Raw genomic sequence first — 273,004 nt, forward strand, 5'->3', positions numbered from 1 at the left:
GCATGATACACATATTGCCTAAGTTCTTGGGAAATCCTGGAGAAAATCCTAATGCACATATCCTAGACTTTGAGGAAGTGTGTTCCACAATAAAGATTGAAGGCATGAATAGTGACGAGATAAGAATGAGACTTTTCTCATTTAGTTTGAAGGATACAGCAAAGGAATGGCTTCACTATCTACCTCCAAATTCCATCACAACATGGACGGATCTTGCTTCAAAGTTCTTGCAACATTTTTTCCCAGCACAAAGGACAAATGAACTCCGAAGTCAGATTACAGGAATTCTGCAAAGGCCGGGAGAAAGCTTCTAGGATTATTGGGACCGTTTCAAGAAGCTTCTAATCACTTGTCCGCATCATAACATACAAGCTTGGCTTCTAATGCAACACTTCTATGAAGGACTTTTTGAAGCGGACCAAAATAATGTGAATGCAGCTGCAGGAGGAACTATAATGACCAAGACTCCAACAGAAGTGCGAGCAATATTTGATCTTGTTGCTGCAAATGCTCGCCAATATAATTCAAGGCAAAGACCAGTCAGAAAAGGGGAATCCTATGATGTAAGTACCCTTTCTAGTATGGAAGCTCAGATTGCAAACCTAACCAACATGGTGAAGAAATTGGCACCGGGATCATCCAAGGTTTGTGCATTTTGCTCCACAATTGGTCATGACACTGAGGATTGTCCCTTGGCACATGAGGAAGCAAATGCAGTGGGCTCATTTCAGAGAAATCAGTGGCCTAAGAATGATCCTTTCTCACAAACATACAATCCGGGATGGAGAAATCATCCAAATTTCAGGTGGAGTGACAATTCGAATGTTCAATAAGGGCCAACTCAACCACCTCAAGGGCCAACTCACCCACCTCAAGGTCAACAACATACTCGCCCACCTCATGGTCAAATGCACTACTACAATCCACCACAACCACCACCTCAACCACAATCTACAGGAAAATCTTTGGAAGAACTTGTTGCTTCCATGGCTAGAAGCACATATAGTTTCATCACTGAGACAAAAAGCTACATGCAGAAGAATGACACCCACATGCAGAAAACGGATAAGGCCATTGCCAATCTAGAAAATCAAGTGGGGCAAATTGCTCAAGCTTTGAGTCAAAGGGAACCTGGTATGATGCCTAGCCAACCAGAGATTAATCCAACTGGGCGTGAGCATGTTCAAGCAGTTACCTTGAGAACTGGTAAGGTAATTGGTGAAATTGATGGTTCTAAAGATTTGATTCACAATGTTGATGACATGCAGGTTGAACAAGTGGCTGAGCCTAAAGAAAAGGATGAAAGCAACAAATAGAAAGATAAGCAAGCAGCTTCTTCATCCGAGTGGATCCCAAAGCATGAACTTGCAAGAAGGGCAAGAAAGGAGAAGGTAAGTCGTGAACCTACTGACGAAGAAATCTTACGTGCTCCTTTTCCTCACAGGCTTATGAGTTCCAAAAAAATTCAACAAGCCAAGGAAATATTGGAAACCTTCAGAAAAGTGCAAGTCAATATTCCTCTCATGGATGCAATCAAGCAAATTCCGAGTTATGCAAAGTTCTTGAAGGACCTTTGTACCAACAAGAGGAGATTCCAAGATCAGGAAACGGTTGCACTAACGGAAGAAGCTTCTGCTGTTTTGCAAAGGAAGCTCCCTCCCAAATTGAAAGATCCAGGAAGTTTTACAATTCCTTGCATAATTGGAGATAAATTGTTTGACAAAGCTTTACTTGATTTAGGTGCTTCAATTAATCTGATGCCTTATTCTGTTTTTGAAGCCCTTAACTTAGGTGATCTTAAACCAACTTCTGTCAGCATTCAATTGGCGGACCGATCAGTGAGATATCCAAGAGGAATTTTGGAAGATGTACTTGTGAAAGTAAATGATCTCATCTTACCAGCTGACTTTTTGGTGCTAGAAATGGAAGAAGCTCCTATTCCGGGTGCGGATCTTCCATTGATTCTTGGCCGCCCTTTCATGGCCACTGCAGATACTGTGATCAATGCTCGACAAGGAACATTGACAATGACAGTTCAAGGGGAAACAATAAAGTTCAAAGTATATGATGCCTTCAAACTCCCCAATGATGAACATGAATGTTTTCGTATTGATACATTGTGTCATATTGTGCAAAATACATTTAATAGTACTCATGGTACAGATTCATTAGAAAAGGTGTTGACACAAAATCCTCAAGTTGCTGAAATTGTTGATAATGAGTTACTTGAGGCTGTGAAATTCCTTGATGCATGTCCAGCCATACCACGTAAGTACACTCCAAATTTTATACTTTTGCCAGTCAATACTGAAAAGCTTGTTCCTTCTCTTGACAGGGCACCCGAGTTAGAGCTCAAACCATTGCCATCCCACTTGAAGTATGTTTATTTAGGTAAAACAGAGACATTGCCCGTGATTATTGCTAGCAATCTCAATGTGGAAAATGAACAGAAGTTGATGCAGGTGTTAAGAGAACACAAGGGAGCAATTGGTTGGAGTATTGCGGACATCAAGGGCATAAGCCCAACAAGATGCATGCATAGAATTTTACTGGAAATTGATTCCAAACCCACAAAGGATGCTCAACACAGGTTAAATCCAATCATGACAGAGGTAGTCCGAAAAGAAATTCTGAAGCTATTGGATGTGGGTATAATTTATCCTATTTCCGATAGCAAGTGGGTAAGCCCGGTCCAAGTGGTTCCTAAAAAGTCAGGAATAACTGTTGTAAGAAATGAGGGAAATGAACTTATTCCTTCTCGTGTCAAAACGGGATGGCGTGTTTGTATTGATTATAGAAAATTAAATACCGCCACCCGAAAAGATCATTTTCCATTACCATTCATTGACCAAATGCTTGAACGTCTTGCAGGTCACAGTTACTACTGCTTCTTGGATGGCTATTCAGGATACAACCAAATTGCCATCGCTCCTGAAGACCAACACAAGACGACATTCACATGTCCTTATGGTACCTTCGCCTACCGGCGTATGCCATTTGGATTGTGTAATGCCCCGGCCACCTTCCAACGATGCATGATGAGTATTTTCTCCGATATGGTAGAAAAATTTATTGAAGTATTCATGGATGATTTTAGTGTGTTTGGTCATTCATTTGATTCATGCCTTAACAACTTGTCTTTAGTTTTGCAAAGATGCCGGGAATGCAACTTAATTCTCAATTGGGAAAAATGTCATTTCATGGTACAACAGGGAATTGTTTTAGGTCATGTGATTTCCAGTCAAGGCATTGAGGTTGACAGAGCCAAAGTAGATGTGATAAGCGGGTTGTCACCTCCCACATCAGTGAAAGAGATCCGATCCTTCTTAGGACATGCCGGGTTCTATAGAAGATTCATAAAAGATTTTTCTAAGATCTCTCGACCATTGTGTAGCTTGCTTGCCAAAGATGCAAATTTTGATTTTAATGATGAATGTTTGGCAGCTTTTCAAAGGCTCAAAACTCTTCTCACAACTGCACCTATCATTATGCCTCCAAATTGGAATTTACCTTTTGAATTAATGTGTGATGCATCTGATTTTGCAGTTGGAGCTGTATTAGGACAAAGAGTTGAGAAGAGATTGCATGCAATATATTATGCAAGCCGTACCCTTAATGATGCTCAGTTGAACTATTCAACTACTGAGAAAGAGCTGTTGGCTGTAATTTTTGCTTTGGAGAAATTTCGTTCGTACTTGATAGGCTCTAAAGTAATTGTTTTCACTGATCATGCAGCTTTGAAATATCTCTTGGCAAAGAAGGAAGCAAAACCAAGATTGATACGATGGGTTTTGTTGCTCCAAGAGTTTGATATAGAAATCAGAGATAAGAAGGGATCGGAGAATGTGGTAGCTGACCACCTTAGCCGATTGATCACTAACTCCAATACCGAAGAAGACACTCTTCCTCTTCGTGAATCCTTTCCTGATGAGCAACTTTTTGCATTACAAATTTCTGACCCATGGTATGCTGACATTATCAACTTTCTTGCTACAGGAAATATACCAAGGGATTTGTCAAGAGGTCAAAAGGACAAATTGCTGAAAACCACCAAGTCCTATGTGTGGGATGACCCATATTTGTGGAAGTATTGTTCGGACTCCGTGATTAGGCGATGTGTTCCCGAGACCGAATCTCAGTCCATACTCACATTCTGTCATTCGAACGCATGTGGTGGCCACTTTGGAGCCAAGAAGACAGCTTTAAAAGTTTTGCAAAGTGGATTCTATTGGCCAAGCTTGTTCAAAGATGCATCACAATTCTGTCTATCTTGTGATAGGTGTCAACGAATGGGTAACATTTCATCTCGAAATCAAATGCCTTTAAACCCAATTCTAATTGTTGAAATATTTGATGTTTGGGGAATAGATTTCATGGGTCCATTTCCTTCATCTTTTGGAAATCTATTTATTCTACTTGCGGTTGATTATGTTTCAAAATGGGTGGAAGCAATTCCAACCAAGACTAATGATGCGAAAGTTGTTCTTAGCTTTCTTCGAGCCAATATCTTTTGTAGGTTTGGAACACCGAGGGCCATCATTAGTGATGAGGGATCCCATTTTTGCAACCGATCATTTGAGACCCTACTCAAGAAGTATGGCATAACTCACAAGGTGTCCACCCCCTATCACCCTCAGACTAGTGGACAAGTGGAGATTTCTAACAGAGAGGTGAAGCATATATTAGAGAAGACTGTTGGTCCTACTCGAAAGGATTGGTCTTTGCGCCTTAACGATGCTCTCTGGGCCTACCGAACTGCTTACAAAACTCCAATCGGTATGTCTCCATTTCGCTTAATCTTTGGTAAACCTTGTCATCTACCTGTCGAGCTTGAACACAGGGCCCTTTGGGCAATTAAGTACAACTTCGACATGAAGGAAGCAGGAGATATCAGAAGGTTACAACTGAGCGAACTGGATGAGCTTCGCAATGATGCTTATGAGAACGCAAGAATTTACAAAGAAAAAACAAAGGCGTTTCATGATAAGCATATCATTAGAAGGTCATTTGAAGTAGGGCAAAGAGTATTACTCTTTAACTCTAGGTTCAAACTCTTTCCAGATAAGCTTCGTTCCCACTGGACTGGCTCATTTGTTGTTACTAATGTCTTTTCCTATGGTGCAGTTGAAATCCGACCAATAGGCATAGGAAAGGAATTCAAAGTTAATGGGCATAGGTTGAAAATCTACCACGAAAATACTTTGCATCAAGAAGATGAAGTGCTTCACTTCATTGATGTACCTTCGGGGATGCAAAACTGAGTTGGGAAGGTAAGTCCTTAATAAAGTTTTCAACAAAAAAAAAAAAAAAAAAAAAAAAAAAGAGAGAGAGAGAGAACGACCGGTCGTACATGCCTCGCGACCGGTCGCTCGTTTGGTGTTTCAGAAAAAATTGAATCTGTTTCAAAACGACCGGTCGCTTTTTATTTGCGACCGGTCGCTCGTGTTTTTTTTAAAATTGAATCTGCTTCAAAGCGACCGGTCGCTCGTCGCGATTTTTTTAAAAAACCATCTTTTTCTTTCTTTTCTCTCTTCTCTCTCCTCACTTCCTCTTCTTCCCAGCGACAGACCCACCCCCCCCATTCGACTTCTCTCTTCTCCCTCCCTCACAACCCACCCTAATCCTAACCCAAATCACACTTTTCTCACTTAATTTTTCGAGTAGAATCCGTTTTTGGCTTCTATTCCTTGAAATTTCAAGTGTTTTCTTCAATTTTGGAGGATTTTCAGTTAGAGTTACTGTAGCACCAAGGTAATTTTCGAATTTTCCTTGGTGTTTTCTCTTTGATTTTCTTACTCTAATGCATTCCTATAGTTGTTTTGTATCTAATTTGTTGTTTCTCTTGTTTTTGTTTTGGGTTTGGCTTGTGATTATCATTTGGGTGTTTTTCCTCAATTTGGTATGTTTTTCTCACTCTCAATCTCTTATTTGATTATTGTTGTTGTTATTTGTGTTTTTTATTGAAATTTTGTCATTATGGTTGAATGTTGGGAATGTTGTTTACATTTTGGAATTTTGGCATAATTGTGCTTTGTGATTAATATTGTGGCATTGTGGTATTTTACATTGTGATTAAATTGTCGACTCGTTCGAATTGGTGTATATTTGTATTGTGGCAAATTTTGGCTATGTGCATGCATGTTTGGGAATTGTGGCATGAATTTTGTTGTTGTTTTGTTTTGTGCATATTGGTTTATTCTCCTTAGATGTCTAGAGCTAGACAGGGTACCAGAGGGGGTGCATCTTCTTCACGAAGTGCACCTCAACCGGAAGAGGCAATGCTCACTGCCACTGTGGTTACTGAGCGTAACCTAGATCTTAGTCCCTCCATCCAAACCGCTGGACTTATTCAAGTCCGGCACCTTATTAGGGACCGAAACCTCCTACCCTTAGCTCACATCTATGCAAAATATAATGAATCAATTGTGCGTGAGTTTTATGCCGCTTTCCCTAGGGAAGAACTTAGACGTAATGAAGAGGTGCCCCTTAAGGTTCGGGGCAAAAATATTGTACTATCCACCTCCATTATCTCTGAGGTTCTTCAAATAAGTGACAGAGAGAATACTGTTAATTGGAGACAATTTTTGGGTGAGGATTTTGACATGCAAAGGGCAGCTGAAACACTTTTTTATGCTGACCCTGCTGCCTTTGCATCTCAAACTAAAAAGACTGTCCTCATTCAGGGTAAGTTGACACCCTACTTTGTCATCCTGTGGAGCTTTGTGCGCCACAACATTTATCCATCCGGCCAACGGTCGGAAATTCCATCAGTAGGGGTCAAGATCCTGCAAATTTTGCATGAGGGAACTTTTATCCTACCAGTTGTTGACATCATTTTTGAACGCCTGAAGGCTTGTGCACGTAAGAAAAGCATAATTTATTATCCTTGCCTTGTTAGCATGATTTGTGACCGCTCAGGTGTTCGGGCTCGCCCCACTGATATATATGTTGAGCCCATGGGTCCCATTTCGGACACTTCTGTGTCCAAGAGTATCTCTCAGAGGCGCCATGCACATGCACCTGCACCCGCACCTGCTCCAGTGCCGCCTCATATGCCACCACCACCACCACACGGGCCGGCCTCATTCCAGCCATTCCCGCCTGCTCCCACTGTCGACACTTCTGCTTGGGAGCCCTCTCTCCAAGCCATTTGGGACTTGCAGATGCTCCAGTTTCAGCAGATGCAGCATATGAGCACTTCCATTGACGCCATTTGGACGCACCTCCAGATGCCAGGTCATCCCGGGACCTCTGCACATGTTGATGGTGATGATGTTGATGGTGATGATGTTGATGGTGATGATGATGATGAAACTGATGATGATCAGTAGTACTTTGAGCTTTGTACCCTTTTGAACTTTTAATTTATTTTGTTTTTGGGTTTTATTTTGAGACGGTTATTAGTTTGTTTGTTTCAACTTTTACTGTTAGTTCAACTTTTAATTGTTTACTATTTCTTTTATTTTGTGATTATCCATCCCAATTTTTCTATATGGCATTGTTTAGTATTAATTCTCCATCATTTATAAACATTGTTTCATATAAGTTTGGGAAGTAGGTTGCTTTATGATTTTGCACTCAGAATTTTGGTTCAAATGCTTATTTCATTCCAAAACATGTGATTCTACACACACACACACACACGCACACACAAAAAAAAAACAATAAATTTCTGAATCACTTGTTTCTTTTGCATTTTGAGCTAGCTGAGGCTTCTGCTAATTGCCTCTGTCTGTTCTTGCCTGTAGAATCTGCAACAGCTCTACATGATCTTCGTTCCTTTTCTGCAGCATCTCTACATGCTGGTTGGCGCTGTAGAGCCGCCTCTGCAGGTCCGCCACCAGAGCTTTCAGGGCCGCCACCTCCTCACTCAGTGCCCCGCACTCTCGTGTTCTCGCCAGTAGGCGCATGCCCAAATTTGTGGCCGAGACCGCGTTGACCACGGTTAGATTGTGGGACTCGTCCACTGCCATCTGGTCAGACCTCTGCGCCACATGCAGATGATCTGCGACTGTAAGTCTGCTGACAGTCATGCCCTCCGGTAATACTACCCTACGCGGCACCACCTCAGAGAAGTTTGAGGCCGAGCCATGATGGTATGAGGAGTTTGGGAAGATAGGGTTTGGAGGAGCCCGTATCTGGGCATTTGGTGGTGCAAGGGACAACTCAAGGTTGAGGTCATCAATGAGTATAGGTGAGGATGCCATTTTTGTTTGGTTTCTGGATGTTTTTGATGTTTTTCTTTGAGTTTGCAGGAAGAAATGCTGGGTATCATCCGCTTGCAGAGGCGTGGCTTAAATAGACATATGCGGTTGAGAGAAAGAGCCAACACCATTTCGGATTTCCCGGGCATGCTCGACCTAATCGCTTCAAGGGGGAGCACATTAACTTTCACTTTACTTTTCTTTTTTCCGTGTTTTTTGGTGTTTTATGTTTTTGCCCGTTACTTTCTTTTTCTGGTGCTTTGTGTTTTTGTCTTTCCCTTTCGTCTGTCCTCTTTGTTTTATTTAAGTTTGGGAAGTGTGTTTGTTTTGTTTTTCTTCTTTGTCTTTTGCAACTTTCTTTTATTTTATTTCCGGAAACGAAAAAAAAAAAAAAAAAAAACAACAAAACAAATACATGGAAAGGGCAAAGACAACCAGGCCCACCACTAATACATTCGAAATTATTCTTTCACAGTGCTCGGTGTCTCGGCCATTGGACCTTTGAGTTTAGCCCTATGGCTATCCTCTTCCGGGGCTTCACGCACAGCCTCTTGGGGCTCATCACTCGAGCTCCCAAAGATCGCACTCTTAGCTTGAGCATACCTACTCTCGCGATCTGTTTTCTTGCGTTTACCCGGTTGGTCCAGGTCCTCCAGCTGCTTTCTCATGTCATGGGCGTAAACACTTACCATCTTTGAGAGATTTTTGTTCTCTTCCCGCAACGCCTCTAGCTGGTGTCGATTCACCTCCATTATCCTTGCCCTTTCCCTTTTTAAACTTTTAATAATACTCTGGCACTCTTCCACCATACTTCGCTCCGCCGCCAACTGACCTCTTAGCACCTCCACCTCATGGGACTTCGCAAGTAGGCGATGACCCACACTTGCGACTGTTGCGGTGCTTTGCACGCTTAGTGCCAGAGCATCGCTCACGACCCGGTTGTCATCCCTTACTCCCAGCACCCGTATATCCTTGGGAGTCACTAGATTTCTAGCAACTCCAAGGGCAACATCGTTGTCCAGCAGTATCGAGTCGTTCACTGTCACGTGCCCCCGTGCAGAGGCAAAGTAGGGCATCCACACTGGTGCCACTTCTTTTCTTTTGTTCTTTCTTTTCTCTGTTGTGTGTTTCTTCGTTTGTGTGTTTTTCCCCAACTCTTTCTCTTTTTCTTTTATAGAGTTAGTTTTTACGTAACCCTAGCCACTGCGCTTCTGCATTTTGCGCAGCCCTTACGGCCTATTCCCTTAGGTCACCTCACCTGGTCCCCGACCCCTTTAATTACAGTTCCGCCTTTCAGCACTTTTGAGAAACGAAAGTCGTCACACCTTCCTATGAAGCCAATAATTCTGGCTTGGGACCGTGAGAGAGACCTCTGCTTGTCGACACGTCTCTCACTTTGTATCCCGTGACTCACAGGTGCCGAGACTTCAGGGCCCACTTTTTCTATTTTACTGAGTCCTCGCTCTTTGTGCTTCTAACTTGGTTTCTTTGTTTTATTTACTTTCTTCGCTTTTGGGCTTTCGTTTGGGTTGGGCTTTCTTTTGGTTTGTGCGTTTCTTTGGGTTGGATTTCTGCATGTGTAAGACTGTTGTTAGGGCTTACTGTTTTATTTGTTTCTGTTTGGTTTCGTTTTTGTTTTTGTTTTTGCAACCGTGTTGTAGTTGTTTTTCGTGTTTGTTCTTGTATTTACTTGCTTTATTCCCTTTAATTCTTGTTATTACGTTGTTGATGCCTGAATTCTTTAACATTGAGGACAATGTTTGTTTCTAAGTTTGGGAAGGGATAGCAAGTCTTTTTCGTTTCACTTAAATTCTTACTTTCTTTTATTTTGTTTTCTTTTCTGTTTTGAGTCTTTTTTGTTCTTAAGTCACTTTCCGGACATATATGATGAGATTGTGATGAATGTTTACATGACTTGATTGAAAATGTTAAAAAAATAATAATAATTTGTTATTCACTAAATGGCATCGTTCTAGCATGATATGTTTGAAACCCTCTATGCACTTGCCATTTGTTTCATAATTCTCCAGTTGAGGGACTTGCATGATCCAAAGAATTGTATCAAGCATGAATTAGACTTGTATAACCATATAATGTGAGCTTTGAGCCTTGTGCTTCAATTCATGAGTGTTATACACATATTCTTATTTTTCTTGTCATCCGAGTTGTTGTTTGATCTCATTATTCATTGACTTGGTTGAGCACTTAAAAGACATTCACTCTTGTGCAATTTGATTACATGACATTTGAGAAATGATATTAAGGCCCTCTTTGGACCGTTTGTGCCTTTCAAGCTAACCCTATGCATGCTTAAGCATGATTTTCCATTGTTAACCACATTGAGCCTATATGTATGCCTTTTCTTTCAAGTAACCAGTTATTACTTCTAGCCTTAGCCTGAAAAATAAGAATTTACCTTTCTAAGGAACTCGTGAGCTTTAATTTAGATGTGTTTTTCATGCTAAGTTTGGGAAGGGTTAAATTAATCTATAAAAAAAATAAATAAATAAATAAATAAATAAAAGAGTACTTCACTAAAAGGGTGAAAGAAAAGAGAAAAGTCGTGGTTAAGTGGCAATGGTTTCAAATTCATTTCCTTGTTTCTTGGTTGTTCAAATGGAAGGAAGGAGTGTGAATCGTAATTAGTGGAGGTATAAGGCTTTGTGGTCTATTTGATCACCAAAAAATGAGTGAAAATCTCAAGCGTGATGTTTCAAAGTCTTTTAGTCAACGTTTATATGCTCTTACATTGTGAGTTCCTTGGACTTTGTTGTATCCATTCCCTTCATTTCTCACTTACCTTACACCCTTAGCCCCATTACAACCTTTAATAAAGACCTAAATTGATCATAAATGTCATGTGGTTGATTTGCACACATTTTTCGGCTTTTAAGTGTTTGGCATCCTTCTTGAGATCATAGTTATGCATGTTCTTCATCCTTCTATTTTGAGTTAAGTCCCGTGTGGTTTAACTCTATTCTCATATTTATTATTGAGTGATGCATTGTAACCCTCTTCCGAGTGATTCATTTGTGAGAGGACAACTTTGGTGAGATTTGAAGTTACATTTGTGCTTGGTATGATTTTTGAAGTTGTGTGAAAACTGAAATTGGAGAATGAGTTCCATTTGGCCATCACACTACTACACTTGAGCATGTTGTGTTCTGAACTTTGCTGCCTTGTGAATGATGTCTAAACTGAGTTTTTCTTGTGAAAACCTTTGAGTCAGTTGCATAAGTCACTCTCTCGTTGGATAGTGTTCGGAAAGTTTTGTTTCGAGTATTGTTTTAGTTTCTGTTTTGCTCGAGGACTAGCAAAAGATAAGTTTGGGAAGTTTGTTCGGTTCATTTTTATACATGATTTTTCATGTTATTCACCTCTTATTTTGAGTTAGTTCTTGACTTTTTATAGCTTTTTACTTCTTTTTTGTGTTTTAATAGGTTTTACCTTGGTTATAATGAAAATGAGCTAAAAGTGCATTATTAGTGATAAATTCTGTTTTGTTCATTTTCGTAGGTCAACTTCTTGGCCTCGGATCAGCATGCTCCGGTGCTCGGATGAGGTGAAGATCTTCATGAAATTTGTTCCAATGGATGTTGACTACAACATATCCAAATTTGAGCTCCATTGGATAAGTATTGCCTATCCAACCAATCCAGCATGTTACCACAGCTCTGGAAATCCGACTTGGCCAGTTTTCACCTCCACTTAGTGTGATCTTACTTCTACTTGTTACCATGCCATTTGGTAACAATAATTTACTTTAGTTAAGTGGAATTTTCTGAAAGTATATTTGTGAGGACAAAACTTCATCATGAGAGGAGACAAGAAAACAAAGGCAAAAGTGTGCCATGATGAAAGGAGGAGAGAGAGGAGCATAGAGAGGAATCAATTGACTTTGGGCAGATTGGAAGGGCAGCAGCTAAGCAACGTATCATTCATTCAGTTTTTATTCCAATTTGCAGAGACTTTCAAAAAGCTGGGAGCTAGAGAGCTAGAGGAGGAAGACAAAGTCATCCAAGCAAGAAGTGGAAGAGATTTCCACCATTGAAGACCTTGAGCTTCCACCTTCACAAAAGCTGTAACTTCTTTCTAGTTTTAATTTGAATTTGTGTTTGAAGTAAGTATGTGTAACTAAACTCCATAGCTAGGGCTTAGGTTGAAGCCCTAAACATGATTACCTTGTTGTTTTGATGCTTGAGTGTATGAATTTCTAGATATTGTTGATGAATTCCAATTCACCAAATTAATCTATCCTTGATGTATGTTCTTCTTTGATTGATCACCTTTGAAAGCATGCTTCTTGAGATTGTTGGGATTATGTGTATCCTCATGTTATCCTAAGCAATAAATGGATGAAGTAAGAATCATCCATGCGAATTGGTTTCTTGAATACCTAATGTAAACACCATGCTATTAGGATTCTTGTGATGTTCATATTCTCTTTGAACTTAATGGGTTCTCCTTGTAATTGAATCGAAGTACGAATCATACCTAGGTTCGGTTATGGGGAGGGCACAAGTATTGTAGCACGAACCATGCACTTTACGTATATTAGAGAGGATCAATGCGTCTTGAGCCACGACCCATGGTCTTGATTGCGAACATTTTCATCAACATGTTTAGAGTTCATCATTTGAGTATTCATGAACTTGGGTAGAATTGTTTAGGGTGGATTCCGAAACCCTAGTGTTTGTTACATTTTGATTTCACATCTTGATAATTCATCTCTGCCATTCTCATTTAATTTCAAAGTCCATTTACTTTCATGCAATAGAAATAGGTTACTTCAAACAAATCAAACCCCCCCCCCCCCAATGTGTGTGTGAGTTGCGTGTTTGACACGTTACGTGTCTTTGTTACTAAATTTTATCTGTTTCCGTAATTGTTTTGGACTTTTGGTCCGCGTTGTGTTCTTCCATTTTCTGTGCTGAATCCAACCGTATAAAGAACGTGAATTTTGGACGTACGGTTGGAAAGTTATAGGTAAAACACTGGACAGAGGTCGAAACTGGAAAAACAGAGAAAACGACTCTGCCCAAGAACGACCGGTCGCTAGTGTCTCACGACCGGTCGCTCAGCACACAATTCTGAAGTTTCGACTCTGTACTAAAATGACCGGTCGCTTTTACCTCACGACCGGTCGCCATACCACAACGACCGGTCGCTCTTACATAACGACCGGTCGCTGGTCACTGTTCACAGCACATTTCTTTTTTGTTTTGTTTGTTTCTTTTAGGTTTCTTTTACATTTCTTTTAGTTTCAAATTTGCATTTGTGCATTGTGGTGTGTTAGTTAAGTGTTCTCTTTGTACTCGAATTAGAACTTATAGGCAACCGACAAGTTCTTCGTGGGATCGACCCCGTACTTACACAATCTATACTTCGATAGATTCGTGCACTTGCGGATATTTTTAATTGGTTGTTTGCACATTAAATTGTGTCCTTTTAGGAATGCAACAACGAGTTTTGGGGAACGTTAGATATGTCCCTAGACTAAGAAAGAATTTGATTTCCTTGGGTACTTTAGATGAGGTTGGCTATGGGTACAAGTCTAAAAAGGGAAGACTCAGGGTAGCCAAAGGATCACTGGTGGTAATGTGGGGTGACCTACAACCAAATAAGCTGTATAAGTTAATTAGGACCACTATAGTTAGGGGAGCAGCTGTTTCTGTAAATCAAGGTATAGAAGACAAGATTGAACTCTGGCATCATAGGCTCGGGCACATAAGCCAGAAAGGGTTGCAAGAATTACACAAGCAAGGCCTGTTGGAAGGCGTGTCATCTTGCAAACTGGACTTTTGTGAATATTGTGTTCTTGGAAAGCAAAGGAATGTATCATTCGCAAGTAGTAGTGCAGATAACCGAAGCAAGGAGAAACTCAGCTATATTCACTCAGATGTTTGGGGCCCTGCACCAACCAAATCAAATGGTGGATCCATGTATTTTGTTACTTTCATGGATGATTTTTCTATGAAGGTTTGGGTTTATTTCATGAAGCAGAAATCCGAGGTTTTTGCAAAGTTCAAGGAATGGAAAACAGAAACCGAGAATCAAACTAGAAGAAAGATCAAGTATCTGAGAAGTGACAATGGAGGTGAATATACAAGTAATGATTTTACCGATTACTGCAAGCAGGAAGGCATCATAAGGCACTTCACAATTAAGAAGAATCCCCAACAAAATGGAGCTACTGAGAGGATGAACCGAACTCTCATGAAGAGAGAGAGGAGCATGCGATTTCATGCAGGATTGCCTGATAGTTTTTGGCAAGCCAACCAAAGTCCACAGTACAAACTCTAATTAATTCGATAATATTATACCTTTGTGTCATTATATATATATATATATATATATATATATATATATATATATATATATATATATATATATATATATATATATATATATATATATATATATATATATATATATATATATACACACACCAATCCAATCTGGTCATGACTTGGTACCAACTAAGAAAACCATTCTTCACATAAATATATTCATCCATCAAAAGCCTTCCTTTATCTAATTAATTAATTATATACAATCCATACCACTATCATACTACTAAAACTAGTACTATACATGTTCAAAGCTGTGTACAATTATATATATATATATATATATATATATTTTAGGACGATGTTCCTTCTTCCTTCCTACCACTGTATTTAGCTACATATGCTAGTAATTAAACATGCATTAAGAAGTAACAAGTCATATAATTAAGATGCTTTTCTGTTTCTCTCTTGATATTTGTATCTATAATATATAGTTGATGATGATGTCCTGTTTTCTACTCTTTTAGTACTCCAATTGGCTGCTTGGATCAAAAATCGCATTGGAGGATTTGGACACCATGATTTCAGAGGCCGACCATAACCGAGCAGCTCCGCTTAGGTTAGACCCCAATTTCGACGGCAAGGTCTCGTTGCAGTCGGCGAAGTACTTCCAATGGGTCCAAATTTGAGTAGCATGGACCAAGCAAGGAGCAGGCCTAAAAGAAAACAGTCACCAAGGGCCCAATGAAGGAAGTCAGAGTCAGAAATGGGAAACGGCATATGGCGCTAGCTAGGTAGCCGTTGCTGATTGGTATTTGGTAGCCGCCCTTTTCACCAGAGCCACGTAAGGGGGTGCTACGTGACAGACCGTCCAAGTAGTTCTGATAGACGTGACTGCTTTTTCGGTGTTATTATATATATATATAAAATAAAAGGTAAAAAATGGTAAAATATTCAAAATATTAGAAAATATCATTTATTAATGCAAATAATAAGAATTGAAATTATTAATTAAATAAGGATAATATGATAAATTCACATCTTTTTATATTTAAAAAATTAAAATTAAAAGAAAATTCAAATAATGGATTCTATTTTTATGGAACAGAACTACCTTCTTTTTTTTTTTTAATTCTTAAATAAATTAAAATTTTAAAAAAAAAAATCTCTCATAAGCCCAGAAGCGCATATGAAGAAGCTTGTTTTCTCTATGAATGGATTAAATTTCCTTTGTTGGAGGAAACCAAGAAATTTTAGATGGACGGAAATTGGATTGGATTGGAAAGGAGTGGTAGGAGACAAAAAAAAGTGTACCAAAAAGTTGAGCTACGTGCCAGCTTGAAACTTCTCCTATAATTAAGTCACAAAACCAGTCAATCTCGGACCCTTTGATTTGAACACTGGAGAGTGGAAAGTTCTGGTTTTGATTGTGTGTGCTTCAGAATCACAGCCAGCCGTAGACTCTTCAATTCAGTTTCCAACATTTGTGGCATAAGAGGAATCTCTATATATCTATCTGGGAATCTAAAGGAGGAGGAGAGAGAGAGAGAGAGAAGAAAAGAAAAGAAAAGAAAGGAAAGATGTTGGAAGGGAAAGCTACAATAAAGGAAACAGACATGCCAGAAAAGATGCAGATGCAAGCCATGGCTTGTGCTTCTCAAGTCCTTGATCATCTCCATGACGTTTTTGATTGCATATCTATTGCTGCCCACATCAAGAAGGTATGCATATACACTTTGCCTATCTTCTTCTTATATAAAAAGACGTCAACTTTTTAAACATTTTACAATGATTTTTTTAAAATTTCTTTAATGGGTTTTCAGTCTTTTAATTTTCCGTGATGGGTTTTGTGTTTGCAGGAGTTTGACAAGATGTATGGAAGTGGCTGGCAATGTGTGGTGGGTTCTAACTTTGGTTGTTTCTTCACTCATGCACCTGGGACTTTCATATACTTTTCCCTGGAGACCCTCAATTTCCTTATCTTCAAGGGAGCCTCTTCGTGAGTTAATTTACCACATCAAAAGTATGAGAGCTCTTGGAATCTGTACTTATTTGTGTTATCAAAGTTTGTGTGATACTGGTAACAAGAGTTTGTAAATAGTAGTTAAAGAGTTTCTATCTTCTATCAATCGGTGGAGAGCCTCACAGTGCCCCCACATGCCTCTTTGTAATTCCTCCTCGGGATTATATTACTGCTTAATCATATCATAATCATATAATTAATTGCTCTTAACTAATTATTCATCATCATCATCTGTATGAGTCTGATGTTTATTCTGTGGTGGTTGTTGCCATGCTGCTTCTATATTATTGGGAAGAATTGAATAGCTGTACTCACTGCCAAAAAGTCTATGCAATTTGCAGCCAGTCCAAGTCATATAACGAGACACTGTTTGTTTCCGTGTCCTTTCAAAACTTGTTTATTTATGCATGCCATCCATTTGGATGTGTTATTATATTATGCCACATTTGCCTGATTGGTCTTCAGTCAGATATTGGTTTTATAAATTAATGAATTAGTCCCTTCTCCTCTCCACAAATACTTCTCTATTCCCGTTGCATTCCCCCTTCTTCCTATCTCTCTCCTCCTTGTAAGTGACACGAGGAGAGAAATAAGAGGAATGAGGTAATGCCACGGGGTAGGGAAGTTTTTCCATTTCTCTTGGTTGGCCACTTCACAGAGATATCTTTTGGACCAACAGCAAACAAAAGTCTTGTTGCTTTCACAAAATGTGCTACCTAATATTACTCATGTTATCCCTCCAGAATCTTTGACAATGCAGACTCAAGAACTATTTTCACATTCTAATGATTTTTCAGTAAGTAGTTGTTTTGAATTTGGAAGAAATATTGCATCCAGAAACATTTGAACTTGCCATACAGCATATGTCTCCCTTTCTATTAACCTAAGCACCCATATATTTACAGAAAAATAACTGGGTGCAAAAGTTAGCTTGCAAACCTGTATAACAAAGAAAATAGGTAGAGGGATCATGATATTGCTGGAGAGCTAGCACAAATTATGCAAATACCTCCTCAATCAATCCATCTAAAACCAGTTCCTCTATGTCATCCACTACTTGCTCAGCTTCATCCCTTGAAAATCCACTTCTCCAACCCAAATCCCATGTCCCATTTACCACTCCTCTGCACATTATATCTCTCTCCAACATTGCATGCAGACTGTCTGCAAGAAGGTTCTCACCAGCAAGCTTGCTGTAATTTATCAGATTCTCGATCCCGTTACAAACTTCCTGCACCAACTTGTCTAGAGATATGCAAATTCTTGACTTGCCTTGACATGTTAGTAGCAAAAGATCAACTGTTTTTGAATCTTGAACACTTCTGCACTTGATGAGTTCACCTGCACAATCTATAAATAGTCTTCTATCGGATTCTCCAAAACTGTGACTAGAAGATGTTAGTAAGATTGTAGAGCTATTCACGTTAAGATCAAAAAGCTCCTCTGCAAGACTCAGAAATGATGGATTGTTCAAAAGGAAATCTCCAAGATTTTCTCCACTTCCCAACGTTTTGCCATCCCTTGCACTCTGACTAATGTGCTCAGAAGCTTCTTCTGCAATTTTAGTGTCTGTTTCTTGTTCGGGGCTCGGTGGTGTGGCATCATATAGAGAACTTTGAGAATTACTGTAATGTCCTGTGGTTAAAAGGGAAAAAGGTCAACTAAAATCTACATTTGCATGCACACAACATAAGACTAATCTGAAATTTTGGTTAACTTCATTAATTGAACAATGCAGGTCTCCTTAAAAGTTGGAACTACCATGCAGGCACTTGAGCAGCAATTTGCACATATATGTCACCTTCTAATGAAACATTTTGACAACTCCTAATGATGACACGGCTTGCTCTCATATTACCAGTATAACCATACTCCTAAGTGTAACTAAAGAAGGCCATACCTTCAGTCTGAGATCCATAGGTATCTGTTTCCTCTTCCTTAGTGATGTTGGAGCTGATCGGATAATCGTCACTTTTGTCGTCCATATCAATCCTCTTGTCACTTTCTTCACTCACAACATTTTTGGTCTGCATAAAAAAAAAAGCTACATTAGTTTTCAAAAAATCAGAAACTTCGTATGGAAATGTCTAGTTTTGGTATTTCAGTTCCATACTTCTGCAGTTTTTTCATAAACAACATAAAGTTGGGAAAAAAACCACAACAATTTTCAAAATAAAGTTCTTTAGGACAACCAAAAAGATTTGATAAAACGAAGGCTTACAACTGATTTAGCTACTATAGGCTCTTTGACTGGCTTCTCCTTCTTTAAGTGATTCCTTTTCCGCTCTGTGGAGTTAGACACTATAGTCTGAGTAGAACGTTTTGAGATTGTGTTTGTCATAGTATTTGGTAGTCGGGAAGTTTGATTCTTCATGATGTTTGATCCAGATTCATGCTTTCTCGCCCTTGTAGATGTCAATTTGTCTTGATCTTGAGACTTTGGCTTTTTAGCTTTCACCATATCTTTTTCAGGTGAATTCCTAACAGCAGTCACCTTTTGGATCCTATCAACCTTCTTGTCAATTGCCTCCTTTTTCTGTGGTTTGTGATCTACAGGATGAGAAGCTTTCAACTTTCTTGAAGCCTTTTCTTTTGTCTTGACTTCTTTTTCTTCAGGTTTCTCTACTGCCACTTTATGGTTTTTAGCTCTTTCTTCATGGTTAACCCTTTTGCTTTCTGCTTCCACTTTTGGGTGCGTTTTGTCAGACTTCAAAGCTCCTTCTTTACAATGGATTGTTTTGGGACAAAACTCTTCTTTTCTCCCCAGTTTTTTTCGCATCTTTTTGGTGTAGAAAGCTTCCTCTGCCCGAGCCAATGGTGCATGGGGCTTCTCCAATTCAAGAGATGGATCAGGAAGAGGCCTTATAAGTACAATAGGTGGACTGTCATAAGTGAATCGTTTTTCAGAATCAGAGTGATGGGAGTGATGGGAATGATGGAAATCAGGCTTATGCTCTTGAACATAATTGCCTTTCAGAAGTCCTTTAAATCGCATCGTCTCAAGAACTTCCCTCAAGGTCCTCCTTTCATGATCAACATTTTGAGCTAAAGTTTGAGGCTTTCTCACCTTTGGCCTATCAATATCAAACATAGTTCTCTGCTGACTAGAAATCTTCTCACCCTCCTCCAACTGTTTCTTGAGAGTGGCCTGTAAAGGGTACTCTTCTATACCCATCAGCTTGGCAATCAGATTCGGGCCGCCTTTAGCCTTCTGTGGAGGAGCTGATGCTATGGTGGAGTCACTAGTGGTATGAAACATGGAAGATTGGCTTGAGCTGGTGGAGGGAGAGTCTGAACATGAATCCATATATCTTTGAGGGAAAAAAGTATAAGGTTTTTCAACAGAAGTTGTATCTTCCACCAGTTTCTGTTTTACAAGGCTGTCCTTGATCACCTTCTTAAGTTCCTCAGTACAACTCCTTGAAGACCCATCAGCAGAAAGCCTAGGCTTTTGAAATTCTGTCACATAATTGTGATCTCCATAATGATTTGAGTAAGCTCTGTGAGTCTCCAGTCCATTGTTTCTTCCTCTTTCAGACTTTTCTGTGTGTTTCTTGTTCAAGTGAGCCATGTACTGTGATGCTTCCTGCAACTTGCCAAGCATGGCAAGAGACTCTTGCAGATCAAGAGCTCCTTTGAGCAAATCCTTTGCAATGTCTTTAGGCTGCCCATCAAACCTCTTCCCACTGGACCAAGAATCAATCGTGCGGTTCAGCTTCTGAGCTCCTCTAGATACTTCCATAAGCTGAAAAGAAGATGGGTTTTGAAACTCCCCTGTGCACTTTTCAGGGATCATCTCATGCTTCCCTGTCTTGATATCCAAAGATGTGCTTGAGTTCTTGGACTTTCTTCTGTTTTCCATCTTCTGCTCTATTTTCTGGGAACCACTTTTGGATTTTCTAAGCATCCCACAATCAACAACTCCTTTTGGATCATCACATGTGACAAATGATCTGTACACAGCTGATCTCAGGCCGTCTTGAGGCATATTCTGTGATAGAAAATTACAATCACAAAAGTCAGAATGACAGATGCTACGATAAAATTGAATTCAGTTTACAAATAACAAATGCGGTATCATAAGAAACCTACATGGTCTTGGAAATTCTAGTCAATCTTTTCGAATATCGTCGGTAGCAGACATAAATAACACTTGTTTGGTTCTGGTTTAGGGAGAGACAGGCCAAATAAACAATTAGTTGCTGCCAACATAAACAATAAAGAAAGATAATCACAAATAGAAAGAAGATTCTATTTTTGAAAATTTCAAACAAGCTGCTATTTGGATTATTTGAGAAAATCCCACAATTTCACAAAATATTGTGTATCACATTGATGCTTGAAGTTTCTGAGAAACCATGCATGCAGAGAGAGAGAGAGAGAGAGAGAGAGAGAGAGAGAGAGAGAGAGAGAGAGAGGCAGAGGCTGTCCTGAAATTTGGAAGTGATAGATCTGAGCATGAAAGATCAACATAAATTTGAAACAGAGTAGAAGATGACATATGATGAAATTTCTCATATGAAGACAAAAAAAAAACAGAACAGATGGAAAGAAAACATTGTCATCCACCCATTTATATATCTTGCATAATGGTTTGAAAGGTACTAAAAGATACAAACAAGAGCACAAATGTCATGCACATAACATTTACCTGAATTCTGAGGCTTTTATTTCTCAGCATTGATCAACCTATCTGAAAATCCCAGGATAGGACATTAACAACAAATACAAGACCAGGCCAAGAACATAGATGAAAAACAAGCACAAAGCAAGCAGCCACACCAGTGATGAGCGCAGAGCAAACTGTAGCTCAGCTTCACCTCTGACTAAAGAAACACAAGCACAAAGCTACAGAAACCAGTCGTACAAACAACTCACCAGCAACTGCAAGTGAGGTAGCAGCAGTGACTCAGATCCACAGAAGAAGAGCAGAGATGAACAGTAGGTGCATTGACTTTAAGCAAGTGTTTGGAAGTTCATAGCAAAGCAAACAGTCTAAGATTTGGTGCTCCTTTTTCTTTGTTTATTAGACAAGAAAATCGTTTAGAAGATTGTGATGTGGGTGTGATTAGTCGGTTCACTTGGTTCTTGTCGTACCTAAACCAAATCACAGAATGAAAGATCTAGTCTACTGTGCACTTTCGGGGAAAAACTAACAACCAGCAATTGTTGTAGTCTTATCTATTTATTATTGTGTTAACTTGTATTGGTAAGGGAATGTTTTGGTAAAAGAAAACTCTAAATGGGGTTTTAAGCATAAATGGAGAGATTAACATATGATTAAGACAGGGCCCAAAGTCATTAATCTTGGATCTGATCAGGGAGGAAGGTGAATGAGCAATTATTATTATTATTTTTCTATGTATATGCATGTGTTGTGTACTTTATACTTGTATCTCATTTCCTTGTTCCTTCCTATGGGTTTTGGACAATAATGGGAACTATCAAACTTGTTGCGTATGGTTTGGGGGTATGTGTATGTCCATTTAAGTTTTGGATGGATTTGTCTCTCAAGTCCCAACTCTCATCCATATTGAGTTATTATATTGACTCTCATGGCCGGCTTTTACATACTGTGCAGCAGCTCACTCAAACATTTAGCAACCTTGTTTGAGTGGATTAGACCAGCCCGTCTCCTTGCACTTAAGTTTGAATCCTCTTTTCCGTTGATTAAATTATCGTTTGTATAAAATAAAAAAACCAATATTTACATATTTTATGTACGTGTTGAAACTTTCAACAACAGGCTTGTTATGAAAAAAATATATACTAAACAATTGTTAAAAAAAGTTCATCCTAGCAGAAGCCAAGTAGTTTCAAAGGTAGAAGGTGGAAGATTTTCAGTAAAGGTATGAATTAACAACTCAGAATTATTCCACTTTGGCGTTTTCTGCATAAAAAAGGGTACAAGTTTTTGAACCACAACAAAATCAATCATAGAGATATAGGACACACAGCACATTCTATTGTTTGGCCATTCATGAACTGTTCTTTTCTTTCGCTCTCATTCTTTTTTACTTTATAATTAAAGCAACTAGAGCTAGCTTCACATAGACTGGTTTTTTTTATATGAGATAGGGGGGACAAAACTCCTAAAAGAAAGGACGACAAACTAATACGGATCAAGCGAGGCCTAACAACGCCTAACAAATCATCTACCTAGAAAGAGTTAACCCAAGCAAGAGCCTTATCCTTCACATAGACTATTATTAATTGTTGATTACATTATCATAATTAAACCACATACAATAATTATCAGTCTAATAATTTGGGTTTAGAGTTTGGACCAAGATTGGTTGATTGGTTCAGCTCAGTGTTCACAAATAGCCATAAAGCTAAAAAGAAGTATGAGCTTAAAAGCCTCTTCTCCACAGGAAAGGTCACGGGACTCTACAGCTAAATTCTGTATCCTTAAAAAAATCTAAAAAAATTCATGAATACTTGGAGCTATTTGAAATCAAAAGGTACTAGAAAACAAGCTGTTTCAAATGGGGGCATCAAATCATTAACCTATAATTAACATGAAGAATTCCTCTGTGCCACCAAAGGTTGCATGGGTCAGCCTCATTGATTAGCGGGTTGCATAAAGTAGCTCAAGCAAGCCAACCCAAATGAGAAATTTTAAATGCAGTCACGGAATTCTTGCAAAGGTAAGAAGAGTACTGCACTGTTAATTTAATACTTTTGGTGCTTGTCATAAATGAAATTAAATAATCTTCACCAATTTTGTTTCCTCTTTTTGCTGATAGCATAAATAATGCTTGGGGTCCTTTTTTGTTTATGGTTTGAAATTTAAATTCTAACCACCATTCAGATTTTGATAGCTAAGCCAAATACACACATACACACATCACTAACTTTGACATAATATGACAATCACTTGTGGGCAATGAAAACTTATGGCAAAGCTTTTGGAAATAGGTATCCACTCACTGGCCATCTCCACTGGCAAGGAAAGGGCAAAATCAAAAAAGCTGACTTGAGTGACTGACTGACTAGACCTCCAAATTGAGTGAGCCTGTCCTGCTCAAAGACCCTCAAAATTCAATGGGGAGATTGATTTTAAGTTCCTAGTACTAGTTATTATACACTTTCATATTGATTCTCGGATCATATTGATTTAACCCTTTAACCAAAATATGTTCACATGAAGCAAGCATGCCAACTCAAGTCCATTGGTGATATTGATTATTTCCATAAAAGAATGAAAATGACTATAAAACCTTGAAACTAAATATGTTTCAATTTCGTCAATGGGGACTTGTAGATTAGAAGTCTGAAGTTCGAATCCGCATAGCACCATGATAGTGTGTGTGCGAGAAATCCCCCTCTCCCTCTAGTTTAAACAATCACTTGTACTCAAAAAAATATGTTCCAATTTATTTTTCAATTAATTAGAGAGTGATGATTTTCCCACTCCCATTTTGTCAGCTTACACTCCCCTATATTTATTTTTAATACTTTTTATTATAACATAAAAGAGAGTGTAAGTGGACAAAAGAGGAGTGGGAACATACAATTTTCAACAAAGAAAGTGTAAGTGAACAAAATTGAAGTGGGAAAATCAGCTCCCTAATTAAAATGCATTTAAATGGAATTTCTCATGGGTAGACATTATTATTTTTTCTTTTAAAGCATATTTATCAAATTTCCAAATCCAAAGTACATCTACCAACTCTTTTTTTAATTTTTCTAAGAGAACATCTACCAACTAATTCTTAATGTTGAAAGAGGTTACAAGTTTGCATTTCCCTCCCATATAAAAGAAAAATAAAAGTTCTAGTATTTAGAAAGGCCTAAACAGAAATATGGGTATGTGACCACATACTTGTAGGTTGGGCTCCTTTTATTGGGTTTTGGCTTTCTTCGTTGTTAGCCCTTTTGTCTTTGTTAGGGTTTAGCGTATTGGGCCCTGGGTTAGTTTTTGGGGCTTTCCCCAACTTTCCTCTTTTACTTATCATTAAAGAGAACTAGGCAGCCAGGCACTTACCAAGTCGTCAAAAACAAATGGAAGGCTTGCGAGACAAATGGGTGTTGCTGATGAACCTTGCAAAATATAAGCTGATTTTGGACTTCTGCAATGTTCTTATTTGTTGATGTTCTTAATGGAATATAGAATGCTTAATAATTTTGTGCAGCAATTGGAACGTTGGAAAACTTGGAATCTCTCTCTCTCTCTCTCTCTCTCTCTCATTAGTTTGGTCTCCTCTTGTACAGAGTTTCACGAGTTAATTATTTAAATTTAATTCCTTTAATTAGTTGAGTTTAGCGACCTTCAGAGTCTTAATGGTTGACTTTGTTTAAGGGTTAGGATACTCCCTTGGAAGCCTGTCGCCAGTTGTTCATCTGGTGAAGCTCTTTTGACATGGCAATACTTAAAAATACTTGTGAATTGTGACCATCACGTCTCTCAATTTCTAAATTAAAAAAAAAAGAGAAAAGTCAGCAACTTTTTACACACATGAATAACAAGAAATGAAGCATCTAATGGGTTTTTTTTTAACAACTTTGAAATATGATTATCTGCTTATATATTTGGTGCTCATATATGTATATATATGACCAATTCGACTTCCATATTAGTAAGTTTATAACCAATCACAGTTCAACATACGTCCATAAACTTTTCTTTTCATGTTCTTAATAAGCCATTTTAGTATAATGTGTTGATTTGCAGGTAAAGAAGAAAGGCTATAAGAAGTTTAGCAGTGTTCCAATGAAATATAATCCAGTTGAAGCAGAGTTAGCACAAAAATGTACATGTCCAAGTGTCATGGGGTGATTGGAGAAATATCAAAGACCATGTAAAGAGATTGTCCTTAAACTTCAATTCAAACCAGTCAAATTAGCTTAGAATTTTCCCCTGTCAAAAATAGTGATAAAGAAGGAGCCAATGGTTGTCCGTTGTTAACGTCAAAACGCGTAGATTGAGAGTACACAAAGTGATCCTTAATTTTCACCATTCCCCTTCCTATAAAAATAGTTGAAAAACAGAAAACTCATTAACCACCATTCAATTGAAGAAACAAACACAGCCCCAGAAATTTACCTTCTTTTTTTAATTATTCATAATATCATACTTAACCTTAATTACGTCAACCCCACATTTTGTTTGGTTTCTCAAATCATATGCACCCCACGTTCCCTGGCTGCAGAAACAGAAAACTGCACTAAGCACCTCTGCTTCTTTTCCCTCTTTCATCAATTTTGCAAACTCAACTTTTCATTTTTCTATCTTTCGAGCCTCTCTATTGGGAGAAATACTATCTCCCCCCCTTTTCTCCTTCTTTCTCCCATACAACAACATTCCTTCTTCTTCTTGTTGTTTGTTGCCCAAGAAAGAGGAAGGTGAACAAATAACATTTGCTTTTCCAACCTATAGATTTTGCACCACTTTTGTGTGTCTGTTTAGATTGGTGTTGTAACTTAGATTATATATTTAGAGAAGCTCTCCAAGTCACAATGGTCCGAGCTTTTACAACCCAAGCCACAATGCAGAAGACTAAATCTTTCCAGTTGAAACGTATGTTTGAGATTCCAAGACATCTTCAGAATTTGATTTTTGAGAATGGGCAGGAAGGCGAAGGAGATGGCGAAAATGTTCAATTACTGAGTCCAGGCTCCAGGACTGCTGCAGAAGACGGTCCGGTCGAGGCACAAGGAATGTGGGGAGCTAATCATGATAAGGGTACAGCTTCAGATGGGGACCAAGGAGAAAGGATAAAAAGTCCTATAGGCAAGAAACCTTCAGGTGGTTCAAAATAATTATATGTCTTATTTATTATATACCTGGAGTTTTTGTTGCATGATTTCAATAGCATAGTTTCTATATGCTATTTCTTTTCACAATTCTAATCACTTCTATGGAATTTGTTTGTGTGTTCAGATATGGAAATGATGAAGGAAAGGTTTTCTAAGCTGCTTTTGGGTGAAGATATGTCAGGTGGTGGAAAGGGTGTCTCTTCGGCTTTGGCTTTATCCAATTCCATAACCAACCTAGCAGGTATACATTTAGGCTTCCTTATAATAATTTCTATAGTATATGCCTTGCAGAAACTGCATTGCTTTTGTCAATCAGAATATGTATCTGCAAATTCAGATGCTACATCCAAATGAGAGTAATTCTGATTTCCCTGCTCTTTGCGCTCTGCGTGTTTCTATCACAATGCAGCATCTGTTTTTGGAGAACAAAGGAAACTAGAGCCTATGTCTCCTGATAGGAAAGCGAGGTGGGTGAAAGAAATCGGCTGGCTTTTGTCTGTGACAGATCACATCGTTGAATTCGTCCCTTCACAACAGAATGGAACAAACATGGAGGTTATAACTCCTTCTCTCTTTCTCTGCCTTTATCTGAGTGTCCATCCAAATATATATTTGCTCATAATATACTATTCAATGTTCCAAAACTGCAGGACTCTAAAATCCTTTTATTTTGTTGTCCTTTTGATTTGATAGATTATGGTGACTCGGCAAAGAAATGATCTGCACATGAACATTCCTGCCCTACGCAAGCTCGATGGAATGCTCATTGTAAGTACTTTTGTTCCCTAGCTATCTACTCCCTGTTATAGCTAGAGGATATCACTGTTTTACATGCAGAATTATACACCTTTTGCTAATCAGTTATAATCAAACAGGGCCACCTGGATAGCTTTGGAACCCCAAGTGAGTTCTGGTATGTGAAAAGAGATGCTCAAGACTCTGAAAAGGGTGATGATGCCCCAAGAAATGAAGAGAAATGGTGGAAACCCACTGTTAAAGTCCCCCCTGAAGGGCTATCAGATGAATGTCGAAGATGGCTGCAATCTCAGAAGGAATCTGTGAACCAAGTACTAAAAGCAGCAATGGCGATTAACGCTCAAGTACTTTCAGAAATGGAGATACCTGATAACTACATTGAATCCCTTCCTAAGGTATAAGACATAGGACTCTCATTACTAAAGATTTTATATTTTAAGAAGTCTCATGGATTATTACTTGACAGAAAATGCTGAAATTAACTTGGGATTGATTGACTTTGTTTCTTTGACAGAATGGTAGAGCCAGCCTGGGTGATTCAATCTATAAGTGCATAACAGTGGACTACTTTGATCCTGTGGAATTTTTTGACACCATGGACTTGTCCACAGAGCACAAGGTGCTTGACCTCAAAGACAGGATTGAGGCCTCTATTGTCATTTGGAAGAGGAAGATGAACCACAAGGATGGAAAGTCTTCATGGAGTTCAGTTGTGAGCTTGGAGAAGAGAGAACTCTTTGAAGAGAGAGTGGAGACCATATTACTCCTATTAAAGCAGAAGTTCCCAGGAATTCCACAATCTGCTCTTGACATAAGCAAAATTCAATACAATAAGGTGACTGCCAAATATATTTTTCTCTTTCATCCCATGTTTGTCAAGTTATTTTATAATCTAATAATCATGTGTTTTTTGGTTATACACAGGATGTGGGGTATGCTATTCTAGAGAGCTATTCAAGGGTAATAGAAAGCTTGGCCTTCAACGTCATGTCTATGGTTGAAGATGTTCTTTATGCTGATAATCAAGCTCGAAAGGCGTCATCAAACAGGAGGCTTTCAGTGGACTCATCATCACCATTTACAGATAATGGGAGGTCCCCTTATGCTAGGGAAGACGCGGACAGGTTGAGTTCTTCAGAGACACCAACAAAGACACTCTTTGAGTTCATGGGCTGGAATGCAGAAACGGAAGAGACTGATATGGAGAAGGATAGCTCCACAGGCAATAAGGAGAGCTACTTTAAAGAAGACACTGACAAGAGTATGAGCAAACCTCCTACTAACATAAACACCAAGCGATTTTCCTATTTAGAGAAGCTTGAGAAGTTGAGTGGTCTAAGAAGTCCAACAGCTCGGCATTGATAGAAGAACTGAGAAAAAGAGAAGAATTAAACAATTGAAGAATAGAGAGGACAATGAGAGAGAGAGAGAGAGGGAGAGGGGGGGGGGGGGGGGGGGGGGGCAAGATAGACATAGAGAGAGAGAGAGACTAGATACTTCCTAGGATGCTACTTGTTTAGTATTTCTATGTAGTGCTTGTGCTTCCTTCCTATTGAGGATAGGGAAGTCTCTTGGAGTGCTTAAGTAGTGGGTTTTGATGCATTTGAGAACTGGGATGTGCTTTCTATCTTTGTTGTTTTGTAGGAACAGCAATACAATTATTCTAGTTTTTCTCAAAGGCTCTATGATCACCTTTCATTTTTTGTCTTCATGAGCTTTGTCCTCCAGCCTCAACTAGACTGTTTGTCAAATGTTTTTCTTTAACAATATGCATGGCCAAAACCCACCAAAGAAATAAAACCGTTCCGACAAGAACCTACCCTGTTTTTCTCTCTTACCTTAAAGGAAGTGATCTGCAAAAGCTTGTACAGTTGGTGGTGAGAGTCAGAATATTCACCACAAAATGCACTCTTCTATATGATATTGGCAATGTCGGAGTTAAAGGGGTTAAAAACATCCTTGTTATTTAAGTTCACAGCCTAACTCAGGATCAAGAACACAAACTGGGGGCCCTTATAAGTTCAATGCTGGCAATGTCACGATTCAGCACCAAGGCGCGACTGTAGGAGTAGTTGCTGTCCCAAAGAGCAAGGCTGGAATACTTTCTACCAAAAGAATCAATGTGGAGGTGAGTTTGAGTTCAAGTGCAATAAGTGGTTCAAATCTTGGCAGCAAATTGAGCAGCGGGGTGTTGACGCTCAACAGCGTTAGCTAGATTGACTGGAAAGTCGAATTGATGTTTAAAATGAAGACGAAGAAGGCTACCAACATGAACTACTGCACCATAGATGTGGCAGCCAAGACAGTCAAATCTTTACAATGCAAGTGAAGAATGCTAAAATGATGTGGATTTTTAATTGATGAAGAATAGTTCTTGGATAATTTTTTCGTCATTGATACTCTTATGAGTGACACTAGTATGTTGTAGAATTATAACACTACTTTACTGAAACCGTCGTTATCCTTTCTACTGGGGCTGTGCTTTCGTTTGATTTTGGCAAATGAATCAATTTGCAACTAACTTTATGTTTACCAAATGATTTAAACTTTATACCATGCATCTTGTTTATCCAATAAGGCCAGTATTTGCAGAAATGGGTCTACTTTCAGGATCAATCTTGAAATGGAGGAGCAGGATTAGTGGTCTACTTTTTCCTTTGTTCTCAAAAGACAAAGGTGCTAGATTTGCAGTGATTCTAAGTTTTACCCAACCAAAAAGACAAAAGCATTTTGCTGATATAACCTTGCACCTGCTACACAACATCTAGCCTTTGACAAGATAACAAACTCTGTATGTAAAATGCAGGCCGTATAACATATTGGAGTTGTATATTGTTGCTTCGTGTATCCCAGTTGCTACAAAACCATAAACATTAACCATTCATTCATGATATTTTGATCAACTTGATAGATTTTATTTACACAACCATAACAATCATCCCTCCCTAACAAGTACATCTACTTAACCGGAAAAAAAAAAAAGAAAAAAAAAGGAAGCATCGGCCAACATTTTTAACCAGTCCTGTAAAAAGAAGCTTGGAATAATCTGTCCCGAGAAGCACTAACATCCACCCTGATACTTTTAAGTGCAAGCAGTCTCTAAAATCTATGCTATGATCAGTAATGCTAGGGGATTATAATTTATGGATCACATTGGAGATCAACAAGAGTGGGACTCACCCGTACAAGTGGATCCCATGTCAATTAGCTAGAGATGCAATCCACAATGTGGTACAAATGGTTTCTGCTCTTTTCATACTGTTCTTTTAGCTCGTCTAATGAGTGACAAGATGTCATGACCCTGCCCAGATTTCTTGAGGCGTCCATTTTTCCGAGATTCCTGCAAGACAACGCAAGAAGACATGCTAAAATCAAAGGACACAAGACAAAGTGATTGTAGCAAATGTCATCATGTATGTGTCAACTGTCTCATCTCACCTGGAAATGAAATGTAGGATTTGGACCTCTAGACAGGATTGATAGGCCATCACGAACCGGAACTACAGTAAAATAAATCGATGTTAAAGATTGAGAATGGCACATCATATAAGCTAGTGTATGTTAAAGACAATTTATAAAACTATACATAGTAGCAGCTACTATTCTTGTTTTGCGGGGGAAAGCACAAAGTTACCTAAAGCTGAATTAGTTTCCCCCTTGGATAAAGACGGTTTGAGAGATGATGTGTACAAGAAAAGTGGCATTGCTGCCTCTTTGTCAAATTCATGATTGTCGATGGTTTTACGAGAGGCTGGAGTTGCAGGATCCCTGCATGGATCAAAATCATAAATTTAAAAAGCTCAAAACTATAAACAACAATCATCTATTTCCCTAATGAAGCTACACTGAGCAGTTGGAACCCAAAGGCTTAGAAAAATATATTAAGTATCAACTGTGCCGATGGAAGTTCATATAGGTTCTTTGTGAATGCACACTTATCCTGCATCCAAATAACCTCAAATTTTCTGCAATGAGATTATAAAGATGAAAATCTTACCTCAAATCTTCACTGGTTTTCTCAGCATCTCTGACTGCCGATCAGATAACAAAGAATTAGAAACTAGAAAGTGGAAAGAAAAAAAAAAGTTATGCACATAGTTGTAAGTAGCAGTTTATCCTTTCTTTCATGTTTGACTGGAAATAGCAGATTTTCAATCTTAGTGAAGAGGAGAACAATGAAATGGTATGGAATAATTACGTGCAGATAAAAAACGTGCGTTATGCCTAGGCAATATCTCCCTCCATCGGACTTTAGGCAGAGCAAGCTTGTGGGAGTATTGTTCGCATAAGAAAAGCCTCTGTCAAAAACAGAGCAAGTTTACTGATTAGTGATTCAGGCAAGCACATAATTTGTAACCCATCTATTAACATAAGCAAGCTTATAAAGTGAAAATAACAACTTGTTTGAGGCAATCGATTCTAAGCTCGGTCTCTGAAAATGCGTTAGTCTCAGAAATGAGGCCATTGAGGTTGGCAGAAACGCATCCAAGATGATCAACAACAGTAACCACAGCTCTGCATACATACTCCTTGGTGTTGTCCATCACACTGCAAAAATTAAAAAAATTGAAAAAATGCAACCATTGCAGCAATTCATGGCTGAGTCCTAAAAAGGTCATTATGTGGAGAGCTTTGGCATTTACTTGTGTTAAAAAGACTCACACTTTCTTCTCTTTGGCATTCAAGAATGTTGATTCACAGTAGTCAGCAGCATAATGAAGTTGAGAGCGCAGGTCTTTCAGTTCCTTCAACCCACAGACAAACAAAACTAGTTTGGCATCTTGTTCTTAACAAGAGAGAATTTCACAAGTAGATGAGAGAAAATTTCACAAGGAGATGAAAAACAAGCATGGCATTATTGTTGGGCTGGAAAATAATGTACCTGGAGAGACTTATCGAAGCTGACAATGTCCAAAGGCTTAGACTTAGCTTCTGAATCTTGTCCTGAACAGGGTTTAGAGTTTTCTATTTCCTCCATGTTTTTCTGTAAAATGTTTATGAAACTTGCAGAAGAGATGATGATAAAGAGGGGAATTAAGAAAAAGAAGACAAGCTCTCTCCTTATCTGATTATCTCCCTGTTTTTTTTTTGAACTTGTTGGGGGGTGAGTGGGGTGGGGCTTGTTTTGGTTTGAGCAAGAGAAAGAGACAGAGAGGTGATATCTGTGAGTCTGTGACTATAGGCTTTTTTGAGAGAAAACAAAAAACCCATTAAAGCTAGCAGTGAGAAAACAATACAAAACAAAACCCATTAAAGAGAGATTCTCCAGGCCATGATCAGATTCAGAGTGATCACCAGCATGTTCGAGAAAGAGAAAGATGACAAAAACAAAGTTTTCAGCCCGTGATTTTGTGTTCGGTGTCCTTTTTTCAGTTTATGAGAAAAGAAGTTTAAAAGGTCCAAAGTCAGTGACTGACTGACAAATGAATCAAAGATGGCACTTCCATATGCGTTATATTGAAGTATTTATTAAAATGTTAGTGACTGCATTATTTCCGAGGTATGATTGTGTAAGCTGTTATTGGATTATGACAACATGATTTGCTCTCTCACTTTGGAGCCCTGATTGGCCTTTGCTCTCTCACAGGGTAATTGTATAATAATTATTTAGGATATCTTTTTATCCCTTAATTGAGTGTAATTATCTTATAATTAGCTTGTTACCAATCTTGTAAAGATAATTTATACTTTCCAAATTGAGATTAATAAAATCATTTAATTTCAAAACTTTCAGGTTCCTTATAAGATGGTTACTATCAATCAATCATAGATCACGTAGCCATCATGTTGCAATAAAAATTGTAACTACACACGCAAATGTGGATTAGGACAGTGAGCCCATCTCCTTATACCCAAGTTCGAATTCCCCTCTCCGAAAATTAGATTATCACTTGTATCTAAAAATAATAAAGAAATTGCAACTACACACATGCAAATGAAGTCTAATGCATGGAAAGTTTATACACAAAATTATGGTCCCTCTAATCTAAGGACCACCCTATCAGCCAACCCCACCAGACGCACGCGCTCAAAGGGAGAAGAAGAAAAGCTCTAGGCTACTAATTTTATTGCAAAAACTGTTTCCTGCAATGGAAATCTGTATTCTTCTCCAACTAGAAACTCAGCTGCCAACTATACAGACCAAAAAACCCTTCAGTTGGGAGCTCATTAGCCATTACCCTACAGTCTCAATGAAGATCCTGAACTAGATTAGCATAAACTTTATATTTGAAAATCAATGACACATCCACCAATCTTCTCTGCAGTTGCAATATCTGGAACAATTGAGTGACAATCTGAGATCATGGACCCTGACAGAATATCTTTGAGATTCTCAAAAAATTCATTAGGCTGGTGTTTAGTATATTTCTGCTTGCCATTCTTCAATGGTTGTGACTCAACACCAGTTTGAGTAGCTGACCTTGCATTCCCGTTGTCACGACGAAGAGGCTGTGCAACTGCTCCACACAAATCTTCTTGGTAAGCTTATAAACTGATATGGATGACATAATTTACATAGACAGTTCATTTCGTGTTGCCAACCCAAATATCTGGAGGGAAAACCATGAATTGATAACGCTCAGAATTACCTTCAGGTCTGGTTGCAGAATCGTTCCTTTCCAGACGTGATTTACTTCGCATAATGCATAACCATGTTCTTTCTGCCTCACAATCATGTTCTGATGCAACTGGAATATGCCAGTGCCCTTCCTCTGATTCCTGAGAACATATTTCACCAGGTGCATCAATATTTCTGTTGTGCCACCTTTCAAAAGATAGGAATACAAACATGTACAGATGCAGAGTCTTATAATCAAGATTATATTAACTTGTTTTCACCTGAATTACAACAGAACATGGAGGAGGCATGTGAAACACTGGACCAGCATCAGAAAAACTGAAATGCACCTGCCATTAGAAAAAGATAGATAACTAGTTAGAAAAATAGGATTGCAAATCATACATAAACCAAGTATCATCGGTTGCAAAAAAAAAAAAACAAACTGGACCTATTAAATTTACATTTAGAACCGGCAAAGGCACTTAAAAATATTACTTGATGCCTTTCTTTCCATCTGGGGAAGAAATCATTTCCGAGAAGTTGAAATATATGGTCTCTCATTTCGTCATTTGTCACCAATAAACATTTGAACTTTATAGCTGCATACAACCAGTACCTGAAGCACAGGTTAATACCGTGGCACTTTAAATGCATATGTATTACCTAAACAATAACATGAAATTAGCTACTAATTCAGTAAAAAGTTCATTATAAATCATATTCAAACTATGCAAGCATCATCATGTTCCAGTATTATATTGCTCACCAATCATCATTTGAACCCGTAGGTGTTGCATAGAGAGCATCAGCATTTTGCCACTTCTCAATCAATGCCCTATTAACCCGTTCATCCATTTTTCCTCCACTGATACGCCTGTTATGAAGAACAACGAGTGGCCATCTCTTTGAAGGAAACTTCTGGCGTATTCCATTAACAACAGCATTGACCTAGTAACCCACCATGAAAATTTACAGCAATCACTAAAAAGAACATAAAGTTGATGTGTGTCATATGTGCTTAAGCATCATGCAACTTGCCTTGGATGGGATGAATTTCTTCTGGCTGAAAAGGCCTACATTAGCTCCATCCACCACTGCTTCAAAAGGTCCATAATAATCTAGCCATTTCTGCAGAATAAAATTTTATTCTTTCCTAAGTCAATTCCAAATACAAGATTAAAATCAATAAGCATCATTGGGGACTTTCGTACTTGGAATTTCTGAAAGCTTGAATTTTTCTCTCTCTTTATAGCTATAGATGCAACTGATTCAGCAAAATTTTCTGTTTCTACAGGATCAAGGTCAATTGTGGCCAATTTTTCCCCACAGCATTTGCACAAGCCATCAGCTCCAATAGTTGTACGCAACACAGACCATTTTCCTTTTCCCAACCAGCCCTGCCCATGCCAGCCCCCACCTCCATTCTCAATTGCATCCCTCGTCAATCTTGGATCCCATTTTATTTTTCCCACTCTTGCAGCTTCTTTGCTATGAAACCAGTTCATAATTAAATCGGCAGTAGACGGTGAGACCCTCCTTACACTTGTTCTTAGTTTGTGCAGCATATAATACACCTTGTCACCTTTACCAACTCCCACACTCACTCGTAAGAGGGCCTCTAGTTCAGGCTCCTCTGGATAGACACCATGCTCCAACATGTGTTTCTCAACAGCAAATGCTTTCTCAATATCTCCACTATGGCAAAAAGCAGATAATGCAGGACCATAGGAACGCAGTCTAGGATTTATTCCCAATGACTTCATTTGCTTCACCATATCAAATGCCATGTCTCCATCACCCATTGACATTGCCATTCTAGCCACAGATGTCAATGCTGCCTCATTCATTGGGACATTATCCAAACACATCTTCTCATAGATCTCAAATCCCCTTCGGAGGGCATACTTCTTCACTTCTTCACTAACACGAATTCCATTATCTTCTTGCTTAATGCTTCCATCTTTTAGATTTGACGAATCATCTCCACCCTTTGTAGGGTAGTTCAGTCCATCTAAGAGGCGGGAATTTCGCTTCACAAACCCATTAGAAAACCATGCCAAGTTCTCCTTTTCATCTGAAGTACCATCCAGATCATCAAACCCCATTTTGTCCCCATTACTTCCATTGGTATCAACCAACTGCTCATTGTCCAAAGTTGATGTATTCAACCCCCCACCATCCCAATTCCCACTACCCAATTCCATGGAATTCACCCTGGTTTCTTCGCTGGCAGACGAATCCAAGGTATCCAAAGTTCGACTACCAGACCCACTCTTAGCGGGACGAACAACACCAACAGCTGCAGAAGAACAGAGATACAACAGTACTGTATAGTGGTACTGCTCCAACTTAATTTCTTCTCTTTGAGCCAAATCATAGAATTTAATTGCCCCCATGACATCCCCTCTCTTTGAGCACATATCCAACCCAACTCTCATCTTAACTTCTGGCGCATCAACGTCATATTTCTTAGACCCTTTCCCCCTTTTCTCTTCACCCGCCTGTTTATCATTACGTTTTCCTGAGGAGTTTACTTTATTCTCATCTTTGAGCCTCCTAGAAGAATGCCCATTATCGTCCCTCCTTTTTCTAAAGCCAGGATTTTTCCTCGTATTTCTGTCTTTACTGAACCTATCTTCAGCCTTTTTCTCCTCCACTGAATCAACATGGTTCTTTACAGATTTTTTGCCAACCCTTTCTTCTGTGGACTTTAAGGAAGAAAACTCAGTACCACCCCCTGAAGTCTTGGTTTTTATATATGGTTCACGGTACGTGGTAGATAACTTTGCAACTATGTGGCTAATATTTTCTCTAACTACTGGAAGTGGATAAAGTTGAAGTGTGTGTTTAAGTTCAAGTGTTTGTTTGGGAGGCGAGTAAGTGAGAAAATGAGATGGACAATGGAATTTAAAAGAATTGAGAGCCGATGGGAACTTACAGAGGTTGATGGAGAGGAGGTGGTGCTTTTGCTGCAGTGAGTTGGAGGTAGAAGAGGCCATGTGTGGCCGTTGGAAGAGCGCTCTCTAATGGCGAGATATGGATTTAATACGAAAATAACTAGAGAGTGGTGCAACTTGAAATTACAGAGTTGCCCTTAATAACAAGATTTTTAAGCACCACTTGGAAAGACTTATGGGTAAATTAGTAATTTCAAGTAGAAAAGTTTTTTTTGGTGAAAATTAGATTGAAATTTAAATAAAATACAAAAATAGAGGTGGGAGGGAGGGAGAAGGGCTGTTTGGGGTTTGAAATCCTCTTGATTTTGAACTTATTTGGTTTCCAATTCAGTTTCTTTATTGGTTCATTTTTTTTCAATACAAGAGATATTCATGGAGTGTGAATTCGAAAACCGGACCTCGAGTGCGGGGATAAGTTAACTACATCTAATCTTTTCTCAGGGACCCCTTTTGTCTTACTCTCAAAGATTGTGCCAATAGAAACTGATTGCGATAAGGGTTCTGTAAATATGCAATTTTGTCCAGCAGCTTTAAAATGGAACTTCAATCACCTTACAATGTCTTAGTGTCAAGTATAACTTTGTCATTTGGCATGTAACTGATAGCAAATACTAGAAAGAAAGCAAAGTAAATACACAATATTGGGCACCTCTCGCAAATAATACCCAATCATGGTAACACAAAGCATCCAGCCTCCTTTAAAAAAGGCATTCAAACAAAGGGATGAAAACAAACAGGCACAGGCACCCGATAAACTGTTGAACATCTTATGCCACTAAAGTCATCATAAAAGATAATGTCAACTTGAGACCTACATTGCCATCAAACAGAATCTATGCGAGACACCTTCATATGGAGAGAGGCTGTCATAAAGGCATTGAAATCCCTGAAATATGCGAAAGGAAGAATTAGAGTTCATACTCGATATCGAATTAACTTAGGGTTGGCAAAACTTCCTTGTTTTTACTTACAATTAACTTGTTTGTTCCATGTAGGTATAACAAATATGATTAGCAGGAATTGATTGTCAATTCAGAGTTTAAGTTCTAAGAACAAAGAGAAGGCATGCCAGTTCCATATGAATTGTAATCGATTCTATGCTGAAAATCATGTCTCATTTGAATTTTTTTCTTTTTCTTTAGAAACTAATTGTATGAGACGACTTGCAAGGATTTCTTCAACAAGATATATATAGCTATTAAAAATTCCGTCCTGAATAAAACAATCATGGTTTGGTTATCTATCTCTTAAGACAAGCTCACTCAGAAGCTAATATGAAGGCAGCGAACAGAAATTCAACCCACACATAGTGCCAAATGCCATATATACATCAATCAAAGAACTTAGATCACTAAAACTCAATCAAAGAACTTAAAAGCAAATGCAGCGTTCAAGAATCCCGTGTCGCCAAGTATCCAGAACAAGAAAACGTTGAAATGTTTGTGACTTTATCACAGAGCAATTCTAATAGCAATACAGCATGAAACAATCAGAGTTGTTCACAGAGCCTAACACCGCAGTCTAATAAGTACATTGCGGCTGTCAAAGAAACAAGCAGATGGTGTGCAATTTCATGTAAACATTATATCATCGTATGCAAGCTGCATAAATTAAGCGCATGAAGCGTCAAATTAAAGTAAAAATCTCACCTTGAGGAACTAAACCCCAGCTTTGAGACTCGATGGACAAGCTCGATATCAACCGTGCCGAAGCCACTGCACTGTGTAATGGCATCATTGAGCCCACGCTACCCAACTCCGACGGTAACCTAATAAAGATAAAATCTTTGTCAGATTCAAAAATTTCCTACTCATTCTCGGACGCCAAAAAGGACGTAATAAAACGAGGATGAGAAATGAGAATGGAGGAACTGAAAACCTGGAAAGGCGAGAAATGCGTCGAGCGGGAGCGGAGGTCTGAGAGTGAAGGCTCGATTTGAGCTGAGAGAGTTCTGATGCAAGAGACGTCTTGTTGAGATTGCATGTGAAGGGTTGTAATCGGGACGATAACCTAGAGACAACCTTATAGGACGCCATTGGAGAAGCTTCGAGCCTTGTGGCTACCGCTGCTAAGCTTTGGGGTTTGGGGGTTTTGCTCGTACTGCCACTGTCACTGTAGTGTGTTTGACGACGGAAAGGTTTATGAGCAAAAGGAAACGACGTCGGTTTTGGTTTATTTGTTTAGGGGTGGTTTCTTATTATCCGTTTCCCCATGGGTCGACCCGCTTCTGACTCATAAGACTTGGACCAACCTTAAAATCCCATTTCATTAGGTCAGCTTGACCCAAAGATTGTTGGCCCATGGACCATTAAATTAAAATAAAATAAAAACATGATTTGAAAACCTAATGATTATGTGAATAAGTCAAGATCTCCTTTTATTTATTTATATTTGATCTCGTGCTTCTGTTCTGTCAAAAAGGACATCATTTAGGAATTGGGAGAGTTTTGAGTTTAGGGTTTATAAGCTATCTAATAATTTGTTGATAAGACTCGTATGATCATCAATGTATTTTTATTTTTAATACAAAAGATATTGAGATATGCGAGACTTTGACACATGAAAAAGGTTAACGTTATTAACTCCTTTGAGGTCCATTTGGATGGAGTAATTTTAAAAGATTTAAATGACATCAAGGTGAAATTGTTTGTATAGATTACTACAATTCATATATATGTCAATATTTGAAAATGCTATACAAAGTGTTAAGAGATGGGTATTTTAAATTCATTCAAATGTACTACATGTAGCGATTTCAAATACATTCAATGTAATGTTTCTTTTTTTTTTTTTTAGCAAATGTCGCTTTGTTGTCAAATTCAAATCTTTCATTTAAAACACTTTAATTTTTTTTTTTTTTATACAAACGATATTGAGAGGGGGGGATCGAAACTTAGGACATCAGCTGTAGATGTGTAAAATACTCTTAATCACTTGAGTTACAACCCCCCTCTTAAATTGTATGTACTTAAAAATAAAAATAAAAACTAATAACAATTTGTGTCAATGGGAAATTTTACCAATGTTTGCCATATTATTATTGGGATGACTCCATTTACAATATGTGTCATTTATACTATATATATATATATATTATCAATACTATTTTTTATATTAATGTAATAAAATTCTATGGTCTTTTTATAAATAAAAAATACTAATTAAAGTAAGTGAGCAAAAACAACTCTTTATATAACCAAAACAAATGTAAATTAAAAAGAAAATATGGTTGTTGAGCAAAGGTTGTTGAAAAAACAAAAAGAAAGTCAGGTGGCCGCCCTCGTTTCGTTGCCCGTCCTATCATTTGCCTGAACAAACCGCTACAACGTGGAAGAATTTGACTTGAACTCCAAAATCCAGCCAATCAAATCAGAGACCTCCATCGTTTTACCGCGTGGATCACGAAAATTGTTGGTAACGGTAAGACTGCCTTGCAAGTTGCCGCTAGTCACACTGAAGCCAAATTTCAAGCAGCAGACATATAAAAAGACCCACCCATACACTGCGATCTCCTCATCGTCTTCATCATTATCAGCTCTCTTTCTGTGCCACCTTCCCTTATCTTCTTCACGAAACCCTAGGAACTCTGGTTCGTGAATCCATGGCGAAGGTCAAGGTCACCTTGGAGGTCGGGAACGACGGCGTTGCTGTGATCACCATATTCAATCCCCCTGTCAACGCCTTGGCCATACCGAGTAATCAAGCTAGCTCCGCACCATATTTATCAAAATTTCGACGATTCATTCATCTGGTTTTGATTTTCTTTTTTTCGGATTGTTGTTTCCGTGACGCTGCAGTTATAGCGGGGTTGAAGGAGAAGTTCGACGAAGTCGCGAGAAGAAATGATGTCACGGCTATCGTTTTGACTGGTAATTAAGCTTTGATTCGTACTCTTTCGTTGAATTGTGTGGCAGTGCCCTTTTTTTTTTGGTGATTTGGTGCTGTTTGATCCAATTCGGCCAATTGTTTATGCATTAACTGTTTTTTCTTTTCTGTGGTTCTGTTTTGTTTTTTTGTTAAAGAATCTAAGAGTGTTTGAATTTTGGTATTGCTTCTTCTTTGTGGATGTTTTGCAGCTCAATTATATATTCTAATTGATTTTTTTTTTTACTGAATGAAGGCAATGGAGGAAGGTTTTCTGGTGGTTTTGATATCAATGTTTTCGAGAAGGTTCACAAGTCTGGTATGATTGAATGAACTATACTGTTCTCGCTATTTTAGCTTGAAGTAAAATGATGGATGGGTTGAGAACTCAGTATCATATTTCATGGTGTGGCAGGGGATGTTTCACTTATACCCGATGTCTCTGTTGAATTTTTGGTTAACAAACTTGAAGGTACTTACCAACATTACCTAAGGATACGGCTACTGGGCTCCATATTTAATACACTAATTAACAATTTCGTTAATACTGTTTGTCTGTAAAATAGATTCAAAAAAACCTGTTGTTGCTGCTGTGGAAGGACTTGCACTCGGAGGTGGCTTGGAGTTGGCATTGGTTTGTGCTCCCATTGCCAAGCAAACGCTTTTTAGATTTTCGTTGTTCTTAACTTTTAGTGGATAAAGTTGTTATCAGAATCTTTGTGCAATTACGTATTATTAGTAAATCTCATGCAGGGGTGCCATGCACGAATTGCTGCTCCAAGAACTCAACTTGGCCTGCCAGAGTTGACACTTGGAGTAATTCCAGGATTTGGAGGTGTAACTTTTATTCTACACTGACAATACATTGCTGACCTTTTTTTATTTTTTAATGTTTCACTGAAATGTGAAAATACTGTTGCTCTGTAAGGCACACAACGTCTTCCAAGGCTTGTAGGGCTTCATAAGGCAGTTGAAATGATGCTGGTAATTGGCCCCTTTACTTGTTTTTTATTTTTCAATTAGAAAATCATAGAGCTTCATACCGAAATATGTCGAGAAACGTGAAATAACCTATAACTTCATCTTCTATCCTAAAATAATATAACTTCATCTTGTATTGGTTCCAATTTAGTGTTGCGTGGTACTTTTCAGTTATCCAAGTCAATCATGTCTGAAGAAGGGAAGAAGCTTGGTCTTATCGATGCTATTGTGCCTTCTCAAGAGTTGCTGAAAGTATCTCGTTTATGGGCTTTGGACATTGCTGAGAGGCGCAAACCTTGGTTGCGCTCTCTTCACAGGACAGATAAGCTTGGTTCCCTGTCTGAGGCACGTGAGATACTGAAAGTTGCTAGACAACAAGCCAGGAAGACTGCTCCCAACATGCCTCAGCACCAAGCATGCCTCGATGTGATTGAGGATGGCATTGTTCATGGAGGATACAGTGGTGTTCTAAAGGTAATTTTGGTGTCATTGACTTTGGTTGTTGTACATCTCTGAACATCATCTTCTCTGAAGTTGTCGTGTGTTATGGCATGCCATTGTTTCACATATGTTCTAACAATTGAAATTGTTGTTGCAGGAGGCTAAAGTTTTTAAGGAGTTAGTTCTGTCAGACACTTCAAAAGGTCTTGTCCATGTCTTTTTTGCCCAACGTGCAACATCTAAGGTACAATCATGAAGCACAAGTAGTTTCTTTACTGGGAGGTCCTGTCCGCATCATGACTGGAACTCCCTTGCGTTAATGACATTGACATCTGTTTGCATATCATGACTGGATCTGCATCAGCTTCATTTGCTTTAAGTTCTGCTCTTTCTTGTGGTTGATTCTGTAGTAACTCAATGCCCTGTCTTTCAAATTGTATTGATTCTATTGTTCAATGCCTCTGCTAAGCCTTTCAATATAGTGAAGGGTGATGGTTATCTTCTGCTGCAAAGAAGCAGTTTCTACATTTCTCATTGCGTCATCTAAATATTAACTTATGCAGGTACCCAATGTTACTGATGTTGGCCTTAAACCAAGACATGTAAAGAAAGTTGCTGTTATTGGGGGAGGTCTGATGGGTTCTGGCATAGCTACGGCCCTTCTTCTGGGCAATATATATGTTGTTCTCAAGGAAGTCAACTCTGAATATCTCCAGAAGGGCATAAAAACGATAGAAGGTGGTTACCTTGCTGGCAGGAATTCTTGAGATTTACCATTTTTCCTATTTGTTATGAATGATCTATGGGATGAAGGCTGCAGTCCGGCATATGATTTTTTAAATTATTTTTGCTGTGGCATTTTTGGGTGTAAGTGAGGAAGTGAAAGATATTGTTCTTAAGCTAATAGGAATTGATAATATACCCTGACATGTTTTTTGTGTATTTTGGAGAGATTCTAAACCTGAAATATTTTAATCCTTTCTCATTATTTTTTTTTTTGGTTTCCACAGCAAATGTTAAAGGATTAGTAACTAAAGGGAAGTTGACACAGGATAAGGCACAGCGAGCTCTCTCATTGCTTAAAGGTAGTTTGGACTACTCAGACTTCAAAGATGTGGATATGGTCATTGAGGTGAGGATTTTAAAATTCCAGATGTCTTCATTTCTTTTTCCCTTTTGGTTTCATGTATTGGGATTATTAACATTCTTCATTATGTTAGACATGTGTTCATCTTTACTATCCACTTTTTTTGGCCAGAACATCCATTGTCTATAATATTTTGTGTTGTAATGGAATAGTAAGATCTACATTTAATTACTCGGATTTCTATAAGAAATTCATTTGATACAGTTATTCTATATTTGCAGGCTGTGATTGAGAATGTTCCTCTCAAACAAAAAATTTTCGGTGAACTCGAGAAAGTATGCCCTTCTCACTGCATTTTGGCTACAAACACATCCACTATTGACCTCAATGTAGTAGGAGAAAAGACAAGCTCTCATGATCGCATTGTGGGGGCTCATTTTTTCAGGTTATTTGATGCATTCCAAAGAACAGACATCTTCATAACTCAAAGAAACATGCTTCTTTGCCACAATATGCATTTTATTATTATTGTGTAATGCTTTTTTCTCTCTCTTTTTTTTTCGTACTTCATACTTTCGTTGACATCGCTCTTTTATGGCCAGTCCTGCTCATGTGATGCCTCTTCTTGAAATCGTACGAACAGAGAAGACTTCTGCACAAGTAATTCTTGATCTTTTGACGGTCGGAAAAATAATAAAGAAAGTTCCTGTTGTGGTTGGTAACTGCACGGGATTTGCAGTAAATCGAGCATTCTTTCCCTATACACAAGGTGCACATATATTGCTCAATTCAGGAGTGGATGTATTCAGAATTGACAGGGTCATCAGCAATTTTGGTCTCCCTATGGGTCCATTCCAGTAACTTTCTTCCTTTGCACTATACCCAACTTTTTCATATAGAAAAATATACTTTGGCATTTCTGTGGATCAGAACTGCTCATAGACACAAGAACTGCATTGCTTGACTCTTGACGTGCAGGCTTCAGGACTTGGCTGGCTATGGAGTAGCCGTTGCAGTTGGAAAGGAATTTGCTACTGCTTTCCCAGATCGCACATTTACATCGCCATTGGTTGAGATCTTGATCAAACATGGACGAAACGGTAGTGTAGAGCTTCGCCAATGTTGTTATACGTTCCTATTTGGAAAGAAGGGGGTGGGGGTATTATAATGCTTTTACATGTTCTTTATTCCTTCTTTTTTCTTTTGGAATTCTAGGTAAAAACAATGGGAAGGGATATTACATTTATGAAAAGGGAAGCAAGCCAAAACCTGATCTTTCTGTGCTACCAATTATTGAGGAATCCAGACGAGTTACCAATATTATACCTGGTGGCAAGGTACTTTTGCTTTACATCAGATAGTAGACACTAATTTGTGCACAACAATGCTATAATTGGAACTACCTTGTCTTGATGTTGTTGCTTTTCATAATGCATGCTTTATGTGATATTCATGCTAATTGTGTTTGCTGGACAATGGCTGGCAGCCTTTATCTGTTACAGACCAAGAAATTCTTGAGATGATACTCTTCCCTGTGGTGAATGAGGCATGTCGTATTCTAGATGAAGGAATAGTTGTTCGAGCATCAGACCTTGACATTGCATCTGTTCTTGGGATGAGTTTCCCATCTTACCGGTGAGTTGCATTTTGACCCTCGTATCTGCTTGAACTTTGCTTTTGAATTGGCTGTAACTCAGTCATTTGGGCGTGTGTAATTTGAAATATGGTCCTTTGGTTGACAGTAATTATTTTATTTGTTTCTTTCTTTGTTCTGTGGCAGGGGTGGTATTGTATTTTGGGCAGACCTGGTTGGGCCTAAGCATATATACGATAGTCTCAAGAAATGGTCCGGAGTATATGGTAACTTTTACAAACCATCGAGATTTTTGGAAGAAAGAGCAATGAAGGGTGTGCCACTGGTAAGAACAACGATTCTTATTTTCGTTGTCGAATTTTTCCCTTTACTGGATTTGGATATATTAGAAGCTTTTCTCATTCTCCTCCAAAAAACAACCTCTGAAGTAACTTTGAGATTTGAAGTAAATTCGTGACATTTTTTCTTGTCCTGCAGAGTGCACCCGCTTCGTCATCCCCATCTTCAAGGTCACGTATGTAAGCAAGTAAAAAACCTGTTTCCAACCCGTTGTCGGGTATATTTGTTATTCAGGAAAATAAGATTCGAGTTATTGTTTCCTTGTAATATGTAAGGTGACTGATGATTTCGAAAGCAGTTGGTTTCCAAAATAAAAATATAACCTTTCTCTTTATTCCTCACTCTTTGTGAATGGACTTATTATGTACTATTTCAACCCAAAAAAAAAAAAAAAAACCTATGTATGGTATATTCAACACAAGAGTCCAATCCGTCACTTTCATATTACAAGGTTCTCATAAAAGGAACAAGGTTAAAAGAAAAGCAATTAAACCTTGAATCATTAAAGAGATAATAAAAAAGGAACATTAACAAAGACGTAGAGGCAGCTTTCTAAAGCTAAATTAATCTAAAACTTGGTACCACCCAAATTGGGGGGCGCTTGGCCATCTCGATCAGCGTCTTAGCGAGTGTGCTGTAAAGCATTGGTTTTTGATGTCGTGCGCACCAAAATCAATTTCATGTTGCAAATAATAATTATTGAAGTAACGATTACCACTCAGGTATCTCCCCTCTCCCAGTATATCTTCTTTCTATGTTTTATAAAATATCTGACAGTACGTCATCAGACTCAAGCTCTCAAGTTAGGGACTCATCTCAGGTACGTCATCAGACTCAAGTTCTCATGGCCATATGTAGAACTCACATGCCTTGGAGTTTATATTGTATTATAATACAAAAAAGATCACAAATTCACAATCATGATCCTCTGTGATCACATGAATTTCAGAGTTTAGGGTGAGTTCTCATCTCAGTTAAAATCTTTAAATCTGTGTCTTTGGTTTTTTTCTTTCTTTTGGAGTAATATAAAAGTAAATTAAAGTACAAAGATAAGACATTTACTTAAATGTTTAGAATGAAAATAAGGCAGAAACAAAAGGCAATGGATTTCTCCTTTTTAATTACTTTAAATAATTGTTATGTTTTAATTATTATTTAGTTAGTGAATAATTAGTATTTAAATATTTTATTAAAGAACAAAAATTTAATTACTATTTATGAAGTTAATTAAAATATTTAATACTAATTATTCACTAAATAAATAATAATTAAAACATAATTACAAATGAAAGTAACTAAAAAATGCTAAGACATTACTTAATTACTAAAAAGATTTTTAAAAACTAAGTTTATACTTATTTTTATAAACTACATACTATTTCAAACGTATAGCCGTGCGGCTTTACTCTGCAAGTAGAATATTAACATTTCAACCGTATCGCCGCGCGGCTATACTCCTTAAATAGAAAGTTTCAACCGTATAGCCGCACGGCTATACCTTTAAATAGCATAATATGGATTTCTCTTTTTTAATTACTTTAATTAGTAGTTATGTTTTAATTATTATCTAGTTAGTGAATAATTAGTATTTAAATATTTTATTAAAGAAAAAAATTAATAACTATTTATTAAGTAATATAATTTATGAAGTTAATTCAAATATTTAATACTAATTATCCACTAAAGAAATAATAATTAAAACATAATTACAAATGAAAGTATCAAAAAAATGCTAAGATATTACTTAATTACCAAAAAGAATTTTTTTGTACATTTTTTTTTACCTATATAATATAAGTTTATATTTACTCTTTATAAAATACATACTATTTCAAAGTATATGTATAGCCGATCGGCGCAGAATATTTCAAACATATAGCCGAGCGGCTACACGCTTTATGTAGAAAGTTTCAACAGTATTGCCGCACGGCTATACTCTAAAATAGAAAGTTGCAAACGTACAGCCGCACGGCTATACGCGAAAATAGAAAGTTTCAAGAGTCTTTAAATAGGAATTTCTCTTTTTTAATTACTTTAATTAGTAGTTATGTTTTAATTATTATCTAGTTAGTGAATAATTAGTATTTAAATATTTTATTAAAGGAAAAAAATTAATTACTATTTATTATGCAATATAATTTCTGAAGTTAATTAAAATAATTAATACTAATTATGCGCTAAAAAGGTAATAATAAAAACATAATTACAAATGAAAGTAACTAAAAAATGCCAAGAAATTAATTAATTACGAAAAAAAAATTTGACCTAAAAGAAACTAAGTTTATATTTATTTTTTATAGCCGCACGGCTATACTCTATTTCAAAGTTATAGAATATTTCAACAGTATAGCCGCACGGCTATACGCTACAAGTATATAATATTTCAACAGTATAGCCGCGCGGCGATACGCTGTAAGTAGAATATTAAATAGAATATTTCAACAGTATAGCCACACGGCTATACTCTATAAGAAGATATTTCAAACGCATAGCCGCCGGCTATACTCTACAAGTAGAATATTTCAACGCGGCTATACTTGTTGAGTAGAAAGTTTCAAAAGTACGGCCGCCCGGCTAGACCTTTAAATAGCATAATATGGATTTCTTTTTTTAATTACTTTAATTCGTAGTTATGTTTTAATTATTATTTAGTTTGTGAATATTTTATTAAAGAAAAAAAATTAATTACTATTAATTAAGTAATTTAATTTAGGAAGTTAATTAAAATATTTAATACTAATTATCCACTAAAGAAATAATAATTAAAACATAATTACAAATGGAAGTAACTAAGATATTAATTAATTACTAAAAAAAAAAATTTTTTTTTTTGGACCTAAAGAAACTAAGTTTATATTTATTTTTTATAAACTACATACTATTTCAAAAGTATAGCCGCGCGGCTAAGGCTAGCATACAACTTCCACAAAGAAAGGGAAGGGAAGGGAAGCCTCTGCTTCTGTTATTTCTTTCTTCTCTGCCAATGCCATGTTTCTCCTTGTACGTACGCATAAAGGAGATGCTTACAGGCCCTATTAATTCACGTTCCATATGTGTATATGCAGAAACAATTATTAGTGGCTAAACATCTAAAGGGAAACTCAAGCCTGCAGAGCAACGCAAAGCTACTCAAGGGAAACATAAGTTGTGTTCTAGAAATTATTTATTGTTTTGACTAGATGTGAACATCAATGTGCCGGATAAAGGAACAACAAAGAAGAATGAGAGATTAAATTTTCACTGCATACCACCCTCTTGGTCTTTTCTCATTTACTAAATCTTCCACTGGACCACTCTCTTGTTTCAGCTGCTGGGTCAATAAGCATGAACAAAAATTTCCAATACTACCAACAGGGGAGGAGACCAATTCAAGCAGCAAAATTTTAACCTTAGGTACCCTTATATTTATCTCTCTTGCCGTCTCTACAGACTCTTTTTTTAAAATATTTTAATTTCCAACTTCAAAGATCCATAATCACATTATTTTTTTCATAATTCATGGAATTATTGTACTATATTTTAGTCATGATGCTCCTTAATGGAAATTACGCCCAACTTATTGAAACTGAAATGGAAAGGCATTGAATATGTTTTAGCCGAACTTGTAAGTTTCGCGTGCAATAGAAGTATTGGTCATTTGAAGAACACCATTTTGAAATTTGATAAGTGTACAATTCAAAAAGAATTCCAAATCTATTTTGTTTAAGAAAATAGGAAAATTGTTAAACACAAGGCGCATAATAAAGAGTAATGAAATTACTCCAGCAAGGAAAACTAAGTTACATATTATTTCCACGATAAGTGGTAAATGCTCGCTGTTTCTCCACATGTGCAAAGATCAAAATCCTAACATGTAGGCAATACTATGATGTTAATTTGTATGTAACGATCTAAAATGATATCTTGTGCAATTACAAGGCTCTTCATTTTACACCACTTCGACCTCACTATGGTTAAAGCTAACAAAAAATAAAAACTCTAATCTATAAATATATTAATAACCTTAAAAGAAGAAAAGAGAAAAATGGGATACCTCTAAGAGCTGTTCCTAACTTCCTAGTACTGTTGTCTTGCGCTGCGTCGTAGACAAGTCAAAGAAAAACAATACCTTGGGCAAATCTTGTGTGCTAAATCTTTACAGGTCTGTTTTAATCTTTCGGTCTACTTTCTCCATTTTCCGGATGGGAGGGAGTTTTACTAACGGCTAACGCAGCAACCATATGTGGTGTTGTCGTCTTGGCCGTGAGTGGAACAGCAGGTTTTGCTACACCATTGCTAACTGGTCCCTGCTGATTTCCTGTTTCCATTCTTGCATTTGTACTGCCATTGCTGGGCTGCTCTTTTTGAGTTTCTGCTTCACTCCGGGCTAATGATGAGCACTTTGTTTCTGCAAGGTTAAATGGAAGAGGTACATTGATTGCCAATGTTAAAGTGGAGAAAGAAAAATAAATTCTAAATAATGTTAATGCCAATCTCAACCTTTTTTTTTCGGTTGGTAAGTGAACTAATTGCCATTCTTCTTCTTTAATTTTTTTAAAAAAAAATTTAAAATGCCTATCAAGATCAGGGCCATGCAACACCACACGGGCGCCCGCCCTTTTTTTTGGTGGGGGGAGGGGGGTGGGGGTGTAGTTACAGTTGTATTGTGGATGTGTAATTACAAGGGGATGTATAACTACAATTGTAATGTGGATGTGTAATTACAGCTGGATGACTGTAATTCAAAGTTTCTGATTGCAGAGTCGTGCACCTAGCTTTTCACAAGGAAACAACCACTCTAGATAAACCTACAAGATAAAGTATCCAAACAATAAATAAAAAATTAACTATCCTGACAGTTTTTAGCCTGAACAGTGAAAGAGGGTTTGGTTATTATGGAAAACTTTTAACTTATACCATATTTAGTCCAGATAGAAAAAGGATTGACTTGCCTTTTATTTCTCCAAAAGTAATGAGCCTATTAAGACAATCTCGGAACTTCGTCAAAACAATCCTTTCCTGTTCTGCATAGACCTCTGTCATTCCTTGTCCATTAGGCAACTGTGAAGATGTGTTGCAGCGATCGCCCATTAATCCATTAGGAGAAGCAGCTGACATGAACATTGTATCTTGTTCATCACACATCAATGCCAAAGTTGCAGGAGACATTGGCCTCCCTTTGGGCACATCAGCACCATCTGAATTGGAATCATCAGGGCTGATTTTATCAGCCTCATTTGCACTAGAACAATCATCAGCCACAGCTTTCTGAGCATCAGATTCCTTTTGGCTTTGCAACCTGTCTTGTGTCGTTGAAGCAAGGGAACTCTCTGTCGGCTTCTCTGCTGCATTCCTTTGTTCTGGGATAGATTGGACATATTAATGTTCAGTCATACCAAGGCACAACTTTTTATATTTACTAGAACCACTTGAAAGGTCACTACATAATAGATAATTTACAATTGAATTTTTCCTATAATGCCCTAGTAGTAGTTAAATGTGTCTTTACCCAGACAAAGACAAACCAAAATCAGATGAGAGATGGAAGGTGATTTATTGGAAGGCAGATTATAGTTCTCGCTTAACTAGTAAAACTTAATTTACCACACAAGTGATGTTTCACAGCTTATTGTCTAGGTAGAAATGACCATATGTTCTGGAGCAATTCGCAGTCAGTATTATCACTTTTAACACCCAAGCATTTTACTTCTTAAAGAGATGCACTCTAAACATTTTCCAGATTTAATCATTTTATGGTCCATGGTGTGACACTACCCAACTCTCGATATCTCATCCCTAAGATCATTTGCAGTCATTCAGGCTAAGACAACCTTCTGTGAAAGGAAGAAAATATATCATTGTACACGATGAATTCTAAAGACTAGTGATTCGTCATATATGAAACAATAAACTACCTGCAAGTGTCTTTGCAGCTTCTTCTGCTACTACAACCAAAACTGAACAAAGTTCCTTCAAGTCCTGTGGTTGTATGATGTCTGCTAGGAGAGACCTTCAACAACCATACACAAATTAGTTTCATACCACGTACTTTAGTAGTTTATAACGAAAACCAATTATACCTGTATGTAAACTTAGAAGGCCCTAATCCTGCAGTACCACCAAGACGATTAACAGGGACCGAAGCCAGAGAAGAAGGAGCAGGGGGTCTGATATGGTTTCCCTGAAAATTATATGAAACACACATTTAATGATGCTATCCCAAAACATAACATGGTATTAAAGAAACATAAACAAACAGCATTCTGCATTTAACCACCAAAATCAGTGTCAGGATGAAGTAAACCAGAAAAAAAAATCCAAATCTCAATAAACATGATTTCTACTAGTAATCTTAATAGGTCAGGGGAGTTTATCAAAAATCATACTCTTACTAGCAACATTTTTTCCATTGAGTACACACCAACTAATTTGTCCGAAGTTATTTGTTATACTATGAGACCAAATTTACCTGTTGGAACTGTCCAATCCTGTGAATTGATGGATCCTTGGCAGTCGGTCCAAAGAGTTCCTGACCTTTTCTTTTCTTGGATATTGGGGGTGATGACGCATAGCCAGAGGATCCAATAGCTCCTGTAATGGCAGCATTTGCTGCCTGTTGAAGATATGCCATGTTGTTTCCATGGTCTCCATGGAATAGAGCTTGTCTCTCTTCACTTCCCTCAAAGTTCTTGCAGTCTATGCATTTACAGTTCTCGGAGCAGAGAATGTTGGCTTGGAAGCATTCACAGTATTTCTTCAGGCACCCTGATTTCTTGCAATGGCATCCTTTGTTGTGCTTTCCCAAGATCAGAACCTCACCTGCTTCCTCCTACACATTTCCAAGCCAGCCCACAAAAACATCCAATAAAGGGTACTATAGTTAAAGCCACTGATAGCAGAATATTTAATACAATTCTAATTAACAGGTATAAAATTCAATTTGTTACTGGAGTAAAACAAGGAATTAACTTTCATCTAAGCCATTTTTGTGATGGTATAACAAAGCAAAAAAACATAGAAAATTCATCCAAAATGGAAAGACCATACACACCACAAACTCATAAACAATTCAAAAGAAATTCGACATGTAATGATACTCTCATACACTCCTACACGACTTAATTGATTGCAGAGCAATGTTGTGTCCTCAAATTCTTAGCAAAGCCAGTGGAGCAAAAAGGGTCAGGTTTACAATCGTAATGAAGTAATAATTTCATCACTTAAAAACAATAAAAAGCACCAGTCAGAAGTTCATGATGTCATGCACACTAAAACGTAGCTTTCAGTACAAAGTTTCATATCATATGAAGCCAACAAAATCTACGGAAAAAAAAAAACAAGATATCCTTGAATGCTATCAACTTTAAACTATCATAAAAGGTAAAAGAAAATAGCCATCATGTCTGAAAGTAGTCCATCAAACTAAGAGAAACATACCCGAGTATCCCTTGGTCCATGAGGGCTACTTGCAATTTTTGGCCTGAATGCATTTGGATTACGCTCTAATGTAGCTTCAACTGCATCTCTCCTAGCACCTTCATTTTCAACATTATTGCAACAGTTTACACAGTTGCAACCGTCACAGTAAATTCCAGATGCAAAACACTCACAATACCTGGTCACAAGATAACAAGAAAATCACTTCATGTCAATGTTCATGTTTCTGCGTGCATGGGTTATAGTTCTTTGTAACACAAAATTCATGTAAATTGAACATTGTTGACGACAATTAGGAATTTCAAGAGAGACTTAAAACAAAGCATTAAAATTTAAGGTTAAGCAAATCAGAAGAACTGTAACAAAATATCAACTCCTGGATGGAATGGTTTTTTCATACAAACCTAGTGCAGAGAAGATATGCACTTACAGCTTTAAGCAGCGAGAGTGTTTACAATTACACTGTTTTTGCTTCTTAGGAGTACCATCTTTTGCATCAACATTGGGTCTTGGTCTTGATTTTGGGGATTCTGGTTTCCTAAGAAAGAAAAATAACAGTGTTTAAATATAAATAAACAGAGGTTTCACTTTAAGCCACACTGGTATCTTCAGATGTGTCTCTACATGCAATTAAACAGAGGTTGTACAAACAAATTTCAGTAAATGCATTAAAGGAACAAAGATTGATAATCAATCATAACCAACATTACAACTCAAATCCAGAAGGAAAGCAAGTCAATGCCTCTTGGTAAGGCATCCTTTCCTTGGAGGTGGAAATCAGGGTCCCAAAATCCCAGACTCAGTTCAACGAATGTTGTGTAAAATAAAAGAAGTCAATTCTCACATTTAAAAGGGTATGAGATATTGTAAATTGAAATAGAGAGAGGGGCAAAGAGAGATTTTGATCGCAGACTAAAGCATCTTTAATCAAAACTAAATTATAAGAAGAAAAAAAAGCCTTGTAGGAGTAGCTCGTGGCAAACACATGGCTTCCCCACCCCAGCTGCCCACCCAAATAAAAAACGTGAATTCAAAGTATGAATTCATCAAATGAAATTATTTTGGAAACACAAATTTAATTCTCCCATTCGTTTACAAATGCAGTAGTTCAAGTAACCGAATTTTAGCAATTCGAATAGCAAACTCATATTAAACACTCCCAAAAATACCCAAAACATAACAACTTCACCCTCCAAAATCAATCCTACAAACAAAATCAAAAGATTGTTTAATAGACCCCAAAATATACCAGCTCACAGACTAAATTCTCCAAAACAATGCTCTCAAGCCGCCTCCAATTTTGAGCAGTTTTCCCACATTACCTTACAATCCAAAATCCGAACTTCTCAATCAAATTGAACTAATAAGCAACCAACGGACCATACAATTATTAAGCGGCAAAAATTTTCCCAACAAATTAAACTTCATTGCTTATTCATATGAAAAGCTACAAACTTACACAGGCCTCACTGAAGGTATGGGCGGCTGCGGTGGTACGGGTACCGGCACAGCCACTACAGGTGGCTTTGGCTGACTCTGTTGCACCGCCACGGTAGGCAGTTGCGGTTTAGGGAGCTCCGGCACGGCCACACTCGCCGGTGCGCCACCAAATCCCGTGAAATCCAGCTGCCTCGCAAGCTTCTTCGCCGGAACATCGCTCATCGAAGACGAAGATGACGTCGTAGCGCCTGTTGCCGCATCCGATTGCCTCTTTGTCGGAGCCGACTCGTCCCCTTCAGCTTCCCCCATCAAATATAAAAATTCAAATTTCACCAAAGTTTCGAAATTTTTCCTCTGCGGATAAACTCAATCCAGTGATTACTGTCAGATAATAGCAGAAATTTTCCAAACTTCACGGTTTCAGATCCAAAATACAATCGAATTCATCTAAAAGATTGAAACACTCCTGTGCGAATTTGCAGCTCAAGATTCGCGGCGAAGCTCGGCCAGTGGTGGCCGCAATCCAAACGACGCCGAATTGTAAAACAGAGAGGGTGAGAGAAAAGAAAATTCCGAAAGAGAAAATGTATAGAGAAAAAACGAGGCTTTGAGAATGAGATAGGGGACTGAGAAGAGAGAAGGCAGCAAAGGCCCTCTTTTCTGGTTCTTCTTCTTTCTCCTTCGTCTCTCCTCCCTCTCTCTTGCTGTGTTTTGAATTTCAATTTTGTGATTTTTTGACGGTGAGATTGGGATCCTAGGTTTGATCTGGCGGTGAGTGTTAAAAGCGGTAATCGACGGTGTGAATTCATAGAAGAGAGTAAGGTCAGCGGTTGACCGTCAGATTTACTAAGATTACAAATTTTCCACCAAAGTGAAAGTGGTGTGATGAGACTGTGAATGGAAGTATCTTACGGAAATCAAAATCCTGTGGGCACAGCACCAGGTAAAAAATTGATTCTCAGGGGTCAGATTCTGACACGTGTTGTATAGGTGGGCTGCGTGATTGGAGAGATCACGTATTGATTTGGATTAGGGTGGTGAAAAACGGGGTTAATTTTAATAAGATTCGGCCCAGTAAAACGGTTAAAGGGTAGAAGTAAATAAAATAGAGTTGGCGCTAAAAAGGGTCGTGTTGGAAATTGCTGACTTTGAGGTAGCTAGTTAATTGGGATTGGAATATTGGTTCGGTCAACAAGTCTTTATGATTTGTGATTGGAGATTTATTTGGTACGAAGCACGGAATGGACGGACAGGATGCGGAAGAACAATCTCTTCTAAACTGAAACACGAAAAAAGGTACTGAATTCATATCAACAAAAAACTAAGTCTATTTAAGTTAAAATGTAATTCTGTTTCTCAAATCCTAAATTAATTAATTACAAAAACGTCTTGCCTTGAAAACAACGACTGATTGGATCAATACAAAGCTATATTTTCTAGATTACAATCCTAAATTAATTACAAAAACGTCTTGTCTTAACACTAATAATATAGATAGAGATTTTCTATTTAAACCCCGCACTTCTCTTTGTTCACCCCAATACTTAAATTATTAAGCTGTAAGTTTTATTATTGTGTAAAAAGACAAAAAAGGTCATCCAACTTAATAATTAACCCTAGTACATCTATACACACACCCCACATCCCACCACTCTTCATATCAAGTTTTAAAAAAATACAAACTCCTCTACATCCTATTGCCACATTACTTTTCTCTTTTAAAGACATAGAAAATTGATGAGCCTACCTATTTAAATATGCGTGGGAGTTGATGGAAAGGCTTGTAGATTATCAACTCAACAATACCGAAGTGTTGGAATTCCAGTTACAGTTCTTGGAGAGAGGTAAAGTTGTTCTCTTTCTCTAGAAAGTATTAAATTTCGGGTTTAGGGTTCTATTTGTTTGTGTTTTTTTTGCTAAAAACAAAGAAAATTGTGGGGTTTAAATAGAAAATCTCTTTTATTTCTTATTTTTTCAGTTTGGGGTGCATTTAAGGTTTGTTTGGGAAGATAGTGGGATTTTCTTAGAAATTGTGAAAATTTAAATTAAGGGGTGAACTTAGAACATGGGGTGAATTAAGAGAAATGTGGGGTTTAAATAGAAAATCTCTATAGATAAACCATACACCATTTAATTTTTATAAACAAACCCAAAAAATAACAGCTAGCCCTATTGAATTTAATTTTGATTGTTAAATTACTTTGATGCCCTATTGAGTGTTTGAGTTTTTTTTTATGAGGTTTTGGAGTTGAGTTTGTTTTAAAAAATCAATTGCAGTTTTGTTATTTAAAATAAGTTAAAAGCCTTTTTGTTATGTTGTAAATGGACTTTGGGTGTGTTTTCAAAGTCCATTTCATATGGGGTTTTTTTTATTGGGCTCCTATATTTGGTATAATAGTGAATCTCCCTATTTTCTATCTAGTGATGGCTTTTTTTCTTCTTCTTATAATTATGTTTAAACTAGTATTTGTGGAAAGTGCTAATATTTTCAAAGAAAATTCAAAATGTCCTCCTCTTAAACAATGACTACAATTCTATACTTACCAATTTTCTCTCTCATCTCATTGCCTCATTACATTAGAGTGCTACTAAACGAACCCTAAAATTAACTGAGTACACCATATGATCTAAGTACACCCTAATACTTTAATGAAAATATAAAATTAACTAAGTACACCTTATTTAACTACCAAAAATACCTATAATATACCTTAATACACTCTCCCGAAAGTTATGGAAGTGCAATGATCACATGCCTAATAGTAACAGGTTAGGATGGATATATTTTATTCTCTAAAAAAATTTCCACGTAGTTGTTGAACTACATAAATTGTTGTTTGAAACTAGTCATATTGATTCACCTTGTGTGTGTTGTTTTCGAATTATAACCATCCACTTTACCTGAATAAAAACTGGAAAAGAAAAATCAAATACTGTTATAAAGAAGGGCTACAACAATGTTGAAAACTCATCTCTTTCATTGGAAAAATGCTCACCATTTATCTATTGGAGACAAAAATTTTATCCATTGCCCAACCAATGCCTCAGCCTTCTTACTAATTTCCCACATAATTCATACAGAAGTGTTTATTAATTATGCAATACAATTTCAAATGCATTGGACGGGAGAGCTTATTCTTACTTTCAGGCTGCAAGGGCCCTTCAGCTTTACTCTGGGGTGATTGGAATGCTCCACATTAAATGCTTCTATTAAAATTAACGACATCTCCTTGCGAGTGCTCGTTGCATTGTTCACCGTGGGCACCAAACAATACGAAAACTTCTCTACATTTGATTAGAGTTGAATATGGCGAGTAGGGTGTACTTATTAAAATTATATTTGTTTCACAATTTAATATATCATTTTATATTAGGGTAAGTTAGTAATTCAATAAATAGATTGGTAATATGGTGTACTCATTTAATTTTAGAGTTCATTTAGCAACACTCTTACATTATTAGGTCATATAATCTGATTCTTCAACGTAATAATGTAGTGTGATTATTAAGCATTTTATATCATCTTTTGTCTTGGCTTTAAATGTTTTCCTCTAATTCTCTTTTAAAAAATTCAATTATAAACAACCGATTAATATTAACTTTACCAAAATTGTAAGAAGAAATTGGAAAAATGTTTTTTCAATAATCAATTGAAGGAGTTGTCTTTGGGATTTGAACATGCGACAACTAATATGTAGGCAAATGTTCTTATCACTAAATTATATGGACCCGTTGATGAAATAGTGAAGCTCCAGAGAAAGAATCCAACTATTACTTTACTTGTCATAAATTGACAAGACCTTAAGCAGACTTATGAGATTAATTATGACATTTTGTTCAAATATGAATCCATACAAAGTGGTCGACCAGGTTCAATGCAGCCATAGCAGGAAGTCTCCCAATTGCCCTTATTCTCTTACAAAGTCCAAAACATTGAACCTTCACTGTCCAATACATATTCGAATTCCCACGTTATGCACGCATCATTTATGTACCTTTTTGTTTTGGTCAATGTAATTCTATTCAAATAAATTGAAAAGGATTACAATGGGGTGATGAACCACAAGCTAAAGATAAAACAGACCTCCCTGTTTATGTACCTTCTCAACCCAAAAGCACAAGACATCAAACAGCCATGGCTAAGGCTTTCTCTGAGTTTCAGCCACTGGACGAGACATCCCTCATAGACTACATAAAATCTGTACCCTCTCTCTGTTCCAAGCTCCACAACAACCTCAACGGCTTGGAAATCAAAGAAGTAGGAGATGGCAACCTCAACTTCGTCTTCATCGTCGTTGGTTCTTCTGGTTCTTTTGTCATCAAGCAGGCTCTTACATACGTGCGTTCCATAGGCGAGGCATGGCCAATGTCAAAAGACCGAGCCTATTTTGAAGCAGCGGCGTTGAAAAAACACGGTCATTTGTGTCCCGGCCACGTGCCTGAAGTTTATCATTTTGACCACACTATGTCGTTGATTGCAATGCGTTACTTGAAGCCTCCGCATATCATTCTGAGAAAAGGGTTGGTTGCTGGGATTGAGTACCCTCTGCTGGCGGACGACATGTCGGATTATATGTCGAAGACTCTGTTTTACACTTCACTCATTTACAATTCCACAACAGAGCACAAACAGGGTGTTGCTGAGTTTTGTGGGAATGTGGAGATGTGCAGGCTCACCGAGCAGGTCATTTTTTCTGATCCTTATAAAGTTTCTGAATATAATCGATGGACCTCTCCTTATCTTGATTCTGATGCTGCGGCTCTGAGGGAAGATGAGGCTCTGAAGATTGAGGTTGCTGAGTTGAAATCTCTCTTCTGTGAGAGAGCCCAAGCTCTGATACATGGAGATCTTCATACCAGTTCTGTAATGGTGACCCAAGAATCAACCCAAGTTATAGACTCTGAATTTTCATTTTATGGGCCAATGGGTTTTGATGTTGGTGCTTTTTTGGGCAACTTGATTTTGGCTTTTTTTGCACAAGATGGGCATGCGGATGAAGAGAATGATAGAGAAGCATACAAAGCTTGGATTTTGAGGACAATTGAGAACACTTGGAATCTTTTTCAGAACAAGTTTATAGCTCTGTGGGATCAGCACAAAGATGGTTCTGGTGAGGCCTATCTGCCTGCGATTTACAACAGCTCTGAGATTCAGCAGCTTGTGCAGAAGAAATTTATGCAAGATTTGTTTCATGACACCCTGGGATTTGGTGCTGCCAAGATGATAAGGAGAATTGTTGGAGTGGCGCATGTTGAGGATTTTGAGGCGATCAGTGATGCTAGCAAACGGGCGGGTTGCGAGCGAAGGGCTCTTCAGTTGGCAAAGCTGCTTCTCAAGGAGAGGCGAAAATTTCAGAACATTGCTCAAGTTGTTTCAGCCATTAAACAAGGCAAATAATAATGCATAGTGGTTCCTTAAACGAATTGCAGGTTATAAGTGTTCATGCTCCATTCAAGGTCCAGTGCTCGTTTCCATTCGAGGTCCTGTGTTCCTTTCCTCCTGCACCTAAGATCCTGTGTTCGTTTTCTCGCCCTGCAACAGATTCTGATATAAATTGCTGCCTCAGATTATCGTACAAGTCTGGTTTTTAATTTTCTTTAAATATTGATAAAAAATAATTGTAACAAATAAATTATTGTAAGATAAGGCCTTTTTGACAGGGCATCGAAAGTTTGTTTAATTTTCAATTATACCTATATTAGATAATAATAAGAAATGCATTTGATGCTATATTATAATTCTAAATTATTAATTTCTAAATTGTTAATGGTGGGAAATTGTTCATTAAAAATGTGCATTTAATGCTGACCTTAGTTTCTCAATTTTCACCCCCTATTTTCTCAAGTAAGAGACAACCATTTCCTATAATTTCCAAGCAATATGGTTATTAAAAAGGTGCATTTAATGCTGGACTTGATTTCCCATTTGTGCGTTTAAGAAATGGGCCCCATCTTACTGCACTGGGTTGTGGATATGAAGATTCCGACCAAATACAGAGTCGGCTTCAACTGATTTCAAGTACTAAAATACAGAGAGCAAGAATAGCAGCGAAATATCCATCATATAGACAAACGTCACCCAAGAAACATTGACAGAAGAGCGAGCATATAACCTGTTCAAAGTCACAGAAACCAATTCAAAAACGAAATCTTAAAATTAGGACTAAACTATGCGCACTCTTCCGTACACTCTAGATGAGAAACAGATATCTACTCGAGACAAAATTACACCAGCAAAACATGCCCCTGGCCTATTGTTAATATGCATCTCCAATTCGGCCTCGCCCCATGCCACGACGATCATCTCGTCCTCGATCCATGTACATAGGCCGGTTATAATCTTTTGGTGGTGGGCCACCCCTTAATGGGGACCGGCTTCTCTCTCTAACATCATGTGCCCATCGGCCACGGTGGGCTAGTGGTGGTGGTGGTGGTGAAGGAGGAGAGGGCAGTCGCCTTTCGAATGCTTTCCGTTCATTAAAGAAGCTATCCCTTCCGCGATCCCTATTACCCCAATCCATGGGCATTGGCCGATCGAACTTGGTTCTTCCTCTATGGTTGTCTGAGTAATCCAACCGATCTCTTCGCATTTGATGGTCAGGAAACCTGCCTTCATGCCTTGGAGGTGGCATCCCAGCGCCAAAATCTCTAGGGCCATCTCTAGCCCAGCCACGGGGTGGAGACCTATAGCCACCATTCAAGCTCCTTCCAAGTGGAGGATCAACTGGAGGACCAGGGAAGCGTCTAGGAGGACCACTGGGAGGTGGTGGGCCGGGATAACCTCTTCGAGGACTTCCCCCAGGTCCGTAGCGGAACTTGTTGCAGTTGTTGCAGTACTCTCGCCTTGCAAAGTTCAGGTTGCCACATCTGAGACACGTAAAGAATATAAGGATTGGAACGTGATGAATGCATATTTACAAGCATTAACTCAAATTGCAAAATGAAAGGAAATTTTTTCCAACCTAAGCCACAATCAGAAAACAGGACCTTGCACTTAAAAACAACTCGCATGATGCCACATACAGCTATTAAAATTCATAATTTGATCACTGTGATTAGTTCCTAGAAAACTTATTAAAATGCAAGAAATTACATGCAACTTGGATAAGCTCCACTTCTGTACTAAATAGATTTTTTTTTTTTTTTGGCTGAGTTCTACTCAATAGATTTGAATTTTCATAAAATTCTTGAAACTTGTAACAAGATTTTGTAAGTCTACATGCATGTTTTCCTCTCCATTGTCCTTCCCTTTTCAAAATCCTGCCTTAAAAACTGAATCATGGGAATCAGAAACACGATGCAGTCATAGCACTGACAAGCTGCAATGAGGAAAACCTAAACAAAGAAGATAAAAGGGTGAAAATGTACTCACAAAGGATCTGGACAAATCCAGTCTCCAAGCCTTTGGCGCACATTTGGATTATTTCTACTCCCTTCACCTCTGAACGGCCCAGGGCCAGGCCCCGGCCCATCTAAACCTCTACTGAATGGTCTGCCAGCACCCCTTCCTCTAGCATAATGGGGTGAGTTGTCTCGATATCTACCAGAATCCCGTGCACTGCCAAACTCACGACCACGTGGGGGGCCACCTGAACGATCATACTCAGAACTGTATCGATGATCTGCATCCCTGCGGTGTACAGGAGAAGCAGAACCTGCACGCATTCTATATCCTGGAGAAGGTAGTGAATGGAAAAGATAAGTAACCACCAATTGCACAGAAAAACAGACAACGGGATTATAATGTCAGTAGCCGAGGGATTAGGAGTTGTGACCCTGAAACTTCCATATGATCATTTCAAAGTTTGTAAGGGCTGTTACCATCACTCAGGATCTCTTCATTGTGGTAGTTAAAAGAAACATCATATAAGTGTGGAAGAGAATAAGAAGTTCAGACAATAACTGCCCTTGTTACTTCTCAAACAACTGGCGCATAATACCAGTAAATACAGCAACAAGCATGTTTACTCAACCCCACAGTCCTCAACACATAGGGTAACTGCTCACCATCGAGAACAATCAAATTACACAGTTTTATATTTTCAAAAGCCACATCCATCTACCATATGAACCATTACAAGCTGGCCACATATTTTTAACCTACATATCTGAAAAACCCCATCAATCATGAATCAGGAGTAACCATACCATAACCTTGTACAGCATTCGCAGTGATAAGGAAGAAGATGCAGCCTACAGATAAAGAAGATGTATATGCACCTAATTGGTACTTGATACTAATCCAGCACAGATAACAATAATCCCAGTACAAATTAGTTCCAAGACCTTCAGTTGAAACATGACTGCAACAAGTAGCAGTGAAACCAATAGTGCACACCCACATGAAATGAACTGCCCAATAAGAACACCAACTGAACTTCAAGCCTCCAAATACTTCTACAATTTACCCACTCCCAATTTTTTCATTTCTTCAGAGACCATCTTCGCATCTTCTTATAAAAATTCAAAACCCCTGATTCTACTAAGATTCATAAACTTGCAACTGAACTGCGATGCATAACCATTCTGAACAGCATAGAGGGATGAAACAATTGATGCATGCTCAACCCGAATAGGTAATTCCCGTTAATTTGTTGAGACAAAGTGGGATTTAAAAGTAGAAAAGGGGATAGAAATTATCATCCAAAAGCTGAAGGGTTCTGCAGCCATTTTCTGTAGCAGTTAACCTCCCAGAAAATATAAAGACAGCAAAAACCTACAAAATACATGATAACCTAGAATTGAACATACTAAAAGAAGTTCCCGAACGTTCCTGCACTCTACGCCAAATTTAACAATGCTGAGAAGTATAAACTCATATTAGTGACTAAATAACCATCCACTAATCCTATAAAGGCATCTGAAGAAAAGAAAAAAGGAAAATGAAACATGAGACCGCAACAAAACCACCACTATCAAACACAATTCCCGACCACAAAGTAAAGAAGCACAAAACCAAGGAAACAAGAAAAGCTCAACATTACCCAGGAAACACATCTTCCTTAGTGTTACATAACCATATAGTAAATTCAGTACCCTTTAACAGAACTGAATTACGACCATCTTGCAATTGATAACCAAATTTTCCATCTTCCAGCAGCATCTCAAGTAAACCATCCTTACTGTTGGTTGCAATTCAAAATGACCAAAATGATACTGTTAGTGGTGTTAAGTTCCCCACAATGCTTGCACCACGTCATGTGCCCCGAAATTCTTAAGAATAAATCCCATTCAAACTTCCAGTTTTGATTGGCATTTCAATGAACTCTTATTTGATATGAACCCGATAATCTAATCATCAATCCCATAAAAATTCAGACAAATACCACAATCATAGGCAATATAACAAAATGAGGCCCAGCAACCGATATTCATTGATGCAGCAACCCACGAGTTCACACATCATATACGATTCCCATGAATCTCCCACAAACAAAAATACCCACAATATGAAAAAACAATTCCCCCAGACCATGATCCAAGACTGCACTCACACCAACATGCCTTCCTCAAGATTCAAGTTCTTGCAGGCACATTCAGAGCTGTAAGACACAATAGCAGAATTTATTCACAGTTTGACACTCTATAAGCGGTTACAGATCCACATGCTCGACATGCAGTGTAAACAAACAAAAGGTTCAAGAAACCCAGAAACCCATTTGTTGTATGACTATCACAAACTAATAGGGCAATATTCACCGTAGTCGCTTATAATAATCATAAATATGATCAAGCATATACTAAGCTTCAAAAATCAATTACTGATGTGAACTAAGAAGTTCTAACACAAAATTGATATAGTTCAAAATCTATGCTCATAGAAGCATCAAAAACAAATTCCATAACATGAACCTCTTTGTTTTACAAGTTGCACTTGAAACACACACCACAAATAAATGAATAATTATGATTATTGAATCTATAAGATAAAATGCTAAAATCCGACGATGAATCAAATTAAGTACAACAAAATAACAAAATGAAAAGAGAATGGCATATAACAAAACCAAAATAAGAACACACAAATTCATAAAGCACTAGAAATCAATCCAATTTGAGCATAAATCACCATAACAAATACAAATGGAAGCTGAGAATAGAGAGACGAACCAGGATCATCGTTGTAACGATCCGAACGAGTGTACTGAGGAGGGTCACGGCGAACCTCGCCGAGCTCGTAATCGCTGCCACGGCCACCTCCATCGCCACCGCCGTCGCTGGTGGAGGGCCGGACGACGAGGCTGCTCAGAAGAGGCTGATGATGCGATGTCGTTTGGTCCTTGTCCCTTGACCCCATCGTTCTGTGCGCTTCGCTGTTCGATAGCGATGAGTCGCAAGACAGAGGTGCGAGGGTATTGCAAGCCCTAGAAGTGGGTATGAGAACTTTGTTTGAAATTACGGAGAAGGGTGACACTATTCCTGGTTTGACGTAACGAGGATAGGGGTGTTTAAGGAATATGAATAGTAACGTATATGAGTTATCCGTATATTTATTTTTACAGTATGTATGTGTGCTGTTCCAAATTACAATAATTTAAAAGTATAGCCGGACGGCTATACCTTATAAATATAAATTTTAGCAGTATAGCCGCGCGGCTATACTCTTTAAATAGAATAGTTCGACAGCATCGCCGCTTGGCTATACTATTTAAATAGAATATTTCAGGAGTATTGCCCCGCGGCTATACACTTTAAAAGTATAAAATTAGTTTCTTAACTTTTGTTTTTAGGCAAACTTCTTTAATTTAATATATGTAATTAAGTAATATCTTAGTCTTTTTTTAATTACTTTAATTAATAATTATATTTTAATTATTGATTTTTCAATGAATATTTAATATTTTACTGATTTCGGAAATATATACATATATATATATATTTGACTAATTTCATAAATTACTTAACAAATAGTAATTAATTATTTTATATGAAATTGGTTTGGCTGAATCTAAGTCTCGAACCAAAGACCCTAACTTCCGAACTTGTTCTAAAATATTTATCAGGCCTCAAATCCTAACCATAAGCCGATTATGGGGCACTTATGACTCAATTAAGCTTGGATACTCATGTAACTCCACCTAGGGTTTTACGATTAGGGTTTCGATCTCAATATACAGTTAGTACGACATAACCGGACCTAACACTATACTTGAGTGTGCCTTGAGGTGGATATTAACAAGTTGAAGTATAGCCGCGCGGCTATACTCTAGTTTTTTTTAAAAAATTAATTACTATTTATCAAGTAATATAATTTATGAAGTTATTTAAAATATTTAATACTAATTATTCACTAAAGAAATAATAATTAAAACAAGTTTTATTAAATAATATCTTAACCTTATTTAATTACTTTCATTAGTAATTGCATTTTAATTATTATTTCATTAGTGAATATTTAAATTAATATTATTTTTGTGAATATTTAAATTATTATTATTTTTCTGAATATTTAAATTTTATTATATTTAAATTATTATTATTATTATGAATATTTAAATATGCTACCTTTTTCATAAATTATTCAATAAATAGTAATTAATTATTTTAAATTTTTTTGTGCAATTTTCAAACCACAACAGTTATAAACCTAATTTCATTCGAATTTAAATTGAAAAGATATGTCAAAAAGGAAAAAAAAAAGATTACGTATTTTCGTTTGGGTGTCTTAATTAAATTTCTCCAAAGCCCAAGAGCCACAAGGTCCAAGTCTTTGATTAATATATGCATTCTATATCCTGAATAAACCTACCCCGGCCAAATTTTTGTATCCCAACGAGCTTTGACGGGATAGACCTGTCCCGGATAAATTTTGTTTGGAATCCGACAACAAACCACTTGTTAAAATCTACCTCAAGGCGCCCTCAACTAACTGGAGTTAGGTCCGGTTATGTCGTACTAACCGTATATTGAGATTGAAACCCTAATCAAGTCATAAATGCCCCATAGTAGGCTTATGTTTAGGATCCGAGGCTTGAGGAAGGTTTTGGAATGAGTTTGGAAGCTCGGATTTTTGGTTCGAGACTTGGATTTACCCAAACTAATTTTGTATACAATAAAATAAAAAACAAAGTCCACAAAATTATTTAAAATGATTAATTACTATTTATGAAGTAATTTATGAAATCTGTAAAATATTTAAATACTAATTATTCACTAAAAAATAATAATTACTAATTAAACTAATTCAAAAAGGTTAAGATATTACTTAATTACACATATTAAATTTAAGAAGTTGGCCAAAAAACAAAAGTAAAAAAATAATTATGTATTTTTTTTTTATATCAAAAATAAGCAAAAACACCTCTCCCGACGAAATTTCATTGGCAGAAGTCTAAGCCGGTAAATATTTGTTAGATTTGATCTCTCCGGACGAAATCTACATCTGCAGACTAAATTTCATCGGGAGAAGTCTAATCTGGTAAACATTCGTCGGCATAGACCTGTGTCGACAAAATTTCGTCGGGAGAGGTATTTTTTAAAATAAATATAAACTTATTATCTTTAAGTCAATAAATTATTATTTTTTTCATGTAGTAAATAATATCTTAGCCTTATTGAAAGTTGGGTTGGGGGGGGTAAATTTTGACTTTTTTTTTATAAATATAAAAACATTTTTTTATATTTTTAAAATATATAATTTGTTTCTTTGCTATACATTACAAATAAAATATTTTAAAAGTATAGCTGCCGAACTGTACTCTATAAATATAAATTTTCAAAGTATAGCTGAGGGGCGATACTTTATAAATAGAAATTTTAAAAGTGTAGTTGCGTGGCGATACTTTATAAATATAAATTTTAAAAGTATAGTCTGGTGGCTATACTATTTAAAAGTATAAAATTGGTTTCTTTACTTTTGTGTTTTAGCCAACTTCTTTAATTTAATATATGTAATTAAGTAATATCTTAGTATTTTTTAATTACTTTAATTAGGAATTATATTTTAATTATTGTTTTTTTAGTAAATATTTAAATATTTTACTGATTTCATAAATTACTTAATAAATAATAAATATTTATTTTATACAAAATTAGTTTGGCTGAATCCAAGTCTCGAACCAAAGACCCTAACTTCCAAACTTGTTCCAAAATATTTCTCAGGCCTCGGCCCTGGCCATAAGCTTACTTTGGGGCACTTATGACTCGATTAAGCTTGGATACTCACGTAACTCCGCCTAGGGTTTTACGATTAGGGTTTTGATCTCAATATATGGTTAGATGACATAACCAGACCTAGCACTATACTTGAGTGTGCCTTGACTTAGACTTTAACAAGTTGAAGTATAGTTGCGCGACTATACTCTATAATTAAAAAAAAAGTAATTACTATTTATCAAGTAATATAATTTATGAAGTTATTTAGAATATTTAATACTAATTATTCACTACATAAATAATAGTTTAAATATAATTAAAAATGAAAGTAATTAAATAAGGTTAAGATATTATTTAATTACTAAAAACACAATTTAAAATAAAAATTTACTGACTTAAAGATACTAAGTTTAAATATATATATTTTTTAAACACATATCCCGACAAATTTTGTCAGCACAAATCTATCCCAGTGAAATTTGCCGGCTTAGACCTCTCCCGACAATAGTTCATCGGCACAGGTTCATTTTGTCGGGAGAGGTCTAATCCGACAAATATTTGCCGGCATAGACCTTTACTGACGAAATTTCATATGGACATAATTTCTTGTTTAAAAAAAATATAAAATTAGTTTCTTTGCTATACATTACAAATAGAATATTTTAAAAGTACAGTTGGCGGCCATACGCTATAAATAGAAATTTTAAAAGTATAGGCGCGCGGCTATATATTACAAATAGAATATTTTAATAGTCTAGCCGCGAGGCTATACTCTATAAATAGAAAGTTGAAACGTATAGCCGCGCGACTATACCATTTAAATAGAATTTTTTAAACAGTATAGCCGCACGGCGAGACTCTATAAATAGAAATTTTTAAAAACGCAGCCGCGCTGCTGCACGCTTTAAATAGAATTGTTTAACTGTATAGGCGCACGACTATACGCTTTAAATACAATAATTTTAGAATATAGCCGTACGGCTATACTCTATAAATATAATATTTTAAACGTATAGCCGCTCGGCTGTACTATTTAAATAGAATATTTTACAATATAATTTCAAATAATTAGTTACAATTTATTGAGTAATTGATGCAATTAATTAAAATATTTAAATACTAATAAAATAATAATAATTAAAACATATTTAATTACATACTAGCCCCTTGCCACATGCTCACGCGTGCACCAATTGGTTTTCTTTTTTTAGTTTTTAGAATTAAGAAAATAAAAAATAGGTAGTTATTTTCCGTACAAGTAGGATCTATTATCTGATTTTGTTTTTAATTTTAATTTTTTTAATTGTGAATTTACCATATTATCCTCATTTAATTAAGAATTTCAATTCTTAATATTTAAATTAACCAAGGGCATTTTCTGGTATTTTGAATGTTTCACCATTCTCTGCCTTTTGCTCTATATATAGATGATTTTGTCTAAGGCATGAAATGATTTTTATTTTTATTTATTTAAAAAGAAGTTGTTTACGGATTTTCTTGAGGTGGGTTTTGGCCCAATTATTATTTATCCATAAGATCCAATTAATCTAAAGATCGCCTCTATTAGAGCAAGTCCACCCATGAAGGCTAAGGCAAGGCAAAGGCAAGGCAAGGGCTGCCACTATTCACGTGAATAGTGGCAGCCTTGCCTTAGTTGGTTCCACCCTTGGAAGGCTAGGGCAAGGGCAAGGAAAAAAAAAAGATTATGCAACAAAATATAAACAATTTAGAAAGTGAATAAAATTGTTATGTATTTATAGGGAAAACATCCATAATATTTTGGTTTTTTTTTATAAAAAAAAAAAAAAAATTGAATTTTTTTGGATTTTTCTGAATTTTTTTTGAATTTTTTTTGCTCGCTGACGTCAGCGTGACATCAGCGCTGACGTCAGCGCCTTCGGGCTTGAGCCCAGGCAAGATTTGCCCGTGGGCTTGCCCAGGCTGGTGGGTCCCATGCCTTGCCCGGGCTTGTTCTCTACAGCTGGAGTCGAATTGGGCTTGCCCGAGCAGCCTTTTGCCCGGTTTTGCACCAACGCTGGACTTGCTCTTAAAAGCAATGAAAAAGAGTCACAGCCTAGCCCAATTATTCACGACAGGGAGGGACTCTCACATCCCATTTTCAAATAAATTGCTTCATGTGATCGCTTGTCCTTACCATGCAAGTCACTGAACCTAGTACACGCGTCGTCATAGCGGGCCCACCCATAATATAATCCCACAAATGTGGTCCCAGCAATAACTTTTCAATTGTTATTCTAAGCCCTCCTTGCAATTTAACCAAACTTCAAGGACTAAACACAAAAACTCAAGTCTCAAAGATGCAGATGGAAGCTGCACCGGTTCTTTACGTCACGGAGACCGACTACCAATATTTCCAACACGTGGCACGCAAAATTAACTCACCCGCAGCCGGACACCCTTGCATTCTTTGCACTTAGCCACGTGGTAGAACGTGGACCGTGGAACAATTTGAAAATGACAATAATGCCAAACTATACGACGTCGTATCTGTCATAAGACATTGACCAGCTCTCATCTTTTTGACCCACAGTAGCACCTAATCCACGCTTGGCGTATTTTACAGTTAAAATACCGCTAATTTTACAGAAATAAACTATTAATTAAATATCAGCTGTATCTCTGTTCTTTTTCTCTCTGTATTGGACTCGAAAGAAAACTAGAGGTTACTCCCTCGTTGCTTTCTCCATAATTAAGCAAGACCTTCCTCACTCGTCCTTTTTGACACCAGAACCACCGCACCAGGCCCAATCTTACACGCACTTCTTCTCACTCTCGCATAGACAATCTGGTTGAGAGCTTTGTTCGCGAAGGTTCATACAGTTCAGACTTCAGAGTCGTGAAGGAGTTTGAGTTTGAGTGTTAGAGTCGCCGACATCCATTCTCGCACGTCCTTGATTCACTGCTCGTATTTCAGATCCGTTGGATGATCGGAACTTAGAAAAGGTACTTAGCTTTCCAAAGGTTTATATGTAGTTGAATTTCTTTGAATCGTAGCTTGGAGCTCGTTGAGTCGTTCTGGTTTGATTTTGATTTTAGTCCGTCATTTTCAATTGTTGATTAGTGCATTTTAATTGATTATGGATTGTTGCTTCTGTTTGAATTTTGAGTTTGTTTTCATATTTAATCGATTTTATTGTAGACATGTTTGGCAGATGCTCTGTTTTGTGTTTTTTCTTTCCTATTTGTTTAATAATTATTTTATTATCTGTTTGGCTCCTGAGAAAATAGATGAGAAGAGGAATATTAGATAAGTTTAGTGTCTTGAGCGTCTCCTTTGCCATCTGTTAAGTCAGTGCTTGTATTTTAAATTTTAATCGAAGTGATGAATATTAGTATTACAAAGGTATCATTCTAAATTATTATTGTAATTTGTAAGGAAGGCTGGTTGCAGGCTTAGCATGCGTGGCCGCCAACGCGAAGCTTACTCGATGTACAAGCGCTTGTCATCGAGAGACTATACAAATACCATTGACATGGAAGCAAAAGAGCTTATAGATGCGATAGATGTGGAAGAAAACTCAGGTAACTCAATTTATTGATCATCTGAAGTATATTTATGCTGTGTGTTGTCTATAGTGATGCACCAGTAAGAGCAAATTAAAAAGGAAGGGTGGCGTCAGAGTTGTTTCTGAACACCACTCTTTTCTTCTAAGGTCTTCTTGTTTAAGCATTGAGCACTAAGTTACGATATGTATAGAATTCATTTAAGGGCTTAATTCGGGTATGTGGTTTAGCTCTTTTACAGAAAAGTACAGTTCCAGAACCTTCAAATCCCTCTTGGAGGCTTTCTTTCCCCCATGTAGTAGTGGCAACTCTATCTTCATTCTTGTTTGGCTACCATCTCGGGTTGGTGCTCACACTTCACTTCTTCTCTCTCTCACAGTTGTTTTATGTTGAAGCATGAAAGAAAAGAATACCTTTTTTAATAACTCTTGCTTTGTCCAGGGTAGTTAATGAACCGCTTGAAAGCATTTCTAAAGATCTTGGCTTCAAGGGGAATACCTTGGCAGAAGGTTGCATGAAGTTGATATTTTGTTTCTTTCTTTGTTCTAATGTAATTTCTGATTTTTGCATTCAGCTATATCTTCTAATGGGTTTGATAATTTATATCAAATGAAGGTCTGGTAGTGAGTACATGTTTGGGAGGTGCGTTTGTTGGATCATTATTCAGTGGATGGGTAGCTGATGGAGTTGGACGTCGTAGGGCTTTTCAACTTTGCGCACTGCCTATGATTATTGGTGCTGTTATGAGGTAATATATTTACTTTGAAAAGCAACTGTGTCACAGGATTATCATTTTGATTAAGCACTACATGGAGCTTTATTTTGTGAGATTGGTTCTTCTCTTTGGATTATGTAATTGTCCTTTTTGTCTAGTAGTTAGGTTCCTCGTATCTTGTGAGTTGTGAAATAACTTTATGGCAGAGCCCATTTTCATGTACCTCTGTTGTAGATCTCTTTGATCCTCATACATAAGTTGGGCTGTACTTTTTTTCCCTTTAGATGATGCTTTTATCACTAGTTTCAGTGAAGATTAGTCTGGTTTTGGTATTGAAGGTATATGATCTGCTGGTATCCATATGTAACCACACACATTTAACCACAACTAAAAGTAGTCCTCAAAACTCATATGCGCCTATACACCCTGTCCCTCTTATAATACGACTGGAAGGAATTCTGGCTAAAAGTACCACCTGCATTTGCAGTGCATCAACAAAAACTCTTGCTGGCATGCTTTTGGGGAGGTTATTTGTTGGGACTGGTATGGGCCTGGGCCCTCCTGTTGCTTCTCTTTATGTGACAGAGGTAATCTAGCATAAACCTTTCTGTAATTATCAGTAAGTCATGTGCTTCTTATCTTATCTGATGTTTCCTCTTTTACTTGGAGCAGGTTTCTCCTGCTTTTGTGAGGGGTACTTATGGCAGTCTCATCCAGATTGCAACATGCCTTGGACTAATGGGGGCTCTTTTTGTTGGAATCCCTGTCAAAGAAATTGTTGGCTGGTAAAGAACATGATAGGCTTCACAATATCTCTGCTTCTATTTAATCTTTCAAACTTACTATCTTAATTTATGTGTCAGGTGGCGTGTTTGTTTCTGGGTATCTACAATTCCAGCTGCAATACTTGCTCTTGCCATGGTATTCTGTGCAGAGAGTCCACATTGGCTACATAAGGTCTGCTCTCATTTGTCTTTATTTGAAAATAGTAAAATATCAACTATGTATGAGTCTCTAGAACAATTGCTTTCTGTTGCTCACAATGAATTAAGTCTTTGGGAAAGTCACATTTGAATCAAGGCAATAACATGCTAAAAGACTGTCTGGAATGCATGTATTGTAAACCTGTCCTGCCCTCCCCTTTCCTATCCTGTCCTTTCCTTTGAACATCTCGAGCATAAATTAAACCCTAATGGATGTTGTTCACTTTGAGAAAACCTTTATTCTCCTAGGCTCTCTGAGCGTTTGAATTGCAATCTCTCACTGACACATCTAGAGTTTTAGCGGGAGGGAGGCTAGTTAAGGGCCGATAATAAAATAAACCATTTTTTTCTTGTAATATTTTTTTTTCAATGTCTGGTACTGCTTTGGGAGATGATAGTCCTCCTAAATTGTTCTTTGTTTCTCCGAAAACAAATGTTAACTGTCTTTCTTTCATGTGATATAGCAAGGAAGAACTTATGAGGCTGAAGCTGAATTTGAGAGGCTCCTTGGTGGATCACATGTCAAAACTGCAATGGCAGAATTAGCCAAGTCGGACAGGGGAGATGACACAGATACCGTAAGGCTTTCAGAGTTGCTGTACGGCCGCCATTTTAGAGGTATACAATGCTTTCTGGCAATTCCTATGGGCTTTGCGCATATATAGGCTCTCCATCAATATATGGTGTATTTATTTCCCCTTTCTTGTGATCTTTTGGCTTTCCGAATGTGCTTTGTTATTTACGTATTCGTTTTGCAGTTGTTTTTATTGGGTCAACCCTATTTGCTTTACAACAGCTATCTGGTATAAATGCTGTCTTTTACTTCTCCTCAACTGTATTTAAAAGTGCCGGAGTACCATCAGGCCTTGCAAATGTCTTCATAGGAATTGCAAATTTGTCAGGTATACCTCGATTCTTAGTTGCATACTTACCTATCTAAAACTAGTGCATTCTGTCTCTTGACTGGATGGATTTTTATAATTTTTAGGATCTATTGTTGCAATGGTTTTGATGGATAAAGTAGGAAGGAAGCTGCTGCTTTTATGGAGCTTCTTCGGCATGGTAAATCGAAGTTGCAAATCTTTTTTTTTTGTTGAAGCTGCACTTTCATATAAAATGGAAAGACTTGTTAAAAATAACATAGGAAAAATCATTGTGATTCAAAGGAAAAGATGGAAGTGGGCTTTAATGTTGGAATGGTAAAAGAGTAATGTGATACTGCGATAGGACACTGGAAATCTCCATTTATCTTGTATCACTTAAATATTAGCTCTCCAAATCTACCTCTAATATCATGCACGGCTCAACCAGCAGCCACTCATAAACTTTTTTTCTATCCTTTCTGTTTTTGGTTTCAAAAACAAAATGAGCTCATGATCTTGCTAGGCTGACCATTATGTAATGCATTTTATCCACTCAGGCAATATCAATGTCTCTTCAAGTTGCTGCAGCAAGCTTTTATTCATCAGGCTCTGGATCACTGTACCTATCTGTTGGTGGAATGCTGATGTGAGTACTAATTTTGAATTTTACATCTCGAAGACTAATCTTATTTTATATGATCATAAGATGCAATGCAACCAGTAAGTTTAACTACATGAAATTTTTTCTCATGATATTGCCACTGATCAGTTCTTTTATTACTATTGTGCATGTGCTACAATGAGGTTTGTGTGTCCTTAGCCTCTGTGAATGTGATGATATATGCTTGAATATATTCTTTGGTTTATTATGATATTTTATATATCTGAATGCCTTTTGGAAAATTATAGGCCATGATTCAGCACCTTCTGATTTCATGGGACCCTTGTAATAAGCAGCAACTACGATGAGTGAGTTGAATGTAGGAAAATGATGAATAATGAGGGAAAATGATGAATAATGAGGGAAAATGATGAATAATGAGGCAAACATTAAAAAAATTCGAAGTTCTATTATCCAATCATTTACCCCAAAATCGGGCATGGATGGTAGAACGCTATTAGTCCTTTTTGGAGAAACTGGGTAAAGATATGTCTATAAATATGAAAATTTTGTGCAGGTTCGTCTTAACATTTGCTCTAGGAGCTGGTCCAGTTCCAGGTCTCCTTTTACCAGAAATATTCCCCAGCCGCATTAGGGCAAAAGCAATGGCTGTCTGTATGTCAGTGCATTGGGTAACTCTCTCTTTCTCCTTCTGAATAATTCCATGTCAACTTTTTTATTTATGCCTCCTGCTGTTAAAGGCTTTTTGTTCGGGTGATCTGAGCATTGCTCGGGCAAGAGCTCCTAGTAGTTGTGCAGCTTTAGAATTCTACTAATTTTGTAAATCAGTTTCTTCCTCCATGTGGATTCTGAATTAAGAAATGGAATTCAATTATCTTATGGTTTCATTTATCCTGTGACGGGTGTTTTCCAGGTGATAAATTTCTTTGTGGGATTGCTATTCTTACAACTGTTGGAACAATTTGGCCCGCAGCTTCTGTATTCTATATTTGGCACCTTTTGCATGCTGGCTGTGGTTTTTGTGAAACGAAATGTGGTGGAAACTAAAGGAAAATCGCTCCAAGAAATTGAGATAGCGCTCCTTCCGCAAGAATAGAGGTGCTTTATAATACGATAAAAGTGTTTGCTGCTGGAAGCCGACCAAGTTGCAAATGATTGCCAGAAAATGGTACAATTTGGGAAAAAGAGTACTTGCCCTGGGAGGGTAAATTCTTGTCCGGTAAAATTTTGGTGATGGGTGAACTTATAGAAATATAAGCCTTTAGGCGTTCGGTCATAACTAATAGGTATGCTACAGAGGCCTAGTGTGAATTTGTGGGTGTAGTTATCATGTTTAATTCTCATATGATCAATTGCTCAAGCCAAACAGTTCTCTTGGAATGTTTACAAACAAAATTTCAATTGATGGTCCTCTTTATGCATTTACCATGTGTTTTTTTTTATGCCCTCTATAATTATCCAAGGAGAAAAAAACACACATCAGGTGCAAGAGAAAACAAACGAAGGGACACTTCACACAAAGGTACAAAATTGTTTACAAAGAATTCTCTGCAGGACTTACTCAATCAAGAATAAATATTTTTTGATCATGAGTAATATCACCACCAACTGTTCCATACCAATAACTTTAAAATCCCCATCTATTTAGCCCAAGCATCTTTGCATGTCAAAGACAAAAGTGATCTTCTACAAATGCGGCTATTCGGCATGGATAGCCGCAGCTACCTGCAGCACCTCTCATGGCTCCTCCGTGGGTTCAAGAGCTCCATTTCCCTCACCTCCACATCCCCATTACCATTGATCATATGGTCCCAGTCATGCCCTCAGGGCCTAGTCCCACCGCTCCCGGCCAAAGTCTTTACCTTTCGAACCTCGATGATGTGGTTGGAGCCCGTGTTTTCACTCCCACAGTATATTTTTATGCCTCGGGTAACTGGAGACCGATTATGAAAACACTCCGTGATGCTCTTGCCAGTGTGTTGGTTCCTTACTACCCTTTATCGGGTAGGCTGAGAGAGACCAACAATGGAAAACTAGAGGTGTTTTTTGGGCAAGACCAAGGAGCTCTCATGGTGGAGGCTCACTCTGAAATGTCCTTGTCCGATCTCGGGGACCTCAAAGTGCCAAACCCAGCATGGTCACCGTTGATTTTTAGGTTCCCAAATGAAGAGCCATACAAAGTGCTCGACATGCCATTGGTGATAGCTCAGGTGACCCTTTTCAGCTGCGGTGGGTTTAGCCTCGGCCTGAGAATCTGCCACTGCATTGTTGATGGGCTTGGTGCTATGCAATTTCTCAGCTCATGGGCTGCCACAGCCAAAGCAGGCACGCTGATCACAAACCCTAAGCCATGCTGGGACAGGGACTTTTTCAGGTCTCGCGATCCACCGCTGGTGAAATTCCCACATCTTGAGTTCATGAGAATCGAGGACGGGTCAAGCCTAACAATGAGCCTCTGGCAAACCAAAGCTGTTCAAAAATGCTACAGAATAAGCCGCGAGTTCCAGGCCTGGCTTAAAACTTTGGCTCAACCAGAAGATGATATGTCCAATGTTACATGCAGCACATTTGATGCGATGGCTGCTCATATATGGAGATCATGGGTGAAAGCACTTGATGTAAAACCATTGAAGTATGAGCTCAGGCTAACCTTCTCAGTCAATGCCCGCCAGAAGCTCAAAAACCCGCCATTGAAAGAAGGCTTTTATGGGAATGTGGTGTGCTTGGCTTGTGTCATAAGCACTGTGAGAAAGCTTGTGTATGGAAGGTTCCCGGACACGGCGCGGTTGGTTCGTGAAGCCCGGCTTGGCATCTCCGAAGAGTATCTGAGGTCTACGGTGGATTATGTTGAAGTGGACAGGCCAAGGAGGCTGGAGTTTGGAGGCAAATTGACAATAACTCAATGGACTAGATTTTCAATATATGATTCTGCAGATTTTGGATGGGGCAGGCCATTGTATGCTGGCCCTATAGATCTCACTCCCACACCGCAAGTTTGTGTTTTTCTGCCGGAAGCGGAGGCTGATCCTAGTGGGACAATGCTTGTGTGTATTTGCTTGCCGGAATCTGCTACAAAAAGCTTCACGGACCTTTTGTCTCTTGCGGAGACCGGTGAACAAAGTGCTAGCTAGATGAAGCTATGTTATGATTTATGAGGCAGAAATTGATCATCAATTACTAGGGACAATTGAATCGCATTGTGTCCAACTATACATGAGCTACTTTTCGCGAAATTTTTTTAATTGTGACGGCAATGGTCACATGTTGCTATTTATTAATCCATTAATATTATAATACGAATACTTATTTATTGATATTATGTTTTACGACATGAATTATCCATTATGTCTTTTAACTATATTATGATAAATACATGAATTAGTAGTGACAATTAATGTTAACACAAAATGTTTTCATATTTTTTTAATTCAAACACTCTTAGTAATTTTTTAATTTAGATAGTTTCTTTTATTGTTAATCGTTTTATTAGTCCTTGAACTTAGACCCGATTTGCATTTGAGTACCTCAATTTCCAAAGTGTTTCTCGTGGTCCTTCAACTTCAGTTTTGTTAGGACAAATGGTCATGTTGTTAATTTTGTTAACGTTTATGTTAAATGTAGGGGCAAAATGATATTTTTGTATCAAAATTGATTAAAATATGAATACAAAAATTAAAATTAAACTCTCTCTCTCCTCCTATAAAATAAAATAAAATAAAATAAAACTCTCTCTCTCCCCCTCTATCTTGATTTCTACTCCCCTAAACTTAATTTTTCTTTCTTTTTTTGGTTGGTTTTTTATTTGATTTGATTTTATTGTTATTTTAAATATATGATTTTTTATTCATTTTTTTGGTTTTAACATTAGAGTTTCATTTTATTTGTTCTTTTTAGGAAGGTATTCTCACACACACTGCCAAAGGTGCCATGAGCGTTAGTTTTATTCTATTTCTTTTCCTAGATTTTCTCAGCAAGCAAACAGGAGGTTTGTTCATCTTCACATTTCTATGCTTTTTTCTTGCGAATCTTGATTATGTTATGTTGCGCTCTATGCTATGCAAAGTTTCTTTTATTTTCTATCACTTTCTACTTGGTCACTAATGTCTATCAACCACGCGGAACACATGTATATCCCTTTGACAATGGAGTTTTTCATTGCATGGCAAAGTTATTCGAGATTTTCATGCTTTTTCTTTATGTGTGTGTGTGCGCTTTTCTTTTTTTCTTTCTAGACAACCAAACAGAGCCTTTAATTTTCTTGACACAGAAAGGGTGAAATCACAAGCATTTTCGGGTAATTATTTATTAGTCTGTGACTACTTATTTGTCTAATACAAATTGTGTTTGTCCCTTTCTTGCTGTCTGTAATCTGTATGAATGTAGGCCTGTAAGATACCTTGCTTGGATCACCAGTCTTCTAAAGAAAAATAACTTGAAAGCAATACGCTGCTTATATATTTCCAATAAAAGTAGGTACCAATCATATTTTTTTAGAAATATATTTCCAAATTGAGCAATAATTACGATTCATCTATTCCTATTGAAGGCTAGTCCATTTTCTCAAGATTTCTCTTCTAGTTTTTCTGGCCGGGCTTAATTTTTCTTCCCTTTAATGCAGGAATTAAGAAAATGAATTCAACCATGTCATCTTTGAATCCCCATGCAGCATCATACATACCACTGAACAAGAGAGAAGAGGAGGCTAACCATGAAACTGCTCTGTTCAATTCTCCTTCTGAAGGCCACACCGGGATGGCACAGTTCTATTTCGAAGGCGGTGATGCTTCTTCTGACTTTAACATCCATGACATTGAGGCTCTTGTCATTGACAATGGTCTGGAAAAGAGTGGTTTACAGCAGAAGATAAGCAACCAGGCTGAAGTGCAGTACATAAATGAAGATTCTGAGATACATCTGGCTTATCTGTCATTCATTTTTCCAAACATATCAGAACATTGCCTTGCTCATGTTCACTCTGCTAATGATGGTGACTTGGAAGCCTCGATCAACATGCTGTATGACCTGGAGGTAGAAAGCCATGTGCACTAATTTATTGACTCTCCTGCTTCAACTTTTTTTTTTACATTGTCTTGTATTAATTACCACTAATGTTTCTGATTATGTGATGATTCTGGTAACTTTGCTTGTTATCAGCTGCTTTAATAAATTGCTAGGATGATATTTACTATTGCCACCCTTCTTCTAAGTACATAATATTTGGCAGATCCTCATTTCTCTCGTCAGTCTTGAAGGAGGCATTGTGTGCTTCTTGCACAACTTGAATTGTTAGGCCAAATACGGCAAACTGTTTTGTTATTAGTCAACTATTATGTCCAAGTCTCAGAATTTTGATTAACATTTGCTTGTTTTCTGACTGTCACAATTTACAGTGCTTCCCTGTTGCTGCTTCTAAATCTCTTCCAGTCAGCTCGGATACTACCAGTGATGATGATGCATCAGAACTTGAAGTTATAGAAAGAGAAAAGTAGAGAGAGAGAGAGAGAGAGGAGAGCAAGGTGGGTTTCTGTGGATGTTTTGTTGTAAGAAGTAGAAGGGTCCCTTGATGTTGAGTTTCTTTTGTACAATGTTTACTCTATGTAGTTGCTTCTTTTACACACAAAAAAGCAAAAAACCATAATTGCTCATTACAATGAAGAGTACAAATTTGTTACTGTTGTTCTCGACTTAGTTGCTTAATTAATTAGAGTCGGGCAATACTATTTTTAATTTGTGTCGGTCATATGAGGTTGTTCAAATAATTAGGTTTTGGGGTGCCCATCCATCCAAAGCAAAAGTATCAACGATCATTTTCTTCTATTGAACTTTCCCCTCGATATCACAATCAAGGCCAATTATCTTCACCAATCACCCCTGGTAATTATAAAGGCTGACAAGTAGGATGAAAATGTGGTCTTTGCGAGTTGGTAATTTTTTGTATTTTTATGATAAAGTAAGTTGGTAAAACGTAGATGTGAGTTAGACCTGTTAATTAAGACAATGAATCCCTATTTTGCACTAAAAGTTTGAGTCCTCCTGACATTAATTTGAAGTAGTATATCGCTTTGGATGGTAACTCGTCAACAAATTTTCCAACGAAATTAGAAAGGAAGAGGAAAGAAAAGAAAGGAAGAATACAAAACCGGTTAATCTAGTAGCACGCTCTTTACCGCCACGTCATCGCAAATAGGTCACAGTGAGGTGACGGTATCTTCCGCAGAATGTGTTAAGGCCGAAGAGGATGATGTAGCTTTGGAACAAAAAAAGCAAAAAAAAAAAGAGGATGATGTAGCTTTTGAAGCACAGTATTATGAGTCGTGACACAGCGAAGCACAGCTTTTCTCCTCCCCAGCTGTCCTCCCTTTCTCTCTCTCAAGAACTCTAAAAAATTAATCTTTTAATAAGAATCTTGTTCAATTCAATTCCAATCCTTGGACGCAATTTGCAAACAGCCGATCAGGATCGCAAATTCCACTCAAAGCCTAATTTTTTTATCTCAGATGATTCAATTAGGTTCAGTTAGGGCTTAATCGATCGAAACTGGAAGCTGTGGCAGAACGCTTAAATAACCGTCAGAGCTGGGGGCGAATCAGTCTCGGTCTCAGGCGGCGGCCTTTGCGCCACCACCGGCTCAAGCCGGCTCGGGACTCTGGTTCTTTCTCCGCCACAACAATGCGCCTCGCACTCACACCCTCCACTACCTCCCACACGTAGAATCCGTGAGCCGCCACACATCTGATCAAAACCGCTCACCCGCGCCCATACCTAGAGCCATGGACAGCTCCAATAAATCTTCTTCCCGTTCTACCCCTACCCCTGTCGAAGAGCCCGAGTACCTCGCTCGCTACTTGGTCGTCAAGCACTCATGGCGTGGCCGATACAAGCGAATTCTCTGCCTTTCGAATGTCACCATAACCACCTTGGACCCTGCGACGCTTTCCGTCACCAATTCCTACGAGGTCGCCTCCGATTTTGACTCGGCCGCGCCTATCATCGGCCGCGACGAGAACTCAAATGAGTTCAATTTGAATGTTCGGACCGACGGCCGTGGAAAATTCAAGGGCATTAAGTTCTCATCGAGGTATAGAGCGAGTATATTGACCGAGTTACATAGAATTAGGGGGAATCGGTTGGGCGCCGTCGCCGAATTTCCGGTGCTTCATCTACGGAGACGAAATGCCGAGTGGGTCGCTTTTGTAAGTTGCCTCTCTTGCAATGCTTGTTGGTGATTGTGCAATGTCGTTCTTTTACTGCACTAGTTTGATAAATTTGTTAGTAGAAGATTCTGTAGGCAATTGATAAATTTGTTAGTAGAAGATTCAATGGCTAATAATATGATTGCTTCAACTCCTCCAATGGGGATATTGTTAGCAATGAGCAAGTTTTCCTTGGAAGAGTGGATCTTAAGTGAAAATTATGCTTCTTTGCCAAATAGTTTTACTATAGAAAATAGGGAAACGGGGTTACTTTTCATGGTGGTTATTACTTGGATCTTTAGTGAAAATTATGTTCATTTGCCAAATAGTTTACCTTTGACTTTGAGTCACTCTAGATGCATGCATGTCACTCGTCAGTATATGACCGTTTTGTAATATTTACTAAACTGGTATGTTTATTTGGCTGTTAATAATATTTATTTGATTGGCTAGCAATGGGAAATGACATGTTTACTTTGCTCTTTATAACTATTAAACTGATTTTCTGTAACAATTGATGGCTTGGGCAGAAATTGAAAGTTACTTATGTTGGGGTTGAACTGATTGATTTAAAAAGTGGAGACCTTCGCTGGTGCTTGGATTTCAGAGATTTCGATTCCCCTGCCATTGTTTATCTTTCTGATGCTTATGGGAAGAAAGGTAGTGAACATGGAGGTTTTGTTCTTTGTCCTTTATACGGAAGAAAATCTAAAGCTTTTCAAGCTGCTTCTGGATCCACAAATTCCGCCATAATTGCAAATTTGGTATGTCTGACCTTGAAGTGTTGACATTTTAACTTTTTTAGAATTTCATGTAAATGATATTTTCTGTGAGATTAATTTTACGTCTGAAGTGCCCCCATGCAAAAACCCCCCTATGGGACTCTTTGGAATACGCCTCTTGGATAGCACTTATGTTATAAAACATTGTAATGCAGACGAAAACAGCAAAGTCTATGGTTGGGGTGTCACTAACTGTGGAAACTTCTCAATCTCTCACGATAGCGGAGTATATAAAGCGAAGGGGTAGTTCATTCTGAACACTTTTTAGTGGTCTCTATGTAGTAATTATCTTCTTTATTTGTCATTTTTGTGTCCTGATAACTTTGTCTATTGGCAAATTATACGAATACTAAAAAATTTAGCTATTCATTTATCATTTTTTCTGGATAATGCAGCAAAGGAGGCAGTTGGAGCAGAAGAAACTCCATGTGGAGGTTGGTCTGTGACAAGGTTGCGCTCTGCTGCTCGTGGAACTCTAAATGTTCCAGGATTAAGTTTGAGCGTTGGCCCAAAAGGTGGACTTGGGGAGAATGGTGATGCTGTATCTCGTCAACTGATTCTTACAAAAGTTTCACTTGTTGAAAGACGCCCAGAGAACTATGAAGTAAGCTGATGAATTTACTAGAGCATACTTGTAGACTTTATGTTGATGCCATGAAGTTCAGTGCACTAGTCTTGAATTAAGCTCCTTTATGTCAAAGATGCCAAATTTTAAGCATTCACGCCACCTCCCCTGGAATCTATTACAAAACAAGTGCTACCTTTTAGATTGAATAAACTGTTATGAAAGAGAGATGTTCTTGCTCGGTGCGTAAATCTAACTATGCTCATTAGTTAGTTATCTACGTATATATGGGTAATCCATGCATTTAATATACATATAACAGATTTAAGTCCCAACAAATGAAATGTTAAATTTTCCGCAAACTCTTTTATGGTTTTTACTTCTGTATAGATTCAAGTGTATGTTTCATGGAATTATATCAAATGTTGAGAATAGTCACTAGATGTGTGCAGGCTGTTATTGTTCGACCTTTATCTGCAGTAAATGCTCTTGTTCGATTTGCTGAGGAGCCCCAAATGTTTGCAATTGAGTTCAATGATGGGTGCCCCATCCATGTGAGCATTTGTTACCCTTGTTTTGTGTTCCTGATTTATTGCAGGGTCATGTTTCTGATGTTTATGATGTATTGTAGGTTTATGCAAGCACGTCCCGTGATAGCTTACTTGCAGCAGTTCGCGATGTGTTGCAAACAGAAGTAGGTAGATGTGTTCTTTTGAAGATATTGACAGGGTTTAATATCATGATTGCACCTTCGTGGGGTTTGGTTGACCTCTAGGTTTAATTTGTGCAGGGTCAATGTGCAGTGACTGTGTTACCAAGACTGACAATGCCAGGCCATCCTATTGATCCACCTTGTGGGAGAGTCCATTTACAATCTGGACTTCAACGGCCTATTGCAGATGTGGAGAGTGCATCCATGCATTTGAAACACTTAGCAGCAGCTGCCAAAGATGCAGTTTCTGAAGGTGGTTCCATTCCTGGATCAAGAGCAAAGCTATGGCGTAGAATAAGAGAGTTCAATGCATGTATTCCATACAGTGGAGTTCCTCCTAACATAGAAGTACCTGAGGTGACTTTGATGGCTTTAATAACAATGCTTCCAGCTACACCTAATCTTCCTCCAGAGTCACCTCCCTTACCTCCCCCTTCACCTAAAGCAGCTGCAACGGTGATGGGCTTTATTGCATGTTTACGTAGATTACTAGCTTCAAGAACTGCTGCGTCACATGTGATGTCTTTTCCTGCTGCTGTTGGAAGAATAATGGGTTTACTAAGAAATGGTTCAGAGGGTGTAGCCGCTGAAGCTGCAGGGCTAGTTGCAGTTCTTATTGGTGGTGGTCCTGGGGATACAAATATACTGACAGACTCTAAAGGAGAGCAGCATGCAACAATCATGCACACAAAGTCAGTGTTGTTTGCTAATCAGGGTTATGCTATTATACTTGCCAACAGACTGAAGCCAATGTCTGTATCACCATTATTATCAATGGCCGTTGTGGAGGTTCTTGAGGCAATGATATGTGAACCACATGGTGAGACAACGCAATACACAGTGTTTGTTGAACTGTTACGCCAAGTAGCTGGTTTGAAGCGTCGTTTGTTTGCATTGTTTGGACATCCTGCTGAAAGTGTTAGAGAAACAGTGGCTGTGATTATGCGTACAATTGCAGAAGAAGATGCAATTGCAGCAGAGTCCATGCGCGATGCTGCATTGCGTGATGGTGCTTTGCTGAGACATTTATTGCATGCCTTCTTCCTTCCTCCTGGTGAGCGACGTGAGGTTAGTCGACAGCTTGTTGCTCTCTGGGCAGATTCTTATCAACCAGCTCTGGATTTATTGTCCAGAGTTCTGCCTCCTGGGCTTGTTGCTTATTTGCACACACGTTCTGATGGAGTTCAATCAGAAGATGCCAATCAAGAAGGATCTTTGACCAGTAGAAGACAGAGACGCTTACTCCAACAGAGGAAAGGTCGTACAGGAAAAGGATCAACATCTCAAGAGAATTCCTTACCTAATGTAAACAATTATGAAGTTGGTGATCCCTTGAAACAGACAAATGCTGGTACTTTTAAAGTGTCAGATAACTATCAAAGATCTGTACTGGATCAGAGTTCTGGACAGGCTTCGACCATTCAGTCTTCTGGTGCTCACACTGTTGAAAATTCCACTGGTGAGTTAGCGTCTTCAGGGGTTCCACAAAACAATCATTCAGCTTTTGTGGCTTCAGCTGATTCTCAGTCAACAAGTATTCACGAGGCAGTGGAAGCAAATACTTCAATGTCAACTGATTCTGATTCCAATGTTACTGGTTTCCAGAACACAGGCCTCCCTGCTCCTGCTCAGGTTGTTGTGGAAAACACTCCTGTGGGATCTGGTAGGCTACTTTGTAATTGGCCTGAATTCTGGCGAGCATTTAGCCTTGATCATAATCGTGCAGATTTGATCTGGAATGAGCGCACGAGACAAGAGTTGAGGGAGACTTTGCAGGCTGAGGTTCATAAGTTAGATGTTGAGAAGGAGCGCACTGAAGATATTGTTCCTGGAGGTGCTACGGTGGATACTATGACTGGCCAAGATAGTGTGCCACAGATATCTTGGAACTACTCTGAGTTCTCTGTTAGATATCCTAGCTTGTCCAAAGAAGTTTGCGTGGGTCAGTATTATCTGCGTTTGCTGCTTGAGAGTGGTAGTGTTGGCAGGGCACAAGATTTTCCATTGCGTGATCCAGTTGCCTTCTTTAGAGCACTCTACCATCGGTTCTTATGTGATGCAGACATAGGACTTACAGTAGATGGAGCTGTTCCTGATGAAATGGGTGCATCTGATGATTGGTGCGACATGGGAAGACTAGATGGTTTTGGAGGTGGAGGAGGATATTCCGTGAGAGAGCTATGTGCTAGAGCAATGGCAATTGTATATGAGCAGCATTACAAAACAGTAGGTCCTTTTGAGGGCACTGCTCACATTACAGTTCTGTTGGATAGGACAGATGATAGGGCTTTGAGGCACCGTCTTCTAGTGCTCTTGAAGGTACAATTTTTTACTCTTTTATCTTTCTCTAAATACAGATTGGCTTGACATGAGGCCCCTTGATTCTCTACTTTTTTATTCCATTATGGGCGTGTTTTGTTTCTATGAAATCTTGGCTGTCCTTTCACTCCCCATTTGCCTCTCCATTGTATAATCAGCAGTGTTTTAAAAAACATGCCTCAAGGCACACCTCTGGGCTGAGGCGTATGCCTTTCTTCGAGGTGGCCTCTTTCTGTTAGAGGTGTAAACCTTCTGGGAAGAAGATGACCCGGGTCTGAAACGCCGTTGTTTGGCCTGGGATTTGAAAACCCAAGAAAGAAAGAAAAAACCATTTTTGGCCTTTCAGTCAATTAAATACGGGGAAGATGGTAACTCTCTGTATTTTACTGTTTGTGAAGGCGTTAATGAAGGTTTTGTCAAATGTCGAGGCGTGCGTTTTGGTTGGAGGATGTGTGTTAGCTGTTGATATGCTGACAGTGGCTCATGAAGCTTCAGAAAGGACAGCTATTCCCTTGCAGTCTAATTTGATTGCTGCTACTGCTTTCATGGAACCGCTCAAGGAATGGATGTTTGTTGACAAGGAAGGAGCACAGGTTGGACCTGTTGAAAAGGATGCCATTAGAAGATTTTGGTCAAAGAAGGCTATTGATTGGACAACAAGGTGCTGGGCTTCTGGGATGCTAGACTGGAAGAGACTGCGGGATATTCGTGAACTTCGTTGGGCACTAGCTGTTCGAGTTCCTGTTCTCACGCCAACTCAGGTGTAGTTTTAGTATGCATGGAACTTAAAGTTGAATATATTGTAATTGATTGTGTACTTGCTGGTGTTTCAACCCACATTCTTTTATCTGCAAATCTTCTACTGTGCTTATAGTTCTAGTTTTGAGTAATTATAACAGCTGCCAAACTTTTGGATAAAATGATTGGTTTTTATGTTATTTTTTATATTCTAATATATGGTAATGTTCAATTGGAGGATTGTCATTGAATTCTTTAAAACTGTACATTTAAATATTAGTTCAGTTTAATTAAGTACATAAGAACATGCATACTTCTTAATGTGTTGTTTCTAAAATCAAGGTGAATCACTTTCTGTTGAATTCTCTTTTCTTGGTCGTGTCTATTATCTTGTTGAAAAGACGTCCTGTTCTTGTTTCTTCTCCTTCTCTTTGCTTGACTTGTTCTAGTATATCATTTTGTTTCCAGATTGGTGAGGCAGCTTTGTCCATATTACACAGCATGGTATCTGCACATTCAGATTTAGATGACGCTGGAGAGATAGTTACCCCAACTCCTAGAGTAAAAAGGATCTTGTCAAGTCCACGTTGCCTTCCGCATATTGCTCAGGTAATTCTAGTTTGATTCATTTTCTATTTGCTTATAGGGCCCTTGTGAAGAAGTATCTTGAATATCACCGTTATATAACTATTTCCTTTCCCCACTTAATTTAGGCTTTGCTTTCTGGAGAACCAAGTATTGTAGAGGGTGCTGCTGCTTTACTGAAGGCTGTTGTTACTAGAAATCCCAAGGCCATGATTCGCCTATACAGCACGGGCACATTTTATTTCTCCCTGGCATATCCTGGATCTAATCTCCTTTCAATCGCCCAACTCTTCTCAGTGACTCATGTTCATCAAGCATTTCATGGTGGTGAAGAAGCTGCAGTTTCCTCTTCCTTGCCTCTGGCGAAGCGCAGTGTATTGGGTGGGCTTCTTCCAGAATCTTTGCTGTATGTATTGGAGCGTAGTGGTCCAGCTGCATTTGCAGCTGCAATGGTATCTGATTCTGATACTCCAGAGATTATATGGACTCACAAGATGCGAGCTGAAAATCTGATTCGCCAGGTATTTGCTAGCCTTAAATGAGGCATGTGCTGGTTTTTTGTTTACTTACTGTAAAGAAGGTATTAATGAACTTGAACTCCTGTCCTTCCACCAGGTTTTGCAGCATCTGGGTGATTTCCCCCAGAAATTATCACAGCACTGCCATTCTCTATATGAATATGCTCCTATGCCACCAGTGACATACCCAGAGCTACGAGATGAAATGTGGTGTCACCGTTATTACCTCCGTAACTTATGTGATGAGATTCGGTTTCCAAATTGGCCGATTGTTGAACATGTTGAGTTCCTACAGTCATTATTGGTAATGTGGCGTGAGGAGTTGACAAGAAGACCAATGGATCTTTCCGAAGAAGAAGCTTGCAAAATATTAGAGATCTCATTGGAAGATGTATCAAGTGATGATGCTGACATGAAGCATTCTTTTGAGATGGGTGAGGAGGTATCTAGCATATCCAAGCAGATTGAGAACATTGATGAAGAAAAGCTTAAACGGCAATATAGGAAACTCGCCATGAGATACCACCCAGACAAAAATCCTGAAGGAAGGGAGAAATTTCTTGCTGTACAGAAAGCTTATGAGCGCCTGCAGGTAGATACTGCCCTGGAGAACTGGTTATTTGGTATTTGTTTATATGAACCGGCTTGAAATTTTGGTTATGCCCATAAGTCTAAGGATTCATCTTGCTCCTGTAGAAATTCATTGCAATTGGCTGTTGGTCCTTAGTTTGTGAAAGTTTCTTTCTTCTTTCTCGTAGGTTCATAAGACATCCATGAAAGTTACCTTCTGGTAATATAAACTGAAAGATTTAAATATGTAATAAACTTGCAATGGGTAAAAATTGGGTGTGCACCTGTGTATTTGAGTATTTTCCTTTAACGCATGCATTTGTGTTTTTGAATATGATCTTGTCAGTGTGCATTTGTACATGTTTTTTTTTTGGGTAGTGGAGCCATACAAAGCCCTAGGTAAATTTATCTTGTGTGAACAGAAGGTGATAGGTAGTCTATCCCCTGTCATGATATTTGAAAACTCAATTTTTAGTTATATCTTTCTGTTTCAAGCTTGCTGGACAACTCTGCATTATTGTTTGCAGGCCACTATGCAAGGCTTGCAAGGCCCTCAGCCTTGGCGATTGTTGCTTCTATTGAAAGGACAGTGTATCTTGTACAGACGTTATGGAGGCATACTGGAGCCATTTAAATATGCTGGTTACCCAATGTTGCTCAATGCAGTTACTGTGGACAAGGATGATAACAATTTTCTTTCCTCAGATAGAGCACCTCTCCTTGTTGCAGCGTCAGAGCTTATTTGGCTGACGTAAACACCCCTTATTCCAGTTTTTTTTCTCCTGTTCCCATTGTTTGAATTGAGTGTTGACAAATAGATGATTTAAGCTTATATTTCCGTGTTTAGGTGTGCATCTTCTTCATTGAATGGTGAAGAACTTGTGAGGGATGGTGGCATACAACTTCTTGCAAATCTTCTTTCCCGTTGCATGTGTGTAGTTCAGCCAACCACTCCCTCAAGTGAACCATCCGCGATAATTGTTACAAATGTGATGCGAACCTTTTGTGTTTTGTGTCAATTTGAGAGTGCCTGGTCTGAGATGCTTGAGTATTCTGGACTAGTTGATGATATTGTGCACTGCACTGAACTTGAGCTGGTACCTGCTGCTGTTGATGCTGCCCTCCAGACTATTGCACATGTTTCTGTGTCCACTGAATTACAGGATGCCTTGCTGAAGGCTGGAGTTGTATGGTGAGTCAGCTTACACAATTGATAACCTTTGAAGTTTTAGATGCAAGATTGCTCATTTACTCACTTAAATGCCAGAGTAGTCTCTCTCTCATCTCCACTAATCGATTTTATCTACATTCCTTTTGTCCTTTATAATTATGTGGAAATAGAAAACTAGAAAGAAGACTATAATGATAAAATATAAATTCCAACTAGGCAATCAAAACCTCTCTCTCTCTCTCTCTCTCTCTCTCTCTCCCAATTTTTTTAGTTTGTTAGTGATACTTTGAAGAACTGATTGTTATAATATGTTTTGAAAAAAAATGTAATTATTTTCACCTGTGTTGTGTTGCATTGGGTGTGTTTACTTTTAGGTACCTTTTGCCCGTGCTGCTTCAATATGACTCAACTGCAGAGGAATCTAATGCAACAGAATCACATGGTGTTGGTGCTAGTGTTCAAATTGCGAAAAATATGCATGCTGTACGTGCCTCGCAGGCGCTTTCAAGGCTTAGTGGTTTGTGTAGTGATGAGAGTTCAACACCTTATAATCAGACTGCAGCTGATGCCCTCAGAGCTCTGTTGACTCCTAAACTAGCCAGTATGTTAAAAGATCAAGCACCAAAAGACTTGCTATCTAAATTAAACAATAACTTGGAGTCTCCTGAGGTAATTGCTTTAGTGTCTATATTTTCATTTTCCTTTTGACAAAAGTAGTCATATGGTCACTTTATATGCATTTTGTTAACATCTATGCCAGGGTCATTTGGTTGTGCTCAATGTTATTTTTCTTTAAGGTTGATTGTATTATCTGTTTGTGGTTCTAGATTATCTGGAACTCTTCAACCCGAGCAGAACTACTGAAATTTGTGGATCAGCAACGTGCAAGTCAGGGTCCTGATGGTTCATATGAGATGAAAGATTCACATGTATTTGCATATAAGGCACTATCAAAAGAACTCTATGTTGGAAATGTTTACTTGAGGGTCTATAATGATCAGCCAGATTTTGAGATCAGTGAACCAGAAGCTTTCTGTGTTGCTTTGATTGATTTTATATCATATCTAGTGCACAATCAATGTGCTACAGATTCTGAAGTTAAAGATGTGCCAAATCAGAATGACTCATCTCTTGAGACATCTGAGCATCCTAATGATATGGCTGTTGGATCAATTGATGAGCAGCAGACTCCTGTTGAAGATTCAGCAGTATCTAATGGGCAAGTGGTAGACAAGGAAGAATTTGAAATGGTTAAGAATCTTAAATTTGCATTGAATTCACTGAAGGTATCTTGCTCTCTTGTGCATGTTGAGTTTCAAACTTAACAATTCATTCCATGTATCTGACAATTTTTTGTCTCTATTTCTTTGCAGAACTTACTGACAAATAGTCCAAATTTGGCGTCAATTTTTTCTACTAAAGATAAGCTATTGCCTCTTTTCGAATGTTTTTCGGTGCCTGTTGCCTCAGAAAGCAACATTCCTCAACTTTGCCTGAGTGTGCTGTCACTCTTGACTACGTATGCTCCCTGCTTGGAGGCTATGGTTGCGGATGGATCCAGCCTTCTCCTTTTATTACAAATGCTTCACTCAGCCCCAACTTGTCGTGAAGGGGTTCTTCATGTTCTTTATGCTCTGGCCAGCACACCAGAACTCGCTTGGGCAGCTGCCAAGCATGGGGGAGTGGTCTACATCCTTGAACTTCTCTTGCCTTTGCAGGGTAAAGAATTTTCCTAAACTTTTCCTATTTCTCTTAATGTTAATTTAGAAGATTGAATTTTGTTGATGATGTAAGCCATTATTTGCAGAAGAAATTTCATTGCAACAAAGAGCAGCAGCTGCCTCTTTGTTGGGGAAGCTTGTTGGGCAGCCAATGCATGGGCCTAGAGTTGCTATAACACTAGCAAGGTTTCTTCCAGATGGCTTGGTATCAGTTATTAGGGATGGTCCTGGTGAGGCTGTTGTAGTTTCCCTAGAACAGACTACTGAGACTCCGGAACTTGTATGGACACCAGCCATGGCTACTTCTTTGTCTGCACAAATTGCAACTATGGCATCAGATCTATATCGTGAACAGATGAAAGGTCGTGTGGTTGATTGGGATGTTCCTGAGCAGGCATCTGGGCAGCAAGAAATGAGAGATGAGCCGCAGGTAGTACATGATTATCCCATATTTACATTTTATTGTCTAATTGTTTGGAGAACTCACAGTTTCAAGCTCATGCAGGTTGGTGGAATCTATGTTAGGTTATTCCTAAAAGATCCCAAGTTTCCTCTCCGAAATCCAAAGAGATTCTTGGAAGGACTGCTAGATCAGTATTTGACATCCATTGCTGCCACACATTACGACACACAAGCTGTTGACCCTGAACTTCCTTTGCTCCTTTCTGCTGCTTTGGTTTCATTACTACGAGTGCACCCTGCACTAGCTGATCATGTTGGGTATCTTGGATATGTGCCCAAACTTGTGGCTGCTGTGGCTTATGAAGGAAGACGAGAAACAATGGCATCAGGGGAGGTAAACAATGGCAGTTATGTGGACAGAACATATGAACCTGATGATGGATCCACACAGCCCACGCAAACTCCCCAGGAACGTGTGCGCCTCAGTTGTTTACGTGTCCTTCATCAACTGGCAGCTAGCACCACGTGTGCTGAAGCTATGGCAGCAACTAGTGTAGGAACACCTCAGGTGTGTAAGACTATTTTTTTTATGTATGTATTCTTTTTACATCTAAAAACCATGTATTCTCGTTTTAAAAAGGATAGATGGACTATCAAATATTCATAAAGGACTCATATCTAAAATCCTGCCCACTTACATTTCTGGGAGATTCAGGCTCGTAGTATCATACTTATCTTTGACCTTCTTTCACAAATGGATTTGCTTCAAATTTTGGTAACAGTTATTTTTTTTTACGCAATTCAATATTCAATAGTTTTTTAGGAGAAAATAGGGAGTTGCGTGCAGGAAGTACAGTAGCTTTAAGTCCTCTCTTGGGCGATATAGGGTGCTGTTGTCTCATTTTCAATCCTCTTGTTTACCATTACTGTTCAATTTTACAGGTCGTTCCTCTTCTAATGAAAGCAATAGGATGGCAAGGTGGAAGCATATTAGCTCTTGAGACACTAAAACGTGTTGTGGTTGCTGGAAACCGAGCTAGAGATGCACTTGTAGCACAAGGACTTAAGTGAGTAGCTTTTGTAGTCTAGGTTTATTATTTTTGACTGACACAGTCTCAACCCAGTATGTAATCCATGTTTATCATTCCATGGTTGCATGGTCTGCACCTTGCAGACCTGGTGATCTCATTTCCAGACTTTGCAATGCTAACTAACACTAACCATGCACTGCACACACTCATTTAAAAAATGATATATTTTGTAGATTATGCTCAGCTTTGGACGAGCTGATGTTCTGAATTCCAGCCAAACTTATGCCTTCTGCCGATTCTGATATTGATATAAGTTCTCTGAATAATATAGGGTTGGTCTTGTTGAAGTACTTCTTGGCCTTCTTGATTGGAGAGCTGGGGGAAGGAATGGGCTTTGCTCTCAGATGAAGTGGAATGAATCTGAAGCATCTATTGGCAGGGTGCTAGCAATTGAGGTTAGAACATTTGCATCAAAGATATGATTACTTTGCCTGATTTCTCGTTGCCTTTTTAATTCGAAAAGAATTTCTCGTTGCCTGTATTGAAGTTAAAGAAAAAGCATTTGCTTGTTCTACTATAAATATTATTTTCATTAGGAATTACTATATATTTCACCAGTTAGGTGTGTCATGAAGATTTCAACGTTTGAAATTCCTTTAATTGATAATTCCCATAATTGGAGGGGGCTTTCAGTCCTTGGAAAGGTTGTTTACTCCACTTTAAAATCTTATACTATACAAAAAATAAATAATAAAATAAAATTATTTTCCAAATTTTTCCTAATGTTTTTTTACTACCTGTATGAATCACAGACAAGAATTCTCATCTCTTTGGTTGCCAAATTATATATGATGATTATGTTTGGTGGGGGTGAATTAGCCTGTTTAAATTGTTCTATTGAAGCTGTTTTTTCATTCCTTGGTTTTCTTGGCATGTTTGAAAATTGTGTTTTATCTTATTCCAGGTATTGCATGCATTTGCAACTGAGGGGGCCCATTGCACTAAAGTGCGTGACCTATTAAATTCCTCTGATGTAAGTCCTGATACTTATCTTTATCTATTGCACTTTCTTTGCTGCTTGCGACTGGTAAACCCGAATAGCCTGACCAAATTGACCTGACCTCGATGGGTTGGATGGGTTCTGTATAAAAATCGGATTGAATTGGTTAAAATCTACTCAACCTGGTAAATTCAGTTTGCTAATGGTTTTTATTTTGATGTTGATTTTCGAACTAACAGACCCAGTTTGCTGATATTCAGCTTAAAATTTTTTAATGCATCTTGCATCGGTGCTTGACCTGATTGGGAAAATGAAACCAGACCCAGCTAGGTTTATACATGGGTTTTGGTCGTTTTGGGTTGTGATGTTTTACAATCCAAGAATTTAGGGTCTCGGATTTTGTCTTAGCTGACCTGACCCGAGCCCCCCACTCCCCACCCCCAACTTGTTACCCATATTTATCTTTTCGGATTTTGAAACCTAAAATACAAATTGTTGATTATTCATCACGGAGTTTTAGTCAGAAAGCAATATTTAATGTTGCTCTTGCAATGAAAAATTGCCCATTTTCAGATTTGGAGTGCTTATAAAGACCAAAAACATGATCTTTTCCTCCCATCAAGTGCTCAATCTGCTGCCGCTGGAGTTGCTGGGCTAATTGAGAGTTCATCATCAAGACTCACTTATGCCCTTACGGCTCCCTCTCCACAACCAGCTCCATCGAGACCTCCTACTGCTTCACCTATATCTGACTTAAATGGAAAACAAGAGGAGCTTTCATAGTACACAGAATGAAGAAACGTTACTGTGCATTTACTGGAGAGGGAAGACTCATACTTTTTTCTGTATAGCACACTGTACAGTTTTATCACTTTTTACCTCATCTACTCAGGCTCTGGTGAGGTAGACAACTTGGTAGCTATGGCGATTTTCCGAAAGAATAGTGAGAAAATATTTGTTTTTCCATGTAAAGAGGGATTGGCCACTTGTATATTGAGTCAAGTTGTTTCCTGTTTGCTCCATATAGGTGAAGTAATTTTGTGTGATTTCATCATGGGCAATTTTCTTCTATGCTTTTTTATGTTCATTTTATCCCATGAGTAAAACTCTTTGTTATTTCGTTTTTCTTCTTGTTCTTTAACTCCCATGAGTAACTGAAGGTTAGAGTATTTTCTTTTTCCCATTAAGGTGTTTGAACACAGATCACACCCCATCAAATGTGGCAATTTCAACATGATACGTAAACCAAATATGAAGTAACCAGGTAGAATTGATCAAAGCATAAATTCTTAAGAGACATAATTTTCCATTTTGATACGAGGTTTCTAATTATATAGTTCCCAACAAAATTTAATTGAGATAATCATGATGGACTTTTCGTCTTTTAACATAACAGCTCGAGAATTGAGATATAAAGCACTTGGGGGTATTCCATTTTTATCTTTTCTTCTTTTGAGGTTATTAATATTTTAAGGCTTATTATCACAAAACATCCCTGACGTTTGCGAAATTATCACATTGCATCCCTAACGTTTTTTTGTATCATTAATGATCCCTAACGTTAATATAGGTACTCTTAAATAGTCCTTCTGTAAAAAAAACCGTTAAATCCAAGGGTATAATTGTCAAATCAATCCAAAACTATAATTTTTTTTCCTTCCCTTCTCTCTTTCTTTTCTTCTTCTTTCTTCTTTCTCTCCGCCTGGCCCGCTCACTCTTCTTCTTTCTTTCTTTTTTCCTTCCCTTCTCTCTCTCTCTCTCTCTCTTTGTGTCCTCTAGCCACCCAAACCACCACCCCGACCACCAAAGCCACCACCGTGGGATCTTATATCCCTGCCCCTCTCTCTACTCTGTCTGCAACTCTCTCCCTGCCCCCTCCCACAGCCCACCAACCCATCCACTCTAGCCACCCAAACCACCACCTCGACCTCCATAACCACCACCGTGGGATCTTATACCCCTGCCCCTCTATGTACTTTCTCTGCAACTCTCTCCTTGCCCCATTCCACAGCCCACCAACCCAGCACTCTAGCCACCCAAATCACCACCCCGAGAGAAGGAAAGAGGAAGAAAAAAGAGAAGAAAAAAAAACAAAAAAAAAAAGAGAAAGAAGGAAAGAAGAAAAAAAAAAGGGAGAGAAAGAAGAAACAGCGAAGGAAAAGAAGAAGAAAAGAGGAGGAAAGAGAGGAGAAAAAAAAAAGAGAAACAGAGAGAGAGAGAAGGGAAGGAATTTTTTTTTTTTTAATTTTGGATTGATTTGACGATTATACCCCTAGATTTAACAGTTTTTTTTGACAGAGGGACTATTTAAAAGTACCTATATTAATGTTAGGGACCATTAATGATACAAAAAAACGTTAGGGATGCAATGCGATAATTTCGCAAACGTTAGGGACGTTTTGTGATAATAAGCCATATATTTATAGATTAGTTTTTTTTTAAATCAAATAGAAACTTTATTAGATAAACTTCAACAGTACAATTAAAGACATGAACAAGACATCTACCAATCCCAAGAGTGCAACAAACTAACATGCTAAAAACAAAACTAATGCGGACAAAGGCTACACTAAAACTACTAGCCCATAACACCACAATTAACCATAAGCCCAAACAAAGCCCACAAACCCAACATAACCAAAACCCTAAAACAACCTATGAGCCTGGACAAACCCTACCACCACCACCTGAAGAAGCGTTGTTGTGGCCACACTCACCACCGCATCCGTAACAGATTTGGGGAAAATATGATTTCCAACGATCTACCTACGCATAAGAGCGAACAAATAAACGAAAACAACAATTTTGCCAAAGAACAATTGGGTGATTTGCAGCAATCTCCATCAAAGACGATGTAAAATCAAATTTAGAGAACATGAGCAGCGTTAGAAAGCGGGTTTTAGGAGCAGGATTTGATTGAGACTAAAATGGGTGATGAGGAACTTCAATCTAACCATGGCTAAAAAAAAAACCACCCCAAAGGTTTTTTTTTTTTTTTTTAGAACACCCCAGCTTGAGAATTGAGATGTAAAGCACTTGAGGTGTTGAAAACGCTTTACCAACATTTTGGTAAATGGAAATGTCATTGAGAAGTAAGTGATGTCATTGGGAATCGCAAACTCATAAGATTGAATTTCATTTTCCTTTGGAGTGAGCAATCCCATTTCTCAAGGCACCCCCAGCATATTAATTCAACCATGAACACTATTGGAAGCTGATAAATACCAAGCTTGCTCTCCATGCACTCTTCCAAGCCCCAAAGCAAAAGAAGAAACAGACCAAAAAGGAGAGGGAATTAAAAGGTTGGTAGAGTGAGAGACATACAATTGCACAATACCCAAAAAGAAAAATCCACTGAAACAGAGAAATATGAGAAGCAAGAAACTGAAAGTGTTTTGTATTGTGGTGGCCTCATTGGCCATGGCATCAATGGCAACAATGGAGGATGATGAGAATGAATGTGCAGAGCAGATGGCAACCCTTGCAGCTTGCATTCCATTTGTGAGTGGCACAGCAAAGAAACCAACACCAGAGTGCTGTGAAAACACCAAGAAGGTGAAGGCCAACAAACCCAAGTGCTTATGTGCTCTCATCAAAGAGAGCACTGACCCTTCCATGGGCCTCCCTGTCAATACAACTTTGGCTCTCCAAATGCCCTCAGCTTGCAACATTGATGGCAAAATCTCTGATTGCCCAAGTAATTACTATGTGATTTTTGAGCATTTCCGAAGTTACAATATATTATGTATAATGTAGTGTTGATTTTTGTTTGTTTGAAGGTATTCTGAAACTGCCACCAAATTCCCCGGATGCAAAGATTTTTAAAGAGGCAGATTCAAATTCTACCACATCCCCCACAACTGATGGTCATGATCATCAGTCTACACCCACTTCAGCGTCTACTTCTTCATCCTCATCTGTCTCAACATCACCTTCTTCTTCTTCCTCCGGGTATGATTCAAAGCCATCAGACTCAAAAGCAAATCCAAGCAGTGGAGCAACATTAATGAAGTTAACTGGGACTACATATCTGTTGATGATGGTGGTTTCAATGGCACTGATGCTCAATTGATAATTAGAGGGTGTGTAGGGAAATTTAGACAAGTGGTTTGATATCAGCTGGCTCGTAACAGCTTGTTTCCAGTTGCGATTTTATAATAGCTAAGTGACAACAATAAGGTTGACAGGTTTTGCAGTAAATTAAAAGTTGTAGAACTGCAATTCACTTCACTTGGTGAAATTGAAATTTATTGGTAGATGCATGACAAGTTAGAATTTTTTTTTTTTAAAATTTTTTTTTTTGGGTCAAAGCATTCATAAGTTAGGGTACTTGGTGTCATAGGTGCAAGTGAGGTCAAAGCAAATACTCTTCCACCTGTGTTGGATTTCCTCTCATAATATCACTTGTATCGTAAAAATAAAAATAAAATACTATAAGGCCCATTTGCAAACTTCAGCCCTCTTTTAGCCCAAGAATTTCCAAATCTCAGATGAGCCGCCTCATATTCCCTTAGAGCATTTCCAGCAGGGAGGGCAAGGGGAGGGCTGGGGGGGAAGCCCAAAAACCTGTTTCCAGCAACAAAACCCAGCCCGGGCAAGCAGTGGGACCCAGCGAACTGAGCTGGCCCGAGGGCAAGTCTAGCCCCAGGTCCAAAACTCGGGCAAGCTGACGTTATCGATGACGTCAGCGCTACAGTGCCGCTACAGTGCCGCGCACAGTACTCTCTGCCACGTGGCTGCTGCTGGGCTCTCCGATTCGATTTTTTCCAGCAATCCAACGGCGACGATTTTTTGTGCAATAAAAAATTGAAAAAATGTTTTAAAAATTCCAAAAAAATACTGAATTTATTTTCTATAAATACCAACAAATACTCTTCACTTTTAAAAAAATACCGAAAATCTTATCTGATATGAATAGTATTGACACGTAGGAATCCAAAAATCTTACCCGAAAATATTATTCAAAATAATTATTTAAGTAAAAAAAGTTGTGAAAAAAACAAAAAAATGAATAGTAGTTGTCATGGCAAGGGTTTGACTGCTGGAAACACACATAGCTAAAAAAGGCAAGGGCAGCCACTATTCACGTGAATAGTATCAGCCCTAGCTGGAAATGCTCTTAGAGCATGTCCAAGGCAGGGGCCCTGCTTGGGCAAAAGGCCCCCAACAACCCAATTCCCCCTCCAGCACAACAAATCCAACTCGGGCAAGCCATGGGTCCCACTAACCCTGGCAAATTCTGCCCGAGCTGCAGCCCGAAGGCGCTGACGTCAGCGGGCCAAAAAAAATCCAAAAAATTTTCACCAAAAAATTATGGATGTTTTCCCTATAAATACATAACATTTTTATTCACTTTCCACACCAAATCCTTATACAAACTCTTATCATTCCAATATTTGTAAATTGTAATCATTTTTTTTTCTTGCATTTGTAAATTTTTTTATATTTTCTTCCATATTTATTTTTTTCTTGCATAATCATTTTATTTCTTACATTTCTAAATTGTTTATATTTTGTTGCATAATCTTTTTTTTTTTCTTGCCCTTCCTTAGCCTTTTGGGGTGGAACCAAAAAAGGCAAGGCTACCACTATTCACATGAATAGTGTGAATAGTGGCAGCCCTTGCCTTGCCTTTGCCTTGCCTTAGCCTTTTGGGGTGGACTTGCTCTTAAGGCCAGAGAGAGCTCTTAGCTACAACTACAAGGCTACTTTCTACATGTCTACTTGTGTTTTAGAATTAGAGTCTTTATTTAAAGATGTGTTTTCTTATAAATAGTTTAAAACTTGGCGTGTTTGGTATGATAAAAGGTATGTGACATCAAGCACTTCATCACTCTAATAATTACACCATGGCCGTTCTTGCCCTAGCTAGCTATACACAAATTATATCTCATCCCTTTCATCTAAAGCTAGCTTTGCCAACAAGGTATAACTCAGTGAAAAAGAGTCTTGACTTGCATATCAGAGATCTCATATTCGAATCCTCATGACATCATCGTTGTATGTATATGTGAGAAATTCCCCTTCCCTATCGCTTATATTAAAATAAAAAAATAAAAAACAAAACAAAACTAGCTCCTCAATAGTCAATTATGCATGTCACTACATTCACCAAAATAAACATCTAATTATTGTTAACGCATTAATTGTGCCGAACTTGTAGATGATGATATTGCAAACAAATCAACCGAAATACATAAGAGGTCAGGAATTCGGCAAAACACATACATCCATGGTGCTCAACCTTTGCCACAAAGACCCTTGGTGCTCCTTGTTTTTACCATTGATGCCAACAATTATTATTTTAGAAAACATATAATTCAATATTGTGGGTCGTTGTTGTCCCAATCTAATGAAGTTTGTTGTTAAAACCCAAGTAATATATTGGACCATTCTTGAATGGACTTTAATTTTTTTGGCATCTCCATCCTTTCTGTATTTTTATTTTTCAAGTTTTATTAGCCAGTGGGCACATGATTGAGATGTACGTGTAACCACTAGTTGTGTGTGAATGGAATGAATATATAAGTGATCAGGTAATGTGTTATATCATGGTAGCGTGGTAATATTAGCAAAATAAAACAAGCTAGTTTCCTTAATTGATTTGATAGCTTAGCTTAGGTTTTCCTTGGAAAGATGATCATGGTCATGTTCTTTAAGCTGCAAGCTACACTACACAGACTGAGACAGACAGCAATTATATGAAATTCACAAGGGCTTTTGCAATCAATGGGATATCGATATCGTCTTCAATTTATTAACTGAAAGTCAAATTAACATTAGTTAGGTACATTGTAAGGTCGAAATTCAGTGAATTAATTAAGGTTAATACCAGTTTCTACAAATAAATGCTTGCCAAACTAGATGCAAATATTTAAAGAAAAGTTAGTTAGTTAGTAAATGATCCAATTTTGGATCTCACGTCCTAATTAGCAAATTATCCAAGTTTGGCATTCTAGAATTAGATTTTGTCTAATTTGGGTATGGGTATCACAACTGCAGCCTTCCAATTAATGCATGTGGCTCCCCTAATTATATTGAGGGAAAATGTCAAATCCCATTCTTAGCTAGGGTTGGTATGTGCAAACTGTAATGTCGGCGGCGTAGCAAATTAATTAGAGATGATTGAGTTGAGAGAGGCGGTGGATTAGTATTTGGGTTGGACCACGCAAGGTAGATAGCTGTGGGCAGGCAACAAACGAGGGCAGCAACAGGAAGGTAATCTAAATTCTAATGAGAGGCTTAGGCCCTTTTCCTTTTCCTTTTCCTTTTCCTTTTCCTTTTCCTTTAAGCTGGCAAATTCAAAGGAAAGAAAGAAAGAAAAAAGAAGACGAAGAAGAAGATATAGATATATAGTTGAGCAAACTCAAACCTACCCATCTCCATTAAGCATTAGCCCCTACACACGGGATACATCCATCTATCAACACGTTTGGATTTCCTTGTCAAAAACCAATTTTATATTTGCGTTAGTTGGGTGCACCCTTGACCTCTCACTTTGCTCTTCTCTTCTCTTCTCTTCTCTTCTTCTGCACCACATATACCTCAAATCATCCTTTAATTTATCATTATTATTTGTTTCTTCTTAACTCTCAACTGTTTGCCGTGCAAACCCTAACACTTGACATTCACATGCATCTTCTATAGCATACCAGATTCAAGATGTCTCTGTCGAAATGAAATATTGATAAGTGACAAGATTTTGACGCAAAAAATTTCCAAGGGCTTTAGGGCCGGTATATATATTCAACTTAATAATACTGCTTGCATGTGCAACAGAAGAGTCGATTTGATTTGAGTAAGAAAAAAAGGTTATCAAATTAAGAAGCGACTGACATAGGTTAGCCGCAATTTATATGCCCTTTTTATTATCTAATGTTCTTTCTTTTTTGCTAGTTATAATGAATTTGTACACAAAAAGGCAATAATTAACAAGTTAGGTTAAGGTGCAATTAGAATTCGGTGCTGTAACGTGGCTCCATTGCATGGTGATTTTGGTGAGAGTGTGTGACACACTGACCGCAGATACAAAATGACACAACAAAAGAGCATCATCACGTTCCAATTTTCCACGCCCAACCACGTTATATTGTTCATTGACTACGACCATCCCTTTGGAAATTCAAATCAATCTTTTCCTTATGATTCAATTGAAGGTTCATATATACTTCATAAGTAAGAAAAACACCGACGTAACTTCTCTAGTTTACATCAAAGTCAAACAAATTAAAAGATGATTGGTTGGTAGATGGACAAATAAGATGTTTATGTTACATCTATTGAAAATGTTGTGGTTGTGGAGCTTATTCATTGTGCTTCTTGTTCGTCACTCAAATTTTTCAGAAAATAAAACTTGTAAATAAATTAAAAATATCCGAGTCACACTTAATTTCTCAAATTTTCATGTATTAGTTGATTACCACAAGAAAGAAAAAAGGGTCTTGTTTGTGACTAACATGAATATAAGCCACGATCTCTCAGTAACTTAATAAAGAGGTTTTCTAATAGTGAACTTGTCTCCAGTTTACCCAAAACTAAAATCTAAAATTTGTTGACCAGTGTAAGTTGTAACCACTGAATCTGCATTTTGATGAGTTTGGGAAGGAATGATTCAGAAAGCAAAAATCTATGGCTCCCTTAGAAAGCAGTACACACAGTCCCCATGCACCAATCGATAAGTGGGTGGTGCTGGTGCAGTCTTCCCCATCAGTACTGAGCCTCTTCTTGCATGCACGTAAAAATCCAAGTCAAAGTATTAGAAAGTGCTTTTTAAAGAAGCACTTGCATTTTGGCGTTTTTAGGCTAAAGTTTTTTATTTTTGTTTTTACATTAGCAATAGTCAAAATTACTATAAATTAATATAATATATTATGAGCATAACTTGAACTATATAACCCACATCTATGCTAAAAGATGAGTGACTATTTTTTTTTTGGTTTTACAAGCGATAATCATCTAAATTACTTTAAATTAATTTAATATGTTGGAGATTCGATTTGAAGTATAAGAGGCGTCCTTCTCACTGTTCTAACCAAATGACATAACCCACCTCATATGCGCTAAAGCTGAGTTATATAGAAGTTTGTGTTATAGTTAAAAATAAATTTGTTATAAATGTAACATTTTCTCTCTCTCTTTTCTGTATAATACTATAAACTCTTGGATTTTTGTTTTAAGTAATATATAATATGTTACTCTATTCTAATTGGTTGGCAACCCCACCTTATCCAATCTCACATGGGCATGGCTGTTGGATACACTATCTCAATCAGTCGATTAATTACAAATGTTAATTTTATGAAAATCCTTTTTCTATGAAAATAAATAATATTAAAGTCATGAATGGTTAATAATTTTCTTATACGATAATAAACAGAAACATCAGAATTTTTACCCTTTTATCGTTTTCTGTATGCTGGTTATAATTGAATTTCATAATTTATTATTTAATTGTTAAAATTCCAGGTTGTATCCCATCCCTTAATCCTAATTGCTGGTTGCCATCCAGACCCAAAAAAAATAAAATTGCTGGTTGCCAGGTTGTGAAAGGGAGCTGAGTGGGGACCAAAAGCTGCGTTAACATTAACGAATTAGAAGCCTATTTAACGGCTATTATAACTGTTTCCGACTTTACCAATTTGCCCTTTCCACGCACTAACAATCACGAAGTTGCCACTGAATTGTGTCCGTTGTAGAAGTGTCTTTGTCACTATTGTTGTGCAGTCCGCCTTGACTGTTAGAAGAAAAGAAACGTCTGGGTTTTTACCAGCTTCTAGCTTCTCACAAGTTCCACAAGCAAACGTATTAACGTTCAAATTGCCACCCACGCCACACGCACACGCACACGCACACAGTCAATTATTTCTAAGGCCGATTCACTGTCCTAATCAACTGATTTAACACACATATGCATGTTAATATCTTCATCTTTGTGGCTGATTCTGAATTCAAATCTCATAAACAAATATTATATCGTCTATAAACATATAAAATATAAAATAAATTATCTGAATTTTGTGTGCATTATTAAAATTTAAAATTTGAAGAATATGAATATGATTTGCATGTAATGGGGGAGCCAACAAAGTTGAAGAGTCAAAAATGTGGTATGTGGTTTGTTGGGTAATGGGGGGTTATTGATGGAAGAATTAAAATGGTGTACTTTTTAAACGAAATTGGTTTTGATGACTTCCAAATACATAAAAAATATACACTGAGTGTAGCAATATTTGACGAATCAAAAAACTATATTATATTTGAGATGAGAGGAGGGTGTCAAAAGCATATTTTGAGCTGGCAATTCAAACTGTTAAGCACACACATATGGTTGAGCTACTCACCATCAATTTTGGATATGGATCATGGGTTCAATTTGGCATCGACCTAGCTAATACGTAGCTCAACTAATATATGTTATTATGACTTTTCTTTTTATTTTTTATTTTTTAATATTATATATATGTGGCCACGATGTTCTTGTTAATGTTTGGAAGTTACAAGATGGAAAATCATACAAGTTTAACCCCCATCTAGTGTGAAAAGACGGCTATTGTTTCAAGGTGGGTATTGTTTCAAGGTGGATGGCCCAATTACTCTTTTACTCCTTTGAATTACATTAACAAGATCATGAATTTATGTAACCTAAAAGAGAGGACCATGCCTTATTTACATTTTTTTTTTCATTTTTCATATACATAGATATTGGATGTAGAAATTCGAAGATAGAACCTTGAGTACATACTGTAAGTCCTTAATTATTTTCTTCCTTTATTTAAGCTCATGTTTCATCTCCTCCGAAATTCAGAATTCTTGTATTTCCAATATTGAATTTCATATTCGAATTAACCTCATATTTATAATTTCTAAATAAAAAAGAGAGGATTTTCTAGCTATGGGTCTAGGAAAATAAAATTTTGGATAGGATTCTATAGGATATCTCCCTCTATCCAAAGACAGTTTGTAAACATTTTAATAACATTTTTATGGGACTCCTAACAAAAAAAAACATCTTTAATCATCTAAGTTTTCTGGGACTCTTAACATTTTATTCCCAAGTCAAAAGAAAAGTTATTTATTTGGCCAAAAAAAAAAAGTCATTTAAAAAAATAAATAAACGGTGCCACAACAATAATTGATGGCAATTTAATTTTATGAAGAAGAGGAGAAAAATATTGGAAAGGAAAAGGGCAAAGACGTAAATGGAAGGAGAATAGTGTTGGAAGAAGTTTGGAAGTTGAACATGAGGCGGGATTTAAATAGAGCCAGGTGGAAACTATATATTAAGTCGCTGGAAGCCAATTCCCCACCACCCACAAAACCGCTGGCCCTAAATCCCTTCTCTCTCTCCTCTCTCTCTCTCTCTCTCACAGTTTTATTTTTTGCTTTTGAAAAAAAGCTAAAAGAAACACCGAGGAAGAATCACAAACCCTAGAAATTACGCAGAAAAAGAGGGTTTTCCGATCCAAAATGACGCAATAGCCCTCCCCTCTGCTTTGAATTGCACACCTTTTGAGTTTGCTCGGGTTATTTCTCTCGCTGGTTAAGGTAAGGGCCGAGAAGGTCCAGATATATTTCATTTTTCACGTCTGATCCGGAGTGTGTCTGTTTGGTTGCCGAGAAAGTTGAGGTAAACAGAATGATATGAAAATGTTGCCGCGTTGTTTCGGTTTCCGTTTGGTTGAGCGGAGGTCTTTTGTTTGGTTTTTAAAATCAGAGATCTATTTAAAAAAATTTGAAAATTTGAAATTTTCTCTTTTATTTCCACATTTTCTCCGCAACCAAAGGCATCAAAATAACAAGTTTATTTGCTTGGAGGAACGAAGCGGCAAAATGGTTCTTGTTTCATTTACAAGTTTTTGTTTTGGTTTATGACGTGAAATTTGCGTGATTTCTCACTTGGTATGTGTAGCTGCAAGCTCAGATCTACCTTGATTTCCTCTGCATATATGCGCAAAATTTTAATTTTTTTGGGCCTTAGTAGGTTAATCGATGTGCTTCCAAAGTTCTTGTATTTTAGAGGCAATTAAATGTCCTTGAAGGTTCTTATAAAGTTTTCTTATTTCTGTGGCTTACCCATTTTTCTCCCCCAATGATTTTAGGTTTCTCTGTCACTTTTGTTTTGTCTTTTGGAGTTCCGTTATTGAAGATGGAAACATTTGCCGAAAAGTTTAATTGCCAGTTTCGTATTGGGTCAAATTGATTGTTATTTGTTCTTCCTCCGTTTTGCAGTTCTATAAGGATAATATGTTTTTCGAATTTTAATATAGAGCAAAATATTTGAAGTTTCTTATAATAGACTGGTTTCTAGAGAAAAAAAAAAATCAGAATATGTAGAACACATTTTTTTGCTTTTTTGTTGGGTACTGAAAACTGAATCAGATAATGTTGTTAGCGTAATTTGTTTATGAAGAATATTATTCTCGGTGTTTGTTGTAATTAAGTTATTGAACGTTTTGGACCTGTTGATCGGTTATTAGGTTGATGTCTGCAGTGGTAACATGTTGGCGTTTTCTACATTTTGCTGAAGATTCGACTATTCTTGCACCCCTTACTATGAAACAATATTGACACGGTTTTTATTTTACTGTTGCAGTGCCTTGATTGCTAACCCTTCGCTCTGACTGAATTGTCATCATGGTTGCCACTGCTGCTACTTCGTCGATCTTTCCAATTCCTTCTCCAAACCAAGACTCTGGTGCCAAAAATGCCAAGCTTGGACCTGGGTCTGCCGGTTTAGGACTCAAATCGAAGTCTGCGTCGGGCAGTTTGCAGGTAAAGGCAAATGCTCAAGCCCCTTCAAAGATAAATGGCACTAGCGTTGGTTTGGCAACTGTTGAAAGTGGGAAGAATGGGGATGAGATGTCATCCCCTCCTGCACGGACTTTCATTAACCAATTACCTGATTGGAGTGTGCTCCTTGCTGCTATTACCACAATCTTCTTGGCTGCAGAGAAGCAATGGACGATGCTTGATTGGAAACCCAAGCGGCCTGACATGCTTATTGACCCATTTGGTTTAGGAAGAATTGTTCAGGATGGTCTTGTCTTCCGCCAGAACTTCTCAATTAGATCATATGAAATAGGTGCTGATCGTACGGCTTCAATAGAGACGTTAATGAATCATTTACAGGTTTTTGACACTTTCTATTTCATGGTTATAGCTTTTGAAGATGCATTCGTTATATAAATTTGTAGCAGAGAGATTAAAACTAAAAAATGCGTGTTATGTAACTGTTTTTGTGTGTGCTTGAGCATGAATTTCATTTTCTTCTTTACAAGCCTTGTCGTTAATTACTTTTCTTTTCTGGCTGCAGGAAACAGCACTTAATCATGTTAAGACTGCTGGGCTTCTGGGAGATGGCTTTGGTTCAACACCAGAGATGTCAGTAAGGAACCTGATATGGGTGGTGACTAAAATGCAGGTTGTAGTAGACCGCTATCCTACTTGGTAAGTCAACTAGATTTGCTATTATCTATTATATGAATTCTGTATAGTTCATGGTATCTGTAAAATTTTGTTAAGATGATGCAGCATTATTTAGTTTGAAAGTTGAAGTCCTTTATTTGAGTTCCAGTTGCAATGATGCTTTGTTGATTTGTCAGGCTTAACCCGTATTATCTGACAGAGAAAGTTCTTTTATGTTTATACCTGTTGGAGTCATTGCTCATTTATGCTAATCCATGAAGAGAAGAATTTTAGTTTGTTCTTAATTAAAAAAACGATTATTATTAATGCATAGTATAATTGTGTGTTAAAGTGTACTTTCATGCTATGACATCTTGGGATTTCATGAATTTTTTTTTCTCTAAAAGAAGAATTTGATGATATATATTGCTCTAAATATCTTTAATTTTTTGTTATCTCCGAATGGTTATAAGTTATAACAACATCAGACGTGATAAAAATTGACCAGTATTTGAGATAATTAACATATAACTTGATGTCGTCGAGATTGCGTCTGACATGGTGCTCTGAAGGACTTGTCTGATTGTCTGTGAAATTGCCTCTAGGCGTTGGAGCAAGTCATGCTAGTTTTGCTATAAGTTGAAGTTCTGAAATTAAAGTGGGAGTCTTAGATTTAGGGCAAGGAAAAAGCCAATTGAATTGGTAACTTGGTTTGTCCAATCTAGCTTGCTGTTGATGTTGGGTATATGAGTTTGTTGTTGAAGTTGCTATCAAAGTTGTTTGGGGCATAGCACTGGAAATTTGAGATCATGCCTTGAAGAGCAGTGGGGACACTTAAAAAGTTACCGTTTGAATTTGATATTCATATTAAACAGGGCACATGGTTGCTGTATGGTTTCAGAAAAGTAATTCAAGGTGTTATTTGTCGATATGCCGAGCTAATTGCTCATTTTCTTATTAAGATTCTTCTTTTTCCCTCACTGTGTATTGAAGTTTTGAAATGCTATTTATTATCTTTTGTCACTGTGTATAATGATTTTGGCATGAAGGTTTACTGTGTCATGAACTTGATCGGCTTGCTCCTGTGATGTGTTCATGTGCATTTGCATTCTGATTCTGTCAGAGTTGATGTGGTTGTTTTGGTAGGGGAAAAATGCTTGATGTAGAAGCCAACTAAACTCCCGATACAAGAATGAGTTTTGAATCTTTCGTTTGCACTAATATATAATTCTACACCCAACTAGGTTAAACTGACAAGTTGTTTGCCATCTGTTTTATCTGATTACTTTATATAATTATTTATCTTTGAATGAGAGAATAAGAGTATGTTACTTATTAATTTGATTGGACTATTATGGTGATGGGCTGAAGTAGTTTCTTTCTATCTGGCAGGGGTGACGTTGTTCAAGTTGACACTTGGGTTAGTGCCTCTGGGAAGAATGGTATGCGTCGCGATTGGATCCTCCAGGATTGCAAAACTGGCCAAATTTTAACAAGAGCCACTAGGTATCTTGTTCTCTTTTCACAAATAATTTAATAAATGTTTTCTATGGCTCACATGTTGCTGATCCAAGATAGCTTTTGACAAGTCAACTAGCAATATAGTGTGCTAGCACAATTAAATGGTATTTGATTGGGATTTGATGCTTTTGCAGTGTGTGGGTGATGATGAATAAGCTGACGAGGAGATTATCCAAAATTCCTGATGAAGTTCGAGGTGAAATAGAGCCATTTTTTATGAATTCTCCTCCTGTTGTGGAGGAGGACAGCAGGAAACTGCTGAAACTTGACGACAAGACAGCGGACTTTGTTCGCACTGGTTTAACTGTACGTCAATCATCTTTGCATAGAATTTGTTATTGATTTAGCTGCAAGCTCACCCTGAATGATACTTTTCTATTTGCAGCCTAGGTGGAGTGATTTAGATATCAACCAGCATGTTAATAATGTGAAGTACATTGGCTGGATCCTTGAGGTAGGCTTCTTTCCATGGAAATTTCACTTTCTTTTCAGCAGTTCAAGAGATGGTGTGCAATGTACTACCGGGTCTACTGATTCTGAAAACCAGTTGAAATTAAACTTATATAGTGCGCCTAAAGTAGTTAGTGGATTCGTTACGTAGAGTTTTTGGATGGATGGATGATCAATATTTTTCTGTGAGAACTGCTTCTGCTTCTAATCTTACATGCCTCTAATTGAAAGATGATTCTGGTTGATGCAGAGTGCTCCCTTGCCAATCTTGGAGAGTCACGAGCTTTCTTCTTTGACTCTGGAGTATAGAAGGGAGTGTGGGCGGGACAGTGTGCTTCAGTCCCTGACTGCAGTCTCAGGTGCTGATATAGGCAATTTGGGAAGCAATGGCGGCGTTGAGTGCCAGCACTTGCTCCAACTTGAGGAAGGAGCTGAGATTGTAAGGGGAAGGACCGAGTGGAGGCCCAAATATGCCAACAATCTTGGGATTGTGGGTCAGCTTCCGGCAGAAAGCGCTTAGCAAAATATTTGGGTTCTTTTAAGGCTGGATGGATCGTCCTTAGTCTCCTCGCCGTGTGCCCATTGCTTCTGTAGAATCCTGCTCGTGTTTCTCGGATTTATATATGTTTCTTCTTTCTCTCTCTCTCTCTCTCTCTATATATATATATATATATATATATATATATATATATAATTTATATATATTCTCTCTCCCATCTGTCATCATTCGAAAAAGATAAAATGTAGTCCCGTTGTAATTAGCCATTGTGTTCTCTTCTCTCTTTCTCTCTCTCTCTGTCCCCCTCCCCCTCCTCCCTGGCCCCTGGTGGTTCGTGCCTCTATTCTATTGGTATTGATTTGTGCCACTTGGAACTTTAGCTGTAGCTGTATGGGAGACCCCTCCAGGTTAATTGCCTTGGTTAAACTGGGCAAGACAAGACATGTATAATCTTTTTGGCCATTTTTTCTAGTTAGATATGGGAAAATTTTTTCATTGGTTTGGTTCGCATTTGGATCGTTTAATACGGCTGAAACATTAATGAATAATGACATCGGCTTGCATTGTTTTCTCTACCTTATCAGTTTATTTATTTGTTTTATTTATTAGACGCCTCATTTAATATTTTCAGAGAAAACTTGTACTGTTCCAACGCGAAGGGAATCTCTTTAAATAACCCCCAAAAAAGAAAAGAAAAATATGTCGACACTTGGTTTTGGCGAAAAAACCCCATATTTAAGGGATGTGTTGTAATTACAACTCATGAATGCACATGAATAGGTTGGAAGCTCTCAAACCCAGCATGAGACCCCCACATGATTAGGCAGCAATCCCAAGTGCTTAATTAGAGTTAACGGCGCAAATCACTACATTAATTATAGTGTATTATCTATAACACGTGCCAACTACTCATGAATCCCGTGCTCTTAACTCAGCTGGATTTGGTGGTTGATATCGAATCCTATGAATCTCACCAGTCTTCACAATAGTGAGATTCTGGAGGTAATGAGGGTTTTAGGGATGACCTATAAAGTAAAGAGATCGAATTCGGATGCAAAGTAAACAGAGACTTGATAACTGATTTAATACGCATCCTATATAACATATTAATTCGATTAATGGAAAAATGAGAATATTAACATCTAATCTCAAGTTAAGACTCCGACAAAAAACAAACAAAGAAGAAGATTTAAAACCGGTTTGTATAAAGCTAGGGGCCGCTTCCGGTTTTTAACAGGGAGAGATGTTTTGAGCTGTAACCTCAGCTCAGCAGCATCTTCCTTACTTTCATGGCTTGCACTTTTGGAGTTTAGATACAATGAATAGGAAGGCGACATGTTGCCGACATTCCAACACTTGTCACATGCTTGTCGCCATACTTGATCCTTTCATTTGGAAACTTGAAACACTTTAAAGCTACGGATCATTATCCTTACCCCCCCCCAACCGCACTCTTTAAGTTTTATAGTTTCTTTTTCACAACTATGGGTTTAAGGATCCGAGTTTATTAACGTGTGGATTGTGGAACGAGGATTAATACATTTATTTTGTTATTGTTCTATCATTATAACTTTGTCTCAAGAAATCCTATAAGAACTCATCCATGTCTGTGTAAAGTTTTGAATTTAACTATTCCTGATTAAAGAGAAGAGGAAGAATCTAATTAATTTGTTTTTTGTTTCAAGTTATGAAGGATAAAGATCAGGTAAACTCCGGCCCACACTCTCAATCCCACAATGTATGTGCTGGTAAAGCAGGAACTCCCACAACAGCAATAGGATTTGAACAACTGACCTCAAAGTTTACAGTTGGCCCAGCTCATCCAAAGAGTGTAATTAGTCACCTCTTTAAATTGACTCTCTCACATACATACATAATACATTACATCAGTGAGTACTATTACTGATGTGGAAATTTCCTTGTACAATCAGACAGACATTTCCAGCATCAGCAACGTATAGTAAAATTTAGTAAGTAAATGACTAAATTGTATATTTTAGGATGTAAAGCTGATTCATAGAGAGTGACAGAAACTTATTTGGATTGAATGCACCGGCAGGCGGCACAAACTTCTAAGCTGCTACTGTCAAACCATGCATGTCAACCGCAAGCAGCGCTTCCACACGTGGCCTCTGCTCATTGGCAACCCTCCTCCAGTCATTGAATTTTCTACCACCTCCATAACCATTAATTATCTCTCTCTCTCTCTCTCTCTCTCTCTCTCTCTCTCTCTCTCTCTCTATATATATATATATATATATGTATGTATGTGTATATATGTACAGGTACAGAGGTACATAGAAGCCACAGCAAAAGCAACAACAACAACCACACGTTCACACCTTACAAAATCACCCAACACCAAGAAGCAGCATTTGCTGTTTTTTGAGCATTGCATTTAGATTTTGGATTTTGGGACAGCATACTTACTAATCAACATGAACATGCCACCGGAAGCTGTTGACGATGATGATATCAGCAAAAGCATGGATTTTAAGGACACTGAGCTCACCTTAGGACTGCCTGGTCGTCCACGACGTTGTTCTTCATCAGCAGCTGATCATTTCTTCGGAGGAATCAAGAGTAGTAGCTGCAGCATGAAACGTGGGTTCATGGAGACCGTTGATCAGAATATTGGCCTGGAAAGCTCTACCAGCTGCGAGCCACGTAGCCAAATCAAAGTGGATGGGAAGTTGGAAGCTCATTACAACAACTACTCCTCCTCCAGCTCAAGTGGCAGGACAACTACAGCCGTGAAGTCCCCAGCTGCAAAGTAACTACATATAAAAGATGTTGCTTTAATAATTTGTGCGTTATATCAAGGATAAGATGATTATATTGTTAGACTGTGAATTTATACGAGAGAGGTCGTTCTTTCGGAAGAAGAGAACATTACTCTTAATTTGTATATGTTGTATTAGGCGTTTAATTCTTTATGGTGTTGTGTGCATGTTATCAGGGCAAGAGTAGTTGGGTGGCCACCAGTGAGATCATTGAGACAGAAGGCGTTGGTGGAGAGCAAGAGCACGTATGTAAAAGTGGGTGCAGATGGAGCTCCTTACTTGCGGAAACTAGACTTAGACATGTACAAAAGTTATCATGAGCTATTGAGAGCCTTAGACCAAATGTTCCCTTCCTTCACCACAAGCGGTGAGCATAATATTGCTTAATTAGTTGTCAATTAATTACTTGGTCTTACTTATGTGTGTAAATGTTAAATTATATGGATCGTTAATGGTTTAATTAGGTAAGTATGCGGAGGATACTACTAGCAACCAGGATGCAGTGAAAGGAATGGATGAATATGTAGTGGTGACATATGAAGACAAGGATGGGGACTGGATGTTAGTTGGAGACGTCCCTTGGAAGTAAGAGTTTACTTTTCTACTGCTGCTGATGAAATATAAAAGTGTGTTCACTTCACAGAGACATTAATTTCTAAAACATATGCATGTATGTATGATGGGTGCAGAATGTTTATAGAATCATGCAAGCGTATTCGGTTGATGAAAAGTTCAGAGGCTGTTGGGATAGGTAAACTAATGCTTTACTTCACTAGAAACAAAAAATTTCTCAATAATTTTCTCCATTTTTAGTATTTAATGCAAACTTCTTCTTCTTCTTGTTTAAAAGGTTGTCATATGTTGATATTTATGTCTGCAATTATTTATATGCATTGCATGCAGCTCCAAGGACGTCTCAGGTTCTGACACAATGAAATGAACGGTACTGATCAAGCACATGTATGTACATATATTAGATTTTTTTATTTTTATTTGGTCTGAATATGTACATATATTAGATGGGGCCTGTGTTTTTCTTGTTAATTAGGACCATATCAGTGTTTAGGATCCAACACAGACCCCTCCTTTTTCTGGTTTTCTGGTTTTTTTCTGTTTTTTCCTTCTTCCCATCAGTGAGAATAAGAGAGAAATCTAGATTGTACCCTTTTCTTTTCACCTTTTTATTCCAATTTCATGTCTTTCAGTGGATCTTGATTGTAATTACAGCTAGCGTGCTTTCATATCCTTAACTCTGTCCTACCTTTTATTGCAAATATTTCTTGGATTATTAATAATAGCTCAAAATTAATTCACAAAGCCAATTTTGATGCCAGAAATGCGCATTGATGACTTTTGTTTGCTGACACCATCATCATATATCTCATGAATGAGTACACTGTACATGTACTGAATCAAAGTCATGTGCAATTTGCTGTTAAATTCTCCCAAATATTAATAACTTCCCCATTAAATATTAATTACCCTTAATTTGGTGTCCCTAAATAAGATTATAAAATAAACACCACCTATCATTCATTTTCTAATATGTCATAAGAGTATTTAAACTCAATGGGATCTGTGTTTATAAGGTCAAACAGAGCAAAGCAAAGGCATAATTAAATTAATCCAAGCGAATACATTCTGAATGCTTCTCAGTGGGATGGAAGGGCCAAACCAAATGGCCAATGGGCCATGACCCTTTTGAGAAAATTGCTCTGGCTTAAAAAGCAGAGCTGCTAAAACGCTAGCTTTTTTACTGGCAAAGCATAATTCGGCCAAGAAAGTGAAGCATTGTATTATTACATTGGAGTTACCAGAAATAAAGTTACTGCTATGTGAATCATTTGGTCTTCTCTGCTTATAAGTAGCTCCTCCGACCTTTTAGTATATGATTTTTTAAATGTACATGTTTTCTCTCCTTACCAACTTATTAAGGAACACCCTGTGGGTGTGGTGTGTGGGGGCTAGAACAAGACTTGGGCTTGGTCCTATATTTTGTCATTTTGTTATCATTTTGATCCCATCATTGTCTTTTGGGAACAATTGAACAAATCAAAGACTTAACCTTTACTTAAATTTGCCAACATAATGGTTCTTTTTAAGATTCTTTCTTCAAGGATAATGATTTATTAAAGGTTTTATGTTGAGGATTGATTAAAGATTTTTAATCTAAGCCGTCATTGAACCGTATGTATAAAAATATGTAACCCACTTACATATCTAATGGATGACTAATATTAAAAAGGGAGATTCACTATTATACTCAATATAGGAGCTCAAATTATAAAAATACCTTATATGAAATGGACTTTATAAACACACCCAAAGCTCATTTACAATATAACAAAAAGGCTTTTAACTCATTTTAAATTACAAAATTGTCATTGATTTCTTAAAACAAACTCAACCCCAAAACATATAAAAAAGCCCAAAACACTCAATAGGGCATCAAAGTAATTTAATAATCAAAATTAAATTCAATCGGGCTAATTGTCATTTTTTGGGTTTGTTTATAGAAATTAAATAGTGTAGGGTTTATTTATAATTTTAGTACTAAAAATGAGTATTTGACTAAATATCTTTATTAAAAATCCTTAACGAATGCTTAACATAAATTCCTTAATGGAGAAACTTCCTTCAAGACAAAGAATCAGCCTTTTGGAATTGACAGAAGATTAACAGCAGAAAACGCACAGTTAAACCAGAAAACAGTATCTAAAGCCGAGTAAGTAAAAGAATATTTACTGCAGAAGAGGTGAGGTGGTTTGCGTGTTTTCTTTTGGGTAAAGGTTGGGACTTGGATTATGCCAAATCTACCCTCTTCTTTTTCTTGGGGCTAATCAAATCAAATATCAGTAAATCAATTGCCAACAAAAATACCAGTTAAAGAAAAAAAAAAACATCATACTAGGGTTCGTGCTACTGCTACCTGGTACAATAAGGCTGCTTTCGGTGCCCCACAAGTACAATAATAGCAAAACTTTTACCAAATGAAAATCCAATCCAGATCTTATTCAGCTTAGCCAAGCATAGCTTTGAGAATATTATGAATAGTTTTTTCTTTCTTTACCAACTGAACCCAAAGTTTCAAACTTTAATTTTGTATTGCTTATATTACCCAATATATTATTTTCCTCACCTTCTGTTGGTGGAGACTGATACCTGCAATTCTCAGAAAATGCCACACCGCCTATTCTCTTGTATCGAGGACCTCGTAGTGATCTTCCATGGAGGTCCCTCCGTAGTCCAACATAAAAGGAAATAGTGGATCAAAATCATTTCGAAAAGAGACAGCTCCACAGCCAAACACAGCCTTTCTCTGCCTGCCCTTTGTATTTTTTTAATTTTATTTCAAAGTAAATTGCTTTCTCAGCCAAAATTACATTTTGGGTAGTTTTGAGGTTATCATGAGCTCCTTCTGTGCTTCTCTCCTTTGCTAAAAAGGTCTCTCTGTGTTGTTTTTCAAGCATATCCAGCAGCTAAAAAACAGGTTTCTCTCTCTCTCTCTCTCTCTCTCTCTCTCTCTCTCTCTCTGAATGTTTAGTTTAGCTGAAGTGCAGAGACTTCCAAGTTCTTATCTTTAACATAAATTCAGAGTATGCATTGTATAGATCATGGCCAAGTTTTCTTTTTTAAGAGGGTTTTATGATTTCTGATCTGGTTTTGGTCGTCAGTCTAATACGTGTGCTGCAGTGTAGATCTATGTTATAATTCTCTTTTTTTTCTCATACTTTTGTTCCAGATCTGAGTTTCCATTGTCCAATTTGGTTGCTGTACCAAAATCTAATAACTTTATGCATTTATTATTTTTATTATCTTATAATTTTTGCTAATTAGTTGTTTCTTTCTTTTCTGGTCTGGTATGGTATGGTCTGGTCTGGTCTGGTTGATGTCTTCTTTAGTAAGCCTAAAGTATTTATTAGATTTTCATTGGTATACAAATTCTTCATGTTTTGAATTATTTGCTTTTGAGTTTGATCTGGATTTACCATCTGCTGGACAATGACATTAGTTACTTGGCAACTCTACTGCCAAAGGGCGTGAAAGATTCATTTCAGTTGTTACTTGCGTAGGCTTTCTGTCTGGATTTTACTGAAGAAATATGGTCATGTAGATATTACTCTGATTTGAAGACCACTTGTTTAGTGGTGCTCTGCTCAGTCCGTCCTTCATTTCCAGTTACTACTTACGCAGTTGAAGTCTTTTGTTGCCTTTTAACAATCCTAGTATAAACCCTTGTGCTATGCTCAATGATATTCTGTTTGAGAGTTTTTTGTATTGATGTATGGATTTGTTTGCTACAACTTAATCCATGTAACTTATTGGCTGGATTTTGCAGGAGGTCCACCATGCTTAAGCAAATTCTAAGCAAACTCCCCCGCAAGTCGCCAAAATCTGATTCATTAGATTCTGCAGGGAGTGATTCTGGCAGCAATACTCCCAATTTGGGCAATGGGTTCCAATGTACAATTGGTGGCAGTTCTCTTACAAGCAAATTAAATGTTGTCAAACGGGTGTCTTCAGCAGTTTTCCCATCAAGCATTGCAGCTGGAGCTGAGGCAGTAGAGCCCCATCTATCCTTCAAAGAGGTTTCAAATCCACAGAAGCATAATCTGTTCATCAGCAAGCTGAACCTTTGCTGCGAGTTCATTGATTCCAGTGATCCAGTTAAGCAAGATGTTAAACGTGAAACATTGATAGAACTTGTTGATTTTGTTTCTTCTGGATCTGCAAAGTTCAGTGAACCAGCGATTTCTGCCTTGTGTAAGATGTGTGCAATGAACCTGTTTAGAGTTTTCCCACCTAAATACCGATCTAATTTTACTGGGGGTGAAACGGACGATGAAGAACCATTGTTTGATCCTGCTTGGTCACATCTGCAAATTGTGTATGATCTTCTGGTTCGGTTTATCAGTTATAGTTCACTTGACATAAAGGTGGCGAAAAAGCATGTGGATCATTCTTTTATCGTAAAATTACTTGATCTCTTTGACTCTGAGGACCCAAGAGAAAGAGACTGTTTGAAAACCATTCTGCATAGGATTTATGGAAAATTCATGGTACACAGACCTTTTATACGAAAAGCTGTCAGCAATATCATATATCGGTTTGTTTTCGAAACTGAAAGGCATAATGGAATTTCGGAGCTGTTGGAGATTTTTGGGAGTGTAATTAGCGGGTTTGCTTTGCCACTGAAGGAGGAACACAAGATATTTTTGTGGAGGGCTCTGATTCCTCTACACAAACCGAAGTCAGTGGGTATTTATCATCAGCAATTGACATATTGTGTTGTACAGTTTATAGATAAGGATCCGAAGTTGGCAAGTACTGTAATAAAGGGGTTGTTGAAGTACTGGCCAGTAACAAATAGCCAGAAGGAGTTGATGTTTTTGAGTGAGTTAGAAGAGGTTTTGGAAATGACTAGCATGGACGAGTTCCAAAAGGTCATGGTCCCACTGTTCCGGCGAATAAGATGCTGCCTCAATAGTTCCCATTACCAGGTAATATTCTGCTGCATAGATTGGATCTCCCTGCCCAAATTGTAATTATTGTACTTCTTGGTTTTGTAGTATGTTTTTCGGTTTTTGGCTGAAAATCTGCTTGATGATAATAAAGAGCCATGTATTAGCATCACAATGGGGAGGTGAAGCTGTTAAATGATATTATTTCATCCCTTTTCCTTTTCTTTTTTGACATTTTTTCTTGTTTTCAGGTGGCTGAACGAGCTCACTTGCTGTGGAACAATGAACACATCCTTAACCTTATAGCGCATAACCGCCAGGTGATCTTGCCGCTTGTCTTTCCAGCGATTGAGCGAAACACCCAAAACCACTGGAATCAAGCAGTGTTGAACCTGACGCTGAACGTGAAGAAGATGTTTAGCGATATGGATGAGGAGCTGGTACTTGCCTGCCAATGTAAGTTGGAGGAGGAAGATATAAGGTCAAGCGCCGCAGCTGAGAAGCGCAGGTTAACATGGGAACGCTTGGAAACTGCTGCTGGTGTCCAACCTGTAGCTTGTAACTTTTTAGCTCCGATAAAGCCTGCTGCTTGTCCTGTTGTCTGCTAAATTCTCAAGTAACGGAATTTGGCATGCATAATGTGACAGGTCTAATTGAGTATAAAAAATTTGGTTCTGAATCGGACCAAGAGATGACTAATGGATTCGTGTTAGTGCTTGGATGTTGTTTTGAATTGTATTGATCATGATCCTGCTGCGCTGAAGAAGATCGTAAGGGACCCTTTTGCTTGACGTTATGTTTGTTGACACATCTTGTATCTTTACAGAAGGGTGGTTTGTTGTGGCCTATCTTTTGTAAGTTGTATTTTGTCTCCCTATTAATTAGATGGTGATCGTGCTTATGAATGTTAAGCCATTGGCTTTGCAATGTCCAAAAGATGTATAGCTAAATTTATGTCCTCCCCATTTCGTCTTTTTTTGGGAGGTGGGTAGTTTTCGGGTTTGGGACAACATGTTTGACCTGCGCTAGCACGGAATCACATGTACTAGGTGAAGTTCATAAATCTAAATGTTGTTACACTGACTTTTGGAACAACTTTTCACTGATGTATGCTACAGATTTTTGTGTTATTGTGTTAGTGCTTTTGTCTTGCTTGTGAAAAAAGGCATTTAGAGTTGATGAACTTTGGATCTTCTTCTGCACATTAAAGGGTCATCTATAAATCTAGATTCCAATGCTAAATGATGTGTCATTTTTTAGTAGGAATCCGTTCATGGAAAGATAAAGCTGGATCACGGGAAGCCCCGCTGGTCATGCCATTGGAATTTGACTTCCATCTTCATTTGGACGGTGACCTCACATGGAGAATGTGTAGAGATACCTATGTATGTATGCATATATGTATTTATGTCTGTCTGTCTGCCTGTCTAGTGCCCGTCCACCTACCTACTGAAGCTCATAAAGAAGAATCATGAAGGGGATGAATGAAACGAGCCGTATAATGTTGATGATATAATTATAATTTATGAATTACAACTCACAAGCTGTACCAGCCAAAATATCTTTTTTTTTTTTTGGTGGTTACAAGTTATGCATGAGGAGGAATCGGATAATAGGTATAACATGGGGGACCCACAATTAATACCAAATGGGACACTACCATCATTCAATTCAATGACAAAGAGTCGTTGGCTTTGATCCATTCGAATTTGTAAGCCTCAATTTGTTGTTGCACAGCAATCTATCAGCATTCTCTGTTTTTCTGTGTTGCTTTTGGTGGGAGAAAGAAACAAGAGAAAATGTATGCACCGCCAGGGTATCAAGAAATGTCGAGTGTTGAGCATATGCAAAGGCGCCATGAGGAGAAAGGCTGCCTCTATGCTTGGTTAGTATGAACTCAGTCAGTTACCCTTTTACTCATCCTTTTTCGACTGAATTTATATTCATATATAATTGTTTTCCCCTTTGCTTTTGTGATTGTTGTGATGCGGTTTGTTTACGCTGTGTTGCTGTTTCTTCTGCTATGAGACTTGTGAATGTTGTTTAGGCATACTTTGCTGTTCCTGCTCTTGATATTTCTCATGAATAAATTATGTAATTGGTTTTTAAGGGAAGACATAAACTTCTTCAAATAATTCCGTTTTCCCTGTAAAAATGGATGAAATCCTCAATTCCCTTTACGACGACTGGCTCTGGACTCTGTTTTAGATTTGAGCTTATATATGCATCTGTAATATGTATATGAATATGAAAGATATGGTGTGGGTACCTTATCTGCCAATATGCCAAGCAAGGGAAGGAATAAATATATAGTGATCAGTACAATATTTTGATATCTAATCCCATGATTACTTTCCTTTGCCAGCACACCTTAAACTAATTATCATACACATCTCTTTTTAACCAGCATATCTTCTCACAAGCATGTAATTTTTGGTTATCAATAATATCCAAGACATGCAATGATTATGTAGGGCATCTGCTGTAAGGCACGATTAAATTAAATAGGGTTGGGCACGGTTCGGTAACTTGGGCCAACAGAAAAATAAACAAAATTCAAGAGAATGATCTTAAGTCCCACCCTGCTGCCTGTTTTGCAGCTGGAAAACGTATAGAACACTACTGGTTTGAAGACAGAAAATATGCACGACGGAAAAGAAGTAAATTAAATGCACACGTTCTCTATATCCCCAATATATGCTGAGCAAGATAGGGTAACCATCATTATCCGCTAACACATGCTTTAAAATTTCGTGTGCATAATGTATCACAGCCAGTGTTTACCTAAACTCACTAATCCATCTAGAAGTATCAGTTCCTCAAACACTGTGAAGCCCACTTATCAGTAGGTTAGCATTTAGAAAACTCTTTTTCAAATCATGGTTTACACGGACACACACTATGGTGCTGGTACATGGATGATCTGAGCTGATGATCATTCAGTTGAGCAGGTTAATTTCAAAAGATGCAAGTGCAGGCAATGGAAGTGAGAATTGTTGTCAGCAGTATTGACACAACATTCACAGCATTGTTGTCAAGATAGTTAAGACCTGAAATTTTCTTAACTGTTGGCCCTGGTTTTCCAACAACCTAGAAAAAGAAAACAAAAAAGAGTTGGAATGAGATTAATTGAGCAGAAAGTGGAAAGAATGAACTTAAAGAGTTACGCAGATTCAATTGTTGCCTTCATGAAAATATAAGATTCACGTTTGCCTTAACGCACTTTATTACGAACAGTGCAGAATCCACTGAATTGCAGTGTTGCTCCCAAAAGAGAATCAATGAGGCTGCCACATAGTCCGGCAAGAGTAGAAATAGGTATCACCAACAGCTGCTTCAGTGCTACATCGTATGTACATTTTGTTGTGGGAAATCCAAAGACCACATATGTGAGTCCGATAACCGAGCCTGCAGCTGCAGCTGCCAGTAATCCTGCTTTTGTAACTCCACCATTTGTACCCTTCCGAACAGGCTGCCAACAATGTGGAAACCAAATTAGTATCCACAGTGTACTTATTCAAGCAGCCAGCTAATTTGTTTTCTTCTATCCTGCCAAATATTTTTCCCCATAACCCTTCCCAATCGTGATAGGACAAACCCCACATCTTCACCTTTGAAAGCAAGGTGAATTCTTAATACCATTAGTCTATGAGGCCATTGGTAAATCTTTAGAACAGTAAAAAGAATAAAAGATGCACAAATGACACTCATAAGCATAGCAAGAATGTGAAATAAGCTTTTACAAGAAAGATGTGAAATAAGCTTTTACAAGAAAGATGTGAAATGGGGTAAACAATAATGATACATGTACTATTTTTAACATTGAGTTAAAGGGCAAGTTTACTAGATAAGTATCCACAAGAGGAGAAAGACTTCCATGAAATGGGATAGCACTATTTTGTGACATCAGCAAGACTTTAATGCGTAGGAACAAATGGGTGAGCTCAAAATAAAGCCAGAAGCGCAGTACAGGGCATATGCAGCAAGGCAGAATAAGATAGGGAAAAATCCAAACTTTTTAAAGAACAAAACTCACATAAGCAAAGTTATTGATTTGACCAAAAACCCAAGTGAGAAAAGCACTTAAATCTGAGTTGAGCATACGAACCTTGAAGGTTGTGATTAACCGAGGCTGAGCATCGCTAAGTATTCCAAGCTCAGAAGACCAAGTGTCTCCATTGCAGCAAGCATAGTGACCTATAACCCCACCAATCAGTGATGTAATGAAAACCGACTCTTTAGAGTCCAAGCATTTGTCTTGCAACCCCGTTTTTGACCACAGAACAAGAACCAAGACTGAAGCAATCCCGCTGTTTGATAAAACTTGTACCCAATTTCTTTGACCGCCCTCTTTGAAATCAGCGTCAACGCGACGCTTCTTGTCTTCACCAACCTTGGTCAGCTTTGACGATGTGAAAAAGAACACGAGCAACAGAGCTCCGTACCTTCAAATTTTTTTACAAAGATGAAAAACTTTATTAAACAATTTGCCCTTTTGGGATTTGGATGCAGAGAAAGAGAAAGAGAAAGAGGAAAGAAAATCGGCGTGCCTGTATCCGATTGCAATGTGAATGGTCATGACAGCAAAACCAGCGATTGCCCCTGAGAGGTCCAGGGATTTTCTACGGTAGGCTCTGGCGGCGATCAACGACGAGATTAGAAGGGCGATTAACGGTTGGATTAAGAGTTTATCCATGTTTGCGGCTCTAAGCATGTGATTTTTGTTTTCACGATTATGGTGGAAAGGAAACAAAAAGATATAGAGTAGAAAGAATGTGTGCTCACACTGTGCACTGAGCATAGTTTTTGGTATATTGTCGTTTTTTGGCGGCCTACACTGACTCAACTTGTTATTTATTTTTAGGGTTAATGACCTAAATGGTCCCCCAACTATTGGCCTATTATCATTTTGGTCTACTAACTAAAATTTTCAATTTAAACGTCCTTAAACTTTTTATTTTGTACCAAGATGGTCAATCCGTCAAAGTCTGTGTATTATTCCGTGAAATCAAGGGACAAAACCGTATTTTTAGGTGAGTTTCCTCCTCTAAAAGGGTTATTGATCCTAATGGTCCCCCAACTATTGCTCTAGTATTATTTTGGTCTATCAACTAAAATTTTCATTTGAACCGTCCTTCAACTCTTTTTTTTGGTATCAAGATGGTCCTATTGTTAAAGTTTGTCAATTTTATTGTTAAATTGAGGGGTAAAAATGTTTCTATGAATTAAAATAGTAATATATAATTAAAAATTAAAGGAAACTATTATAAAACTTAAAAAAAATTTAAAAAATTGAATCTCACCGGCCACATGGCTTTTTTTTTCGTGACACTGACCTAACAATTAATAATAATAAATTCTCTATTGTATAAATTAATTAAAATCACATAAATATAAAAATAAAATAACAATTTTTTTAAAAGAGTAAACAATAATTAAAAATTAAAGGAAACTATTATAGGAACTTGTACCTAATTTTAAAAATGAAAAAATTGAATCTCACCACCAACATGGCTTTTTTTGGCTGACATGGACTTAAAAAGTAATAATTTTTTTCTCTATTGTTTAAATTAATTAAAAAAATTTAAATCAGATAAATACAAAAATAAATAACAATAAAATTGACGGACTTTGACGGTAGTACCATCTTGATACAAAAAAAAAAAAAAAGTTGAAGAACGGTACAAATGAGAATTTTAGTTGGTGGACCAAAATGATACTAGAGCAATAGTTGAGGGACCGGAGGTATTTTGGTTTTGAACGATAGAGCTTCTCAAAAAGTCGCATATACCCTTCAAAACTCAGTCACGTGGCCATCGCGTGATTAGAAGTAACGGAATCTGTAACGGATTGACCATCTTGGTACAAAATAAAAAGTTTAAGAACGTTTGAATTAAAAATTTTAGTTGGTGGACCAAAATGATAATGGGACAATAGTTTGGGGACCATTTAGGTCATTAACCCTTATTTTTATTGAGAACGAGGTGACCTAGAAATTAAGACTACCATTAGTGGACCTCACTTCAATTGGTCACTCCCTCCACATTTTCATCCAATTTAAGAGAAAAATGAAGCCCACCTAATTTCTTTAATGGAGGAGAAGCACCATATGATAAACACATGGCAATCACGCAATAATATGTTTATTTTATAGCCGGCACACAGAAAGTTGATTTATTTTCCTAAATAAGTGATTGGTCAGACAGAAAGTTTATTTAAACAGCTATGCAAAGCCCACCAACCCTTTTTCGTGTTTAGATAGAGTTTATTCTTGGTTGAGGCTGATCAATCATTTCATTTTGCCCAAAATTTTAGGCTTTAATTTCACCCCAGACGAAGAAGAAGACAGCTTGTTGTTGACAATAGAAATAGACCACAATCAGTGGAACCGCAGCTAAACCAGCAAAAATTTAAGATTACCATCACCATATACATATCAAAAACAAAAAATTACCTGACACACAAAAAATTGATGAGAATACAACAAAATGAGGTTTTAAAACGTCAACGACCTCTTCCCCTCCCCCCTCCTCTACTCCTCCCCCGCCCCCTTCCTCTTCCTCTTCCCCTCCCTTCATGTCCCATTCCACGACCACCGTTGTCATCTCTTTGGAAGTTAAACATGCTCATTTTTATATTCTCTGCATTCACATCACGAGGAGGACCCTTTTGTACCTGAAGTTGCAGCATAAAGACATCAAATACTTGCAATACAACAACAATGACAATAATAATGCTCATAAGATGCAGAGGCACTGACATGATAATCTTCCAAATCAAATTGATTTTGGAGCTGCCTTGCAAGTTCCTCGTCATGACTGCCCTGTGCAAAGGGATTTCTTATTGAAGGCTTTGCTCCAGCTTTCCTCTTTTCCCATTCATCCAAAGTGAACACCACGGGCTCTTCCTCTTGCCTCCCCTTTCCTCTATATTGTCTACCTCTTGAATGCCTGTCATCCTGGTTTTGATGACTCATTTTCTGGAGGAGTTTTTGTGCAGCCGCTTGGTTTTGAACAGGGACAGCTTCAATTACTGTAGAAGCCACGGATACATCAGTATCACATTACAAAGTAAACAGAAATGTAGAACATTTACAATAAAATAAATACACTAGTTAACTGAATGCAGTTGTGTGAATTTTGTAATTAGTCCATTTTACATATCCGTTGATCTGGACATAATTTAAAGAGGAGCATAAATTCTCCATTTTTAAGATTCAAGTGTTACTCTGACACCTTCCACCTGTAAGCACATATGCCCCACTAGTAACAATCATTAATAATCATTCAACAAACCTGCCACACCCCCTCCCCCCATTCTTTCCTCCCTAAGTGACATAATATCAAACTTAAATTATATGAGTTACAGATGCAGCAAAGATAATAATAAAATATAATAAAAAGTTGCAAGCTGGACTTAAAAATGAAGATCCACCTTCTTTTGGCCTCGCTGCAGAGCTACTGGGTTTATCTTGAGTTTGTTCATCAAGGGAATCTGTCGTAAGCTTGTTATCTGTGTCATTCTTTTTATCAGAGTTATCCATGTCGTTTGATTTCAAATGAAGGTCCTGCTGCCTTCCAATTGGCCTAACCTCAACGTTTCTGGCAATAGGTCCACTGCTCTTGGAGTTCACATCAGAGTAATCTGCCAATGAATGCATCTCGCTCATGAGTTATGCATGCATTAGCAATCTAAACATTATGGTGAAAGACATAAACTATTAAAACCTTATGTAATTAAGAGCTCAAGAATACTGACAAGAAGACTTGTCCTGCTGAGGAAACCGACTTTTGGGTACCCCAACTTGCAACTTCTCAAACGGAGGGGGGCCATTACCGTCACTTTCCTGTGAAACCCTTAAAGATGAGCGGGAAAAACCTGAATATTTTTTATTCATCTGCCATTCTTCATAAAGTGACTGAACAACGCCTCCTAACAAAGTCACAACTTTAGGATTCAAACATACTATTCCATTACGTATAGTAGCTCTACCTTCCAAACGGACCTGCCAATCAAAAGCAGGACAAACAAAAGATGTTCAGTTAACAAGAGATGTGACCTTCATATATGCACCAGTTGTCCATGACTTGAGAAATAGGGAATAGAGAGACACTGAAAACTTGTTCCAAAATTTGTATCAAGGTTCACATGACCAGTAACATACAATAAACACAGCCTGAAGCGTGTAGGGAATAGGGAAATCCCAAGCATAGTGTGACAGATTCTTCAAACTGGCATCATATCTCATGAAAAAGTACTTATGTTCCGCACAAAATGGTAATCAACAGACTAACTGTCAAACTTAGAAATTTCATCCATTGGAATGCTGAGCTAAAAGTAACATATGGGATAACGAATTGTTGAGCTCAAGTGAAATAATTTAAGTATGTTTGTCTTACACTTGGATTTATCAAGCCCAATATATAATAAATTATTAGTTTTCCAATGGGCTTCACAATTGTGCAGCTCAATTTCTATTAGTTTGCTATTAAACTGAAGACAAATTCCAAAATATGTTCAGTCAATGACAGCTCTAAGTTATTTACATAGATATAAAACGCAAGCTGAGCACTGATCTAGCATGAAGCAACAGGGAAGTACCTTTGTACCAGGAACGACGTCGTCAGGAATTGATGGGATATGAGAGTACTCTACAGCTGCTACCTCGCTGTGGCCGTCTGTCAGCCCAAGCTTTAAAAGACGCCGACTACTTGAATTTCTCGCAAAATCCTCCACACTGCTTCTGGTAATGTCTCTAACCCAAGCTATCTGATAAAAACACAAACGAATACCGCATTTTTCTTTGTCTTTATGTTTTTTCTCGGCAACCAAACAGGGAACAATAAAAATTCACGAGAGAGTTAAGAGGTGTGATTGCCTGGAGGACTTGAGGGCCGAGAAGATGAGATGATTTGCGGAGCGTATTCGGGTCGGGCAAGGACTTGGCGGAGATGGATTTGAGGTCCATGTTGGTGAGCTCCGATTCCACTGAATTCACCACCGTACGCGTGTCGTCGGCCAAAGCGGAGTGGATCATGATCATCGCCTTCACTTGTTCCAGCTCGCCGAAGCACCATCCCCTGCTCTTTAGGGTTTCGATTGTAGCGTCTGAAGCACCGGAGCTCTCCTCCATTTTTAGCGCCTGTTTGCGTGGCGTTTGATTTTGGGGCTTTTCTTAGCTTTTGCAATTGCAACAGAGAACGAACAATGTAGGATGTGGTCCCATGTAGGCCATGAAATGTCGTCGTCTTGGGTTTTTTTTTTTTTTTTTTTTTGTGTGCCTCTTTAGTGAGAATAAGGGGCCAACGGGCCGAGGAACAAAAAAGGCCTACATCACCCAACAGCAAGGGACAAGGCCAGGTCCATGTTGTTAGAGGTGTATGGGAGCTTCTATAGTGAGAGGAAAGTTATAAGGGGTTTTTTTGAGGGGTATGTTAGAGCCATTGGATTTCATCCAATGGTGAGTTTTTAAAAGAGGGTGCATGTAGAACCGGGTTGAATCTGACCCGTTGGAAACCCAACTTCAGTTGAAGATATTTCCCTCTCTGAAAAATTCAAGAACACAATCCTCTGTTTTTGAATGTAACGCAAACCCAGAATTAGAAAGATCCAAAGCTCCCAAACCCTATAGTCGCTCCATTGTCATCAGCTCCTTGGGAGGCCTGCGATCTATGGCATCCTCGGTATGACGATTAATGGCTCTTATCTAGCTATTGCCCTGTTTTGATTCTATGGCTGAAGTGAAAAACCCTTCTCTTTTTCGTTCAGCACACGAGATTCCAAATGAAAGCAAAGTAGCATATCTGGTTCTGTAGCTAGACGCCGCAGCAGCATTTGTTCCTCGATTGTGGTAGAGATGGAGTCTCCACTACCAAAGAGTCTTCTCTAATGTCCACCACATTCTCTTAAGCTGATTGACTTCGGAGCTCCCGCTTGAGTTTGAGAGGTAAGTTTACTGTTGCTGGATTGATTTTATTGGGTTTGGTTTGTTTTTTGTGAGGGTGAGAAATTCGTCATTTGTGGCATCAATAATGCGTCATTTCTGCGGTCAATAATGTGTTATTCTGCCGTCAATAATGCGTCAGTTTTCTGTCAATAATGCGTCATTTCCTTATGAATATTCAATATATTTAGTTGATTGTTTTTGGTGGGGGTGGGAAATTATAAAATGTAGGTAAAAGATCCTAAACTTAGGCTTAATGGCATTAGGAGTAAGCATTTGGAGAGGATATTGGGAGAAGTTCTGTAATTGCTGGTTTGAATTACATTTGTGTTCTTAGTTGAACATGTTGGTTCTAATGTTATTTTTTTCCAGATTATTGCACAAGAGATGACGTAACTATTATTAAATTTTGTGTAATAATGGCTCTTACAAACAAGCTAGGCTATGCGTCTTTTTTGTGTCAATTTGGGCGATGTTTATTGTAAGTGGAATGCATTGATATGTTGTAATGCAGTAATGATTGATTAATGAATTAATATTTGCTATGCAGTGATTTAGAAGTAGTTCAAAAATATATGTGGGTAAAATGTCTGGGGGCTCAGAGAGTGATGACTGTGTAACAGCTAATGGGATGGTTTACATTCCTGAAGTAAGAAATGAGGAAACACCAGCGGTTGGGATGAAGTTCGACTCGCTTGACCTCGCTTATAATTTCTATAACAGATATGCATTCTTGGCTGGCTTTGGTATTCGACTTCATTCCAGCTTTCGGGGGACATATAAGAAAGAGATTCTGAGGAAAGAATTTGTTTGTTGCAAACAAGGTGCATACAGGAAAGATGAAACTCGGGAGAGAAAAAGACAGCGGGGAATAAGTAGATGCAATTGCAAAGCTAAGATTGTGGTTGTGAAGACAAATGGGAGCAAGAAGTATGCCATCTCTCTTTTTGCAGAGGGACACAATCATAAGATGACAGACTCAGAAAGAGTGCATTTATTGAGATCACACCGTCGTATTTCGGATTCTACAAAAGTACTTACAAAATAGTTGGGTTCGGTTAATATCCCCATTCATCAGAAGGTAAGTATTTTCGAGGTGCAATCCGGAGGAATGGATAAAATCGATTTTATCAAAAAGGATATTTACAATCTTGAATGTAGTGTGAATGGGAAGCTGAGGAACCACGATGTTGAACTAGTGACCGAGTATTTTATGGCTGAACAGAAAAAAAATGAGGCTTTTTATTTCAAGATTGAGGGAGATGGCGAAGACAGGTTTAGTCGATGTTTTTGGGCAGATGCAACTTCTAGACGGGCATACCGGTTGTATGGAGATGTTGTTGTATTCGATACCACATTCAACACGAATCGATACGACTTGACATTTGCACCAATATTGGGAGTTAATAACCATGGTCAGACAATTGTCTTAGCATGCACATTTTTGAGCAAGGAAACGACTGAGTCGTTTATTTGGATGTTTGAGGAGTTTAAGAAAGCCATGCAAGGTGGCGAACCTAAAACGATCATTACAGATCAAGATGCGGCCATCACCAGAGCGATTTCAATAGCCTTCCCGACTACATTTCATCGGCTTTGCATATGGCACATCACATCAAAGTTCCATGTTAAGTTACCACATTCTGCTTATAAGGAGTATTGGCGTGAATTTCAGAAAGCCATATGGGATACTGACAATAAGGATGAGTTTGATGCAAAGTGGAATATTGTGGTTACAAAGGCTGGTTTGACTGACCATCAATGGCTAAGTTCAATGTTTGATTTAAGGGAATCTTGGGTTCCAGCCTACGCACAAGACTTTTTTGCCGCTGGAATGTCAAGCAGCCAAAGAGCGGAAGGTTCTCATGCTTTCTTTAAGCAATACATATCAAGGAGAAATTCGTTGATGGATTTCATAATACGATTTGAGAGGGCACTTTCCCATCAACGTCAAAAAGAGTTAGCTGCTGATCACGTAGATGCATTTGAAGTGGCTCAATGTATTCTACCAATGCCAATGAACAAACAAATGGCTACCTTGTACACAAGGGCAATGTTTCAAAAGTTTGAGAAAGAACTAATACAAAGTACAACATGTTTCCTAGAGCTCAAAACAGAGGATGCTTCAAAAGTTGTCTTTAATGTGAGCGAAAGGAAAAATTGGCAAACAAGAGTGGCAGAAGTTGTATATGTCAAAGATTCTGACCACGCATCGTGTAGCTGCAAAAAATTTGAATTTGTTGGGATTATTTGCAAGCACATCCTAGCATTGTTCAGAAGGGACCAGATTGAATATATGCCCGATAAATATATTTTGAAAAGGTGGAAGAAAACTACGAAAGCTGGATTGGTGTCAGATGCAAATGGCAACGAAATTAAAGACTCTGCAGATCCTGGTCTTTTAATAAAGCGGAGTACAATGTCCCGACTTGCTTCAGATGTGGTTGAGGATGCATTAATGTGTAAAGAAGGATGTGAGCTAGTGTCAGAGACTCTAAAAGGTTTGCGGGTGAAGTTGAAGTTGTTGAAGGATGGACCAAGTAATAACGAAGTTGGAGGGTCTAGCTCTCAAACACAATATATGAAAGACCCTAAGAGAGTAAGGTGCAAAGGAAGGTGGAAACAAGTAACGGGAGTAAAGGAAAAGCTAATGAAGCGAGGGATTCGACACTGTCGGGAGTGTGGAGACATTGGTCATGATAGAAGACAATGCCCAAGAAATTTGAACACATCGTAAGATGTTAAAACTATTTATAATAACACCTAAAATTTGAATAGTTAAATTTTTTATGTGCTTGTGTTTGGTGTTTATGCAGGACATCACCGTCAAACAATGAGGAATCAACTCCAATAGATCTCAGTGACCCATTATTCGACGAATTTTACAGGATGCACGGACCTACCGAATGATTTATGTTTGTATTATACAAAGGCCGGTTGTTATGAAGGCTAATGATCAAGTTAAGTTTTCTATATGCAGTTTTATTTTATTTGTTTGTTCATGTCCACTGCTAATTGAAATGGAAATTTGGTTGGTTTACTTCTTGCATGAAATTTGGACACATGTTAATTTTACATGTCTTCTCCCTATTTGGAAATTTTCATAGACATTTGATAAAGTATCAAATTTTGAGTTTTGTGAAGAAGCAATGACTTTTACCATGTACAATGGGTAGTTTATGCTGAATTATGAACGAGTGACACAGATTCATTGATTATATCACAGGGTAATGTAGCATTTCCAGCAGGGAGCTGTTGTTTCCATCAGCAGTAATGATTTCCAGCACGAATCATTTCTAGCAACACTAATCATTTACAGCAGCAACCAATTTTTCCTAATGTTATGTTCTAGTGCTTGACTGGTTATTAAGATCTGACCTTGACTATGAAGCAATATTGGTGCACGATTTTGTAAACATTCGTACCTGAAGGATACTTGAAATTTGCACTATGTTGGAACACAATGATTAGAAATCAGCGTGTAAAATACAAACTACAATACAACATCTTCTATGCATGATAAGTACATTGCAGCTAATCACATTTCGAATGCTTGGAGAATATTAAAGTGTACACCAACATTTCAACTACTCGTAATTTCGCACACACAAGAAAATTACATTGCAAAGCATTTTATGTGCTCCCTCTTAGCAATATCACGATCACCCCAACCAACTGAACAATGGTAGCCATATTCACTCGGTCGTATGGGTCAGCTTTTTCCGAGCAGCTTGCACGTGCTTATGGTCACTCGTGTCCCCACTCATATAGACGAAATAAATATTCAGCAATATTTGTAATATTTTGTTATATAAATAACCCATAAATCATTCACCAAAGAATGTATAGCACATTGGCATGTAAAGTGAATAAGGAGAGTGTTACTTATGACTGACGTGTCAATTTTTTCAAAAAAGTACGCCATCTGTTTAATGTGAAGGGACATGATAATGCGACTTTACTGATTCCCAACGCGTGGTGATATTGACAACTTATTGAATAATATTTCAGTTTTTGCAAAATACAATTTTAGACACAAGGAATTGCAATACATAGTCCCAATAATTATATATGAAGCAAATGAAAGTAATACTTGTGTTATTATAAATTAGATAATGAACATTAAGGAAATATACTTCTAATTTGTCCCAGTTATATGTTGTTGTTTGTACTGTTTCATGTGACACTTTTTCTATCTTTCTTTATATTATATGTTTAGGGAATCCCTCAAAGCAACATATACTGTGAAAAATAAAATATTGTGTGAAGTTCTAATCACTCATATAGACTAGGACAAATATTCAGTACTATTTCAAAATTGCTTGACTGGTGTCAGGCCATCGAACGATGTGATTTGACATGATAGAGATATTTACTACGAACCCAAGACGGAGCCATATTGACAACTTATTGAATAGCGTTGACGTGTTCAAAGATCTAGATGCACGCACCCATGATGGCTTCAGAGCATTGTCCAATTATTATATATGTGGATTATTATAACAAAACAGATACGTTTACAGCCTTTTATATGAAAGGAAACTAATTATTGTATTATTAAAACTTAGATAATTAATATTAGGGAAATATACTTGTGATGTTGGTTGTTGCAAAATATATAGCTAGGGTTAAGAGGAAAGTGAGTTATCTAAAGGCATTCAAATTTTTTCTTTATGAAATTGATGATTTCTAGCTTCCCCTAGTTGTATAACGTCATAAGGAGGCCGGAGTAATTTTCGGGGCATTTTTCCAATTTTCCTACAATTTATTTAACTTTTTTCAAGATTTTTGCACTAAAAAAAAGCCAAAATAATCGCAAGATGACACCTGGCGCGATCTGAGCGCATCACCTTTCACCACTTGCACAAGTGTACGTCAATACACATGGCCACATCCTTGGTTTTTACCCTAAATTCTTATTTTATTGTTTTTTCTTATGAAATTCATAACTAAATACACAAAAATGATAAAAATATTCCGAAAATTGATACGAACTCATTGACACTTCATCTTCCTTACTGAATTCCCCGTTTCATGGTTATTCATTTTAAAAGACAATTTCGAGCATTCACGGGAGATGCTTGTTGATGTAGGTTTATCTAGGTTAAAGTTAACAACATATATAGCTAGGGTTAAGAGGAAAGTGAGTTATCTAAAGGCATTCAAATTTTTTCTTTATGAAATTGATGATTTCTAGCTTCCCCCAGTTGTATAACGTCACAAGGAGGCCGGAGTAATTTTCGGGGCATTTTTCCAATTTTCCTACAATTTATTTAACTTTTTTCAAGATTTTTGCACTAAAAAAAGCCAAAATAATCGGAAGTTGACACCTGGCGCGATTTGAGCGCATCACCTTTCACCACTTGCACAAGTGTACGTCAATACACATGGCCACATCCTTGGTTTTTACCCTAAATTCTTATTTTATTGTTTTTTCTTATGAAATTCATAACTAAATACACAAAAATGATAAAAATATTCCGAAAATTGATACGAACTCATTGACACTTCATCTTCCTTACTGAATTCCCCGTTTCATGGTTATTCATTTTAAAAGACAATTTCGAGCATTCACGGGAGATGCTTGTTGATGTAGGTTATCTAGGTTAAAGTTAACAACATATATAGCTAGGGTTAAGAGGAAAGTGAGTTATCTAAAGGCATTCAAATTTTTTCTTTATGAAATTGATGATTTCTAGCTTCCCCCAGTTGTATAACGTCACAAGGAGGCCGGAGTAATTTTCGGGGCATTTTTCCAATTTTTCTACAATTTATTTAACTTTTTTCAAGATTTTTGCACTAAAAAAAGCCAAAATAATCGGAAGTTGACACCTGGCGCGATCTGAGCGCATCACCTTTCACCACTTGCACAAGTGTACGTCAATACACATGGCCACATCCTTGGTTTTTACCCTAAATTCTTATTTTATTGTTTTTTCTTATGAAATTCATAACTAAATACACAAAAATGATAAAAATGTTCCGAAAATTGATACGAACTCATTGACACTTCATCTTCCTTACTGAATTCCCTGTTTCATGGTTACGCTATATTAGTATTTTATTATTATTTACCCTACATTATTATTATATTACTTTTTAGCCTCTACATTTGTTAATTATATTTACTCGAAATTATTATTTTTATTGTTATTTTGAGTGAGAATAGACCATTTCTGGTGTTAATCAGTTTCTCTCTTCTTCAATTTGTTAATTTTTTTTTTTCCTTTATTAGGGTGAAGGGATGTTTTGAAAAATAAAAAGAACAAATTACATTCCAAGTATTGTATAACATCAGAAAAAAGTCCATGAATAACCCATTATTTGTATAGCTTAATTTACTGCATCCAAACATTTCATTCATTCATACAAAATTGACGAATTACTGACGACTGACATAATGGTCCCATAAGATAGTTTTACATTGCAAAGCATATTATTTGGTCCCTGTTAGCAATACCACGATGACCCCAACCAACTGAACAGCCGTAGCCGCAATTAGTCAGTCGTATTGGTCGGCTTCTTCCGAGCAGCTTTGACGTGCTTATGCTCACTCATGTCACCACCATCGTCTAGTATCTCTCTCACAGCATCAGGGGATACATAGTCCCAATTATAACTTGTATGAGTAGTTGCCGCAAATGCTCGGAAATTTTCGAATCCTTCGTTGAATGCCATCTCCAGTTCACTATGGTGCTCTTCGCATCGCATATGGTTCATCAAACAACCTTTAATTTCATCATTCATTACTGTATCCAACTCCTCTGCTTTCAACTTCCTTGTATGACTCAACTTCAAGTACTTGTTCTTTTGGGAGAACGCTTTGTTAACTCTAATGTTAAGATCAGCCAGAATGGCCTCGTCTTCAACACATTTCTCGTGCCACGAATTGATCAGTCTGGAATTATAATCTAGCTTGCTACTGACTGCATGTATTGCCTCTAATGGATCATCGGAGTCCCCCTCACTCCCAAATGATGTTGAAAATGGAAGGGGTCGGCGAGTACAACGTGGAAATGGAGCCTGCAACTCCAATTTTTCATATTCGACTGTGTTGTTGGCGCCTGAAGAGGATGACATGCTTGAATAATCCTATTTGTTTTTAGAGGATGAGGATTGCATATGCAATTTCGTTTGAGGAAGGGGACATAGCTTTATAGACCAACATACTAAAGCTTGCGTGTAGTCAACATATGTACTTTACTTCAATTTTTAAAAAGAGGTGTCAGGTTTTGCTTTTCAAGCATGTCAACCTCATTACACCACTGTCAGTCGTTGAAAGAAACTCAATGGCAGTGACATCTAGTTAGTGAACCCAACCACAGTGGTTAGGATTAAACTTAGATTGTATCAGACAAAAAATTAATTTATACATTGTCAACCAAATATTTTTTGGCGGGAACCTTTTTATTGGTATTACTATCACATCCTTCATAGAAACTCTCCCTCCACGAAAAACTGACTCCTCCACCGAATCTCTCTCCATCGACTGAAACTCTCTCCCTCCATAGAATGGATTTACTAACCAAGTTTGATGTCAGCATAATAAACACCCCTCCAAACAAAGACCGCCTTCGACACGCAAGTGAGTCACCAGACAAGCAGTGTCACATTCCTAGACAGAATGACCATTTTGTTGGAAGTTTTGAGTCTGAAAGGGTTCTTGGATTCTGGAAGGAGAGGCATCTTCAACTTGATGATGAAATCCAAAGGGCAAGGGCACGTTTGGAATTTGTTGAAGGCCAAATTGAAGATGACAAAAGGCAGGCCAATCTGGATAGGGCGAAGTTGCAGCGCATGAAGCGTAGACACAAACGACTTCGGAGTGTAGCTGTTCAAAAATACAAGAACTCATCTAATGCAGTGGAGTCAAAGAAGCGTGTGATGCAAGCTGGATTCGACTACTTCCGGTCCTATGCAAAACTCGTCGTACCCGGGTTTGATTGGTCATCTATTACCTTTTCCGACGTTAACAAATATACTCACCAAGGGAAGTAACCATTTTGGTTATCGTGTTTGAGCAGAGGCAAATCAGTGGAATTGGAATTTTCGTTCAACTCTGCTTCAAACCTATTTTGATGCTTACTATTATGGAAGATTTCAACCTTCATATTTTGATGTCTTTAATGATGAGAACACGTGATGCAACGTGGCCATCTACTTCAGTCATATGTTGCTGCCATGTCCATTTTTGTGTGATCACGTATCAGATTTGGACATGGTTGCATCATATGCAATGTTGCCTTTATTTATTATATGTTAGGGCAAGGTTTATGGAAAAGCATTTGTGAGTGCGTTATGTTATTGTTTTTTTGTACTAGTTCATCTCCTACTATTGTTTTCTTCCTTTATATTATATGTTTGTGGAATCCCTCAAAGTTAACATATACTGTGAAATAAATGCAGAGTGAATATATAATCACTTATATAGACTAGGACAAATATTCACTAATATTTTAAAATTGCTTGAGTGGTGTGAGGTTTTTCAAAAAAGTATGGCATTATTTTATGTGATTGGACATGATGGATATTTTGTACTGATTCCCGATGGACTACTTATTGAATACCTGTGACGGTTCATAACTCTAGACGCAGTTGCATATGGACTACTTATTGAATACCTCTGACGTGTTCAAAGCTCTAGGCGCAGTTGCAATGATGGCTTCAAAGCAGTGTGCAATTATTATATATGTACATTATTATAACAAAACAAAAACAGATTATGTTACATCCTTATATTTGAAAGGAAACTATTTCTTGTCTTATTACAAATTATATAACGAATATTAAGGAAATATACTTGTTAAAGTGAACAGACATATATACTTAGGGTTAAGAGGAAAGTCAGTTCTCTGAAACAATTTGGATTTTTTCATTGCGAAATGGATGCTTTATAGGTTCCTCTAGTTTTATAACGTCACAAGGAGGCCGGAGTAATTTTCGGGGCATTTTTACGATTTTCCGACTATTTCTTACAATTTGTTCAAGTTGTTTGCACTAAAAAACCCCAAATAATCGCAAGTTGACACATGGCGCGATCTCAGTGCATACCTTTCACCACTTGCACAAGTGTACGTCAGTTGCAACCAAACATTCTTGCTTTTTACCCTAAATTCTTATTTTATTGTTTTGCCTTACAAAATTCAGAACTAAAAACACAAAAATGATAAAAAAAAAACTTCCGAAAATTGCTACGAATTCATTGAGGCTTCATCTTTCTTACTGAATTCCCCGTTTCGTGGTGACGCTAAATTATTATGATATTGTTCTTGACCCTAAATTATTATTATATGACTTTTTACCTTCTATATTTATTAATTTTATTGACCCTAATTTTTTTTTTTTTGTAATTTTGTTATGCGAAAAGACCATTTCAGGTGCCAATTAGTTTCTCTCTTCTTCAATTTCTTAACTTCTAATTTTTATTAGGGTTAAGGGATGTTTTGAAAAAGTAAATGAAAAAAATACATGTCAACCATTGTATGGCATCAGAAAAAAATTAGTTTTGGATATGATAAGTGGGAAAATGTCTTTTCCAAGCACTGGTGAACAGACAGCTCACTCCATGCACGCCTTTTCGTTTACCAAATATTAAGATTGTAGTTGGGTAAAATATCTATGTCAGTAAGATGTCATATTACCCATCTCTGATGTCAGTAAGCATTCAAGTATACAAATATATATACGTAGATTTATATATAAAACGGTTTATAACTGCACAAACACCAGACAAAATACATTAAAACCCAACATTTGGCCAACGTAGCCAGCCAACGTAGAACTGAAGAGAAGCAAGTCAAGAAAGCATAAAAACCTTAAAAACATACTACAACTAATTATAAGGGTATGGATTCCCTGGCACAACATACACACGCATTACCTTGAACCAAAAAACACTCTCACGGTGCCATTTGCATCGATTGCAACAAGTCCAGAACGAAGGATTTATCTTTGCTTCAGTAGGCCAGCCTTCAATAACAAAACACCATTCGTTGTTGTTACAAGCGCTGCAATGATTGAACTTAATCTTCCCATAGTAAAACATATCTACAATATGTCTTGCAACATTCCAAACTCGGCTTAATCTTCGTCTCAAAGCATCCCTGGTTCCTTTCATATCAATGTTGTTACGTTGATTCAAAGAACACAAAAATTCTAATGCATCCTCTTTTGACTGACCAATTCCAGACATGCCAAGAAGTCCAACTATATATGCCGCTTCCATATGGCCTGCCGTGGCTGCGATGCGCATCCCATACAACGCTTCCACGTTACCATGCATGAAAAACACTTCGAACGCCTCTCTAAATATCGACTCAGGGTTCTCGCAAGCTCTGCATTGTTGCAAGAAAAGCTGGACCGCAGGATTAGCATGGTACCAGCTAGGATGGTCTGGGTACTTAGCCATTGAAATGGTGTTCCACACTTGTGGAGTGTTTGCCAACGTCCGGAATAATGGGCACACAGATGCCATACGGAAGAGATCTTCCGAAGATTGGGTTGCCACGTATAACATCACTTTAAACCAAGCCAACTCCGGGATGAAGGCTTGGGGCATCTCCAAATGGATATGCTTCCTTCTCTTTCCTCCGACTGTAGTGAAATATTTGGAATTCATGTGTTTCTATTTTTTTGGAATGGAACGATTTGAGGAGTGGAAGAGGGGAGAAATGAGAATAGATGGGGTTTTGGTTCTGTTATAGGGTGTGTTTGTTGTACCGTTTGGAAAATGTGTTTCCACTTGAGGTTTTTCTCACTTGACCCTTTTTAAAGAAACTGAACCAACACCCTAAAACTAGAGAAAAACAAAAGAGAAGGAAAATGTCATCGAAATGCAAAGTCAGACAGTCAAAAAGTAAATTAAGAACCTATATGCATATGCAATTTTAGGATTTTCCCGCCCTTTTTATGTCAATGAAACAAATGTGACGGATTACTGACTAGTCACAGAACGTCCCATCACATAACTTTTCATTTTCCCACACCGAAATATAGTAGTAATGTTATTAAAATGTGATGGATGTTTATCCAACTAGTTGGTTTAATGAAATATAATGAAAATAATATAGGGTTTAGGGCAGTTTTCCCTCCATTTTCATATTGGGTTTTGGTAGTTAAATATTATATTGGTTTGTGCCCCATATCTGACGGTACATGTGTCGAAAGCATGCCCAACCCACCCACAGACAGAAAAGAGGATATAATCGCATTTGGGCAGAGATGAGAGAGCTCTGAGTCCGAAGAGGTTTGAGTGAGAAGGTATGATTCCAAAGAGGTTTCAGTGAGAAGATCTAAGTGAGAAAAGGTACAAGTGAGAAGATTCAACATGTCTTCGTCTTCATCTCCCGCTCAAACAAAGAGGTGTCCGTACTGTGGAGCTGCAATGGTGCTTCGGGTTTCAAAATCAGACAAAAATCGAGGGAAGCCATTTTGGAAGTGCCTAACCTCCTATGTAAGTTTTCATTTCCAGAATATGTATGTGGGTGAAAAAAACCTTGGTCTAACTCTGACACAATTATTTTGCATATATGATGCCTGCAATTAGGGAGCCACCAGTTGCAATGGATTTGAATGGGTTGATGTAACTTCCGCTCAAGCAGAACAGCCAGATGACACGTATGATGCTGCGGTGCTGAATATGCTGAAGTCCATTAAGGACTTGGTATTAGTTTTATTACTTTTATCAATTTTAATATTATTTGTTCTTTTAATGACCAATTAAGTGCACAGTTTCAAGGATTGTAAAAGTTCTCCCCAAAAAGACATGTTGCACGCACCACCAATGAGTTTTCAAACCCATTTTGTAATATTTGTTCTTGAAATAGGTGGATTGGCATTGAGTTTAAATTATTGTTCTTGAAATAGGTAGATTGTTTATTGGCGTATACTAAAGGTTTATTGATTGTTTACTGCATGTATATCGCATGTTATATCGCGAATATTGGATGTTTATTGAAGGTTTATTGATTGTTTACTGCATGTGTATCGCATGTTATTTATCGGATATTGGATGTTTATTGAAGGTTTATTGATTGTTTACTGCATCTGTATCGCATGTTATTTATCGGATATTGGATGTTTATTGAAGGTTTATTGATTGTGTACTGCATCTGTATCGCATGTTATTTATCGGATATTGGATGTTTATTGAAGGTTTATTGATTGTTTACTGCATCTGTATCGCATGTTATTTATCGGATATTGGATGTTTATTGAAGGTTTATTGATTGTTTACTGCATGTATTTCGCATGTTATTGTCCGATATTGAATGTTTATTGAAGGTTTATTGATTGTTTATTAGTAGGAAGAACAACTATTCAGTAGAATTTCCTAATCGATACGACTCCCTTATGGATGGTGAAATTAGGGACTGATGTATATTGCATGTCTATTGCGTATAGATTGCATGTGTATTGCGTGTATATTGCTTGTCTGTTGCCTGTGTATTGTTGTTTATTTCCTTCGTAAGCAATAAACAATCAATACACACGCAATAAATGTACGCTATGCACGCAATAGACAAGCAATATAGATGCACCAATATACATTACTTTTATGCTACTGAGTTTCCCAAGACCAATAAAATAAAGAAAATCAACGAATTTATTAACCGATTATAAAGGAAAGAGGGATTCAAACCCGATGGGCGGTACGGAACCAATAGGAAGTTTTTATAGCATTGCAGATGGGAAATGTTTATTGAAGTTTTATTGAGGTTTATTGACGGTTTACTGAATGTTTACTGAAGGGTTACTGCATGTATATCGCATGTGTTTCTATAAAGAGGGCATGGTTGAATAAAACATTGGAGGCGAGGGCATAGCCGCCTATTTCCCTTACAGAATTACAATCAATACACACGCAACCCATTGCGATTAAGTTAAGGCATGGTGAACGGCTTAAAGATTGGGATGTGATATTTGGAATGGTGGCTTGGATAAATCATGACATATTACTTTGCAATAATGTAATACACTTTAAAAAGCCATCAGTCATTGTTCACATATGCAGTCTTCCAATCCCAATTCAATGCAGTTTGGTTAAGGTTATGTCGTGAAGGAGTTAGGGCAATATTACAGAGATGTTTGTTTCATTAAATCCAAAAAAACTTTACACTCCAGATGCACATTCTATGTATGGGAATGGCATGTGCCTAACTTCAAAAACGCATATGCCTATCCATTTACATTTGCCCACGTGCACTAGATTTACAGATCCATTTACTTTTCTCCTCACTAAGCCTCTGCATCTCCATTTCAGATTCTTCATTTTTCTGTCCATGCTCTGCATCCAGCTACTATATACATTTAGCCTAATATGAGAATAAACGTAGCGTAGTATCACACTAATCAAAATGAAAGCATGCATCCGCTATAATAATATTTTGGTTCTAATTGTTGTCCAATAACTTAAACTTAAAATTATGTACAAAAATACACTAAGATTGAGAAAGACGAAGAAGAATTGAGGAGCAGAGGTAGAATTCAAAAAGGAGCCGTGGATCTGTATTGTGTATTTACATGACTTTCAAATTGGAGATTTCCAAAACCAATTTAATCATCACGTACCTGAACCCATTTCAACCACTATCATGGCATGTAAGCATCTCCCCGTAATATCTCTGCAGCCAACTTCAACCGGAAAAAGGGCATGTTCTGCGCGGTGCAAGTAGCTAACGGAATCTCAGCGCTCAAAAGCTCAATGTACTTCAACACAAACATGCCACAATCGCCTCTGAAGCAAATCAAGAACTCGATCAATTCAAGTAATGACATTGTAACGTAATTGACAATTTCAAGTAATAAAATTAAAGAAAAAGTTGTGCTCACTGATTAGATTGTTGTGGAACATCCACACGTTCTATTGGCCATGGACACCACTAATCTCTGCTGCAGTCGTTTGCGTAAACACCTTCTTCATAAAAGTCGATGGAGTTGAGAAGATTTGGAATCGTAATTGAAAGCGGGGCGAGTTCTTCCTTTAACATCTCATCTGGAATAACTGAAACCATTGAATCGTACACTTTGATTTCACACTTAACCAGATCAATCATTAGAGCCACCCAATGCTTATGCTTCGTCAACATACAAGGGGCATACACCTTATACACGTTCTGCCAATCCACCCCACACGCCGGAACCTTGCCATTTACAACGTTCACTAAACTGTTTCTAATTTTCCACCCAGCCTGCTCTTTTTTTCTTTTATTATCCACAAAGCAAGTATGGATGTGATTCTGTGAAATAGAAAACAATCAATGGTTAAACACCTCCACAAAGCAAGTATGGATAATTTGTAATTATTAACTGCACTTGGTCAAGCCCTATGACATACCATGAAAAATACATCGGTCGTTGTCCAGTTCGATATTTCTACAACCTCCAAATCTTGTTGTCGCTTCCGGATGAGATACAACCCCAAATCAATGTGCTGCACATGTTTTTCTAGTCAATCTCATAATCTATGTACATTAAAACAAATGCATAATCAATTAAACTTACATCTCCTGTCAGCCAACCGTCAGCTTTTACGAGGGAAGCGAAGAATTCAATCTCAGCTTCCACGTGGCCAAATTGCATCACTAAACTGTGAATATAACAAAGTTTTAGATCACAACAATTTAAAAATATATACACTAATGCCTTCTATCTCAAAAAACAAGGGACTTACTTTGGGTTAAGGCGCCATTCCCAACAAAGTTTCAGCAATTTCACCATATCATCATGCGGAATCGCCTTCATTGGGTCTAACATCCGAAGTCGGGTTGTCTCTGGCACAGTTTTTTTCACCAATTCACTAGCTTCAATGATCTTCCACATAGGAATAATCCTCTTTCTCTTTCGTAATTGGACCCCTTGTTCCACAGCTTTACCTTTATCATTCAACCAAACGTTCAACTCAGATAGCACAGCTGTAGGTTGATCCAAATCAATATCCCCGAGATTAAACTCAACAGTTGTCCCCGTCGTGCTCTCACCAATGTCATCACAAACCAAAACAACTTCATCATCCGCTTCCTCACATTCCTTTATTTGCACTTCCTTTTCCTCACTTTTTTTACTTTTCACTTCCTTGCCCTCCCTTCTTTTTCTTTGCGGATCCTCTCCATCACTGCTTTTTCTTTGCAGTTCCCCTCCGTCACTGCTTTTTCTTTGCAGTTCCCCTCCGTCACTGCTTTTTCTTTGCAGTTCATCTCCCTCACTATTTTTTCTTTTCACTTCCTCTCCCTCACTGCTCTTTCTTTGCAGTTCCTCTCCCTCATTGCTTTTTCTTTTCACTTCCTCTCCCTCACTGCTCTTTCTTTGCGCTTCCTCTCCCTTGCTGCTTTTTATTTTCACTTGCTCTCCCTCTTTTCTTTTCCTTTGCGCTTCCTCTACCTCACTTGGTTTTCTTTGCACTTCACCCCCTTCAATCCCCTCCTCGTCCTTTTCCTCTCCCTCATATCTGTTACTTGGCCCTTCATCCCATTCACTATCATCCATTTCGTCAGATCCCGTAAATAGATGTGAGATGGCACAACGATTCGTCCTCTCTTTCAGTAAAGCTAGGTCCCTCCTTACTTCCTGCTCAAACTGAGGACCTAAACAGTGGTCCAAAAGTTTTTCCATCCGTATGACCTTTAACTCAAGGACGTCATTTTCCCGCTTTACTTGAAACAACTCGGACCTCAACAAGCTTACCAGCTTGTTCAACTCATCAAGATCAGCACATGAAGAAGGAATTGACTCTGCCGAGACAACAGCAGGGCGATCCTGTGGCCAACTCCAATATGATTGTCTCATTTCCTCTTCACTCGGACGTAGCGCCCGCAACTGAACTGACTGTTTCAGAATACAGACAATATTCATATTCAATCATTCTACTTAATAATTTCATTGAATCTTATAAATAGTTTCAAGGGCTGCAAACCAAACCTCTTTGCTCTGGAAAAAATAATTGTTCAACTTCCTCATCTCGGGCATAGACGTAGTCGTTCTCCATCGCAAAATACGCGGGACAGCTGTTGGATCAACAACCTTGCAGTAATTCAGGTCCACCATTCTAGGAATTAATTCATATACCCAAATCTACACAATTCACAGGACAAAAGTCATTATTTAAGTTTTAAAGTTCACAAAGCATAACTGACATGAACATTATTACCATGTACCTGGAAAGCATACGTGAAACCTTTAAAACTCCACCCACCCCTTTGCACTTCACCATGCTTATGCTTCTTGCCCTTCTCATTTTTCCGGCTTGTTCCCGTTACCTTACTTTTCCCCTTCTCTCTTCCCTCTTCATTTTCAAAGCTTTTCATATACTTTGTTGGTGCAGAAAATAGACTGTCTTGGGTTTTGTCAAACGACACCGAACCCCACGGATACCTGTTGAACGCATCCAAGTCCTCTACAAGGGTCAGGTAATTTACATTGATGTTCAAATGCTTGTCCCTTCCCAAAACCACTAACTCAGCAAAGTAAACAAGAGCTAGCTTGTAGACGTCATCTCTCTCTTTGCACCGCATAAATGCTTCTTCTAAAGCATTACATGTAATTCCTTCGTCTATAAAATATCTTTTCTGAAGTCTAATTTCAGCACTTTCTCCACTAGAAACTTCAGGCACTTCCCCAAAACGAAGCCCCGAGATCAAACAGAAATCCTGACGAGTAAACTGAGCAACGTCGCACCCTATTAAGAAACTCAGTCCATCCAAGTCTTTCACACCCTGCCCCGCGACTCGACGCAACACAACTCCATGCACAATCTGCCCGCTAAACTGAATCTTGTCTATATTCAGAAGATGGCCAAAGCATGATGTCTTGAATTGTTCTAATTGTTCCGCACTCAACTTCGCTCGAATTGCAGCTAGGGTTGAATTTGCATGTGAGCAGTTGTTCACCCGTGACGCATATGCCTCTGACTCTGGCCATACCAGCTGCACGTTGGATCCCATTTCCTAAAATACAAGATGAAATAACGTTAACACATATACTACCACCACGTATTTGCACAATCATATTGGTATTTAGTATTTACATAACTAGTCAACCAGGCACATTACAAATTTTATGAAGTACATGCGCATAGGGATTACTGATCACAGCCTTTAACATCATCAAAGCAATATGACAAATTTTGTGCAAATACCTGTTAATGCAATGATTCTGTGAATTACAACCAATAGCATGTATTTTATTTTTGGATACAAACTCCAATCAATGGTTGATGCATGAGTGAGTGTGAGTGCAATCTAGGCAAGTTCTGCACTTCACACACATGACAATTATTGTCATCTCATACACAACACAAAATAAATAAATAAATAAGAAAGATAGTGGAAGGAAGCAAAGCAAAGAATTTGCTCTGCTATCTGCTTGCTAAGCCATTGCCACATCCTTCTTTCTTTCTAGCTTTTTCTTCAGTGAGCTACTATGATCATGGATCAACCTTCATTTCAAATGCTTTGCACTTTTATTCATGACTTTATTATTATATCTTCTCATTTTTCACAGGCAAATTTAGCAACAAGGGAAATAATATTTATTTCAAAAAATATATATATTATAGCGCCAGAGATATGTTATTGACATGTTATTGACTTCAGGGTCTCCTCCAATTCAACACCATTATCTTATTCATATCATTATTGATATGTTATTGACATGTTATTAACATGTTGTTGACTTGATTTTCATTCATTTTTTAACATATACACAAGCAAAAATTAACATGCAAGTGAAGCACAAGGAAGAGATGCCAAATCCAACAACATTGATGGTACAAATTGGGGAAAACCTTTACTCTAACCCTAAACTCAAATTCCATAAATTACTCACCAAATGTTGGTTATTGAACAATCGCAAGGTGTCTGTGCGGGGTCTTTGTGCAGCTTTGCTCCACAAATGGAACCTTTCACTTCCAACAAATACGGCTTCTCTCCTTCCCCTTCCACTGCTTCGCCACTTCCCCTTCCACTGAAAATAAATACTTTTTCAGGGTTTAGAGAATGGAGTTGCGCTGCGTTCAACCGTTTCCTTCAACCGTCGTTAATCGTTGCCTTCAACCTTTTCTCAGAGCTTAGCAGTTTCTCAGAGCTATGGGTTTTAGAGTGATGGGTTTTTTCTGTTCAAACTTCGAATTGATTCAGAGCTATGGGTTTTAGAGTGATGGGTTTTTTCTGTTCAAACTTCGAACTTGCCTCTTTTTTTTTTTTTTTGGGACCAACTTCAATGCTGGATATTAAATTCGGGTTTGGGTTCCTCACCTACCCGATTGCAAAACTTTATCTCAATTCTCCCTAGCCTTTGGATTGATCTGATGGCTATAAAGTGAACCCCTTATAACTTACCACTCATAACTTTCCACTCATTATAGTCTTGCCAGAGGTGTATAAGTTGGTGGGCCGTAGGCAGGGCTTGGGCCATCCTGGTATAGAATGATCAAGTCCGGTAGGGCACGTAGGTAGTTTATTAAATAATTAATAAAATAAAAAAATAGTGGGGCATTATCCCATGTCTCAATAAAATGAGAATTTTTAGGTGTCACCGGTTGTAATTAGTTAGAGGGCATAATTCTCAGATGACCCTCGTTGCATCACACTTAAAAAATAAAATACTATATAGATTATGTTAGTGAGCGGTCTTGCGAAGTGTAATTTGTTACATAAATTATTTATATAATTTATTATTGGATGAATCATGCATCATTCAGAGGCACTTGGTTTCGGTTGGAGATGATGTGCAATATTATATATGTATTGTTTCGTGTATCTTAATAGTCGCTTACCAAATTTGTGAGCTACTCTCACCTACCAACCAGAAGACAATGAGAGAAGGAAGGTCCTTGAAACTGCAAGGAGATGCGGGAATTGATCATGTTGTGTTGGGGAAATGCTCGATATTATGGTTTTATCAGTCAATTTTATCACAGAGCAGCAGCAGTGTGCTACTGGTGTAGCATTTTCCAGTGCGGGGCCTCCTGCATTAAGTTACCATTAATACCCCCAACGCCATATGCCAACTATAGGGGCAAAGGAATATGCAACTGGCTGGAAATTTTTCCCTAAATTATCTTTATTTGTTTATTCATGAGATGGCCTTCTCTATCGATATAAATCTCTTGTCCATAATGGAGGCTGAATTTAATCATAGCTTTCTTGTATAAAAAGAAGGTTGAAACTATGCCTCTTGGAAATATAAATTTAGAAGTCAGTTTAATTTAAGTTGCTCATCAGTAACCAAATTATAAAATAAATTGCAGTTTCTTAAGTGTCTCAATAGGTTGAGAAATTAGGTTAGCAGCTAAACCCAACTAATTATAAACGGGCAGAGAGAGACTCGGGCAGGACTTCAATTCGGTTGTGGCTAACATCTGTACTTATGTACGATTATGTTTTTAAGACACCATCGGTAATTCCATTTTCTAGTTTCTTAGACTAAACACATTTACAGGTTTAATTTTTTTGACTAAACACATATCTTCTCTTATAAATATCAATATCGTTAGAAGTTGATCAATTGGGTGTTAGTTGGATTGGCTCATTCAGGCAAGCCTTTGGTGTGCTCTCAATGGTTCTGGGTTCAAGTCCCCCATAGTACTAGTGTGTGTGAGCTTGTCCCTTCCACTTTCCAAACGCTGGCAACAAAAATATAAGTTGGAAATAATATTCTAGCTTGAATTAGTAGCAGTTTGTTAATCCATTCATGTCCTATTACTACCCCAAAAAAGAAAAAGAAAAATTGGCAACTTTTCCAAAATGCTTTAGTCACCCGAACAAATGCTTTCGTAGTATATGGCATGAAAGGTTCTTATATGGTAGTTGAGTGTGATAAATTAAAATCTCCAGATTTTGATTGAGTAGACAGGAGGACATGATAGATTGTTAAAGAAGTTTGGTTGATAAAAATGACTGGGGTTCAGAATTTCACAAATCCCATATATTGTACACAGGACAAGAGTCAAGACAAGAGGACAGTTAACCAAAAAAGTATTCTCATGCACAAGTCACTTCCAGTATGGTGTAAGCAAGAAGTTCCACGACATGCAAGCTGTAGACAAAGAAATATATTTATGCCGATTTAAAACAAACATTTTATTTACGATCTCGTGTGTATGTTGTAAGACTGAATTGCATCCATCTCTAATCATTTGTTCATATATTGTGAGACTCAATTATATTTATTGTTAATCGTATGTGTCACGTGTGTGTGAATTCTAACCATTCAAACATTACGTTGCATCAATACTTAGGAACTAAAAACACATGAGTATTGTGAGTAATGGCAATGGAGAAACCCTCCACAAAAAAGGCAAATAGCTCTTGGCCTTTACCTTTGGAAGAAGGGGAGTAAAACGTCAACCGGTCCCACTGTACCAACACCTCACCCGCCGTTTTATTTTTACTCCAAATCACCCAACACGGCAGTAAAAAAGCAAAACCCATCTTCCCAGCCGTTTCATTCAAATTCCCACGCAAAATCCCACCAACCCACGCGCCATACCTGCAACCTCAACGGTCCTTCTCCTTGTTGTAATTCCAGCCGTTGGATGAAGTCGGGTGGTTCGATTTCAGAGCGAATAGAGTTTATTCAAATAGACGAGCGAGTTCGCGTTTGAAACAAGCCTCGTGCTTTATGTCTTTCCCGCGGCCATTAAATGAGCCTCTGTTTCTCTCTCTCCCGTCCCTGCACACAAACTGTGAAACACTTTAACGTGCACAATGTATTCTACAGTGAGAAACAGGAGAGAGAGAGCTCAACAATCACAAAGACTCTCTACAGAGAGCTATTAAATGCAGAGCTCAACCACTATTTTCAGCATTCAAATTTGTCTACCTCACATTCAAACCCTACTTTTATTAGTCTTTCTCTCTTCTCTCTTCCCTCTTCCACTCTCTCAGTCCTAGCCACAAGACTCTGAGAGGGAGAGCTTTTTCTTTAGTAACGGTTTCAGGACGTGCGCAGACATAGATAGGGTTGGGATTTCCGATGTGGAACTCGGCGGAGAACGTGTTCGCTCGAGCGTCGTCGTTTAGGGAGGAAGGGGAGGATGAGAATGCGCTCCGGTGGGCCGCGCTCGAGAGGCTCCCCACCTATGCCCGCGTCCGACGTGGCATTTTCAGGGACGTAGCCGGAGACACTAAGGAGATCGACGTCAGCGAGCTCGAGGCTCAGGAGCAGAAGCTCTTGCTCGACCGCCTTGTGAGCTCCGCCGACGACGATCCCGAGCGGTTCTTTAATCGCATGCGACGCAGATTCGACGCGTAATCGTCTTCAATTTCTTGGACAAAAACTTCGAATGACTCTGTTTGGCTGCCGAGAAAATATCAGCAAAGAAAGCAAATTTAGTATCTCATAAATTTATTTTACTATACAGTGCCAAATGCGAGTGTTGAAGTCTCTGTTTTCTCTGTTTCTCAGCAGCCAAACAGATTTTCTTTTTGTCATTCTTAATTTCGTTACTTTGTTTTTTGGCTTCATGCTATTTACTCTAAATATTTCTGTCCAACTTTGGCTGTGCAGAGTCGATTTGGAGCTTCCGAAGATCGAGGTTCGATTTCAGAACTTGAAAGTCGAAGCTTTCGTCCACGTGGGAAGCAGAGCACTGCCAACTATTCCCAATTTCGTTTTCAATATGACGGAGGTACAGTTTCTTCATTCAAATTCTCAGTTAATTCCCTTGAATGCAACTTGTTCAATTACATGATTGAGCGCTTGTTAAAAAAGAAAATAACCTTTGCATTATCTGGATGCCATTTTAGGCCCTTTTTAGGCAATTATGGATATACAGGCCCCAGAGAAGCAAATTAACGATTTTAGACAACATTAACGGGATTATAAGACCTTCGAGGTAGGTATTTTAGCATCAGCTAGTTCTCAATTGCTGAGTTTTCAGTCCAGTGTTTACGTCTAACTAGCTGTGTTGGTGTTGTTTTGTAGATTGACGTTACTATTGGGTCCACCAAGCTCCGGAAAGACGACGCTACTATTGGCTCTTGCTGGACGACTTGGAACTGGTTTGCAGGTATCCAACTGAACGACAGCGATCCTACTAATCGGTATCTGGTTTCGACATTTGCTTTAACTCGTTGTACTTTGATCACTCTGAAGATATCAGGGAGCGTCACATATAACGGCCATGTCTTAAAGGAGTTTGTCCCTCAGCGGACGTCTGCTTATGTCAGTCAACAGGATTGGCATGCGGCAGAGATGACTGTAAGGGAAACTCTCGAGTTTGCGGGGCGCTGCCAAGGTGTTGGGTCTAAATATGGTAAGCTTTGGGAAATTAGGTACTTGTGTACGAGTGGTGCTTGTTTAGATGCTGACATGAAAACTTTGTCACAGATTTGCTATTAGAACTTGCAAGAAGAGAAAAGATATCCGGGATAAAACCCGATGGAGATCTTGATATATTCATGAAGGTACGAGTACTTATTCGATATGTTGATTCCTTTATACATGTAATGATTGCTGACACTTTGTTTTCCAGTCGTTAGCTCTTGGGGGGCAGGAGACAAGCCTTGTGGTGGAGTACATCATGAAGGTATTTGTTCGATGCTGGTTATTACTGGATGCATATCCATTAACATGTTCATTTTGAGTATTTGACTGGTTGATGTATCTTAATTTATTATTAATATCTTGAAGATATATCTTGATTTATTATTAGATTTATTTTAGGTACTAAAATATGTTTGACAAAGATTTTAGGGTTGGACATATGTGCTGATACATTGGTAGGAGATGAAATGCTTAAGGGAATCTCAGGGGGGCAAAAGAAGCGGCTCGCTACAGGTGCATACTAATTTTGTTTTTTAAATTTGTTTTAGGTTGAAGGGGGATTCTTGTGCACTAGTAGGGTAAAGCTGTTTGTTAATAAAGCAACTGTGATTTCCAGGTGAATTGCTAGTAGGTCCAGCAAGAGTTCTGTTCATGGATGAAATATCAACTGGGCTTGACAGTTCAACTACTTATCAAATCATCAAATATCTTAAGCATTCAACTCATGCACTTGATGCCACCACTGTTATATCTCTGCTTCAACCTGCTCCAGAGACCTACGAATTGTTTGATGATGTTATACTTTTGTGTGAGGGCCAGATTGTTTTTCAGGGACCCCGTGAAGCTGCTCTTGACTTCTTTGCATACATGGGATTTAGGTGTCCACGGAGAAAGAATGTTGCAGACTTCTTGCAAGAAGTAAGTAATGGAGAGCTTGAGTTGTGAGTTGCTATTCTGTTGCATGGAATGTTTGGTAATTTTTTTTCCCTTGTACACAGGTTATATCAAAGAAGGACCAAGAGCAGTACTGGTCCAATCCTGATCTCCCGTACCTCTATGTTCCACCGGCAAAGTTTGTTGATGCTTTTCGTTTATTTCAAGCTGGGAAGAATTTGTCTGAAGAACTAGATGTTCCTTTTGATAAACGCTACAACCATCCTGCAGCTTTAGCAACTTCTCGCTTTGGCATGAAGCGGCGTGAGCTTCTCAAAACAAGCTTTAACTGGCAAGTGCTACTGATGAAGCGGAATGCATTTATCTATGTTTTCAAGTTCGTTCAGGTAATAGTACCATTATTTGTTTATCCAAAGGACATCTTTTCGATGGTATTTGCTAGTAAATGTTACCTTCCGTGCTAGATTGTAGACCACCTTAAATAATATCTTTTTTGTTTGTTTCTTTTTTCCAATCATCTGAAAGATGAAACTGTTGAATGTTATCTGCTGCTGATTAAGTACTATGTTCTGTCTTGCAGCTTCTTTTTGTTGCTTTGGTTACAATGAGTGTTTTTTTCCGGACAACAATGCACCACAATACAATTGATGACGGAGGCTTATATCTTGGGTCAATATACTTTTCCACAGTTATTATTCTTTTTAATGGCTTCATGGAGGTTCCAATGTTGGTGGCCAAGCTTCCAGTGCTTTACAAGCATAGGGACTTGCACTTCTATCCGAGCTGGGTCTATACGATTCCATCTTGGGTCTTGAGTATTCCAATTTCACTCATAGAGTCTGGTTTCTGGGTGGCAATCACATACTATGTCATTGGATATGACCCTGCTTTTACTAGGTAAATCATATTTTTTTGGAATTCTGCATAAATCGTGAAAGTTGGCGAAGATGAAGTTCTTACGTTAATTGTTGAATCTGCAGATTTTTGGGGCAGTTCTTGATATATTTCCTTCTGCACCAGATGTCCATAGCTCTCTTCCGTATTATGGGATCCTTAGGTCGAAATATGATAGTTGCCAACACGTTTGGATCTTTTGCTATGTTGGTTGTAATGGCTCTTGGAGGATACATCATCTCAAGAGGTCAACCTAACATTTTGTCAATGTCTACATGTTTCCGACTTGATTGCATACTTTATTGATTTCCCTATTCAAATGTGACAGATCATATACCGAAGTGGTGGATTTGGGGTTTCTGGTTTTCTCCCTTGATGTATGCTCAAAATGCAGCTTCTGTAAATGAATTTCTTGGACATTCCTGGGATAAGGTAACATTCCAATTCATTATCTGTTCAAGTTTGCTTTACGGATTATAGCAATTATGGATTTATTATGCTAGTCAAGGTAGGGGTATTGTAGTTTTTACTAACTAGAAATAACCATAAATTACGTTTAAGAATTCTAATGCCTTTGATAATAATAGTGGATATGTTATCTTTGATAATAGACTTGGATTTTATTTCCTTTTTTGTGAATTTTCAAGTAAACCATTGGCATCCTCCAAGAGGACATTATGTTTGATGGAAAAATAGTGTTAAACATTATTTTGCTAAATCACATTAATTTTTAATTGCACACTGTATAGGGAAGAGCCAATAAGAAGATTTACTTCACCATACCTATTTATTAAGTTATTGTCTAGGATTCTACTCTGAAACTTCTAATTCTGTTTTTTCCTGTTATTTATGTAGAGAATTGGAAGCCACACCAGCTTTCCATTAGGTGAGGCATTGCTGAGAGCACGCAGCTTGTTTCCCGAGAGCTACTGGTATTGGATTGGTGCTGGTGCTTTGCTTGGATATACAGTTTTGTTCAACATTCTATTCACATTCTTCCTCGCTTACCTTAACCGTAAGTCATTTCTGCTCATAAAAACAAACTAATTTTCATTTTCCTTCTATTGCTGCATGTAGCCATACAAATTTAAAGAAAGAAAGCTTATTGAGTTTATTTTTGATATATGCATCAGCGTTGGGGAAGCAGCAAGCTGTAGTCTCTAAGGAAGAGCTTCAAGAGAGAGAAAGGAGAAGAAAAGGACAAAAAGTTGTTATTGAGCTGAGACAGTACTTGCAGCATTCAGAGTCATTAAATGGTTTGAAAAATAATTTGGATATTGAGTTTGTTTTAGTACAATTCTTTTTAATTAACTACAGACCAGTTGAAGTTCCAAAATTCTTTCTTATCTTCTACGCAGGAAAATATTTTAAGCAGAGAGGAATGGTCCTCCCATTTCAACCACTTTCCATGTCTTTCAGCAATATCAAATACTACGTGGATGTCCCTCTGGTGAGTCTTTAACACTATTCACTTGCACCATCCATTCTGGGAAACATGTTAACTATATATTTTTTCTGATCCAAGTACCACCGCAGGAATTGAAGCAGCAGGGCATTCAAGAAGAAAGATTGCAGTTGTTGGTTAATGTCACTGGAGCATTTAGGCCTGGGGTGCTTACAGCATTGGTTGGAGTAAGTGGTGCGGGGAAAACTACCCTCATGGATGTATTAGCTGGTCGAAAAACTGGTGGCGTCATAGAAGGGAGCATTCATATATCTGGTTATCCAAAAAGACAAGAAACTTTTGCAAGAATTTCTGGTTACTGTGAGCAGACTGATATTCATTCCCCCTGCTTGACTGTTCTGGAATCACTTCTCTTCTCTGTTTGGCTTCGGTTACCATCAGATGTTGATTTGGGGACACAGAGGGTATTCACATAAAATTATTTAATGTTTTTGTACGTCTTCATAAAAAAATAAAAAAAATTCTATCATCTAAAAGATTTAAAAATCATTCAGGCTTTTGTAGAGGAGGTGATGGAACTTGTGGAGCTCACTCCATTAAGTGGGGCATTGGTTGGTCTACCGGGGGTAGATGGTTTGTCAACAGAACAACGAAAAAGGCTAACAATAGCTGTCGAGCTGGTTGCCAACCCATCTATAGTATTCATGGATGAGCCCACATCAGGGTTGGATGCACGGTCTGCAGCTATTGTGATGAGGACTGTGAGGAATATTGTCAATACTGGACGTACTATAGTGTGCACAATCCACCAGCCTAGCATAGACATCTTTGAATCCTTTGATGAGGTACTCTCTCTCTCTCTCTCTCTCTCTCTCTCTCTATATATATATATATATAATACATAATGATATAATGTACCCTATATATATGTGTATATCCACCTAAACTATCTTCCTATGTATAGATAACCAATTTTCTAACAAGGTATGTACATGAAGACGTGTTTTTTTCTTCCAATTTTTAGATATGATAAGAATGGGTGAGATGGAGATGCAAAGACATGCATCTTGATTGATCCTACTATCACCAGAGTGTAAAACAGCTCAGTCATATTTGGCAGAGCATTTCTATATTGCTTTATTATCTTGATTGATCCTGCTATAATCTCATATGTGTTGCAGCTTCTATTTTTGAAGCGTGGAGGAGAGCTCATATATGCTGGTCCACTTGGTCTTAATTCTTGTGAACTCATCAAGTACTTTGAGGTCAGATCATGCATGCCATGCCAGTATATATTTCAGAACATGTGACTTTGGGTAATGTTCATGACTGTCAGCTTAACATGAGAATATTTCTTTCTGCAGGCAGTCGAAGGAGTGCCAAAGATCAGGCCTGGATATAATCCTGCTGCATGGATGCTTGATGTTACTTCTTCAGTTGAAGAAAGTCGCCTGGGGGTGGATTTTGCGGAAGTTTACCGAAGATCTAACTTGTTTCAGTATGAAAACTTAATGAATTCTGACTGTGCTGCTTTTGTACATAACTATATGCTTCTTGATCTAACAACCATCTTCCTTTGTGTCAGGCGTAACAAAGAGTTGGTTGAAAGCCTGAGCAAGCCAAGTACCAATTCTAAAGAACTAAACTTTCCAACCAAGTACTCTCAGACATTTTTCGAACAATTTCTCACTTGTCTTTGGAAGCAAAATCTGTCTTATTGGCGAAATCCTCAGTACACTGCAGTTCGCTTCTTTTACACTGTCATCATCTCATTGATGCTAGGAACAATTTGTTGGAGATTTGGTGCTAAGAGGTTTCCTCTTTTTTCTTAATCTTGTGATTTATGATAACTCTGTAATGGAACTAATCATCTTGATGTATTATATTCTTTCAGCCCTTATCTCTAGATGTCAATATGTGCCATTGGGTTTCTATATGACAGGATTTCTTTTCCCTTTGCAGGGGAACCCAGCAGGATTTACTAAATGCCATGGGATCCATGTACGCAGCAATCCTATTTAGTGGAATCACCAATGCCACTGCTGTTCAACCTGTTGTTTCTATAGAACGATTCGTCTCGTATCGAGAGAGAGCTGCTGGGATGTACTCAGCTTTACCATTTGCATTTGCTCAGGTTCGCCTTTACTACGCTACGCCCACTCTTTGAATCGCACAATATTACCCTGGTATCCCTTAAATTTATCTAACGCATTGATCATGCATGCAGGTCGTGATAGAGCTCCCTTATGTGTTTGCACAAGCAATTATATACTGTGCAATTTTCTACTCTACGGCTTCATTTGAGTGGACTACTTTGAAGTTCGCTTGGTATATATTCTTTATGTATTTCACAATGCTATACTTCACCTTATACGGCATGATGACGACAGCTGTCACACCAAATCATAATGTGGCCTCTATAATTGCTGCTCCATTTTATATGCTATGGAACCTGTTCAGCGGCTTTATGATTCCTCACAAGGTAATGGAAGTGGCTGCTTTCATTGCTCAATCTCATGTGTACTTTATCAGATAACATATTCTTATAATAACTTGTTAAGAATATTCTCTAACACAATAACTTGTTGCACTTGTTCAGAGAATTCCAATATGGTGGAGATGGTATTACTGGGCAAATCCTGTGTCCTGGAGTCTGTATGGCCTCTTTGTTTCGCAATACGGCGACGATGATAGTCTTTTGAAGCTGGCAGATGGAACTCATACAATGCAAGTAAGGCAGTTACTCAAAGAAGGGTTTGGGTACAGGCATGATTTTCTGGGTATAGCCGGCATTATGGTGGTCGGTTTCTGCGTGTTTTTTTCCATTATCTTTGCCTTTGCAATAAAATCCTTCAACTTCCAGAGGAGATGACAAGGCAGATTTCTATACCCTATTGCTTCAGTGTTTTTTTTCCATTATCTTTGCCTTTGCAATAAAATCCTTGAACTTCCAGAGGAGATGACAAGGCAGATTTCTATACCCCATTGCTTCAGTTATGGGATCATTGCATGGTGTGACAAGTATATCAGCTTCTCAGTTCATGAAGAAACAATGTTGAAGTGTATAGGTACATGATTATATATAGATATATAATATAGGATCAAATTATTTGTTTGTTTTAGATCGAGTGCAGATAACAGCTAGTTGCTAGCTGGGCTTTTTATTTTTACTTTTATGTGTAAACAAATTACATGCTTTCAGTATTTTTTTTTTTTTTTTGGGTTGAACTTTACAAAACTTAAACATGTTGTAAAGTTGCATATTTTTGGTATGTGAACATACCTTCTACTTGGTGAATAAACTATTGGGCAGTGCAGCCATTGTGTGTGTCCTTTTTGTTTTGGTTCTAAGATTTTGATTTCTCTAATATCTCTATGGAGTTAAAAGACAGAAAGGTCCTAGTGCTGTAAATTTCAAACAAAATGGGTCCTCCACTACTAAAGGACCAAATTGGCAATTTGCCAATACTTTCGAATTACAAGTAGACAACAGACTTGGGGCCAATTCGTGAATCTGTACAAAATAGATCATGTCGTTTTTACCTTTTTATTTACGTGTAGTTTCCATGAAAAATATTGACACGTGTTTGAAAGCTAACAGCACTTTGCCCCAAACCCTTCGAGCCTTTCTTCTTCTTCTCTCTTTCGATTGCCATGAAGCTCCGCGAGCAAAGAGCTGGAGCATTTACACCCGAGAATCCAAATCATTTAAAAGTACAAGATCTTCGTGGGCCAGTGGCTCATTTGTTTGATCCAATATAGTTTTTAAGAGCACAACGCAAGGCATGGCTCCTGGGCCTATGATTTCTCTATATACACAAGGCATGCCTCATAAGTACAACATACTATTTAGATACATTTTCTCTAAGAGAGGGATAAGAAGAAAAAAGGAGAAGCCCAGAAAGGGAAAAAGGAAGAATGGGAACTGAACTGATAAAATGAAGTGCTGGGTTTCCCTCCCCATTCAATTCTGAAACCGACTTTCACATAATGACAGACAGATACATATATAGGGTCAAGAAATGCAATAGAAAAGTAGATTGTAGCTGCAGTTGCAACACTTGCCCTACATGCATCTACATGTAACTTACATGCCACACCCATTATCTCAACGCAGTTCTAAAGGGTTCTCATTCTCAACAACAAACCCACAAAATAATTACCATGAACATCCACCTCTCTGTCTCTTCCCACCACCTCATCCCTCTCGACTTCAAATCCCTCGTCACCTTACCCAACTCCCACACTTGGGCTCCATCCTCCCCCGATCACCACCCGTTCCCCGACTCCGTACCCGTCATCGACCTATCCGACCCGAATGCCACCCCTCTGGTCCGCCTTGCCTGTGAGAAATGGGGTGTGTTCCAAGTCACCAACCATGGCGTTCCCATGAACCTCATCAAACAAACTCAACTCCAAACCCATCGACTCTTCGCCCTCCCCAGAGACCAAAAACTCCGGGTCCTCCGCTCGCCCGATGGCTTCACCGGGTACGGGTCGGCCCGCATTTCTGACAACTTCCCCAAGCTGATGTGGTCGGAGGGTTTCTCGATGATGGGGTCTCCGCTGGAACATGCTAGCCAGCTTTGGCCACGTCACCACGCCAACTTCTGGTACGTGCCACAGACAAATAAATAAATAAAATAATGCATCTACTGCTTGTCAGTTTAGCCTTTTTTTTTTTTTTTCCATGTAAGAGTAATGCTAGGCTTTAGGGTTTAGGGTTTCCACATTTTTATATCACGTTGTGCACCATTTTTTTATTTTCATATCACATATTGTGTGTATCATCTCTGTAATAAAAGTAAAATCCACAATTACAATGAGATACACAATGTGATATAAAAATGTGATAAGCTTGACAATTTTTTTTTTTAAAATGTCTCAAAGGATATGTTAGTAATTAGATCATGTTCGTTATGATCGATGAATGAAAGGCCAGGCTTCGGGACGTCACGTGGCGGGATAAGGGTGGTCTAGAAACTTAGCTTCCAATACGCGAGTTTGTACTGGTTCATGATCCATATGATATGTTTTGTCCATCACTTCACGTAGTCCTTTTTCGCTCATGAATCACCAACCCAACCCCCAACCCAACCCAATAAAAATTAAAGTATTCTTATATTTATATGTTTGGGTTTGTGCTTAAACACTTTCTTCTTTTTCTATTTTTTTTTTAACTTCCTTAGAAAGTTATGTATGTTTGCTTTGGATACGCATGACAAGTAAATATGGTGGTTGTTTTTGATGATTTGAAGACCGAAGTCAACATCAACGTGAATTTAAAAAATGAGTTCAATTAAACTCAACATAGAAAGGCATAGAATCCATTATAGTCATTAAACTCAGGAAAGACATAAAGTCTATAAAACACAACACAGATTTGGAAAACCCTAAGATAAAGAACAGGGAAATGCTACACCATTCAAAACCCACAAGCGACGCCATCAATGCAAGACCACAACCGCCGAAGAGAAACCAATAACCAAAGCTACAAATAGAAAATGGTGGTAAATATGATTGTTGTCTCAATCTTAATCCTATATTTGTCCACATATATTTGTCGGAATCTCAATGTACTTGATGTACTTAATTAATGGTTCAGATTGAAAACAACGTATTTATCGGTATATCTGTATCCTACTTATTAAACCAAATCCATATCCTGATCTGGCTGGTGTTGCAGTAATGTAATGGAAGAGTACCAAAAGGAGATGAAGGGACTTGCTGCAAAACTGATAGAGCTCATGCTTCGATCATTGGGCTTGAACAAGGAAGATGCCAAATGGCTCAGACATCCTCGGTCCTTGCTTCAACTCAACTCATACCCAGTCTGCCCAGACCCAACCCGGGCAATGGGCCTAGCCCCTCACACAGACTCCTCATTGCTCACTTTGCTATACCAGACCACTACAGGCGGCCTGCAAGTCCTTGTGGATGGGGTTTTGTGGGCGCCGGTGTACCCAACTGCCGGTGCGCTTGTTGTCAACGTCGGGGATTTAATGCACATACTATCCAACGGACGTTTCAAGAGTGCAGTCCATCGTGCCATTGTCAACAAAGTGCACCATCGCATCTCGATCGCATACTTCTACGGCCCGCCATGGGATGTGAAGATATCACCGTTGACGAAATTGATTGATCACGATCATCCACCTCTCTATCATCCGGTAACTTGGAGGGAGTACCTTGGTTACAAGGCAACGCACTTCAACAAGGCGCTTGAACTCATCCGGAATGATGGAGGAGAAATACAAGCCAACTAGCTAGCATTCATCTTTGATTTCAACTCATCTTTGGTTTGGCTGATTGTACATGTAATTTGTAAAATGAAATGGTTGATTAGATAAAATAAAACATTCGGCTATCTTTAAGACTGCCTTCATTTACGTTTCGTCTAACAAAATATCATTTACATTATAAGCCCCTGTGAGTTGAAAGAGATCCTTTAGATCAAGTTTGACATCAAAGTTAGGCTGGTTGGCCTTGGTTTTGGTCCAACAAAATTCTTCTATGGGTTAACTGGGGCTGGGTTAAAATCTAAAACCCTTTTACCATACGCTAAAAAGATAACCAGATAAAGTTGCTGTCTCCTTTGGGATGTGGTAATGGAGAAGGTAAACCATTTTCAAGATAAAACGATACAAATTTGTCACTTCCAGAGCTTGACGCACTTGTCATGGCTAGCGGAAGCAACCAACCCGGTAGCATCTGATACCGCCAAAGAAGATACTAGCTTGTCATGAGCATGCAGAGTCATTGTCTTGTTCTCGGTCATGTTCCAAAGCTCCAAAGTCTGAAATCCCACCATTTCATATCAAAAACTAAACCTCACTAAGCATATTCAACAAGTGCAAGTCACCGGGTAACAAGTTCATCTTTAATGTAAAGAGAAGTAGAGCAGTATAGCTAACCTCATAACAGCCAATGACCAACAATGAAGGACAAGTTGGATGGAAAACACATGTATTAAATTTGTTGCCAGAACAGCTCAATTCATGAATGCATTCCCCTCTGACGCTGGAGCCAACTGACCACACTCTAACCAAGTCATCACTCACTGATGCTAGAAAGTCACCAGAAGGATCCCAGCACACAGAATGGACAAGGTTCTTATGGCCCTACAATGAATAACACAAGATATAAATCAGAAAGCATTCATGATGAACAACAGCACATGAATCACATCAAAGTAAACATGTATTAGTGGGCTCTTACTGATAAACACTTCATTCAAGCCCAAATGTGGACACAACTAGTGCCCATTCCTAAATAAAGTTAAAAATATATTAATACTACAAATGTTAAGAAGTAATGGGAAGTTCAGAAGAAACCTGTAATTTACGCATGCAAGCTTGCGTCTCGACATCAAGGATGGATACAGAATTATCAGCTGCAGTTGCAAGGTTTCTTCCAGCACGGGGTTGAAACCTCATCTGAGTTGCACCACCCTGAAAAATATAGGTAATATTATCAAATGCCAAAGGATTTACTAAACGGAGAAACAGAATTCTAGTATTCCCTATATAGTATAGACAAATTAACACCATGTTTTATACCTTGAAAACTCCAGCACAACTACCATTCTTGATACTCCAGTATCGTATCTCACTGTTGTTATCACAAGAGCAGAGAAGGTCCTCTTTACTAGGGTGGAAGTCCACTGACATAACAGTTGTAGAATGCCCCACAAAAGTACGAAGTGAATATCCAGGCTGCGCAACATTTTTTTATGCATTCATTACATAGATGAAATAAGAATCGAGGATTCAGTAATTTAGTGATGACAGTTCAGTAGTAATGTATAAATTTGAAGATTAAAAATGAAACGTCAGTCAAAAATAACATGTAGCATTGAGGGAAAAACAAAAAACACATTGACTAACATTATCAGCATCCCAAACCCTGACAGTTTTGTCAGCAGAAGATGTAGCAAGCCTTGACATGCTAGGACTAAAACGAACATCGGTTATCCATTGAGAATGCTCTTCAAGTGTAGACTTTATAGTATAGGACTCAGTACACCACAATACAGCCTGCACCATAAAATAATCAAGTAATCATGACTACTTTGTGTTTCTATACGCCATAAGATTAACTGAAACAGTATCAAAACTTCCATCATTCATATTCGCAGCACTTTTCCTTTTTTTTAAAGTAGATAGTAATATAAGTTGGTCATGCACGGAGCCTATATGAAAAATTCAATCTTCCTAGGCTTACCTTTCGGTCATGCCCACCAGTGGCAAGTGATTTTCCATCTGAGGAGAAGTGACAGCATTCAACTTTACTTGTACTTGCAGGAATAAGCTGAACTTCCGTAAAAGTGAAGCCTAATTTCATCAAGAAAATGTTAAAAGCCTTTTGCTATATTTCTAGTATAATATAAGACCAAGCCATATACATCTCGCGACATAATTAACAAAGTTTATCAATGTCAGATGTTTGCATTCTTCATACCTTTGCTGACATCTGAACAGCGAGCAACTCTACCTCTAGGGTCAGCATCATCATGTGATAAGAATGATTCAACATTATCCTCTAAAGATCCATCATCCACAAAACGGTCCACATCAGTCTGCAATACATAGCTTAGTTACTGACTGCCAATGGAGTTCTAGGAACAATCCCTCACAAGTAAACACTTCGTGCTTTATCACAAAGAGCACACTAACCTTAATATGAAAATCACATATGAGGCAAGCCTAAAAGCATAATCTACCCACTACAAGTGACTTGGGAGGATACAAATTCAGGACATAGCAACATGGAGAAAAGTGGAAATTTGGTTAACATTTCTCCTCCAATGAATTATCCACATTTGGTAACTCAAGCACACTGTAGTCCGTACCATTTAAGTTGCTAAGAGGAGGAGGGACATAGTAAGAAAATACGGAAACATTGCACCTTTCTAACCCCTTGAGGTAAACTCTGTTCTTTTCCTTCTCAGCAATGGCACATTTTTTATGGATGGAAAAGATAGGAAATCAATTGAACCCACTAAAGCAAAATACGAATCAAGTTTGATGCACTCATTAGTGAAATGTTACAGATTGTGACTCCAAATTAAGTCACCTTAAATGCAATCAATACAAAGAAGTTAGATATAACAATGATAAGTTTCTAACCAATTTATTTTGCGCTGATGCAAGTGAGCCCAAACCATCAGAGCCAAACATAAGTAGAGACTTCGAGGAACCACCATTATGGGATAAAGTTGGCATAGACATTACATCTCCTGGTGTGTGGGTAGAAGGCGTTGAAGGTGAACTGGGAGATGGTCCTGTGGTATTAACAGTCCCTGAGCTATTGGCAGGACCTGAAGATGACACTGGTTGCTTTCTCTTTCGCCCAATTTGATTCTTTGAAGCCTTAAACCAGGAAAGCGAAATGAGAAAAGCAACCCAGATATAACAATTTTCAACACTGATCAAGTTCACAGCGAAAATAAAGACTAAAGACAATTGACTCTGAAAATATGATGAAATTCAAGTTTTAATATTATAATACAAGTTATATAGGGTGGAAAAGTAACGAATGTGAAATATCAAATGTGAAAAAAGCATACATCATGTATCAATAGTTTAGGATTTGTAAAAATTAGGATATGCAAAAATCTCCAGGACATGTGGATATATTTGTAAAACACTTTGCTGCAAGATCAAGTTGGAAAAAAAGAAGAAAGAGATAATAAAAAGGACATATAGCTTCATAAAGTTTGAATCCGATAGCCAGTAATAGAAAACCTGATCATTCCCTTGTAAGGTGTTAGCCATGCTACCATCTGCCACAATGCCACCAGAACCAATAATTTTTTCTTGCTGCTGTAGGTGTTGGCTTGAACTCTGAGATTGTTGACTTGAAAGCGTATGCTGCGAATACTGTTGCTGCTGTTGATTGTTGCTTTGCATCTGCTGTTGCTGTAACTGATAAGTTGGCTACTCATATAAGCAAATATATATGGGAAGCTTAAAGTTCACAAGATCCTATGATACTAGCTAAAACGATGAGTTTTCTTAAATCCAGATGTAGAAGAAGAAATGATACCTTCATAATCATATCGGCATCTGCACGAGGTAATACCGGGCAACCAACTTGCACTGGTGATCCAACGTTAGATACGTCAACAGAATTTAGTTGACCATCCTTCCCGAGACCCATATTTTGATTGTTGAGAAGCATTCTCAGCCTTCTACTGTCCAAGTCAGCAGATGGGGAAGCCAGATTTTGTTGTGCAAGCATAAGTTGCTGCTGTAGCTGAAGTTGATTGAAGGGTTGAGGGGACTGCATCAAAGAAGTTTGCTGCTGAAGAATCCCAGATCGAAATCGATCAAATCCCTAAAAAGGTGAGATGTTATCAGAAAATAAACTATAAACTAAAAAATGCAGATGCTAACAAGCCAGTTTCATCTTTGGCAGCATGGTTAATTGCAAAAAATGCTCTTCGTTTCTTTGCCTACATTTAAAATCATGTTGTCTTCTTATCAGTAATGCCAATGGAATGTGGCATCAAATATTGCTTAGCACACTTTATACAACCAACTTGAACAAGTTTCCATTTCAAGATATTACCCTCATCATTTTAAGGTGAAATAATTATCTTAAAGTTATTTCAGTTTTCCTTCAACAACAGGATGCCAATATACAACCAGACTTCTCTAATAATAGGTCATAAAATCTTGCATGAAACAGAAAAAATGTTTCTCAAGTGGTGTTACAAATTTTTAGTAAAAACATAAAATGAGAGAGAGAGAGAGAGAGAGAGAGAGAGAGAGAGAGAGAGAGAGAGAGAGAGTATGTATATCTAAAAGAAGAAGATTAATTGTTAATCATCCTTAACCTCTAGTTGTATGGTATTCTTAATTCAATGCCTTAAGAATATAGCATTTCCTCTAAAAATTTCACCCATCAAGTACTCCATTTTCTGTTTGACTTAACACTATAGTTAGCTATTGGCCACAGAATAGCCCAAACACCAAACAGAAAACATAAATTAGAATTATATCAAGTGGAGGGGGGATGCAAAAGTAATATCAACACTGGGTATTCAGTTCTACCGTTAAAGGCCATCCTTTCAGAGTCAAATTGTTACCGCCTTGATTTGATCCTGAAATGAACATATGAATCATTCATAGGAGATAAATTGATACCAGAAATAAATTCAAAGAGCTTTCAAACTTTTACAATTTTCTTATTTATCTGTTCAAGTTTCACACCCAAAACCCACCCAGAAATTCCCCATACAGGAAAAAAAAAACACAATATTAATCAATACCATGAGCGCCAATCAATGATCCTTCTGGAGCAGCAGCTCTGGGGTTTATCATCTCAGTCTTTATTTCCTGTTTCATCATGCAAAGGATACCCAAAATAAGAAAAATCAAATTGTATGGATAAAAGATGAAGTATGAAACAGATCGCTGATGATAATCACCTGTGTTGAACCAGGAAGTTGCTGACTCCGGTTGTGAGCTTGTTGAAGATTCCCCAACATACTTCCAGGTGTACCATGCAGCATTTGACTGTCAGGAAGGAGTTCAACCACTTTCATATTAAGCATCAATTGCACACAAAGAGCATGTGTTACACCACAATGCCTAGTAATGATAAATATGGAATCTTCAAGAGAAATACCGAGGAGGCTGGCCACCTGTAGTGGCGGCTTTCAACAATGAGGCATGATTGGAATCCAGAAGCTGACTCATATTATCACCTAATCTTTGCTGCATGGTGTACGTATTGTGAGTTGATGAATAGATGAAAGGAATCTAAAATATAAAGAACTTCTTTGAATCTATGGCAAAACTTATTACCTTGATAGCTGCATCATCCAAACCATCCCTCTGTATTGGAAGCTTTAATCTCTCCTCATACATTTTTGTTGCCATTGAATTAGCAGTTGCAGGGTTCTGCCTCAAAAGAGAATCATTGCCAACAAGCCCATTGGCAGTGCCATTTAGAAGCTGGGTCCCATCTCGACGCTGCTGTTGCTGCTGTTGCTGCTGCTGCTGCTGCTGCTGCTGCTGTTGTTGTTGTTGTTGCTGCTGCTGCTGCTGTTGTTGCTGCTGAGCATGCCTCTGTAACAATTGCTGCTGCATTTGCATTTGCATTTGCTGTTGCGGCTGAGGCTTCTGCTGCTGATGTTGCTGCTGCAGCTCCCTAGCCTTCATCACTTGAGTCTAACACATCCAGACAAACAGTGAAACATTTCAAATAGAGAGAAGCCCAAACAATTCCATCTATATTTATGAATTGAAAGAAAAAACGTCAGAGCCACGGTTGAAGTCCAATATAAGTCCACACCTCAATGTAAGATGCAGCTGCTTCTGAGTGCTTCTCATTCGTCCTAGCAATAAATATGTCCCAAAAGACAGACCACCATTCGAAAAGAAAGCCACCAGGTGCATCAATAGCTGGAGCAAGAGTAAAATCAAAGAAATGTAAATAAATTCAGATATACAATTCGCAGTATGCAGTGAATCTCTTTTCTTTGGCATATATACTTACCTACAGGATCTGTAGACACTTTTCCTTCATCTTGAAATGCCTTTGCAGAAGCATGTAATTTTCTCTTCATAAGGTAATCATATATATACACATCCAACCTGTGATCCAAACAAATTATAAAACTTCCACATGCCAGGAATCCAAAGAACTTTAACTTCCGAGAATTTTCTGAAAATTAACATTGGAAGAAGGTCCACAATGCAAAAACATAAAATCTGATACGATGCTAATCCACCAATCCAATGCCAAGAAAATGAATGAAAATATTAAGGGCCCGTTTGAAAACCATTTCAATTTTAGTTTTTAGTTTTCATTTTTTGTGCTAGAGTATAGAGGGAAAAGAATGAGGATGAGAGAGGAGGCTGTGAGGGAGGAGTAACAAAAGTGAAAACAAAAACAAAAAACCGAAATCTATTTGAAATTGTTTTCAATTTTGTTACTCCTCCCTCCCATCTCCCCTCTCCCCTCTCATCCTCTTTCTCCATCTCATCTCATCCTCACTCCCATTCTCACTCTCATTTTCCTCTATACTCTAGCACAAAAAATGAAAACTAAAAACTAAAACTGAAATGGTTATCAAACTTGCCCTAAATTTCTTTCCTCTTTTCCTGTTCTTTTTCTGGAGCAGGAAAAAAATATGAGACAACTGCAGATACAAAGATTCATCCAAATCAACAACACCCCATCTCAACCCTCAATCCAACCAAACAAACGTCACAAGCAAAGCTTGGAAAAATAAAAGGGAGAAGAAAGGAAAGAAAACCCAAAGCCAGACAACAACAAGAAGCATGAATATATTAATATACGAAAATATGGAAGATATCTCAACAGCAACAGAGCCTTCCAAAAACATGTAAAAAGCAAAGCACCCATTACAGAATAAGGTCACAAAAACCCAAACCAGAGAGACCAAATCGGGCCCCCAAAAAAGACACAAATTTTGCACAAGCCAACAGCAAAGGAAACAACTTACCCAGCGTCAATAAGCTTGGATGTTATTCTTTAAAAGAAATAATTAAAACGAAGAAAAGGCAGAAAATTGAACACTGAAGAAATACCCGTTTGAACAAAGATAACAAAGATAACAAAAACAACAGTACCCACCAAAACTGAACACTGAAGAAGGAACCCTAGAACCAAAAGCTCACTAAAAATCCCCAAAGTCCAAGTGGCTACTACCATGTCAACAGCAAAACGAAGAAAAGGCAGGAAATTTCAGTCACAAAGTAACGTTAAAAGAAACAAAACGAAGTAAACAATACTTACATTTTATCAGCTTCCCAATTGGTCTGACTCTGAGACATGATTCTGAGATTAACAGCAAGAGCAATTTGTAAGTAAATCCGAAGCCTTCGACACTTAGCAGATAACGAAGTCGAATGTCGGAGAAATTGTGTTAAAATGCTCAGGGTCCTGTCTTCTGCTCTTCGGAAGCAGATGGAAGTTTTTGTTTGGCTTTCTCCTTCACTCTACTTGAAAGTTGAAGACGATAACCTCCTCAATTCAATACTAAAATAATATTTTTCATTTTTGTGGTTTTTGTTTTCCTTGCTCTTTTTTCCTTTTTCTTTTTTTCTCTTTTTTTCTTTTCACTTTCCTTTTGATTATTTTTATGAGGTTTTTTCTTCTTTTGTTTTTGGCAGGCGTAGTGCTCGTTCTTCTTCTCACTCTTCAATTCTAAAATGTCACGCAACCGGTGCATAAGATGGTTGGCATTCACTTATATTTATTTTTTCTTTAAAAAATTTTCTTAATTTTTTTTTCTTTGCCAAGCTTTAAATAACTTGGTTAGCAAGTAATGCATGCATTTTTAAAATTAAATCTTTCCTATCTACATCTCTAATCTGTAATGTAAATGGTTTCCTTTTCTATAATTAAGTTGTTTTATCTTGATGTATTACTTTAATACAATGTAAGTTTATTCTCCTTATCTTAGCTTTAAACATAAACGAATAAAAAACGAATTAAGTGAGCATTTCTTATTAAAATAAATTATCACAACTATTTAAATTTTATCTAGTTACTTTACCATTCTCTGTATATTTCTCAAATGTCAAAGCATATCTATCGTTTGGGCTTGTTTGGGAGTTATTCTAGATTGACTAGAATCACTTTTGAGGCGATTCACCTCTCATATGCTTCTCTATTAAATCACTTAAAATTATTATATGAAAAAGTAATTCTTTATAGAAGTGATCTTTATCAACAATGTTTAATACTGTTATAAAAGGAGAATTGTGCATAACAAATATTAACATAACACTTGGACTTTTTTTTGCTTTCATTTTATATTGATTGGTTATTGGCAGACTATAAGCAAATGACGTATTTTTTTTCCAATGCAGCTTTGTTTGTTTGGTAACGATTTTTTTCTACGGTCGTAGGACGCATAAAGAGGTCAAAATAGATCAGAATAAGTTTGGCGTGACAATCTCTTTTTCATTTTATGGCTTTCTAAAGTCTGCATATCACATCACGGATTGCTTGATATTATTTACTGCCAAATTGTCTTTATTGGTGCCAGAATAAAAAAAGTTCGACAGGCTTTGCAGTTTGCTGCAAAGTCACAGAAAGTCAGAGAAAGGTGGTTGGGAAAATTCCAAGTCTTTATCTTTTTTAAGCCACCAAGTCTCTTATTTAATGTTATGATTGAAGACCCTTTATTCGTTCATTTTGTTAATCAAGGTGATTAAATCAAGAGCATCATTAGCTGGTGCTAATGCCAAAAGAATAGAATAATGTTCAATTCTAATTTCCTGAAACAAAATCATGCCTAATCCCAAAACTGATAACCAAAAAACCCTAGTTGTGTACAAAATTTGCCATAAAACAGAAGGTTGAATAGAGGCACCTCCTCCAATGTGCCTCCTGTAAGGCCATTTTCTAGAACAAGGAGATTCCTGTGTACCTTTTTGTACCTCAATCCAAAGTTTTTCCATTCACATAAAACTGATGTCTGATGCAAATATGACTTCTTCTTTTCTTTTCTTTTTTGGGTCTGGATGTAAATATGACTTCCTAGCCTAATATAAAAAAGTTAACCATCTCTCTCTAACAAGCAATTATTATAGACAGAAAGGGTACCAAGACAAAAAAGAATTTTACCAAAAAAAAATACAAAAAAGAAGGCCATGATTTCTCCAATTATTCTTTGAAATCATCCTTGTCATCAACTGGAATTGGTGTGTTTCTCCAAAAAACAGCAAGAGCACTCCCACCAAGCTGTTAGGAAGACAATTATGACAGCAAATTAGATTGTACTTGGGTTAACTCAAAGGATAGCTAAGAAAGAAAAAGGAGATTTTAAGAGAGTCATACCGCCATGCAAACAACACTAACAGCAGAAGGGACAGCTACAAGAGGGTTTGTAAAATGCTTTTGAGCAAGTAAAAACCCAAGTGCTGAGCTCTGCAAATCAAATTATCAGGAACGTAAATTAGAGGCTACTTTAGTTTATCTAACAATTTCAGGTTTGTCAAGATTAACACTTCCAGTAAAAGTTCAGTATACAAATGGAATTCATGATTTGCAAGACGTCAGAGATCAGATGAACTTGTTCAACCTTGACAAACTCCGTGTAAAATCAGTACGGAAATACTAACTGAGAAGTTGTTTACCTGCATCCCACACTCTATGGATATGGTACGAGAAGTAGATTCACCAAATGATATTTTTGAAACAAAATAACCAATAGCAAATGCAGCACCATGTAGAAAAGCCACCGGGAGTATTAGTTGTGCTCCTTGTGTTTTCAAGACTTCAGAAACTTGCCCTATCTTAAAAAATGTAAGAATTCAAGTTACCCCATTAGATGCAATGTAACTTCATGAAATCACAAAAGCTATCAATATGGAATAGTCAACTCAGTTAATATTTTGTGACTTACCGGGCTAGCACAGAGTAGAGTGGTGAGAATTACTCCAATTAAAGGAGTCACTGAGGCTAATTTTGAAGTGACCTTGGGGTAGAACTCATTTGCCAGTACTGTCACATAAAGCAGGGAGCAGAGTTTTGATTATGAATGTAAGTCCAGATATTGGAAATAAGCTGTGGTTTGCGATAATTGATTTTCAGATTCTGATGGTAACTATAAAATATTCAAGCTACCTCCAACAATTGTTGGCATTAAAACAACCTGGAAAGTGCTGATTGCTAGGCCCTGCAAAGATGGTGGGAGAAAATATCACTGTCATAAATGGTAATACAAGATATCAACGTCACATGATTAATGTATTAGGTGTCAAAATTATGTCTTTTGGATTCCTAAGTGTATTAATGTGGATCTTTCAAGATTCATGTACCAATTACCCTATAAAAGGGGCTATTTTGTAAGCTTTATAAATCAGAGTTAGTGAAAGAAAAACAGTTATTTTCAACTCCAACTTGTGGGTGAGGCGCGAGTTGACGTGGAGTGATTCCAAGGCACCTTCAGTGTGATGCCAAATTTTTTCTAATTCCTCTATTGGACACTTTCGGTGCAATGCCAAAGGCGAAGTGAGTCCGGATCTCTTTATTTTTTTCCTATCTGTTCATGTTGTCCTACATCAGTCAATCATGTTTGAACTTACCGCAGCATCAACTGGAACAAGCTGGCCAGCAAGAAGCTTGGTAAGAAGCGGTGTCATAATAATAGCTCCTATTGTTGAGCACCTACAAAATTCCACAAAATATTCACATTAAGATGTAGTAAAGACTCTTGTTTTTTGTTTTATAATATAAACTTCGGTAACAGTCATTACCATTATAGATAGTATGCAATCGCATTTCCAAGGTAGCATATATTTGGGACAGAAAATCCTAACTGCCTTGAATTAACCTTATGTTCTAAACATGCTGAATATAGTTCTCTGATTTTAATTTGCATTTGAGTGCATGTGACTTACGTTGTCATGAGAACAGAAAGTGCAACATTTCCTTTAGATATATAAGTTGCAACATTTGACGCCTGACCACCAGGACAGCATGAGACCAAGATAAGACCAGTCGCAATAGGTGCAGAAAGTTTTAGCGTCTGAAAATTAAAGAGGAAATCTTAGATAACATATATGTTTAGTCAATACTACCATTGCATCCAAACACTATTAAAAGGCATGTGGTTATCCATAAACTTATCCAGTCAACCTGCCCTTTATTTGGTAATACAAGAGAGGATCTTCGAATATGGATGGGCGGTAAACATGAGCTTTTTTGTTCAAGTCTGAATTGAGCAAATATTTTATGTATGTGTAAAACCTGCTTTTCTAATTCTGTTATCATGAACTTGAATGGTAATGGACAAATTCTATAAGAAATTAATATATTTCAATAGTAAATTACACGACAGACCACAAAAATTTTGAAGATGAAATACCAGGGCAATGACAAAGCCTAGCAGAGGTTTTATCATGTACTGTGCAAGAAATCCTACACCCACCTGCAATAAAAAAAATTTAATACCATTTAATAATAGATCATTCTGTTTTCGAAAGTGTCCGACGACTTAAATTTGAGTGGATGTTACTCACAGTCCAAGGATTACGTAAACATCGTCTAAAATCCTCGAAGGTCAACGTCAATCCCATAGAAAGCATGAGGAAACCCAGTCCAAGTGTGAAAAGGTCTGTCTCCAACCAAGTTACCTGCAGGAACCCCAACAATAAGCTAGTTATACACTAGTTGATATGCCACATATTGAAGTAGCAGGCAAAGAAATATTACAGCAGATGGCTTGTAGATCCCCAGGATGGTGCCCAATATGACCTGTCCATGGAATTAGATTTAGAATGTGAAAGTGTTCCTTGAGAAAGCTTTGTTTAAAATAAACACAGAAGTAAGCAATTAAGAAGTACTGAAAATGAGAAACCGGATAACAGTTTCAAATTTTTTATAAGGTTGATATATTTTAGTAATGAAATGTAATACCTACCCACACAGGAAATAAAGTTGTCAAAGTTTCAATTATTCTCTCGTACTGGCTCATCCCTCTAGAAGTGCTACCGGGAAGATCTCCAGATAAATTTGTTGCAGCCTTGCTCAAAACTTCAGAGTTCCTACATATAGCCGCCAACTAGCTGGTCATAATATGTAGAGAATGTGGAATTGGTTGTTCATTAACCAGGAAGTGCAGATTATTAAGTAAAGATAACAGTGCTTGAAAAGGGCAACCATCTCTATAAATAGTTGGCTAAAACGAGGACACAGACCGGACAGTATATGGTTTAGAGCATTACTGGTAAATGGTTATCTACTGGTGTAAAGCTTGAGACCAGTTCCCTAATCAAGTGAGGGCTATCTCTTCTCCTATTGGTGTAAATAAAGCACAACAATATATGCTTTTCCACATTCTCCTCCAAGACTAAAAATTTCCCATTGCTTATTCCGATATTCTTTAGAAAAGTTAACTATGAGACCACTATGTTCCCTCAAACATTAACCAGTAATGCTTGTGCATGATCACATTGATATATTAACTTTTCTTTCATCAAAGACGTATCAAACAGAGTAAAGAAGAACTTGAAAGCCAAACAGGATGTTCGGAAGGAAAAAAACACCTTGATTTGGATTGCACAACGATGGGACTCCATGGCTTGCTTTGGATTGCACAACTTCTTCCATTCTCAGGCAAAGAAAGTACACCTCTAAGATCTATACAACAATCAATGTCAGAAAACAAATGTTTGAAACAGAGGGAAAAAGAAGAAATGTCAGAGTCCCCACAAAATGGGAACACGAAATTGAGTAAATTTGAAGTCCCAAAGCACAGAATTTTATAAATAAAACAACAAAAGAAACAGAACCCAATTGCCAGAAGCCGATAAAACCGCTAGCCAGAAAGAATAAGCATTGAAACCAAGCATGAATTGAATCACACGTACCCAGATGAGTTTGCAGCCTCCTTGCAGATAGAGAAGAGCTTGGCCTGCAGAAAGCGTCACATGTTCTTACCTTGAAATCCTTGACAGCAAATCTAGACATAGACGACATTGAATCGAACTTGTGATTCGATCAAGAGGGAGGAGATCAAAGGAGCACTGGGTTTAAGCTAAAACTTCAAAAGGTGGTGAGCATGGGGGTTTTGGGTGTGTTGGTGGGGTTTTCGCAGGAAGCTTGCCTCCAAAATGCTTGGCCTGGCTTCGTGTAGTGGGCAGTCGTGGAAACCGATGAGCCACACATATCTATACATGTCTCATCCAAATCTTTTAGCTATACAACGAAAACGGATTGGATTGTGGTTGATTGAAAATCACAGTTTATGCAGGCTTCGAGTCCAAGTGTCAGATATTAATTAACACGGAGCTCGCGCAATTTTCTTTTGACTGGGAAATAAAATTACAGAGAAGAGCTCGCAGCAACATGAGGTTTTCACTTAAAAAAATTATAAAATACCACATTTAACCCGAATTTTGTATGAAAGTATACATAATAATACCTAGCCTTTTGGTAAATTCGAACCCAAAATATTTGTATTTTATGATTAATTCATCTAGAGAAGTGATAATTTGTTGAGAAGATTAAAAGCCATTTTAACGGACTATAAAGTTATAAACACACTTTTAAAATCAAATATAATTATAATGTTTGGGAAATTAGAATAACAATTTTGAAAACTAATAATTTTTTTTTAATACACGATAGTTTAACTACAAGGAGAGGGGGTTTCTCACACCCACACTACCAAAGTGCCATACAGTTCGAATTTGAACCCTTTTTCACTAGCTTAGAGACCCCGTTGGCTTTTGAAAACTAAATTTAAAGTGCGAGTCAAACTGTAATTTTCTAAAACATAAACAATTACAGTCACACTCACTCCTAACTAAATAACAGCAAGCAAATACCTAGTAAAGAAATTATATTTATTTAAATTTGAAAAATAAAAAAAAGAAAATAGTTCTTGCAAATTGCAATGTGGGCCTAAAGCGGCCCATGTTCCAGTTACCATAGTACGACTCTCTTTTAGTGGCTGGGCCTCTGACATTTCTGAGTTGACCCATATCCATTGGTCTGGTCTCTCTTGATGATCTTCTTTTCTTTCTATTCTACAAACAAACAAATTCTTTTATTTTTTTTTTTAATTTCTACCTACACTGTGAAAAATTAAGGGTCTTTTTCTCTTTCTTCTGATTTTAAATCTTTAGCTGTTTTGTCTTCATTGATATGCTGCTAGCTGTCTCTCTCTTGTTTTCTCACTGCATTAAAATCTTCTTCCTGTCATGGCCATATTCTGTTGAAGCAGTGGCATCTGATTAATCTACTAGCCTGCACGGTGCACCAGAAGCTATCTTTCCAATGACTTTATTTTTCTGCTTTTGCTCTGTCTGCAACTCTCAACTCAAGCATTATATTATATGGTCCTAAATTTAAGTAATTTCTGTGCTGTGATCATCAACATGGGTCTTATCAAATGGTCCAACCCAAAATTGAAGTATTTTGTGTTTGGCTTCCCAGAAAACGGACACGCCCTTTTTTTCTGAGTAAAGGAAAATCAAAATCTGGGAAAGTTTGGTGGTTGGATATGCAGAATGCAGGAATATTGATTGAGGGCAGCGCCTTAGCAATAGGATACACACACATCCATATTATTGATCAGTACGTGGTTTTTGGCTCTTATTTGAGACACACATATATCCAAGCCTGGTCCATGGTTCATGGTCATGGACCACCTGCCATGATTTATTTCACAGAATTAGAGGCATTAATTAAAATTGGACAGGTTTTGTTTCACCTCCAAAATAACTTCATGAAATATGATATCAATTTTTTTTTTCTTCCAATGAGGTATAGCCTAGTGGAAAAGGGCATTGACTTGCAGACCAGTAGTCTTATATTCGAACCTCACCTTAATTGTGTGTGTATAAGAAACCTCGCTTAGAGATTCAAAATAATAATATCAACCAAACACAAACACATAGGCATTATTTGTACACTTATAAATTGCAATAAAAACACATGACAAGATTTGGATATTTGAATATGATATAATATAATTAAGGGCATTTGGTATATCAATAATTCAGTGCAGTCCAAAAAAGGGTCTAAATCTAAAAGAATTGGGACATAATAAGAAGATAAAAAAGAGGCAATGGCTCTCTCTAGTACCAAATTAAAGTGACACATTTTGGTCACATGCCATTGCCCATTGGGTTGGTCATACACATTCGTCATCTAACCTGTCTTCTGATAACCACTTGATTTATCAAACTTTTGTATTGTGATGGCCGTGGGAATGAGTTGGGGGGGGGGGGGGACCGATTCCAGGCCAAAAGGAAGATCATTTTTTGTTTCTGCATCAAACTTATCTTTCAAGGCCTCCCCAAAATCCTTTCATTTTTTATTTTTTATTTTTTATTTTCTTCATATGCAGCAATCCATTGCAATATAATATAAAAAAACATAAAGTAATGTAAAAAAGAAGAAGCAAACTGTATCATCATTTTTGCCATATGGCTTAATGCTTATGATTTGCTGGACTTGGTCTCTTCTCTTCATGAATCATATATTATGCTTTCTGGTGGCCCTATTATATCTATCCATGCGCTGGTTTTTATTCTTCTTTCCGAATGACATATTCAAAGGAGCTTGAAAAAGAAAAAGGAATTTCGACCAAAAGAAAAAGAAAAAGAAAAAATCTTCCCAACCCTATTTCCAAGTCAATGACATGTATATTTTCAGGGGAATAGAAACAGAGAAACAGTTTGTAAATAGTTACGATATTCGGCAGAGTGATTGATATCTGTTTAATCATATTTATGGCATAATTAATAACTCAAACATCAGTAATTAATATCTGTTTTGCTAGAATGAGTTTTTGCAGAGAGAGAGAGAGAGAGAGAGAGAGAGGAGGACCCAGGACCCATCTCTCTGTGTATATATATGGAAGTTGGAAATGTGTCTTATGCACAAGCAATTGCTTAAAAAGCAGGTGCAGCAAGCCCTACTTTCACATTACTTCTTGCAAGATTTTGTTTTTATCACTGCTTATTAGTTTGGCCAAATTGGGTTACGTGGCAGCTTTCTTTGTCATGATGTGTTTGATTTACACTGTAGGAGTAAAATGTCGAGTGGTGGTTTAGTTTAATACTAGTCGGCTTTACAAAAAGGAATTGAAATAAGCAACTTTTTTCTTCTTTTTTTTGTAAGACGTCCTTTTCCCTCGAATTCCTTCTCAGGCTGCTGCTTTCTCTTGTGACTTGTACAGGCAGAGGGTCCAACTCCAATGCCAGATTTATTTATCCACCCTCCAAGACACCCAAAAGGTGTTAACATTACCTACCCCTTCCATCTGTAATTTTTAAGGCACATTTACTCCTGATCCTGATTGATTAGGAATCTAATTCAAGTTTTGTTTCCCTTCAAATAATTATTTGCTTGGAAATTAATTAAATAAAACAATACCTTACCTTATTATGATACAATACAAAAGGCGATTAATTTTTGCTTACTTGAGTTGGTGAGCATTGGCAGTTGAGATGAATTATTTACTTCATCAAAACATCATTTACCCCTAAAACAACAAAGGAAGACTTAAATCCCAGTTACTCAAACAACACAATACAATACGAAAATGATTAAGCTCGTTTTTAGTTCATGCGGTAAATTTGATATACTTTGTCAAGTTTGCTTAAAGACTCAAATTAATATATTTTAATTTATTCCAAGCTTGAGCCTCTTAATACTCAACCAATTTAATTCACAACTCACCACTTGTTTCCTATATCAACAAACAAAATCTAATGTTTACTATTATAGACTGTGGATCAATCTATGATAAAAAGGTCACATCAACAGTTAATGAGCGACCATACGGTTCATATTTGAGAATATTGGTGTATAAATTGATAAAATTGAAACCACAAATCCTTTATTGAGAATGACTCCAAACATCTAGGGGGTGTGTTTTGTCTTTCGCCCTTCTATTATTCAGTGTTTCATAAACCATTTACACAGAAAGATTAAAAAAAACATTTCATGAAGAAAAAAAATTGATTTTTGAGTATTTTTTTTAATGAATAATTTTGTAGTTGTTTTTTTTAAATTTTATAATCAGTTCAAATCTTTGACTAGCAAGAATTATTTTAAATACGGCAAAGGAATTTGTAGTTTAAGTATATTTTTTCCCCTGAAAGGCGTACGGCCATAGAGCATCTCATACAACAAAATACCTGAATTCCAAACATAAATAAATTCACAGTATTAATGATAAAACGCATTACAGATCTGCAAAGAAAGTTAAGTAGGAGACTCCGTTATCATGAAATAGATGGAACACATGATTTGATACATCTTTGTAGAACTACCTAGTAACTCATACACTCGAAGTAAGGTATTATGGTCGAGTCTCTTGTCTCCTAATATTTATTATATATACCCTCATAACCAAAAAATTAATGTTTTTTTAATGAAAAACATATTAATATGTTTAATAAATTAAAAGTGTGACGGATTTAATATACGAATTTTTAACCGTCTTCCACCGTATTATTAATTTTTACTTCACATAGGCCAAAGGCGAAGGGGGCAGAGTCGTCAAGTTGCCACCCGTCACTGCCGCTGAACCAACGCGCCTACCGCCAGAGTCTAGACAAAATAAATAAATAAACGTTATTTTTATTTGTAATTAAATTAACAAGGACAATAAATTAGTAATAAAACGTTTCCACTGCTGCCTGCCAGCAACGCATAGCATAGCATAGCAAAGCATATGTGACCGCTGCTGTTTTCTCTCTGCTTTATTTTCCCCTTTCTTGGCCTCGTGATACCTTGTAGCCCTTTGTCTTTTACACCTTACAAAACCCTCTCCTCTCTCTCCCTCTCCCTCTCTCTCACACAAACACACACAGACACAGTAGCTAGCCAGTACTCTCTCTCTCTTTGATGGGTTTTCGCCGGAAAACCATTTATTGTTTTGTCCAAAACCGCCATAGCAAACCTCCATTGAAACCTCGCTCCATCTAGGGCATAACCAGAACCAACAATAAACACCATTGTTGTTTTCTTCTTTTTTCCTTCAAGGCGTAGAAAAATGGCAGTGACCAGCAGTGCTAGTGTGGGCTTTAGGTGTGTGGTTGGTTTTCTCGTTACGTTTTTGGTACTGAGTGGCGGGCGAGTCAACTCGGAGCCGACCCAGGACAAGCAAGCCCTCCTTGCTTTTCTCTCCAAGACCCCACACGAGACCCGCGTGCAATGGAACTCCTCCGCTTCAGCCTGCACCTGGGTCGGGATCACCTGCGACGACAACCAGTCCTACGTCTCTGCTCTTCGCCTCCCGGGAGTCGGCCTTGTGGGACCGGTTCCGCCCAACACACTCGGCCGGCTGAGTCAGCTCCGAGTTCTGAGTCTGCGCTCCAACCGCCTCTACGGTCCAATACCCTCCGATTTCTCCAACTTAACTCTGCTCCGCAGCCTCTACCTCCAAGGCAATCAGTTTTCCGGCGAGTTCCCGCTAGGGTTGACTCGGTTGCTCCGGTTAAACCGGCTCGATCTCAGCTCTAACAACTTCACCGGCCCAATCCCATTCTCCGTCAACAATTTGACCCACTTGACCGGACTTTTCCTTGAAAACAACGGGTTCTCGGGTAGTCTGCCCAGCATCTCAGCCGGTAATCTGAAAAACTTCAACGTCTCCAACAACAAACTCAACGGCTCAATCCCCGCGTCCCTATCCAAGTTCCCTGACTCCGCATTCACCAGAAACTTAAATCTCTGCGGCAAGCCGCTTCCACCGTGCAACCCGTTTTTCCCAGCACCCGCTCCATCACCCGAGACCCCGCCCGTAATCCCAGTCCACAAGAAGTCCAAGAAGCTATCCACCGCCGCCATTGTTGCGATCGCCGTGGGGTCCGCTCTGGCTTTGTTTCTGTTGCTCCTCGTTCTCCTGCTTTGCATCCGGAAACGACGTCGTCAGCAGCAGGCCAAGGCCCCGAAGCCGCCGGTGGCGACACGGTCGGTGGCGGTGGCGGAGGCCGGAACGTCGTCGTCGAAGGACGATATCACGGGTGGGTCCATGGAGGCGGAGAGGAACAAGCTAGTGTTCTTCGACGGTGGGGTCTACAGCTTTGACTTGGAGGACCTGTTGAGGGCTTCGGCGGAGGTTTTGGGGAAGGGAAGCGTGGGGACGTCGTACAAGGCGGTGCTGGAAGAAGGGACGACGGTGGTGGTGAAGAGGCTGAAGGACGTGGTGGTGACGAAAAGAGAGTTCGAGATGCAAATGGAGGTTCTGGGTAAGATTAAGCACGATAATGTGGTGCCTCTGCGGGCGTTTTACTTCTCCAAGGACGAGAAATTGCTCGTCTACGATTACATGGCCGCTGGTAGCTTGTCTGCTCTTCTTCACGGTACGATTTCGATTCCCCATTTTGCTCTTCAATTTTCAATTTTAATTGTTTTAAATCTTGGGTCATTGATTGAATTCTTGGCATAATTTTTAATTGGTATAAAGTCGGAGGGAATAAATGTAGTGCTCACAGGTATATAACATTAAGTACCTGCATTGTTGTTTCCCTATAGATTAGATTAGATTAGATTAGATTAGAGTGGAGCTTGAGCTTGAGCTGTTCCAGTCCGGTCTTCAAATTTAAAATTGTCAATTATGGTTTTATTTATATTTATTATTGGAAGAATATTGGGTTTTATTTACATTGCATAAATAAGAAATTGAAAAGGCATGTGGAATCATTCACGGCGCAAATCTTTGATCCCAGAAAAACCTCTGTTTTTTTTTTGTTTCCGTTTTCTAATCACCGCCCTCTGCGCTGATTCCACTGCAATATTGCTGTTTCTGGGCAAACATTCTTAGTGTGCAAGCTACGCATTCATGCCTCTGTTTTTATTTTTTATTTTTATTTTTAAACAAATAAAATATAAATAAATAAATCCCAATTTGGTAGGGAAAAAACATGAACAGGTAGGTCGTCATGATTCGCCAGAGTGGTGGCCAGTGGTCACCGACATCATTTTACTTTACTTTCCCTTTCATTTTTCTGTGTCAAAGCTTTTACTTCTTTTTAGAAAAAGCCCCCCGCAGGCCCAAAAAGAGAACGACCGATTTTCTTCTTAATCTTTTTTTTTTTTAAAGAACAAATAATTTGGTGGCCTGAACTTGAATTTCCCGTAATTTTCATTGCAGGAAGCAGAGGCTCAGGCCGCACGCCGCTCGACTGGGACAACCGGATGAAAATCGCGCTAAGCGCTGCGAGAGGCATAGCGCATCTCCACGTGTCAGGCAAGGTGGTCCACGGGAACATCAAATCCTCAAACATCCTTCTCCGACCCGAGCACGACGCTTCGGTTTCGGACTTCGGGCTCAACCCGCTATTCGGAACCTCCACCCCTCCCAATCGGGTAGCGGGCTATCGCGCGCCAGAGGTCGTTGAGACTCGCAAGGTCACTTTCAAATCCGACGTGTACAGTTTTGGTGTGTTGCTGTTAGAGCTATTAACCGGGAAAGCGCCCAATCAAGCCTCGCTGGGCGAGGAGGGCATCGACCTGCCCCGGTGGGTCCAGTCGGTTGTCCGGGAGGAGTGGACCGCCGAGGTGTTCGACGTGGAGCTCATGAGGTACCACAACATTGAGGAAGAGATGGTTCAGCTTTTGCAGATCGCAATGGCTTGCGTGTCTACTGTTCCCGATCAGAGACCCGCCATGCAAGAGGTGGTCCGTATGATTGAGGATATGAACCGGGGCGAGACCGATGATGGCTTACGGCAGTCGTCCGATGACCCTTCGAAAGAATCGAGCGGTCATACGCCTCCCGCAGAGTCCAGGACCCCACCCAGCGTGACACCCACACCTTAGAAAATTGTCAATCCCAAAAAGAAAACAAAAATGTAAAGGGTCTGAAATTGAAAGAGGAAGAGGCAATGTGGGTTATTTCATTTGTGGTGGGACTCCTAAAAACGTGCACAGTGCGCAAGTAGGAGGAGGGAGGAACTAAAGTGCATAGTTAATTGTGGGGTATTGGGTCTGGTTGGTCCGATATCTGTTTTTTTTTTTCCCTTTTTTTTAAACTTTAGTTTTTGTATTTTTAATTTGGGTTTTTTTTTTTCTTTCAATTTTTGAATTTGTGTTTTTGCAATTATTTTTATAGGTGGGAGAGATGGTTTGAATTGTTTATGAAGTTGGGGGATTGAGGTGGGGGTCTGAGTTCCATGAGCTGATTGGAATTGACCATTCGATGGACTTTGGGTTTATTTAATTCTTTCTTTTTTTCATAATTCTATTATTCACAATCCTCTCTCTTTACACGTGGCTTTTCTTGTTTTCACATAGTATTTTTATTTTTCCCTTTTTAATTTTAGGGGATCCATCTCTATATACATGAGAAAGATTTCCATGAAATGGGGATAATACTATTTTGCTATCATCAGCTAATAATATGACACACGTAATAACACTTTCACGTGATATAACATTATTAATTAAAAATAGTAACATTATTAGTTAAAAATAGCAAAATAGTACTATGTATAGCCAACTGGGTTTTTGAAAATTTCCTCTTAAAAAAAAACATTTAAAACTCCAAACAAATACTGGACTGTCTGGACCCAATATGTCGAGCAGCAGCACTCAAAATGAAACAAAAGAAAGAAGAGAGTGGCCGATGATTGTACACCGTACTATCTGGGGGTCCCACCAAGGAGTGATTAATCAGAGGGAGTTCAAAATGATTGAATATCTGCACCGTTGAGTCCGGGATCGGCGTTGTAGAAGAATGTAGTTGTGGGGGATCATTTAGGTGGGTTTTGAGGAGGGCTTGCCACGTGGCGTAATGTGTCTCCTTTTACCGGCCCCAGCAAAGGAATAGGGTGGGGGTGGGGAACAGCCTGGCCGGCTTTTTTATGCACTCGATCCCTCTCTCTTTCTTTTTTCTTTTTCTTTTATTATTATCTGGGTCTCTGACGAGCAGAGAAGATAGTGTTGACCCCGGCGGTGTAGATGTCAGCCGTTGATTCACGAGACTAAAGGGCCCCACCTCTCTCTTTCCCTCATCCATCCATCCATCCATCCAGTATCATCAGGCAGGGCACAGGGACAGTGGGGGACCCCCTTTTCTCTTTAAAAACTTTTCGTCTTTTTTTCCATCTTCCTCCAGAAGCAAGAAGCATCCCCTTCACGCGCCCCTTCTAAATTTGTGTTTCTGCTACTCGCTAGTGCAGTGTGGTATAGAGTAATCTATTTGATCCATTTGTCACAACACCAATTTTCTATTAGTCTAATTGTATTTTTCCTTCTTGATAATGAAAGAGATCATTCTCGACCTCAATTAAAATTATAATAAAAAAATTAAGCAAATAAAACGGAAATTTAAGAATTTCAGACCACCTTCAGCCATTAAAAATTAAATCAAAAAAGTTGTTGTATTATTTCAAATAATATAAATTCAAAATTGCTGATACCAAAAGGAAATTGTCAAACTTCTAACCTTTTTTTCTTTCTTTCTCTGGTGGTTGGACAAAGCTTGACTATTTGGACCCTCTTGCTTTGAATGATCCTTAATTTTAGAAATTTAAATTCCTACCTCTCTCCCTTTTAAACATTTTTCATTTATTTTAAAAAGTCAAAATTCCATTTATTAGCACTAAGATAGAAACCCTAACCTTGAGCACGGAATTGCCCTCCAAAAACTTGAATAATATCTAAGGTCTAGGCACGTGAATCCGCGAGCCACATTTTCATAGTTTGCTGCACCGAAAGCGTACGTTAGCAGGAGCACAGATTTGACTTTTCTTTTTCTTTTTTCACAATGGCAGTATTGGCAGTGGGCAATTCATTATTAGCAACAAAGATTCCCCCCACCCCCTCTTGCAGTTTTGTCTCTGGTTTAATCTTCAATTAAGTAGCACTAATTACATTAGCAAAAAGGTGTTCATGCAACTAATCAGCAAGATTTGAACTATGAAACACACTAATGACTTGGCTAGATAGTTGATGATTTCATAAGACACATGTAAAACACATATATGAAATGTGGACCATCTGTACATGTGCTGAGGTTTTTGGAGTTCTTTCGGGGCCATGACATTGACTTGCTACCCTTTAATTAATCACTTTTCTTTATTATTTATGCCTATTTATTATTTTAATTTAGGTGTGACCTTTTTTGACAGAGATGCTTCAAAGATTATATTCCTTGTGTTAGTGTAGTGAGGATAAAGTTAAATAATAAGGTTTAGACATGACGCTCTGCTTAATATATTGGAATTGTTGTGATTTATCAAATTCGACAATGATTTTGGCAAATTAGAAACTGAGCAAGTTTGCCAATTATATATATATTGGGTTTGGGCTACTCTCTCTGACAGATATGGCCCAATTTTCTGTCATTTCTCAGAAGACTTGGGATGTAAGCGAGGGAGGTGTGAGTGTGAGTGTGAGCGTGACACTACATAAAATGAGTCTTCAAAATGATCATATATAAGTGACACTGAAAAAGCTTAGTCACAAACCAAGGTGGTTGGTGTGAGTGGTTCGGCACTCTCATTCCTTAAGAGAGGTCAGGGGTTCGATCCCTGCTCTCGTACGGAGTCACCACTTTGGCCAACACTTTACCCCTTATGGGCCGACCCGGTGTGAGTGGGGATTAGTCTGGGTTGTGGTTAAAGTTTAAAGGTGCCACCCATAGTTGGGGCCCATTCAGGACCACCTCATGGTTCAGACCAAAAAAAAAAAAAAAAAGCTTAATCATATCATATTTATCGAGCAACTAATAAGGTCACATTAACTCAACCTTGTGTATGGTTTTCTAATCTCTGGAATTTGGATAAATTATTATGTTTTCCATGTGAAGTAAAGAGAATACTGTAATGCATGGTTCACCTAATTACAGAAATTCTATATTTAAAGAAACCTTACTTACCTTATTTATTTCCCAGTTAAGGTATAGTTCACCTAAATTTTACCGTTTAGAATTTGAGGTCCAAAAATCACAAACTTGTACCAAATATATTTATCTGATTGTAGTTTGGTATTTGAGTTGAGTAATTAATAATTTCCATATTAAGGTTTTGGTGGGTTTAGAAAGCTACCCTCTGGATTTTAGTTATATTAGACAGGAAAATACCAATCGGTGACATGTATGTTTGTTTATTCCTCAAGCAAACTAAAGACAAAAGAGAAGTGGGGATAATATTAAGTTTGAAGTTTGAAGTTTTTCAACAACAGGTATGGATATGGATAAGCTTTCTGATTTAATTTGGGTTGTGAAGTCGTCCAAGCCAAAGGAAAAGATTACCATTTACAAATAAAAAGAAGGTATTTAGGTCATCTGGCAAGAAATGGGAAACTCCGCTCCACTTTTATTTGAGTTCGTCTCAAGTCACATCCAAATCAACTAACCAAAATTTAATAGCAATTAAATAGGCACCGTATTGTCATTCTTTAAAAGGGCCCTATGATTATCATATATCATATTCATTTATGAGATGTAAATTCTGAAGCAACTAATTTGGTATGTTTGAAAACATAACATAATCTCCACCCACGCATGCTCCCACATGACACCAAATTAGTTTGTTTGTGGTGGTGACCCAAGGAAAGCTTTTCTCACATGCTTTCCCACCTTCATCACAGATTCAGAGACATCAGTAAAATCCCAGAAAAGGAAATTATATTTGGTGGTCACGGTCAGGAACTTTAAGTAACATGGTTGGTTTGTTGTACATCTTTGTTCGGCAACTGCTTATTATTTAAACCCAAGTATAACAGAGAGTCGTGGTTGTAGATACAGAGGAGTAACGTTTACATGTACCACACTTAATGAAGGAAGTTTTAGATACAGAGGAAGTAAACAGAAAATGTAATTTTAAACTGTCGTGTCGAACTGAGAAAAGAAAAAGAAAATGCTGCTGAAAAACAATTTTATGTTCACCAACTAATTACAGATCCCACCCAGGGAAAGTTGCCATGAAGAATTTTTACAAATCTTCAACATTTTTCAATTCATTTTGCAACTTGTGCTCAGAGCCTTTTCTTCCCAGTCAAACCTTGGTCTTCATGAATTTATTATTTGGCACTGCCCTTGACTTGTTTGCACCGTACACCGTAGTCTTATTTCAGATTTTACAAGCATGGCCATCTCTGAGAACTCTCCATTCAAAAGTGGATATATTCATCATAGGTGGGTGCTCAGTTGGAGCCTGGACAAGGGCTGAGGGTCATAGCAGATAGGCAACCACCACCGCAAAGTTCATTAATCAGAATAAAATAACGAGTATGATTTGAAGGAACACATCAGCGAAAAGACATTTCCATTCCCAACAAAGCCAATGTCACATAGATTTTTTCAGTTTCAGGGTGTGATATGTCACCAGCAACAAACACATGAAGTTCTTCTCCGATTTGAATCCAACTGCATCCCGGAATCTTTCTCAAGCCCCTTTCTTTCATTAACTGCCTCACCTTTGTTACCTCATCCCATCTTCCTGCAGCTGCATATGCATTCGACATTGCTATATAGTTCCCAGAATTGTCTGGTTGTAATTTCAGTAGTTCATTGGATAAATACTCCTCCAGTTCTATTTTATTGTGTTCTCTACAAGCAGCAAGTAATGATCCCAGCATTTGTGCATCGGGCTTGTATGGCATCGTGCCAATAAGCCTAAAAGCTTCATCCAAATTGCCACACCGAGAAAGAAGATTAACCACACAGCCATAATGCTCTATACTTGGATTTATATTGTGATTGGATACCATATCAAAGAAAAGCTCCAAACCTTCATTCACCATCATGGCATGGCTGCATGCATATAAGGCATTAGTAAAGGTTATATCATCTGGTTTTACACCTTCTTCCTTTAAGCCCTGATATAGTGCAAGAGCTTCCACAGCTTGACCATGTAACGCATAACTGGAAATCATTGCATTATAGACAGGCAACTCCATGTGTTCAATCATATCGAACACCCTCTTTGCTTGATCTATATTACCACATTTAGCATACATATCCACTAAAGAGGTTGCAATTGGAATTGAAGTGTAGAGGGAATGCCTTATCAAATACCCATGTAAGGCTCTTCCATTCTGCAACGACGCGATATTTATGCAAGCCAATAGTACACCAATAATGCTCACAACATTGGGTTTAATTCCAGCTTCCTGCATCTGCTGGAATGTCAGAATCGCTTCATAGCCAAAACCACTCTTAGCCAAACCAGAGATCAGTGTAGTCCAAGTGACCAGGTTAGGCTGGACTCCAAGGCACTGCATCTGCCAAAACATATCTTTAGCCTCATTGACTTGGCCATTTTTCAGAAATCCTAAAATCAGAGAGTTCCATGATATCACATTTGGTGGCACACTTTCTAGCTGCATCTGATAGAACATTTTCAAGGCCTCACCACTATGACCCAATTCTGCAAAAGCAGCCAGCATTGTGTTCCACAGCACAAGATCTCTTATAAATGAAGAGTTGAAAACTCGTTTTGCACAATCGATTTTCTCACATTTGGCATACATGTCTACAATGCTACTCACAACAACCACGTCGGATTCAAGGTTGTTCCTTATACAATAGCAATGTCCCACCTTACCAAATTTCAAACTTCGTGCATCTGCAAAAGCAGACATTAAGGTTGCAAGAGTCACAGAATCAAAACTCAAGTTTTCAAGTCTCATTAGACGGCAAACATTGAGTGCTTTGTCAACCTCCCCCACTTGCACATACCCAGATATGAGCAAATTCCATGTGACCACATCTTTCTCAAGCATCTTGCTAAAAACCATTTCAGCATCCTCAATCAAACCAACCTTGGAATAAAAGTTAATAAGAGAACTGCCCAAATTGGTATTTAGTTCTAACCCACAAACAACTGCTAGTGCATGTCCATGTTTACCCTCTTGTAATGCACCTAAATTAGCTGAAGCAGAAAGTAAGCTCGATACCGTAACGTGAGTGGGTTCAACACCTGCCTCCCTCATCTCATAAAACACCTTAATAGCTTCCTCATTCAAACCATTTTGTACATAACCCACAATCACCGAATTCCAAGTGACTACATTTCTTTCAGGCATACCATCAAAAACCTTCCTTGCATCTTCTACAACCCCACATTTTCCATACATATCCACAAGACTACTAGCAACAAAGACACACCCGCTACAACCCAACTTCACCACATACCCATGAACCCCTTTCCCAATCCCAATCCACTCTAAAGCACCACAAGCCTTCAATACATTTGGAACAACAAAATTATCAGGCAACAATCCATTTTCTTGCATTTCCCTAAAACCTAGCAAAGCCTCTTGATAGAAACCCATCCTACAATTCAATCCAATAACAGCAGCCCACGAAAAAACGTTTTTTAATCTTACCCTTCGGAACAAACGATTTGAAGCCTCCGGAACATCGCATTTTGCATAGAAAATCACCAACTTGGTTTCAATGTACTCATTTATGGCAAAGATGCCACCTTTCTTTATAATCCGAGCGTGAATTTGCTTACCCGTATGAAGAGCTCGCTCGTAGACACACCCCTGAAGGAGCTCGCCGTAAATTTCAGGGCCAACTTGGAGGTTTTTGAGTTCCATTTCAACGAACAAGTCCACAGCCTGTTGAATTTGGCCTTGTTTGCACAGAGAGGACATGTGGCTAAAGTAAGACTGGTACAAGATTTGATGGGTTTTTGCATTTTCTTGAAGTTTTGTAAAATGGGCTTGAGACTGTTTGTGGAGTTCAATTGGAATAGACTGTTTGGAAAGTGAGAGTTGTGGGTTTGGAATTGTGGTGTACGGTAGAGAAGCCATGGCCAGGCATGAAGCAGAGTAAACAAGAGGAGGATATGGTTGTCGTTGCCACACGAAGCGGGAAAGGGCATTATCGTCAATACTGACATTATTAACTTGGGCCTTAGATTGAAACCGGGCTTCAATCATGATGGTCTCTTGGCCCATCGGAAAGGCTAGAATGAGGAGGTTGAGTGAGGAGGTTGAGTGAGGAAGTGAAATCTCACCATCAACAACTAAAAACAAATGACATGGGGGGGTGCATTGGGGGTCCACACCCCTTTTGATGGTGAGATGGGCCTCCTCAAATAACCTCCTCACATAGTCTCCTCATTATAGAAGCTCCCCTTGGCCCATAATCTCGACATAGGCTTCTCTTTTTTCACTTTATTTTTTATTTATAGAGAAAATTTGTTGGGCATGAAATTTATATATATATATTTATTTATTTATTTACACTTTGGTAAACTATTATTTTATATATTTTGTGAATTTTTCTTAAATAAGGGCAATTTTAAATGATTTTGATATATATATATATATATATATATGACACTAGATATTTGAAGGACACTAGATATTTGAAGAACACTAGATATTTGACAACTTGTGTTGATGCATACACCTCTACGTGTATATATATACGTAGATTATGAAGAACACTAGATATTTGACAACTTGTGTTGATGCATATACCTCTACGTGCACATTTTCTTTTACCAAAGGAAAGAAATTGATAGAATGCTTTGTGATGAATCTTAAGACAACAATAGGTCAACAGCATATATAATATATATTTAAGATATATGTTCGAAATTCGTGTCTTCATAAACACTCTAAGTGTGCCTTTATTTATTTTTTTTAATTATTATTATTAAGTAGTTCATATCTTTTGCTAAGAGGCCGACCAAAGCGATTCTAATTCCATACTCCACTCTCTCATGCTTATTCAGATGCCTTATGCACTCACTCCATAATATTTTTGGTCAAGAGTGCAGTGGTGGTTTGGAGTAATTGCTCCCACAAGAAAGATTCTGGGTTCGAGTTCTAACATCTGGGTAATGTGTGTGAGTTTAGTATATTATCGACCCTCTTAATAAGAAAGATCCTCTTAATTTATATTCGGTTTTTTTTAAGGAAAATAATTTTCCTTCTTAGAGTAAGAGTAGTACTTTGTGATTGTACACTGAGAAATCAACAGAGAATTTAGTATATATATCCACCAGCTAGCTCGCAATAATCAATAATTATGAAATTCTGATGCCAAAAAGAAGTGGAATTATTAGAGAATTTAGTAGAACAATCCATTTATCATCAGAAATATTTAGTTCGTGATTCTCATTGACAAACCTCACAGCCCGTAAATGTACCTTTCATTGCCTTTCCGCAAAGTTAATTATACATTTAAGAATATTTCAGATAAAGCTCATTCGTTTCTTTTTATTTTTATAAATATTATTTTCGGCCTCCGATTTGAAACAAGTTGAAGAAGCAACTTTGAATTTATATATATATATATATATATATATATATATCTCTCTCTCTCTCTCTCTCTCTCTCTTTCTTATATGCCATATATAATTAGTTAGTTCCTGAAAAATAAAGTAGATTTAGATGAATTAGTGGATAGATAGAATGGAATAGAATCTGACATTTTCGTAATATTCCTGTTTCAAACTAGACTTTTGGTCATCCTGAGGAGAAAGACTGATTAGGACTCCATCCTTGTCGTATTTTATAGCATATGCTAAATCAGTAGGACTTTATTTAAAATGTACTTAATATATTAATTTGTTACATGATATAGTAAACATGTCACCTTTCAGTTGGTAGTAAGATGAATTTTCTTATATAGTTTAGGTTGGAGCCAGCGTTCCGATAATTTGAAAACCTTAAAATTATTATATAGTTATTCTCTTATTCGGATGTTCGCACGTTATTATCGTGTGGATACATTGTAAAGAGGGAGGAAATAGAGATTGGTAGTAGAAAAGACATAATGTTCACACGATAATAACGTTCGCATGGGAGAATTTCTCTCTATATATATATTTAATTCTTTCCAAAAAAACAAAAAAAAAAGAACATTTGGATTCTTGACATTATGATGATATACAGCAGCATCTGAGGCCTTTTAATTATGCATGAACATACCATGGGAAAAGTTGAGCCTTGGACTAGTGGAGAGGGAATTTCTGTGAAAAAATAGTGGTCCTAACCTAAGAACTGGGCTTTTCATAGTAAAGTTGGTGTCCAAACGCTTGTGATAAATATAAGATAGGCTAGTCGGGGGATCTCACTTTTGGCCCATGTATTGTAATTTTTAAGCATCAAAAACTCAAAAACAACAAGGAATTAGAAGACCGATGTGTTATATGCCAACAACGACTTAAGGTTCCATTCTGTTTTAGACCATGGCCATGCACGTGCGCACATAAAAGAAAAAAACAATCTTGTGGAGAAAACTTGGTGTAACGAAGGCAACGCATGTATCTCATGTTTCTTATCTCTCTTCTCACGTGACGTAACATAACACAATATGATTGAAGGAAAATTGATGTATGAAATTGGGATAAAGCGATTTGTCTCTCCACAAAATATCAATCAATTTGAAGCTGCAATTAAGTTGTTGTCATTTGGTTAGACAGAAACAGAGTGGAGTAGAGCCTAGTAGGACTAGGTCTAGGGTATAGGCATTACATGGATTTCAGCAAAAAAGAGGAGCCAATTGCAACTGGGGCAGGCAGAGCTTTCTTTAGCACCTCGGTTTCTGTTTTGAACACAATTTTTAATGTTGGGTGTAGCCTGTAAAATTGTAATGCAATTCATAATTGGAAAACGGGAAAGGAAAAGGAAAAGGGAATATTCCTTTATTTTTGCGCCAGACAAAAGGGATATTCAGAAGGACGATATGGTGGAATATCACGACACGTGTCACGAGGAGAATCTCTTTCCTTTGATTTCTTTTCCTTTACTTCCCATTGGAAAAGAACAACAAAAACAAAAAAGAAAGAAATTAAGAATGAGAGGGAGAGGGAGATAGAGAGAATCTGCAGAAAAGGTTTGGGTTGGAGTATTGTACGAGAAGACTGATTTTAGAAAGCGACCAACCATCATTATTATTGCACATCTCTATCTCTCTCTCTCTCTCTCTCTCTCTCTCTTATCATCTCTCTCCCTTTGTCTTTGTCTTTGTAACAGATAAAAGAGAATTCGATGCAAATGCAATTTCATAAAGTCCTCTCTCTCTCTCTCTCTCTCTCTCTCTCTCTCTCTCTCTCCGACTTTGTTCATTTTCAGTAGAAAAGGTCTGCATTGCAAATATCTGTCTCACCATGCTAAGGTTTTGCCTGAAAATGGTTCTGGGATCGATATTGGACTGAACAATTTTTCATTGTTTAGTTGCATGCATGTCATGCCATCACCCCAGGTCATGCGATCCTAATGTTTTGGAGGCCCTATACGAACCACAAAAATGTGACAGTCGATCTTCTATGTACATTCATTCATACTATTTATTGTTACCATGAGGGTAATTTTGAGAAAATATTATATGAACTCAAAATTAAGATTGTAACATTTAAAAAAAAAAACAACAAATATCATATGTAATTCATATTGTACACAACAAGAAAGGGATAAAACAAACTTTTTACTCAAATTATAGTATAATAATACATATTTACTTACACATATGCACCAAAAAAGTCTTCAAAATTGTGAATCTTGACTGAAAATGAAAAATATCAAGACTAATTTCCCAAAAAAACAAAGCATGAAATTCAAAACTAAAAGAAATTATCAATCATCATACTTGGAATTCTTTTTCAGAGTTCAAAGATGTGAAATTGAGCTCAATGTATTTTATTTCTTAATTTTATTCAAATATGTTAATTAGCCTAGACAATGAATTTATTGAATAAGTGGGTTTTTTTTTCTTCTAGCTAAGCTCTTCTTAAATTTGGATTGAATTTTTGGGCATAACATAATTTTTATATCTAGAGTTGGGGTTTTATATATAGTGACATACTAGGTATATATGTAGGATTTATATAAATTGGAGGCCTTAGACGGTGGCTTTGCCTGTACTTAGGAAATTGTGACATAATATAGTAAAAAATCGTGGTTATGTAACATTACTCTTATGAAATATTTATATATTAAAGTTTTAATAGTTTACTATACACTTTGGTACGCATCTTTATCATTTTTTTTAACAATGCATTTGTCTTGAGGGTGAAGTCTTATCTCTCCCTTTTTCATTAGTACTTGAAAAGTTTAAGTTCTCTTTTCAAGAGTTGTAATCCATTATTAGCAGTTGAATAATCAGAAAAATCCTTATAGATACTTTTTTTTTCCTTCTTCCTAATAAAAAGGACATAGTCTAATTAAGAGCTATAAATCCAAGTGGGTATTTCTTATCCAGAACCTATTTGATTTTTGAGCTATAGCTCTCAAAATAATATATATTTATATTCATTCGAAGGCGAATCGGGATTAATTGTTATGGAGGTTCAGAACCCTAGGAAAATTCCCCTAAATTTTTTTTTTTTTAAAAAAAGAATCTTCTTACCTTCCAACCCACTTCATTAAAGTGAGTAGCAGAAGAAGATTCCCTTCTCTTAGGCTCCTTTATTATTCTTTTTTGGGGTGGTAATGGTTTTTCAATTTCCCTTTAAGCTTTGTGGGTTTTGTTCCCTTAATTTAGAGTCGTAGAATTGGAACGAAGATATTCCTTTCCTTGGAGGCAAATATTATATTCTTTAACATGAATGTTTCATCTTTTTTATTAGATATTCCCTCTCTCTCTCTCTCTGAATGCACTCAATTTCACAGCAATTATGCAACTTTTGAAACCAAAAAGAAAGTTGCATGCAGCATGGTGCATGGAATATTGATACTAATCCCATTTGAAGATGTCCTCTTTTTCCTCTCTTTCGATTTTTTTCTCCAATTCCAATTCCAATTCCAATTCCAATTCGGTGGTAATACTAATGGCTAATGGCTAATGGTAAACAAAGAAAATTAATATATGGATGATAGTATATGCTCCTCCCAGGGCTTTTTCATTCATAATAAATATTTAATCATCCTAGAATCATGAATACATAATATTATTAGTTAATTATTATCTGAATGGTATATATTTGGTAAGGGTACCCTCAAGTACTACTTGGCCGTACACGTGTCCGATATCTGCAATCTGGCTACTGCTTTGGACTAGAGCTTTCTTGTGGTTAGACTTTCGATGTGATATACGTACATCACAAGTTCACAACCAACCATGGAATCCCCACCATTCTTTTTGACCCTTTATATTTTGTGGACTGCTAATATTTTTCACTGTTCAATATGTATATATATATATATATATATATATATATATATATATATATATATATATATATATCTCTGTCATGTATATCTGATGTAGTGGATGATGATGTTGTAGCTAGCTAAGAGGTTTTCATCTGAACCATCCCATGGACACCACCAGTTACATGTCAAAAGCCATGCATGTGTATCTCATACTAAATCAAATGCAACATATATGTAGTAATTAGAATTTCGTAGGATAAGCTTAAAATTCAATACATACCATAAGAACATGTGAGTATATAGGTTTAATTTTGGCTTGACAGAATAATAAGTTCATAACTGAGTACGATTCGAAGGACCAAAGAAAAGTAAGGAAATAATTATCAAAAAGAGAAAGGGGAAAAAAAGGCACAACAGTTAGAAGAAGAATCATCTTTTATTTTGGTGAATTTGAATTCGTACAGACTAGACAGAGGAGAGAGAGAGAGAGAGAGAATTAAGTTGAAACAAAGGCTCTAAGCACATGACCCCTCTAGTGTCAGACACCTTGATTCCTTCTCCCACAGCCACAGCCAGAGAGATCAGCAGAGAGAGAGAGAGAGAGAGTCTCTCATTTTTAGCTTTTCTTTGCCTTTGTTCTTTGCAAGAAGTTACCATCCTTCTTTATCCCCTCTCCTCTTGCTTTATTTTTCTTTTCTTCTCTCTCTCTCTCTCTCTCTTAAATCCCCCCAGTTAGAGCTAGCAAGCCACTTTATTCCCTTGAACTCACCCTAAAAAGAAGACGATCCTACCTCGATCCTCCTTGTGTTCACAAACCAACATCCCTTCCCTTTCTCTCTCCCTCTCTTTCTCTCTCTAAGTTGAACCACCATCCTATCTAGAAATTAGAAAGAGCCGAAGACCCTCTTTTGCTCTTGTTTGTTCCTACATACCCTGTTGCTGTTGTTGTTGCTTGGGCATCAACATTTTCTAATAAAAACAGTAGCCAGTTTTATGAGCAGTTAGCTACCAAAGTTAGATATCCAAATTCTCTTGTTTTGCTTCTTGTTATATCCATTTCTGAATTTATAAGCAAATTAATTGGTTAATCAGTAAATGGCATCATCGCCTTCGGAACTAAGCCTGGACTGCAAGCCCCACAGCTACTCCATGCTCCTCAAATCATTTGGAGACCTGCAGGCGTCTCATCACCATGACCAGTCTCAGACTCAGAAGCTTGAAGAGTTCCTCTCCCGCCTTGAAGAAGAACGTCTCAAGATTGATGCTTTCAAGCGCGAGCTCCCTCTTTCCATGCAACTCCTCACCACTGGTACATACATCATCATCATCTAGCATGCAGCCACAATTTGGATATTCATGTTACTTAATTTCCTCCAAGTTTTAATTAATTAGCACTACCTCCCAACCCTTTACTTCTTTATCCCTTTTTCATTTATAGAAGGGAGAGATTGTAGCTTTCTGTTTCTCTATGGGTCCAGAGTAGCTACTTATTCATATCCAACATATTTTCTAAAGAAACTAAAGCCACCATATATGGCAAAAAGAATAAGGAGATATGAATATAAAGATCATAAAGACAACATATAAGAGATTAAAATATATTTACATGTAGAAGAAATCAATACAGAAACTCAGGGTGATTTGCTTAATTTATTTTGGGTACCAGAATATCTTGTTTTTCTCCATTATGTACTAATCTTCAAGGTTGCAATTCCAGCGGTGGAGGCTTCAAGGCAGCAGCTTCAAGCTTACAGAGCAAATATTCAAGGGCCAAATAGGCCAGTGCTTGAAGAATTCATACCTCTTAAACATTCACCCACTGAAGGCTCAGAAAAAACTACGAACACTACTTCTGATAAGGCAAATTGGATGACCTCTGCCCAACTGTGGAGCCAAGCAAGTGATCATATCAATGCAACCAAACCCCAGTCCATAACATCACCAAAAGAAACCGATATCGGCTTTAGTGTCAGCCCCAAGCTCGGCTTAGACGCCAAGCAGCACAGATCCTATGGAGGAGGAGCTTTCCATCCATTTTCCAAAGACCGCAACTCTTGCCCAAGCCCAACTTTGCGGCCTCTCCCAGAGCTGGCTCTTGCCTCCCCAGAGAACAACAAAGCAGCAGAGATGTTAATGGAGGACAAGATCATCAAGTCATGTAATTCCGAGACCACCCATGAGAACGGAATGATTAATTCATCAGCTAATAATGGCAATTGTAGTGAACAAGCTAAATTATTAGCAAATGGTGGAATTAATAATTCAAATATATCAGAGGGGCAAACACAAACAACAACAACCACAGCCACCAACAATCAATCTCAATCTCAAACTCATAGGAAGGCAAGGAGGTGTTGGTCTCCTGACTTGCACCGGCGGTTCGTTAATGCCCTTCAAATGCTTGGTGGTTCTCAAGGTATTAATTATTAATTTGCTTAATTTGTTTTATTTATTTATTTTTATATGTAATATAATCAAATGGATTTGATGTTTACGTACGTACGTTTTTGTTTTGGTCAATTTGACAGTGGCGACCCCGAAACAGATCAGAGAGCTGATGAAGGTTGACGGTTTGACCAACGATGAAGTTAAAAGCCATCTGCAGGTACCTTATCCTTCTGCACCTACAAATGATATTATGTCTCTCTCTTTTTCTGATACATGCAGCCTTTTCAGCCAGGCACTGGCAGGCATGAAACATATGATATGCATACCCACCCTCTTTGCCTTGCTTCCCTTTGTCTTGTCCTTATTATATATATATATAAATAACATTTCCTTGTTCCTTTTCTTTTTGTTTCAAATTCTTATCACAGAAGTACAGGCTCCACACAAGACGACCGAGCCCTAGCCCACAAGCAGCCGGAGGCCCAACGCCTCAACTGGTAGTCCTAGGTGGCATCTGGGTCCCGCCAGAGTATGCCAACGCGGCACACAATGGCCCCACAGCCCTTTACAGCCCACACCCTGGCTCCCATGCACCAACTCACTACTGTGCAACCCCAATGCCCCAAGACTTCTACACCACGCAGCCACCGCAGCAATTGCACCACCACACCCTCCACCACCAGCTCCACGTGTACAGGGCTTCCACTACCTCCCACACTCACAGCTCCCCCGAGTCCGATGGCCGCGGGGCCGGCGGACGGTCGGAGAGCATCGAAGATGGCAAGTCCGACAGCAGCAGCTGGAAGGGTGCAGAGAGCGGTGGTGATCAGATGAACGGAGGAGATCATAGAAAAGGAGGGGTGGCTTCGAGGAGATCAGAAGACGCTGAGGACAGTAATGGAAGTCAGATCACGCTCAAGTTCTGACCTTGTGGTGGTCGAGGCATGAGGGTTTCTTAGTTATCAAAGGTTTTGGGTTAGGGTTAGGGTTAGGACTAATTAAAAATTAGGGCTACCATTTGTATGTTTGTATGCGCTAATCCTGTTTAATTATCAATTTATCATTATTCATGTGATATGATATATTATTATATCGACCGGGTCAGTTTAGTTTTAGGGTCTTTAGAGAGGGTAAAAACGTCATAACGGGAAAAGTGAGTGTTTGTTTTATTTTCCTTTTCCTTTTCCTTTAGATTGATTCTATTTGAAGGAATAATTCACATCTATAAAAATGTGCTTTCCACCATGAATTACTGACTACTGTACAACATGGAGGTCCTCTAATCCTTTTTCTTTTTTTCTTTTTTTTTTCTTCTCAAAATTAGGAAGGAGAAGGGAGTTTTCTCACACTGCCAAGGTTTTTTTCCTCTAGTTTTTTGCCAAAATTAGGAAATAAAACGGAGTTCCGTTCTTCTCACACACTGTCATAGTGCCATGGAGTTTGAATCCTAATTCAAAATGTAAAACTCTGTGCTACTCGGGCTTGTTATGGGGCTTCGGCCGTCCTCGGTACCCAAGAAAAAAACGAAATTTTGAGCTTATTGCTTCAAATAAGTGTAATAAGAGAAGGAAACTTGTTGCACTAACTAAGAAACATTTGTTGTGCTACTTTAAAAACTTGGGTCCCGAAAGAAGAGGTACCGAAAGTGTGTGCCTGACTCGGACTTCTTTCCACCCTAATCTCCCGTCAGAGGCTTTTTCACAAAAACACGTAACGGGCACTTTATTAATGGCCTTTTTCTTTCTGTTGCTTTGCTTTAAGCCATTCAGAGGAAGAGGAAGAGGAAGAGGGTTACATGTTAGCATTGCCATCACCATCTTCTCATCTTCGGCGCTAAAAGTGCACACCAGAAAACATGATGTAGAATATAGTACATCTCAGATAAAATAAGCTGTTTCTCAGCTGACTTTGGAGTAAATATCTACAAAAGCTTCAAATCCCCCACCTCAAAACAATATACAGTATGCGTTAAGTTCTCTTACAGATCACTCCTTTCAAGGTTCAACATGACATCATGTATTGCCAATTGTCAAGATTCCGTCCCTTAAGTCAACCTCATCTTCCAACATTTCTGTATCAACGAGCGACTGCAAGCAAAATGGTTTATACGTTTAAGTTCTGTCACTAAATTACCCTCCTATCGCAATCTAATGATCCAAAATATAGATATAGAAGTTTTGCACTAGATACATAACATCAAAAGAGGGTTTGAGATCTTCATAAAAAAAAAAAAGAAAAAAAAAAGGAGGGTTTGAGATCTTAGAAGACCAAACTTTGGGCTTCCCATTTGACAAAAGCATTAATTGGCCCAACTCCAGTCAAAATAGATCCAGACGAAAGAAAGCAAACAGCTAGGTGATTTGACTTCAATTCACAGATATTAATAAAGGAAACTGTTCTTTCCCATTTGCATTTTTCTTTAAATGGTTCATTTCTTTACTCATTTGTAACCATGAACAACAAGGTAATGTATCAGCATTGTTTTTCTGTACAAGCTTAAGAGGAGAGAAGACACCAACCTGAAGTTCGTGTTCACAGCTTTTAAGTCTTTCAGTGTAATCTTTTACTTGCATAAAGGATTTATGTAGCTGCAAATAAATACATTAACTCCAATCAGTGTCCAGTACAGTTTATTCGCAACCAGCCTTAGCAATTGAAAATACCTTGGTTAATTTCATCTTTTGGTGTGAAGAGTTCTTCTTTGCATTTATCAATGCATCCTCCAATTTCTGCATAAACATATTCTCAGCAGGACATGAACCAAGTTTAGCATGTGAAACCAGAAGACTTAGAATAAAGACATGCATGCAGATCAAAGTACAATCAGGGGTACCTTAGATTTCTTCTGCAAATCCAAAACTAGTTTTCCTTTCTCTTTCAAGCTCTCCTCCATCTGAATAGTCTGACAACATATAATGAAACTTAGTGTCCCCTAAAAATTTCATTATGATTTTCACGCAGGTCAAATGCAAGAAATAATGCTGAACTACCCGAAAATGTGCCTCTTGCTTATTGGTATCAGAAAATCTATACAATGCCAACATAGGTCTTTATGAATAATCAGACAAATAAAGGTATAGGCATTGCTTTATTTACTCAAATTCTTTAAGGGAAGACAGACCTCCTTCTTTATTTCTTCAAGCCTTCGCATGGATCTCTCGAGCTGTTCTTTTACCTAATATTTTTAACAGAAGAAAATGCAAGCAAAAAAGTATTTTAATCAAGATGACACAAACTTATATATGTATGGCACAATCTTAGCAAGAAAAGCTAAAAATGCCGAACTTGCCTGATCATCATAATCATCACTGGGATGGGATAACAGGTCCCTACTTTGTCGGTCAACAGAATTTGAACTGCAGGAAAAAAAAACAGAACATCATGAAAAGCGACAGAATCTAAACTGCAGAAAAGAAACCAGAACATAAGAGGACCCTTATGTGATTCATCATATCTTTCTTTCTCTTGATCATCTCCCAAGAAACACAATTGCTACTGAAATACAATAAGATCAACGTGGCCACAATGTTTATGCAGATGTCATATTCAACTCCTAAAAGCATTTGGGACTCTGTCATCTAGTAATCGACATAGGATATGTACTTTCTAGAAGTCAACGTGCAACTACATACAAGTATCAATTATTCCCGATGTTGTTATATGAAAGGCTAACGAGCATACTCACGATCAAGTTAAGAGGATGCAAAAACTAAAACTTTGACTTATAAAATACAAAAGAGCGTAATCTATGTATGCAAAATGTTAACAGTTGTGCAAACTAAATATGAAGTTCAGTTCCACCCTTATCCTCTGACAGGTGTTTAATGCCAAACAACAATTAGAAACAAGAAGGGCGTCTTACCTGTTCCTTCTCCTTGAATGTTGATCTCTATCCTTGGCAGCTATAGTAGTATGATTTTTGTTTTTTTCCATCTCCCTATCTCTGTCAGAGCCCAATGCTCGATCTCTTTCCCAACCCTGATCATGGTTCCTGCTCTGTCCTTGCTCGGCAACTTCCAAATCTCTGTCTTGATGACGGTCTCTATCCAAGAAATGATCTCTTACTTGATCATAATCACGTTCACGGTCATACCCTCTATCCCTTTCTTGATCATCCCCAAGGGACCGGCCACGGTCACGTTCTCTTGATCGATCACTGTGCTCTCTCGACCGATCACTGTATCGATCCTTATACCGGTCTCTATCATGATCATACTCCCTCTCATGATCTCTATCTCTATCCCAGTTCCTGCCCCTCTCAACATTCCGTCCAAAACCTTCTCTGTCTCTACCAAAACCCAATCTTCCACCTCTAGTCCTCACTTCATTTACTCTGATAACTCTTCCATCAACAGTCTAATTCAAAGCTCAACAATGTCACTCAAGATTTTAAGAAAACAAACCGATCACAGACACCATAACTACATAAATGTTCAAGTATAAACTTAAATAAATAAATAAAACATACCCTGCCATCCATCTCATTAATGGCATGAATTGCAGACCGAGGGTTCCTGAAAGTAACAAAGCCATAACATTTTCCTCTAGTCGAAGCATCATTGATAATCTGTAAGTTGAAGAATTGAAGAAGCAGCAGCAGATGAGGGAAAGAAAACCTAAATGCTTAAAACCCTACAAAGTAAAATGGACAAAAAAAGAAGAAGGAAGTAGCGGAAGTGACCTTAACGGCAATGACGGAACCGTACAACTCAAAAACTCTGCGAACTCTATCCTCGGTGGCGTCGTACGGAAGGCCTCCAACGTAGACGGAGCTCTCGTCGTCAATCGTCATCTCTCTCACTCGCCTCTCTCCCAGTTCTTCTCAATAGTTTTCCTATCATTTTGTTTTCTTTACCAAATAACAAACGACATGTAGTTGACTGTGGAGTTCCCAAAAAAGGACGTGTCGTTTGAACTTTGGACCCGATGGACACCCCCCTACTGGGCCTTACCCAATCAAAAGAAACGACACCCTCAATGTGGACTTTCAAAACGAGATGGATTTGACATCGGCCTGCCCAATCAGATAAAACGACACCCTCGATGTTAAATTTTCAAAATAGATGCACTTCTATTGAGATTTGGATGGGGAATTGTTAAAAATTAACATTATAGTTGGAATGATAATGACTATTTGGTTTGGATTTGTGGAAATGATTCACATTTGTTTAAATGTGGATTAGGTTAGTTAGTTATAAAGGTGAACATTTCTCATTGCACTCAAATTCGAGTCCGTGCTCATATAAATTAGACTATTTTAAGGTAGTTTAGATAAAAAAAGGGAAAGAAAAAAAATGTACTGTCTATCATAAATCGGGCGGTCCACATCAAGGACAATTCGTTGATGGCTGATAATCTATCATGTGGCTGTTTAAATTCAAGAGTCGTCCTCCTTGCTTACCCAAAAAATTTGACCTCAGAAAGGAAGAAAGAAAGAAAGAAAGAAGCGGAAGATTTACAGAAAGGGAGGTTATATCGTTGTCAACACGTGGGAGGTAACTGACGCGTGAATATGCTGCCCCTCCCTCTCCCTCTTCCTCTCAGATCAGTCAGCCCCCTGGCTTTTGGGTTGCGTCGTGGTGATGGTGGTCCTTTTTCAAAGGAAATTCAATGTGGGCCACTTGGGCCCACTTCCTCCAACTTGCTCTGCCTCTGCCTCTTCCGTAACGGGATCACGTGAAACCCTGAAAAACAGGCCAAAACGGTGGGCCTCAACGGTTCCAGGCGACCCACCCACCCGCTCCACCAACGCAACTTCTTCTTTATAATATTTCATTTATATTTTGTAATTTGGATATTTTCAAATTCTATCCAAATTACAAAATATAAAATATGTAGTAGCTCTAATAATATTTATAAAACATTAACGCGGGATATAGCCTAGTGAAAAAGGGCTTACTCTGAATATCACTTATATTTATTATAAAAATAAAAAAAATGAAAAATTTATAATAAAAAAGATGAGAAGAAATAATAATTCAGGTGTTGTAGATGAGTCAGCAGAGGGACTTTACGCAGGAGAGGTGGCAAAAGGCAGAGGACAGTGGTGTCATGTGAGAGGCAATGTTGAGTCCCTCTTGACTCATTATTACGTTATTGGGTCGGGGTTCTGGGACCCGTTATGGTTTTAGTGCCTTTTTCCTTTTTCCATTCTTAGCAAAGCCACATGCACCCATATGACATATGTACATGATGAATTAAAAGTCACAAACTCTTGTTGTCCAGAAACTGAACAGTGAGTGAATGCCAAATTGCCAAATGGGGTCTCTCTCTCGATCCCTGTCCTGTTGGTTTTGTTCATGTACCCATCCATCTCGATCCCTGTTCAGTAGATGAAAATCACAATCAATTGCTCAAATACAACCAAACAATGCCATGCCCAAGTTAAAGATGGTGTCTCTGCATTTTTGTTGCTTTTACTTCAAAAGCTTTATCAGCTACATGCTATATAATATAGTCTAATATTCTTGCAAGCACGATTTAATAATGTTTGCATCGTTCATGGCCCCATCGTCCTACGAGAATTATGTTTCACAGTCGCTTCGTTTTTTTAAATTAAAATAAATGAACAATTTGATCGAGTAACACTCAATCTTTACTTACTTAGAGGAGATTGAGTTTCATCTACTCACTTGGAGAGATGAGCACACCTTTTCCACGGGGTAGGTAACGAGTTAAATCCTGTAATTATGTACCGGTTGAAAGTGACATTTTCTTTGATGTAGTTTCTCGCACATAGGGTCCGTTTGTTTTGACAAATGAAAAACGACTCTCCCATTTCAAAAACGAAAATGGCCAGCCAGCCATGATCATGATTATGTAACATAATTAAACATGCTCAATCCATTTAATTAATATTTCCGTACTAGTTGGACGTCAACTTTTAATAGAAAAACAATGATTAAATTAAGAAAATAAAAACTGGTTTATAGAATATAAATTAGAGAGATAATAATGCAGACGTTTACCAAACGCGCAGGAAGAATTATTATTAGTGTTTGGTCGCAGGTAGCAGTCGATGATATATAGGCTAGGCTAAGCTAGGCTGAGGGTATCGTGTAGATTGGACCCTTTGAAACGGTTCCTATTCCATTATGGTAAACGTCAGCTACCAGTGTGCTTTCCCTTTCCAATTTCCATTTCTTTATTCATTTTCTTCCCAGTTTTCTTTCTCTGCAAAATCAATCTTGGAGGGCACCAAGGGTCACGCCCACAACCTCTTTTTCCCTGCGTTGACTGCCTTCTATCTAGACCATCCATAACATGAACATGATTTTCCTAAGATTCCATAACACATTGATCACTCCAGTTATGTCTTCCCTCATCTTTCTGTACAACTGAATCAATACAGATGAGATGTTTGATCAAGGCATAATGTTTCGGGAGATTCATGCCAGATCCCCTCTTCAATTCCTTTTTGTTTTGACTTAAAATACAATAACACAACATGTCAAATTGTTTCGTTAAAAAGTAGCATAAAATCGAAGAAACGATGGATTAGAAATTATTCTTTTTTTAGAAAAGAAAAATATTGTACCTAAATATATATAGATATATTGTACCACATCCATTAAGCATTTCTGGATCATTAAAGCAGAACATGAAAAAAGAGCAAGAAACTCATAAAATTTAAAATAAAATAAAAAAGCTAAGGTGAAATTTAGACATGATTGGCATTATTATTTTGATTAATAACCCCAACCGGTTGGTTGGCTGTGGTTGCTTCAGCCGTAGGCATGACCTGCCAAGCCGAAGCCGCGATGAGAGGACGGCTGTGCCAGCCGAGAGTGAGGCACCCGTCGTTCTCTTCCACGCGGTACCCTTCAGCCGAGAAAAGTGTCAGAAGCATACTCGCTTGCTTGAAAGCATTGGAACCCAAATGCAGAGGCCTAAACCCGGCTTGTCCCAGCCGAGCCCTCCACTTCCCCAACGGCTCGTGTCTCTCCACTCGAGCCGCGCCCTCACAGCAAACCACGTTGCATATCTCCCTCTGTATGTACATCTCCGCCAAGGCCTTCTCCGGCTGCATCGCGCAAGCCTCCAGCGAGTCGAACATCGTCGAGTAGTAGTACAAAGCCTCCGTGAATCGGTCCAAGAACCCGGTTTTGTTGTGGTCCGCTTCCTGCTCCACAACCGTCACGATCTTCGGGTTCAGGTTCCGGATCCAGCCCAGCATCATCTCGATTGGGGAATTCCGGTTAGGGTCCGATCCGAGAAGCCGATGCAGCTGCATGATTGAGTTCACTGCCACAGCCTCCTTCGGGCTCACCTGCAGCATCCACGGCTTCACATCCTCGAGCCTAGAAGCCGCCACTCCGCGAAAGGCGAAACGGACGTTGACGGACCGAGCCAATTCGGCCAGTCGAAGGCCGATTTCTCTCAGCGAGTCTCGCCCGTCCGGCGAAGGCGGTCCAATGCCCGTCAGTCGGAGCAAGGGGGGCCCACCGGGGCGTAGAGCCAGGGCCTGTATAAGTGCCGGCCATTGCAAGCCGTGCATTAAGTTGAAGTCGATGACGTGGACGCAATCGTGACCCTGGAAGGCTTCCAGGATGGCCTGATTGGCGGTGAAGTGGGCGAATTTGAGGTAGGGGCAGGCCTCGTAGAAGTAATGGTAGAGGAGCTCGTTCTCGTGAGCCGAGGCGACGCCCTGGTGGGAGAAGATTCGGCGGCTGAGGGCGTCGATGAAGTAACCAGCGACCTTACCGATGCCGCAGCTGGTGTTGACACGTGTGAGCAGAGTCTGCATGTTCTCGATCAGCGAGCCCGCCAACGCGAGATCGCCACGCTGGACGGATTCGGCGCACGTGACGAGCAAGTGGACGAGCCTTATACCGGAATCTTCTTCCATAGCCGTGACGACGGTGAGCTGGTGCTGCTGCTGCTGAGGCGGCGGAAGAGGTTCGGTCCAGGTGTCGTTGGGGAGGTCCGTTGGATTGATGATGGCGTCAGGGAAGTCGAGATCGGATGGTAGGGAGATAAGGGGCTGGTGGTTGAACTCGGAGAGGAGCGAGTCGACCCAGGTGGCGAGGTCGGAAGGGTTGTAGAGAACGGCATCGGAGGCGAGCTGGGAGAGGTCGTTGGGGGAATTGACCATGACGGTCTCGAGGCGCTCGAGGCGCTGAGCGACATGTCGTAGGTCGGAGGAGCGGACCTTGTAGCCGGCGTCGGCCAAATAGCCATCGATCTCGGCAGGTGGTTTGGTGACGGAGGAGGAAGACGAGGAGCTGGCGCTGCTGCTGACGCCGGAGCAAACGGTGGAACCGTAAGGCCCCATAGATATAATTGCGGGTGCGCTGATCAAACTGGAGAGAGGAATTGGGTGGGTGAGGATGGATTAGATACGAGGTGGGTGTTTGTGGGTTTTGGTGTTCATTTCCATTTCCCTTGGCATCAGGGAAGAGAGAGAGAGAGAGTGAGGGAGTGAGGAGGGAGTGAGCGATGAGTGGAAAGAGATGGATGAAGAAATAGGGTGGAAGTGAAAGAGAGAGGGAGGGTTTTGATACGAACGAGTAGGGAAGAAGAAGTGTAGTGTAGGACAGAGATGACTGCTGACATGTTCCTGTGGTCCACTACCCACCAACTGTATAGTGTATATACTGCTTTGCTTCCTTTTTCCTTTTTCCTTTTTCCTTTTTTACTTCCACTATTTCTCATGGATTTGTTTTTCCTATTTCATTATTTTATTTTATTTGGAGTAGTTGTGGCTTTAGCCTACTAGCCTCTATGTTAATGCTTATTTGTTCAAGTAAAATAATTCATTCATAATAAGTAATCTGTCTTTTATATAAAGAGCATTTTCATTTTTAAAAAGTATCGTCCTTGTGTAAATTATAAATAAAGAAAAAATATATGTAAGTTAGATCAATTAGTCGGGTCAGTGCATTTATGTTCGGTTCTCATTTCCTTTCTAAATTTAATTTTAAATAATTTAAATTATCGCTTATATAAATATATTTATTTATAAATTTACAATTGAAAAAGTGCGAAACGACTTTTTTAGAATAGCAGTAATAGTTGCTTTTATATTTTATCTTAAAATACATATAGACAATTTACATGAAGAGATGAGATGAGAGGAGAGTCCACAGTGCCGGCAGCAGGCAGGCAGGCAGGCACAAAATAAGAGACTGAGTCAGTCAGGTGTCAACTTGGCTTCAACGTTCGCTCATCTCATGAATTAACTGCACTCAAACTTTCCATCCATTCCAAGCTGATCAACTACCACGCAATTTCCAAGCTGATGATCAATTACTACGATTTCTCTGGTCTGGAATATTATTTTAATACTAAACTATTTCTGCGTAAGTTTCTACCAAATCATCTGAACTCATCAAAAGATTATATCGTCTCTAATTTCTTTAATTTTCTTTTGATTTGGTATGATCTCTTTGTCTTTGTTGAATAATATACTTGTATAATCTGTACTTACATTACATGTGCTGAGTGAGTGAGTGAGTGCAGAGAAGAGGAGAGAATATAATTAAGCATCATGAACCAAGATTCGCTCTTCTTAATTTGGTATTAATCTGTTTCGTGCAGGTGCATATATTTATTTAAATTTTATTAATTTTATAATCTCAAGTAAACAAACTACAAAGAAACTCAAGAAAGCATACACGGGATTAGACTAGTTCACCCAAATTCGAATCTCCCTCCTCCCGTATATTAGTATTGATTAACGCCTTGACCCTTGAATTTGATGTCAACATATACATGTATTTCAAAATAGATCTTTTCATCCAAGATTAATTAGCCCTCAATGCCTTGTATGATGATGACCTTATGCTTAATTAATCGGAATCCCTAGCTAGCTATGATTATTACAACTTGATCCCTTGATTGGTCAAATCCATGAGCTGATCTTCAATTCAACCCTTAGCAAATAGCAATCACCTGAATCCTTTACCTAATTAAAATGAATAGATAGGTTTAAAAATTCATTTATCTCTTAATCTCCACAGAGTTATTGAGTGTATTGACAGTAACAGTTTGAGTTAATAATTATTGACCCTCCTCGTCCTCTATAATTAATTAAGGATCCCTAATGCTCTCTTATGCATATAATGACATGAATGATTGACTACCACCCTGTAGAACCCATCAACGGGACCACTTGAATGTGAGAGGAGATTAAATAATTTAGTTTGTTTTGTATCTCGTTTTGTTTATCTTATCAATAAAATATTATCGCTTTTTTTATAATTGAAAAAAAATTATAACTTTCAATTCATAAATGTCAATATTAATCTTAGTCGCTTTAAAAATGATCCTTCAACTCATAAAAGGGACGTTATATGTGTTGCTTTAAAATAATGTACGTTCCCTTCCCATGAATGAATGAAGGAACCTTATCATCAAGCAGATTTGTGGGACTTATTGAATTTACCTATAAAAAAAAGGTATCTTGTTAGCTACCCTCCATTTACATTGACAGTATTTTTATTATAGTTACAGCGTCATTGTAATGCCGAATATTCCACATCACCGAGACATGTGTCGAATAAAGACAGTAGGAGGTGTCATTGTTACTTCCTTTTTATATTTATAATTCAATATATATTATGTAAATGTTTTATTTTATAACGGGTGTCGTTGTTGTTAATATGAATCATATTTTATTATGTATGATCAATTCGAGTGATATCAAATTATGATAGATTAAAGTGTTTTTTTTAATTAAAAGATATACATAGACATGGTTTCCTACATCGTATTTATTCACAGTAAATTAGATATTTACACGGTTGGTTGATGTAGTTTTTATTATATATTAATATATTTGCAGGAGGAGGTACGCACTTGAATCAAAAACCCTTTTTTATTTTTGATGAACTGGGGGGGGTAAAACCCCAAGGACTCAAAAACCCTTTTTAGTGTGGAGTGGAACATCGGATTCTGATCTGCGCACGCTCGTGTATGACTATGTTGTTCATTAACAAAAGAAAAGAAAAAGCTCAAAGCTCATGCAAATAGGCAATGGCCATTGAAAAGCTGAACGAGTCAAATTCTAGACATGCGGCTGGTTCTTCATAATTCTTAGGACCTGTGAACTTATTTGTGGTCATCAAGGCAATACTTTACTGTACATTAATAATATAAAATCCAAACTTACAAACCATGCATATATAATAATATAATTCTCTCACAATTCTATAAGATTTAGGAAGTCAGAAAAAGATCCATGACAGGTTTACAAATGGGCAATTATTTAGAGAGAGAGAGAGAGAGAGAGGTTTTGATGGTTCAAACGTTTTCCATGAAATATGTAAAAAGCTTTTTCCTCGGATTAGTGGGGGTGGGGGGTTCTGTGGTCCATCCAATATTAGATTAAGCCCCAAAAGGATCCAAGTATAGATTCCTAAAGTTCCGAGTAAATGTGAGATCAGTTTGTTTTGCATATGCTTAGACTTAGTCACATGGTTATAGACTCAATATAGTAAATAATTAAGAGTAGAGTGATGAGCATAGAGCAATAGAGCATATCGGGGGAAATAAAGTAATGCAGGAACAACTCCATCTTCCCAATTACAAGTAAGAGCTGCATGCAAATGTAGGTTAGGTTAGCAGATGTAATGTGCTTATTCTTTGCATCCGAGTTCGAATCTAAATTTAAAATAGTAATAGATAAGAGGAGGGTTTTTTTAATTTTTAAATTTGATAAATAATCGAATGAGGAGGTTAAGAGAGGTGTGGGGTGGTCCAGTGAGTAACATGGAACTTGGGACCAGACCAGAGAGCGAGCAAAATCACAAAGCCCAAAAAGCATGTGAATTTAAGTGAAAATAGCAGATGTTATGTTCGAGGAGGAGGCGGAGGAGGAGCCAAACTTTGATTGGGAGGGGTACCAGATGTTGACACGTATATATGGACTGACTGAGTCAGTGTGGGAATCAAAAGGGAAATTCAATATATCTGTGCGCTGGCATTGGCCATGCAGATGGCAATTGCAATTTGCAATTTGCAATTTGCAAACAGGGTGGTCATGGTGGGGAGTGAGAGATACTGTGCGTCTGTGAAGACTCTCACGGCAGACTCTCTCTCTCTCTCTCTCTCTGTGTGTGAGAAGGAGAGAGAAGTTGGGGTTGGGACCAGAGCATTCCTGTGAGAACATGTTGTGTTTGGGACAAACATCTCTAGGGTGTGCCCCATTCCGTTGTTTTTGCTGACACAATCACGTTATTGCACCCTCTCATTGCATATCATAATCACATCACATATCAGATACATATCACACTTGAGCTGTGTTAGCATCAGTTGTCCAAGCAATGACTATATGCTCGCGGTAACTTATAGACATCCCGCAGTATTTCACAATGCATCAACGGCTATGCCAACAGTGTGCTATAGTATAACTCATGATATCAAGTTAGGTATTTTTAGGAGTCCTATACCTTGCCTTTTTTCTTTTATTATATTTTCTCCTTAGAAGCTAAACTTGCCAATTACATAATCCAATTAGATTCCAGCCACCTTGATCATATAAAACCTAAGGTTACTGATGCAACAAATAATTCTAGTAGCCAACCGAGGCCCCTCCTCCTCCTCGGTGCAATCAATAATTGAAAGAGGTAGAGCCTCGTTGTTCCACAAACTCAGCTGTTAGTTACCAAATTGGTCCAATAGATACATGTGACCGTCGGCATAATATATAGCTAACTTTAGATTTGGCTAAAAGTAACTTACCTCAGCATCCAGCTAAGCACCACAACCAACTTTACCACATTCAGCACAAGAATGAGTGCTCACCAAAGCTCTGCACTCAAACTGTTTCAATCTAAATAGGCATGCAGCAACTGCAACACCAGAAAATCTCAGATGATGCATTAATTGAATGGTGGATGGATGACAGACCAATACAAAGTCTGATCATGTACCCGTTATGTAAATAAGTTATCACGTATGACAGACAGAACGTAATTGGCATGAAGATAATAAAACAATGCTATGTCGGTCATCTATTCTTCTTACCGCAGTCAAACAATTGAGATTTTAGTAGAGTAGCCCAAACCCTCAAAATTAGACTTGTAGCAAATCTATCTCAACAAAATCAGTTACTATACCACCCACCTATCAATTCCTATGCACATCAAAATCTGGTCTCACATCTCTGATGGAACAAGGGAGAGCCAATTAATGCCAATATTGTTGTGGAATTTTCACTATTGCTCATGCTGTCTTAGCACTGTACAACAAAAGATAAAGGAATAAAAAGAGAGGGTGAAATGTCAAATCACAAGTCAAGCAGTCACCGCAATTTGTTTTTGCAAAAATAGCATTATCCATCCACACTCAAAATATCATATGTTAAACGGTTAAAGTAAGCTTCTCTAACGGTAATAACTAACAACGGACACAGTCACAGACTCCGCAGAGCAGCAGCAATGGCTGCTCCTCTTTCCCTCCACCACATCAGACTACCTTTCTCTTCAGATAATCCAATCTTACACAACAAACCAACCACTTCCACCGCCATCGCCGCTGCCCCCATCACCACCGCCACCAAAACTAGTAGGACCAACAACCCAATTGAACCACACCCATGTCTCGCATTGCTAGACAAATGCTCCACCATGTCCGAGCTTAAGCAAATCCACGCCCAGCTCCTCCGAACCGGCCTCTTCTTCGACGCCTTCACCGCCAGCAAAGTCGTCGCCTTTTCCGCTCTGGAAGGCTCCGGAAGCCTCCATTATGCTCGTTTAGTCTTAACTCAAATCCCCAATCCCACCACTTATACTTGTAATTCGGTTATTCGAGGCTACACCAACAAGGATTTGCCCCGTGAAGCCATTTTTTTCTACCAAGAAATGATCATCCAAGGTTGGGTGCCTGACAGGTTCACATTCCCATCTCTGTTCAAGTCTTGTGGGGATTTGTGGGAGGGGAAACAGCTGCATTGCCACTCTACCAAGTTGGGTTTCGTTTCGGATTCATACATTCAGAACACTTTGATGAATATGTACTCGAATTGTGGGTGTTTGATCTCGGCTCGCAAGGTGTTTGATAAAATGTTGGAGAAGAGTGTGGTTTCTTGGGCAACCATGATTGACGCTTATGCGCACTGGGATCAACCCATTGAGGCTGTAAAGCTGTTTGATAAGATGGAGAGTGAAAGTGTGGATCCTAACGAGGTTACTTTGGTTAATGTTTTGACAGCATGTGCCAAGGCAAGGGATTTGAAAATGGCCAAAAGGGTGCACCAGTACATTGAAGAGTACGGTTTTGGAAACCATTTGAAGCTCAATACGGCACTCATGGATGTTTATTGTAAATGTGGATGTGTATTGCTTGCTCGAGATTTGTTTGACAAGATGCCCGAGAAGAACTTGTTCAGTTGGAACATTATGATCAATGGACATGTTGAGGATAGTAATTATGATGAGGCCTTCCTACTCTTTCGTGAAATGCAGCTTAAGGGCGAAAAGGGGGATAAGGTGACCATGGTATGTTTATTGCTTGCTTGCAGCCATTTGGGTGCTCTGGAGCTTGGAAAGTGGCTGCATGCCTATATTGAAAAGGAGAAGATTGAGGTGGATGTTGCCCTCGGGACAACACTCGTCGACATGTATGCAAAGTGTGGGAGCATAGACGGTGCATCGGAAGTTTTTCGAAAGCTGCCTGAGAAGGATGTTATGACTTGGACAGCCTTGATTTCTGGCTTTGCAATGTGTGGACAAGGGAAGAAGGCTTTGGAGCATTTCCATGAGATGCAGATGAGTGGAGTGAAACCAGATGCAATAACATTTGTTGGGGTATTGGCTGCTTGTAGCCATGCTGGATTAGTGGATGAAGGAATTTCGCATTTTAACTCGATGCATGAAGTGTATGGCATTCAGCCTAGCATTGAGCACTATGGTTGCATGGTTGACATATTAGGCCGAGCCGGTCGCATAGCTGAAGCAGAGGAGTTGATTCGGAAGATGCAAATGCCACCGGATCGTTTTGTTTTGGGAGGGCTTCTTGGTGCCTGTAGAGTCCATGGCAACCTTGAGGCTGCAGAAAGAGCAGCTCAACAGCTTCTAGAACTTGACCCGGACGATGATGGAGCGTATGTGCTTCTTTCAAACTTATATAGCTCTATGAAAAAGTGGAAAGAGGCCAAAAGAATTAGGGAACTCATGGCAGAAAGAAATGTGAAGAAAGCTCCAGGTTGCAGTCTGATTGAGGTTGATGGTATTGTCCATGAATTTGTGAAGGGTGATTCATCTCACCCGCAATCGACAAACATCTACGAAATGCTTCAAGACATGATCGAGCGGTTAAAGAAAGCTGGTTATGTTCCTGAGAAATCAGAGGTTTTGTTGGATATAGATGAAGAAGAGAAGGAGACTGCACTGAGCCTACACAGTGAAAAACTGGCAATTGCATTTGGGCTCATAAGCACAAACCCAGGAACAACAATACGAGTTGTGAAAAACCTCCGTGTATGCAGTGATTGCCACACTGCAACCAAGATCATCTCCAAAGTTTACAACAGAGAAATTATTGTGCGGGATAGGAACCGATTCCATCGATTTCAGGATGGATCTTGTTCTTGTAAGGATTTTTGGTGATGTAGCTTCAAAATTCTTGTTCACTCACGAATTCACACAGTTTTGGTGTAATTTTTAATATTAATTCAAAGCATCTCCACAAATAGCGGATCGATCAATAAGCCATTATAAAAGCATGAATTTGTACGTGGAAACTGCTACAAGACATATAACTTCAGAAAGTGGATGCGTAGACATGAAGTTCTGTGCGTGCTTGTATGCTGCACGTTCTAAAGTATCTTCACAAAAGAAAGAAAGAAAAAGTATCACACCAGCGAAGCGGGGGAGGTTTGAACTAAACTAAAGACCCTCCCCTTGTCTTAACTATAATGATATAAAATTCAGTGTAAATGGTGCTGACGATACATATTGAACTTCACAAACTGGATTTTCATTGAACGATGCACAATCCGCGGTACACTGTTCAGATCGGCATTTGGCTATTAATATCTGTAAAGTTGGAGATGAAATCTAACCAACAATGAACTGTAATATATAACCCCATCGCCAAACAGGTTGGAATCCCAAACTTAATTCAGGAAGAAATAATCTTCCTATCAATATTCTAAACAAAAAGAAAAACATGAAAACTTTTGGCACACATTGCTTTGGTTTTAATAGTCCTTGGGCTACGCAAGAGAGCATGCAAACATCACGTAACAGAAATGAATCAGACACCAAATAATTTCCAGATAAAAACAACGGCATTGTCATTAATCACTGGTGAAAAGATCAGCTGAAGTGCTCTCAGATATCAAATTGTAAGAACATAATTCGTGTGTAAACCAGATACAGAAAAATTCCTAAGATACTAAATGCTAAAGATAAAACTTCAAACATGCACTGCCGCTTCACCAGTAGCTAAAATATAACCAGGTAGGAATGTAATTCTCATATAGAAGCAAGTTTACCAGAAACTGCCTTCCCTTGATTTTCTTCAGGAAAGTCATCACCATCATTCTCGCCGGGAGTCTGCTTAGACACTGTTGTTTCGCGCTGGGATGGAGCACTGCCAGCTCCAGTCACTGACTGCTGATAAAGAACACCCCCTACAATTGTTAAGAGGAGGCAGAGCAAACCAAAAGGACTGGCATGCTTATCCCAAATCAGCACATTGATGGCAACCGTAAGAAACTTATTAACAACACCAGTCACTGTAAATGCTGTTGCAGAGATTGCCTTCCTAGCTGCAAACCCAAAGAAACTGATGAGCAATCCAAACACACACGACAGTGAGACCGCGAAAAGTGCACCAGGTTCAAAGAAATTCGCAGCATTCGATCCCAAAGCACCAAACACTTCAGCATACTCTCCCGTTATTATCCAAAACGGTGGGGCCATCATTAGTGACAACAGATTGTTGTACAGCACAAAACCCCAGGTGTTCAACCCGAGATTAGTGACCATATGTTTAATATAAACCATTTCAGTTGTAATGGTAACCAAATATGCAAATGCCCATGAATAAGCGGTCAAAGTGAAACCCGAATCAGTGGCCACATAGCCAACAGCTCCGCCCAAAATGATCAACAACGACACGAAGGTAAGCTTAGATGGGATGGGCTGTTTCCTAAAGGCAGTATCCGCTAGCGCAACCAAAAGGGGTGTGCATGATCTAAACACTATAAACGTATCCACATTGGCATGGCGAAGAAGATTAGTGTTGGTAAAGATTGCAAGGTAGAACACAAAGGCAGCAGGCAAAAACTTCTTGGCCGTCTGGAGTGAGAAGGGATCATGGTGTAAAAATCCAAACTTTCCCAGAGCCCAAACTCCCAAAGCAGAAGTAAGGTATTGCAGTGCGGTCAAAAGGCCAGGGTAGTTGAATTTGGTAATGGCAAACTTGTTTATCACAGCTAACAAGCTGGAACAGAGTGCATACCCAACCACGAGACTGCTCGTGGCGAAGTACGGCTTAGTTGAATCAACTCTAATCGAAGACATTGAGACTAACTAATGCACCCAATTCAAATTCAGAGCAAAATCTAGCAGATCTTCAAAAATTTCAAGAACTACATATACAGTGAAAGACAGCACTATGAAAGATTAAGTGAATGAGAATGAAGAGGCAAGAACTTCATAGAAAATCCAACATATGGGTATTGAAGATTATGCCGATCTGCTATATTGGTCAGGAAATTAATACATAAAACGACGATATATTGGATTGAAATGTATAGATAGAGAAGAAATTGTACATCACCGACACATAGAAAAGCACGGATCTTGAAGCAGAAGGAAGCAGAGGATGGCCTCGCTGTGGAGGCTGAGATCTCAGAGAGGGCTTTGGAAAGCTTAGTGAAGCGAAATGGGGGAGAAGAACAGAGAGAGAGAGCCTTGCAGAACAAGGAGAGAGAGAGACCGATGAAAGAATAGAATTGAAATTTCTATGGCGTTGATTTGTCGAAATAAGAAGATGGTGAAACGGCTTCGTTTTAAGAGTCGTTGGTTTTGGTTTGATTGGACTATGTCGTCGTGCGGGGGTTTATGTGTTAATGCCGTAGTTGATGGAGTGATATTTATTTAATATTAAAGATTTCTTGAGCAGGATCTCTGCAGATTTCCCCAATTAATGATCATGTAAGTGTGAATATAATAAGGAAAATGCTAGGGAGACCAATTTGGGATACCAACTTGTGTACCAACTTTTTAATAGAGTGTGTGACCCATTGTATTGGTGGGCTCTATCTTTATTAGAGAGTTGGTATCCCAAGTTGGTCTCCCTAGCATGACCCATATAATAATATTAACAACAGGAAAGGTAAAGAAAAATAAAGACAAAACTTGTTGTCAAATAATATTCACACATGCCTTGCTGAATATAAAGCTAATGTATGTTAAGTCGGTTGGTCAGAATAATAAACCCGATTCATTACATCTGAATTAATATTATAAAGTAATTTACCCTATTGCTTGTATTTAAGAAAGAAAAAAAAGAGGTTGAAGGTCGGTGCACTAATCAAATTGTTGGGTCGTTTTGAAGCCCAAATTATTGCAAGCGATTGAGACATCAAATTAGGCCCAGTATTAGAACCAAAGCAAGCAAGCAAAATCAAAAGTTCAGACTGCAAAAAGCACAAAAAGCCGAATATGCTCACCCAACAACACAACGGTCAATCCTTCATGTTAATTTCCCGCCACTTTCTATCTAAGCCATTCCTCTTCCCAACCTCCTGTCACAACCCCACACTAACCAAAGCATCATGCATCCAATAAAGAGACCTCTCTACCAGGAGTCAAAGGCCGTTGGTTCTGCAAAATTGGATCACAGTGGTGATCTATTGCCTAATCCTGCTGAATATCGCTCTATTGAGGGGGCTCTCCAGTATCTTACTTGGACTAGGCTTGATCTCTCATATGCAGTCAATCAGGTGTGTCAGTTTATGCATACTCCAAGAGACCTTCATCTGCAAGCAGTAAAAAGGAATTCTGAGATACCTTAAAGGCACAATCAGCCATGGGCTTTTTATTCAAAAGAGAGCTACTAATGTTCTATCTCTGCAAGCCTACTCTGATGCAGATTGGGCAGGTTGCCCTTATGATCGACGATCTACCGGAGGTTATTGCATCTTTCTAGGATCTACTCTCATTAGTTGGAGTGCAAAGAAGCAATCATCCGTGGCAAGATCCTCAACTAAAGCTGAGAACAGATCACTCTCTTTAACAGCAGCTGAGCTTTCCTGGATTGCAAAGTTATTTGCAGATATTGGTTACAAACTTCCCTCTCTTCCAGTCTTATGGTGTGATAATATATCTGCCATAGTGCTATCAAATAATCATGTGTTTCATTCTAGAACGAAACATTTTGAGATAGATTTCCACTACATTAGAGAACAGGTTCTCAATCAAAAATTGACTGTGAAGTATGTTTGTAGTCAAGACCAAATTGCTGACATTCACACCAAGTCTTTGAGCAAGCAACGTTTCCTTTTTCTCAGGTCTCAAGCTTTCACTTCAGACCCCTCCATTCAGCTTGAGGGGGTGTAAAGAGACCTCTCTACAAGGAGTCAAACAAGTCAAAGTTAGTTAGAATATTGATGTTAAGTCTCTGTTTAGACAGCTGTAGTTTTGATATGATCTGTCGGAGTATTGTTAGAGCATGAATCTTGTACAGTAAGCAAAGTCAGTTTTTAGTTTTTGTATAAATACTCTGATGTAATTTAATTATCATTAATGATAATCTATATTTTCCTTTATCCAATTCCTTCAAAGCTGCAAATCCATGAACCAGCTCAAACAGATCCAGTCCCAGATGTTTCTTCTTGGTCTACACCAAGACAGATTCACCCTCAGCAAACTCATGGCCTTTTGCACGGACCCATCTCTTGGAAACTTGAATTATGCTGACTTGGGTATGGTTCTGAATTTTAAGCAATTGTTTGACGAAATGCCTGAGAGAAATTGGGTTTGAGGATGCTTTTGATATGTTCCAGCGGATGCGATGTGAGAGCAATAAGAAGCCTGATGAGGCTACGTACGGTGGTAAGCACCCTTTCGGCTTGCACAGCATTGAAAAATTTGGAGCTTGGTAAACAAATTCACGACTATGTTAAAAGTGAGCTTAAATTGACTACTATAATCGGAAATGCATTGTTGAACATGTATGCTAAGTGTGGTTGTTTGAATGAAGGCCAGCGAATTTTTGATGAGATACCATCGAAAAACGTGATCTGTTGTACTAGTATGGTGTCTGGGTCTGTAAATTGTGGTAGGCTGGATGAGGCTAGAGAGGTTTTTGATGGGAGTTCAATTAAGGATGCTGTTCTATGGACCGCTATGATTAATGGGTATGTGCAATATAACCGTTTTGATGAGGCGGTGGCTCTATTCCAAGAGATGCAAATTAGAAGAGTTAAAGGAGATAAATTTACAGCGGTTACTCTCCCCACAGGCTGTGCTCAGTCGGGAGCATTAGAGCAAGGGAAATGGATTCACAGGTACATAGATGAAAACGGAATTAAGATTGATGCAGTTGTTGGTACTGCTCTTATTGAAATGTATGCAAAATGTGGGTGCATAGACAAATCCTTGGAGATTTTCAATGGATTAAGGGAAAAAGATGCAGCCTGTTGGACTTCAATCATTTGTGGGCTTGCAAAGAATGGCAAGGCAAGCAAAGCAGTCGAGTTGTTCTCAGAAATGATACAGATTGGCATCAACCCTGATGACATTACCCTCATTGCTGTTCTAAGTGCTTGCAGTCGTGGAGGGTTGGTTGACGAGGGCCGTAAGTTCTTCAACTCCATGAGAAAGATGTATGAAATTGAGCCAAAGTTAGAACACTATGCTTGTCTGGTCGACCTCCTTGGTCGAGCTGGACTGTTAGATGATGAAGAGGAGATGATAGAGCGGGTTCCAAGTGAAAACAATAAGATTATGATTCCACTTTATGGTGCTTTGCTTAGTGCTTGCAGAATCCCTGGCAATGTTGAGATGGGTGAAAGAGTGGCTAAAAGGCTAGCGGATATTGAATCAAGCTGCTCTAGTGTTCACACGCTTCTTTCTAGCCAATACGTACGCCTCTGCCGACAGATGGGAAGATGTAACAAAGGTGAGAAGGAAGATGAAAGATCTTGGAGTTAGAAAGGTGCCTGTGGGAGCAGTTCAATTGAGATTGATGGCATTGTCCATGAGTTTATTGTTGGTGACAGAGATTAATATTGTGTTACACAGATTGATAAAGCAATTGTTGGGTTTAGAAGAGAAGGGAATGGAAAGAGAAAACCTAGTTTTAATTGGTTTATGATGAGTGAATGCAGATGTTCTGAAAATTTTATACCCCAATTTATATGTTGCATCCCTTATCATATGACTGCAGCACAGCCAAACCTAAGATTTCGATCATTACGATAAAAGTTCAAAGTATGCTCTTAATAACCTTTCACAAAAACTTAAGATAATATTGTAACGACCCCAGCCCATGTCCCAATGACATCTTGGGGACATGGAATGGAGCTAGCTAAATATGGTGCCAATCAAGTCACTGTTTATACTTATACATAATATAAAAGGCACGTACTAATTAATTAAGATGAAAACAAGTAGTATAGTCTAGGTAATTGATTATTTATGCAGCCGGAGCAAAGTCATAGTCTCCATCATCATCGTCGTCATCGTCCCCTTCTGAGCATGTCACTGCAGAAGGGGCAAGACCCTCAAAATTAGGGTCATCTATAGCTTCTCCATCTGCATGCTTCTTGCACCACAAGGCAATATTGATCTTAGAAATGGGACACATTTTCTGTTTTTGTACGGGAATAAAAAGAAGAATAAGAAGAATGCTGGCTGGATTTCGGGTTTCTTGAAGAATTTCTTTCAAAGGGGTGGTATAAGTAGTAGTTAGAAGGAGATTGAGTCTGCAAGGTAATATAAGGTGATATATATATAGATGGAGGGCGGGAGGGAAGTGCAGAAATTGATATATATGTATGTAAAACTCATGCATGCGCAAGGCATTCACGTGGGGAGTGTGAATAATGCATGAAGGCTGTGCAAGAACCATTGCCCCATGACAGGTGGTGCTCTGTCATCCAGCCACCTAGGATTCACAGATGACAATTCAGCAAACACGTTGGTACAACTGTGTAGGTTTTGAAGAAAAAATTGAAAGAAAAAGAAATGAAGGAAAAGATCTTTGGCCCTTTGGGTGCATGTTTGGGTAATGGGTTGGGCCATTCTTGTATACATGAATGCGATCGAGATATATAATTGGTGGAAACTGAAAGAGATGGATCGAATCGATGCTTTATTTTATTTACATAAAGCTAGCAAAGATATGTACACATATTGTGCCACTGATTGTGGAACATAATTAATTTAGCTCAAGGACAATCGCCACAAATATAAAATAAAGATAATATTCTTATTTAATTGACTGAAGGATATTTTAGTTCTTCTTTCTTAATTTCTTTCAGGTCAATATAAGTTCATTTTGTTATTTCAATGAGTAGTGGAATAATGTCATCATGTCAACATATAAAAAATGATCGTACCGGACTAGCATCATGTCACACTAGCAGTCGCTATCGACCAATATTGTAAATACACATGTGAGATAACATATATATAATTTTATTCCTCGAAAATTATTCTAAAAGAATCTTGATAAAGAGAACCCCTTTACCGTACGGCCACCAGCCATTTATATATATATATATATATGATATAATATGATCATGTGATCCATCGTCAACATCTCCAATTGGATGCGGAAGAAGTTGGCTTCAATGTCAATGAAATACTGGGAAACATTTTCAGCAACAAGTTGATTAAATGGGACTCTAGGAAGGAAACATATAGAGTTCCCAAATCGCATAAGAGCGAGCTAAAACTACTTTTGAGAGGCAAACAATTTCATGAATGATAACCGAACGCGTTTTTGCAAAAGTCAGAACACGACACACAATCTCAACCAGTTTCTCTAACAGCTACGTACGAAGCTTCGTTTAGTTAGCTTACAGACAGGTCTATCAATTTAAATCATGCTGCTTTAAATCATGTTGGCAATGGCCATAATATTAATATGCATCGATGTGGGTTTTGCATACATAGATATATGACTCGTGGAAGAAACTGGTATATATGTGAGAAGAAGAAAGAAAATAGAAAGAGGTACCGAGCAATATGCACACCTACTGAGGTTTTCAAGCGTGTTGACTTTTTTGCTTTTCGTTTCCTTCTAAATCACGTTGACTTTGATGTTTTGACTGTAAGCATGTTCCTTTTTTTAGGGAAGTGGACTTCTAGAATATTGAGACATATATGTAATACTACTACTAGGACCTAGGAAGGGAGAGAGAGTGAAAACAGTCCAATAGCGTAGTATATATATGCCACAAGAAAGAATCGCACACTGCCATGCGCTTTGGTATGTTGTAAACTAATTTCATTCATGTTATAAGATGAGTATATAAGAAAATTAGGGCAGGGTCGACACGTGAATTAGTAATCAAGGGCCTATGGCAAATGTAAAAAATTAGGCCCATATATATATATAATATATTTTTTCACTTAAGTGCTAAACTCACTCTCATTTTTCAATCAAGATTTAACTTATCAGAATTAACTATAAAAAATTTAACATTCAAGACAAATAAATTATATAAATTCAAATTTCAATATATACAAATCTAAAATAAGAGGCTACGCTTGATACATTCAAATCTATTAGTACAAAGAAATCCAATAAAATTTTAATACTTTAAATAATAAACAAAAAACAAAATAACTTGGAATTTGAGAAATCCCCCTCCACAACAACAAACTTATAACTTCCAAATTTACAATCAATTAGAACTTAAAAGAGTTGAGACACCCATGTTACTTTAAAAAAATATATTTTTAAAAAATATAATAAATATAATATACCTCTTTAGAAAAAAAATTAAAAAATTAAAAAATTGTCCAGGGCCGACACTGTTAGTAACATCACATGGTGAGCTTATTAATGGTATTTAAACATTAATTAAGTCTCACTTTTATTTAAGACTGTCATGTTCAACAATTAGGGTAATTAAACCAATCTCATTAATAAATCAACGTCAGCTTCACAAACTAACGAATATCAAAATTAAAATATAACAAGTAAATAGACGGAGCTTCCTCGCATACTCGAATCATGTGTCATTGACATTTAAAAAACAACAGCAGTCACTGGTTGTAGCCACGTCATTTGATCATGGCTATGATCAGGAAGCTTTATTCTGAAATAGTAATTATAATAGGCTAACAGCCATGGACCACGATGATCAGCATCAGAGTCATGCTGCTGGTGCAAAATCATAGTCAGGATAGTCGTCGTCGTCATCACCGTCCCATTCAGTGCATGCTGCCGGAGGGTAGTCATAGTTTGGATCGTTGTCATCATCGCCGTCATAAGTACCAATACGAATCTTGTAGCATACAGCAGGGCCATAAATGCCATCTCCATCGATCACCATGCATATGGTTGGAGTAGCATGAGAGGCCGATGAGCTTGATAATGGGAGCCAGCCATGAAGTAGTAATTTTGATGCACTGACTAATTTTGAAGTAGCAAAGAAAATGTTATGGGCTACTAAAATTTAGTTGATGAAGAAGAATAAGAACGAGTGTGAAGAGTAGCAAACTTGGAAGCATGTATATATAGAAGTTTGGAGAGAGCGCGCTGGCGTAATGTGTAGATCGGAACCATGCATGCATGCGTTTCATTTCAGATCAATACAGAGAAGCTTCATGCCAATTTATAGTTTTGTAATGTGTATGCCTTGCCTTCCACTTGGAGCCTAAAATGATATTTGAATGATTTATTTATTTATTGTGTGACCTGGAAGTCAAAATATATTTTTAAAAACCGATTAAATCTCTGATGGAGTATGCACAGCTTGGAACATCATATGGCATATACCTTCCCCCGTCCCTCTTTTTAGAAAATTAAATATCAACTCAAAATACGAAGGATTTATTAACAATAACCCAGACGTTTTTTCTCATGAATTTAGTGCTTATCATACCATTGAAGTAAGCAAATTAATGTGTACTCCACTCAAATCGGAATCCAATCCAGTTGCTACTAATTGCTATAGATACCCACTTTTCTTTTTCTTTTTTCTTTTGTTCTTTGTGTTTCCACGTTAATTAACTACACGTTTTGCTTATTAATCACCCTACATTTTGCTTATATATGAGAAATTGACGATAAAGTCGTCCTCCAACTATTCCTCGACTTGCATATAACTCGTTCTTTCCATCAACTCTATCAACTTTTCCATCAAATTTAGGGCTATAATTGTCTTTCCACTTGTAGAAAGTGGAGGCATAGTTAGAGGACGACCATAACTATTTTTGAAGTTCATGGACGAAAATGTAAGTCGAGGTATAATTCAGGAACCATTGATACATTTTAGCTTATTTTAATAATAGCCATATCTATAATTGCCATCATTAGAGCATCCACAGTGGGGAGGTGTAAATTCGGAGGTGTAAAGCCACTTGTACATCTCCTTTACACCTCTGGGAGATGCAAATATCATTTTTGCTCAAATGAGTTGGATGCAAATTCAAAGATGTAAATCCGATTTTCTTGTATTAATTCTTTTTTTGTGTTAAATTTTTTTTTATGTTAATATTTCTATGTTAATTTTGTGTGTGTTAGGTTTAATTATTTTTTCTAAACAAATCGACGTAAAATTTTTAAAATTTCGATAAGATATAATTTCATTCAATATGATGTAAATAAAATTAATATGAACCGTTGGCTTTGATATGAATTTATTCTTCACCATTGATCAGTGTAATTGTTAGTTTCATATTTCATTTTGAATGAAATATGGCCATATATTAGAGAGTTATTGTTAAAGAACTTTGTACATTTGCATCATTTTAATAATTTCCCATTTTAATAAATCTCAGCCATGCCCTGGGGCTACCATTTTAATAATTTTTAGGCAGCTTTCCTATATCCTCTCTCTCTTAGCTTTTCTATTACGGGACCCACTTGGTTGGGTGTAAAATTAAATGTACATTTGCATTTGTTTTCCCATCCCGCCCACGGTTGTGATGTACATTTATAGTCGTATACATCTCCCGATTGCAGGACATTCCGGCTATCAAATGTGTATATTTAACATATACCTCCATATACACCTTACCATTGTGGATGCTCTTAGAAACCACACAAATAATAATTGGTCGCATATGACTTCATTAAATCAAAGGAGGTACACGTTGATTATTAACTCGAAATTCCTTAACAAAATTCTTCCAAGGGATCGAACAATCCTAGCAATTAATAGTACATTCCTTAATTTATCAAAGCTAAATATTACCACTCTATCAAGAATGTATGCAATTACTAGTCAGTCATGCAGCTGGAGCATAATCATAACCACCATCATCATCGTCATCGTCATCCCCTTCCATGGCTGCTGCTGCTGCTGGAGCATAGTCATAGTCTGAATCATCGTCATCGCCGTCGCCTTCTCTACATGCTGCCAGGGCAAATATATCATCACCGTTGAAGTCGTTGACTCCATCGCCATGCACCTCGCACCATGAGGCACTGATGATCAACTTGGAAAGGGGAAACATTTCCAACAAGTTGGAAAGGGGAAAAAGAAAGAAGAATAGAAAACAATTGGAGTTTGGGAAAACGGGAAGGTTTTGATTGGATTTGAATAAGAATGTTTGAGGGTTTGCCATGTATATATAGAGTGGAGAAGTTTGCTGGGCTCGTTTTGCCACAAGTTAGTCGCGTGTTGAGAGTGTGGACTTGTGCTTCAAGGGTGTGCTAGCCCACTGCATGCATGTGAAATGTGCCACTAATACAGCACTAATGTGGTCCAGCTATATATATATATATATACGCACTTAACATACAGATTTTGTATGCACTAATTAGCAAAGATGACCAAAAAGGAACCATATTGACATGGCTTTTATACAGAAATGGAATTTTCTACCGTCCATGTATTGCCACATAAAGGGCATTGCAGCCACTAATTTCAGATGGGCCCTGTGAGTGTGACTAAATATCAGCTGAGATGAGATTCTGACTGACTGATCCAGCTGAGATGAGATTCTGAAAATGGTGGGGTTGATGACACTTTTTCTCAAAATTGAACACCAACCAATCAAACTTTTGGCTAAGATTTTCGTACGCCAAAACCCAAAGCAATGCACCAAACTAACACAAACACCACAACCTTAGCCTTCAGCCCCACAAAATGAACAGCACACACCAAATTTTCAGGCCATTAATTCCTGCCGCCTGTGTCAGTTTCCGGCGGCTGAGCACCGCTAAGCTACTGCCCTGCCCACGTCCCAAAGCTTTGAAACACAGACACTTGTCTCTTCAAACAGACCAAAACTCCAAGTGGGCTGTCAGGCTAAGCTTACTGGACCAAAGCCCGCCAAAATCTAAACCAACGGTTGACGTGGATCGGTTAGTGGATTTTTTGTACGAGGATCTTGTCCATCTCTTTGATGATCAGGGTATTGATCGGACGGCTTATGATGAGCGTGTGAAGTTCAGGGACCCAATTACCAAGCATGACACGATAACTGGGTACTTGTTGAACATCTCCTTCTTGAAGATTGTGTTCACGCCTAGGTTCCAGTTGCACTGGGTCAAACAGGTAACATGTTTGCTTTCTCTGTTTTTCTTATTTCAGTTACTTTAAAATAATGAAATGATTGGATGATGTGGCGATATAAAGATACATACTTCAACGATAATTTTGACATTTGTGCAACATATTCTAGAAGCTGTGATGTTCTTGATGATTTCATATTGGTTTGAGTTGAGGATTGTGTTCTGTTGATATTATTGTATGGAACCTGAGTTCTGGTGAATGGGGATTTGAAATTCTGACATCAAAGTAACTTACTGCATCTGTAACTACACTTCCCGTCATTGAAATGGACTTTATGTAAACCAGCTAAACTTGGATGTGAGTTCTTCTGATATTGTATCAGTATATCAGGATTTGAGAGCTCATTGATATCTCAAAGCTCCTAATTTGAAGTTTGCAATGAAGCATTCATGTTGGTATTCACTTGAAGAATGCTGTATATAATGGCATATGGGTTATGCCTGTTTTACTGACTAAGTTTCTATAGACAGGACCATACGAAATCACCACAAGGTGGACTATGGTTATGAAGTTCATCCCTCTGCCTTGGAAACCAGAATTGGTCTTCACAGGAACCTCAGTTATGGGCATCAACCCGGAGACCGGGAAGTTCTGCAGCCATGTGGTAAGACTAACGTGTCTTTTATAACAAGCCAATAGAATGCATTGTTTATGACATGTTTTAGTAATTCACTATCCTTTGATGTGTAGGACTTCTGGGATTCAATAAAGACGAATGACTATTTTTCAGTAGAAGGTTTGTTGGATGTTTTCAAGCAGGTACTGGTCCATTATTCACTTGCCAAGTTGCCATTATATGATCAGAATCATGTACAGAGATTCTAAGTCCCTTCTTGTATTGTATGTAAAACTCTGCAGCTGCGGTTTTACAAAACTCCAGACTTGGAAACACCCAAATATGAGATATTAAAACGAACGGCGAATTACGAGGTGTGTATGCCTTTCAATGAATGTTGTGTTCATCAAAACTTAAGGCTTATAGACTTTATTACCATGTCCTGATTCTACAGGTGAGAAAGTACTCCCCTTTTATAGTGGTAGAAGGATCTGTGGACAAGCTGTCTGGGTCGGCCGGTTTCAATGATGTTACTGGGTGAGTGCTTTCCCTAGCCAATCATATGTTATTCTTCCCTTTCTTCTCTTGGATGATAAGCATAATGGATTCTGTTTAGGTACATCTTTGGAAAGAACTCCAAAATGGAGAAGATACCAATGACTACCCCTGTCTTCACTGAGGCATCTGATGCTGAATTTTCCAAAGTATCCATCAAAATATGTCTTCCACTGGAGAAGGGTATAAGCAGGTGAGGTTCATTTTTTTGATTTATCTCTAAAATCTTAAAAGAGGGAAATTAATAGATATGATATGTCAATCCGCATTTATTCATATGTGATGCAGTTTGTAATAAGAAAATACCTGTGACCAGTTTACCAGATCCCAATCAAGAAACGATTAGGTTAAAACAGGTGGAAGGAGGCACTGCTGCAGTTCTGAAGTTCAGTGGAAAGCCTACTGAAGAGATAGTTCGCGAGAAGGAGAAAGTGTTGCGCTCTAGTCTTATTAGAGATGGTCTCAAACCTAAGAATGGTTGGTTGCTTGCTCGTTACAATGATCCTGGCCGAACTAAGAGCTTTGTAATGGTATGGTTGTTGTAACCTCAAAGTTCATAATTCTTAGATATCTGTTTTCCTTGAGACCTGACTTCAACCAGTTGGACATAAGTGATAAATAACTTGTGTGAGAATAGGCATAATATAACTTTGGTAAAAAGGATATCTACCCCTTGAAATTTTGAAATTATACTTGAGCATGAAAAAGTTACTGTAGGAAGCACAACTAAGAACACTGGTGTCTGCTGCCTTCAGTACTTGCTGGTTGCGTTTTCATTTTGCGCACTAACTATTGAACTTTGAATTTGTTTTGGGGTTGATTGCATTGTAGAGGAATGAAGTACTGATATGGCTGGAGGAGTTTACATTGGACTAGCATGTTGAACATGGCCGTTCTTCGTTCTAACTCTCCCTGTTGATCATTTTTCTCCACTACTTACGGTAAGAGTTTTTTCTCTTCCCATATACACATTGTTGATTGTTGTAAAGTGTTCCTTGGAGTTGTGAAATCAGATTTACTATCTGCTGCTTTCAAATGTCAAATGTTGAGACAAATTCTTGAAACAATTGTGGTGCCCGATCGAATTTGGTCGTTTTCAGAAGTTCCCAATGCAGAATAAAACTCACATCCTGTCCTGGTGGTTTCATTCTGTCCTCAACCATTGACATTGTCTTGCCAGTTTAAAAAAAAAGGCATAAGCACCTCTGTCTCTGTGCTTTATGCTTAATGCCTACGGTCGTGCGCATGTGCAAGTTTGCCAAATGCCAACCCAAGCCAACAAAGTTGGTCGCATTTCCTTTTCAACTATTTGCCTCCGCTGACAACGGATGCTTCGTACTTTATAATCATCAAACAGTTTCTGAAAGCTTTTAATCATCAAAGAACTTTCAATGTTCAAACAATACTGTCTCTGTTAAACTCATGTATTGATTATGAAACAAGGTGATTATTATTGAAGTTCAATCAATGCAATGCAACGCCCTGCTCGCTGAGTAGCTTTGCTCATGGATGGAATGGAAGAACAGCTTGGCACGTGGACCCCTAACACTGACAGACAGACAACATATATTCGAGAAAGAGACTGAGAAGACAAAGAGACAAGACAGAGTTGTATCCATGTGAACAACTCATCAAGCTCATGGAAATGGTCCCTCAAAATCATAGTCAATTATGAACCGTCCCATATACATAAATTACATCATGTAGCTAACATATACTCGAACCAAATTTAATATCATTTACTCACTCAGGCTTTGTACATTACGCCTCATGACTGCAGTCTGCCGGTGCAATGTGCCTCTCAATTTTAATGTATTTTAAAAATACAGAGGCTTAGTTGTGATCTCTAATGAGGGATTTGTGATCTAATTAAGAACAGTTTTAGAGCATCTTTACTCCGATCATAGTGCCGCCATTTTTTTCGACCAAAAAAAATAATTAATGCCGCCATTTTCTTATCAAAATCTTATGACACTTGAAATTTTATGCTCAAGTTTCTACAATACCATATTTTCATGGTTAAATTCAATATCGAATAAGCTACACATAACCATTCAATTCAAGGGAGATTAAATCTTGGGAAAGAAAAAAAAGGAAGATTAAATCTAATTAATTATTCATATTCACAAATATATCACAATAAAATTTGGTTCAGGTTGTCGACTTTTAGTTGATGACATATACTGAGAATTTTGACTAATTAAAAGTCTATCAAATTTATCAACAGAAGCTGCTTTGTCTTGTCCGGATTTATTATTAACCAAAAGCAAATTAAATTACAAATTACAAAATGCAAAATGAAAATTCGGAAAAAAGGACTTTTCCAGCACACATACGACAAATTACGGAAATTTCTTAATGGGAGAAAAAAAAAAAATTAAAAAATCCAGTGGAGTAAAACTTGATAAGAAGAAGAAGAAAAAAAAAAACATGATAAGAAGGTCTGAAAAGTCAAAGAGGCAGCTAGCGCCGCTTTGTAAACGCCGAACGCGTACTCTTCGCTGCTTTCATGGCTTCCCCTCGCCTTCTCGTCCTCAGCTCCTATTTAAACTAAATTAAATATATATAATACCAACCTCAACCTCTCGTCACGCACTCATTATCCTAATTTTAGTTTAATTTGCAATTTTCATTTCAAATTTACCGTTTGCAATTTTCTCTCTCTCTCTCTCTCTCTCTCTCTCTCTCTTCTTTTCTCTCCCCTCCCTCTCTGTCTATACATTTCTCTCTCTCTTGTTCTCCCTTTCTCTTTGGCTTCTGTAGCGACATTCTGAGATCTGGTGGTGGGATCTGACGATTAAAGGTGAGTTTTTTGTTCTGGGTTTTGCCGCATTATGGGACTCGCGGCTTTCTTATGCATGAATATTTGGTCTGTGATCGTTTTATGCATGCTTTTTGCTGTGAAATTTTGTTGGAATCTCTGAAAAGTTCAATCCTTGATGTCCATCTGCATCTGGGTTTCGTCCGATTATCGTTATCTTCCATTAGCTCTAGTAATTTTTTTGAAGAATATTTTCTTTTTGTGGTAAATTATGTTCTGGGATTACTTTGCTGGGATAAAAGTCTGAAAAAGAGGGGCTTTATTTTTTTCTCACTATCCTTTTAATTTATATACTCGGTCCTTGGATTTAGGTGCCGTAAGTTTATTTTGCTTTCACTTTTCCATCATCTCAGTGATCTGTAGAGGTAAATCCAGCAGAACCCTCTCTTTGAAAAAATCTATGTTGACATCTAAAAATTGTAGAAATTATGTATTTCTTGGGAAGGGATTTCTGGCCCAATTGCAATTGAAATTCTATGCAAATTGCCTATATGCTTAAGAACCTCGTTTTGCCTTTTTTTTGTTTGTTTGTTCTTTTGGCAGTTCCTCTTGTGCGCTTAGAATCAACTATTAATTAACTGTTGTTATGATCTTGTCGTGCATTTGATCTCATCCATACGGTTGTATATCTATCAGGGAAAAATGACAGAGCCGAAACCAGACACACCCTTGATCCCACCATCTTCATCATCATCATCATCATCATCATCATCGCGAAACCTTCCCGACTTCAAAAATTCAGTTAAACTAAAATATGTGAAGCTTGGTTACCATATTCTCATTACCCATGGAATGTACCTCTTTCTTTCCCCACTTCTTGTTGTTATCGCTGCCCAGATCTCAACATTTTCTCTCCAAGATCTGTATGATCTTTGGGAGCATCTCCAATACAACCTAATTTCGGTGATTATCTGCTCGACTCTCCTTGTTTTCCTATCCACTGTCTACTTTCTCACCCGCCCTCGCCCGGTGTACCTTGTTAACTTTTCCTGCTACAAGCCAGAAGAATCTCGAAAATGCACGAAAAAGATTTTTATGGATCAGTCTCAAATGACTGGTACATTCACAGAGGAGAATCTTCAGTTCCAGCGAAGGATTCTTGAGAGATCTGGCCTTGGGGATTCAACTTACCTTCCAGAGGCTGTACTCAACATTCCTCCAAATCCGTCAATGAAAGAAGCTAGAAAAGAAGCTGAGGCTGTGATGTTTGGTGCCATGGATGAGCTTTTTGCTAAGACAGCTGTAAAACCTAAGGACATTGGAATCTTGATTGTGAACTGCAGCTTGTTCAATCCCACCCCATCTCTTTCTGCCATGGTTATCAACCATTACCAGCTTCGAGGGAACATAGTCAGCTATAATCTTGGTGGGATGGGCTGTAGTGCAGGTCTGATTTCAATTGATCTTGCTAAAAATCTTCTTCAGGTGCATCCTAACTCTTATGCACTGGTTATCAGCATGGAGAACATCACATTGAACTGGTACTTTGGAAATGATCGCTCAAAGCTTGTCTCAAACTGCTTATTTCGGATGGGAGGGGCTGCTATATTGCTTTCAAACAAAAGCTCAGACAGAAGACGGTCCAAATATCGGTTAGTTCACACTGTTCGTACCCACAAGGGTGCTGATGATAAGTGCTTTAGCTGTGTTACCCAAGAAGAAGACTCCAATGGAAAGATTGGTGTTACTTTGTCAAAGGATCTGATGGCAGTAGCAGGTGATGCTTTAAAGACCAACATCACCACATTGGGGCCTCTTGTTCTGCCAATGTCTGAACAGCTGCTTTTCTTTGCTACATTGGTTGGGAGGAAACTTTTCAAAAGGAAGATCAAACCTTACATCCCAGATTTCAGACTAGCTTTTGAGCATTTCTGTATTCATGCTGGAGGAAGAGCCGTATTGGATGAATTGGAGAAGAACCTGCATCTATCTGATTGGCATATGGAGCCATCAAGGATGACACTCCATCGATTTGGAAACACATCGAGCAGTTCTCTCTGGTATGAGTTAGCTTATACAGAAGCCAAGGGAAGGATGAAGAAAGGAGATAGAACATGGCAGATAGCTTTTGGCTCGGGATTCAAGTGTAACAGTGCTGTGTGGAAGGCTCTTAAGAGCATAAATCCAGCAAAGGAAAAGAACCCATGGATGGATGAAATTGATCGGTTCCCCGTAGATGTTCCAAAGGTGTCAACCTTCTAAATTTAATATGGTCTTCCCCATTCTTATGCCACCGCATTTTGGTGGCTTTTGCTAGCTTTCTTTCTGATTGAGGTCTTAGAATTGGTTTTCTTGTTTTGCCATGTCTGAGGTTCTAGGAATTTGATTGTTTCTTTTAGGACAGGTCTTTGGTGGTTTAGTAGGGTGGAGAGCAGCCAAATTCACTTATTTACAAAGGGGGTGCAGTGGTAGGGATTGTCCGAGGACATTTATTTATTGGTGTTTTTAGGACATTAAATTCGAACATTTCGAATTAGGACCTGTATGTTGTAAATCTACTTGGATGTTGGAACTAATTTAATCTACTTGAGATATTTGCTTTTGCTCTTACTGCTATAAATCTTGTACGTGAATTGGTGCGAGGTTTGTTACAAAATTATCACCATGCATAGAATAGTTGAAAATTACCACCCAGAGGACTTCTTTACTGGAATTTTGTGGGGGCCAAAACAATCCTTGTGATCATCTTTGTGATCTCTATCTGCCTGGAAGACATTTTCAAAACTTCATTGTTGGTCAACAAGTGCAGATAATATCCCATAAAATTTTGGATAGAGATCCAGTTTGTTACCTACAAGTGTTTCTAGACATCCCCAATGAAAGCAGAGAGGTTCCACTTTCACCTTCTTATAGCATATAAAAAGTGCACAATCTGAAGTTTTAAAGGGCAAATCGGACTCCATCATCAACTGCATTCATGCAGATCATAGTTTGGTACATCTTTCTATAAAGGAAAAATAACAATGGGTTGTCCAAACATGTCTTTGATACAGGGATGGCAATACCGCTTGATGACAAGATTCCTAAAAGTAAGCCTACGATTAAATAAAAAATGTCAGATAATGACATACAGAATGAAGAAGATTAAGCCGCGGAAACAGCAAACTAAGCATGTAATTAAAGTCACTGGGCGACTCTGTTCCTTGAAGAAATTTGGCACTAATCTGCAGCTATAGTCCATCTGTTAACTATTCCTTGGTCGACTTGTTGATAAGTGACTTGTGAATGTGAGGGATCACACCTCCACCAGCAATGGTTCCTTTGATCAGGGTATCAAGTTCTTCGTCACCACGAATAGCAAGCTGCAAATGCCTGGGAGTGATACGTTTCACCTTCAGATCCTTGCTCGCATTGCCTGCCAACTCTAACACCTCAGCAGTCAGATACTCCAAGATAGCTGCAGAATAAACCGCAGCAGTCGCCCCCACTCTCCCATTAGCAGTGGTCCTTTGCTTCAAGAGGCGGTGGATCCGACCCACCGGGAACTAGAAATACATAATACGTTAGTAAATGGATGAATATCCAGCAACAAACTTCACAGTCTCTAGTTTTAGAGATTCAATAAAAAAAAATTGAGACCATCACCAGCAACTACTATTATTCTAGACAATGGGAATGAGGGGATAAAACATAAAGAACAAAGACATAGAATTCAGAACAGGTTTACAATCCAAATAAACCACTGGGAAAAAACAGACGGGTGCCAGCATCATATGTGGTAAATTCAAACAAACTATTCACTAGAAACAAGGTCACATCCCTGCTCACCACCCAGAAAAAAACTCCAAAGAACATAATTCTGAACATTTATTCACCAAGGCCAACTATTACTTTTACTATCAAAGAAACCTAGGATACAAACTTATGGACAACTGAGAGAGAAAGAGAGACTCCAAAGCATCACGAAAGAAATTATATATTCATATGCAATATCTTAAAACGTGTCTATAATAAGTTATTTTCGGTTATGTTTTCCTTAAAAGTTAGAATTGTCAAGGTGTGGGCCAACTATTTGGTTTTATATTTCAAGACCCCTCACGCGTGGAGCTTTCTTCACTACTAGAGAGCCCAACATATGGAATTCAACATAGATTGACAGGTCGCAGTTGCTGGTATATAAACTCAGAATCTCCCCACTCTAATACCACCATCAGTTTTGTTGAATTTACCACTATTCCTACAAATTAAGATGTTTGAAAGTGAGTTAAAACTATTTTTATATTCTAATATATTGTATAACTTAATCCAAGAGCACGAATATTTCTATTAAATACCAATTAATGTAGTGATTAAGCTAAGCTAGTTGTTTGTATTGTCATCTGTGGGAAGGCATAAGGTCTCAAAAGAACAAGTTCTCAGACACATTCTCCAAGCCAACCAGGTAACAACTAAACCATGAAGGGCAAACTGTGCATTCTAGATTCTGACACTCCCATCTTATTGAAACATATTTCTCCCCAAAACAATCTTAAATGGAAAACCACCAAAGATATTTTTAAAACCATTGTTTTTCCCCATCATTGAAAAACAAAAAAAATTCACCTCCTTTGGTTGCTCGGACAACTGAGATGTAACACCAGTCATCACTACATCAATTTTGTTCCCAAGATATGAAAAGCACAGTCAAGTTAGGCCCAACAGTTTTAGTGAGTAGCATTCGGGACTTTATCTTGTTTTTATCACCAAAAGAAGCAAACCCCACGGCTAATATTGTCCCAGCTCCAAATAGAAAGCTATCTTCTTTGTTCTTTATTTATTGAATGTTTCATAGATTTAACCGAAAAACTCATCCTCAAGAAGCAAAACTCAGATAGTTTTAGAACCCAAAAACGAAAAGAAGAAATTGAAAACGAGAAAGAAGTGAAAACCTGAAGCCCAGCACGAGATGAACGAGAGATGGGTTTCTTCTTGTCCTTGTCTTTGTTGCTGTTGCTGGCACTCTTGCCCATTATCAGACCCTTCGCGCCCTTCCCCGACATATTTTCCCGCGAAAAAGCAAAAGGATTTTTGGTAGGGTTTTACTTATGGGGGAGATATTAATCAGATAACATATATATATATATGATTTAATTGGAAAGAGAATCAAAGATGGTGCGCTCTTAGTCTTAGAGCACTCTCTTCTCTGGTCTCTCGCAACACCAACACAGGCTCAGCCAAGGAGAGGTTCGCGATTCGCAAATGGTCGGCCAGAGTTTGGACGCCTACTTATTCAAGCCCTCTTTGACTAAAATAACCCTCTTACTTTTTTCAATTTACGATACTGGTACCCCTAGTTGTTTTTTTCTTGTTGTTTATATACATTGGCCTTTCCAATTTACGATAAATTTTCATTAATGTCTTCGAAATCTTTTCCAACACAAAAATTTATCAGTTTTTCAATATCAAAATGTAACATTTATCTCAGAACATGACCAAACCAGTCATTTCCCAACTTTTGATATTTTTATTTTTCTCAAGTTTCTTCAAGTACAAAAGCAATTTTAGAAATCCACAAGAGTGAGTAAAATGCGAAAATCAGAAGATGTTGAAAATGAAGCAGGGAAGAAGAAAATACAAAATTCCAGGCTTGTCGTATACAAAATAGATGTCTTTAATAGAAAAAGGGGCGCAGCACTCGACTTTATAGGTAATCTGAATATCCAGAAAACAAATAATTTCTCCAGTCGATATCTCAGCAGCAACGAAACAGTGAACTAAAAAGTTGTACAAAAATTCTTGTTTAGTCTGTCTATATAATGAAGTAATCAAACTAGGATAGCTCTGAACTATGATGACAGGCATGGCTATTATACTCTGGACCAGCCAGTCACTCATTCCCTGCCTCTTCCTTCTCTTTCAATTTCCCCTCGTCTGCAATGTGGAAGCCCTCGATCTTTCGAGAAACCTCTTCTGCAGGTACCTTCACCTTTCCATTTGCTGCCAGTGCCTCGGTTTCGTCTTGAGTCAAGGGGCCAGTCTGCCATATTCTAATGGTACCATCTTCAGATCCTGAGGCATATGATTCTCCTCCTGGCGAGAAACGCAAACAGTGAACAGGACCATGGTGACCCTTGTTGCATGCTGCATCCAGATACAATTGGATTAATTGAGAATTTGGAGTTAGAAACCCCACATAAGATACAAGAACGTAGAAATTTAACCTACATGGACTATGACTAAAAGCAGCCATATTGCCTAACTAGTAGTCTATTACAATTAAATCCTGCCTTTACCGGGGTTTAAGCAAGCTTTAAGAAATGTTTTGTTTAGTTGACATTGCCCAATAACATGTCTTATTCCCCCAATAAAATTCACTTAAAAGGATTATTGTTTTGGAGCACATACCAATCTCATCACCAGTATGGAAATCAAATACATGAACCCACATATCTTCTCCCCCAGCAATGAACTTGTTCCCAAACTTTGGTTCCAGTGAAGCTGACTCTACTGTGCACGGCATGTTGTAGCTCTTCACCAACCCAAAGCTGGAATCAAGTAAAATATCATAAGACTGGAGCAGAAACTCTGCAAAAATACAGAACAATCAAACTCATAACTTACTAGTTTGCATCCCAAAACTTCACAGTAGACCCATCAGCAGTAGTGATATAACGACCGTCTTGACTCACTTCGGAACTGGTCACAGATGATTTGGTCTCAAGTGTTTGGACTATTTTACCAGTTCTTACATCCCATAATCTGTACATTCACCAGCCACTACCAAGTTTAGTACAGAATAAGAAAAACATTACTCTTAAATAAATATATGTGTGCACCATAAGAGATTAAAACAAAAATCAAAGAGTAGCTTTAACATCAGATGGTTTCAAAGACGTGCATACCTGACACCTCCCATATCAGTGCAAGAACTTAGTATGGTCTGATCACTGTGTAGCCATGCAGCAGTTCTGACTGAACCAGGGGATTTATCCACTTCTCTTGGAGCGGCATCTGGACGATTCAAATCATATATACGGATAACTTTCTCTACTCCTCCAGTAAGCAAAAGGTGTGTATCCTGCTACCATATTAATAAAAATCAAATGAGATTACAAAAGTACGTAATAAAAAAAGGGGCACACCATAATCAAATGTTTCAGCACCAATTAACCAGTTTTCACAAGCACTGAATGATTCCAGCATGACATCTCAGAAACTTTTGAAATTTGAACCAAGAGTAACTAGTTTGGAGGCCAAATACCTTTAAAAAAACTTAAAATGTTGATACCTTACAAGTTACAACTGAGCTTGGTAAGTGAAATATCCAAAAGTTTATATTAGAAGTCCCCTCTTACCCCAGGATAACACCAACCACAATAAGAAAACATTTCAAACTCAAGAGTTAAGCAGATAGCTACTTCAAGTGGATATGATTTAGAATACAGTGAAATATAAACATCACATATCACATTTAGCTTGAAGCAAGAAACCAACATAACATATAAGATCTTTGAAATGGAAATTAGCATCTTTTGTATGCTCATTGCACTTAAATAGAACTCTAGTTCGATGAAGATTATAGAAGAACCCACCTCTGAGAAAGCACAGGCTCGAACAATGTGCTTGTGTTCAAATGAGTGTAGCACATCTCCGGTTAATGCATCCCAAACTTTCCTGCAAATGGATTTCATGCACGTAATACATCAACTTTCGATTAAATTAACTACAACTTCTAAGAACGGGAGGAGGACTTTTCGGGTAATATTAACTCAATATAGATTGCAAAGCCAAGTTCCCTGCTAAAACCCACTTAACTCTAACCAAAACAGTATATAGGACTTACGAAAAGAAACAAGAAAAGCAACTAAGCATCGACCTAGGAATGAAAACAATACAGAAATATAAAAGATAAAGCCATACGCAGAGAAGTCTGCAGAAGCAGTTGCAGCACGTAGGGCATTAGTATCCAAGCAGCAACTCCATACTGCACCCTTATGTCCTTCAAATGTTCCAATCCAATCTCCAGTCTCTCCATTTCTCAGCATGGGACTAGAATCTAAAGGAAAAAAGTAAAACTTCAGATATATGAACATATCAATATTTAAGAGCGTTTATGAGTGTTAGCATGTCAGAATCTCAAGGAGGACATATTTGTTTCCGCTGTGCCCAACATCCTAACAACAGGTTTCACCAGATTTCCACAACCATTACTATTAACCCTATAAAGTAAAAAGGTCACAGATAACAGTCAATATACTACTTCCAGGGAAATACAAAGACAACAAATGCAATTTTCATCCAAAGTGTTATAAAAAATAAGAACCCAATGCTATAAACCCATCAACTCATTCATACATATACATAAATATATACATCAAATTATAAAGTAAGGATTGACACAAATCCAAACGCATACAAGAAAGCATTCAATATCTATACGTACCCTTACTGGCACTGATGAGAAAGAAACCATCGGGAGTGATTGGACTGTAAAACAGATCCACAACCGGACGGGAATGACCGTGGCAAACCAGCGGAACGGCCACCTTCTTCTTATCCATCACTTACAAGCTAATCCCAAAAATAAACTTTTTTATTTTTTTTATTTTTTCTTGATCTGTATCTCAAAAATTCAAAGCAAAAAGAACCCTAACCCTTAACAGGTTTCTATTTCTCTATACAAATTGAAGCGTAATCAAACAAGCAGTCAAGGATAAAATTGCCTTGAGACAAGTCTCTGGGTGTTAATTTAGGATTATTGTACACAAAGATGTTGATTTTGGAGCGAGAAAATGGCGGTATTTTGACACAGGTGGGAAACGATACAGTAAAGAAATTGAAATGAATCCACACCTCCTAACCCTCTACAATGGCTCTGACTGAATCAAATCTAATGCAAATTACAGAGAGAAAAACCTAAATTGAAAATCTAAAAGAAAACGTAAATGTTAGAGAACATAACAGAGCTGTGTGACTAACAAAGGGCTAGGCGCAAGCGCAAGTTTGGGCATACGCTCTTCATTTTATAGGCTCGCCATTTGGGCTTTTTGCTCCATTTCTTAGATTCTGGATCTCTATTCCTCAGTATGGGCTTTCTGGCCCGGATCCGTACAACCCAGCCACTAATAGTATTCTCCTGGTCCAGCTTTGATTATGGAAAGAGATATTGCCACGCATGCGTATTCGGCATGTCCTGATTATTAATATATTTGAGACTCGCAATGCATCAACAGTCATAATTCACTTGAATTTGTAACATTATTCATTATTCATTATAGAAATCGTGAATTTTAAGCATGCCAGGCACTTTCTATTATTGATTTTTTCCTTTGCAAAATTCAAATTCAAAACTTTATTTTGATGAACTTTTTATTGTGGACATTTGAAGTTGTTTGCATCGCCATATCTCACGACATCAATAAGATCTAATTATCTTCTTTCATGATTTTTTGTTTGTGACTGCTTATAAAAGATGATCTTGAGTTGTTATGATATAAGCAATTAATATTTCAAAACGTTTAAAATTGAACACTTGTTTTAGGAACAAAATTGAACCGTTTTAAATGACAGTTAAACTAAGGAGTTAATTATCACAAGGGGCTTGTAGATTAAGGTTAAGAGCATTTATCCCTCCACCAAGGTCCTATGATTGAATTCCCTCTCACCAAATATCTCTTGCATTGACAACAAAAAAGCATTAGTTAATCTATGATTACAGGTTCACACCGACAAAGTCCTAAAGAGAAATATTTCAATTGTCATCCTCATTGGGGATCGGAGGCCTAGTTCCTTCTCCTCCTCCCATTCCCTATCGTCCTTACCTTCACAAACATTCCCATCCCCTCTCCATTTCTAATCCTCACTCATTCCCTATAATGCCTCTGTCTTGGTTGAGTTTGGTGGATGCTTGGCAGTCTTGGTGATGACGTGGTGGTAGGTCAGCTTTTATATCCTTGTTTTGTTTCAGTGTTTTTAGTTATAATAAGTGCATCAACTCCTTATGAGTTTGTTGCGTGTTTTTTAGTCTATATGTGTGAGAATTAAAATGTTGCAGTTGTAGTTTGGTTTGTTGAGATATATGTCTGGTTTTTCCAAGTTGGTATTTTTTTTTTTTTTTTTGCCAAAATTTTGTAAGCATTGTGTAGTTATGAGTTGAGGTGATGGTAGACTCATTCGTATTTGGATTAACCCCTTATAATTATTGTGTTTCCATATTTATATGGTTATTTGTAATTTGTATTAGTTATTGTGAATCACGGTCTTTCGACTTGAATTATGAATACAATCTATTCTCTTTCTCTCAAACAACGGAAAAAAAGTTAATCCTCTTATCAAATAATTGGCCCTTCAAAGAGAGGCCACGAGATAAAATTATGGCCCACGTTGCTTTGGACCCAATAAAAGTTCGACCCAAATTCACAAACGGGGCATGGCGTATCGATCCTTTACATTCACACCCAAGGAAAATTAAAAACAAAGAACCAAAAGTCATGTGAATTCTTGAACGACACGAACACAACCTCGCCCATAGACCGACACCAGCAGCAAACACCTCCCTTCTTTATAAAACCCAAATAGGCAGAGAGCAGCTGCAAAACATAAAAAAAAGCTCTCCAAATTCACAAATCTCAGGTTTTTGTCGCACGAAAAGAATCGCAATGGCTGCAGTGGGAGTCGAGATCAAGCACCCGGAGGCCGTGCCGGAGGAGGCCTGCTCCGCTAAGGCAACCAAGCAAGGCGAGGGGCTTAGGCAGTACTATCTCCAGCACATTCACGAGCTTCAGCTCCAGGTCCGCCAGAAGACCCACAACCTCAATCGTCTCGAAGCTCAGCGTAACGAGCTCAATTCCCGAGGTTCGATCGATTTGTTTTCTAAGTCATACATCTGTGATGCGCTAACCCTAATTTTTTATTATGGGTTTTCTTTACATAATTGGGGGAATTTTGGTTTAGTCAATTGTCGATTGTGGTGGATTTTTGTAGTTCGGCTATTGTATGATTGCTGATTTGATTCTGACACAGTGGTGTTGGTTATTGGTACTTCTAATTTGATGAAAACTGGCGTAAATATTTGATTTTTGGCGAGTTTACTAGTATGTGGGAATGTGGATTTTGACGAGGAAGATGATTCAACAAATTCTCTAGGGTAATTCGAGATAGTAATGGAAGACTTCGGTCTTTTCCTATCTGAATTATGACATTCTTTTGTTCGAGGAAATACCTTAGGCTGGAAACTGGAACTTGGTACTAATTTTCGTGGATATAGGAATTGCGCTTGCTGACACGGAGTGTTTGTTGATGAGTGAAGTAACATTTATAACAACCCAGTCATATTCCCTTGTCCGAGTGTAATTATGAAGAATAAATGCTGAAAATCAAACCAGTTTAACTGGAGGAAACTTATCCAGTATAATACCATAGAAGATAAAATGAATGCATATGTAGTCAAAATATCACTCAAGAGGATTTAACAGTATTTTTCTAACAAAAGCATCTATTTGTTATGTCCTTAAGCTAGTAAGCAATATCTATTTGGTTGTACCAATCACAATGTCAGTTAATCAGTGATTCTGCTTCGTTCCAATGTGAACATAACGTGTGGATCTGGTTTTGATGGAGTTCTTGAAGCCTTTTTGCCCCTTATTTATTACCCATTCATTATATGTATAGTAGCGAGTCCAGTTGAACTATTGGATTGATCAATTAAATTTATCTAACTTTGCAACTTGAACAGTGAGAATGCTCAGGGAAGAACTACAGCTGCTTCAGGAGCCTGGATCATATGTAGGGGAAGTTGTTAAAGTGATGGGGAAGAACAAGGTTTTGGTTAAGGTTAGTAGTTTTACGTTCTTCACTAACATCAAGTTGATATTATGTACTCTTGTCTTAATTACAGACCATGCATTAATTATGCTAACCAAATTCCTTGATGCTTTTTTTCACCTACTTCATGTCTTTTCGATTTCCAGGTTCATCCAGAAGGGAAATATGTCGTTGATATTGATAAAAACATTGATGTCACAAAGATCACACCATCAACAAGAGTTGCTCTCCGCAATGACAGCTATGTTCTTCATTTGATCTTGCCCAGCAAAGTAGATCCTTTGGTTAACCTTATGAAAGTTGAAAAAGTTCCTGATTCTACATATGATATGATCGGTGGTCTTGATCAGCAAATCAAAGAAATAAAGGAGGTTTGCTTCTGCACACTCCTACTTTCTGAACTTGCATTTGATTGCTTGCTAGATTTGTGTGATATTTTACTTCTGCACTTTCTTCTACATGTGTTGTAAATAACGTATAATCATTTTTCCAGGTCATTGAACTTCCAATTAAACATCCTGAATTGTTTGAGAGTCTTGGTATAGCTCAGCCAAAGGTAGAACTGTGTTGCCAAGTTGTTATGTTTGATTATTTGCTTACCTAGATAGGCACTAACTGTTACATTTGTGCCTTATGACTCACTCTTCAATACAACAGGGCGTGCTGCTTTATGGGCCACCTGGCACTGGGAAAACACTATTGGCTAGGGCTGTGGCCCATCACACTGACTGCACATTCATCAGGGTTTCTGGTTCGGAGTTAGTTCAGAAATATATTGGGGAAGGCTCTAGAATGGTTAGAGAACTTTTCGTCATGGCCAGGTTTGTTTTGATCTCTTGTTATTGAGATTGGTTTTGGTTTCTGTTTCTATGTGCACATGTTACTTTTGTTGCCTTGATTTAAAATTCTGTTGCTCTATGTGTTGAATTTTAAATTATTCTATGCTCAGATTTTATGTTGAGGCTTTAATCTGTGGAGGGAAATTCTGAGTTAGAATAAGCTATTTACCCATAATTGTGATGTTGGGCTGTCAGTATTATTAAAATAGAGTCATACTATCGGATTGTCTGAGGCATGTATGTTCATCCGATCTGTGGCACCTTGAAGAAACAAAAGGAGCAATAATTTATTGGGGTGTCCCTGAACTCTGGATTATATGTTTATCTTTCTCTACTGCAAAGATCTGGGTTGTGGATGAATCTGTAATCATTCAATGATCTACCTCTTGTTAAGCCTCCCATAATGATTATGGGATTCATGCACTTACAGTTTCTAATCTGATTTGCTCCCATCTTTTTGCTTACTGTTTGCTCACTTTATTTTAATTTGGTTTTTCCTTCAGGGAACATGCTCCATCTATCATTTTTATGGATGAAATCGACAGTATCGGTTCTGCTCGTATGGAATCTGGTAGTGGCAATGGTGACAGTGAGGTGCAGCGGACTATGCTGGAGCTTCTCAACCAGTTGGATGGATTTGAGGCATCAAACAAGATCAAGGTACTGAACAGATGTGGATTCACTGGTTTCTGAACGTTATTATTTATCTGACCACCACCAACTTTAAATTCATCCCTTGACAGGTTTTAATGGCCACAAATCGTATTGATATTCTGGATCAAGCCCTCCTTAGGCCAGGACGAATTGACAGGAAGATTGAATTCCCAAATCCTAATGAAGAGGTTAGTTCCAGTCGCTATACTAGGATTAATGTTTTCAATAGGTTTATATATTCAGAGGTCAAAATTTCTGTTTACTCTTTATATTGATTGTCCGTGTGCCATCAACTGAGGTTGGTCAGCGGTAAATGGTTTCTCATTTTTGCAATATTTCCAGTTCTATAATACTTTTGATGGTTGGCATTGCCTATTTTATCTGTCGTGATGAATACAATATTTAGTAATGCATTTAATTAATTGCAGTCTCGTTGGGATATCTTGAAAATCCATTCAAGAAGAATGAATTTAATGCGTGGAATTGACTTGAAGAAGATTGCAGAGAAGATGAATGGTGCGTCTGGTGCAGAACTGAAGGTAATTTTTTCGTTTTTCCTCAGTGGTTTAAAACTAATCGAGGTTTTGTGTGCGGTATCAAATCTTTACGCTCGCTTTCTATTTCCGCCATGCAGGCTGTTTGCACAGAAGCGGGGATGTTTGCTTTGAGGGAGAGAAGAGTTCATGTGACACAAGAAGATTTTGAGATGGCAGTTGCCAAGGTAATGAAGAAGGAGACCGAGAAGAACATGTCATTGCGCAAGTTGTGGAAGTAATTATGCACGCTATCGTGGTGTTCTTGGAGGCAATGTAGGCGTAAAAGACAGATGTTTAGAAGGCAGTGAAATTCTAAGAAGAGGATACAAGCAAGCATGGGCGTATTGCCGTTGTTGCTACTATGCTTTTGCATTTTGCTTGCTTACTTGGTGGGGGAGTTTTTAGTTGCATACATACCACTTTCCTGACTTAAAAGTTAAAAGGGCTGTGGACTTGTGGTATTCGTTTTAAACTTTTAGATTTATATAAATATTCTTCACTTGAAATTATTTTTTATGTTGCTTTGTGGTGTTAAATGCATTGAATCATATTTGGGGATAATGATTCACCCGTGTTCCTTCCAGTGAAATTGAATGCTGGGTAAAACCCTAAAATTTACCCCTTGGTCGAGTGATTATTAGACTTGATTATCTGATTAGCTCCATTACCTCTTGCACTGCTGACTGATCCAGGAGAACTACAGTATACAAGTTGTGCCATATATATATATGTATTTCATATTGGATATTCTTGATACTGGAGCAATCAGTGGGTCAATTCTCAATGGGATTGATAAGATTACGATTGCCTATACGATTTATTGGAATGTGAAAGTGCATATGGCAAATGAATTATAAAATCACAAGTCAAATCTTCGTATGGGTGCAAAGCATGCCCATATGTATATTATATGTGTACATACAATATACAAATACAAATTTGATACATGTGTACACACATATGCATGTACATAGGTCAATAAATAAATCTCAAAAGATTGATTTTTTTAAAAAAAAATACAAGCTCTTGTATGGGATGAACATTCTTCTGAATCAACTTTTTTGTTCAACCTTTAAACGAATGAAATAAAAGTAAACGTGTGATGTTAGCTCAAATTGAAACGTTACGGCTAAAGCCGCGTGGTGAGTTGTTGATGTCGTATGTATCACCCATAATTATTATTTAAATAATTCAAGTGTCTGGCCCACAGCCGTCAATTATTCTAAATTAAATGCCAAGTTCCAATTCCAATGTAAACCTGCACGTTGACTTTGAATGCTCTTTGTTTATTGTAGACTCTACACAATGAATTCTTCCTTCTATCTATGATCTATCTATCTCTGTGCAGCTAATTCACGCCATTCAAATAAATAGCTCATCCTCCAAATTCCAGACCCTTTTGGTTTCTGCAAAAATGTCGAGAGCTCAACCACACAGATGGCTCTCCCTACTCATCCTCTTCCTTGTACACCTTTCACACACATCTCACGCCGACGTGGGCTCTGCTGCACAGTACCCTCCTCCGTATTTACGTAAGTTAACGTCCCATATATACCATCCATCCCACGTCTATTTACTTATATATCCTTACCCCATGTTCATATTTATGTTCTCTTCTCTACCTATAATTACCTCGATGCACATGTATGTTATGTACTGGCTTTTTCACATATGTAGCGACGGCGTGTTACGGCAGCGATTCGTCGCAGTTCCCTTCGAGCAACTTATTTGCGGCGGCTGGAGACGGAATATGGGACAATGGGGCATCCTGCGGGAGGCAGTACTTGGTGAGGTGCATAAGCGCTGCACGAACGGGGACGTGTGTTCCCGACAAGACCATTCAAATCAGGATCGTGGATTATGCCGGCTCTGTTAATTCACAGCCGTCGGCTTCCGCCACCACCATGGTCTTGTCCCAAACAGCTTTCGGAGCCATCGCAAATTCATCGGCTGAATCAATCAACATTGAGTTCCAACAGTAAGCAGATTCATTTCTTTATCTCCATAAATATGGATGGTGATGATTTTAATGGTTTTGTTTTATTTTTATGCAGGGTGTGATGTGGGAAATGTAGAAATGACGAGGTCTGAAGTGGGTTTGAATTTTCAATCATGTCATGTATGCAAGGGACCGTGTGATGAGTGGTGGAAGGTGCAGGAGATTGCGGATAGAACTCATGTGCTTTTGTATTCTGCTTATATATATATATATATATATATTTTGATTATTGGTCATTGTAACTTGCAATGGAATATTCAGCAAATATGTACAAAAATATGTCATTTTCATTTTCTATTATAAATTAGATATTTATTACTTCTCATTAATTATATCCCGGAAATTTCCTGCTTGCTGCTGCGCTTTGGAAGCTACGAAACGATCTTTGTCAATTTCTCATCTAAGTTTGGTGGGAATTAAATACTTGAATCAATCATTGCTATAATCCCTCCCCTCTCTCATCCATATATTTATTTGACATGGAATTTTCATATTTCTCGCATGACAGTAAAAAACAAAAAATAAATTAAGATAAAGTGAAGCCCTCTTCCCAATTTGGATTTTATTTTTCCTCATCATGAGAAAGTTTGGGAAAATAAGCCAAACATTCAATGCACATTTATTTTAACCATTTTTTCCCTATTAACAATTTAGAATTACAATATATCTCCTTTTTTATTTGATTTAGTATGGGTATAATTGAAAAATTATACAAACTTTGTTTTTCATTCCAACTCAAAATAAACATGGGAAATGAAATAAAGTGAAATCTCCCGATTACTTTCCCGACATTATCAAACGTGGGAAATAAATCTGTCATTTCTCATCTCAGTGCAAAAGGGTACTGAAAAATGATGGGGCTGGGCTGGGCTAAGATTATTCCACAATGTGTCTGTGTCAGCTGCATGTGGGATGCTTGACTTGTGAGGAATTTAGGTACGTGGAAATGAATGGGGGTCAGGTCATGTAAAGGGAAAGCCAAGTAAATTTCAAACCAGTCAAATATGCAAAAGACAGATAGTGATAATGACTTTTAAGCATTCAAACCAAATTTTGGGACCATCTATCTAACCAAGCACGCACGTAGTCAACACGTCCAAGCTGCTGTCATTTGTGTCAAGTCACTACCTAGTTCGTGTTTGGTGTGTGTGTGTGTAGCTTTATAACAATCTAGAAACATAAAGGAAATTACGCACATTTTACTTTTCTTCTTCTTAATACTTGTTTTCCTCCTTTGATTACTTTTCCTTTGATTACTTTTCTTGTTCAATCTGCAACCAACATTGCACTTTTTCAATAACTTAAATCTACAGAACCGGACTTTAATATTAATACTGTCTAAATGTTCGAATTAGAGAAAAACTAATATGGATCCCATCTCCTAAGCCAAGTTATGGATCTGAAAACTAATGTAGTTCCTTTTAGCTTTAATATTTTGCTACTTTATTTACTTTCTTATCAATATTCAATTTTTCTTTTTTACAAAAATATGTCCACAAGAATTTGGTATCGAGTTTAAGTTTGGAGACGTGGAAACTGAAGCGGGTCAAGTGGCCCAATATTCAGCGTCAAGGCCCATCCATCCACATAAAGAAATCCATGGAGCCCATAAAAAACAGAGTCCAAGTTTACCCAGTCAAGTCATCCAGGCGCGCAGTACGCACCGCGCGTCGTATAGAAAATATCAAAATCCTTAAACAGCCTATACCTCTCGATTTCGTAAAATCACCGATTTACGATTTTGCCTTGATAATTCTCTGCAAAAATTCAGGTATTTATTTAAAATTAAATCGCAAATTGTTTCATGAATTAATTTTTGAGTTTCCATTGGAATCGCTGAGAAACTTGTGTAAAAGAAACAAATGCTCACTCAGATATTCGAATTGCACTTGAATTGAATTGAAGCCCTTCTCTTATTGCGTTTTTGACCAAGTTTAGGTTTTTGATCTTTGCTTGCTGTAATTGGGAGTTGTTTCAATTGTTTGAACGATTTCTGCGGCCGATCAATGAAAGGAGAAGTGCAGCTAGAGCCACCAGGTGAAAGGGAACGAGACCCTACTGACGTGGACCCTCTGCTAGAGAACCAGGAAGATTCGTCACCTGGAAGCTCGAGTGAGATTTACAATGAAGACCTCGAGTCTGGCTCCATTCCCTGTTGTCGCATTTGTCTTGAAAGCGATGCTGAACCAGGTCAATCTCGCGTAAAGATATTAAGCTTAATTTGATTTTTCTTTTCTTCATGAATATTGTTTATTGTTTTGTGGTTTAAATTGTTGTGTTTTAATCATACTTGGGAACTTGGAAAGACTGTATCTTGTGTAGTTTTAGTCTATGTTTGTAGGTTGCAGTAATTTAGTCCATTTGGGAAAACTGTGATCTTCATATGTCCCGGGGTGGGGATTCCGAGTTTTTTTATATTTTTAAATCTATGTCATGATGCACTCATTGCTGCCTAGGCATATTTGTTGGCCTGATTCCTGTTGTTTAACTCTTCAGGGGATGAATTGATTTCACCTTGCATGTGTAAAGGCACCCAGCAGTTTGTTCATAGCTCCTGTCTTGACCACTGGCGCTCTGTTAAGGTAAATAACCTCTTCTGTTTTTCCTTACAGTGAGGAAATTGCATTTCCCTTTTTCTTAAAGTGAGCAGTTTATTTTATTATTTACTGTACTTCCCTCTGTTTTTTCTAGGAGGGATTTGCTTTCTCACACTGCACAACTTGCAAAGCCCAATTTCACCTTCGAGTTGAATCATATGAGGACAATTCTTGGCGTAAAATAAAATTCAGAGTTTTCGTGGCAAGGGATGTTGTCCTTGTATTTTTAGCTGTACAATCAGTAAGCAATTGTCCTTTGGATTATGTTCCATAAAAGGGTTCATACACAATGTCATTCTTTAATTAATTAAGCAGTTATGTTCTCGTTTCTGGCATTTATTTACTTTCTTTTTCTGTTGTAATTCTTGTGGTATACTTTTTTCTTGAAAGGCAATAATAACCCTCCGCCTGTTTCTGATTAACTTTTATCCAGGTAATTGTTGCAATTGGTGGCTTTGCGTATGTCATGGACAAAGATGGTGCCTTCAGGAATTCATTTAGTGATGGTTGGGATCGTATCTTGTCAAAACATCCTATACCATTTTATTATTGTATAGGTAAACTCTTACACCTTAAAATGTTATTTGAAAAACTTATGTAGTTCTGAGTTGTTTCTGACTCTGGTGCTCGCATTTCAAAAGTATCTGACTAACAATTCAGTTGAAGCAAGTTTTGGATCAATTCTATTATAATGCTCATATCTAATAACAAACATGAGACAGCTTACTGGGTCGAGAAATTGTTGCTACTTAATGTTTGGCATCCAATATGTCAGAATGGTATCTTAGGGAAATTTTTAGTTTCTGATAGAATAAAGACAGTTGTGCTATTTTCTTTGCCATTTCTCGTTCAGTAAGCATAAAAGTCTTTTGTTGTTTGGACATTGCTAACAAATATCAATGACACATTGCTAAGTACTATTTTGGACATTGCTAAGAAACATCAATCTTTGTGCTGTTTCTACCTAATGTATATGGCATACCCCCTCATGAACGTGTGAAGAATACTCCCCCATTCCCCCCGTTTTGACCTTGCCTCCTTCATAATAGTAGAAACTGTGAAAGCTAATTGTCAGTTATGTTAGTAATCAGTAAATTTGTTACTGGCTGTGCTTTGATTTTGCTTTCTATTAATGTCTTTTGTTGATATGGAAAATCTGGTCGTATCATCTTGTTTGGTATAACAGTATCAAGGCTTTCTACTTCTACCGTTTTTTATATGAGAAGGAATATAGAAACAAATAAATATTGCACTTGTTATCAATCTCTTACATCTATGGCCTTGTATTAAAAACATTTCTACTTTTGCCACTGTGCACTTGTAAATACCAGGGGTACTGGCCTTTTTTGTGCTGCTTGGATTTTTTGGGCTTATACTACACTGTTCATCCCTCAATAGCAATGACCCAAGAATGGCTGGCTGCCAGAATTGTTGTTATGGTTGGGGAATCTTGGATTGTTTCCCTGCGTCTATGGAGGCTTGCTTTGCCTTAGTTATCGTTTTTGTTGTCATATTTGCCATACTTGGCATAGCTTATGGTTTCCTTGCTGCTACCATGGCTATTCAGAGGATCTGGCAGAGACATTATCACATCCTGACCAAGAGGGAACTCACAAAGGTTAGTCTTGGACACTCTTCTCCTGTGCATGTCTGGATACTTATAATCTCTCAACTTTTGACTGTTTAGATATTGCTTCATTCAGAAGTCCAAGAGTGCTTATCTTTTCAAAATTTTGCAGGAGTACATAGTGGAGGATCTTCATGGATGTTATACCCCACCAAAATTGGATCCAGAACATGAAGCACGTCTGAAAATGCTCAAGTTGTTGTAGTGATGGATGAGGAGGTAAAATAAAGTTATCAGGTAATGAAATCGGCAATGTATATTTGCTTGACGTTAAAGGAGCAGAGAAGGAAAAGATTTTAGTCTCATTCTTCCTTGAATTCACCAAAATGTGACCACCTGTGCAGTAGTTTTATACTCTCAAGTCTCTTATGATTTTGCTCTGCTCTGATATTGTACCAGTTCGGATATTCTTGGACTTGTCTCCTCCCGAGTCCTATGAAGCCTGCGTGTATTTGTCTTCCATGAAGTGGATTTTAGGCTGGTGTTGTATGCTTTACCTCAATGCTGCCATCTGTTCTCCACCCTCGGCCCCTCTTTGGGGTTGGTAGGATTATAGGATAATTAATTTATAACCCAAATTACTATTATCTTCTTCGTCAAAAGCTACCGATCTTGATCTCAAGGTAGCGTCCTGTTATCAACCAAGTATAAAAATTATGCCATGGCTCCTTCCTTTGCTCTGGAGCTGTGCTTGCACAAACTGCAGTGAAAATCCAGCGATTTAACTATTCACCACAAAAATCAAATTCGAAAGTCTCATTTGAATCAAGAAGATATAAATTTGGGATTATAGACATTTCGTTTTCCTACATTAGAGCCTTTAGTGACTGAATCTAGAAACATGTAGAGCCCGCCCCAAGTTCCCCTGAAAACAAACATAGAATTAGTCTCGTGGTTGGGACCCAGTGTAGATTTCTTCGATAATTTTGAAGTGAGTAACAAATAAATATTTGGTTTTGGTACGCTTTCCACTGAAAGCCATCATTGATTTATTTCAAATACGAAATATCTGCAAGCTTCGGTAGTCTACTTCCTTTTGGGGCCGATAGTCTCTGTCTCTGAGCTTTACTTAAGTTGTTTTATGTTTTTTTTCGAGAATTGAAGAAAATATACAAGTCTTCACCACTGTTTAATATGTTATACAAAGTTTCTTTTAACACTAAGGTAAACTTATTTTTATTACATTTTTTTCATGTACATTTGTTGTCACATTGATTTGCCCTCCAAAAAATAAAAAACAATGGAGAAAATATGACAGGAAAAAAAAAAAAAAGTTAGCCATGGCCATTTCTTTTTTATCCATCTCTAAACCCAACATCTTAATCTCCTTCAATTGGAGAATCTTGGGTCTCAGGTTCTTGTTGTGATTCACCAACGCTTACAAAAATAAGATGATCACCATCTCTAACTACATCTATGTCATCAATTTCAGCTCCTTCTTTGATCACGACCTTAGCCGGTGAGAAGCTAAATTTCTTTGCACCAAGCTCAAGCAACTCCTCATAACTCACCGGAAGCAGCACAAGCTTCCCTTTAACTTCACCCTTTTCAGGGCAACTAATTGTCACCCTAGCAGGGTTACTTCCATAGTTTTTACTCTTAGGACTTCTCGCCCCCTTCACCGCGAAAAACAAGTCTTTCTCGCCGGTGTGGGCAGCTGACATCATGCCAAAGAGTGAGTTGTGGAAGTTATTAGTCCTGCGCCGTGGCCGGTTTCGTCCCCAAGATCCTCCGTCGGCTCCTGCAAATGAGCCGTCCTGGGACGGATGCTGGATGTTTGGCTCGCTTGTAAACCTCCCAAGGAAACGGGTTCCATTCTGCTGGTGCTCGAGAGTGGTAACAGAAAGAAATTTGGATATTTCTTTCCTTGAGTGGAAAAGGTTCTTTATGTCTTCATGCCCCTGTTGGTCTGCCAGAGCTCTTGGGGTCCAGCCATGGAGGTCTGGTTTGTCAATGTCAGCCCCTTGGTCCAACAGGAACTTGACGATTTCAACGTTGTCTTCAGACACTGCAACATGGAGAGCTGTGTTTCCATTGGCTTTAGGTTGTGTGACATCACCTCCATGTCCAACGATTTCCTTGAGCAAGTCCAACCTGCTTTGCTCGGTGGCAGTGCAAGCAAATTGACCCACGTCCCCAGAGTTGAAATCTGCACCATTGTCTTGCAGCAGCTTGGCAATTGGTTCATGACCATTCAGAATTGCCTCCCAAAGTGGCGAATTCCCATCTGAGTCTGTCAAAGTATGAAACAAAGTCAAGTTATTGTTAAACCATTTACCCTTATCCCGCGGTTTGATACGGAGGACTAGACTGGATCAATTAAATAACTAAATTTCACAAGCAATTAAGAAAGAATATAATTTGAGCAATTCTGCAATTTTATGTGGAGTATAGGGGCGTGGGTCCACAATAAAGAATATGACCGACCCTATGAAATAAGTTATGATTATCCAATAATGGAAACAGGACATGTACGCGCATGCGCACACAGAAGATTAGTTTCATGAAGTCAACAGAAACAAACCATTCTAAGATTAGTTTCATGAAATCAACAGAAACGAACCATTCTTGAAAAAAGATAAGGCCATTTGCATTGACTTCCTTCACATTGAATAATTGACAACTTGTATGTTGCCAATTATCTTAATAAGAAAGTCCATGTCATTATGCATGCGATGCAATGAGGAACGAGACAGACATTTTCATATTATATCATGCTAAAAAGGATGAGGATAAGATGAACAGATCCTCTCAAATGGGGTTAGTATTGTATTACTAATAATAAACTTAAAAATTTGTCAAATAGCAAGATGCATTTGTTTTGGATCAGATTATGAAGTCAACCCATTTTTTTTATTTTATAAAAAGAAGACAAAAAAAGAACACAAGAAATGGAGCAAATAATCGTATCAAGTAGTTTAATAAAGGGAAAGTCAACAACATCAGGTGAGACCATTTCTCAATGGTCAAACATTTAGGTGGAAAACTGGAGTGTTTCTAAATTACAGTTCAGTTGACTTAAAAGATCATGCAAGCAATAAAAGTCAACACATTGGTACCTTTGCTGTTAGGATCTGCCCCAAAGTCCAGTAGAAGAAGCACACAGTTCTCACTTCCTTTGGCTGATGCTATATGCTGGTTTTTCAAACAACAAAGGGGAAATGTAAAATGTTAGCATCATTATATCCAGAGTTTAATGCATTACAAAAACATACAAAAAATGTAAAATCAGGAGCAGAGGATTTCACAAACCAGAGCTGTCCTCCCATTGTTGTCTGATTCATTTGGATCGAGACCACGCCTCAACAACTGATGCAACAGCAAGTCATCTCCTCTGCTTGCTGCAAAGCATAGACTGAGAGGTAGGTCCATTCTACCACGAGCTAGCATGTTCTCTGTCTCCAACAGAACTCCCTCCATTATTGGGTCCTTTTGGTCTTTCAAATGCTGCCCCACCGAGAAAGAAATGCCAATAACATGTCAAAATTCATCATCACTAGAAACCAAAGAAATTTTTTCAACTTATGGATCATATATCGCAAGGTTATATCAACCTAACTCACCTGGAGGAGATTATTCATAATTACAGTTCCATCTCCAACATTAGCTTGAACGATATTTAAGAAAGCAGTACGGTTCAGCCTTAGTAGCTGACTCAATCTTTTGGTCCTAACTGTAAAGAGCTGTGGCCTATAACAGAGTACCCCAATCTCACCAATAAGATCACCAGCTTTTACCTCGCCAATGACCTGCAATTGTGTAGGATAATGTTGCTTAGAATCTTATTTATCACAGCCACCAAGGTCAACGGAACTTAAAAACGCGAAAAGATGTCCATTCTATTCAAGTGTTAGACTTGCCTGTTCAGCTCCGTTTTTGAGAACCACTAAATCCTGTTAAGTAATTCAAACATAAGAGTAGATTATTCAGAAGATAAACTTGAACAAAGAGTATAGAAAATTGATAATTCCCTTGAAACTTGACGAAAAAGAAAGGTGAAATTATTACCGCAACACCAGTGACAAGTACGTAGAAATCAGTGGGTGCTTCATTCTGCAAGATTATATCTTCTTTGGGAGGAAAATACTCGGCTTTCATCTCCGACACCTTTGAATTCAGAAGAAGAAGAAAAAAATCAACCAAACATCTATCTACTACACAGAGATAGTTCAAACAATGTGGACAGGTCCACTGGAGAAAGAAGCATTTAATTGAAAATTTTGAGATTGGTTTGAACTTACCAACTGAAAAAGCAAGTCATTTGAAACCCCATTAAACAAGTACACCTTATCGACAAGCGAGTAAAAAAGATAATGTGAAATACTTGAGCGGATGGCTTTAGGAAGGGCATCAAGAGTCTCTTGTTGCTGCAGTCCTTCTGAGTCTGTTCTGAACTTCAGACACAAATGTGCAAGCATCTGATCCTGCAGGCGGCCAGGCAGTTGGTTCCTCTGGGCAAAACTGGAGGCAGCTTGTATGGTATCCCTCTGTAAAATAGAAGCAACGTAAAATAAGATTTTCACATTTCGTTAATTTTATTGCACTTAGCAATTAAGGATTTACTCACAAATTTTCTAGTTCGACTGGTCCCGTGGACAACCAAGTTGGTCATATTTCCAATTAAGTATGATGTCAATCCCAGGTTGAAGAGCATGTAGACTATGTCAAAGATCATCTCCCTTGTATTGACCGGATGCAGATCTCCATATCCAACTGTTGTTAGTGTAGTGATAGACCAATAAACTGAAGTTACATATCGAATCCACATGTCTTCTTCTAGGATTTCTACTCCCATCCACGTTTTCTGGGGGTCACGATAACGTGCAGCTAAAAGATAATAGAAGCATCCAGCACAGTGAATGGCAAAAAGAGTGACCTACAAAAGAGCATCCAAATCCCCATAAGATGGTGGTACAATGTAAGAAAATGCATTTTGTTCATGTAAATAATCGCAGAGCCATCAAAGTTACTTACACAAATAAGTTTTGCACAGCGAACCCAAAAGTAGTTATAGTTCCTATCTTTCTCCAATCTGTTCAAGCAAGAATAATGGGAAAGTTAATACAAAGGAAAACTTCTTCTTGAGATATTCATTTCGCAATCAAACAACTGAAGGAAAAAGCTACTCTAAGTTTCTATCATATGCTGTCTGTAGTTAGAACTTGGAAGCTACTTGTATGAAGAAAATCCCATACCTGGAAAATAGTGCACTAACTCTTCGTAGACGCCAAAGACGAAGCATGTTGAAAACGCCATAAGATTGCACAGATTTTGGAAAGATCTTTGTAGCAAGTTCAGACGGGATTGTGGATATGACATCAAAGAGAAACCAGGATCTTGCATACTTCCAACCAATCTTTTTGTGATCATCAACAAGTAGATATGTAGACTTATCCAGGTAAGCCACAAAGAATGTAAGAACAATATCCACAGCAAAGAAACCATTGACAACATTATCTACAATGGAGAGCGGTCCCCCTGGTCCTTTAAGGAAACCAAATTCAAACGGCGACACCCAAGCAGTATAGATGACCAGAACAACAAGATATGTTTCCCATCCCCTGCAAAAACCAATTCAGTCAGATAATTTTAGCAAAAAGATATTTCTTTTTTCTCACAGAAAATGATATTGTGCACAGTAACCTGGTAGTTACGCATCAAACTGATCAAACCGAATCAGCTTGCAAGAGAATTCCAAGAGATAATTAGCCAAATCAAGATTACAAAAATATAGTCATTCCAATATAAAACATAGGATGTCTTGGTTGAGTGATTGGCATTCAAAACTCTTCCTTTTCCATCTGATTCAAAATATGTCAAAAATTAACAAATGAAAACGCAAGATTGTTTTCTATACAAGTCGAATAGGATGTTTTCCAGGCCTGCTATTCGGTACTGCGCTTGTCTGGTTGAAAAAGTTTATTTCTTTAACTCCAAAAAAAAAAAGTCTCAATTGAAGAAAAGCCAAGCACTTCAGAACAGAAAACGTATATTCTAGCATAGAATCAGCCCAGATTTCTTTTGACAAAAAAAAATTGATACTTTTGGCCCCTAGAATTATAACAGTGAAATTCTTTTTACAACAACCACTTTATCATAACCATTCAAACATCACAGACCCACAACCACTTTATTAGAAGCGTAAAATCAAACCTACTTTAAAGAAATAAAATAATAAACTGAAAAGAAAAAACAAAACAAATGAATCCTTTTGATCACTGAAAAGGCACCCCAAGATTCAATTTTGGCTTTTCTAAATACCCAAAAGATGGAAGAACTGAATAAACAAGAAAGCAAAGAAAAGAGAACCAAATAACAGAAAAGCTATAAACGCTCGAAAAAAAAAAGCATTAAAAATCCCAGTGGGGACTAAATACAAACAAAACAACCACAAAAGAAGAACAAAGCAGTAGTTGTTGTAACGCTTCGAGATTCAATATCAATGCCGTTCTTTTCCAAACGCATATACCCAGAAGAAAAGGTAACATAAAAATAACCAAGCAAACAGTTTAGTCAATGCAACCAACAACTCCATAATTTTAATATAAAAAAAGCACTAACAGAAAGAAACAAAGACAGCCCAAGAAACAAAAGAGAGGAAAAGGAGGAACCTGTAGCGGCGGTCATAAGGTGACACAATAAAGCGGCTGAGCTTGACCCTCCGGTTGCTAGACCTTGCACCAAGCGAGGGCAATATCCCGGTAGAGAGACTGTATTGGCTGCCATCTCTTGAGAGCTCCAGCTGTTCTTCACCACACATTGGGACACTAAACACGCTTCTGATTTTTCTGTTCTCCATTGTTAATCAGAAAATTCAGAGAGACGTCACAGCAGCAGCATGTGGCGTTGGCTATTGGTTTTGTGTTTCCAAGCTTTGGTCCTGATTTGGTGTGATTTCCAGGTGCTATAAATAAGGAACCTGGTCTGCTGAGACTCCTTGTGGATTTGTAATATTTTATTATACTGGGTCTTGGCTATTGCGCCTACTCACGTCCGTTTGCTTCTTCTCTGCACTCTCTCTCTCTCCCTTACTGTGTTTCTCTCTGCCCTGTCTGTCCCACTCTTTACTATACACTTATACAGAAGAATTTTTTTGACCCTTTTGACCCTGTACGACAAAATTTATTAACCGCGGGGTTGACGACGACTAATTAGGCAATCAATACTGGTGGAGAGGGATAGGAGAGAGAAATTTCAGTAGGGCAACCGTAGAGGGCAACTCTCTTGTATTGGGCCGGGTTGATGTCGAATAGATTAGACTGCCGGTAGCGATTGAGGGATATGAAAGAGAAATTTGGATAGAGCCACCTTATAAGGCAACTCTCTAATAAGGATGGGACCCGGGTGGGATCGAGTGAAACCAAAATATAAGAGGTGTTGATCTTTTGTGAGGTTGGTCGGACAAACTAGGCATTCAGGCAACATGACCAAAGGTTTTCTGGAGGGACATATAGCAATTTTATTTTGCTCATCAACTTGAAGTGAGTTTGTAATTAACCCCAATAAATTTTGAGTTTTTCTTTCAAAGATGAACACAAGAAAAGTGATTTGTCATGATATACAAAAAGAGAACACGAGGTCATAATGAGAAATTCCTAACTCCCCTACCTGTAAAATATTCCCCTTAGATGATTCTTTTTGTTTTTCTGGTAAATTCTCCTCTAAATTGTGTATGCAGTTAGATGGAAGTTACAAAATTGTACGGCCTAAATCGAAACTTAAAAAAAAACATTTGAAATATCTTTGTATACCTCATGAAACAGGCAGTGTGTGTGCTGTGGGACAGAGGGAGACAGGTGTGAGTTTCGCTTTGGGAATAATCTACAGCTATGAGTTTCTGTTTATGGACATGCAACCTAACAAAGGTGTCCTTGGAATGATCGACTTCACTCACACACACACTTTGATGTCAGATGAGTCCAAATTGGACCGTCTCCCGAAATCATTTTCTGTAAATGCATCTCTTTATCTGCACCTCAAACTCACAATAAAATCTACCACTGCCGTACTCAATATTGTATATAAGTTTAGGTTTTATTTAAACGTTAACTTGTGATATACTTTTATTTTATGGTAGATATTCGTGGAATTTCCGTGTTCTTTTAGAAAAAAAAATGTTACATCACACCTAACAATATTCCCTACCAGGTTCCCAGAAAATGCAGTTTTTTCCTTATAAGCCCCGGCAGCCATATCTCAATCATCGTTATGTGCACGAACATGATTGACCATTTATGGAACATGCTTATATGGAAGGGAAGGCCATCTCATTCTCCCTCCTCAAACATAGTCAACGCACGTAAGTTGTAACAGGCTAATTGACTATGATGCAATTAAGCAGCCCACGCTCAATACGACGAAACCCTGGTCCATGCAGTGGAGGTGGGATAACCTAGCTTTGGGAGTTTTTGCTTTCAATACGTGCCCATCATACAAAATAAAGTTGGCATTTAATTATTCTTTATAATTATAAAATTAAATTCTTTCCTACCAAAATATCAAAGAAAATGTAAGGGGTTCATTACATTAATGGTACCAAAACACAATAAAAGATCCCGATTTTGTTTTATTTATTTTCCTATTTTTGTAAGCAATTATCATCATCTCAACTTTCCGAAATTAGCTTTTATTTTTAATTTCCTACTTCATATTAACTTAGGATTTTCGTGGATTTTAGGAATCTTTTATTTATTTTCGTACGATCTTTACTATATTAGGTATTTTAGATTTGCTTGCCTTGGTTCATTATTTTTCCAAACCCAATAATTTGATTTGATTAGAAAGTTTTCTGCATTTTTCCTAATTTGTTGGCACTTAATAGAGGATCTGGATACTTTGCCTTCAAATAAGGTTGATTACAGTCTGCATAGACAAATTAAAAGCTGTGTTGGAAGCCGACGTGCACCATTGAATGACAAAATTAATTAAAAAAATCCCACTTAAAACAAATTTATTAAATCTAAATCCCGAAAATGTATTGGGCGGGTTAATTAGCATATATCATTGCAAACGCTGAGTCCAACAACTTGAAGCCAAGTAACCAACCAACTATGAAAAAGATACATTTGGGGCATTGCATTTTAATTTCTCTTCTCGCGGGAATTATTAGACTAAATCAAACTAAGAAACAAAACCATTGTTCCAATCCTCTCAGGCAACCTAAAGAGAATCATAATGTCATACCGACTAAACTCATAATGTTGAACCGGCTGAATATTTTAAAATGTTATTATTAGGGATTAAAAAGTAATAAGCTAAATAGAAAGAGGGTGGGCAATAAAGCTGGTAGGCTGGTAGCAACAAAATTGGTGGCTCCATAATGTTCTTGATGATTGCCCAAAAGAATGGCTTCCTTATGTGTTGACTAAAAAAGCTCAAATTAAATAGCCCATTGTCATATTTTATTCAACATCTATCTTTCACAAATGCACTGTTATAGTTTTAGAAAATTAGGTTTTTCTCCTTAATATTCAATTTATTTTCCCCTCTTGCAGCCTATCTTTTTATTTTTGTTTTCGTGTGTTAAACCTAGACTTCGAACTATAACTTGCTTGATAAGTTAGATTTGTGGTTTTCTTATTCTATTGAGTAATGCTATTCTTACCACCTTATGTGGCATATGAAGTGGATAGCCACATCAATTAAAAAGTATCAATAAATCATAAAAGAAAAGAAAATATTACATTAATTTTAATTGATGTGACTGTCCACCTCATCTGCCACCTAAGATGGTATGGGAATATGGTATACAAATATGGTAAAAGTAGCATTATTCTTTCTTATTATATATACCTCTATTAATTTAGACCGTGATATAGGGGAGGTGAATTTGTTTTGTTGTTTCTTATTATAGTTCTTTTTTCGGCGTGGGCTTCTTCTTCTTCTTCTCCTTCTCCTTCCATCTATGTCTCTCATGGCATGGTATATATCTCCATATGACAAGTCGCTTAGAAATTTCCCATGATGATGCTTAGAATACCAATTTATATTTGATTGGATGATTTGAAATAAAAAGGAATTTTTGAGTATTGATTCATATTTCCACGGGATTATTATTAATCAAGGATCCTCTTCGGTTTAACCCACGTATTAAAAAAGTAAATTGGTTGGAAGCTATGATTTCCTCTTCGAGTTAGCTAATCACAATAACTAATTACTAAAATTAAGATAATTTATTGCTGGTCACATTTTGTAAAGTTAGAAGGAAATTTTTTATTAAAAGAAATAAAATAACAAATTTAAGGAGGGCATTTTTGCAAGCAATCCAAAGAACTTGAATATTACATATATCTATAGTCATTGTCATAAGAGCACTTCCACCCATTTGCCATGGCAAATGGCAAGGGTTGTTACTATTTATGTGAATAGTGGTAGCCCTTGCAAAAGGCTTGTGGTGTTTTCACCCATTGCCATGACAACCACTATTCACATGAGATATGAAGAGAAGAATTTGTATAGAGTTTTTGAGTGGGAAGTGAAGAATATGACCAAGTATTTATTTTTAAAAAAAATCTGAATTTTTTAGTATTTTTTAGATTTTTTATTTTTATTTTGTTCGATGCTGACGTTAACAAACCCAGACAACAACCCAAGTTATTATTGCCTTCGGGCCTACCTAGGCTTGTGGAGCTCACGAGCTGCCCGGGCAGCTTAAGCCCTGCTAGAACCATGAAACGGGGCTTGGGCCCTCTCCTGCCCTGGCAAGGGCTACACGGTGGAAATGCTCTAAGAGATTCCACACTTCTGACTCATGAAAGTCAACTCCCAAACAATGTCTATGCTCCTTCACCTACCCCAATTCAACTACCTTACCTTCTGCACTTACTTAAAAATTAAATTAAATAAGGGTGAAAATTTTAGTTGACCTTCAGTTGTTATTTTGGGCTGGACCGCTTTTAATTTTTGGGTCATTCTGGAATTTTTATTTTTATTTTTTTTCACACAAGCAATATTCTAATAAATTATTCTAAATTAATCTTACTTATGGGAGGATGACTCAAATTTGGGTGCAACGGGACAAATTTACTACTGATCAATTGACTAAATCTAGCAAGTGAATTCGAACTTGTCAAGAGAATTTTTTACGCTTGAAATTTTCCAAAAATGTTAATTACATCATGCATGACAACACATGATTTAACGCTAGAAGCTGCGTTTTGTGGGTAGACAAGAGGCAGGCAAAAAGAGGAGCCAAAATTTAATAAGGGTTTTAAGAGATTCTCTGTATCAGATGAGACTCTGCAGGAACAAGGGAAAGTCTGAAAGATGTAGTTGGTCCCAGTTTGATTGCTTTGCATGGGTCCATATCTTGGAAAGTTGAAACTAATATCTTTGAAGTGGTTTTGTTGAAAGTTCTAAAAAGTGCCTCATTTTGGCATTTATAGGCACACGGGTTTTTCTGGACCAGTCTCTTCTGGACTGCTTCTGGGACAAGTCACAAGTGCTTTTGTGGTTGAGACTTGAGATCATAGAGTGCCTGTGTTGACAGTGTTTCACGCGCGTATGAAATTTTTCTATCCAATGGGCATGATCATCATAATGGAAATTTGACAAGATAAAAGCTCATTTTTGTTTCATACCTTATACCGAGGGCCGGGTTCACACAGGTTTTTTACTCATTATGTTGAGCCAAAGTGGATTGCATACCAACCTTATTGTGACATGTGTAAACTTTGCCCTCTGTCTTAAGCAAGCTGAAAATCCTGCTTTTGTTTTTCATCATCATCTCTTGAAGCACATTCTTCCTTCCCAGGGCCTTTGAAAGATACCAAAAACTCAACTACTATTCCTTCCCTGATCATACTCTAAGAATAAAATAAAAAAACTTAATGCAGGGCAAGTTGGCTTTGATTAGCTACCATAGAAGAAGAGAAATGAAAAGCTTCTATTGGTAGTAGAATCATGATCACCTTCTCAGGGTTTGACAGAGTTAGATGACCCAAAAACAGAAAATAAGAAAAGAAGAGAAAAGCTAGTTGACAGACTGAAAGAGCATCCAACTCTCATGGTCTCACAACTTTTGACCAGAACTAGACTTAGCTTGTAGCTACAGGAGAGAATATTGTAGATTCAATTATGATATGCAGCCGACCATGTGAATCGCATGGCGTAGATCCCGGCCTTTGTAAAGTTAAGCTTAGGCGCAGCCCCATAATTTAGGCCTCAGAAAACAGAAAAGCATGCTGCACTCACATCGGTAGGCAATAAGTAACAAAAAAGAAACATATACATGATGGGCACAAAAGGCCATGTCATCTCTCACTTCTTGGTTCTCTAAGCTCTGGCCCCCGCCTTTCACTTCTAAGCTCTCGTGAACCTCCCTTTTGTTTTTCCCAGTCTGGAGGTTAGGTTACACAACAAACCAATGGGACTATAAAGTGCGAGTAAACCCTTCGAAAGCAAAACACTCCAAGAACAATATTATTCCAAAACTTTTAGCATTCTACTTAAGTTCATAATTGTAACTAAAATAATTGAGTTAGATGCTCTGTAACTATCAGATGAGTGTTTTCCTAACTTTTTTATATACATAATAATAATAGTGATAGTCTAAACTAGTCTAATTTACATGAAAGATGAACTCGAACTTGAATATGAGGAGGCGGCTCAATATCCTGGAGGCCTAAACCCTTGCAGTACGTTTCCTAACTTTTTTACATACATATAATAATAATTAGAGGTGGATGCGATTCGAAATCCGCAACTTTTTCCAGCAACCGCAAACCGACTGCAAATTTGCGGTATTGACATATTTGATACTAGTACCGGCCGACACTTTGCGGTTGAACCGATAATCGCAGTCGATGTCGGCAAAACAGCAAAAACCAATTTTATATTATTTTTAAGTTTGAAAATTGAAATTCTCTTGGCATCTTCACCCAAAAGCTTCTACTTTTTTTTTTTGGGTTCAATTCCGAAAAGCTTGTCAGACGGAGAGAGGAATAAGGAAAAAAGGAAAGAAAAAAAAAAGGGAGAGGAGATGGAAACGGACGGAGAGAGGAAGGAGGGAAACAAAAGAAAGAGAGAGGGAGAGAAGGAGGAGGAAAAAAAAAGTGAGAGAGATAGAAAGAGACAGAGATAGACTTATAAATGGGTTACATTAGGGATCGGCAATGGGCCGGGCTGGGCTAGCCCGGCCCAAGCCTAATGGGTTTGGGCTAGGCCGGGCCGGGTTTATTAGATTAATTAAAATATACGGGCTGGGCCGGGCTAGGCTTTTTCTACAAAATCAAAGCCCGAGCCCGCCCCATGGGCTAGGCTTTTACGGGCCTCATCGGGCTAGGCCAAATGGGCCAAAATGGGCCGGGCCAAATGGGCTAACAATATAAATAAATAAACAGTTTTTTTATAAAATAAATAAAAATTAAAAATTAAAAGAATCTAATTATTTCCTTTATAAATAAACATCATGAAGAGCACTTTTGTGCTTTGGATCTCATAAACAACAAGCTAAGAATGGTCCCCATCCATCAAGCAAAAGACTTAAAAAAAACCATTGGAAAGAGAAAGTCATTTCCTTTATACCTGAGGAGGCAGAGAGAGTCGTGGTGGAGGAGTCCGGGGATACTAACTTCTTAAAGGGTAAAAGCATAAAACACCAGAAAACGCGGAGGTAAATCCAGAAAACCGAAGTGGATGTCGGCTCCCTCATCAGTAGATGTTTATTTAAACCATTCATCGGTGAAGTGTAGGATTACCCCGCATTTCTTCTTGAAAACTCAAGGAAAACCATAAAAAAAATCCAGAAACAAAACAATGGCATCCTCATCTAAGCTCATTGATAATCTCAACATTGAGTTATCACTTGCACCACCGAATGTTCAAGTAGGCGCTCCTCCAAACCCTATCTTCCCAAACTCCTCCTATCATCATGGCTCGGCCTCAAACTTTGCTGAGGTAATGTCGAAAAGAGTAGTGCTGCCAGGAGGCATGACTGTTAGTAGACTCACACCGGCAGATCATCTGCACGTGGCACAGAGGTCAGACAAGGCCGCGGTGGAGGAGTCTCATGATTTAACTGTTCTCCAAGCAGTCTCCGCTACAAATTTGGGCATAAGATTACTGGCGAGGACGCGAGAGTGTGGAGCTCTGACCGAGGAAGTAGCCTCCTTGAAGGCTCAGGTGGCGGATTTGCAAAGGCAGCTCTATTGTGCCAACCAGCATGTAGAAGCACTGTGGAAGAGAAACAATGATCATGCGGAGCTATTGCAGATTCTACAAATAAGAGAAAATAGAGGCAATTAGCATGATGCCTCAGGTGGCTCTGCGTTTTCTGGTGTTTTATGTTTTTACCCGTTCCCTCTTAATTCTAGAGAATTTTCTCATTCCCGAAAAGAGAAATAAAATTAAACAAATCTTGGGTGTTTTTCTTTTATTTTTTCCTTTCATGGTTCTCTTTGATTAAAGGTGTCGGTCAGTGGTTAAAAAATGGGCTAGTGTTGTGTTGTGACTTTTATAAAACAATTTACGAATATGGTATTTATTTGTTCAATACTCATGTTGGTTTTGTGAGTAAATTCCATAAATAAAAACCACGTCTAGAGAGAGTTTAAGTTCCTACCAAAAGGAAAAAAACAAAATCAAGAAGTATTTTTTTTTAGAAATTAGTACACCCATAGTCCACTATAATAAATTATAATTATAATTATACATTATAATCATGGGCCAAGCGGGCTGGGCTTTGATGGGCCAAACGGGCCGGGTTTTTATGGGCTTCTCTGGGCCGGGCCTATGGGCCGGGCTAGGCTTTAGACCCCTTAGCCCAAGCCTAGCCCACACTTTGATGGGCCGGGTTGGCCCATGGCCCATAACGGGCCGGGCTGGGCTTTTTCTCGATGGGCCGGGCGGGGCCCCATGGGCACCCGAGCCCGCGGGCCAAATGATGATCCCTAGGTTACATTCGGATCGGATTGGATTATTACTGGATCTATTTTGTGATGTATAAAAAATTAAAATGTCATTAGTACCCTTATTCTTTTATTGTATTTATCTAATTTTTATATTAATTTTTGATATTTTATCATCAAATTCTTAGTGCATATAAAACTAAAATTACTCATTTACATATATAAAATATTAATATAAAGCATAAAAAAAACTAAATTATACTTCATGCTAAGTCGGATCGGATCAATTATAATCCATATCCATATTTATTTATAATCGGATTGAAAAGTTCAATTCATCTCCCATTAATTACACCAAATTTGAATCAAAATTCGATCCATTGATAGGTCTAGATGGAGAGAGAGAAAGAAGCAGGAAAAAAAAAAAAAAAAAAGGGGGAGAGAGGAGGAAGATGAGAAGACAAAAATAGAGAGAGGGTGACAAGAAAACAAAGAATTAACTTTTACATTGGAGTGTTTCCTAACTTTTACACACATATTTATGGCAGAAAAAAGTTAAAAAGTTAATTAAAAAAATTGGAGAATGATGGAGCATTTGGTCGGTGGGTAAGGGGCAAGAAGGGTATATACTTAGATAGACCTGGAAATTTTTGAAGAAGATGCTGAGACAAGCCCAGTGATCCCATGGAGCCCGTGGGAGAGAAAATGGCCCACCAAAAAGGACTGGGTTTGTAAATGAAAGCAGCTACATATAGGGACCAATGGGACCCATCGAAATTCCCCCAATTGTCACACTCAAATCATTGCATCAGTTCATTGAATGGAAAATCAGGAAAATATTTTATTTTGGGTTACTATTAATGGTTTGAATGGAAATCGACCCAACACACAAATTGACAAAACCTGGAAAATATTGTGTTCAAACTTAGGGAGAGTAAGTATAGGCATAGGGGATGGATGGGTTTGAATGAATGAATTTTTGCATGCGGGTTTTGTGGACCACCAAACCAAACCAAGGTGGCATTTGCCCCGATAACTTCATTGACATTCCATGCAAACCTCTGCAACTAAAAAGTGACAAAACACAACTAAACCATCATAAACTGGCCTACCACCATTTGCTTCCTTCGAAGTTTCAAACTGACTTTGTGACTTGCAAGAGATTTTTGTGGATGCAAACTGTTCACATTCATCTGAAAAAATCACCATCAACGACCAAGCCCAAGATGATGCCAACTCTTATTTTTCTTGTTTTTGTTTTTGCCTGATAAGAAGAAAGGTATGCAACACGAGCAGTGTCCGAGGAGGTTGTTATTTTTGTTTTAGGTTCGAATTATTTGGCAAATTGTATGAAATTTGTGATTCCAAATTGCAATGCTGCGAGTTTGGTGTGTGTAGGCCAAAGCTCAACCCCCTTCTCCTCCTGTAGGACTCTGTGTTTGATTTAGGCCGCAGTCGTTTAATAGTAACAAGCCCAAATACTCCAAGGCCATTTTGGGCAAACATAATTTAGGGCTTGATTGGTTGTTTTGTACAAATCCAATTAAAATAGATAAGTCTCTTGGTCATGTTTGGCGCTACCTCTCATATGCTCATAGTCATTCTAAACCCTAAACCCTAAAGACCCTCACTCACTATAGAATGACTCATATTTCGTATCTAATTGGAAAGTTTATTGGCAAGAATAGCAATAGCAAAGCTTCATCTTGTTTTTGTGCAAGAATTCTATAGCAAGGGCCTTGTATATGATCCTTAAGGGAGGCCCTATCTCTTAATCGTCGAATGAAATCAAATTGGTTAGCATGATTCAATGGTTAAGAGATAGGACATCATATATAAGGCCGCTCACTATAGAATGACACTGTTTTTGTAATATTACTGCTGTATTTTGGTTTGCTGGGCCCATGCTTCTGTTTTAACTCTTCAAGGTATTGATTGTTTCTTGGGCCTGCAATTTGGGCCCATGCTTCTATTTTATCTCTTGAAAGGTAATGTTTGTTTCTTGGGCTTGCAATTTGGGCCTGATTTGAATAATTGTTCAAGTGTTACTCATAAATTTAAAATATCGGTTTGTCAAGAAAAAACAAAATTATTATTTTATGAACGAAACACGTGCGTGTCTTATGCGCGAATAGGAAGCCCACGGGAAAGCCGTGCATTCATTTCGTTGTGACCCACGGCAAATTAAGGAGGACAAGAAAGCGAATAAGATCAATGCCGGACAGGAAAGCATATAGGAATCTTCCTCTTGCGCCATCCCCCCCCTCCCCCAATTTGAACCTTACTTTGGCCTCTTTCTATTTTGGAAATGTCAGCGGGGACGGGGAGGGGTGGGAATAACAAGTCGAGACCAAATTTATAGAAGAAATCCGACCTTTTGTGTTTTTCATGATATCGACAACTTGTTATGTTATAACTTATGTGTGCGATCCATATTAAAAGATTGACTGAGAGGTTGGTTTCTAGTTCACGTGTTTTCATAACTCTTTTTCTTTTGTTTTGGGCTATATATTTTACCCCAACGGTTGTGATGAACATGAAATTTAGTTGGCTGTTAATGTTATCATTACAGACGATATTGGAAAAAGGGAATTTGAACATAAAATTCCGAATGCAAATGAAGGTAATTGCTCTTAACTATTTTAGCTTACAGGCCCTTCCGAACCCATAATGTCTTTGGCATAATATAAGAAGATTAAATCAAGATTTATTAAAGAAGAGTAAATTAAAATTGAAAGGCTATAGCTCTAGATAGCCCCTAATCTTTGGAAGATTAGGGGCATTAAAGATCCGCAAAGACGAGGTTATTTTCGTCAATTCATTTTAAAACATCGCCATCACGATCGACACCGAAGAACCTAACGTGAAGACCGGAATAGCCGGTAAAAGTCATTAACAAAGCGTACATGGACCCCACATGTCCCTTAGAACTGTAAAATAGTGACCGACACGCGTCCGGCCTTATCCATTTCCCACACAATTTTCCCTTTAAATTCTGAATCTAACGCTCCAACTGTCAAGTCTAATGTTAACCAAAGTTCCCAATCCAACGTCTTTCCCAAGCTTTTTCTCTCTCAAAATGTCCACCAATCTCATCCATTTTCGGCCCACCCTGATCGGGCCGCATGCCACCGGAAACCGAAAGCCCGACTCAGTTATCCGGAAAGGCTCGGCGTCCAAGTGGTGGACCCCCCTATTCGGGTGGTCCTCCGAACCCGACTACATTGACTCCCACTCGAAGACCGAGTCCCGGGGCAAGGCCGAGGGCGGAGCGGACTCGGGCCCCGACTCGAAACCTTGGCGATCTCGGTTCGCGCCTGGTTGCTTCACGGAGGAGAAGGCGAGGCAGCTCCGGATCAAGACCATGGAGACGGAGTCGTTTCACGACGCCATGTACCACTCATCAATCGCCTCCAGGCTGGCCTCCGATTTCAAGAACCGATCCGATCTATGAGCCGGCGACTTAGGTGTAATAAAGCCCCAAATCTTCTATCTTTCTTTTTTCATAAAGTAGGATTTTAGGGGTGGAAAATGTGAAAGATGGTGACGTCTATGATGTAATTAACGCTTGTTCTTAGTTAATTGCGTGGCTTAGACGATGAAGCATGTAATTATTGATGTGTGTGTGTATATATATATATATATATATAATCCTTTTTCTTTATTATTGGATTTGCTATTTCGATTACAAGATATTGGATTATTTGCTTGTATGATAATGATGATGACGATGTCTGATTATGATAAATGATGCCGGTTAAGCCTAACCATAATGATGATGGTTGAGCCTAACCATAACTAATTTCATCTGTTTGGATTGGTTCAACCGTTCAATAATTCAGTTCAGGTTGGTGCCCTTCCGAGTTCGAACCCCCCCTCCTTAAATATTTGGGTGTTTCTATCCCTTCCCTTCCCTCCCGAACTTGAATCCCCTTCCGATGTAAGGGTGCCCCTCCTCCCAATCCCCCTGCCGATAAGTTCAATATTTGGGTGCCCCTCTTCGTTTCCTCCTGAACTCGAATCCCCTTCCGAAATAAGGATGCCCCTACCCCAAAATCCCTTTACTGATAAGTTCAAAATATCGCTCAAAGTGAAGGCTAATGTAGGGCCATCAAATTAAGTTCAAGTTGGATACGGTATATTTGAATCTTGGGTAGGATCCTGCAAATTAGAAAAGTATCCAAACTGGGAATATGCGTATGAGAATCGCACTGAATGAATGCATAAGGTAATGAAACTCACGACCGTCAACTCCACTGACATGACCCATGATAGGGACACCATGATTGGCGCCTGAATAATTCTCAAATTATAAAGCACAGATGTAACAGATGCCAACTCCACTGCAGCTAAGCCAGTACGAAATATCCTGCATAACCAGCAGAGTGTTGACCAACCCGTCATAGCACATCAAGCATCCACAAAACCATAACAAACCTTACAATTCACAAAACCAGTTGAGTCATTCTGTATTTATTTCACTTGCAATTATAAGCAGAAAAATGATTCGGATTCTTACACCTCCATTCAGTGAAAAGAAAATGAAATGTATTGTGTTGTGAACTGTATCACTCCATGATAAATGGATATAATCTGAAACTAATCTCAAAAAAATTATCAAAGTTGGCTTCAGCTATTGTTGGTGCCATTGGAACATTGGGCTGCAACGAACCCGCAAATCAATTCAAGCCATGCTCCGCACATTTACTTGCTCTCAGCATCATACAGATCAGTTCTGAATACGTGCATCAAGGATAAACAATAGATTGCGGAGAAGACAATAACAACAAGGAGAGAGAAAAATAGTTGGGGTTTTGAAGAGATCATAAGACTAAAAAATTATTGAGTTGCAATTACAGGAACATAAATCTGATTCTGGAATTCCAATTCTCAAACGGAACCACATCAGGATGCAGTTGCATAACTTCGTCTCACATGCACACAAGACAGAATGAGTCATACTGTTATGTATTCAACTGAAGTTGAAGGTAATCTATTTCAACAACTGATATCTCCAATCCATTATCACATTATTCATACAAATTCTAACTTGCAAGTGAAAATATTTCTCGAAAACCAATTCCCCTACCCTTTCTCCTCTCACATGTGGTCTACCACCAGAACATACACTGGTACAATGAGAGAAGAGCAGATGGACACATTTTGCATGCTTTTATACAAGGGCTTCATCTCATGCAAAGAAAGAAATGTGCTTTACCATCCCCTTCTGCTTCATCATTATAGTTTAGATTCTACCCTCATTTATAGGCACTCTCAAAGAGCTGGGAACAATAAAGGATAAAAAAAAGTGCCCCATCTTATTTACACACACATTCCATAACATTTCATATTCCATAGCCACTCATTGCAAAAGCACATCCCTAGAGATCCAAACTTGTGGCATAAAATACTAAAATCTATCAACTTTAGTTCCAATTTCTAAGCAAGGAAGTAATTATTTCCAACTATTAACCTCAGTTCACAAGCTATATGCAATGATCAAAACTTTTCATTTCTTCTAGCATAGTGAATTTTCAGCAGCGTAGCACCAACCTATCTATTCAATACATAATCTATCAATCATAAAAAGAACTCACCATAAAAAAAAAAAGGATACACCAAATAAAAGCCATGGGCAAATGCTCCCGCCAACACAGCAGTAAACAAACGATCCCGTACAACTGGGTTCTTACGCAGCGAGAGTCGAACTGCAAAATCAAATATCCACAGAGAAAATTGTTGAAGGGATAAGACCCAGATGGGAAAAATCGATAAAATCAAGTAAAAAACGAGTTGAGAAAATTGCAAAACTTACTGAGCGGAAGAACAGGGGCATATATAAGAGGAACCAAGAACTTAAATTGGGACCCCGGGCTTCTCTTTCTTATAACAGCCTCCCTTTCAACATATTCATGAACACAATTTGATATCAATACTAATAAAGCGAACAAATTTCTATGAATTGAAAGGCAAAAACACAGACACACAGAAGGAATATACGTTGTGGGTTTCGCCGGACTTACTGATTAGAGGGATCGGACGATGAGGGCCAGGAGGCCATGGTGGGGTCGAAGGGTTTCAGATCTGAATTGATATGGTGGTCTAAAACTTACTGCCGGCAGACGACTGTATTATTCATTTTAAATTAAATTTGTTTACACCCAAAAATGCAATTTTTTTCTTGTTGCCACCCTAGCAAGCCGAAAATCACGGCGTGATGCTACAAAATTATTTATTTTCCGTTTATAAATAAGTTTATGTAAATATAGGTTTCTGCGTGTTAAATATCAAAATTACATAATTCAATAGACGTCTTTGAACTTGGCTCCCAATTGTAATTGGATCCGTAATTTTTTTTTTGTGCCAATTATATATGTTAACTCGATAAATAGTTTCAATTGGGTCCTACCGTCCAACTTTGTCAATTTATCTGTTAAAGTGAGAGGGTAAAAGCGTCATTTCGAGTTCTTCATCCATCATTGACCCCAACTCCACCAAAAATTATAGAATAGTACTGTATCACCACAATACTTCCATTTAAAATTTACCATGTGTCATTTTTAAAAACAATTAAAACTTTATTTTACAACTGGACATAAAATCCAATTATAACCCTTTGAAATAAAATTAAAAAAATTATAAAAGATCATAAAAAAGATAGAACCGCCCACTCGACCTCGTCTCATACCTCGCCCTACACCCCTTGGTCGCCGCCCCTTCCACACTATCTCCCCCTTCTGACACACTTCAACAACTTAATCATATATTGTCGGCTGCGCAAATCTCACGCCCTGGGGTTCCGGGCCGAGGGGATGTGCGTTAACACGTGGCTTCCTACTTTTGGATGCTGTGCGGTTGTGCGCGGGCGTGCCAGCACGGTCTACCGTGCGTCGAGATGTTGATGTGGATAGAATGGTCAAGTGGTGCGCCTGTTTGAACTCGTCTTCTAATCAAACGATTGTAGCCGAGAGAGGAACTGATCTCGGCTGTTAGGTTCACGGCCTGAGCTACAAGGCCGTTTAGGGGTGGTGCTGATGGTGGGTTTTGGGCGGTGCTCCGGCGCGCTGCTCAGTGAGCGACGGTCGTATGATATATGTGGTGAATGAATGAGTAACAGAGATGGTGCTCCAGCGCCTTGAAAATCAAGGGTCGTATGATATATTGATGAATGGATTTTCCTTACAAACTAACACTACTCCTAGGAAAGCAAGTAAAGATATTGAAAGTGCATTACAAGAAAATATAATTTGCTCCGTGGGAGGCTTTTGTTTGGTGTTTGAACGCTGTGAATGTAGCTTGAGCCTTGTATTTATAGGAAGAGTTCTTGGAGGAGTAATCGAGGCTAAAAATCTGCATGGTGGAGCCTGATTAGAGCAAGTGGGTAGTCCAATCAACATTTGGGATCGTGAAGTATGGTGGTGTGACCCAATAAATCCCGGTGAATCTCGGCCGCCGCCCTGATCGTGGGTTCTGCGATTCTGGCCGTGGAAACGCATTTATTGTTTCTGATAGTTGGTGACCTAATCTCTCAAACTGCAAGAATTCTTGTGAGAATGTCTGCGTCTAATCACTCTGATTCCTATCACCAAATCCTGACTTCAATCACTTCCCACCTTCCCTCGTGCATTAAATGCTTATTCGTGGCCAGTGAGTTTGCTGCAATAAACAGAGGCATTGCTTCATTAAATGAAGCGTGGGACACTGCTGCCACTTGATGATCTGACGTTAGTACCTTTGGCCGTGATTTTGTTCAACTTCGGCCTCGGTCTATAATCAAGGCCGAGATGATCATGCCTTCGCAACTTTTCCTTTGTTTTTTAGGAAGGCCAAACATCTTGGCGAAACGCCGCGCTTTAGCTTCACGAGCAAGTGTTAGGGCCGAGAAAAAGGGCTCATTCGGTCAGTTCATGGCCGTGATTTATTAGGCACAAACATATATGAATCCTTCATTCTCACCCTTTCGATGGCTACCCCAAGACCTAGTTATATTTCTCCTTTTTGAAGGTCTCACTCATTTGTTGACTACTAATTTTCAGATTGTCATCAAATCTGTAAAAGCTTGGGGGGAGAGGCGGGTGTTATTGATAATTCAATTTCAATGCTTAAGATATGTTGCATGTGCTTATGTGGGTCCAAGAGACCTTTTAGTTTGAGAGAGAGAGAGAGAGAGAGAGAGCAAAGGGAGGCAACGGGGTAAGGGGTTGGGTTGGGTGGGTGGTCCCATTGCTGGCCTTTTCTATGTTGTCCTCAGGGAGATGGGTTGCAGGTTGGGAGATGAGGGGTGGGTTGCAGGTTAGGTTGGGATCTGGGTTTTGAGGGGGGTGGGATAAGAGCATCCACAATCATGCTCTCTATTTTTTAGTTAAATTTGAGTTATAAACATATAAAAATTATTTTAAGAGCTCTTTATAAAATTTAAACTCCAATCATGCTCTCTAATTTAGGGAATTATAAATGCTATAACTATTTTGTAATTGGTCCATTTCTATTAAAAAAATAATATAAAAAATAGTTAGTATTAATGAAAGATTTGAAATACTCATTAAATAAAGCAGTATTAAATTATAGGGAGCCACTAGGGGTCCTTTCTCTCTCATCAGATTTAGGAGCTCCTACAAATCTCCCTATTTTAGGAGGTGGATAGGGAGCATGGTTCGAGTTGTATTTTTCCAATTTCTCCCTAAAATTTGTCTAAGGAGGTGGTTTAAAGAGCTCATTGTGGATGCTCTAATGAGTGGGGAATGGGTTGCAAGAGAGAGGGAAAGACAGGGATTTGGGTTTTAGGTTTTTTTTTGGGTAATGATTTCCTCACTCTCTTTTTATCCACTTACACTCCTTTACACTCTTTTTTTAGTTATAAAATGGAGTGTAAGTAGATAAAATTGGAGTGGGGAAATCACCTCTCTATTTTAAGTTTATTTATTTATTTATTATTTATTCAATTTTTTCAGTTTTGTTCTTCAGACTTGTAAGGACGCTTTTACCCCTCATTTTGACGGACAAATTGATAGAGTTGGATGGCAGGACCTAATTGCAACTATTTGTCCAATTAAAGGATGTAATTGGCACAAAAAAAAGTTCATAAACCCTTACAACTGGGGGCAAGCTCAGGGACGTCTACAGTAGATAACCCATTCAATTTCATAAAATTATTATTATACAAAAAAAATTATATGTGGGACCGTCTAGTGGGTCAAACTTCGAAAATAGTTCGTTCTTATAGAACGTTCAGGAAACAAAAGTAATCAAATCCAACGGCGGAGATCATAGCGTCAATCTAAAGCCACGCTCTCAGAGCCACAGATCCATATAAGTGCCTCCCTCCTCACCTCTCTAAACTCAAGTCGCCGTCTTCTTCTCCTTGTGTCTCTGTCACTCCGCTGCTCTTAGATTCTCTTTCCCCACTCACTACTTTGAACCCAATGGTAACTCTCTATCTCTATCTCGCTGATATTTTTCTCCTTACGTTAGGGTTTAGGTGTTCAGGAGATCGATCTTTTTCGTTTGGCTTTAGGTCATATTAAAAAATATATATATTTTTATTTCATGTCTTTCAAATTTGTTCTGTAGGCTTTGCCAAACCAACAGACTGTTGATTATCCAAGCTTTAAGCTTGTCATCGTCGGCGATGGAGGCACTGGTAAATTTTACGTTTCCCTGTTTTCTGTCTGATTTTCTGAATAGCTGTTTTGTTTGACTATCCTGGCACAAGTATTTCATGTTTAGAATTAGGTTTTTGAGAAGAATGTGATTCGCTTGGCTAAAAAGTTCACTGTTTCCTGGTAGTTTTGTATTGGATTTAGATAGATTTGATTAACACTAATCAGCACAAGGGCAAACAAAAACAAAACCAAAAAAATACTTTGTTCTACTATGGTCCCTGCCTAAGATGCTAAATCAATTCCCATAAAAGTAAAGAATTTCCGTGGATTATTTTTTCCTTGTGTGATATTTGTTTCTCTGTGAAGTTGAAGATTTTCCTGGAGTTATTTCAGTCTAAAACAAATGTGGTCGTATTCGAGGCTTTCCAGTATGTTTTTCAGTATATGTATATGTTCGTACCTTCGTTTTAATGGGAATTTCGGAGCTATAGTGTGCTGTGTGTTGATTTGGACTTGGGCTGAATGGTGATGAATTGTGCAGGAAAAACCACTTTTGTGAAGAGGCATCTCACTGGAGAGTTTGAGAAGAAATATGAACGTAAGACTCCTCTTTGACATTTCACTACATGGTTTAATTTATTTAATTAAATTTACTTTTTTCTGATTGAGTTATGTTTGGTTATACTTGCAAACAGCAACCATTGGTGTGGAGGTTCATCCTTTGGACTTCTTCACAAATTGCGGAAAGATCCGCTTTTACTGCTGGGATACTGCTGGGCAAGAGAAGTTTGGCGGTCTTCGGGATGGCTACTAGTAAGTGGAGATTTATTTTGATGTTGCTTTGATTTTTTTGGTATTCATTTACACATAAAATCATGTAATCCGCTAATGACACTTAATATATTTAGTGTCTTTCTGAACATTTTACTGTATCTTTTAATTTGTTATATATGTGAAATAATGTTAAACCTCAATTGTATCTACTTGTATTTGATGTTGATAGAGAATTTGTGAAGGATAAAGAAAATTTTTATGAAGGGAGATGGGACTGAACGAGATGCAATCACCTTTTTCTTTTTTCATTGTTTTCATTTCCTTGATACGTGATATTAGCATGGTATGAATGATAGACACAGAAATCTCATTCTTGTGATTTTGTGATTAACTGCCAACCTCTAGGTTTTTCACCAACTTTTTCTTGTGATTCACAAGATTAATTGCCCTTTCATTGTGCTGCTTAGTTGAAGGTCTGACCTGAAATTATCTGTTAAATTCTGCAGTATTCACGGGCAATGTGCAATCATTATGTTTGACGTCACAGCTAGGTTGACATACAAGAATGTTCCTACATGGCACCGTGATCTCTGTCGGTGAGTTGACTAAATTTCTATATGTCATCATGTCATGTTTGTTCTTTCTTTTATTGTTTCATTTTTCCAGCTGTTGATGATGGCTTGGTATTTTTGGCTCTAAAAATTGTAATTTCAGGGTCTGTGAGAACATACCCATTGTTCTCTGCGGAAACAAGGTTGATGTGAAGAACAGGCAGGTTAAAGCCAAGCAGGTTACCTTCCACCGGAAGAAGAATCTGCAATACTATGAAATATCGGCGAAGAGCAACTACAATTTTGAGAAGCCTTTCCTCTACCTGGCTAGGAAGCTTGCAGGGTAATTAAGATAATATATTCACTCTTTTTCTTTTTTTCCTTTCAGTAT

The 273,004-nt window shown here is 38.1% G+C and overlaps 43 protein-coding genes, 1 long non-coding RNA gene, 1 other non-coding gene and 2 pseudogenes across 61 annotated transcripts in view; 27 read left to right on the top strand and 20 right to left on the bottom strand.

Annotated features, from left to right (window-relative positions):
• Positions 1–260: 260 nt before the first annotated feature.
• On the bottom strand, positions 261–367 carry LOC148293411 (small nucleolar RNA R71). Its single transcript, XR_015825962.1, has one exon. It is a non-coding gene; the product is annotated as a small nucleolar RNA R71 (small nucleolar RNA).
• A 15,349-nt stretch (positions 368–15,716) lies between these two features.
• LOC110771272 (uncharacterized) lies at positions 15,717–16,727 on the top strand. The gene is made up of 2 exons (XM_021975542.2): positions 15,717–16,215; positions 16,354–16,727. The coding sequence occupies exons 1-2, from the start codon at positions 16,075–16,077 to the stop codon at positions 16,495–16,497; spliced, it is 285 nt and encodes a 94-aa protein (XP_021831234.1). The 5' UTR covers positions 15,717–16,074; the 3' UTR covers positions 16,498–16,727.
• Positions 16,728–17,208: 481 nt separating this feature from the next.
• Positions 17,209–21,700, bottom strand: LOC110771270 (uncharacterized). Of its 2 annotated transcripts, none has more exons than XM_021975537.2 (6): positions 21,396–21,700; positions 21,169–21,210; positions 20,610–20,680; positions 18,739–20,508; positions 18,418–18,544; positions 17,209–18,152 (listed from the first exon to the last, which is right to left on the bottom strand). In XM_021975537.2, exons 4-6 carry the CDS (start codon positions 20,503–20,505, stop codon positions 17,515–17,517), a joined length of 2,532 nt encoding a protein of 843 aa, XP_021831229.1. In that variant the 5' UTR covers positions 20,506–20,508; positions 20,610–20,680; positions 21,169–21,210; positions 21,396–21,700; the 3' UTR covers positions 17,209–17,514. The 2 variants fall into 2 exon arrangements, with proteins under 2 accessions (XP_021831229.1, XP_021831230.1); XM_021975538.2 differs by having other exon boundaries at positions 21,300–21,700.
• A 3,847-nt stretch (positions 21,701–25,547) lies between these two features.
• On the top strand, positions 25,548–28,481 carry LOC110771271 (rop guanine nucleotide exchange factor 9-like). 2 transcript variants are annotated; one of them, XM_021975540.2, is made up of 8 exons: positions 25,548–25,865; positions 26,094–26,268; positions 26,404–26,520; positions 26,689–26,834; positions 26,973–27,047; positions 27,155–27,430; positions 27,550–27,870; positions 27,960–28,481. In XM_021975540.2, the coding sequence occupies exons 2-8, from the start codon at positions 26,181–26,183 to the stop codon at positions 28,395–28,397; spliced, it is 1,461 nt and encodes a 486-aa protein (XP_021831232.1). In that variant the 5' UTR covers positions 25,548–25,865; positions 26,094–26,180; the 3' UTR covers positions 28,398–28,481. The 2 variants fall into 2 exon arrangements, with proteins under 2 accessions (XP_021831232.1, XP_021831231.1); XM_021975539.2 differs by having other exon boundaries at positions 25,548–26,268.
• A 1,594-nt stretch (positions 28,482–30,075) lies between these two features.
• On the bottom strand, positions 30,076–32,176 carry LOC110771267 (putative protein ABIL5). Its single transcript, XM_021975534.2, has 8 exons — positions 31,918–32,176; positions 31,698–31,780; positions 31,436–31,583; positions 31,234–31,333; positions 31,033–31,066; positions 30,670–30,803; positions 30,474–30,535; positions 30,076–30,375 (listed from the first exon to the last, which is right to left on the bottom strand). The coding sequence occupies exons 1-8, from the start codon at positions 32,011–32,013 to the stop codon at positions 30,289–30,291; spliced, it is 744 nt and encodes a 247-aa protein (XP_021831226.2). The 5' UTR covers positions 32,014–32,176; the 3' UTR covers positions 30,076–30,288.
• A 657-nt stretch (positions 32,177–32,833) lies between these two features.
• LOC110771275 (proteinaceous RNase P 1, chloroplastic/mitochondrial-like) lies at positions 32,834–36,731 on the bottom strand. 3 transcript variants are annotated; one of them, XM_088244403.1, is made up of 7 exons: positions 34,809–36,718; positions 34,636–34,725; positions 34,364–34,545; positions 34,093–34,213; positions 33,876–33,944; positions 33,626–33,755; positions 32,834–33,493 (listed from the first exon to the last, which is right to left on the bottom strand). In XM_088244403.1, the coding sequence occupies exons 1-7, from the start codon at positions 36,594–36,596 to the stop codon at positions 33,258–33,260; spliced, it is 2,616 nt and encodes an 871-aa protein (XP_088100529.1). In that variant the 5' UTR covers positions 36,597–36,718; the 3' UTR covers positions 32,834–33,257. The 3 variants fall into 3 exon arrangements, with proteins under 3 accessions (XP_088100529.1, XP_088100530.1, XP_088100531.1); XM_088244404.1 differs by having other exon boundaries at positions 33,270–33,528; positions 34,809–36,727; XM_088244405.1 differs by lacking the exon at positions 32,834–33,493 and having other exon boundaries at positions 34,059–34,213; positions 34,809–36,731.
• Positions 36,732–37,166: 435 nt separating this feature from the next.
• Positions 37,167–38,696, bottom strand: LOC110771276 (uncharacterized). The gene is made up of 3 exons (XM_021975548.2): positions 38,433–38,696; positions 38,204–38,322; positions 37,167–37,440 (listed from the first exon to the last, which is right to left on the bottom strand). The coding sequence occupies exons 1-3, from the start codon at positions 38,588–38,590 to the stop codon at positions 37,421–37,423; spliced, it is 297 nt and encodes a 98-aa protein (XP_021831240.1). The 5' UTR covers positions 38,591–38,696; the 3' UTR covers positions 37,167–37,420.
• Positions 38,697–39,809: 1,113 nt separating this feature from the next.
• On the top strand, positions 39,810–45,194 carry AIM1 (Enoyl-CoA hydratase/isomerase family). The gene is made up of 18 exons (XM_021975549.2): positions 39,810–40,249; positions 40,352–40,423; positions 40,675–40,737; positions 40,834–40,890; positions 40,985–41,052; positions 41,172–41,253; positions 41,347–41,402; positions 41,571–41,873; positions 41,998–42,084; positions 42,404–42,578; positions 42,851–42,972; positions 43,209–43,372; positions 43,530–43,784; positions 43,906–44,027; positions 44,143–44,264; positions 44,414–44,562; positions 44,708–44,846; positions 44,999–45,194. Exons 1-18 carry the CDS (start codon positions 40,156–40,158, stop codon positions 45,041–45,043), a joined length of 2,175 nt encoding a protein of 724 aa, XP_021831241.1. The 5' UTR covers positions 39,810–40,155; the 3' UTR covers positions 45,044–45,194.
• Positions 45,195–48,622: 3,428 nt separating this feature from the next.
• On the bottom strand, positions 48,623–54,433 carry LOC110771279 (Tesmin/TSO1-like CXC domain-containing protein). The gene is made up of 8 exons (XM_021975550.2): positions 53,736–54,433; positions 52,707–52,814; positions 52,277–52,454; positions 51,309–51,668; positions 50,920–51,020; positions 50,755–50,849; positions 49,792–50,199; positions 48,623–49,247 (listed from the first exon to the last, which is right to left on the bottom strand). The coding sequence occupies exons 1-8, from the start codon at positions 54,023–54,025 to the stop codon at positions 49,009–49,011; spliced, it is 1,779 nt and encodes a 592-aa protein (XP_021831242.1). The 5' UTR covers positions 54,026–54,433; the 3' UTR covers positions 48,623–49,008.
• A 3,318-nt stretch (positions 54,434–57,751) lies between these two features.
• LOC110771280 (methylthioribose kinase) lies at positions 57,752–59,447 on the top strand. The gene has a single exon (XM_021975551.2). The coding sequence runs from the start codon at positions 57,852–57,854 to the stop codon at positions 59,112–59,114; it is 1,263 nt and encodes a 420-aa protein (XP_021831243.1). The 5' UTR covers positions 57,752–57,851; the 3' UTR covers positions 59,115–59,447.
• Positions 59,448–59,759: 312 nt separating this feature from the next.
• Positions 59,760–64,090, bottom strand: LOC110771281 (RNA-binding protein-like protein). The gene is made up of 3 exons (XM_021975553.2): positions 63,827–64,090; positions 61,089–61,389; positions 59,760–60,583 (listed from the first exon to the last, which is right to left on the bottom strand). The coding sequence occupies exons 1-3, from the start codon at positions 64,011–64,013 to the stop codon at positions 59,974–59,976; spliced, it is 1,098 nt and encodes a 365-aa protein (XP_021831245.2). The 5' UTR covers positions 64,014–64,090; the 3' UTR covers positions 59,760–59,973.
• A 5,346-nt stretch (positions 64,091–69,436) lies between these two features.
• LOC110771282 (Major facilitator superfamily protein) lies at positions 69,437–74,940 on the top strand. 5 transcript variants are annotated; one of them, XM_088244070.1, is made up of 14 exons: positions 69,437–69,775; positions 70,224–70,354; positions 70,578–70,678; positions 70,778–70,845; positions 70,952–71,084; positions 71,539–71,638; positions 71,724–71,836; positions 71,915–72,008; positions 72,499–72,652; positions 72,793–72,936; positions 73,023–73,096; positions 73,455–73,543; positions 74,076–74,190; positions 74,433–74,940. In XM_088244070.1, exons 2-14 carry the CDS (start codon positions 70,337–70,339, stop codon positions 74,613–74,615), a joined length of 1,386 nt encoding a protein of 461 aa, XP_088100196.1. In that variant the 5' UTR covers positions 69,437–69,775; positions 70,224–70,336; the 3' UTR covers positions 74,616–74,940. The 5 variants fall into 5 exon arrangements, with proteins under 5 accessions (XP_088100196.1, XP_021831247.1, XP_021831246.1 ...); XM_021975555.2 differs by having other exon boundaries at positions 69,438–69,775; positions 70,209–70,354; positions 70,567–70,678; XM_021975554.2 differs by having other exon boundaries at positions 69,438–69,775; positions 70,213–70,354; positions 70,567–70,678.
• Positions 74,941–75,080: 140 nt separating this feature from the next.
• On the top strand, positions 75,081–76,824 carry LOC110771283 (HXXXD-type acyl-transferase family protein). Its single transcript, XM_021975558.2, has one exon. The coding sequence runs from the start codon at positions 75,259–75,261 to the stop codon at positions 76,648–76,650; it is 1,392 nt and encodes a 463-aa protein (XP_021831250.2). The 5' UTR covers positions 75,081–75,258; the 3' UTR covers positions 76,651–76,824.
• A 1,102-nt stretch (positions 76,825–77,926) lies between these two features.
• LOC110771287 (polyadenylate-binding protein-interacting protein 5-like) lies at positions 77,927–79,174 on the top strand. The gene is made up of 2 exons (XM_021975561.2): positions 77,927–78,547; positions 78,910–79,174. Exons 1-2 carry the CDS (start codon positions 78,149–78,151, stop codon positions 79,006–79,008), a joined length of 498 nt encoding a protein of 165 aa, XP_021831253.2. The 5' UTR covers positions 77,927–78,148; the 3' UTR covers positions 79,009–79,174.
• A 603-nt stretch (positions 79,175–79,777) lies between these two features.
• Positions 79,778–93,952, top strand: GRV2 (DNAJ heat shock N-terminal domain-containing protein). 2 transcript variants are annotated; one of them, XM_021975544.2, is made up of 22 exons: positions 79,778–80,712; positions 81,243–81,476; positions 81,650–81,737; positions 81,890–82,098; positions 82,512–82,613; positions 82,691–82,753; positions 82,850–85,090; positions 85,489–85,851; positions 86,297–86,437; positions 86,542–86,934; positions 87,029–87,523; positions 88,029–88,252; positions 88,349–88,693; positions 89,047–89,341; positions 89,500–89,958; positions 90,046–90,391; positions 90,480–90,823; positions 90,899–91,363; positions 91,738–91,862; positions 92,158–92,281; positions 92,791–92,859; positions 93,400–93,952. In XM_021975544.2, exons 1-22 carry the CDS (start codon positions 80,290–80,292, stop codon positions 93,607–93,609), a joined length of 7,758 nt encoding a protein of 2,585 aa, XP_021831236.2. In that variant the 5' UTR covers positions 79,778–80,289; the 3' UTR covers positions 93,610–93,952. The 2 variants fall into 2 exon arrangements, with proteins under 2 accessions (XP_021831236.2, XP_021831237.1); XM_021975545.2 differs by lacking the exons at positions 79,778–80,712; positions 81,243–81,476; positions 81,650–81,737 and having other exon boundaries at positions 81,958–82,098; positions 82,502–82,613.
• A 2,073-nt stretch (positions 93,953–96,025) lies between these two features.
• On the top strand, positions 96,026–97,277 carry LOC110771285 (non-specific lipid transfer protein GPI-anchored 14-like). The gene is made up of 2 exons (XM_021975560.2): positions 96,026–96,523; positions 96,606–97,277. Exons 1-2 carry the CDS (start codon positions 96,196–96,198, stop codon positions 96,896–96,898), a joined length of 621 nt encoding a protein of 206 aa, XP_021831252.1. The 5' UTR covers positions 96,026–96,195; the 3' UTR covers positions 96,899–97,277.
• Positions 97,278–104,102: 6,825 nt separating this feature from the next.
• FATB (fatty acyl-ACP thioesterases B) lies at positions 104,103–109,275 on the top strand. 2 transcript variants are annotated; one of them, XM_021975536.2, is made up of 7 exons: positions 104,103–104,452; positions 105,419–105,954; positions 106,139–106,272; positions 107,623–107,736; positions 107,886–108,057; positions 108,137–108,205; positions 108,452–109,275. In XM_021975536.2, the coding sequence occupies exons 2-7, from the start codon at positions 105,460–105,462 to the stop codon at positions 108,719–108,721; spliced, it is 1,254 nt and encodes a 417-aa protein (XP_021831228.1). In that variant the 5' UTR covers positions 104,103–104,452; positions 105,419–105,459; the 3' UTR covers positions 108,722–109,275. The 2 variants fall into 2 exon arrangements, with proteins under 2 accessions (XP_021831228.1, XP_021831227.1); XM_021975535.2 differs by having other exon boundaries at positions 104,103–104,370.
• Positions 109,276–110,964: 1,689 nt separating this feature from the next.
• Positions 110,965–112,726, top strand: LOC110771284 (auxin-responsive protein IAA1-like). Its single transcript, XM_021975559.2, has 5 exons — positions 110,965–111,473; positions 111,660–111,850; positions 111,948–112,068; positions 112,173–112,234; positions 112,387–112,726. The coding sequence occupies exons 1-5, from the start codon at positions 111,139–111,141 to the stop codon at positions 112,416–112,418; spliced, it is 741 nt and encodes a 246-aa protein (XP_021831251.1). The 5' UTR covers positions 110,965–111,138; the 3' UTR covers positions 112,419–112,726.
• A 1,663-nt stretch (positions 112,727–114,389) lies between these two features.
• LOC110771273 (serine/threonine protein phosphatase 2A 57 kDa regulatory subunit B' kappa isoform) lies at positions 114,390–118,075 on the top strand. The gene is made up of 3 exons (XM_021975543.2): positions 114,390–114,973; positions 115,823–116,984; positions 117,197–118,075. The coding sequence occupies exons 2-3, from the start codon at positions 115,833–115,835 to the stop codon at positions 117,551–117,553; spliced, it is 1,509 nt and encodes a 502-aa protein (XP_021831235.1). The 5' UTR covers positions 114,390–114,973; positions 115,823–115,832; the 3' UTR covers positions 117,554–118,075.
• Positions 118,076–119,588: 1,513 nt separating this feature from the next.
• Positions 119,589–121,762, bottom strand: LOC110771288 (integral membrane protein (Protein of unknown function DUF92, transmembrane)). Its single transcript, XM_021975562.2, has 4 exons — positions 121,496–121,762; positions 121,054–121,390; positions 120,169–120,417; positions 119,589–120,035 (listed from the first exon to the last, which is right to left on the bottom strand). The coding sequence occupies exons 1-4, from the start codon at positions 121,744–121,746 to the stop codon at positions 119,904–119,906; spliced, it is 969 nt and encodes a 322-aa protein (XP_021831254.1). The 5' UTR covers positions 121,747–121,762; the 3' UTR covers positions 119,589–119,903.
• Positions 121,763–123,281: 1,519 nt separating this feature from the next.
• Positions 123,282–126,137, bottom strand: LOC110771289 (tudor domain protein (DUF1767)). Its single transcript, XM_021975563.2, has 6 exons — positions 125,824–126,137; positions 125,547–125,714; positions 124,704–124,950; positions 124,380–124,589; positions 123,706–123,977; positions 123,282–123,620 (listed from the first exon to the last, which is right to left on the bottom strand). The coding sequence occupies exons 1-6, from the start codon at positions 126,076–126,078 to the stop codon at positions 123,450–123,452; spliced, it is 1,323 nt and encodes a 440-aa protein (XP_021831255.2). The 5' UTR covers positions 126,079–126,137; the 3' UTR covers positions 123,282–123,449.
• A 278-nt stretch (positions 126,138–126,415) lies between these two features.
• Positions 126,416–127,920, top strand: LOC148293412 (uncharacterized). Its single transcript, XR_015825872.1, has 3 exons — positions 126,416–126,628; positions 126,714–126,891; positions 127,439–127,920. It is a non-coding gene; the product is annotated as an uncharacterized LOC148293412 (long non-coding RNA).
• A 79-nt stretch (positions 127,921–127,999) lies between these two features.
• LOC148293413 (protein FAR1-RELATED SEQUENCE 5-like) lies at positions 128,000–129,834 on the top strand. Its single transcript, XM_088244764.1, has 2 exons — positions 128,000–129,621; positions 129,705–129,834. The coding sequence occupies exons 1-2, from the start codon at positions 128,000–128,002 to the stop codon at positions 129,796–129,798; spliced, it is 1,716 nt and encodes a 571-aa protein (XP_088100890.1). The 3' UTR covers positions 129,799–129,834.
• A 10,117-nt stretch (positions 129,835–139,951) lies between these two features.
• LOC148293414 (uncharacterized) lies at positions 139,952–145,024 on the bottom strand. Its single transcript, XM_088244836.1, has 9 exons — positions 144,709–145,024; positions 143,040–143,828; positions 142,804–142,956; positions 141,560–142,710; positions 141,391–141,475; positions 141,224–141,319; positions 140,719–141,125; positions 140,458–140,623; positions 139,952–140,186 (listed from the first exon to the last, which is right to left on the bottom strand). The coding sequence occupies exons 2-7, from the start codon at positions 143,823–143,825 to the stop codon at positions 140,769–140,771; spliced, it is 2,628 nt and encodes an 875-aa protein (XP_088100962.1). The 5' UTR covers positions 143,826–143,828; positions 144,709–145,024; the 3' UTR covers positions 139,952–140,186; positions 140,458–140,623; positions 140,719–140,768.
• Positions 145,025–147,599: 2,575 nt separating this feature from the next.
• Positions 147,600–155,695, top strand: ABCG32 (pleiotropic drug resistance 4). 2 transcript variants are annotated; one of them, XM_021962065.2, is made up of 24 exons: positions 147,602–148,133; positions 148,393–148,513; positions 148,632–148,720; positions 148,810–148,894; positions 148,981–149,140; positions 149,215–149,291; positions 149,360–149,413; positions 149,574–149,664; positions 149,768–150,069; positions 150,150–150,431; positions 150,626–150,942; positions 151,026–151,186; positions 151,268–151,371; positions 151,795–151,954; positions 152,073–152,195; positions 152,298–152,389; positions 152,476–152,808; positions 152,899–153,189; positions 153,526–153,609; positions 153,709–153,842; positions 153,930–154,157; positions 154,307–154,478; positions 154,572–154,826; positions 154,944–155,695. In XM_021962065.2, the coding sequence occupies exons 1-24, from the start codon at positions 147,859–147,861 to the stop codon at positions 155,214–155,216; spliced, it is 4,263 nt and encodes a 1,420-aa protein (XP_021817757.2). In that variant the 5' UTR covers positions 147,602–147,858; the 3' UTR covers positions 155,217–155,695. The 2 variants fall into 2 exon arrangements, with proteins under 2 accessions (XP_088100961.1, XP_021817757.2); XM_088244835.1 differs by having other exon boundaries at positions 147,600–148,133; positions 152,073–152,389.
• A 626-nt stretch (positions 155,696–156,321) lies between these two features.
• LOC110759921 (gibberellin 3-beta-dioxygenase 3-like) lies at positions 156,322–158,903 on the top strand. Its single transcript, XM_021962064.2, has 2 exons — positions 156,322–156,957; positions 158,031–158,903. The coding sequence occupies exons 1-2, from the start codon at positions 156,509–156,511 to the stop codon at positions 158,608–158,610; spliced, it is 1,029 nt and encodes a 342-aa protein (XP_021817756.2). The 5' UTR covers positions 156,322–156,508; the 3' UTR covers positions 158,611–158,903.
• Positions 158,687–166,498, bottom strand: LOC110759920 (transcriptional corepressor LEUNIG). 3 transcript variants are annotated; one of them, XM_021962062.2, is made up of 18 exons: positions 166,118–166,498; positions 164,852–164,949; positions 164,648–164,757; positions 164,158–164,523; positions 163,979–164,067; positions 163,779–163,866; positions 163,620–163,686; positions 163,402–163,451; positions 162,392–162,682; positions 162,091–162,258; positions 161,473–161,715; positions 160,805–160,922; positions 160,568–160,677; positions 160,231–160,380; positions 159,904–160,059; positions 159,679–159,795; positions 159,259–159,465; positions 158,687–159,140 (listed from the first exon to the last, which is right to left on the bottom strand). In XM_021962062.2, exons 1-18 carry the CDS (start codon positions 166,153–166,155, stop codon positions 158,997–158,999), a joined length of 2,610 nt encoding a protein of 869 aa, XP_021817754.1. In that variant the 5' UTR covers positions 166,156–166,498; the 3' UTR covers positions 158,687–158,996. The 3 variants fall into 3 exon arrangements, with proteins under 3 accessions (XP_021817754.1, XP_021817755.1, XP_021817753.1); XM_021962063.2 differs by having other exon boundaries at positions 162,091–162,255; positions 166,118–166,497; XM_021962061.2 differs by having other exon boundaries at positions 162,091–162,270; positions 166,118–166,496.
• A 1,262-nt stretch (positions 166,499–167,760) lies between these two features.
• BASS2 (Sodium Bile acid symporter family) lies at positions 167,761–172,159 on the bottom strand. The gene is made up of 13 exons (XM_021962131.2): positions 171,706–172,159; positions 171,382–171,475; positions 170,757–170,880; positions 170,549–170,590; positions 170,356–170,469; positions 170,202–170,264; positions 169,735–169,862; positions 169,420–169,501; positions 168,959–169,010; positions 168,738–168,835; positions 168,469–168,627; positions 168,170–168,259; positions 167,761–168,073 (listed from the first exon to the last, which is right to left on the bottom strand). Exons 1-13 carry the CDS (start codon positions 171,812–171,814, stop codon positions 167,996–167,998), a joined length of 1,233 nt encoding a protein of 410 aa, XP_021817823.2. The 5' UTR covers positions 171,815–172,159; the 3' UTR covers positions 167,761–167,995.
• A 4,335-nt stretch (positions 172,160–176,494) lies between these two features.
• Positions 176,495–180,067, top strand: LOC110759938 (Leucine-rich repeat protein kinase family protein). The gene is made up of 2 exons (XM_021962086.2): positions 176,495–178,161; positions 178,953–180,067. The coding sequence occupies exons 1-2, from the start codon at positions 176,850–176,852 to the stop codon at positions 179,618–179,620; spliced, it is 1,980 nt and encodes a 659-aa protein (XP_021817778.2). The 5' UTR covers positions 176,495–176,849; the 3' UTR covers positions 179,621–180,067.
• A 3,489-nt stretch (positions 180,068–183,556) lies between these two features.
• On the bottom strand, positions 183,557–186,640 carry CRR21 (Tetratricopeptide repeat (TPR)-like superfamily protein). The gene has a single exon (XM_021962012.2). The coding sequence runs from the start codon at positions 186,566–186,568 to the stop codon at positions 184,055–184,057; it is 2,514 nt and encodes an 837-aa protein (XP_021817704.1). The 5' UTR covers positions 186,569–186,640; the 3' UTR covers positions 183,557–184,054.
• Positions 186,641–192,490: 5,850 nt separating this feature from the next.
• On the top strand, positions 192,491–195,499 carry LOC110759886 (Homeodomain-like superfamily protein). The gene is made up of 4 exons (XM_021962027.2): positions 192,491–193,175; positions 193,584–194,282; positions 194,395–194,471; positions 194,683–195,499. Exons 1-4 carry the CDS (start codon positions 192,962–192,964, stop codon positions 195,178–195,180), a joined length of 1,488 nt encoding a protein of 495 aa, XP_021817719.1. The 5' UTR covers positions 192,491–192,961; the 3' UTR covers positions 195,181–195,499.
• A 611-nt stretch (positions 195,500–196,110) lies between these two features.
• On the bottom strand, positions 196,111–199,095 carry LOC110759976 (RNA-binding (RRM/RBD/RNP motifs) family protein). Of its 2 annotated transcripts, XM_021962126.2 has the most exons (9): positions 198,936–199,095; positions 198,723–198,821; positions 198,117–198,610; positions 197,544–197,610; positions 197,376–197,429; positions 197,088–197,156; positions 196,918–196,983; positions 196,774–196,842; positions 196,111–196,341 (listed from the first exon to the last, which is right to left on the bottom strand). In XM_021962126.2, the coding sequence occupies exons 1-9, from the start codon at positions 199,044–199,046 to the stop codon at positions 196,267–196,269; spliced, it is 1,104 nt and encodes a 367-aa protein (XP_021817818.1). In that variant the 5' UTR covers positions 199,047–199,095; the 3' UTR covers positions 196,111–196,266. The 2 variants fall into 2 exon arrangements, with proteins under 2 accessions (XP_021817818.1, XP_088100315.1); XM_088244189.1 differs by lacking the exon at positions 197,376–197,429.
• Positions 199,096–201,855: 2,760 nt separating this feature from the next.
• On the bottom strand, positions 201,856–203,783 carry LOC110759924 (protein SLENDER RICE1-LIKE 1-like). Its single transcript, XM_088244338.1, has one exon. It carries the CDS (start codon positions 203,526–203,528, stop codon positions 201,915–201,917), a length of 1,614 nt encoding a protein of 537 aa, XP_088100464.1. The 5' UTR covers positions 203,529–203,783; the 3' UTR covers positions 201,856–201,914.
• A 4,747-nt stretch (positions 203,784–208,530) lies between these two features.
• On the top strand, positions 208,531–211,282 carry LOC110759883 (pentatricopeptide repeat-containing protein At5g06540 pseudogene; annotated as a pseudogene).
• Positions 211,283–211,468: 186 nt separating this feature from the next.
• Positions 211,469–213,214, bottom strand: GONST4 (golgi nucleotide sugar transporter 4). Its single transcript, XM_021962111.2, has one exon. It carries the CDS (start codon positions 212,725–212,727, stop codon positions 211,675–211,677), a length of 1,053 nt encoding a protein of 350 aa, XP_021817803.2. The 5' UTR covers positions 212,728–213,214; the 3' UTR covers positions 211,469–211,674.
• Positions 213,215–215,005: 1,791 nt separating this feature from the next.
• On the top strand, positions 215,006–216,747 carry LOC110759900 (pentatricopeptide repeat-containing protein At1g31430-like; annotated as a pseudogene).
• Positions 216,748–222,343: 5,596 nt separating this feature from the next.
• On the top strand, positions 222,344–225,875 carry HBP5 (SOUL heme-binding family protein). Of its 3 annotated transcripts, none has more exons than XR_002527194.2 (9): positions 222,344–222,896; positions 223,381–223,518; positions 223,605–223,673; positions 223,773–223,844; positions 223,925–224,007; positions 224,087–224,218; positions 224,342–224,555; positions 224,857–224,966; positions 225,469–225,875. XR_002527194.2 is itself a non-coding variant. In XM_021962129.2 (8 exons), exons 1-8 carry the CDS (start codon positions 222,486–222,488, stop codon positions 224,899–224,901), a joined length of 1,164 nt encoding a protein of 387 aa, XP_021817821.2. In that variant the 5' UTR covers positions 222,344–222,485; the 3' UTR covers positions 224,902–225,175. The 3 variants fall into 3 exon arrangements, 1 of the variants encoding a protein (XP_021817821.2); XR_002527195.2 differs by lacking the exon at positions 225,469–225,875 and adding an exon at positions 225,126–225,175; XM_021962129.2 differs by lacking the exon at positions 225,469–225,875 and having other exon boundaries at positions 224,857–225,175.
• A 607-nt stretch (positions 225,876–226,482) lies between these two features.
• LOC110759898 (3-ketoacyl-CoA synthase 11) lies at positions 226,483–229,396 on the top strand. Its single transcript, XM_021962039.2, has 2 exons — positions 226,483–226,828; positions 227,483–229,396. Exon 2 carries the CDS (start codon positions 227,489–227,491, stop codon positions 229,046–229,048), a length of 1,560 nt encoding a protein of 519 aa, XP_021817731.1. The 5' UTR covers positions 226,483–226,828; positions 227,483–227,488; the 3' UTR covers positions 229,049–229,396.
• Positions 229,397–229,724: 328 nt separating this feature from the next.
• On the bottom strand, positions 229,725–232,042 carry LOC110759899 (putative histone H2A variant 3). The gene is made up of 2 exons (XM_021962041.2): positions 231,715–232,042; positions 229,725–230,331 (listed from the first exon to the last, which is right to left on the bottom strand). The coding sequence occupies exons 1-2, from the start codon at positions 231,823–231,825 to the stop codon at positions 230,035–230,037; spliced, it is 408 nt and encodes a 135-aa protein (XP_021817733.1). The 5' UTR covers positions 231,826–232,042; the 3' UTR covers positions 229,725–230,034.
• A 393-nt stretch (positions 232,043–232,435) lies between these two features.
• Positions 232,436–235,768, bottom strand: LOC110759941 (uncharacterized). The gene is made up of 7 exons (XM_021962088.2): positions 235,209–235,768; positions 234,686–234,821; positions 234,358–234,439; positions 233,668–233,843; positions 233,387–233,524; positions 233,171–233,310; positions 232,436–232,906 (listed from the first exon to the last, which is right to left on the bottom strand). Exons 1-7 carry the CDS (start codon positions 235,324–235,326, stop codon positions 232,653–232,655), a joined length of 1,044 nt encoding a protein of 347 aa, XP_021817780.1. The 5' UTR covers positions 235,327–235,768; the 3' UTR covers positions 232,436–232,652.
• Positions 235,769–237,243: 1,475 nt separating this feature from the next.
• On the top strand, positions 237,244–241,281 carry LOC110759896 (26S proteasome regulatory subunit 8 homolog A). The gene is made up of 9 exons (XM_021962036.2): positions 237,244–237,619; positions 238,500–238,597; positions 238,735–238,959; positions 239,082–239,144; positions 239,246–239,409; positions 239,931–240,087; positions 240,171–240,269; positions 240,510–240,620; positions 240,716–241,281. The coding sequence occupies exons 1-9, from the start codon at positions 237,424–237,426 to the stop codon at positions 240,854–240,856; spliced, it is 1,254 nt and encodes a 417-aa protein (XP_021817728.1). The 5' UTR covers positions 237,244–237,423; the 3' UTR covers positions 240,857–241,281.
• A 617-nt stretch (positions 241,282–241,898) lies between these two features.
• LOC110759897 (EG45-like domain containing protein) lies at positions 241,899–242,941 on the top strand. The gene is made up of 3 exons (XM_021962037.2): positions 241,899–242,149; positions 242,295–242,595; positions 242,672–242,941. The coding sequence occupies exons 1-3, from the start codon at positions 242,032–242,034 to the stop codon at positions 242,676–242,678; spliced, it is 426 nt and encodes a 141-aa protein (XP_021817729.1). The 5' UTR covers positions 241,899–242,031; the 3' UTR covers positions 242,679–242,941.
• A 966-nt stretch (positions 242,942–243,907) lies between these two features.
• On the top strand, positions 243,908–247,336 carry LOC110759937 (RING/FYVE/PHD zinc finger superfamily protein). The gene is made up of 7 exons (XM_021962085.2): positions 243,908–244,387; positions 244,555–244,806; positions 245,113–245,198; positions 245,308–245,454; positions 245,647–245,770; positions 246,545–246,831; positions 246,953–247,336. Exons 2-7 carry the CDS (start codon positions 244,623–244,625, stop codon positions 247,043–247,045), a joined length of 921 nt encoding a protein of 306 aa, XP_021817777.1. The 5' UTR covers positions 243,908–244,387; positions 244,555–244,622; the 3' UTR covers positions 247,046–247,336.
• Positions 247,337–247,917: 581 nt separating this feature from the next.
• Positions 247,918–254,795, bottom strand: LOC110759936 (potassium channel AKT1-like). Its single transcript, XM_021962084.2, has 11 exons — positions 253,452–254,795; positions 252,036–252,401; positions 251,815–251,872; positions 251,408–251,716; positions 251,082–251,327; positions 250,849–250,947; positions 250,701–250,733; positions 250,404–250,589; positions 250,093–250,287; positions 249,900–249,975; positions 247,918–249,073 (listed from the first exon to the last, which is right to left on the bottom strand). Exons 1-11 carry the CDS (start codon positions 253,637–253,639, stop codon positions 248,160–248,162), a joined length of 2,670 nt encoding a protein of 889 aa, XP_021817776.1. The 5' UTR covers positions 253,640–254,795; the 3' UTR covers positions 247,918–248,159.
• A 9,896-nt stretch (positions 254,796–264,691) lies between these two features.
• LOC110759888 (uncharacterized) lies at positions 264,692–265,350 on the top strand. Its single transcript, XM_021962030.2, has one exon. It carries the CDS (start codon positions 264,712–264,714, stop codon positions 265,138–265,140), a length of 429 nt encoding a protein of 142 aa, XP_021817722.2. The 5' UTR covers positions 264,692–264,711; the 3' UTR covers positions 265,141–265,350.
• Positions 265,351–266,130: 780 nt separating this feature from the next.
• LOC110759926 (SH3/FCH domain protein) lies at positions 266,131–267,867 on the bottom strand. The gene is made up of 4 exons (XM_021962072.2): positions 267,710–267,867; positions 267,502–267,584; positions 267,304–267,394; positions 266,131–266,421 (listed from the first exon to the last, which is right to left on the bottom strand). Exons 1-4 carry the CDS (start codon positions 267,745–267,747, stop codon positions 266,391–266,393), a joined length of 243 nt encoding a protein of 80 aa, XP_021817764.2. The 5' UTR covers positions 267,748–267,867; the 3' UTR covers positions 266,131–266,390.
• A 3,086-nt stretch (positions 267,868–270,953) lies between these two features.
• LOC110759925 (GTP-binding nuclear protein Ran-3) overlaps positions 270,954–273,004 on the top strand; it is a 2,661-nt gene continuing 610 nt past the window's right edge. The window contains exons 1-6 of the mRNA XM_021962071.2: positions 270,954–271,111; positions 271,257–271,326; positions 271,830–271,886; positions 271,984–272,101; positions 272,569–272,658; positions 272,777–272,956. Of these exons, the coding sequence (XP_021817763.1) occupies positions 271,109–271,111; positions 271,257–271,326; positions 271,830–271,886; positions 271,984–272,101; positions 272,569–272,658; positions 272,777–272,956 (518 nt within the window). The 5' untranslated portion in view covers positions 270,954–271,108. The remainder of the gene's footprint in view (positions 271,112–271,256; positions 271,327–271,829; positions 271,887–271,983; positions 272,102–272,568; positions 272,659–272,776; positions 272,957–273,004) is intronic.

Source organism: Prunus avium, chromosome 7 (assembly GCF_965620075.1).
Source record: "Prunus avium chromosome 7, drPruAviu1.hap1.1, whole genome shotgun sequence".
Classification (NCBI taxonomy): domain Eukaryota; kingdom Viridiplantae; phylum Streptophyta; class Magnoliopsida; order Rosales; family Rosaceae; genus Prunus; species Prunus avium.

Excerpts from the sequence above, each read along its gene's own strand:
- LOC110759896 (XM_021962036.2), top strand. The coding sequence starts at position 237,424 with ATGGCTGCAGTGGGAGTCGAGATCAAGCACCCGGAGGCCGTGCCGGAG. Across the intron at positions 240,270-240,509 it reads TCCCAAATCCTAATGAAGAG|TCTCGTTGGGATATCTTGAA; the intron begins GTTAGTTCCAGT and ends AATTAATTGCAG. Across the intron at positions 240,621-240,715 it reads CGTCTGGTGCAGAACTGAAG|GCTGTTTGCACAGAAGCGGG; the intron begins GTAATTTTTTCG and ends TCCGCCATGCAG.
- LOC110771275 (XM_088244403.1), bottom strand. The coding sequence starts at position 36,596 with ATGGCCTCTTCTACCTCCAACTCACTGCAGCAAAAGCACCACCTCCTC. Across the intron at positions 34,214-34,363 it reads ACGGGTTCAAATGATGATTG|GTACTGGTTGTATGCAGCTA; the intron begins GTGAGCAATATA and ends CCTGTGCTTCAG. Across the intron at positions 33,494-33,625 it reads TTCTGCAACCAGACCTGAAG|TTGCACAGCCTCTTCGTCGT; the intron begins GTAATTCTGAGC and ends TGTGTGGAGCAG.
- LOC110759924 (XM_088244338.1), bottom strand. The coding sequence starts at position 203,528 with ATGGGGCCTTACGGTTCCACCGTTTGCTCCGGCGTCAGCAGCAGCGCC.
- LOC110759937 (XM_021962085.2), top strand. The coding sequence starts at position 244,623 with ATGAAAGGAGAAGTGCAGCTAGAGCCACCAGGTGAAAGGGAACGAGAC. Across the intron at positions 245,455-245,646 it reads TATTTTTAGCTGTACAATCA|GTAATTGTTGCAATTGGTGG; the intron begins GTAAGCAATTGT and ends ACTTTTATCCAG. Across the intron at positions 245,771-246,544 it reads ACCATTTTATTATTGTATAG|GGGTACTGGCCTTTTTTGTG; the intron begins GTAAACTCTTAC and ends TGTAAATACCAG.
- LOC110771282 (XM_021975555.2), top strand. The coding sequence starts at position 70,231 with ATGCGTGGCCGCCAACGCGAAGCTTACTCGATGTACAAGCGCTTGTCA. Across the intron at positions 70,355-70,566 it reads AGATGTGGAAGAAAACTCAG|CTCTTTTACAGAAAAGTACA; the intron begins GTAACTCAATTT and ends TATGTGGTTTAG. Across the intron at positions 73,097-73,454 it reads TATGGAGCTTCTTCGGCATG|GCAATATCAATGTCTCTTCA; the intron begins GTAAATCGAAGT and ends TTATCCACTCAG.
- LOC110771287 (XM_021975561.2), top strand. The coding sequence starts at position 78,149 with ATGAATTCAACCATGTCATCTTTGAATCCCCATGCAGCATCATACATA. Across the intron at positions 78,548-78,909 it reads ACATGCTGTATGACCTGGAG|TGCTTCCCTGTTGCTGCTTC; the intron begins GTAGAAAGCCAT and ends CACAATTTACAG.
- GRV2 (XM_021975544.2), top strand. The coding sequence starts at position 80,290 with ATGGACAGCTCCAATAAATCTTCTTCCCGTTCTACCCCTACCCCTGTC. Across the intron at positions 86,438-86,541 it reads GCCTTCCGCATATTGCTCAG|GCTTTGCTTTCTGGAGAACC; the intron begins GTAATTCTAGTT and ends CACTTAATTTAG. Across the intron at positions 90,824-90,898 it reads AAATGAGAGATGAGCCGCAG|GTTGGTGGAATCTATGTTAG; the intron begins GTAGTACATGAT and ends AAGCTCATGCAG.
- LOC110759921 (XM_021962064.2), top strand. The coding sequence starts at position 156,509 with ATGAACATCCACCTCTCTGTCTCTTCCCACCACCTCATCCCTCTCGAC. Across the intron at positions 156,958-158,030 it reads CGTCACCACGCCAACTTCTG|TAATGTAATGGAAGAGTACC; the intron begins GTACGTGCCACA and ends CTGGTGTTGCAG.
- LOC110759936 (XM_021962084.2), bottom strand. The coding sequence starts at position 253,639 with ATGGAGAACAGAAAAATCAGAAGCGTGTTTAGTGTCCCAATGTGTGGT. Across the intron at positions 251,873-252,035 it reads GTTAGTGCACTATTTTCCAG|ATTGGAGAAAGATAGGAACT; the intron begins GTATGGGATTTT and ends TTGCTTGAACAG. Across the intron at positions 250,590-250,700 it reads TCAAAAACGGAGCTGAACAG|GTCATTGGCGAGGTAAAAGC; the intron begins GCAAGTCTAACA and ends ACACAATTGCAG.
- LOC148293414 (XM_088244836.1), bottom strand. The coding sequence starts at position 143,825 with ATGGGATCCAACGTGCAGCTGGTATGGCCAGAGTCAGAGGCATATGCG. Across the intron at positions 141,476-141,559 it reads GAATGGCGCCTTAACCCAAA|TTTAGTGATGCAATTTGGCC; the intron begins GTAAGTCCCTTG and ends TTATATTCACAG. Across the intron at positions 141,320-141,390 it reads ACGGTTGGCTGACAGGAGAT|CACATTGATTTGGGGTTGTA; the intron begins GTAAGTTTAATT and ends AAACATGTGCAG.
- LOC110771271 (XM_021975539.2), top strand. The coding sequence starts at position 25,980 with ATGGTCCGAGCTTTTACAACCCAAGCCACAATGCAGAAGACTAAATCT. Across the intron at positions 27,431-27,549 it reads ACATTGAATCCCTTCCTAAG|AATGGTAGAGCCAGCCTGGG; the intron begins GTATAAGACATA and ends TTTCTTTGACAG. Across the intron at positions 27,871-27,959 it reads GCAAAATTCAATACAATAAG|GATGTGGGGTATGCTATTCT; the intron begins GTGACTGCCAAA and ends GGTTATACACAG.
- GONST4 (XM_021962111.2), bottom strand. The coding sequence starts at position 212,727 with ATGTCTTCGATTAGAGTTGATTCAACTAAGCCGTACTTCGCCACGAGC.
- LOC148293413 (XM_088244764.1), top strand. The coding sequence starts at position 128,000 with ATGGATAAAATCGATTTTATCAAAAAGGATATTTACAATCTTGAATGT. Across the intron at positions 129,622-129,704 it reads CCAAGAAATTTGAACACATC|GACATCACCGTCAAACAATG; the intron begins GTAAGATGTTAA and ends GTGTTTATGCAG.
- LOC110771267 (XM_021975534.2), bottom strand. The coding sequence starts at position 32,013 with ATGGAGGAAATAGAAAACTCTAAACCCTGTTCAGGACAAGATTCAGAA. Across the intron at positions 31,584-31,697 it reads AATGCCAAAGAGAAGAAAGT|TGTGATGGACAACACCAAGG; the intron begins GTGAGTCTTTTT and ends TAATTTTTGCAG. Across the intron at positions 30,376-30,473 it reads ATCCTACATTTCATTTCCAG|GAATCTCGGAAAAATGGACG; the intron begins GTGAGATGAGAC and ends GTTGTCTTGCAG.
- LOC110771281 (XM_021975553.2), bottom strand. The coding sequence starts at position 64,013 with ATGGGGTCAAGGGACAAGGACCAAACGACATCGCATCATCAGCCTCTT. Across the intron at positions 61,390-63,826 it reads TCGTTACAACGATGATCCTG|GATATAGAATGCGTGCAGGT; the intron begins GTTCGTCTCTCT and ends TACCTTCTCCAG. Across the intron at positions 60,584-61,088 it reads TGGATTTGTCCAGATCCTTT|ATGTGGCAACCTGAACTTTG; the intron begins GTGAGTACATTT and ends TACGTGTCTCAG.
- LOC110771284 (XM_021975559.2), top strand. The coding sequence starts at position 111,139 with ATGAACATGCCACCGGAAGCTGTTGACGATGATGATATCAGCAAAAGC. Across the intron at positions 111,474-111,659 it reads GTGAAGTCCCCAGCTGCAAA|GGCAAGAGTAGTTGGGTGGC; the intron begins GTAACTACATAT and ends GCATGTTATCAG. Across the intron at positions 111,851-111,947 it reads CCCTTCCTTCACCACAAGCG|GTAAGTATGCGGAGGATACT; the intron begins GTGAGCATAATA and ends TGGTTTAATTAG.
- LOC110771273 (XM_021975543.2), top strand. The coding sequence starts at position 115,833 with ATGCTTAAGCAAATTCTAAGCAAACTCCCCCGCAAGTCGCCAAAATCT. Across the intron at positions 116,985-117,196 it reads TCAATAGTTCCCATTACCAG|GTGGCTGAACGAGCTCACTT; the intron begins GTAATATTCTGC and ends TCTTGTTTTCAG.
- LOC110771285 (XM_021975560.2), top strand. The coding sequence starts at position 96,196 with ATGAGAAGCAAGAAACTGAAAGTGTTTTGTATTGTGGTGGCCTCATTG. Across the intron at positions 96,524-96,605 it reads CAAAATCTCTGATTGCCCAA|GTATTCTGAAACTGCCACCA; the intron begins GTAATTACTATG and ends GTTTGTTTGAAG.
- FATB (XM_021975536.2), top strand. The coding sequence starts at position 105,460 with ATGGTTGCCACTGCTGCTACTTCGTCGATCTTTCCAATTCCTTCTCCA. Across the intron at positions 106,273-107,622 it reads GTAGACCGCTATCCTACTTG|GGGTGACGTTGTTCAAGTTG; the intron begins GTAAGTCAACTA and ends TCTATCTGGCAG. Across the intron at positions 108,058-108,136 it reads TTGTTCGCACTGGTTTAACT|CCTAGGTGGAGTGATTTAGA; the intron begins GTACGTCAATCA and ends TTCTATTTGCAG.
- LOC110771288 (XM_021975562.2), bottom strand. The coding sequence starts at position 121,746 with ATGCTCAGTGCACAGTGTGAGCACACATTCTTTCTACTCTATATCTTT. Across the intron at positions 121,391-121,495 it reads CACATTGCAATCGGATACAG|GTACGGAGCTCTGTTGCTCG; the intron begins GCACGCCGATTT and ends AAAAATTTGAAG. Across the intron at positions 120,036-120,168 it reads TCTGCACTGTTCGTAATAAA|GTTGTTGGAAAACCAGGGCC; the intron begins GTGCGTTAAGGC and ends TTCTTTTTCTAG.
- LOC110759938 (XM_021962086.2), top strand. The coding sequence starts at position 176,850 with ATGGCAGTGACCAGCAGTGCTAGTGTGGGCTTTAGGTGTGTGGTTGGT. Across the intron at positions 178,162-178,952 it reads CTTGTCTGCTCTTCTTCACG|GAAGCAGAGGCTCAGGCCGC; the intron begins GTACGATTTCGA and ends TTTTCATTGCAG.
- LOC110759976 (XM_021962126.2), bottom strand. The coding sequence starts at position 199,046 with ATGACGATTGACGACGAGAGCTCCGTCTACGTTGGAGGCCTTCCGTAC. Across the intron at positions 198,822-198,935 it reads GTTCCGTCATTGCCGTTAAG|ATTATCAATGATGCTTCGAC; the intron begins GTCACTTCCGCT and ends TTCAACTTACAG. Across the intron at positions 197,611-198,116 it reads CATTCAAGGAGAAGGAACAG|TTCAAATTCTGTTGACCGAC; the intron begins GTAAGACGCCCT and ends TTTTTCCTGCAG.
- LOC110759926 (XM_021962072.2), bottom strand. The coding sequence starts at position 267,747 with ATGGCCTCCTGGCCCTCATCGTCCGATCCCTCTAATCA. Across the intron at positions 267,585-267,709 it reads TCGTCCGATCCCTCTAATCA|GGAGGCTGTTATAAGAAAGA; the intron begins GTAAGTCCGGCG and ends ATATGTTGAAAG. Across the intron at positions 266,422-267,303 it reads GCCCATGGCTTTTATTTGGT|AACTGATCTGTATGATGCTG; the intron begins GTATCCTTTTTT and ends GCACGTATTCAG.
- AIM1 (XM_021975549.2), top strand. The coding sequence starts at position 40,156 with ATGGCGAAGGTCAAGGTCACCTTGGAGGTCGGGAACGACGGCGTTGCT. Across the intron at positions 43,785-43,905 it reads CTCCCTATGGGTCCATTCCA|GCTTCAGGACTTGGCTGGCT; the intron begins GTAACTTTCTTC and ends CTTGACGTGCAG. Across the intron at positions 44,265-44,413 it reads ATATTATACCTGGTGGCAAG|CCTTTATCTGTTACAGACCA; the intron begins GTACTTTTGCTT and ends AATGGCTGGCAG.
- LOC110771276 (XM_021975548.2), bottom strand. The coding sequence starts at position 38,590 with ATGGCGTCCTATAAGGTTGTCTCTAGGTTATCGTCCCGATTACAACCC. Across the intron at positions 38,323-38,432 it reads CGCATTTCTCGCCTTTCCAG|GTTACCGTCGGAGTTGGGTA; the intron begins GTTTTCAGTTCC and ends TATCTTTATTAG. Across the intron at positions 37,441-38,203 it reads CTGGGGTTTAGTTCCTCAAG|GGATTTCAATGCCTTTATGA; the intron begins GTGAGATTTTTA and ends CGCATATTTCAG.
- HBP5 (XM_021962129.2), top strand. The coding sequence starts at position 222,486 with ATGAACAGCACACACCAAATTTTCAGGCCATTAATTCCTGCCGCCTGT. Across the intron at positions 224,219-224,341 it reads CTGGAGAAGGGTATAAGCAG|TTTACCAGATCCCAATCAAG; the intron begins GTGAGGTTCATT and ends ACCTGTGACCAG. Across the intron at positions 224,556-224,856 it reads GAACTAAGAGCTTTGTAATG|AGGAATGAAGTACTGATATG; the intron begins GTATGGTTGTTG and ends ATTGCATTGTAG.
- LOC110759897 (XM_021962037.2), top strand. The coding sequence starts at position 242,032 with ATGTCGAGAGCTCAACCACACAGATGGCTCTCCCTACTCATCCTCTTC. Across the intron at positions 242,150-242,294 it reads GTACCCTCCTCCGTATTTAC|CGACGGCGTGTTACGGCAGC; the intron begins GTAAGTTAACGT and ends TCACATATGTAG.
- LOC110759886 (XM_021962027.2), top strand. The coding sequence starts at position 192,962 with ATGGCATCATCGCCTTCGGAACTAAGCCTGGACTGCAAGCCCCACAGC. Across the intron at positions 193,176-193,583 it reads CATGCAACTCCTCACCACTG|CGGTGGAGGCTTCAAGGCAG; the intron begins GTACATACATCA and ends TTGCAATTCCAG. Across the intron at positions 194,472-194,682 it reads AAGTTAAAAGCCATCTGCAG|AAGTACAGGCTCCACACAAG; the intron begins GTACCTTATCCT and ends TTCTTATCACAG.
- BASS2 (XM_021962131.2), bottom strand. The coding sequence starts at position 171,814 with ATGTCGTCTATGTCTAGATTTGCTGTCAAGGATTTCAAGGTAAGAACA. Across the intron at positions 169,502-169,734 it reads CTTTCTGTTCTCATGACAAC|GTGCTCAACAATAGGAGCTA; the intron begins GTAAGTCACATG and ends GGAATTTTGTAG. Across the intron at positions 168,260-168,468 it reads CCATAGAGTGTGGGATGCAG|AGCTCAGCACTTGGGTTTTT; the intron begins GTAAACAACTTC and ends TTTGATTTGCAG.
- LOC110771283 (XM_021975558.2), top strand. The coding sequence starts at position 75,259 with ATGGCTCCTCCGTGGGTTCAAGAGCTCCATTTCCCTCACCTCCACATC.
- LOC110771280 (XM_021975551.2), top strand. The coding sequence starts at position 57,852 with ATGGCTAAGGCTTTCTCTGAGTTTCAGCCACTGGACGAGACATCCCTC.
- LOC110771279 (XM_021975550.2), bottom strand. The coding sequence starts at position 54,025 with ATGGGGGAAGCTGAAGGGGACGAGTCGGCTCCGACAAAGAGGCAATCG. Across the intron at positions 50,850-50,919 it reads CCTTCTAAGTTTACATACAG|GTCTCTCCTAGCAGACATCA; the intron begins GTATAATTGGTT and ends TGGTTGTTGAAG. Across the intron at positions 50,200-50,754 it reads AGCTGCAAAGACACTTGCAG|AACAAAGGAATGCAGCAGAG; the intron begins GTAGTTTATTGT and ends AATCTATCCCAG.
- LOC110771270 (XM_021975537.2), bottom strand. The coding sequence starts at position 20,505 with ATGCCTCAAGACGGCCTGAGATCAGCTGTGTACAGATCATTTGTCACA. Across the intron at positions 18,545-18,738 it reads CTATAGTAGCTAAATCAGTT|ACCAAAAATGTTGTGAGTGA; the intron begins GTAAGCCTTCGT and ends TTTTTTATGCAG. Across the intron at positions 18,153-18,417 it reads CTATGGATCTCAGACTGAAG|GACATTACAGTAATTCTCAA; the intron begins GTATGGCCTTCT and ends TTTTAACCACAG.
- ABCG32 (XM_088244835.1), top strand. The coding sequence starts at position 147,859 with ATGTGGAACTCGGCGGAGAACGTGTTCGCTCGAGCGTCGTCGTTTAGG. Across the intron at positions 149,141-149,214 it reads AGGTGTTGGGTCTAAATATG|ATTTGCTATTAGAACTTGCA; the intron begins GTAAGCTTTGGG and ends ACTTTGTCACAG. Across the intron at positions 151,187-151,267 it reads AGGATACATCATCTCAAGAG|ATCATATACCGAAGTGGTGG; the intron begins GTCAACCTAACA and ends CAAATGTGACAG.
- LOC110771272 (XM_021975542.2), top strand. The coding sequence starts at position 16,075 with ATGTTGGAAGGGAAAGCTACAATAAAGGAAACAGACATGCCAGAAAAG. Across the intron at positions 16,216-16,353 it reads TTGCTGCCCACATCAAGAAG|GAGTTTGACAAGATGTATGG; the intron begins GTATGCATATAC and ends TTGTGTTTGCAG.
- LOC110759898 (XM_021962039.2), top strand. The coding sequence starts at position 227,489 with ATGACAGAGCCGAAACCAGACACACCCTTGATCCCACCATCTTCATCA.
- LOC110771289 (XM_021975563.2), bottom strand. The coding sequence starts at position 126,078 with ATGGAGGAGAGCTCCGGTGCTTCAGACGCTACAATCGAAACCCTAAAG. Across the intron at positions 125,715-125,823 it reads TCGGCCCTCAAGTCCTCCAG|ATAGCTTGGGTTAGAGACAT; the intron begins GCAATCACACCT and ends TGTTTTTATCAG. Across the intron at positions 123,978-124,379 it reads TGCAGCGAGGCCAAAAGAAG|TAATTGAAGCTGTCCCTGTT; the intron begins GTGGATCTTCAT and ends TGGCTTCTACAG.
- LOC110759899 (XM_021962041.2), bottom strand. The coding sequence starts at position 231,825 with ATGTCGGGGAAGGGCGCGAAGGGTCTGATAATGGGCAAGAGTGCCAGC. Across the intron at positions 230,332-231,714 it reads CATCTCGTGCTGGGCTTCAG|TTCCCGGTGGGTCGGATCCA; the intron begins GTTTTCACTTCT and ends ATGTATTTCTAG.
- CRR21 (XM_021962012.2), bottom strand. The coding sequence starts at position 186,568 with ATGGCTTCTCTACCGTACACCACAATTCCAAACCCACAACTCTCACTT.
- LOC110759888 (XM_021962030.2), top strand. The coding sequence starts at position 264,712 with ATGTTAACCAAAGTTCCCAATCCAACGTCTTTCCCAAGCTTTTTCTCT.
- LOC110759941 (XM_021962088.2), bottom strand. The coding sequence starts at position 235,326 with ATGGATAAGAAGAAGGTGGCCGTTCCGCTGGTTTGCCACGGTCATTCC. Across the intron at positions 233,311-233,386 it reads AAGTTTTGGGATGCAAACTA|CTTTGGGTTGGTGAAGAGCT; the intron begins GTAAGTTATGAG and ends ACTTGATTCCAG. Across the intron at positions 232,907-233,170 it reads CCATACTGGTGATGAGATTG|CATGCAACAAGGGTCACCAT; the intron begins GTATGTGCTCCA and ends ATCTGGATGCAG.
- LOC110759920 (XM_021962061.2), bottom strand. The coding sequence starts at position 166,155 with ATGTCTCAGAGTCAGACCAATTGGGAAGCTGATAAAAT. Across the intron at positions 164,758-164,851 it reads AGTGTCTACAGATCCTGTAG|CTATTGATGCACCTGGTGGC; the intron begins GTAAGTATATAT and ends CTCTTGCTCCAG. Across the intron at positions 162,271-162,391 it reads ATGCCGATATGATTATGAAG|TTACAGCAACAGCAGATGCA; the intron begins GTATCATTTCTT and ends CCAACTTATCAG.